At 41.5% G+C, this 288,358-nt stretch overlaps 5 protein-coding genes and 2 long non-coding RNA genes across 15 annotated transcripts in view; 3 read left to right on the top strand and 4 right to left on the bottom strand.

Moving 5' to 3' along the window:
* Window positions 1-29,520, top strand: part of NUP153 (nucleoporin 153) — a 77,308-nt gene extending 47,788 nt beyond the window's left edge. For all 5 annotated transcript variants that reach the window (XM_027601133.2, XM_027601134.2, XM_027601137.2 and 2 more), the window contains 11 exons: window positions 1,627-1,764; window positions 2,534-2,632; window positions 3,629-3,719; window positions 8,662-8,787; window positions 11,150-11,767; window positions 14,526-14,720; window positions 17,817-18,701; window positions 21,027-21,368; window positions 22,010-22,282; window positions 27,312-27,483; window positions 28,140-29,520. In XM_027601133.2, the coding sequence (XP_027456934.2) occupies window positions 1,627-1,764; window positions 2,534-2,632; window positions 3,629-3,719; window positions 8,662-8,787; window positions 11,150-11,767; window positions 14,526-14,720; window positions 17,817-18,701; window positions 21,027-21,368; window positions 22,010-22,282; window positions 27,312-27,483; window positions 28,140-28,224 (3,024 nt within the window). In that variant the 3' untranslated portion in view covers window positions 28,225-29,520. The remainder of the gene's footprint in view (window positions 1-1,626; window positions 1,765-2,533; window positions 2,633-3,628; window positions 3,720-8,661; window positions 8,788-11,149; window positions 11,768-14,525; window positions 14,721-17,816; window positions 18,702-21,026; window positions 21,369-22,009; window positions 22,283-27,311; window positions 27,484-28,139) is intronic.
* Window positions 29,521-31,698: 2,178 nt separating this feature from the next.
* FAM8A1 (family with sequence similarity 8 member A1) lies at window positions 31,699-42,116 on the bottom strand. 2 transcript variants are annotated; one of them, XM_027602138.1, is made up of 5 exons: window positions 41,300-42,116; window positions 39,967-40,087; window positions 38,242-38,365; window positions 37,588-37,727; window positions 31,699-35,230 (listed from the first exon to the last, which is right to left on the bottom strand). In XM_027602138.1, the coding sequence occupies exons 1-5, from the start codon at window positions 42,012-42,014 to the stop codon at window positions 35,086-35,088; spliced, it is 1,245 nt and encodes a 414-aa protein (XP_027457939.1). In that variant the 5' UTR covers window positions 42,015-42,116; the 3' UTR covers window positions 31,699-35,085. The 2 variants fall into 2 exon arrangements, with proteins under 2 accessions (XP_027457939.1, XP_027457940.1); XM_027602139.1 differs by having other exon boundaries at window positions 37,602-37,727.
* Window positions 42,117-42,174: 58 nt separating this feature from the next.
* On the top strand, window positions 42,175-50,988 carry LOC113926812. Its single transcript, XR_003521420.2, has 3 exons — window positions 42,175-42,440; window positions 46,658-46,887; window positions 47,648-50,988. It is a non-coding gene; the product is annotated as an uncharacterized LOC113926812 (long non-coding RNA).
* Window positions 50,989-68,076: 17,088 nt separating this feature from the next.
* Window positions 68,077-202,965, bottom strand: CAP2 (cyclase associated actin cytoskeleton regulatory protein 2). Of its 3 annotated transcripts, none has more exons than XM_027602919.2 (13): window positions 202,710-202,965; window positions 176,350-176,471; window positions 172,319-172,419; window positions 147,703-147,780; window positions 104,311-104,454; window positions 103,890-103,975; window positions 101,217-101,322; window positions 80,277-80,466; window positions 79,127-79,302; window positions 77,906-78,029; window positions 77,723-77,805; window positions 71,220-71,360; window positions 68,077-68,238 (listed from the first exon to the last, which is right to left on the bottom strand). In XM_027602919.2, exons 2-13 carry the CDS (start codon window positions 176,468-176,470, stop codon window positions 68,155-68,157), a joined length of 1,434 nt encoding a protein of 477 aa, XP_027458720.1. In that variant the 5' UTR covers window position 176,471; window positions 202,710-202,965; the 3' UTR covers window positions 68,077-68,154. The 3 variants fall into 3 exon arrangements, with proteins under 3 accessions (XP_027458720.1, XP_027458721.1, XP_027458719.1); XM_027602920.2 differs by lacking the exon at window positions 202,710-202,965 and adding an exon at window positions 185,668-185,809; XM_027602918.2 differs by lacking the exon at window positions 202,710-202,965 and adding an exon at window positions 179,867-180,005.
* LOC113927213 lies at window positions 138,057-148,361 on the top strand. 2 transcript variants are annotated; one of them, XR_003521540.1, is made up of 3 exons: window positions 138,057-138,183; window positions 146,336-146,508; window positions 147,673-148,361. It is a non-coding gene; the product is annotated as an uncharacterized LOC113927213 (long non-coding RNA). The 2 variants fall into 2 exon arrangements; XR_003521539.1 differs by lacking the exon at window positions 138,057-138,183 and adding an exon at window positions 144,308-145,063.
* LOC113927212 (AN1-type zinc finger protein 6-like) lies at window positions 181,717-183,189 on the bottom strand. The gene is made up of 2 exons (XM_035728619.1): window positions 182,700-183,189; window positions 181,717-182,606 (listed from the first exon to the last, which is right to left on the bottom strand). The coding sequence occupies exons 1-2, from the start codon at window positions 183,063-183,065 to the stop codon at window positions 182,442-182,444; spliced, it is 531 nt and encodes a 176-aa protein (XP_035584512.1). The 5' UTR covers window positions 183,066-183,189; the 3' UTR covers window positions 181,717-182,441.
* Window positions 202,966-268,473: 65,508 nt separating the features above from the next.
* On the bottom strand, window positions 268,474-280,865 carry RBM24 (RNA binding motif protein 24). The gene is made up of 4 exons (XM_027603691.2): window positions 280,399-280,865; window positions 279,109-279,232; window positions 277,489-277,543; window positions 268,474-270,674 (listed from the first exon to the last, which is right to left on the bottom strand). Exons 1-4 carry the CDS (start codon window positions 280,564-280,566, stop codon window positions 270,311-270,313), a joined length of 711 nt encoding a protein of 236 aa, XP_027459492.1. The 5' UTR covers window positions 280,567-280,865; the 3' UTR covers window positions 268,474-270,310.
* Between the last annotated feature and the right edge of the window lie 7,493 nt (window positions 280,866-288,358).

Raw genomic sequence — 288,358 nt, 5'->3', positions numbered from 1 at the left:
CCAAAGGCAGATGCTTAACGACTGAGCCACCCAGGCGCCCTATTTTTTGCTTTTTAATTGGAATATTTATAATTAATGTAATTATTTATATAGTTGGATTAGGTCTCCATTTTCCTCTTGTTTTCTGGTTTTCCCATTTGTTTTTTGTTTCTTTTGTTCCTTTTGAAAGTTGTCTTTTTGTTAATTGAATATTTGTTAGAACTACGTTTTAATTATTTGGTCTTTATCTCTACCTCTTCATGTTACTTAGTGGTTCCTCTTGGGATTATGATATGTGTCCTTAAGTTTCACATTCTACTTTGTGTTCATATTATACCACTACCTGTAAAATTGAAGACTCTTGCAACTTTATAGTTTGATTTACCTTGGTATTTTAGATTATACTTGTCATTTGTATTAAAATTAGATAGGCTATAAAAAATTATATATAGCATATAATTTTCGCTTTATACAGTTGTATGTATTTTTAAGAAATTAAGAGGAATGAAAGTGTTTTGTGTTCATTTCTTCCAGAAACTTGAGTTCCATTTGGTATCATATCCCTTCACCCTGGAGAACTTGTAGAGCAGGTTTTATGGCAACAGATAGTCTTAGTTTTCTTTTATCTGAAAGCATCTTTATTTTTCCTTTGGGGAGAGGGCTTGACTTTACAGAGGTGTGATTGATGTACCATGAACGACACCCATTTGAAATACTCAGTTTTAGCTGGCGGGGAACTTACCTGAAGTGCCACTCTCTCCCACTTGTGGGCGGAATCTGGAGCTCTTCAGTCTAAGTTGGCTGCTTGTTGTCTGCCTTACACGGGAGCAGCTTACACGTCTGCTAGAAATTTGGACAGTTTACATGCAGATTTATATGCTCCTCATTCCTGCATTTCCCCCTCATTTTCTAGCTGCTGTGGTCACTTAGTCCGTCCTCTGATTCCTCCATGAACAGATTTGCCATTTTCTCTCAGAATTTCAACTAGCAGGGGCACCAACTCACAGAGTACAGGAAACTCACTCAGTGCCCCTTTCTTCTTCTAAGCGTTTTTTATCTCTGCAGTTCCTGCTTACTTCTGGTTGCTCTCCAGTGTTTTCAGATGGTTGTCTCTTTCTCTTCTGTTCAGAGTTTATAATTGTTATCTGTCAGGTCATTGGTCAGGTAACAAACTATTCCATTAGTAGAAGTGGAACTCTCTTTGTTTGCCCTTAACCTGGGTTGAGACTTGGGGTGGTCTTTGCTATATTGGAATAAAAAAACCAAGGCATTTCACCAAACTCACCAGTACTGATGTTTATTAAATGCTTGTTCTGTATGCCGAGCCCATATATAACTTTATGTTTTATATTAATACTACAACTATGGTGTGCTTTTTTTTTTTTTTTCTTTTTCTCATTTTCAGCCGTAGAAATTGGTACTGAGGGCAGTTAGGTTCACAAAGCCACCGTGTCTGGTGAGAAAGCTGGGTTTCAGATCTTTTCAATTCTTTTGATTCAAGAGCCCACACTGTTAACACAGTGTGGTGTTACCTTTGCCCTGTCCTTAGTTTACCTGTAACTGTAGCAGTTCTTCCTGAAAATCAGTAGGGATAGAACAGTAACATGAAAGATGAAATCTATCATTATGAAACATGTTGTGTTTTAGGAAATGGAAGTACCAGTATTGCCGAAAATCTCTCTACCCATCACCAGTTCTTCACTGCCTACCTTCAATTTTAGTTCCTCTGTGATCACAACGTCCTCTCCATCACCCATTAGTCCTTCGCAATCATTAACAAACAAGGTACAGAACCGTTGTACAAATAGAGGTGATTTTTGTTCTTTATTTTAAGAAATCTAATACTCTGTTGAAAGCAGTGATAAGTTCCCACTCTGGAAATTAATAACTCAGAATAAGAAGAGAAAAAATTGAAACGGTGTTTTGCTTTTTTAAATGTACATTATAAATGGATACATTATAATGGCGTGCTCTTTAATTCTGATTCCGTGCCTTAGAGACTAATGATTTTAAGTTTGTTTCCAAACATTGTTTCTGATTAAGATGCTTTTTTTTTTTTTGGTGAGAATGGGGTTATTGTTTTTATTTCTCAGGTAGGATTAACTGCTCCTGTTTTATGCTTTCACCCTGGCTTTTACTTTTTCTGAATGTATTCTTATAGATGGTATTTTTCTCCTTTAGACAGATACTCACCTCTGAGATAGAGTACACTCCTCTCCCAATGAGAAGCCAGATTTTATGGCAGTTTACAGTTTATTTTTCAGAAGTTTACAATTTAGCAATTAATCTTTATTTTTATTTATTTTTTAAAGATTTTTATTTTTAAGTAATCTCTACGCCCAACGTGGGCCTGGAACTTAGAACCCCAAGATCAAGAGTCATTGTGCTCAACTGACTGAGCCAGCCAGGCACCCCTTAACAAGTGATTTTTAAATCTAAAAGGAAATTGTGTTTGGCTTCTTTGAAATGATTAATTTGCTTAAATTAAGGTCTATTTTATTGTCAATTTCTTTCTCTAAAAAGTTTTTTATATTTTAATAATTTGGAAAACCAGGTACAAATGACCTCTCCAAACAGCACTGGCAGCCCCATGTTTCGATTTTCATCTCCAATTGTAAAATCTACTGAGGCAGATGTACTACCTCCATCATCTGTAAGTAGCAAGCAAGGAATGTTTCAGATTTATTTTTTATCAAAACCAAGATGCCATTGGTGGTAAGAAATAGCATTGTTTTTCTTTCAACTTAAAAAAATTTCAGTGTACAGAAAACTGGAATGAGTGAACAACACCTGTTTATTTTCCAGTACCTGTATATACATATAAGCATATATATTTCCTCATGACCATTTGAAAGTTAAGATACCTTACATCCATATGATACCCTTACATCCATATGTTCCCTAAGAAAAAGGACATTCCTCTGCATACCTGCAGTATAGTTATCATATCCATGAAATTTAACATGATATAATAATAATGTAGGCCATATTCAGATTTCCCCTTTGCCCTAGACTGTCCTTTAATACTATTTTGTTTCTCTTGGGCCTACATCCAATTAAGATCAAGACCTAATCAACTAAATGGCATTGCATTTGGTTAACATGTTTCTTGAATTGCTTTTAATCTGGAGAAGTTTTAGTTTTTATGCCTCAGAGTATGTATTTGTTTCTTTTAAGTTAAATATTTTGGGGAGAATAAGGTTAATGTTCAGGTTATCCCATGCATCTTTGGCATGTATATCAGTTTTACATGTTGCCTTTTCTTTTTCATTGTGCTCTTGTTTTCTGTCACAGATGGATATTCCAGATCATTTTGTAATTTCCCTCCCGCATGCCTGAAACCTGCCCATTGTCCATAAAGTCTCATACTTTTTATTAGAAAATGGTATTTAGAAATCCAGAAATGAGCTTTAGGGGCACGTAATTTTATGTACTGATTGGAATGAAAAAATGCCTAAGAAATGTAAAATGCTGTTTGATAGGACATACCATTCATTCTAAGAAGCATCAGTTTTAGAGATTATAAAATATGAAAACCTGGAATACATGAAATTCAGTGTATTTTTTTTTACTTGGAATAGGAAAAAACTATTTGATATTCATTTAAAACTAAATAGACTCTTAAAGGATACATTTTTTTTCTTTACAGATTGGATTTACATTCAGTGTGCCTGTTGCAAAAACAGCAGAACTTTCTGGCTGTAGTAGTATTTCAGAACCAATTACAAGTAGTAGTTCAGGTAAGTGAAAATTTCTCACAAGTTTTTACATAAAAATAGTTGCATTACATTAGATTAGTATTTCACATTCTTTAATCTTTAGCAATTCTTGTAAATGCTCTTATTTGAATGAAATTAGCTCTAAAAAGCAAATAGGAGCTAATATAAATCCTTGACAGTATTTTTAGTCTCTCTTCTCAGAAGTACTTAGCTCACTAAATGGAAATGTTACAATTTCATTATGACAGGGATAGTCATGGCAGCACATATATCCGTCATCTTTGTTTAATTAAAATAAAGTGAGCTTGTTATAAATGAAATCTCATAAGAAATTGAAGGGTTGTCTACATTGTTATTGAGGTGAAGTTATAATTGCTGTGGACTCCATCTCTAGGTTTAGTGTTCAGTTCACAAACATTTTTATGTGTAAGGGTTATGCTGGCCTCTGCCGATAGTGATACATAATTTCTGAACTCAAGGAATGGGTGTAATTGAGGGAAAGAAAGGAGTCATCAGATAATTAAATCCTAGCATTTTGTTCTGATAGTGGTGGTTTTCTTTCAAGTGTTTTTTGTTTAGGAAGTAGAGAATCATCTGGGCTAAGTTACTCAGGTCAGGAATTTTTGAGCAAGGGCATTTTACTCAAAAGATAAACAGCAAATGCAAGGGTACAGGAATTAGAGAAAAAAGCATGATATTCTTTGAGATCTGTAGGTAATTTGTCATGAAGTTAAAAAGTAGCTTTAAATTCTAAAAATTCTTGAATGTTGCACTAAAGAATTGGATTTTAATCTGAATGTAGTAGGAAGACATTGAGTGATTTTAAATGGGGTGACCTGGGTATCATGGATTGACAGCAGTGTCTATTGAGGTGTGGGGGGTGTGGGTGGGAGTGGGGTTTTATAGGCTGAGATATCAGTTAAGTTCTTTTGCCCTATCCAGAAGTGTCTGACTATTTCAGTTTTGTGGGTTTTTGTTTTGTTTTGTTTTGTTTTTTCAATCTCAGTTTTGGAATTAACAAAACAAAACACTACAACCCACTCCCCCCGCCCCCCAAAAAGCTAGAACCTCCCTCAAAGGATAGAATAAAAAACAACAACAAAAACCAAAGAGCTAGGACCTAGAAGCTAGATGTTCTAGCTTTGGTTGAGCCAGAAGATAAGAGCATAGATTATGAGAGTGGCACAAAATAAGAATTTGGTATGTTTGTAGTCCTGTTTTTTATTGATTAAAACAGCCTTATGTAAGAGAAAGAAGTAACAAGCACATTTCAGGTGTACTTTTTATCACAAGATTTTTTTTTCTTTAATGTTACTATGAATTCATAGAGGAATAAGCTTTTGCCAATTACCATTTTCATGCCTGGTTATGAAGAAAGGCATGAAAATCCTTCCCAGTTTTTACTAATGCATTACTAATGGGAACTGGATGAGCAGTAATTTGTTAAAACTTTTGTGTTCATCACATCTGTGGATATTATCCAGATTTTTAAGGCATTTTTTAGGAGTGGCATACATAGAATTGTGGGAATGAGTCTCACCACTTGTGTCGTTAAGAAGCTGATTGAAAATGTGTAAGTCATGATTAATTACTTGGTGGCAGGAGCTAATTTTTCCATTATCTTCTTTTTCCATCAATTTGAGTACACTGCAGGGTATCTTTAAAATTTACCTTAAGTTACTTACTAAAAGCATGTCAGTTTTGATTCTAAAGGAGGATAGACCATGACAAAGTGCTACAAGCGTATGTTTTATTTTGCCTTTTTTTTTTAAAGACTTTATTTATTTATTTGAGAGAGAGAGAGAGAGAGCGGCAGAGAGCACAAGCAAGGAGAGAGAAGCAGGTTCCCCTCTGAGCAGGGAGCCCGATGTGGGACTCGAACCCAGGACTCTGGGATCATGACCTGAGCCAAAGGCAGATGCTTAACTGACTGAGCCACCCAGGTGTCCCACATATGTTTTGTTTTGACACAGTTAGTATAAGAGGTAGGCACAGTGTTTTGTTTCTTGTATATTTTTGTTACCGAGATGAAATTGATGTAAGGCAAAATGAACCATTTTAAAGGGAACAAACTCAGTGGTGTTTAGTTCCAAAACAGTTCTATCCCCCTTCCTGCAGAGGAGACGTATATCTCCTAGACAGTCCTTCCGCATTTCTCTTCCCCCAGGTCCTGGCAACCACCAGTCAGTGTTTTGTTTCTGTGCGTGTACCTATTCTGGAATCATACAATGTGACTTTTTGTATCTAGCTTCTTTTACTTACTGTTTTCAAGGTTCATGCATGTTACAGTATGTATCAGTACTTTGCTGCCTTTTTTTTCTTTATTTTTAAAAAATTTACTATTTGTTTCTTATTTTAAGTAGGCTCCATGCCCAACATGGGGCTTAAACTCATGATCTTGAGTTTAAGAGTTCCATGCTCTACCGACTGAGCCAGCTAGGCGCCTCAGTACTTCACTCCTTTTATGGCTGAATAACATTCCATTGTATGGATATGCGGTAGTTTTTCTCTTCGTCCATTTACAGACATTTGGGCTGTTTGCAGCTTTTCACTGTTGTGCATAGTGCTGGTATGAATATTCGCTTACATGTATTTGTTCGAATACTAGTTTCAGTGCTCTGGGATATATACCTAGAAATAGTCAAATGGTAGTTCTATGTACCTCTAATTTTTTGAGGAACCACAAAGCTGTTTTTCTCAGCCTCTGACTCCTTTTACACTCCCACTAGCAGTGTATGAGGATTCTAATTTCTCCACATTCTCACCATGCTTATTTTTCATTTTTTGTTTATAGCCATCCTACTGGGTATGAAGTGATGCTTCCATTGTGGTTTTGATTTGCATTTCTCTAATGACTAATGGTGTCAAGCATATTTTCATGTGCTTCTTGGTCTTTTATCTTGGGAGAAATGTGTATTCAAGTCCTTTGCCCATTTTTAAGTTGGTTTATCTTTCTGTTGCTGAGATGTAAGCATTTTTATGTAGTGTGGATACTAGATCCTTATCAGATATATGATTTGCAAATAATTTCTCTCATTCAGTAGAGTGTCTTTGCTTTTTTGATAATGTCCTTAGATTCACAAAGTTTTTTAATGTGGTAGTATTCAGTTTTTTTCTTTGCTTATGCTTTTGATGTCATATCTTAAGAATTCATTGCTAAATCCATGGTCATGAAAATATACCTTCTCGGTTTTCTAAGAGTTTTATGGTTTTAGTTCTCACTTTTTTTTTTTTTTAAAGATTTTATTTATTTATTTGACAGAGACACAATGAGAGAAGGAACACAGCAGGGGGAGTGGGAGAGGGAGAAGCAGGCTTCCCACTGAGCAGGGAGCCTGATGCGGGCCTTGATCCCAGGACCCTGGGATCATGACCTGAGCTGAAGGCAGACGCTTAACGACTGAGCCACCCCGACGCCCCAGTTCTCACGTTTTAGATCGTTGATCCATTTTGGGTTAATTTTTGTTTATGACATGAGATGTGGGGGTAGATAGGATTTTTTTGAAACTACTTGACCCACTCCTTTTAAATTGGCAAACATTCCAGAAAAACCTGGTTATTTATATTTTATTATGGAAAATTTCAAACATTTTCAGAAATAGTACACTGAATTCCCATGTACTCTTTACCCAGTGCTTAGCATTTTATATTTTATTAGCATTTTATATTATTTTATTTTATTTATTTATTTTTAAAGATTTTATTTAGTTTACAGAGACATAACGAGAGAGGGAACACAAGCAGGGCATGGGAGAGGGAGAAGCAGGCTTTCCACTGAGCAGGGAGCCTGATGCGGGGCTCGATCCCAGGACCCTGGGATCATGACCTGAGCTGAAGGCAGACGCTTAACGACTGAGCCACCCAGGCGCCCCAATGCTTAGCATTTGATGACCAATTTTATTTCCCTTTCTCTCATTCCCCCTTCCCCTCCCATGCATAGAAACATACCTGTTAGGTTGTATTGAATTTACTTCATCTGTAAAAACCTTCTCGTTTAGAAATGGAACCACACAGCTATTATCATACTCAAAATATAGATTTCTTATTTTAAGTATAAGGATATGTTTATCTTGGAAAGTTTAGGAAACCTAAAAAGAAGCAGCAATAAGTAGCAGTCATCACTAGCAGCTACCATTACTCTTTTGATGTATTATTCACAGTCTTCTGGACTTTCTAAAGTCTTTACCTGTAACTCTGCATTTAAGGATGATTTTTGTGGCTGCACAGTATGGGTTCTCTGATTGATGTTGTCAGTCCCTTAGTGAGCATCTATCATCCAGGTTTTCAGTATGAAAACTGAAGGATACTTTCTTTTCTTTTTTTAAAAAAGATTTTATTTATTTATTTGAGAGAGCGAGAACATGAGCAGAGGGAAGAGGCAGAGGGAGAAGCAGACTCCCTGCTGAGCAGAGAGCCGGATGCGGGACTTGATTCCAGGACTCTGGGATCATGACCTGAGCTGAAGGCAGCCGCTTAACCAACTGAGCCACTCAGGCATCTGAAAACTGAAGGATACTTTCAATAATAGGATGAATTTCTAGAAATGAAGTAACTGGCTTAGTTGGGAATTTATTGTTAAGGTTTTTTTGATGAATATTGTAAATTGTTGTGTAATCAGAAACACATTTCATGCGGTTTGTGAGCTTGCTCCAGTTGCCATCTCCTCTCCAGTGTTTCAGTCTGATTTCCTCAATTACCAGTTAATTCATTGGGTAACAATTATAGTTTATACTTTTTGCCCTTTTGGAGGAGAAAAATGTACAGTGTACAGAATGGGGAATAGTATCTCTACTTATAATGGTTAACCCTGTACTTTTAAGTAAATTTGTTCATTATCTTTGAATTACAGTGACTTTCATGATATTTTAAAAGTTGGTCCAAATTGGCTTTGAAAGATCTTTTTCATACATTTAACTCCAATGCTTTTTCTTGGCATGTCTTTTACAATTAAAAAAAATTGCAGCTCAAGATATCAGTGCAGTGAATAGTACAAGCTGTAAGAAGAAGCCAGATGAAGATTGTGAGGGCCCTGTTAGACCTGCAAAAACCCTGAAAGAAGGAAGTGTCCTAGATGTTCTCAAAAGCCCCGGTAAGAAACAGCTGCCTTCGAAAATACTCTAAAATCTTAATTACAAATTTGTGGCCCTATTTTAATGTTGTCTGTGGTATACTTTAGGTTTTTAGAAAATTATGGCTAGTTTGATAGGGCATTCGCTTGAAAATAGACATAGTCAGATGTAATTCTTTTGGAGTAAATATCTTAGAAACTCTCCTTCTTTGGAATTCAAGGACTGTCCTAATATGAAATCTCTTAAGAGGCAAGTATAGCAGGAGAAAAAGAAGGAAGTGTAGAAGGAGAAAATGAGTTGCTTTTTAGTAGAGATAGGCCAGTTTGGAAAAGAAAAATGTAAAGAAACCTGATGATATACTTGGACATAGCTTTCTCTGATGAGAATGTTGAACTGCTTTGTTCTCAGGTCATTGCCCAGTTCTTTCTGAGCAATGAAAGAAAGAAAACATTTGCCGATTGTAACATAGGCATGTGCAAGGGACAGTGCTCGCTTGAAACAAGGTTTGAGAGCTCATAGAAGTAACTTGAAGGCAGTGACTGGAGGTACACAAATAGGAGTAAGATTTCAGTTTGAAAATCGGAGGACAGCCACAATGCAATTGTGATGTCTGCTATAGGACCGTAAAAATGTTTATAAGGTGATATGGTTGCTCAGAGAGAATTTAGATTTATTGAGCAGATAGACATGTTCATGTCTAATTGAGTAAGAATTTCCAGACAAGGTTGGCTTCTACAACAAGATTTAGGAGGATTGGGTTTCTTTGGTCTGGCTTTCTCATTTTAGAGATGAGTATACTGCCTCCAGGAGTCCCAGTAACTTAGACAATTTGGCACACTTGGGGCAGAGCTCCAGAGTGCCTGGGCTAGAATTAACTGAGTCGTAGAGAGGCATCGCATTCCTACAGTTGATCTTCATTTAAGTTATACTCTGCATTCATGATGCCCAGGTCTCCTCCCTTTCAATTTTCTTTAAATAGCAAGAATTCGGAGGAATCCTATGTTCTTTTGGGGAAAATTAGGAAAACCTGCGAAAGGGGAAGGAAAAGAAATCTGTAACACCTTAAGATGGTTACTGTTAAAATTGCACCAAACTTAGTGACTCAAATTAATCATTAAAAAGATAGTACATTTTAGACCAGTGGGAGTAACTGAAGTATGTAGGTTTTGCCTTTTTGCTAAAAATAAAACTAGCTCGAGGTTGGATTAATTGTAGCCTAGAAAATCTCTAAATACAGTCTTCTGTATCTTCTTACCCTCCAATTTTATTTTCCTTTTGTGTTAAAAGCTGGAAAAACAGGTCACTGAGTTTGTTGGTATATGTAAAACAAAGGTTACTTGGTCCAAAGTAAAGGATTGGAAGGTTATTCCCACGAGTAAAGTTGGAGTGAATCGATTGAATTCAGTGACAGCAGTTTTGGTAGTACAAAGATTTTTTTCAACTCCTGTTATTCCATGATTCTGTGTGAATACCTTAATTGTCTTAAGTACACCTTTGGTGGTTACAAAAAGTATATTTACAATGTGAAAGGTTCTGTGATTATATTGGAGAACTACTTGAGGCAGTTTTTTTGAATTAGGGTTTGGTAACGTTCCATGGGCATCTTTGAGTAGCATGAGCTCATCCTCCACTAGGGTAGACTGGGTCTTCCTTTCTGTATTTCTAGGCCTTACCAGATGGTTTGGTTCATCTCTGTTGGAATTTTTCATCATATTTCTCATTGAACCATTACTGTTTTAAAGTTCTGTATGAGCTTTGTATAATTAAAACCAGTCCTTACAACTCCCACTGTACTTTGGGAAGGATATCTGTCCAATATTGCATACCTATGCAGCTCTGCTGATTTTTACTGAAAGTAGAGGGTACCACAATAGTGGATTATAACTGGACAAAATTGAAAGATTATAGATGTTGAAGACATTTGGCTTAGCCAAGGGAACACCTGAAAGAAAAAATAGTCGAGGGAGGAAGGCTGTGAACATACTGCACATTGGGGCTGCGGCGAGGCAGAGTGTGGCAAACACGGGTGGCGGTGGTGTATGTCGGTAAGTTACTACCAGTTAAAGCCTCAAATTAGATAGTGGGTGAATTACAGTAAGTAGAAATTCCTAGAGGGAGAAGGTAATGTACTATAAACAAAACCTCTTTTGTAGAATTTTAACAAGGACCAAAGTGTCACTTATTAATTATGTGATTAATAAATACTGCTTAGGTAAAAAAAACCCAAAACTCTATTTATAAGTAGTCCACATTGGATTTTAGTAACCGCATAAATGTGTATAAGTATGTGCTCTCCCAGTAATAGCATTTCAGTTCATGTTCTGATTAGAAAGCTTCCCTTACTTTTTTTTTGTTTACACTCTCCTCTTTCCCTCATTATAGGTTTCACGTCACCAAAGGCAGATTCTCTTGCTTCTCAGCCTACCACCACAAGCCCAGTCGTTTATACAAGACCAGCAATAAGTAGCTTTTCTTCTAGTGGCATCGGGTTTGGGGAAAGTTTAAAAGCCAGACCATCGTGGCAGTGCGATACTTGTCTACTCCAGAACAAAGTTACAGACAGCAAGTGCGTAGCCTGTCAAGCAACAAAATTGCCGCCAAAAGAGACTGCTAAACAAACTGCAATTGGAGCACCAAGTAAAAGTGACAAATCAACTCTTCCCGTGTCAGGGACAGGTTTCGGAGACAAATTTAAACCAGCAGTAGGCACTTGGGATTGTGATACCTGCTTAGTGCAGAATAAACCCGAGGCGATAAAATGCGTGGCTTGTGAAACCCCGAAGCCTGGGACTGGTGTTAAGCGAGTCCTTACGTTGCCCGCGGCTTCAGAGAGCGCTGTGACTGTGGCTGCTTCATCTGCCACCTGCACTGTGACCACGGCCGCCTTAGGGTTTGCAGATCAGTTTAAAAGGCCCGTGGGATCTTGGGAGTGTCCAGTGTGCTGTGTTTTTAATAATGGAGAAGACAGTAAATGTGTGTCCTGTGTGTCTGAGAAACCAGGTACGTGTATGGCTCTTTGGGAAAATTTTTTTCATTATTTTAGTAGGACATTTAAATTTATTGTCTGCTAAGAACCACCTCAATGTAATATGGCAGGATGAGCATTTCCTCATACATCTTAATTTTTCTAAGCCGTCTTGAGGTAAAAATGACTTGCCTGGGGCTGGATCTCCATGTTATCTGAGGCGGTGCATTAAACAGCCCAATATATAGTTGCACCTCTTTCTTGACATACATTTTTATCAATAGAAACTTCTTGATCTTCACGATCATTTTCAAAGTTGACTACTACAGATGCTGAAAGAACTTAGAAGGGACAGTTTTTCTCAGACTTCTCCAGAACGAGATACCACTTCGTCTCTTTTCCTCTTAGAAATGAGGATGGCACATGGTCATTTCCAGAGAAGGTTTCACTAAGGGGTAGACAGTACTGCCTTATGAAAAGGCTATGGCCGAATATTAATGGTGATACCTATGTGCTCTCTGCCGGAGATATTGCCATCATAGTAAATTACTGAATCGTTAATGAAAAAATTCTAACCTGGCAGTGAGAAAAATGGACTCGGGTTTGAGTTTTTCCTGTTTCTCTGTTCAAATTTGAAAAAGTTACTGAGATTCACAACTGGAAATGACTCTTTGCTGTTTTTGTAATAATATTATAGAATTATTTGGTATAGATATATGGTAATAGGGGTGCTAAATAAAACCTTTTATGAATACCCTGGGAATTATACTTCCTTTTTTATTGCATTATTCATGGATATGTAGTTTTAGGTCTGCAATGGAAAGTTCTTGATTTGTTAGCCGTATACTCTATGTCTGAACACAAGGGGTGAGCCATATTCCTAGTTCTTCCTGGACATCTCCACAAGAATAAGATTTCAGAATCTTCATTCTGAAATAACTTTTCTTTTTCCATCTGGCATTCACCCCCCTCCCCCCCCAAAAAGCAAGTTTTTGATCATACAAGAAGCTAGAATTACTTCTGAGTTGATTAGAAGAAAAGTTAGGGAGTAAATTGTTAGCCACAAATAAAGGAAGCTCATACATTTATTAAAGAAATCTGACTTCATCCTGTAAATGATCAACCATTATTTTAAGCAGAGGAGTGATACAGTACAATTTGTATGTTTGACAAATTGCTTGGTGGCTTTTTGGAGGGTAGATTTGAAGATAGCAAAAGTTGAAGGGAGACCAGAGGACAGATGAGGAAATTGTATCAGTAGTACTGTGGGCAAAGGTAATGGCTTCGGATACTAATGGAGTCAAATCAGGATGTTGAATAATGTACAGTTGACTCCCTGTGGATTTGAAGCTGTGAAGTTGACACATACATGCGAGGCCTTTGGATATCCTGTAATGGGCTCTCTGGGCTGGAAATACAAATTTGGGCATCATTAGGCTATAGTTTTCAAATAAGGCATGGGAGTAGAGGCGATGTAAAGTGAGGGAGTCGTGGGAATAGAGGAGATGGCCTAAGACTGAGCTCTGTTAACTTCAGGGAGTGGCAGGAATGAAACTTTGGAACAGTTAATCTTGTAAAGGAGGAACCAGAGAGGAAAACCCAAAACTATGTGGCACTGGTTGCTGCTTAGAAGAATGGACTTCGGGGAACAAGAGTGGAGGTCTCAGTGAGAAGACTGTTAATCCAGCAAGAGCTGAGGGCCACTTGACACAGGGTAGCAGTAGGAGGCTCAGAAAAAGGGAACGAAACTGCTAGGAGAACATGTGAGGGAGGAGGCGGCATGTAGCCACGCTGACCGGCTGGGGAGGAGAGCGCAGAGCTGCGGGCCGCAGTTACGGCTCAGGAAGCGGTTTTGTTGGTGGTGAGACTTGTGAGGACAGTGGAACGAAGATGGAGCCTCAGGGAGTAATTTTCTTGGCAAGTTGGAGGAGAACCTAATGGTAGAACAGACACCAGGTGGCTGGGAGAGGCAACAGGTGCCAGCGGGTGGGGATGCCGGAACGAATGGCTCCCCTCGTCACACACTCACTTCGTGATGGCTTCGTGGAGCCGTCCTTCCCGTGCCCCCTCTGCTCCCCACAAACTTGGCAGATTTAAATGGCACCTCTGTGAATCCGTTCTCCTGCCCCACAGTCAGCTCTTCCTTCTATTCTCATTTATCACTTTCCATCTTGGTGATGGTGCTATTATGCATTTATGTTTTACTTTCCCCCTTTTTAGACCGTTAGCACTTTTAGAAGTTAAGCAGCATTTCATTCATCTTTACGTCCTTAGAACCATGGTATATTATGGTGCTTAATAAATGTCTGTTAACCACTGCCATGAACTTTTGTGCAAAAATGATCATTTCAAAGGCAGAGCTGGGCTTTGAAATCTTGCAATTAACGTGGTCTGTGGCTATGTATTTTATGTGTTAGGATATTGCCTACAATTTATATCTTGGATTTTAAAATGCTGTGCTGTTTGAAGAGATTTGATAAAGATTCTTAAGAACGTTTTAGTCTTTTAGTCTCTGATTTCTGAGCATGTGTTTTTTTTTTTTTAAACCATGATTATTCAAACTTCGGGTTAAGAGAGAGCTCATCACTAGGCAAGGTGAGTGTGAGCTGCTTGTTTGTAAGATTAAAAGAAATCTGAGCTTTTTATACTGTTCTTAACAGTGTAAAGTTGATATTTCTGGCACTTTATCTGTCTTAATAGGAAACACTAATTGAATGTTTAGACTTAGTGATGCCTTAAGATATTGACATAATGTGAATTAGAATTTGTACGTGTTTCCTTGCTGTTTTTTAGGAAGTCCGGTACCTGCTTCAGGTAGCAGCACTGTCCCCGTCTCTCTGTCTTCTGGAAGCTGCCTGGGGTTAGATAAGTTCAAGAAACCCGAGGGCAGCTGGGACTGTGACGTGTGCCTGGTACAGAATAAAGCAGACGCTGCCAAATGTGTGGCGTGTGAAAGCGCAAAGCCAGGCACAGAATCTGAGTTTAAAGGTAAGGCATCGGGGCAGTGCCTCCTTGTACTGCCGTTTTAAAGTGAAATACTCAGTTGTATAAATAAACAGCTTCAGTTTTTAAATTGTTCATTCTCTATTGAAAATTCACATAAAATGAGATCTCGTTCTGGACACCGTTAGCTCACATCTGAGTTACTGTAAAGATGGGTGATTTCCTGGTCAGCAGTGAGGTTTTTTTTTTTTCTTCTTCTTGCAGCTGGCAAGGGACTGTTCTCTCTTGTGTTGAGTCTGAGAGAGTTGCAGATACTTGTTTCTAACTGTTAACAAACCTTTGGCATCTAGATGAATTTCCTCTTAATCTGAGTGGGAATTTACGCCCTGAGAACCTTATTGTAAGTAAGCTAGATCTGGGCTTTGCTTTCCCAGAGAATGTCCCAGAAAAAGAACTCTCTTGATAATTTTGTTTCGTAAATACAAAGGAAGAATCTCTAAAAACAATTTTTGCCAAACTGTCGCTGGAGGCCAGATTTTCCAAGTCTCCATAGTCCTTTATGACTTAGTATTTCATATGAGGTACATTTCTGTCAAAAGGTTGATCAAGCTGGGAAAGAGCAGAAATTTTAGATCTGAAGGAACAGGGAGAGGTGAGAAAGATTTTAATCGGTAAGGGAGGAGGTCGGAAAGGTCAGACCGTGAGGGCACTAAAGAAAGAATGCCGAGCTTTATCAGCTTGTAACCATATCTTAGACTAGTGGCTTTCAGACTCTTTTGACTGGAAACCAATCAGTAAACTTTTGCATTGTGACCTATCACATGCACAGGGTATTTGTCTATATGATTGAACAAAAAGTATCACAAACCAATACTTTTTAGTATGTTTAAGTTACCCTATTTCTGTTGTTTTTCGTTTTAGAAGAAAAATGCTGGTTGCAACCCACTAAATTAATTACATGGCTAAAGGGACACAACTGGTTTGAAAAACACTGCATTTGGGGCGTGTCTGGGTGGCTCAGTCGGTTGAGTGTCTGACTCGTGGTTTCGCTCAGGGTGGTGAGATCTAGCCCCATGTTGGGCTCCGCACTCAACGTGGAGTTTGCTTGAGATTCTCCCTCCCTCTGTCCCCCCCCCCCGCCTCTCTGCCCCTCCCTCCAGGCGCTCATGCTCGATCTCTGTCTCAAATAGATACAATAAATAAATAAATAAGACCCCAAACACTGCATTTGGGTGTCTTAGATCACTATTTTCCAGTCCATTTGAGGTCGTTGTGTAGCTGTTGACCTTGTGATCCTTCTTCCGTGTTCTCTCCCTGTTGTGCTATAATCACCATACCTTCAAATCTGAGCCTTTGAGGCAGAGGTGGTAACGAGTTAATTGTCTTTAGCCCCTTCAGTTTTAGCTTTCTGTCTAATATCACTTAAGGTATTTACAGACCATGTGGAGTACTGCTTGCTCCTGAGATTCTGATAATTTTTGTTATGTTTCTTAGGGAAAGAAAGGAATGGGTCATCATTAAAGGGGGGAAATTTGAAGGTAAGCGGGCTTTTAAAGCATGGCTATCATTTGTCTTTCTACGTGGGTAAGCAGGGTAATGGACAAATATCTCAGCACTCCAGTGATGCCTGTTCATTTCTAGTTTACTCAGCTACAGAAAAGCATTATGAAACCAAGACTTTGATCTTGTCAACATAGTATTGTTTGTCTTTCTAAGTACTGCTTCTGCTCACGCAGTTCTTCTGGTACTTTGATGCTAAAGATTTTTTTTTTAGTGTTTGATAATGAACTTTATTCACAAGATTTCAAACTCTAATTATGACAGCATTCATAGTGAAAAGTCTATCTCTTGTCCCCACTGGTTCATTTTCCATCCTTCCTCCCCCACCAGAGGGAAGAACTGTGGTTAGTTTCTTAGAACTTAGAGTTATTTTTTTATGAACATGATAAGCAAATATACTCTTACCTGTATATTCTTGTTTCCCTCTATTTTATTAGAAAATGTTGTATATCCTACTGCCTTTTTGCCCCCTTGATTTTACCATGGCTTGCTTGGACACATCTTTGTTCACAGCTGCTTGGGATTGCATATGGCATTTTGCATGTCTGTGAGTTTATCTTTAAAATAACGTTTTTTTATTTTATTTTACTTTAGAGTAAAATACTTTTTACTTTTATTTTACTTTATAGTAAAATAAAGACTTAGGGTGTGAGGGCGATCTGGCTGTGACCTCTCTCACCCCCCTGGTCACCAGGACGGATTACCCTGATCTGGCTGGCCAGGCGGTGTCCCCTTCCTCGCTCACGGCTCCACGTATGTCCCTCCTGAAGCTGCGGGCTCTGGTCAAAGAGGACGGCCTTCCCAGGCAGAGGAGGGCCCTCCTCCGGTCAGGGGTGTACGAGTAGCTGCGCTCCCCTGCTGGAACCTCCAGACAAGCTCTCAAGGTCCATTCGTAGGAGAACGGAGGGTAGTCAAACTTGCAAGACTCCAGATGTATCCAGATGACTACCTGTGGCTGTCTGCTTTTCTTTAAAAAATTAAATAAATAAATAAAACAAATATAAAGACTTAGCTGTAGAATTGCTGGGTCAAAGGATACATGTGTTTGTGATTTTTAGTAAATACTGACAGTTGCCTTCCACAAATTGTATGCTCATATAACACATCTACCTGTATAAAGTGTCTTTTAGTCCTAGAGCCCTCACCAGCACTGCTCTATGAGGTTTGCTTGATCTCTGCCAGTATCACGGACTGAAAACGGCATGTGGGGCTAGTTGGGAGGAGTGAGGTGGAGGGCTCCTGCCGACCATTGGGCTGCTCCTTCATGGTCACGGACATGGCTGACACGCTTCAAGTTAGGCTTTCCAGAGTTACTCCTTTTTAGGTTTTATTTACTTACTTGAGAGAGCACAAGCAGGTGGTGCGGCAGGCAGAGGGAGAAGCAGGCTCTCCGCTGAGCAGGGAGCCCGATGTGGGGCTCGATCCCAGGACCCCGGGATCATGAGCTGAGCTAAAGGCAGACGCTTCACCGACTGAGCCACCCAGGCGCCCCTCCAGAGTTATTCCTTTGTCTCTCTGTTCTTCAGGGGTACATTTTGTTTGAGAGGGTAACATTAATTTAGTGTCTTTTATATTTTGAAGGCTTTGGCACATCTTCCTCGTCTTCGAACCCTGCAGCCTCATCCTTCAAATTTGGTATCCCACCATCCTCTTCGGGGCCTTCTCAGACTTTAACAAGCACTGGAAATTTTAAGTTTGGAGATCAGGGAGGCTTCAAAATAGGAGTGTCTTCAGATTCTGAGTCTCCAAACTCCATGAGTGAGGGCTTCAAATTTCCTAAACCAATAGGAGATTTTAAGTTTGGAGTTTCGTCTGAGTCTAAACCTGAAGAAGCTAAAAAAGACAATAAGAATGATAATGATTTTAAGTTTGGACTTCCTTCGGGTTTAAGTACTACAGCTTCGTTAGCTCCGTTTCAATTTGGGGTGTCTAACCTTGGGCAGGAAGAGAAGAAAGAGGAACCACCTAAATCTTCATCTGCAGGCTTCAGCTTTGGTACCAGTGTTATTAACCCCACATCTGCTGCTACCAACACCGCAGTGACCTCTGAGAACAAGAGCAGCTTCAGCTTTGGAACCCTAGAAACCAAGAGTGTTTCAGTGGCTCCTTTCACATGTAAGACGTCAGAAGCCAAAAAAGAAGAAATGCCTGCCGCCAAAGGAGTGTTCACTTTTGGCAGCATAGAACCCACCCCTCTGCCGTCTGCCTCATTGTTTGTGTTGGGAAGGACAGAAGAGAAACAGCAAGAGCCGGTCACTTCTACTTCTCTAGTGTTTGGCAAGAAAGCTGACAGTGAAGAGCCAAAGTGTCAATCAGTGTTTTCCTTTGGAAATTCAGAGCAAACCAAAGATGAGAGTTCTTCAAAGTCCACCTTTAGTTTCAGTATGGCAAAACCATCTGAGAAGGAATCGGAACAGCCAACAAAAGCCACTTTCACATTTGGAACTCCAACCAATACTACGGCTGGTAAGTATTAAACTTTTTTTTTTTTTTTTTTTTTTTAACAAGGCGTCTCCGATCTGTGGACAAATGCAGCAGGTCAGGGAATGGTTTACACTGAACAGAGTTGAGAGAGACCGGTAACAACTCTCTGGAAAGGACATAGGATTTTCAGTTTTCACTGCTCCAAACCCCCGAGTTGATGATGTTTTCTACAGCTCTGATGGCAAGCCCACGGGGTTGCGCATCTGTCCATGCTTCTCCCTTCCGTTTGAGCTCTTAAAATTGGAATTGGCATACTATTCAGGAGAATAGGCCTGCCTTCGTAAGCTCATGAAATCTTTTCTAACTCAGTCTTTATGTACAGGCCTTCATTCACAAATAGAGCTAATAACCAGTCATCAGGCATTTAAGGAGCATAGACAACAAATATAACTAGTCCCTGAAATAGGCAATTATGAAAACTAATATCCTGAAGGAAAAATGAAAGCATTTAAAAAACTTAAAAATGTGGTTGGTGAAATAAAATCATTATGTGGGTTGAGGAGCAGAAAAAACATAGATGATGGATTAGGTGAACTGGGATTTCCTAGAGCCCGGTGCAGAAGTGCAGGGAGACTGAGTCCAGCTAGCTCACAAGTGCCATTGCAGGAGGAGCACATAGCAGATGAGAGCAGGGTGGACGAAATATCAAAGTGGTGACAGAAGACCGTTTCCGATGTGTAGAGAAAGACCCTGGCCTTAAAAATGGAAATGGCCTACTCACTGGCAAAGACCAGTGAGATTTTAGGACACCAAAGCCAAAATCCTGAATGCTTTCAGAGAGAGAAAGCTGGTTGCCATCAGACTTTGAGTTTGTGCTTGAAACAGTAGAGCAGTGTCCTCAAAGTGAAAATGGTCTTGATCCTACAATTTTATATCCAGTTGAATTCAAAATAGAGATGTTTTCAGACAGGCAAAAAAATAGAACACCCACGAATACTTCAGAATAATACATTGGAAACACGAAATGAAAAATTAACCTTAAAAAAAAAAAAGAATGGAATTCAGTGGATGTTTTTTTGTCCGTTGTCTGTCTGGACATTCAAAACATCCACCAAAAAAAAAAAAAAAAAGAAATACTAAATTATATACGATTTGGAAAGGAATAAAAAATAAGGTTGGGTCTAATCAGATGTAATCATGGTATCACTACACTTTTCTTAACCTCCCGTTAACCAACTTGAAAGTGAGCCAACATGCTCCACTTTCTGTAAATCACACTAATGCCCATATCATATTGCGAGCAGCCTGTCTAGAGACAGTATTGGAACTGAGACATCGCTGGGACGGTTAAAAAAAAAAAAAGTGTCTTCAGGAAGGTGGGTGGTTTCAGGCTCACCATATAAAAACCAGTAGCTTTCCTCTAAATCAGCAAGAAATAGCTGGACAAATGACCTCTTTTCATACCTGTTCCTGAGTGAGCGCATTCTCCCTCCCAGCACCCCCAGCATCGTCTCAGGTTTGTGTCTAGTTGAGTGTGGTTGACACACCCATCACGTTAGCTTCAGGTGTGTAGCGTAATGATTGCGCTGCTGCATGTGACCCGCTGGGCCCACTGCCGGGGTCGCTCCCTCTGTCCCCGCACAGGGCCAGGACAGCCCTGCAGACGGTCTTCCCAGGGCCGGGCCTTTTGTCCTGTGACTGACGCCTTCCAGAGCTGGAAGCCTCCCGTTTCCGTTTAGAGAGGAACTTTTGTGGGGTGTGACAAGCTAAGCTCAAGTTAAAATGCACCTGGAAGGGCAAATGCCCCAGCAGTTTTGCAGGGAAGGGCAGGCACACAAAAAGGTTTGCTCCGCTAACGTCAAACTGAACTGCAAAGCCATGGTAATTCAACAATCTAGGAACAGTAACTGTAGAGGGAACAGATGCACACAGATGTGGAAATTTACCATGTCCTAAGTGTGGAGTTGCACATGAATACGTGGAGGCTGCACCGGGCAGCCAGTGATGCAGTTGGGGGGACTAGGAACCTGCTAACGCCGGTCGCAAACTCGAGAGGTGAGCGGTCTTCCGCTATCTGAACAGTTATCCAGACGTAGCTCCAGTTCGATGTGTGGGATTGAGGGATACTTTTTGTTCTTACTAATCTGAATGCTGAAAGTTGCCTGATCTAAGATGCCATAAAAGAAAAGACGGATATATTGGCTCACCTCAAAATATGATAGAACATGTCCGTGTGCTACATGAATGTATTTAACAAGACGTGAGTATTCTGTGTTCTCACGAATGACTAGACTGCAGCGTAGCAGAGAGTGCTTTGTGGTTGCTTGCGCTCAGAGGTCTTGTGTGTCCTGTCGTTCATGTCTGCAGATCCAGGGGCAGCGAAGCCGGCGTTCGCCTTCCTGAGCAGCGGCGCTCCCACAGGCAGCGCACCGGCCGCCACGGGGGCTGTGTTCCGAAGCCCCACCGCCTCCAGCGCGCCCGCGCCCGCCTTTGTGTTTGGACAGGCCAGCAACCCCGGGGCCAGCTCTGCCTTCGGGAACTCGGCCGAATCAGGTGCGCCTCAGTCTTTGCTGTTTTCTCCAGAGAGCAAACCAGCGACCACGTCGAGTGCGGCCGTCACCCCGTTCGTCTTTGGGCCGGGAGCCGGCAGCAACAGCACCACGGCCTCTGGCTTCAGCTTCGGAGCTACGACCACATCCAGCTCTGCAGGTATGGTGACAGAGGAGAGACGTGCATGTGCTGGCTGGGCGTCTCTGCAGGTAACGTAGCAGGTGACCAGAGAACGGCCCGGCGCCGCTAGGCCGGCTTTACGCAGGGTGTTGTAACCGTGCACTGCGTGGAATCATGTGTATATTGGGTTCGGTTTAATATAAGTAACTCTTGGGAGGAATTTCTCTAGTCTCAGTGTCATCTTTAGTTTTTCCAAGTGTTCTTTTTGAGATGTTAGGTTGTTAGGTAACCAGAAACTGGGGACTTCTTCATCCGACACGCGTCCCCAGTACGTAGCATATACGTGAGGACAGTGCTAGCCGGTCTCTGCGGTGTGGTAGATCATCTGCTGAGAGGTTGCGGGGCTTCTTAGATCAGTCCGTCTACCTGAAAAAATCTGGCTGCGAAGGTGGGGACTCTTGCTAAAGACCATTTTGTTGATGTGAATTCTATATGGTTTCACTAAATAATGGAAAGAATTATATTCTTAAATATTATTCATACCGTGCCTTGATGGGATCTGTTCAGCAAGGTAAATGTCCGAAAAGAAGCTTGAAGTTTGCTGCTGAGTTTATAGATGTTTCTTGGGGTTTATCTCATGGTAGCTATTAAGTGACACCAATGTTTCTCTGGGCCTCTAGGATCCTCCTTTGTATTTGGCACTGGGCCTTCAGCACCATCTGCCAGTCCAGCATTTGGGGTTAACCAAACTCCGACATTTGGACAGAGTCAAGGTGCCAGCCAGCCTAATCCCCCGGGGTTTGGAGCTCTGTCCCCGGCAGCAGCGCTGTTTTCTGCGGCATCGCAGCCCGCACCGCCTACCTTTGGGACTGTGTCAAGCAGTAGCCAGCCTCCTGCGTTCGGACCGCAGCCCAGGCAGTCTGCATTTGGCTCTGCGGCAGCTCCAAGTTCCGGTGAGTGTGCTCTGCTCTGTACCTCGGGTCTGCTTGTCTGCAAGTAGCCTGGTGTCTGTACCTTGGGTCTGCTTGTCTGCAGATAGCATGTTTCTGAATTTTGAAACCATGCCTATGTCTTATTTCTTTATTTTATTTTTTTTTAAGATTTTATTTATTTGAGAGAGAGGGAGCACACACAAGCGGGGGGAGCGGCAGAGGGAGAGGGAGAAGCAGACTCCCCGCTGAGCAGGGAGTCTGACCTGGGGCTCCATCCCTGAGCCCAGGGCAGAGGCTTAACTGACTGAGCCACCCAGGCGCCCCCTGTCTTATTATTTCTTTAAATGTCTATTGTACTCGGAATAGAAAAGTAAATGCTCGGACTTCCCTAGAAACAACATTCCCAACTTTCATACAGTAAAGCACTTTAAGTCATTAAAGCATGTGATTAAAATGTAGTTATTTCTTTCTCTTTGAGGTGCAGCACTGATTCACTCCCATTTCCCCCCATCTGAGTTCTGGAGCACTCCAGCCTAGATTTCAGCCCGCATTTTCTAATCCTCGTTGTGATTGGATTTACTTCAGGAGGTTATGCCCCCGCTCCAGTTCTCTCCTGGGCCAAAACTGCCCAGGCGCCCAGGACACTTTGTTTGATGATGCTTGACTTGCATTTTTAAACGAACGTTCGTGTGTGTGTGTGTGTGTGTGTGTATGTGTGTGTGTGTGTATGTTTAATATGGCTAATCACATTGTACTGTGAGGGTATATTTCCTCAAAACTGTAGGATGTGTACTTTTCTAACTGTAAAATATGACTTCCTATAGAAAAGCATGGGACAGAAATGAGCAGTGTGGTGTTGGAGCAGACGTGTGGCTAGCCCACCGCCAGCAGCCCCCCCCTGCTCCCTGTTTGCTCACGTGCCTCTCTTTCCTTAGTCTAATGTGTCTGGGGTTTTATTTAAAGTTAACTGCTGATACGTGAAGCTCGACAAAATAACGTTTTGCCTTATTTTTAACTATATATAAATGGAAATCTCACTGTATTCAGTCTCTCTATTCTTGCATCTTTTACTCTTACTTGTAAAGTTCCTCCATGTTATTGCGTACTGTTTGTTCATTTTCACTGCTGTAGAGTAAATCAGTTTATGAACATAGCACAATTTATCCATACACTGTTGATGAATGTGTTGGAGTTGTGTTTAGCAATTAGGAAATTCACCTTTGCAGGGCGCCTGGGTGGCTCAGTTGTTAAGCGTCTGCCTTCGGCTCAGGTCATGATCCCAGGGTCCTGGGATCGAGCCTCGCATCGGGCTCCCTGCTCTGCGGGAAGCCTGCTTCTCCCTCTCCTGGTGTCTGTACCTTGGGTCTGCTTGTCTGCAGATAGCATGTTTCTGAATTTTGTGTTCCCTCTCTCGCTGTGTCTCTCTCTGTCAAATAAATAAATAAAACTAAAAAAAAAAAAAAAAGAAATGCACCTCTGCTTATTCTTGTGTATGTGCTTGGGGCACACATGCATATTTTTCTAGGGTCTATACCCAGGAGAGGGCTTGCCAAATTAAAAGGTATGCGTGCATATCTTATACTCCAGAAAATAATGCAAGCTTGTTCTGATGGATTGTGCCCATTCAGATCTTACTATGGTGTATGAGGATTCTCATATTTGGATTCTGCTGGATTTCATTTTCTGTTAATTGTTTCTATAAGGATTTTTTTTTTTTGGCCGTTTGGTGGTTTCACTTTTGCTTACTGATGTGCAGGAATATTTTTATGTATTCTGGATATTAGTATTTTGTCAGTACAGGGAGCAGAATTTCTGCTGGGATGTAAACCATTTTAATCAAGATTTATTGATTCTTCTCAGCACGTGAATTGCAGAGTGTAGCTTTTCACACAGGTGCCATTTCCCTCCTCCTGTCTCCCCTCCTCGAGTGGCCATTGTGTGCTCAGATGAGTGTGTCCAGGATGCAGATGCTGTGTGGTATAGTGTGCTTTTCTTTTCTATACAGAATTCTGTTTTCTCCGGCATCAGTGATCCCCTCTCTGTGTTAATAATTTCTTTGTACCTATCTTTAGTTATAACTTTAGCTCTTCTCCCTTCCTTAGAGATCGCTTCTCAGTATTTTCAAATACATTGCCTGCTTGTTATTTAGTATCTTGAAGGAAATTTTTCACAGAATCATCTGACCTGTTCCTTTTACCAGGCTTTCTAGGCCTGCTATTTAACTGTGGTCTTGGTACCACTTTTTACCATTCTCTTGGGATTGCCCTTAGCTTCCTCTCTTTCCTGGATGATGTCAGTGTCTTGTTCTTTTTTATTCCTTTGTTTTGATAGAGCAGATCTTCGAGTGGTTTCTTAAGTCCTCAGGGAAGAGAATTTTGAGACCTTACATTTCTGGAAGTATCTTTATTCTGTGCCTGTGTTTGGTAAGATTTCGGTTGAATACAGATTTAGATTGGAAATAATTTTCATAGTTTTGAAAGGATTTCTGCATGCTGGACTTTCTGGCTCCCTCAGAGTTGCTCTGGAAGTCTTTCTTGATCTTTGCTTTTGGACCCATTTCTTCTTTCTGGAATCTCACTGGATCTTTTCTTTTGCCTCCAGTGTTCTGACTTACCAGGAGGATGTTCCTTGATCTGGATCCGTTTTTACCCACTGACAGTGAGGAATTTAGTGTGTCCTTTTGTGAACGTCCATTCTTGGGAACTTTCTGGAATTACTTCTTTGAAGATTTTTGTGCCTCACTCTTTAACTTCTGTTCTTTTTTCCTTTTTGTCCTTTCTGGGAAGATTTCTTACATTTATCTTTTACTTCCCCTTGGTCAAGATTTTACTTTTGCTAATTTCAAATGTTCTTTTTTGTTCTGCGGATCTGTCCTTTTTATATATCCTTCTGTTCTTGTTTCAGAATTGTTACCTGTTGCTCTCTTGAGGATATTAATGATGAGGTGTGGGTTTTCATTTTTTCCCCTTTAAGCTATCGTTCTAGTCCATTTTCTACAAATTGCTTTTCTCTATTATTGTTTGAGTCTTGGTGTTTCTTATGAAATACTTTCCTCAAATGTTTGGTGCTTCTTGGCTATCTACTCACAGTTGTTTTTTTTTTAATTGTAAGAATTAACATGAGATCCATCCTTTCAGCAAATTAAGCGTATAATACAGTGTTGTTAACTACAGGCGCCCTGTCGTACTAATTGCTAGTACTCCCTCATCTTGTGTAACTACACTTCATACCCGATGAAGACACACACACACACACACACACACACACACACACACACACACACACACACACACACACACACACACACACACACACACACACACACACACACACACACACACACACACACACACACACACACACCAGCTGCCCTTCTCTATGCTTCTATGGTTTGGCTATTTTAGGTTTCTCATATAAGAGAAATCCTGCAGTACTTGTCCTGTGACTGGCTTATTTCACTTGGCATGATTCATTTTAAAGGCTGAATAGTATTCCATTGTGTGTAATATATACGTTGTTTTCATCTCTTCATCTGTCAGTGGACATTTAGGTTGTGTCCACGTCTTGGCTGTTATAAATAATGCTGCGGTGAACTCAAGAGTCCAGATATCTCTTTGAGATCCTGATTTCAAATCTTTTGGAGAAATACCTAGAATGGGACTGCTGGATCATAGGGTATTTCTATTTTTAATTTTTTTGAGGCGCCTCCATACTGTTTTCTAGTTGCACCAGTTTGCATTTCCACCAACAGAGCACAGGGTTCCTTTTCTTTACGTGCTCGCCGACCTGTTATCGCTTGTCTTTTTGATTTTTAGCCCTTCTAACAGGTGTGAGGTGGCACCTCATTGTGGTTCTGATCTGCATGTGCCCAGTGATGAGTGATGTTGAGCGTCCTTTCATGTGTGTGTCGGCCTGTTTGTTCATCTTTGGAGAAATGTCTGGTCAAGTCCTTTGTCCATTTTTAAATCAGGTTGTTTTTTTTTGACTATCAAGTTGTAGAAGTTAATTTACATATTTTGGATATCAGCTCTTTATCAGATATATGGTCTGCAAATATTTTTTCCCGTTCAACTCATAATTTTATGAGCATGGGACACCTAAGTACCACTTGATAATTCTTTGTGCATGGATAGGCTCATAGATCTTGAATCTCACAGTAGGTTTACCTGACGGGCCTGCTTACTTGGGAGGACCTGGATGTTAGTATCAGTAGGTGTTTCCTTCTAGAAGGTCAGGTTCCCCAGAGGTTATTCCCAGTCTGGTCGTGCCTGGAGGGTACTCCTACTTCTGATTGCGCATGCTCTGGGAGCCGAGTCAGGGAGGAAGGCTGCAGCTCTCCCTGCTCATTACATCAACTTTTAACCCTTCTAGTTTTGATAGGATGCCCTTGCCTTTGTGTGTGATCCCCTCGTCCAGAGACCCCTGCAGAGACTGACGTTCTGTTCTGTTGGGGTAGAGAATTACCATCTTGTTTGGTACTGGGATGGGAGTGATCTGGGTGCCTGCTTCTTATACAGACATTCTCCCATCCCCCTCCTTTTTTTTTTGTTTGTTTTTTTTGTTTTGTTTTTTATAGTCACACCTTCATTCTCCCTTCCAGAGGCCCCTGGCACCCAAGCCTTTGGGTATGTTTAGTGTAAATGGAACTGCGTCTGTGCTTTCCCTGCTGCTAGCTTAGTACTTGGTTCCAGGCAGCCTCCCAGCGTCTCCATTTTGTTTTTGTCTCCTCTCTCCCCCGGCTTTGTAAAAATCCCTTTACTATTATTTTAAGATAATTTTTGAAGTAAGCGCTAAATGTGTGTGTTGATTCCACTGCCTTGAACCGGAAGTCTCTTCTGCTCTTTCCTCCTTGGTCATGGGTAAGTTGGGTCACTTGTCCAAGGGTGTTTTAAGTATGTTGTGTATGTCAGTGGAGAAAATTCTTTCTTTATATTAAATGATTATAAGAGAGCTTAATCCTTCCCACGTTTTTGTATGTAAAGGTCAGAGCCCTTACTAGAAAAACTGCCCTCTTGCCCGCAGTGAAGTTTTTCTGCTTTAACTACCACAGGTTCGGTTTTCCAGTTCGGCAGCGGCAGCACCACCAATTTCAACTTCACGAGCACCAGCCCGTCGGGAGTATTCACGTTCAGGGCGAATCCCAGCCCCGCTGCGGCCTCGGCGCAGCCTTCCGGCTCAGCGGGCTTCCCGTTTCCGCAGCCTGCGGCGACGTTTACAGTGGGGTGAGACAGCGGCTCGTGGGGACGGGGGCCCCAGCACGGTGGGGCTGCGCGCGCGGGCCGCAGAGCGACGGTGGTGTTCTTGCGTCCCGGAGGGGTGCGGTGTAGCTGCGCCGAGACCCGGATGTTCTCCCGCGTCGGTTGCCCGCAGCGCAGTTGTGCAGGAGCGGGGCCTCGGCGCGGCGGCCGGTGGGGCGCGCACGCGTGCTGGCGGCCTGAGTTCACTTTTACGGTGCCCCCCACGGCCCCCCGACGGTCCCCCCACGGCCCCCCACGCCTCCCTCACGGCCCCTGATCCCCCCCATGGCCCCCCCACGGCCCCGACGGCCCCCCCCACGGCCCCTGATGCCCCCCCACGGCCCCTGATGCGCCCCCACGGCCCCGACGGCCCCCCCACGGCCCCTGATGCCCCCCCACGGCCCCTGATGCCCCCCACGGCCCCTGATGCCCCCCCACGGCCCCGACGGCCTCCCCACGGCCCCGACGGCCCCCCCACGGCCCCTGATGCCCCCCCACGGCCCCGACGGCCCCCCCACGGCCCCTCCCACGGCCCCGACCCCCCCCCCCCATGCCCCCCGACGCCGGTCGCAGGTAGGATTGTGGTGATTCTCAAATCTCCCGGGCACCTGGTCACGGAATGCAGTCTTTATTTTCCACAGGTCAAACGGGAAAAATGTGTTCTCTTCTTCTGGAACTTCCGTTTCTGGCCGCAAGATAAAGACTGCCGTCAGGCGCCGCAAATGAAGGCGGCGGTGCGTCGCACACCGCGCTCCGCGGCGGCCGGGGCCCTGCTGCTCGGCTTCCGGAGCGGACGGGGCGAGGGCCGCCTCAAGCCAGAGCTGCCCGAGGCCTTCTCTACGTCTGGGACTCCCTCCTTTTTCTTTACAGAAGCCCTGCCCTGAGTCTCCCACTCCCTTTAAAAAAAAAAAAAAAAAAATAGCTAGATTGGTGACTGATTCTTCAGCAGAAAGAGGATCCAGCACATTATTCCCTGATGCGGCGTCGGCGGGCGCATCCCCGGGTCAGAGCCCGCTCCCCGGCTGCCGTGGCACGGGCCCGCGTCTGCCGCGCGGTGCGCCGGTCCGCGCTTGGGGAACGCGTGGGAATTGTAGTCATACCGGAGGAATTCTGTATAGATTAGAGAATGTGGAAGTGAGTGATTTCTATGCTGAGTTTGTGCTGGTGTATGTGTGAAGTGAGTGAGTTGGGTGTACTGTGCACTAAAATTTTCTGATAGAGGAAGCCTGATTAAAGAATGGTCCACGCTAAGGACTTACTAGATCTAGTGCGTTCTCCATTTAATAATTATATGCTATTTCTATATTTTCATTCTCCTATCACCTGTCTTGCCTTTTTCATTATTTTATTATGAAACTTGTGTAAATACAATTTTGTTTCTGTACTTTTTTGGCATAACATAAATCTGTGAACTTGAAATTTTAATTTTGTGTTAGAAAATTTGTTTGTTCTTTGTTTAGTCTTGTCTCAGATTTTATTATGTAAATCCCATTATTCAAAGTTGCCTAAATCCATTTGGAAATCTTTAAAAAAAAATTGGGGATTCTTAAAGTGAATTTATTGGCTTTTCTGATCCAGTTTTGTTTGGACCAAAAACCAGTATTGTACAAAGTATTAAGCATATATTTTTATATTTACTGAAATGGACTGTGGTGACTTTGGATAATAAGGAAAAGTTTAATATTAAAGCCATGTTTATTACAGTATAATTAACATGTTAAACCATGGGATAAATGCCATCAATAAAAAATTATGAAATATTTTTTGTTCTAGTGTTAACTTATAATGAAGGTACCAGTGTTAATGGAAGGGAACCTTTTTTTGTAAAGGTTCGCCATGGCCAGTCAGAGAAATTCCAAAGAATACATTTAAGTGATTTGGACAACTCCTAAGTGAAGGGGGAAGTGTCTGAACGTAAAACATAGAGAAGGTACCCTGCTTTTTTGTCTGGTGCTAGGAATCACGCCTACTTTGCATATAAATTGACATACCTTTTTAAAAGTTGAAAATAAACACACGTAACCATTTCTATTTGTATCTGTATCTTCCTTGAGAGGCGACTAGACAGTGTTTATTGATCGAGTCTTGGAGACACATGCCCAGAGCAGCCTACAAAAACTTCATGGTTCTTTTGTATGGAATTCTTTTGGATTCTTTGACCAAATTTTTTCTAACTAGATCTCTTCTGTCGTCCATAAAAGACCTGTTGGGACAGCATTTGCTGATTTTTATACTTAATTTGAGCACAGAATTATTTTGCACGGACTTTTATTTTGCCAAACTTCTGGTTGAAGTCCAAATTCAGAACTTCAAAATGAGCTTTCTTTGTATGTTTCCAATTTTGAAAAGATATTTTTCATATTGAAAGCATCTTAGGCCATTATCAGATGCTGGTTTGTGGGGGGAGACATTCTATAATTCTCACTTTATTAATAATACACATTTGACACAGGCCTGTTTGGGGGCAAATGATGAATGCTGGAAATCTGGTTTTAATGCTGAGATGTTCATGCCTAAGTAAATGGGTTCGTTCATTATCATTCTCTGGGCCCATATGAACGGGAATATTAGGCTTTCTACTCTGGGGAAGATTTTCATAAGAAATGTGTTAGAAATATTTACTTAGTATTCTTCAAAACAAGTGACTTTAAATCATACTTAAGGTGGCTTAAAAATGAAATCTGGCCCCAAAGCTGCAGTCTGCAGAGCTGTAATCCGGACTTGGAACTTGGATTTTCCATGTCCCACAGCCTTCATTCGTGCGCTGCGGTGGTGTCTCCAGAAGACAGTCATGAGCGCAGCTCCATCCGCAACCCTGCCCGCCCCGCCCATCCCCAGTCGGGGCACGGCAGAGGGATCGCCCCCGTGGACTGGCTCCGGCCGCAGACACACTTCTCAGCCAGTCTCTGTGGCTGTAACCGCGGTCTTGGGCGGGCCTCGGTTCCACGTTCCCTCAAGTGAAAACAGGGCAGTTTGTGCAAGAAGGGGAGGTATCACGGAAAGAAAGCCAGCCCACTTCTCATGCTGGAAGACTTCGAATGCCTGAGGTCCAGGCATGAGGATGCCACTTCAGGTGCTAGGTTGTGTTTTGAGTAATTTTATGATTTGGGGCATTAAAAAGTATAATTTAGACCATTGAAAAATGTCTTCAAGCTAGCTGCTTAATAATGCTTGTTACAAATTCTCTCGTGAAATTATTCATGTACTTAGGACTTTATTATTTGAAATTAAAGTGCTGGAATAATTTTAAGTTTGTAACCAGGCTGTAAATTAGTCCAACACTTTAGTTTCAAATAATGCTAATTAAAAAATTTTCATTATTCAAGTATTGATGACCTACACCATGTTTTAACAGTTATAGGCATACAGGGTGATTCAATTCTGTACATTACTCAGTGCTCACCACCGTAAGTGTGGTCACCATATGGGATTATAAAATTATTGACTACTTACTGTTGTCCTTCTCATCCCCATGACATCATTTGTCTCCTGGGCCTATTTAAAGTTTGAAACTCAATGGAAATTTTACAAAGGTTAGCCTGTGTGCTTAATGGAAACTGACATTTCGTATAGTAAAATTGAGAAAATGAGTGTATTGGGTCTAGCAACACAGGCCCACTGAATTTACTAGTACTATGGGGCACCCCTTAATCCACTGTAGTTCGTAGTTCCAGAAACGTGAAGTTTGTGCCTGGGCTCAGAACAGCACATTGTAGAACTCAGACTAGGCCATTGTTTAGCTACATTTAGTTTATTATCTGTGTTCTTCTTGAGGAACCTGTTTTGTTTCCTGTCTTCCTCCTCTAGAACAGGAAATGCTTGTAAGATCCGAACTAGGTTTAAATTGCCCAGCTCAGTCATTTACCAGCTAGGAGACTTTGAACTTCTGGTTTCCCATGTGTAAGATGGGTCCTTAGTATCTTGCATAATAGTTGGGATGGTTAACCACTTTAAGGACAGGATTAGTTTAACATTAAGCAAAGTCGCCTATGGGTAACTTTTGAGTGACTTGCTTAAAGAATATACCCCAAAAGGTAGACTTTTTTGGGGGAGGGTTAGACCTCTATTTCTGAAAGCACTCTAGTTGACTGCCATTCTCCTAAAGGCGGGGAACGCTAGAAAATTGTATTTGGAAGCAAGGGTTCCCTTAAGCACGAGATTGCAGAGCAGATTTCAAATTAACAGTCAAAAAACAAAAGCACTGGTGACCAAGTATTTATTGAGACAAAGAATACAAATTGGTGGCATACAAATTATTAAAAATAGAATGAATTTTATTTATAGGCAGGCCATCAGATACTGTTTGTGGGTCAAGCCCTACTGTAATGAACTGCGAGGATATATACATACATAGTTTGGAATGAGGAACGTCACCCAGACAAGCACATATTGGAAAGATTTTGGCCTTTGGTACAGGGGATGGGGAACGGCAAGTACTTGTCAGATTTCAGGAATACTGACTGCTGTTATTTGGGCCTGTTCTTCAAAAGAAAACAACGGCCTGTTTTAATAGGGCTAAGTGTGGAATGAAAACATTTAATAACCCCCTCTCTCTCTCTCTCAAAAAGCCCACTACTCCCAAGTAGCAAGTAGTTTCAACTCCTTTCATTTTGCTGGAAATACTGATGCGTAGGCGACCCCCACACAAGTCACCTAAGGGAACAAGTCCTTTGAAAGCAGAGTTAAAACAACTTCTACTTGTCATCTGAAGCAATCAACACTAGAGACTTAGTGTTACAATTTAGATAAAGGGGCCCTCAAGTATAATTTTTCTTTTTTTCTAATCCTAAATATCTGGATAAAACTGGAAGGGAAATGTTTAGGTGGAAAGAAATGACTTCTGAACCAGTGTGACACAAGCAGCAGCTAGGCAAGACTTTAAAGCCTTACTATCCCCAAAAGTGCTTGCTTTATTTTTACAGTCACAGCTTAGTCTAAAAATCAAGGCTTGCCATCCTCCCGCTGACTTCCCTAAGCCCGGCATGGACATGAGTGCGTCCGACTTTCTCAAGCTGCCCCAGCCGCTCGAGCTGACCCCCCGTAGTCCTGGGGCCCGAGGTTCCCTAGATGCCACGCTAACTGCCTGCTCTGTGGTTTTATTCAGGGCGCATTCACTGCAACAGTCTTTTTACTTGGCTTGACTTCTAATTTTTGTTCCCTTGTTACTTATCTTGTAAAAGTGATGAATAATGTTTGTAGTACTATGAAAACAACTTTCTTTTTGCCTTTTTAGGCTAGAGCTTCAGCATGGGAATTACACTTTGACACGGAAAATCAGCATTTCTATAAATGAAATATACTAAACAGAAAAGTGTTTTTGAAAAGACGGAGGCTCCACCCCTCACAACCCTAAGAGAAAAAAAGTGACTCTCCCTTCTTCCCCATTGTTTTGTCATTTCCTTCCCAATGATCTGGAAATCAAACTCTCTTTTCCTAAGTGCCGAATTCAAAATACACACTTGCATTTTGTTGTAAAGGCAAAGTAGTAATAATACTTATATTTTATAGGGCTATATAACTTGGATCCTTAGATGGATCTAAATGAACCTACACACAGATGGGATTCTGAATAACTGATAGAGCAAATGTGCAATATTCTAAGAAATTAAATTGGGCTACTTATTTGCTTTTGTTTGGCTATATAAATAACAATAGCCTAGATGGTGAACCTTCCAATTATCTGAGAGGAAATTCTACATTAAAGATCTATTCCAGAGCTACATGGCTGACGGACACTTCAACTTGAATTCCCCATCAGTCGCAAAAATAGTGTATCCACTAATGCTAATGTGTACACTACTAAGTGGTAAGTTTATGTAACCTTTCCTAATGTGCCTGTCTACTGCGAAGGGCCATAACACTTTAAATATCTTCCCAGGGGCTACAAGTGAATGATCTGTTGAGTACTTTGACACACTTAGGCTTTCAGCGACGTTGGATTTAATATAAAATTATTTTGAAAAACATGGTTTTTGAAATTTTACAATAAAAAGGTATTAATAAGGACACTGTTAAGGTTTCTATAGCCATCAAATGTGAATATTTTCAGTTTTCAAGTCAAAGAAAAACCCACTTTAAAAACTGATAGTGATTAATAGACATGTCTTGCATTTGCTATTAAAGACCAAAAATAAAGTCCAGATTGATCTTTTAAGCAATCTAATTACAAAGTGTCCAAGACAGTTTAGTGTTTTTTGGGAAAACAATGTCAGGGTTGGCAAAAATGCCTAAGAAATAAAACTTTTCAGGTATATCTCAACACTGTTAACTGGGCCATTTAACAAAAGCATGCACACACATTTAAAACACTAAGCTTTGCTTCAGTAGAAGAATAAATTAAAATGGCCATACACAAAGTGTTACGTTACTTAACAATTCCGTCAAAACATCATCCCCGGCAGGCCCAAAATAAGCTTTTGCCCCAAAGAATTTAGAAAAATGTCTGGAAATGGTACTTGTCCTTGTTTTAGAGAGAATAGTTCATAATGGGAAAAACGCTAATATTTCACAGGCTACTAGTATTTTATCATGAAATACTAAGATTATATTTACCTCCTTGATGTTTCAAAAGTCATGGAACTATATAAAATATAAAAGGAAACTAGCTAGCATGTGACTACCTGGTGTAGAAATAGAAGGTACATTCAGGACACTGAATAGCACTAACACTTTTCCTCATGCTGCACACATACTGGCAATATTGTTCTACAGTAAATATGCAATGATCCGATGAAGTCCTTTCCCCCCACATACTTACAGTTTGATTTAGGGCACTAAAAACACTTGCACATGAATTTCAACTTAAATTTATGGTGAAAATTTAGGTTCCCCCCCCAAAGCAATCACTAACTTACCTTTTCTTTAAAAATAATCAATGATAATATAGCAATAACACTTAATGCTTTTTCATCATGCAAAACTTGCCCCCAAATACATGTTCAAACAGTAACAATACTTGTGAAGTGACATCATTCCCACAATACACTGCAGTACGGATCTGAAAACTTCCGGTGAGGGAACTGCTAGGCCTGCCTCATCTGCCCCCACTCTTGCAGCTTGCTAACTCATCTCCTCCTAGGACGGGAGACAAATGGATTACCAAATTTGTGTTCCCACTCTTTCTCCCCAAAAGCAAAAACAACAATTTCCCCAAGAAGTGTTAACTAAATGATGAGTTAATGTGTTTACAAAACACAACTGGACTTTTTCCATCATTTTGGGATAAACCAAAATAAATTTCTTAAAAGTTTCATCTGGAGATTTCACAGCTGAAAATGCTTTCAGCAAATCCTAAAGCCTTAGATCTTAAGAAAGTATGTATTGTCCGTTGTTGATTATAAAACCACTTGCCTTCTTTTCGATCTAAAAATTTTTAACACTTGAATTTAACAGGTTTTTCTTCTGGAAAAGTTCTTTGGCATTCAAGTAAAATCAATACTTTCTGAATAGTCACCTGCATCACACTGGAGTGACTGCTTTAATTTCTAAATCATCAATTAGTGTAACCCAGGGATACCGATGGCCTTGATACATAATTTAGTCTTGTCGTTATTCCAGAGAGGATGGAATTCAGGGCTTTTTGGGGCATCATCTGACCCCATTTCTCTTTACCACAATGGTTCCTGCTACAATGTCATAGGCTGTTCGATTATGCTGAAAAAACAGCAATGTGATGAAAGCCGGGAAAAAAGAAGCAATAGAAAAATTCTTGATCAAAGCTCGTATAGTAGACCTAAAAAATTAAGGCAAAAAATACCAGATAAATTATATACCAACCACTTAGAGATTAATACTATCCTACCAAGTTCAAAATATATATTTAAAACATACATTCAAAGTATTGAGAGTTTTTACCTTCAATATCTGAGTTACTTTCAAGTAGCATTATATTCTGATCAAACCACCTGGGCTTGTTCTAAAGACATCATCAACGTAAGAGTAAGACTAAAGAACCTCCATATGAAAAGCACTAATGAATATTTCCTAGAATGTGAATTAAAGGTTTACAGTATTTTCTCGGATATTTTGCTAAAAGAATAACTGTTCCCTTTACTTACCTTTTGTATAGTCACTCGTGTTTAGTACCTTCTACACTAATATGCTTACTGTAGTCCCCTTTTCTACCTTCTGTGAAGCTCTAACAGTTTAAATTACTGTGTATTCTTTCTTTGTGGGATGCTGTGATTAAAGAAAGCTTTAAAAAGCTTCCAACCGTAGCTCAGAATGGAGAATTATCCTACCAGTGTTAGATTTCTGCCTCTCCGCACACAGAAAGGCTACAAAAAAAGCACTGTGGCTGAGTGTGGCTCTGAATGCAGACTAGTTGGTTTCAGATCCATTTTCAACCACTCACTCGTGCTCCACAACCGTAAAAAGGGGATAATGGTACCGATGGTACCTATCTTATTAGGTAATATGTATTGTTTTATTTTTATTTTTTTTAAAAGATTTTATTTATTTATTTGAGAGAGAGAGATTGAGAGATAGCACGAGAGGGAAGAGGGTCAGAGGGAGAAGCAGACTCCCTGCCGAGCAGGGAGCCCGATGCAGGACTCGATCCCGGGACTCTGGGATCATGACCTGAGCCGAAGGCAGTCGCTTAACCAACTGAGCCACCCAGGCGCCCAATACGTATTGTTTTAAACAAGGCCTGTTATATAAGAGGTGCTCAATAAACAGCCCTTATTGACTCTCATTAAAAGTAGCAACCAGGAGGGGCGCCTGGGTGGCTCAGTCGTTAAGCGCCTGCCTTTGGCTCAGGTCATGATCCCAGGGCCCTGTGATCGAGCCCCACATCGGGCTCCCTGCTGGGCAGGAAGCCTGCTTCTCCCTCTCCCACTCCCCCTGCTTGTGTTCCTTCTCTCACTGCGTCTCTCTCTGTCAAATAAATAAAATCTTAAAAAAAAAAAAAGTAGCAACCAGGATTATAATAATCACAAAACTGTAAGGAAATTTGAGGATAACTGCAAAATCGAGGTCTCCAGAGTCTCTCAGATTTCTTTCTCTAACGACCCAGCTCTGAATCATTCAGGCAGCATTCCAGCCAGTATCTTGTTTTGCTCAACTAACTGCCACCTACTTAACTCCCATTATCACTATTTGTACCTCCCCACAGAGCCAGACGCCAACAGCCAGCCCTGAGTACTGCAGCATGACAAGCTCTCTCGTATCGCTTAAGAGCCGGAGCCGGGTGCATGCATGCGTATCTGCCCAAACTCTTACTGCCCATTTAGGATGGGATAATGACATGTATTATTACCAAACAGAAGCTGGAGACTCAAGGCAGATTAGTAACTGGCCCAAGAGCCACCAATTCAGACAATAATCGAACTGGGTATGGAGCACCAAAGCGCTGATACAGACCGCACCACCGCCCAAACCCTCTCACGACTTTTATTCTATAAAATGATTATCTTGAAATTGTATACTAAAGAGGGGTCTACAGTTCTATAACAACTGAAAACCTCAGTGCTCCAAATATACAATGGAACATTACTCAGCCGTCACAGAGGATGAATACTCAACTTTTACATCAACATGGATGGGACTGGAGGAGATGATGCTAAGTGAAGTAAGTCAAGCAGAGAAAGTCAGTTATCATATGGTTTCACTTATTTGTGGAACATAAGGAACAGCGTGGAGGACATTAGGAGAAGGAAGGGAAACATGAAGGGGGGGAAATCGGAGGGGGAGACGAACCACGAGAGACGATGGACTCTGGACTCTGAGAAACCAACTGAGGGTTCGAGAGGGGAGGGGGGAGGGGGGATGGGTTAGCCCGGTGATGGGTATTAAGGAGGGCACGTACTGCATGGAGCACTGGGTGTTATATGTAAATAATGAATCATGGATCACCACGTCAAAAATTAATGATGTACTGTAAAAAAAAAAAAAAAAAAAAAGAAAACCTCAAACTTTTCAGTTTTAAAGTTAACAAAGGTAAGTCTATTACATGCCATGAAGAAAAAAATACCAATATCCTAAAAATACTATATCAAATGGTATCACTTCTGAATAATATTGAATTCTACACTTAAAACTTACTATATCCATAAGTATGTAGTAAATTAAGCCAAGAAAAGAACTTACGTTGTGATGCTCACATTTGAGGAAGGAATCACTAGAACCCGACTCGGCGCGATAAGCACAGATGTATCACACGTCACCACTCGAAGGCCCAGCAGGAACTTCCCTGGGGTCGCTCCACCTGCTCCCCAAATGCAAATTATCTAAGGAAAGAGGGAGAGTTTAAAAATAATTCACTAGCTCAACTCTACCAATTTTAAAGAGAAGTTTTTTTGCCATGTTATTCATGTTTTAAAATTTTCAAGTTGAAAGAATCTCAGAGAATACTGACACGTTAACGCTGTAAGGCTTCTCTGCAGGTCTCTTATGCCCTCAATACACCAGACGTCTACCACAGTATTTCTCTGTGACCCACTTTTTTTTTTAAGCAAGTTGTTTCTATGGAAAAATACATTTCAAGTTCCACAACAACTTACAAGTGTATTTTTAGACCACAAGACTGAAATATAGTACAAAGAAATTGTAAAATGTCACCACTCAGAAAGTTCTACTTTTTAACTTGAAGAATATTATGTCAAAGAACATTTGGAAAAAATTAAAAAACAGAGGTATTTGACAAAAACATGAATACTTATAAATTTCCATTACTTTTTGTGTTGGGCTGATCATCTAAAATTAGATTGTTAAACTTGAATATTTGCTGAGTCAGTAGCTTACCTCATAGAAACAAACTAACAATCTGTATATGAGAGCCACAATCATCATTTTCTGCAAATCTTCCATTGATGTGTCTTCATCTATTTCTTCTATTATATAATGCATAGCAAACTTGGAGATATCCCTACACAAAACAATAGTTTTGGGACATAAAGAATTAGTTAACAGAGCAATTGCATTGATATTTCTTCCATTAGTGTCACAAACTTTAACTGAAATTCTAAACTAATCTTTAGGTTTCCACCCATTTAGTTTCACAAAACATTCATTAGCTTGTTCAACAAATAAGCAGCACTATCGTGAGCAGGCACTGTACTAGCCCCGGGGACTCAACCTGATCTCTGCTTTCATGGAGACTCTTACCTACTGGACAAAGCACAACAACTAAGTAATAATAAAGTGGGATGATGGTGATGATAGAGAACCGCAGGATAGTAGGGAAACACACACCAGGTACATTTAACCTAGGGAGTGAAGCCTTCCCTCTCCATCCCATCTTGTGGATGAAGAGAAGTCAGCCAGACTAAGAAGGGGGAAGTTTCAGGAGGGAGAGACTAGCACGAGAGAAAGGCTTGGAACGAGGCTGTGATGGAAGCTGTAAGCAGTATGGCATGGCTCAAATATTAAGTATAGAAGGTCATAGCAATTAAGAAATAAGAGCATCTGTTAAATGATATGAAGACAAGACTTTATCCCGACGGCAGTTAAGAAATCACTGAAGAGTTTTAAGGTGGGAGAGGGGCAGAATCAGAATTTATGATCTCTTTGGTTTTAGATCAGAGACTGGACTGAGATAGAACAGGAGATGGGAGACCGAGACACCAGTTAGAAGACTTTTGCTATGATCCAGAAGAGAGATGACAATCACTGGACTAGGAAGAAGCAGTGACGATGAAACAGTAAAAGGGAAATGTTCTGAGTTGAAGGCTATTCAGGAGCCTAAAAGTAAGGAGCTGGTACCTGGTTGGCTGTGTGGGGGGTGGGAGAGAAAGGGAGACACAGGGAGGAATCGCAGTAAAACTAGGGTTCCTGGCAAAGGCCCTGAAATTTCACCAAAGGGTTTGTATCTTGACACCGACACTTATGACCTTTGACTTATAAATTCTGAACTTAACTTCTTGAAGTAAACCCTAACTTCAATCTACAAAAAGGAGGTATTACCCTCTACATCTCATACTGGTGGTACAATTAAAAGAATCCATATGAAGTGAGCTCAGCACTCAGCATATAGAAAGGGCTTAGCGAGTGATAACTGCTATATAATTATCAATATGAAAGGAGGATTATTCAAATAAACAGCTCACTTTGCAGTTCACTTGGGACTTGCCTCGTTGTGTAAGCAATCCCATTTGGAAATGCCCGTCTAATTGATTATCAACAGTTCATCTACCCAAAGCTCTCTCTGTTTTTGTTTTTACTCCGAACAGGATAGTGAGAGGGAAATTAATGCCTAGTCTAACAAAATGGTTGAATCAAAAAAATCAAACGTTTACCTACTTCTGATAGGTGAGATTCCCACAGATCTTTCACAACTTGTTTTTCTCTTTTTTTGTATTTATTTCTTAAAACAAAGAAATAAAATATGCCCAAGTCCTTATAGGAGCTCCCGATAGGAGAAATCGTGACACTGGCACACTGTCCATTTGCAGGCATGAAGAGAACTTCAGAAAACAAGATCTCTATACAGTACACATTAAAACCTTTCTGCAAATAGCCTTAACTTACTTTATTCCACTGAGGTGCATAATACTTAAGACAATGGTTGCTTTTATAAAGAAGAGAATAAAGAAATCCACCATCTCTGCCATAAATCTGTGGGCCAAGGATGGAATAACATACTCTCTGCCTGTAAATTAAAAAAAAAAAAAAAAAAAAAGTTAGGAAAACTACTCATTTCACATAAGCCTTGGAACCCAAGCTAGGTAATAAATGGAGAACACAAAGAGAAGGTATAACTTGCTAATAAAAAGAGAAGTTAAAACTGTGCAACAATTACTGGTATTGACTCCATCAATAGTACATGGTATTTATTCCACTATTTACTGAACAGTTTAAAGCTTGCTTTCACCCAATTACGGTTTAAAAAATGATTTCACAGATATTAAATTATTTAAAGCACTCAATACATTTCACTAGGGACTCAAAAACGTATCCGGGTGATGACAAGCCTACGACACAAAATTAAACATTTTTTAGGAAAAACCAAGGTTAAGTATAGACAATTACTAGTACAAAGTAAATAACCTGTGTTCCTCATTTTACCGCCTCTTCACTTAGTTTGTCTTGCTTTTCTACGTAATAAATCCACAATGATTATCAATCTGACCTCTTAAGTTCTGAAGGGGATCAAATACAGGAAAACTAGTTCTTGTCTCGTATATGTGGCTGAACAAAGTAAACAAAAAGTGTAATAAACTAAAAAGCGCAACTAGAACAAAATATTCTAATTCCCATCCAGAAGTAAACAGACAATATTACAAAGAACATTCACTTAGGGCTCAAAGGTTCCTAACTCCACCTGCTTTCACGTAAATCTCCTTTTACATCCGGCAGTTGCATTGTTCCTAATATATAACGTGTAATTATCCTATCAATTATATGTTACAGATACTATTATATATCATCATATATCCTATCATCCATAGTAAATCCACGTCTGGATTATGCCCGGCACTACCGGCAGCCCCCACGCCGAACCGGCCGTCAGAGTGCGTTTGCCACGTGAGGGGGAAGCTCTGGGTCTCCGTCTCCACAGCATGGAGATCAAGAGGCTAGCCTGATGGGCAACGATGTCCTCACACGTGGAGACGACTAGTCCCAGGAGTAAGGGGATCGGTTCGGAGGGCCAGGTCTAAAGGAAAAAGAAACCGCACAGCCTCGCCGCACACTTTGGAGAATTTAAGGCCTGGGCAAACGACAGCTGAAGGACGCAGAGAAACACCCCATCTGCGCAGCGGCATGGTTACAGAAGTAGAGAGTGTAGCTGCTCTACCGACCAGGGAGCTCCCCTGAGACCCTTCCGCTCCGCCCCGCCTCACCTCTCCGTCGCGCTTCTCACCTGCCTGCCGCCCGGTCTCGCTCGGGGTTCGCGAAGGGGCGCCGGATCCCACCCTGGTCCCCGGGGTTGCCCGGACGGATCCCTGCGCGTGCGGAGCCCGGCCTCCCAGGCCCGCGACCGGAGCAGCGGGGGTGATGCCGGTAGCCGCTCCCAGGTCAGGCCCGGCGGCCGCGGCGCTCAGGAAGTAGAAGGGGTTGTAATAGCCCAGCTGGAGGGGCGGCGGCGCCGCGGCCTGGGGGGCGGGGGCGCCACCGCCCGAGGGGTAGCTCGGCGGGGGCGGCTGGGGGCTGCAATAGGCGGGGAAGGCGGCCAGGCCGCTGTGCCAGGTGAGGTAGCCGCAGTAGGACTGCCACAGCCACTCGTGCACCTGCCGGGAATACTCGCGGGCGCTCAGCCGCACCGGCCTGTCTCGCGGCGCGGCGGCCTCGGGCGCCTCGCCGCCTGCCGGCTCCTGCAGCCCCGCACTGGAGCCGGGGCCCGTCTCCCCGCGCTTCCCGGGCTCGCCGGGCGGCTCCGACTCCTCAGCGGCGGCCGCGGAGGGTGCGAGGCCCGGAGCGGGGGGCCGGCCCGGGGCCTGGGGTTCCGCCTGCGGCCCGTCCCGGGGGCGTAGGGCGGCGGCGGGAGAGCCTCTCAGGGAAGGGACGGGCTCGGGGTCCCCTCCGCCGTCGTCCTGCCCAGGAGGGCGGCCTCGGACTTCCTCCGGCCCCTCTGCCATCGTCGCCTCAGCAGCAGCCTCGGCGGTCCTGTCACTGCGCCGTCTCCAGGCCCCACTAGCCCCTCCCCAACGGCCCGGTCGCCACCGCAGCAGCCGCAGGCGTCAACAATCCGCCACCGGAAGCGGAAACCCCGCCTCTCCCCGGCGTCGCCGGCCGCGGGGCGGAGCGGGGGATGGGGGGGCGTGGAAGACAGGGCTGCGTGCTCCGGCGCGGGCGGCGCGCGTTCGGGGTGTCGGCTCCCGGCAGCTCTTGGCTTGTCGGTCGTTGGGACCACGCTGCCCGCTCCCCCCGCCACCTCTCACGGTCGTAATGAAGTCTAAGGCCCGTGGCTTCCCCACATCATCCCCTGGGAGGTGGACTCAGGCTGTCCCAGGAGAAATTGCGGATGGAGGAAGAGGATTTCCGAGAGAGATCCCGGGTCCCAGGTTTCTATTACCGAGTCGCGACTGGTTGGGTCCCCAGGCACAGGGCTCGTTGCTTATTTCCGCCTGCCTTCATTCCAGTTAATTAGTCCTTGGCCATATGTACTCAAGAGACTGACATAAGACCTGTCCCTTTAAGGGGATAAGAAATTAATAACCAAATTACACAGAGCCGTACATCAAGATAGTATGGCTCAGCTGCAGGGATTTTCAGTGTAAAAGACGGGAAGAGGGATTACAGGGATTATGTTGATTTAAGATCTAGACTCTGTCCTTATCTGTGTCGCTAACATCTTGCTTTCCACCGCTGTAGGCTCTAGCAAAACTGCCTTTCCTCACGCCGTCATCTCAGCCCTTGGTGTCTGTTCCTTTATTTTCTGTTAAGGCAAGGCCTGTACGTATCCCAGGGCTTTGGAGCCTTGTCTGAATGCTCCGGCCCAGGCATGATTTCCCCTCGCTCTGAACTATATTAGCACCTTATATTTTTATATTTTACTATACTTCCGTATGTCATAAAGTTGATGAAGTGATAGGAGTATGTTTTTGTATCGCGGTACCATACAGAAGACCTTCAGGGGCTAAGTACTGTGGTTGCACTTGTTACTAGCGATGTCCAGAATCATTCTTGACTTCTCTCTGGGAACTAGAATAGTAAAAGGTGTGACTTTTGCCTTTAAGAAGTTCAGTAGTTCATATGATTAAAGGACGTTTCATGAAACGCTTGAAGACCTATCTAAGACAATATGAGTATAATAAGAATCCAAAATAAGGGAAGCATCGTGGGGGTCTATAGCTAGCAAGGTTGCCCTTAACAAATTTGGTTTTAAGAATTGTGAGGAAGTTGTAACATTTAAACAAATAAGCATTCCAAGTTTGGAAGGTTCTGGGAGTGGGGTGGCAGGAGAAGCAGGAAGAAATGAAGATGATATGGAATGAGTGTGAAATATTGCAGTTATTACAGGCATGGACTTTGTTTTGAATGTCATTGATTATGTAGCACCTGGCACAGTGCCACCCACATAGTAGACATTTATAGTAAGCAGGACTCTTGGTTGCGGTTGGCTTGTAACTGATTTAAGAGAGAAAAAAGTAAGTGAATTTATTGACTTGCATAACTAAAAAAGTTGAGGGTTGGTTAGCTTTGAAGGATATCTGGTTACAGGTGATTACTTCAGGAATCACCTCTTTGTTGGTTTCTTTTCTGACTTGCCTTTTGAGGAAAGTGTTTCTGTTTCAGTGATTTAAAAAAAGAATTCTAACTGACATGAACAAAAAATTTTTTTGCCTATGTAAATCAACAAATTCAGGGGTTCTACATAATATGAGAATATTCAACAGGACATCTAATAGGCATCCCAAAACAGAGAAGAGAGGCAAAATTCAAAGCAATAATGGCTTTATTATTCTAAATCTAAAGCATATAAAGGTCACGCTTTAGAGAGAAAGAATATCGAGTCTTGAGAAAATAACATATACATCATGATGGATTTAAGCAGAGAAAAGTTTAGTGATCTTAATAGTATCAAAACATAAACTGTTGACAAAGAAGTGACATTCAGCCTGGAAGCCAAGTTTCCCAAAAGTAAAAATAGGTGCTGAAGAGAGTAGAGTGAATATATATAGTACTGAGGAGAAATTACAACCTAGAATGTTATAACCAAGTAAACAATCACTCAAGAATGAAGATGTGGGCGCCTGGGTAGCTCAGTTGGTTAAGCGACTGCCTTCGGCTCAGGTCATGATCCTCGAGTCCCAGGATCGAGTCCCGCATCGGGCTCCCTGCTCGGCGGGGAGTCTGCTTCTCCCTCTGACCCTCTTCCCTCTCGTGCTCTCTCTCTATCTCATTCTCTCTCTCAAATAAATAAATAAAATCTTTAAAAAAAAATTGGTTAAGAATGAAGATGTGATGTAATGCCCTGTGCCAATCCAAATAACATACTGATCAACCCCAGCCCCTTTCCATGACATTCAGCTAAGGACTGAAGTCTCAGGGATGTAGAAAGAGAAGTATTTATGACTCAGAAATATAAATGGATTCTAGAAAGATGGTAGTACGTGAATTTTGAATCTCCCTGGATTCCTACAAAGAAACAGACTAGATAGTGGAACCAAAAATGCATGAAACATTTACAGCAAAACTAATTGAAAGGTAATACCACAGACCCCAAAATATAAGAGGATGAGGTCAAACCACAATTGCAAAACATGCACAGTGTCAGTGCCAAAAAAAATCGGATCAAAATTGTAAAGATGTTAAAATGATAAAAGAAATGAAAGAGCAAAATAAATCAGAGTAAGAAGAACTCAGAAATGAAGTAATAGAACTTGGGGAAGAATTAGAAATTAAAAAAAAAAATATCTGAAAAGAAAACTTGGAGGAACACAGGAGTAAACAAACACAACAGATAGTGTCCAAAGAGAACTAGAATTTGAAAATGAGATTTTTTAAGTCCAAAAGAAATTTAGAGAAAGAAATGATTTTACAGAAATGACGGACACTGAAGATTGGCAAAGAAGATCCGATGTATGGGTAAAGAAGCCCTGATAAAGAACACCAAAGCCAGTTAACAGAACAAATACAACACATGCTAATTTAAGAGAACTTTTCCTGAAATACAAATATATTTTTGTATTTGTATATTCACATATGTACCATAATATATATTCCTATGTATATTCACATATATTTTTAAAACCCAACATTGAAAGAGCATACCGTGAAAACAGTGAATAACAAAGGTGTATCCTAGTAAAAATTACTAAGACTTTACATTTTGGTCATTTAGGCCAATGGTTTTTTTTTTTTTTTTTTTAAAGATTTTATTTATTTGACAGAACAAGCAGGGGGAGCGGCAGGCAGAGGGAGAGGGAGACACAGGCTCCCCACTGAGCAGGGAACCTGACTTGGGGCTTGATCCCACAATCCTGGGATCAGGACCTGAGCCGAAGGCAGGCACTGAACCAACTGAGCCACCCAGGCGCCCCTAGGCCATCACTCAAGAGAGAAAGAAAACTGGATTATCATAGGACTTCAACATCAACACTTCACACAAGAAGACAATGGTGAAGCATTTAAAACACTCAAAGAAAGAAAATGAGAACCGAGGACTGTGTATCCAACAAAACTGACTTTCAAGTATAAAAACAGTCAATAAAAACAGACAATGACAGAGGATGGTGATGAGCATTCAATCTTTAATTACATGTAGCACTAAGACTGAATGAGGGCGTGTTTCAGTCAGGGTGCAGTCAAGCGACAGAAACCACAGAGTAATTTGAACGGAGAACATTTGCTCTAAAGCACTGTTAATGGGATTGGAGTGAAATGAAGTTGGCGAGTAAGAGGCAAAGAGAACCACCACGTAGGAGCAGTAGATCTGGGGAGCAACCACCACTCCCAGCACTGAAACTGAGTGGCCAAGGAAGAGCTCCTCACCCCCACGCCCACCCTGGGGCTGAGGTCTGGACCTTGTTGGAGAGGACATGACTGTGGCTCACTGCTGGACCCAAGTTCACTGAAGTGTGGCCTCAGTGGGACTTGTTAGAAATCCTCTCTGTCTCGAGTGTGTGAGGAAGCTGTCCACAGGGTTACTTATCTCAGGTGCCCTATCTCAGAATTCACTGCAAAGTATCCAGAGAAACTGCTCACAGGCAGGTGCCTTGCCTGCAGCTCGCCACTCTGAAGCCATCCAAGAAAGGGTGGGGTGGGGGAAGTGGCCTGGGCCGTTGCTGCGTGTTTGCTGGCCACCGGGCAGTACTATGAGGAGCCGTGCCCTCCGCAGGAGTCCAAGGGAGTAAGCACACGAAAACCAGGAAAGGAAGCCTCTTCCTCCCCACCATGGCCCTCCAGTGCCCTCTACTAACCAGACCTAACATCTGATCAACTGGCATGGAAGAAGTATTTACAGAGTTCAGCTCCGTTATTGCAGAGTAAGCGAAGATTTGGGAGCCAAGAGTCCATAAACAGACATCTAATATGGGGCTAAAAGAGAGTATCATCTGAGATGGATTTATATTCTGAAATACTGATATAAAATTACTGTAAAACTGGAGGGGAGTATGGAGAGAACATAGGCAAAAAAATTTAAACTTTTCAGTATGATGGTGGTAATTTTTGTATTTTGAGGATGTGTGTAATGTTGCATAAAATGGGTAATTATCATTAGTATAAACTTACCTGTCTGGTTTTCTGTTTTTCTTTTCTTTTTTTTTTTTTTCAGTAACAGTCATTGTCCTTATCACCTGGACTATGGTCTTGAAATACCATGTCCCACTAAAAGAAACAAGGGCTTCTTGGATGGATGATTCTAGATCTGGGACAGGAAATGCATAGAATGAACATGATGTATCTTGTCATACTAGAGAGCAGAGGAGCTATTAAAGTCTTCTAGGGTCATGTCCAGGGGACCTAGAAGCCAACTTCAAGTGGCTCCCTTTGGCCAAAGATGAGGTAATTTGAATTTCAGTAAGGGTAATAATTAGAATGAACTGTAACACATTAAATATATTTAAATACATAAATTCATAACAATATATAGTCATACCAAAGGGATTAAACTGGAATCTGATCAAGTGTTTGGATCTCCCAATTTGTAGGAAACAAAAGACAAAAAAGCATGTTGAAACACACGGTTGGTATCCAATCTGCAGAATCCAGGCAGAGGAACCTTACAAGTCAAACCGCTGAGTTCGTCAATAGATACATTGTAGGAAAAAGAAAGGAATGGGGAGAACCATTAGATTAAAGGAGACTTAAAAGGTACCCAATTAAAGAAAAGAGCAAGACTAAATTATAATGTCTAGGGGGATACACGTAAAGAAATACCAAAAAAGTGATCAAAGTCAAGGTAGTGATTACTTTTGGGAGAGGGAGGGGCTCATGATTGGGAGACAGCCTTCTGGTGTGGCTAACAAAATTCTGTTTCTTGATTTGGGAAGTGATTACAAGGATGCTCCCCTTCTAATAAACCATCGCACGGTTAAAGAAATTGACAGAAATGGAATTTTTTTCATTCACACCTAAAGGGTATATATAGGGATATACTTCAGCAAGAAGGAAATGTAGCTCAGAAACAAGGAGGGCAATGTGAAAAAGAAATGGCTTTAAGAAAATTCGATCCTTGCATGGGTCTAATTGCTCAGTTAAATGAGATTGAGAAAAATCCTCTTAAGCACAGAGAACTGACTCCATGTACTCATCTCTTTTCCAGAACACCTATTGAAATGAAACAAAGGAATACATTTATAAACCTACAAGGTGGATGTAGTTTTGCAAGATAGAAGGTCACTGACTTAAGGAGGAGAGGCTTGGAACTGGAGGTGTAAGGTACTCTGCATAGTGGAAATGAAGCACAGTGCTGACAGGAAGATTAAATAAAAGTCTTTATCAGTGACTCCTCATTCCCAATTTTCCCCTCAGCCCAGTTTTTTGAAATTCCCATCAGCTAAACCTATGTCTCCCAAGATATTGGAGTATTCTTTTGAGAAATTAGATGGTCCCAGAGAAAGCCTCTATGTTGCCATTCACGGGTCCAAGAACAAAAAGTTTGGTTTGCCAACTTCTTATCACTTTACCCCGAAACCTACCGGTAGATAGAAATAAGAGTAGAAGTTTAGGGAAAGAGCTTTCCGAAACAAAAGTAAAATCTATTAATATGTTAGAGTTGTGGAGAATAAAATTGATGAACATTTGACAATTAAAAAAATCCAGTTGGATAGGTATAAAACCAAACATTTTAAAAAAGAAAGGCCATCTTTAATACCAGGAAAAGCAAGCCTTTCCTTGCTACCCAGAACGAGGTCCATGTGGTGTTGTTCTGAGTTCCTGTCCTAGCTTAAAAACTTTTACAATGTTTGGAGCCCTTGCTGTCCTACAAAAGAAGGAGATGTCCTCAAATTCCTTGTGGCAGTACAACTTGGGTGGCACCAACCTTGACTTCCAAGTGGAACAGTACATCTACAGAAGGAAAAGTGATAGCTACATCATAAATCTGAAGAGAACAAGACTGAAGCTTCTGCTGGCAGCTCCGGCCATGGTTTCCATTGACAACCCGGCTGATGTCATGTCCATCCTCTAGGAATCCTGGCCAGCGAGCTGGGTTGAAGTGTGCTGCTATCACGGGAGCCACTCCTGTCGCTGGCCGCTTCACTCCTGGGACCCTCACCAGCTAGATCTGGGTCACTTTCTGGGAGTCACTCCTTCTGGCGGATACTGATCCCAGGGCTGACCACCAGCCTTTCAGAGAAACGTCTTCCGATAACCTGTCTACATTGCTCCATGAAACAGACTCGTCTCTGCGCTGTGTGGACATTGTCATCCCTTGCACCAACAAGGAGCTCCCTCAGCGGGTCTGATGTGGTTGCTGGCTCTGGAAGTTCCGTGCATACACGGAACATATCCTGTGAACTCTCATGGGAGATCATGCCTCATCTCTACTTCTACAGAGATCCTGAAGAGATTGAGAAGAGCTTGAAAATCACACTGCGGCCAGGGAGGAATTCCAGCATAAGTGGACTGCTGCAGGTCCCAAGTTTACTGCCACTCCACTGGAGGTCAGAGGCCGGTCTGCAGGTGAGCAGGGGCCCTCTGTGCCTACCCAACTGTTCCCTCTGGAACCCTTGAGCACTCAGCCTGCCGGGCAAGACTGGTCTGCGGCTCCCACTGTCCACACTACCAAAGGGGTAGGAATGGCCACTGAGTAGTCTAAGGCTGTTCTACAGACTTTTAAGCAGGAAATGGAAATAAGGGTGATGGAAATGAACAGTTAAAAAAAATACCAGGAAAAAAAAGGCTCCCCCCCCCCGCAAACCAAAGCTTCAAGAAAGGAAAGGAAACATAGTCATAATTGCAACTTGGCTCATCACTGAATAATATTTACAAGAGTCATAGTAATATCAATACTATTGTTTTAGCCAAAATTGTGACGTATTGCTTTGAGAGGATGGGAAATAGAGGAGGTAGGGGAAGGCATAAGATAGCTGAATGCTGATCTCCTATATGAAGGAGTCAACAGACACCTAAGTGACATGACCTCTAAAGCTGAGATAAAAAGAAATTGAAGTAAACATATTATTTAGAAATACGGAAGCAAATATCAGATGACACAGCTGAAAGAATTGAAAGTGCTCAGGGTCACCTTCATGGAAATTAAATGAAGGCTCCCCTTTTTCAAGACACATAAACCTGTTAGGAAGTTAATGTAATATTCTGATTTTGTAAAAGCAAAAACAAAAAACACTGCTACCAGCAAGAAAAGAAACAATATCTGTGTTGTGAATACACCTGCTAGGTGATGCAGTGCACACCCTACACTCCATTGAGCTTGCTTCCAGGGAGCAGGATGGGGTGCCCAGAGTGGGGAAAGGTGGGGCAGAGTGTTGCCATTTTTCTTCTACTGTTTGATTTAAAATAACAAAAAAACAAAAAACTATTACTCTGATGGCAAGGAAGGAAAGAAGGAAGGATGGAAGAGAAAAGCAAAAAGAAAGAGGGTGGGGGACTGACTTCATGGCTGAATAGAGGAGGTTCAGATAATGTCCCCAGGATCTGGCTCTGTGTCAGCAATGCAAGCTCTGCTGTTAGAATAAAAAAAAAAAAAAAAAAAAAAAAAGGCTCCAGCCTTCACATGCCATATTTCTAGTCTTGAGCAGGTGCACACTTTCTATGGGTGAAAAGTTGTGTGCTAATAAAAGATGTGTGCGCATCAGTTAAGGGCCAGGAGAGTCAGTGAAAGAAGACAACAATAGTGGGAAAGAACTTTTATAGAATCAAATAGGAGTAGAAGGTTAAAAAGAAAATGTTTAAAATATAGCAGAAAAGTCAAGGAAAACAGAGATGGAGAAAAGAGCAGAGAATTGAAGAGGACATCGCTGACTTTGAAAGAACCGTACCATGGAACAGTGGAAGCCGAAGCAATCTATTGCAATAATTTACAAAGTCTGGTTCCTGGACCAGAAATAGCAGCATTACCTGGGAACATGCTAGAAATGCAAATTCTTGGGTCACACATTAGACCTTCGGCGTCAGAGACTCTGGACCTGAGGGTCTACCAATCTGTATTTTAATAAGACTTCCAAATGATTCTGAAGGATGCTAAAGTTTGTTGGCAGTGTATAATCGCTAGGTGATTGATACTGGAAAAGACTATCTCCTTTCCCCGTACAGAACATGTATTTGGAAAGCTCAGCAAAATCTGCAATAGCTGGAGGCATAGAGTTGTGTACATTGAGTGTTCCGGGGGCCATTTTATTTCTTCTGTAGTTGGTATGAAATGTTTTGGATTTCAGAATCAGACTAGAAAATTTTACTTTAAACACATTTGATATTTTTAGTTGATGTAAGTAATAAGATTGCAGAAAGCTGGCTTTATCTTTATCTGATCCTTCCTCTGGCCTCTGAAGTTTGGGAGGAGAGCTGGTGTTTGGGTGTGTGTGTGGCAAGAACACTTGACATGAGATCTATTCTCTTACCAGAATTTTTTAAAATAATTTTATTTATTTATTTGACACAGAGAGACGGTGAGAGAGGGAACACAAGCAGGGAGAGCGGGAGAGGGAGAGGGAGAAGCAGGCTCCCTGCAGAGTGGGGAGCCCGACGTGGGGCTCGATCCCAGGACCCCGGGATCATGACCTGAGCCAAAGGCAGATGCTTAACAACTGAGCCACCCAGGCGCCCCTCTCTTAACAGATTTTTAAGTGTACAGTACACTATTGTTACCCGTGGATACTATATTGTACAGCAGATCTCTCGAACTATGCATCTTGTACAACAAACTTTATATCCATGAGTTTTTGGTTTTTACTACCAAGGATCCTTTTCCCCTTTGAGCAACAGCGTCCTACTTATGTTGGAAAACTGCCCCACCCCCATTCTTTCGATTCTTGTGGGAATGGGACTCTCGAGCATCATTCTCCCAACCTGCCCCCTCCTCCTCACAGTTGGGCCAGTTGGGTTTTTGTCTCAGTAGAACTTGAATCTTGAATGGTGACTGCAAGTGGTTGGGTACCCATCAGTCGAAACAGACTGTCTGTGACGTGGTTCCTAATCACTTTAGAGTCCTGCTCACCTTTCCTTTTGATTCTGTGAGTCACCCATTTTTCTTCTAATACTTTTTTTTTTCCTTGTTAGCCAGAGTCAGATTCTTTGGATTATAACCCCAAAATAATAACCATCACAGGATAATATTCACAAAACTCTGTATCAATTGAGCCACACAAAATAGACCCATTTTTCAGTATTCAGCATTTCACTGGAGAACTATACCTCCTCCCATTCTTAATTTGTGGTTCTGATGAGACTGACTATGGCCCTCTGGCCCTACACATGAGAGTATCCCCTAGCCACAGGATCAGGGATAGAGTCGTCTCTGGGATTTTGCCGTCTGAAAGGAGGTGCCAGTGGTTCACTAGACTGCCAGCGCATGCAATGATGGTGTGACCCTGAAGCTTTTGGTGGCCATTTTTGATACCATGTGAATGACTTTGCCCGAAATTGAAACCAATGTAGAGAAAAGTGGAACTGAGAGATGGAGAAACAAAGAAAATACTCTTCTGACCTGTTTCTCTCTTGGATTTAGTGATGTCTGAAACCATCTCCTTGAATTTTAGAGTTGCTTGAGCTAGTAAGTCCTTTCCTTTGTTTCTGTTACAACCAAAAGAATCCTAAAACAGGGTAGGATTCCAACGTTCTTCACATTTCCTTTTTTGTCCTGGTCAGTGAACTAAATAGCTTATAAGTTCTTTCCTGCAGCATTTTCCATGAGGAGAAGGAAGGTTGATCACTGTTTATAGTTTTTTACAAGTATTCACTTTCAACAAACTTCCTTAGACCTGGGTCATAAAATATTTAAGTGGTACCATCTGATGTTGCTCTTGAAAGCATTTCTCCTCATTGATTACAAACCGGTGCCCAGGTCAGAGACCAATGATGTTGATGCTCTTTCTTGGTGGGTGACGCTTAGTCACCTGGGCATTCTACTCCTCTTTATCTTGTGGTCTGGGTATGGTCATTTCAGGAGTACTGTGCACCAGTGGGTCTCAATTCTGGCTGCACGCTATAATCTCTGAGGAGCCTTTAAAAACCACCATGTCAGGTCCCACCCCTAAAGATTCTAATATAATGGGTCTTGATTAGGGTCTAGCCATCCATGTTTTCTAAAAACTCCCAAGGCATTTCTGCTGTGCAACTAGATTTGAAAGAGTCACTGACACATACACTGCATCCCTAGTTTGGCCTAGCTGGTTCTAATTTAAAAGGTGTTGGTGATTCTGTTCTCCCTGGGTTCCTCAAGTGTGTATGTAGATTTTCTCCACCTCCTCTAGCCAGAAGTTCATTTCTATACCCATTGTCCTCAACAACGGGATTGGGTCCCAAGAAACCCAGCATAAGTGGGGAAAAAACATTTAATACATATAATCTACAGAACATCATACTCAGCCTAGCCTACCTTAAACGTGCTCAGGATTACCCTGCAGTTGGGCAAAATCATTTAGCACAAAGCCTGTTTGATAATAAAGTGTTGAAGATCTCATGTAATTGAACACTGTACTGAAAATGAAAACAGAATGGCTATCTGGGATAGAGTGGTTGGTTGTCAGTCTGTTGGTGGTTCATCCTTGGGATCTTGGGGCTGGCCAGGAGCTGCCGCTGCACTGCATCATGGGAGAGGATCACACCACACATTGCTAGCCCCAGAAAGATCCAAATTCAAAATTCAAAGTATGGTTTCTAATGAATGCCTATCACTTTTGCACCATCATAAAGTCAAAAATTGTTAAGGCACACCATTGTAAGTCAGGGATTGTTTATAGTCCTTTCCTGAGCATTTTAAGTTTGGATACTATGCCAGGTACTAGGAATACAAAGGTGAATTAAGTCCAGTCGTTGTAGTTGAGGAGCTACAGTGTAGATGGGAGAAATTGGTAGGTAAATAAGTACTAGGCAAAAAAAAAAAAAAAAAAGCCTAAGGAAGGAGTGGCCAGTTCTACTTGCCAGGAGACCGAGGTGTGACTCAGAAAGGGTTATATATAGAAGGTGACTTTGAGCCGAGCTAAGTCCTGAAAATATTTATTATAAGAACCACTAAGGAAGGCTATTCCAGGGAGAGGGTGCAACATGAACAAAGTTCATGGAAATAGCTAAGCTGGTATTTATGGTCAGGGATGGACTGAGTAGAGATAAATCTGGAAAAGTAGGGAGGGGCCAGATTAGGAAGGGCTTTTGTCCCTTACAAGAGAGTTTGGGACCTTATCTGGTGGACAGCAAAAGCTATTGAAGGAGATAAACTCAGTCATATTTGTTTTTTTAGAAACATCTCTCCAGTAGCCATGTGGGAGGTGGGTTGGGATGGTGTGAGATTGAAGGCAGGGACTCCAGGTGGGAGACTGTCTTTTAGATAAGATGGAGAGAGCCTCAGCCAGGACAGCAGCAGGGGGATGTAAAGGAGAGAAGGCATTTGAGTGACATTAAGGAAGGCCAGCTTGTGGAATTTGGTGACTGCATGGGTTTGGGGAGAGTGAGAGAAGCAGCACAGTCTCTGGCTTGGATGCCCGAGTGAGTGGAAATGAAAGAAGGCAGAAGGAAGCACAAGATGGTGAAAGGCGGGACCCATAAGATGCCCGTGGGATGTCCAAGGGGTACTGGCTGTTGATTATAGTTTGTCTGTAAAGACACAGATTGTGGAGTCCTAAGCATGCAGGTGGTCCTTCAAGTGATGAGTAGATAGAAAACTCTGAAATGACAAGAAAAGAAAGCCAAGAACAGAGGCCAGGATAATAAGAAGGAAAAAAAAAAGACAGAAAAAATAGGTGGGAAGGAAAGTAGCGTTGAGCAGGAGAGACTTCCCATGAGAAGGGAGCTATACCTGGAGTTGAAGCCATAGGGAAACCAAGGAGAATGAAAATGGTGGTGGACTACCCTGCCTCTTTCACCCTCCTTTGGTAATAGCACCCCAATCTCCTCTTCCTGAGGACCCCTCTCCCAACGTGTGCAGCTGAGGCGGGGCTGTCTGGGCCTTCTGCTGGTGGGGTAGGCCTGTCACCCAAGCTCAGCCAATTGGGTGCTCCCACCTGGGACTTGGAAACAGAAACCAAGTGACCAGGGATAGTATACATTTCATATCAGCGTCAATCCCTGATAAGACCATATATTATATAGAAGTGCTATATACACTTCTTCCTTTAATTTTAGAGGCTGTGATAGCCTTCCAATAAATTTTTTTGAAAAGATTTTGACGTAATCTCTACACCCAACATGGGGCTCAAACCTACAACCCCGAGATCAAGAGTCGCACACTCTACCGACTGAGCCAGCCAGGTGACCTCCCACTAAATTCTTCTTAAGTGTAGGTTAGCAAGTGCCGGTTTATGATCTTTTTAACTAAAGAGCCTTAACTGGATTTGGCCAGTAGGAGGTCACTGAGGGTTTGCTGGAATAGTTTTGTGGGGTGAAAGGTGAAAGGTTGATTGAAGAGAGAAGGTAAGGAAATAGAGATCAGTGCATTCTTCAAGGGGTTTTAGAAGAGACCGTAGTATTAGGACAGTAGCTAATTACTTTTGCTATGTCTGAATCCATGTTTTGCTAGGACAACAGAAAAGAGAGTTCTTGCAAACTGAGCAGCCACGAATCTTATTTTAGTAGTGATTTCTTTCATTTTTAGTGAGATTTAGTTTATCAACATATTTCACCTGTGCATACTCATTGTACATGACAGAGTCACCCCATGATGGGCAAATTGTTCTTTGAAATGTCTACTTCAGAATAAAGGTTTGTCTGATTTGATAGAGGGGTCGAAAACAATTTGAAAACAATAAAGAACTACCACCAAAGTTTTCTTCCAGGAAGATGTGCAGTGCACCAAGTAAAAGATTACATTTAAAAATAATTTGATTTTGGGGGCACGTAGGTGGCTCAGTCGGTAAAGTGTCTGACTCTTGATTTTTGGCTCAGGTCATGATTGAGATAGTGAGATCGAGCCCCGGGTCTGGTTCTGTGCTGGGCCTGGTTGTGGGGCCTGCTTAGGATTCTCGTTCTCCATCTCCCTCTGCCCCTCCCCCCTTAAAATAATAATAATAATAGTAATAATTTTATTTTGGTACTAAATTTTAGAAATACACAAAATAAGGCATCTTTTTTCTCTAGCCAGACTTGGAGTGAATATGATGCTTTTCTGCCCTCCAGTGGTTGTTAAAAGCATTGAGAAATGTATCATCTGCTTTTAAATATTTTATAAGGATATATTTTCTTTATAACAGAATTTTTGATTTTAGGAATTCAAAGCGATTTATAAATGCATCAGCATTCACAAGAGGTACATGTTCTTAAAAACAGGCAGAACTCATAAAGCAACCCAAGCCTCATATAATGTAAACTGACTTTAGGCAACCAGTAGGTGGAGGAGTTTCCAAAGCTAAAAACTCTACCACGCTATCCAAACCGAACTCCAGAACCTGAGGATCTTAAAAATAATCGATCCAGTCTTCATTTGATCCCAACGGAAACAAGGACTGTCGACTAGCTCCAGGTTATATGTACATATACACACAGTGCCCCCGAAATGCCTGAAAGGAAGGACTGTTTTAGGGTTAGAATTATATTTCACTTGGAAATATGAGAATTGGGGGTGAAATAAAAGCTTTTAAGGTATGGATAGCATGAGATAAAAAGCTGAAAATAAGTAGCTGTGTGAAGAAAGTGACATCGGGAGGAAAGAAGCCAACAAAAAAGTGCCCCAGCCACATGTCAGAGCAGTGTGGTGCCCAGAAAGGTCAAGGTGGGAGGCTGAGTGTGGCTCCCACCCCATCAGCATTGCAACGCTCTTATGAACGACAGAGGACAAATATTTATGAAGTGTTGGTACAAAGGGATGTGAAAACATCCATTTGCCTCTGCTTGCTGCGCTTCTATTTATTAGCAGTGGAAGCAAACGATCCAGGGAAAATCCACAGAGGCTCTTGGGCAGCCAGCTCTATTTAGTTGCCCTTTTATGCTCAACTCACAGTCTTCCCTTAGAGTTTCTTCCTTGGTCATGTCACCACTCCTTCCAGATTTCTCCCTAAACTCGCTCCAGGACTTGAGCCAACTAGCCTAGAGCCCCTTTCTCCCTCCTCGTTATCATTTACTTTACATGATTTTCCCCCATTGTGCTATCCTTATCATTAAGTAGGGCTCCGCTGCCAGACTGTGAACTGAAACTTCACCCCAACTTCATCCAGGTCCCACTCTGTTCTTGGCCTACTCACTCTTGGAGTCAAAAGAATGAAAAATTCCACAATTCTGGTTGCTTCCCCATTTTCTCTTTTGTGTATAGAGTATTGTTGACTTGTACAGTCTTTTCTGAATTTAATATCCTGGCTCACTTTATTCTCACCAGGATAACTTATCCTTTATTTATTTATTTAAGATTTTGTTTATGGGGGAGGGGCAGAGAGAGAGGGATAAGCAGACTGCCTGCTGAGCAGGGAACCTGACTCGAGACTCGATCCCAGGACCCTGAAATCATGACCTGAGCTGAAGTCACAAGTCAGATGCTTAACCAACTGAGTCACCCAGGCACCCCACTTATCCTCTTTTTATACAATAAGCTTCCCCCTCCACCTCCAATCAATTTTGTGTACTTAAATAGGCCATGTCATGTTTTTGCCTATCAGACTGGGAAAAATTACAAAGATTGATGGTACCCAGGGCTGATGAGGTATGGAGAAATAGGTTCACTCGTGCATGGTTGGAGGGAGTGTGAGTTTGCACAACTTTTTTGAAGGATGTTTTGGGAGGATCCACCAACATTCAGAATGTCTGAGTTTTGGACTCATTAATTCCCCTTTTAGGAATCTGCTTTTCAGAAATATGAGCACTAGATATAAAGTTACAAGGCAAGCATATTCCCTGTAAGATTATTTGTAAAAGTAAAACAATGAAAATAAATGAGATAGCCATCAAAAATTAAAAGCTAGAAATCAGAATGGTAGTGTAATTTGTCAATAAATTCAATAACTGATTTTTTGAAGAAAATACAGTAAAATTCTGGCAATGTTAATTAAGAAAAAAAGAAACTATAGCTTTAGAACATTAAGGAAGAACAACATATAATTGAAAACACTGAAACAATAAAAAAACCTCAATATGACGTTTAGTTTCATTCCAAATAATCCAAATGGATTTTTTAAAAGATTTTATTTATTTGAGAGAAAGGGAACAGGGAGAGAGCATAGCAGAAGGGGCAGAGGGAGAGGGAGAAGCAGACTCCCTGCTCAGCAGGGAGCTGACCCCAGGACCCTGGGATCATGACCTGAGCCCAAGGCAGACGCTTAGCTGACTGAGCCACCCAGGCACCCCTCCAATAGATTATTTTTTAGAAAAAAAAAGTTGCTAAAATTGACAACACAAAAACCTAAAGATATTTATAACTGAAGAAATTAAAAAATCAAAGAACTAACAGCTAATCTTTCAATCATTTTTAAATTCTAGTTTTCTAGCCTCATGGTTTTGAGCTCAGAAACAATGCCTGTGTATTTTTTGCATTTTGGAGTTTGACACTAATTTTGAATTACTGAATGATCAATTTTTAAAAAAATTTTATTATGTTAATCAATTTTTCAATATTTCGTTAGGTACTGGAAAAATAATATAATTGGCACTTTCTAGCTAATCTGCAAAAGTCAGAATATTCCTTCTTTGCCTACCTCTCATCTATTTTTAATTGCAAAAGTGAAATATGCTTGTTATAATGAATCAAACCACAAAGAAATATATATTTTTTAAAAGATTTTATTTATTTATTTGACAGAGAGAGACACAGCGAGAGAGGGAACACAGCAGGGGGAGAGGCAGAGGGAGAAGCAGGCTTCCCGCCGAGCAGGGAGCCTGACGTGAGGCTCAATCCCAGGACCCTGGGATCATGACCTAAGCCGAAGGCAGACACTTAACGACTGAGCCACCTTTGCACCCCAAAGGATTGTCACACTGTCTATATAGATCTTTCTACATTGTCTTCTACTTTTTCAAATGTAAAAAATATTTTCATTGTTATAGTTCTTTAATATTTGCTTTATTAATTTATTTCTCCACTATTCCTTTAATATTCTTTGTTTCCTTTTCCTAACTTTTTGCCAGAATGCTAATCACTCTATAATCTTTCATAAGCAGTGCTTCTGTTGTCACTAATTTGTTACTGCAGTATTGCTATCTTCTTTGATTCAAGAATTATTTAGATTAAACGTTTTCAGTGATTAGACTACCTTGCTAAATCTTTTCTTTGGCATTTCAGCTTTACTACCTTGCCTTCAAATACTATGGCCCATATAATATTTACTTTTTAGGCTCTTAAATTTTCGTTTTACCCTAATAAAGGCTTAAGTCCGCAAGACTGGAAAAACAAGTATTTCCTCTATTTTTAGAGTTCTAAAGATCTTTTAAATCAATCTCATTAATAATATAGTTTAGATTTTTTTTATATCTGAGTCATAGTTATTTTGCCTTTTCAATCTGTCCAAGACAGAAATACATATTAGAGCCCACTGCTTTTATATTTTTAAAAAACTCATCTTTTTGCATTTTTAACAGTTATTGCTGAACACATTTTCATGAAAAACAGTTCCACACTGTGGCAGGCAGAACTCCTAAGAATGTTTCCAAAACCCCCACCCCTTGGTGTACATACTGGGTGTAATTTCTCCCCTTGAGTTGAGAGAGATCTGTGAATATGATCTATTACTCCCATGATTAGGTGAAGGGATTTTGCAGATATTATTAACGTACCTAATCAGTCAACTTTAAATTAATCAAAAGGTTGATTATCCTGAGTGGGCCTGACCAAATCAGGTGAGCCCTTTAAAAGAGAGTTTAAAGGTCAGATATGGAAGCTGTTGAGAGAATTGGAGAGGGATCCTCACCCTGGCCTTGAAGAGGGAAACAGCCCTGTTGGAACCACCTATGGAAGGGGCCCTGGGGCAAGGACTTGAGGGCGGTTTCTGGAAGCTAAGAGGGATCCCCAGCCAATGTCCAGCAAGGGAACAGAGACTTCAGTCCTACAGCTTCAAGGAATGGAATCCTGCTAAGAATCTGAATGAGCTTAGAAGAGGTCCTCAAGCCTTGGATGAGCTGTAGATGAGAATACAGCTCTATGGCATCTTGATGTGATTTCAGTTTTGTTAGACCCTGACCAGAGCCCTTACCACGACATGGTCAGACTTCTGACTGCAGAATCTGTGGGACAGTGGTTCAGTCTGAGGTAATGTGCTATGCAGCAATAGAAAATGAATACAACCACAGAAAGACTACCGAGAATTGTATTTTCTTTTTTTTTTTTTTAATTTATTTTTAGGGGGTTGGGGGGAGGGGCAGAGGAAGAGGGAGAGAGAGAATCCACAAGCAGACTCCCCGCTGAGTGGGGAGCCCTGCGTTGGGGCTCGATCTCACTACCCTGAGATCACGACCTGAGCTGAAATCAAGAGTCAAGTGTCAGGCGCTTAATTAACTGACAAGCACTTAGGTGCCCCTGAGAGTTGTATTTTCAGTGTCAATTCTGTCCATCATTATAAAGTAACCTTTAATTTTTGCTTAATATATTTACTTTGAATTTTCTTATAAAGGGTTAGTATTGTGGCTCCTGCTTTCTTGTTTGCATTCATTTAATTTCCCTTTACCCATCCTTTTAGTTCTCACATTTTGAGATGCTTTTTTAAATTAAAAAAAATTTTTTTAAAAGATTTTATTTATTTGAGAGGCCATGAGAGAGAGAACATGAGCAGGGGAAGGGACAGAGGGAGACAGACTCCCCGCCGAGCAGGGAGCCCGATGTGGGGCTAGATCCCAGGACCCTGGGGCCACGACCTGAGCTGAAGGCAGATACTTAACCGACTGAGCCACCCAGGTGCCCCGAGATGCTTTGTTTTAGATGTGGCTTTTAAAAACTGTGTGTATATTTGTTGAATCAAGTTTCTGTATTCTCGTGCTGTAATGTATCACATTTATGCCTATTTCTGTGATATCTTTGGTTTTAGGTTTCATCTTGCTCTGTTCTATTTCATTCTTTTATTTTCTGTACTTCGGCATATGATTTTTTTTTCTCCTGTTTTAGAAAGCATGCATTTATTTTTTAATAATTTTTTTAGCAATTAAAAAGTAAATTTAAACTTTTCTTAAAGAATCTATATTTTTCCTCAAGGTAGGGACTGTGACGTTTGCCCCTTGTATCCTCAGTATCAATCACATAGAAGTGTTTAAAAAAATGTTTAATTTGCTGAATTGAAATCACTAGATTCTAAGCAATTGTGCTGGCTGAATAGCTTTTACCCCTTTTTTCAAATAAGCACTTAAAACTATTTGATTTTTCCCTTTGGATTATATTTTTTCATGTTGATTATGAAACATTTTCTTCTTTCGTGTGCTCTTTTGAAACAGAAACCTGTAATCCGTAGCAGACAAAAAGAAATTGATAAAGCAAATGTGTTTTAAAATTGTGTTTTAAAAATTATTTGGTGGTCAGGGGCTCCTGGCTGGTTCAGTCAGTGGACCATGTATGTGACTCTTCATCTCAGGGTCGTGAGTTCAAGCCCCATGTTAGGTGCAGAGATTACTTAAAAATAAAATCTTAAAAAAAATTATTGAGTCTTTAATAACAGAATTATGGGAATTTAAATAATCAAATGCATATAATGCTTATTATGAAAAATTCAAACAATAAAGAAGAATAGAAGGAGAAAAGGTCCTTCCCTCCAACCCCATACTCCAGAGATAGCCACTGTTGCCATTTTGGTATCTTTCCCTATTTTTCTTGATGCTATAATGATGATAATATTAACTAATACTTATATAACCTTTATTATGGCTACATAAATATTAATTTAATCCTCATAACAGTCTCGTGAGTAAATACTGTTATCATCATCTCTATATTAAGGATGAACAAACTGAAGTACAGAGAAGTTAAGTGATTTTTTTCCCAAATCATGCAGCCTGTGGTAAAATTATGATCCGTGTTTTAACCACTATACTAAATGATTTCTTGTCAAATATGTATTTATATACCTCTCTATAGAAACAAAACATGGTTCTTTTAATGAACGTACATTTTATTTTATTTTTAAAAAATTTAAAACTGATTTTTCATTGTTTTAGCTGGGCTGTCAAAAGATTTTTTGGGTAACCTTTGTTTTGTTATTTAATTTTTTTTACCTGAAGTATAATTAACATACAGTGTTATATTAGTTTCAGGTGTACAACATAATGATTCAGCACTTCTGTACATTGCTCAGTGCTTGCTGTAATGGATGTAGTCACTATTTGTCACCAAACAACCTTATTACAATACTGTTGACTGTATTCTCTAGGCTGTGCTTTTCATCTCTGTGACTTATTTTATAACATTTAATAAAAATGTTCTTATAATCTGTTTTTCTGAGATATGCTCACTGTACTTAATGTGCACATCTTTCCAAATTATTTGAAGGTATTTCTGGTGATTGAACCAGTAAATCAAAGGGTTCATTAGGTGGCATATTAGTTTTGGTAGGCAAACTTTTGTGACAAATAAAAATCATAGTTAAGCACAATATAAACATTTCTTTTTTTAAATGATTGGCAAGAATTATTTTATTCCTTAATTCACCATATATATTTGTATATACACTTAAAATTTTAATTCTGGTATAGTTTACATAGTGTTATATTAGTTTCAGGTGAACAGTATTAGTGATTCAACACTTCTATGCATTACTCAGTGCTCATCATGGTTAAGTGCACTCCTTAATCCCCATCACCTGTTTCACCCGTCCCCCCCCACCCCCACCTACCTCCCCTCGGGTAACATCAGTTTGTTCTCTATAGTTAAGAGTCTGTTTTTTGGTTTGTCTCTGTTTGCTTGTTTGTTTTGTTTCTTAAATTCCACATGTGAATGAAATCATATGGTATTTATTTTTCTCTGACTGATTTCGTTTAGCATTATACACTCTAGATCCATCCATGTTGTTGCAAATGGCAAGAGTTCATTCTTTTTTATGGCTGATTAAATATTCCATTGTGTATATATACCACATCTTCTTTATCCATTCATCTTTCAGTGGATACTTGGGCTGAAATTTATTTCTCATTTAAGTACCTGAAACAGGTTTGGGTAGGTGAGTGGCTGAATTCCATGTTGTGACTCAGGGACACAACTTTCTAACTTGTTATTTTTGCATATTCAGGGTATATTATCATCTGCATTATTGAGGCTGGTTGCTGTGCCCAGGATCTGACTGGTGGAAGGGAAAGGGAACATGGAGAAAACATGCTGTCTTAAAAAACAGAGTTCTGAAGTGGGATTTACATTACTCAAACCATTCCTTCAAGGAGAACCTAATCACATGACCATTGGACTGCAAAGGAGGCTGGGAAATGTAGTCTACTAATGAAAGAATAGATTTTGGTGGGCAGCTAGGGACTCTGTCACAGGCAGTTTTGTTGTATATTTAATCATGTCTGAAAAAAATGTTAACACTTGATCTCAGTTTAAAAGAATGACGTCATTAAAGGTGTCACCAGTGTTTGTCAAATGGGCATGCCTCAGTTTAGTAGCCGATCCCAAACGGAAGCCAGATCTGACTCCCATGCCAAAGTTCCTTCTAATTAGTGTAAGACCTACTTTACTATCTTGAAAAGTTAATGAAATATGAGCTTTTTCTTCCTCGGAAGATAAGCCCTATTGGAAATATGCCTATCTGGTGAGATGTTGAAGAGAGACTTATTTCTGAAAAGTCTAGAATATGGAATTAATTTAATTTGATAAAATAGTTGTATAGCCATTTGGTGGAAGCAGCATGCAGAATGTAGACCATATTGCTGGTGTAGTTATTTTAGATGCTAACAAATGAGAGAACATTTTGATGACTCTCTAGAGAACCAGGTTTTCGTTGCTAATGATGGGACATCACTCCCTCAATTCCCCATCCACTGAATGGGCTTACATTAAAATATTCCTGTTTCTTCTTCAGATACTGGCATATCAGCACTGATTGAATATATATAGGGAAGTTTTGACCACTTATTTAGTGAATGTGGACAGATAATTTGGATAACAGGTTTTTAAATACAGTTTTTTTCAATAGACTTATACAATTAATTGTGCTTTGCTTCAATTTGATAAATATAAAATTTCTGTTTCAATTTATCATTGCAGTCAGAGCTAAAGAAGTAAGATCCGTAATAGTGGAGGAAAATTCCTGGTTATTCCATCCAACTTTTCTCTATCCTAGGATATGGAGAATACATGTAACTTACAACTCCTATAAATACCATATTGCCATAAATTTAGGTCCTTTTCCTGAAAATACATATACATGGCTCTTATAAAATATTTCTGTAGATCTCTGTATGTCTTTCAGTAATGCTACAGGACTGTGTCTCTAAATGTCCATAAAGGATCATAGATTTTATCGTACTCGATTGCAGAAGGCAGTCACTTCCCCGGAACTAGCAGGCTGCACCTGCGTAACTGGGATTTTTCCTCCATGGCTTTTAAACTGAAGAAGAATGCCTGAAGCAGGGGGTGTCATAATATTGGCTCCCTGCAGGGCAGGCTGCTGGGGGACATGTGTCATTGGCTCAACCCTGCTGGGAGGTGTGTACCATTCATTATGTATAAACATGACTATCTATACCCCACAGGGACAATGAGCACGGGGGAAAAAAAAAGTTCCTAAACAAATCTCACTTTCCCAAATAAATCTGCAAAACTGTTACATTCATGGGAAGGCTTTCCGTGATAAGTTTATTGACTTAGGAGTTGAAGAAATGAGGCCACACAGTTATTGTTAAAAAATAACAAAAAATACCTTTTAAATGCACACCTTCTGATGCGTTTCCAAGTTGAATTATTGATAGCATGGGAAATTAACTGAATTTGAATGAAAAAAATCTTTGCGATATTGGCAAATGGGGAGCGAGAGGGAGAGAGCATCCAAAGCCGACTCCAGCACTGAACGCAGAGCCCAACGTGGGGCTCAGTCCCACCACCGCGTGATCATGACCTGAGCTGAAACCAAGAGTAGGATGCTCAACCGACTGAGCTTCCCAGACGCCCCTGGGCAAAAATCATTTTTTAAATATAAAGTGATAGATTGTACTAGAGGGAAACATGAAAGTAATTCTCCACTGATAGGCAAATGCTACCCGTTGTTAGTTGCATATTCTCTGCCAAGGCACTAAACAAACAGTAGAAGAACTGAAACCATTTGGAGAAATCTGGATGGATTATCACTGGTTAATTTGAGCTGCCTTACTTTTCACTTGAAGCACAGATATAAGCTGCATCATATACAGAAACATTGCAGTGGCTAAACTAGCCAAAGAAGTCTGTGAATGCTATGAAATCAACATGTCTCAGTTGAAACAATTAAAGTCCTTAAGTTGTATCTGTATCTGAAATGGTACAGAAAGTGCCAATGGTTTAAAAATAATTGTTTTGAAATGAACATGTTTAATGAAAGTCATTCTTGGAATATGAAACTTAAAAATGCTTCCTAAAGATTTCATGTCAGAGGCAATGGAAAAGACCCATATCCAACTGCGTACTCTTCATTTCCAACTAAATGTCACAAAGATATCCTGAATTAAACATGTTTAAGACTAAACCATGGTTCCTTCCAGATCTGGTTCTCTTTCAGCAGTTCCCATCAAGGGAAATGTCTGGTTGTAGATCTATGATGACAATTGACTGCAGCTAGAAAGGCAGATGAGGAAAATACGGATATGTATGGCAAATGTGTATTCATTTTTGATATGTGGAATGCAATTGGGACAGGCAGGTAGAAATACTCTCTGGGCAAGTGGGAGTTAAGACTCCGGGGAGATGGATTCAGGCTGGGGATGTGGATCTGGCAGTCATCTACATAAGAGTGATAGATGAAGTTAAGGGAGACAAATGAGCATTTGACAGGGGGAGAAGAAGGGAGAGGAGCCAGAGGAGTTTACTGTGCATCACAAGATCAAATGGAGTTTAACAGGGAAACGGCAGTGTCCACAATCTCAGTGGATGAGGAATGACAGAAAGCCACTGGATTTATGTCCTTTGAGCGTTTCAGAAACATTATACTACAATTATAGTAGTTATAAAAAGGGGTGGTGTGTGTGTGTGTGTGTTCTAGTCCTTGCTTTACCTCTAATTGGTTGCTTTATGCAAGTTGCTAAATCACTAGACTTCCTCTCTGTCTTTAAAATGAAGGGATTCTTTAGATAAACTCATGTAGACTTTAAGAAGTTGAAGTAAACATTTTCAATGAACGAAAAAATAAATGAATAAAACTGTATATATTTCCTATCAGTTCTAGAAAGAATTTCTGTAGAAAAGTGGTTAGTACACATCCTTCACTTTAAGACATCTTGTTGTCAAAGGAAAACTATCAGTAAAAGATTATTTAGTGGAAGCTGTATTATCAAGGAAAGGGTTTTCAAAACAACAGATTCTGGATTATTTTATCATTTGATCCTACAAAGTGATACTTTGTAAGACTGCAAAGCAGAGAGATACAGGAGACCCTTGGCACTCAGTGTTCTGACACTTAGTTTTGTTTTGATTTTTAGTGAATGTATATGACATGCAATTCTGCTCATATGGATTTCTTACCCCTTTGACAATATTTTTTAGGTCATAGCATTGGTAACTTTGGAATTTCATAATGTGCAAGAAGGACAGCATATTGCAAATGCAGCATTGTCTGGGTACTCATTTCCCTATACATTGCCAAAGTTGGGTTTTTCCCCCACTTTTTCAACAAATTCATAAAACCAGTAGGTGACTTAAGGCCCCAGGGCTGATAAAATAATTGAACAAGTCCAGATTTTCAATATCTGCGGTGAAGCATTTTGAAAATCTGGTGCAAGCCCAAGGCCAGTCGACAGAGTCTAAGAATTTTGAGTGAACTTTTTCAATATAAAATTATTACTATTTAATGGGTATGTAGTATGTCCTTTTTAGAGTCTTTTCTTCCCACTTACAATTTTTTCTTCCAGAAGTTTATTTACAAATTTATTATAAAAGTTATTTTTATTTATATTATACATGTAAATACATAGTGTATGTATTATTGTATCCTATTAACAACTAAATTTATTTTCTGGGATATTTACATTAATGAAGATCTATGAGGGGCTTTTCTCAGTGAAGAGGACTTGAATTATGCAACTGAATTCTAGAATTTTCTGACTGACAGTCATACCAATTGCAAATGGCTTTATCTGATATCTGTCTTGAAGAAGCTATTCTTCGGGGAAGCTGATGGCATGCTGGATACATTCTCCAAACTAACCAGGAGGACTCAGCTGTCTTTCCTGAATGTAACATATCTGATATATGATCAAGGGGCAAATCAAAGCAGAAAAAAAATAATTTTAACAACCAGTATTTAAACAATTAAAATTCTAATTGAAATAATTCTTTATTTCAGAATAAGTTTACAGTTGAAAAAAAAAGATATTACTAAAGCCACATTATTCATATGAACAAAACTTTTATAGCAAAACCTTGGTACATAAGCATTAGTAATTTGAATACTATATGGATATAGAAGGTATTTAAAAAACGGAAATGACGTATTCCAAAGGCTATAGTAGGCACAATATATATGCTTGTATTGGGTCTGCAAGCATTATACTAGAATTCATTATATGTGATCCAAGAAGCTGCAGATTTTTCAGCACTATGTACTGAAAAGATACAAAGGAATATCATAGTTTCTCTTACGTTGAAAAAGCATGTACTCTTCAATACTACAAAATAGGAGCAGCAAGTCAAACCAACAAACAATTCTTCAGGTTTTGGAAGAAGTATTACAGCTATGGCTTTTTAACGTTCATTTTTTTTGGGAAACTGGTTAGAAGTCTGGCAAGTGAGAAAGAAAAGTCTATAATACAACATTAATGACAATTTACAAGGCGTCTGATATTCAGCAGGTTCAAAATTGGGAAACAAAAAATTGAGCTTGATCTTTGAGCAAAATTGCGAGGTACTACATACATCTGCTTCCTCCCACCAATCTTTTGGCATAAAAATCTTTCTGTAGAGAAGTAAAAGTTTTCCATGTGACATGGCAGAAGAATGTTTTAAGATAAATCATTAGAATCTACTTGTAGTTTTTAGTAACTGTAAAGAATACAAGTCTTCTAAGGACCAAGTAACTGGATATCGTCCTTAGGATGGAATTTTCTTATGTTTTGTAAAAAATGGGTTGAAATATGTATTCATGCTGACAATGTATCCGTGCTGATAAATGTGAACATTTGGTAAAAATGAGAAAAAAAATGTTAGATTTTTCAGAGCATAACTACTACTACACATAGAAATTGCCTAAAGGTAAAAATGTACATCTGAGATTCTCAGAGGTTTTATTTTCCAACTAGCAATTAAACATAAGTGTCAAATTGAATCATGCAGTATTTTTACCTATCAGCTACCGTGTTAATGATATTAGGGGGACAGAATACTATTTTTACCCCCCTTTAAATGTGTAATGCTCACAAGTCATCATGTGGAACTCAAATCACACACAAAGGCAAATCATGAAGACACGTTAAATACTTCAAAATGCCCACGAAGGCATGCCAGAAATGATGCTGTTTCTAGAACACAGAATTGTTGGAGGTCAAAACTAAAGCTGTACGTGTTACTGCCACTTCTAGGTGTTTAATGCTGCTTTTTTTTTTTTTTTTTTGATGGATTCAGGTCAGGGGGTTTGGTCTCTCTGGAGGTTAGCCCATAATTTCTGCAGGTTCAGTGACCAACTTGGATCCATCCCAGGCTGTCTTGAACTGTTCTGGAACAGGAAATTCTCTCTGGAAAAATGCAGAAGAAGAGTTACTTAAACAGACGGAAGGCTGATCAGTGTCATGGTAGAGAAAGGCATTTTATGGAACCCAAACCTGTGTTGTGGAGAGGTCTTCTGGGTCCTGTGGGGACTTGGCATGATTGTGCGTAGGTTCTGTAACTATCTGCTAGCATCATCATTAAAACTAGAACCTGCTAAGAACCAGGCAGTCTTCTAAGTACTAGATATATGTGGACTCCGTTAGTCTACAGCCCTAGGAGCTGGGTGTTCTTGAGATGCCATCTACAGGACGCAGGTCTGAGAGGTCGAACAGATGGCTGAAGATGGTACTGCTGTAAGCACGGCAGCCAGACTTCAAGCCAGACAGCCTCTCTACCCACTCTCCGCCACACGCAAACCTGCACAGGATCACCCGGGGAGCCTTTTAAAATGCAGGTTCTGATTCCGTAGATCTGGGGAAGAGAATGACGATCTGCATTTCCAACAAGTTCCGAGGAGACACTGAGGTTGCGGATCCCTAGTCACACCGAGTAGAAAGGCTTTATCCCTGGCGTTCTCTGTATACTCTTCGATGAGCTACGAAGATGTGCTTTGGGTCATATATCAATGTGTTAACTTGCATCCTGTCACCTACTCCTCCCATTGTGAAATACACACGCGTGCACCATATAGGGAGAGAGAGGGAGGGGGTTGTCAGTGGGGGGGGGGGGAGGGCAGGGGGACGGAGCCAAAATAAAAGTAGTTTGGAATCTCTCCTTTTCCCCAGAAAGTGATTCTGCAGTTATTTCAGAAAAGGCTCGACAAGGAAGGGGAGAGGCAGTCCGCTTTGGCCCTGGCTTCTGTGCCCTCCTGGGACGTTGTGTGCACACAGCACGGCTGGAACGCCACGTGTCTGATAAGCCGGTGCCTCCGCTCCTCCATCAGTGAGATACCATCTTTCAGTGGACCCCACACACGAGTACATATCTTCTTAGATGTGGGATCCACCTGCCTCTTCTGGAAGTAAACAAGGCTTGGTGCTTGCTCTCAAGTACCAGGCCAGGTAGAGAATGCTCCAGAGTGAAGGTATGTCTTTGACAGTTAACCGTACTCTGCATAGCTGTTCCACATCCTTTTTGGGGGGAGTAAAGTGATAGTCATATGATGACATTCTTCTCTGGGTAACGGACTTCCTTCAGGATGAATCATCCCCACCATCCATTCCCAGATTACAGTGTCCTTGGTGGGACCTTTGCCTGCTCCCTACTACCTCTCACTAGAAAATGTACTAAGAGGACCATGGAATGAGGGCACAAGATAACCTGCCAATAGGGGGAAGGCTCCTTCTTCAGCACAAAAGCTCAGGTTCTGACCTATACTCACGCCTTCGGTCAGTGGATCTCAAGCTTGGCTCCACAGTGGAATCACCTGAGAAGCTTTGACAAGTACAGATGCCCGGGACCACGCCCAGGGATGCTAGCTGAATTAGTCTGGAACGCTGATCCAGACCCACTGCTTTTCTTAGCTGATCCAGCTCCCCTGCAGCTGAGCCTTCTGCTGGACCAGTTGCAAAGGCCAGGGACCCCCCTCATTTTTGGCTCTCCGGCTGGAAGCTGTTCTGTATCAGCTTTAGCTCCTCATTTGCTTTAGGTAGAGAACGCGAGAGGGCTCTTCTCAAGCTCGGGGTTAGCTAGCCAAAAAGCTAGCAGTCCGGTGCTGGCAGACTTTTGTTTTTCAGCCTTACATGAAGGATTCTAGGCTACGTCCTGTAGCACGTGGCTGGGCGGTGCTGAAGAATTTACTGACAGGCGAGAGAACATTCGAGCACGGTTGCTGTCTGCCTGAGGACAGGGCTGGTGACTGGCCCACAGGCTGATGGGGCGCCTTCGAGGTTACTTCTCCCATCCTTCCCTGGTTCACTGCCCCCTTGCACAGTTAGAATCAGAGGGAATCATCTCTGGATTTATCTGTACTTCCAAGAAGCGACAACGAGTAGGAAGCAGCAAGTTGCTTCCAAAGAGCCACAGCTGCAAGTCCGCCACAGCGCGCGATGCAGAAAATGTATTCATTTGGACTTCCTTTGCAACATGTGAGGATACCTGCATGCTTCTCTTAGAAGCTGCTTTGTTGGGATGCCTGGGTGGCTCAGCCGTTACGCGTCTGCCTTTGGCTCAGGTCACGATCCCAGGGTCCTGGGATCGAGCCCCGCATCGGGCTCCCTGCTCAGCGGGAAGCCTGCTTCTCCCTCTGCCACTCCCCCTGCTTGTGTTCCCTCTCCTGCTGTCTCTGTCAAATAAATAAAATCTTAAAAAAAAAAAAAAAGAAGCTGCTTTGTTAGGGGAGAGGAGGCATAGAAAACAAATGGTGGCCGAATCACTTTGGGTGTCTCGGAAGGGCTGGATGAGCTGACAGCATCGGCATCACCCGAGATGCCTATTAAAATACAGATTTCCCGGACCCCGCCCAAAGCCTCCCGAATCCAACCTCCAGGTGCAGACTCTGGGAGCTGGCATTTTCCTGGAGCTTCTGGGCGGATCCTCCTGCTGAGTTTGAGAACCCCTGACGGAAGTATACCTACAGAAACAGGTCCATTGAGAACCCCTGACGGAAGTATACCTACAGAAACAGGTCCACTTAGCATCACCCCCACTGCCTCCCACTTTTCCCCCCAAAGCATTGCTTCCTCCTGTTTGCCTCCACTACAGCAAAGGACAATATTTAGCCCTAAATACCATGAACTCAGATGCGTGAGGCACTGTTTGATAAAAGCTAGCCCCTGAAGGTAAATTATTAGTAAACGGCCCAGAGAATCACCCTTCGAGGAATGCGCACAGCCAAGAAACCACTAGAGGAGGAGCAAGGTGCAAGGCAACTCTCTGATTTCCTCTCCTGCCTGTGAATTATTCCGCAAATGAAGCTCCTAGGTCGGGAGTTAATGAATCAGTCTCGTCGAATGTTACGAAGGCAGGCTCAAGAAAAATTCTTTACCAGCTTTTAAAAGGTACTTACATAATCACCATCCTGAGGAATAAGGACATTCATTTCAGATGATTTGGCACTCACAATCTCACAGTCCAGCGCATCTTCACTGAGGTATATGTGACAGCCTTCTGTCTTATTAATGGAAATTGTTGGCACTTTCCCCATTACCTGAAATAGACAAAAGAACAGCCTGGCACCCACATAAATAAAAATGACGATGTCCTCGAATAAAGCACCATCCATGGGCTTCCCCGAGCTTTAGGAAGAGCTGGGTCAGGCTGGTTAGCAGCAACGTCTGCAGGCTGAACCGGTGGGTGTCATTCGGGGACAGAATGAAAGGACCACACAAAGGGATTCTCAAGCCTCAGGGTCTCTTTTCCTGAGACCAAATAAAGGGATTAATGTGAAAACAGCAGCTAAGTGTTCAGAAAAAGTCTCACAACCCTCTAGTGGATTTGAAACATAGATTTGATTTCACGGATAAAAGTAACAAGACGCATTTGCTTTTATTTGCTTAAAACTTTAGTTCTGACAAGTCTGTGAATCTTGGGTTAAAACAAATGCTAATATTGTCATTTCAGAGTAAATACATTATTCTGTAATTGAGTAGATTTTTTTTCTTGCACCTAAATAAGAAACACTACAATTCTTTTCACATATATCTTTTGCTAGATAACAATCTCACTGGCTGAATGGGAAGCTTGAGTAAGACAATGAGTGTCTAGGTATTTTGAAATGTATTAATTCCAGGAGCCAAGAGTGGGGACTTGGTTCAGGCTACTCACTGCATGAATAGGACCATACACAAGAGGAGGTGATTCTTTATATTGTTTACAAATATCTAAGTGCTATAAAAATTCTGCTCAGTTTCAAATTTCTCTTTTAACAGGTTTCAGACATTCCCCCTAGCCCCCAAATCTCTATAGGGGCAGACTGTTCCCCCAATGACCATATTACAACTCTATGATTTTCATTCTTGTGATGGTAATTGAAGTGATAAAGACATCTCCTCTTTCACCCTGAAGAAAAGGTTGGATTGCAAACCCAAGGGGCAACTCCCTTTGATGGTGCAGACGATGTAAAGAATTCCTTAGGGGGAGTCTAGCCAGGTCACCACACTTCTCTGTTTTCTCCTCTCTCCATAGAAACTGGACACTGAGTTAGAAATGAGCCCCAGTGCCAAAAAAAAAAAAAAAAAAAAAAAGCATAAGTAGTTCAAGGTCAGGTAAGCACAGGGCTTTGCCATAAATACCCTACAATAGTAATAATACATATATCTATATTTCAAGAATGTGTCAGCAGTAATGTTTTGGTAATTTCTAGATTTGTTTATCTTAGAGTGATGAAGAACATCTACGTGCTGCCCAGCACGGTACAGGGAGTGAGGCAAGACAGGAGAAAGGGTAAACTGTCAGTGGATCCTTGGTGATTTGTTTGTGAGGCAGAATGGGCACACATGAGGCAAGCGCATGACGCTAATAGTTTACTTATATTTATATATTGCTGTTATATTAAAAACGCTTCAATACCCCACATATCTGAAAGTCTGAATAAACAACAGTAGACCTTAAAACATTACCCCGATGTGGTAAGAATGGGTCCTTTTCCACAGCGTTTTGGTCAACGCTACATTAGGCTCGATTGTCTACGCGCTCTTTTCCCCTGGTGGTCTGGGACTGCGTTGAGAACAGAGATGGTTTCTTATCAAGAGAACTGGGCCAAAGAGTATCTCCTCTACTGAGTGACAGGTGATGTGTGACCTTGCCCAAGCCAGTGCTCTAGCATTTAATACATTTCTGGATTAGTTAGGTTTTTCATAAATTTGTTTCTCTAAAAGTTTTTTTAGGGGCGCCTGGGTGGCTCAGTCAGTTAACTGTCTGCCTTCTTGGCTCAGGTCATGATCCCAGGGTCCTGGGCTCCCTGCTCAGTGGGGAGCTTGCTTCTCCCTCTCCCTCTGCAGCTCCCCCTGCTTGTGCTCTCTCTGTGTGTGTCAAATAAATAAATCTTTTAGAAAAAATTTTTTAAGAGATTTTATTTTTAAGTAATCTCTACACCCACAACCCCGAGATCAAGAGTCGCACACTCCACTGACAGCCAGACAGGCGCCCCTATTTCTCTATAACAATTTAAAAAATTTCCATGTTATATTTAGGTCTCTTCTCTCCCTCATAATGTGTATACTTTTTGAGGGTAGTTTGTCAAAAACAGAATTACTGGCCAAATAATATGAACTTTGGTGCATGCCCCTTTTTTCCTTTCAATCTTTTTTTTTTAAGTAATTGAGGTAAAATCTGCAAACATAAAATTCACCTTTTTTTCCTTAAAGATTTTATTTATTTGAGAGAGCGAGCAAGCAAATAGGAGCAGGGGGCAGGGCGAGGGGGTAGGGGGAGAGGCAGAGGCGGAAGCAGACTCCCCGCTGAGCAGGGAGCCTGACCATGAGGAGGGGCTCCATCCCAGGCCCCTGGGATCATGACCTGAGCCGAAGGCAGACGCTTAACCAACTGAGCCACCCAGGCGCCCCTGAAATTCACTTGTTCTGAGTGCACAATTTAATGATATTTAGTAGCTTTACAGAACTGTGCAGCTATCACTTCAGTTCTAGAATATTTCCATCACTCCCCAGATATCCCTAGTGCCCACTTACAGCCAACACCTGTCCTCACCCCTGGGGGAACCACTGATTTCTGTTGTGTGCAGGCCCTTTTGAGACAATGTATTAAATATTTTAAATAGGTTATGACCTTCACTTGGTTTGAACATCCAAAAGCTTGAAAAGTATTCAGTAAAAGGTCTCATCTCTGAACCCTGCTGTCAAGTTTCTATCCCTCTTGGACAGATAACCACGGTATATCCTTCCAAATTATTTTTAGAACGCATGCCATATCCTTAAAAAAATTAGGATGTATTTCAAACATAGAAACACAGAAAATATAACAAATATGTAAACATATATATGTCACACAGCTTTATCAGAGTTTAACATTTTGGCTTAGTGGCCCGTTTTTTTTTAGGACTATAATTTTACAGCATAGTTGAAGTCCTCTCTGTACCATCCAGCAGCTCATTCACTCTCTTCTCCCTCCCTGGATGAAACCACTCTTCTGAATTTTGTGCTGACCATTCACACCAGGACTATCCCTGAGTCGGGTGACCTGGAGCCCTCGTAAGTGTATTTCCTTCTTTTTAAGTTTTTATTTAAATCGCAGTTAGTTAACATAGAGTGCGGTATTAGTTTCAAGTCCTCACAAGTATACTTAACGTGTGTATTGTTTTGCATGTTTTCAATCTTTATATAAAGGGACACATTTTCTAATGCCTGCCATTCTGTCATTTGTCTTCATTGCTCAATGCTCCTTTTGAGATCTACCTATTTTTATTCATATAACTACAGTCATTTTTATACATAAAACTATTTTATTTATTTCTTTTTTAGAGAGAGAATGTGCAAGTGAGGGGTGGGAGGGGTGGAGGGAGAGGGAGAATCTTAAGCATGCTCCACACCCAGCGTGGAGCCTGACACCGATGCGGAGCTTAATCTCACGACCCAAAGATCGTGATCTGAGCCCAAACCAAGAGTTGGACGCTTAACCAACTGAGCCACCCAGGTGCCCCTCTTTCTAAATCACTTTTAAAAATGGTTACATGGTAACTATTTCTGTGTAGAATTCAGAAGTTTAAAATTTTTAAGTAGACATATCTTTTTGGATAATTTCTATTACTTCTCAATTTAGAATTATGTCTCCCTCCAGAAATTTGATGAATATTTAAAAGTTTTCTTCTACTTTTCTATAGCTTCATGTTTTATACTTAATTCAATTGGTTTTTAATTTTGAACATGATGTATTTTCACTGAAAAATGCTAACTCCTGGGGCACCTGGGGGGCTCAGTCGGTTAAGCATCCAGCTCTTGATTTCAGCTCAGGTCATGAACTCAGGGTCTTGAGATCAAGCCATTGGGCTCCGAGCTCAGCAGGGAGTCTGCTTGAGATTTTCTCCTTCCTTCTCTCTCTGCCCCTCCCCCTGCTCCTGCATGCACTCATTCTCTCCCTCACTCTTTCAAATAAATAAATAAATCTTTAAAAAAATGCAAACTCCTTATAGATGGTTTCATCACTGCTACCCAATCCCATTTCTGTAAGAATAAAAGGAAGCTTGGAATAAACTCTCTAACATTAAGAGGGGGTGTATTAGATTAGATTATTTCCAGGATATTTTTCACCTGGCTAAATATGTGTTCTCACCTCAGTCATAGTATATTATTTCTGTAACTTTGGGCGGGGGGGTTGGTTAAAAATAATGTGAAGAGGGAGAAAGCCTGGATCTTTAAGTAGGAACCTCCACTAACCAAAAGAGTTCTTCAGAAATTGTGGCCTCATTATTAGGTTTATATGAGCCATATTTCTCCTTGAGGAATTGGACTTCTGATGATGAGTGACTTCCTTAAAATTTTCACTCATAATACTCTGGGAGAGGCAACATTATTCAATAAATGGAGAAATGTGGCTGTCAGAAACACTAAATTGGGCAGTGGTATTACAGAATACAAGCTTCATGAGGGCAAGGGTTTTTGTCTCATTTGCTTACTGATATTTGCAGAGCTGGGAACAGTACCCGGCATATCAGATGTGTTCAGTAAACATCTGGCAAAGGAATGATCGAGTGCGTGCTCTATGCTATGACTCACATTTTAGAACCTAAAGTAAGATCCGAGGCTGGTCGTGTTTCCCGTTTACATGGTGAAGACAACAATATAGTAACTGCCTGGGAGGAGTTGCTTGGCTGCTCTCTCTTAATGTGGTTCTCTATCCAGGAATGGAATTTGTGAAGCGGTGGCAGAATGGTTCAGGGGAAAGGGATTTACACAGATGCACTGCAGAGAAAATACGAAACTGGAACGTGGAAGAGATACACGTACCCACAGAGCCTATGTGGTAAGAATATTTGGAATCTGGACTGTGGAGGACTTATAATCCCCCCAGCTAACCTTGGTTTCAGGGCAGGGACCTCAGAGTCAGAGGTGAAGCCAACCGCCCAAGTGTGTGCAGTGGTTGAGGACCGAGCCGGGGCTCGTGCCCAGGGCTTGGGTGCCCAGTGCAGGGCTCTTCATGTTAACCGGACACACACAAAACCAATGTCTTAAATAGCAGTGAGTGAAATGTAAAATGTCCATTTGGATGTACTCTAATTAAAAGTGACAGCAGGAAAAAGCCCAGTAAAACAGGAGAGAAAGATCTATAAAACTAGAATCCAGGGGTGCCTGGGTGACTCAGTCGGTTAAGCAGCTGCCTTCGGCTCAGGTCATGATCCCAGGGTCCTGGGATCGAGCCCCCACATCCGGCTCCCTGCTCCACGGGAAGCCTGATTCTCCCTCTCCCTCTGCCTGCCACTCTGCCTACTTGTGCTATCTCTCTGTCAAATAAATAAATAAAATCTTAAAAAAAAAAAAAAACCCCACCAGAATCCAATGTTAAACATTATCAGGAAACATGGGATCATAAGGGGTTAATTAAAAATATGAAGAAAGGAGTGCCTGGCTGACTCAGTGGGTAGAGCATGTGACTCTGGATCTTGGGGTTGTGAGTTTGAGTCCCACATTGGGTATAGAGATTACTTAGAAGAAATCTTAAAACAACAACAACAACAACAAAACAACAATATGAAGAGAGTGTAATCAAAGGTGGAAGTTGTAACTGGCCAAGGCAGGAGGTCCTTTAGCTTTTGGCATATTGTAAAATCCAATTGGGTTAAATCAAAATTAACTAAAAGAGTGCATGTTTTTTCCTAGTTTGCAAATTCAATTCCAATCCTACTTTCCAGGTTGTTGGTCTGATTATCTCACTGACTTCAGAAACTCTACCTCCTCCTTACTCAGAACCAATGCTCCCTGAACAAAGAAAATTTTCTTCAGGATGGTGCTGTTAGGTTGGGAGAATCTCTTAGTATCTGTGTTCATTCATTAGTTGATGCCTCCCAATCACCACCTCACCAAACATTTATTGGAGACCGACTGCGTGTAGGTGCTGTGCCAGTTTCTGGGGCTGTAAAGACTAATTATGTGCCCCTGAAACACGCATGGTAAACGGCGATTGCAGTGCCAGATAGGATGTGTTATAAGAGATTGAAAAGGAAGAATTAACACCATCCAAGAGAGGAGTGATGACAGAGCTGTGTCTGAAGGAAAGGGAAGAGCAGTTCTCCAGGTGAACATGGCCAGCCCCGTGCAGGCAGCTGGGTGGTCTGAGAAAAGCTGCAAAGTGGGCAGAGGGCATGGCTGAAAAGGCCACTTATATGGGGGCACCTGGGTGGCTCAGTCGGTTGAGTGTCTGACTCTTGGTTTCGGCTCAGGTTGTGATCTCAGGGTCATGAGAAAGAGCCCCGCGTTGGGCTCATGCTTAGCAGAGAGTCTGCTTAAGATTCTCTCTCCCTGCCCCTCCCCCAACTCGCTTGCAAGTAAATAAATAAAATCTTTAGGAAGAAAGAAGGAAAGAGAGAAAGAAAGAAACAAAGAAAAAGAAAAGGCCCCTTACTTGCATTTGAATATCCTTGGAATTGATCACTTCCACAATGCCTACCACGTTGTCAAACACGAGGCCAAACTTCTTACAGTTGTCTAGGAAAAACAAAACAAAGCAAGGCTCCATTAAACACACATAGCATGTTTATGCAAAGCAACTGGTCATAGTAACCACAGGGCCCCGGTTCTGCCATACCGATTGTAATGGAATTGATTTTTCCTTTCATCCGTAGAGTGGACTTGTTGCATTTGAAAATGTAAGCCACTTGTTTCAGTTCCGTCTCTGAAATCACCAGGTCATTCCTGTCCTCTTGGTACTCCTAAAATTAAAACACATGCAAATACTGAATCTCAGGATGTACAGGTGGGTGGAGTCCATCGCAGGCTGAAATTACGACGGGGTTCAACGTTCAATACAGCTTTTCAATATGTTCTTTCCAAACCACCTTTTTTTACAGACCAAACCCCAGGTCTTCCTCTATTACTGAAATGATGGAACTGGATGGAGCCACTGCCTGGAAGGGGGTCAGGGTCCATTTGCAAACAGTCAAATGTCAGGCACCCAGGCTGGTGGGTGCATATGGGAGCTTTCCGTTAATTAAGTCTGTCTGCTGAATCTGGACTTAACGCTGCAGCATCAAATACGAGTTGGGCAAGTAGGCTGGTGACAGCGGTGGTGTAAGTCCACGTGTACTGTCAGCCCAAGACAACCTTTCCGGGGACTTTGGTCCGCCACCTTTGGGGAAGCTCTGGACTGGCAGGAGGCACCAGCTTTCATGCACATTTGAAGGGTGTTTGTCTTGTTCACACAAAGGCTGCAAGTGCTGGGTGGTGTGGCAGGTTACGTTAGTGCCTCTGTCAGTGTGAGAGAACATCCTACAACCAGAATGGGGCACAGATTAAAAGTTTATGGAGAGAGTGGTCAAGTAGAGACAGCAAGTAGAAAGGTAGATGCTGGAGCTGAGGTGGGGGGGAACGGGGAGAGGTTATCTGAGGGGCACAGGGTTCCAGTTTTACAAGATGGAAAAGTTCTCTGGATGGATGGGCTGATGGCCACACAGCAGTGTGAATGCACTTCATGTCCACAGGTCATTACATACACTTAGATGTGAAGGTGGCAAATGTTATTATGTGCTGTGATTTTACCACAATTAAAAAAAAATAATTTTAAAACGTTGAGGAAAATGATGCATGAGCAATAAGTGAAAAACAACAACAACAAAAAGTTGATGGAAGCATTCAGAAATGCCCTGGCTTCTACTCTAGCCAGTGGCTTGTGCCTTTGTCACTTCACTCAGAAACCCAGAAGACCTAGGTAAAAGGTTTAGCCTTAGTAACCCTTCGACCTTAGTCAACGGTTTAGCAACGGCCTTTCACTGGAGTGTGTCGGGAATAAAGGTTAAAGGGCTTCACTCACTATTCTCCATTTCTTTCCTTCCAACTCGAACACAGGAGCATGCTTCTGAGGAGGATGAGACTGGGGAGCCTTGGGGCCTGGAGTGTAGCTTTTGGTAGGAGATGGAGTTTGTCCTCCTTGAGCCCGGAGGCTGGGATTCTTGTATGTTTTCTGGTCATCTGTGACGTGCCGGAGCCCTGGGAAGGTAACACACAGCCACGTGTCTTTGTATTTTATGCAAAGGGAAATGTCCCTAACTTCTTAGATCAATGTGATGTAAACAGCACAAGGAATTTTGATAATTAATCTCTTAAGGTTAATAATAGGCAGAGTCTGAAACCTTATAAATTTAGTGTTAATTAGAAGCACTGTAAACATTTTTTAAGCTGGAGGAAACTCTTCTTTAAGGAGATAAGATGATAGATAAAAATTCTACAAAAAGCAAAGCACCTGGCCAAAAAGGATCACATGATTTACTTCTTTTCTCATGGCTAAATCATTCCCCAGGCATAGCTTACAAGGACATGGCATCCCAGCAAGTATATGTCAGAGTATGGAATCGACTTTAGGGTTATGAATCCATTCCCTTACTTTGCAGATAAGGGAACAGCCCAGCCAGTTGGAGCCAGAGAAAAATTTAGAATTTGGGGCTCTTAGCTCCTAGCCCAGTGCACAAGGACAACTATACAATAACTCCTATTACCTGTCTAAAGCACAAATGCATTTTCATCAACCTTATTGTTTAGAACGCATGTACATCCTGATATATTTTAAATGTTGCATGATTTAAAGAAAAAAACTGTTCTTGGTGAGGACAAAAGTACTTCAGTGACATAATTATTTGGCAAGCCTGTATACTGCTTGAGGACAGAGGTACAATTGTTTGTCATTTTATTTCACTCAATCTGAATGCCTTGGTTGTAGATGGTGCTGGAGTGGTGATGCAATGCAGTGGTCCACTTAGAACCCAGAGTCTCTGAGTTCTTCTTGCTGGTCCACGCAACAGCCCACTGAGCCCATCCGCCTCGAGATGAATAACATTGTGGCTTCTGCTTTCCCAACAGCAGCTCCCCGTGTGTTGGGGATGGGGATGGAATGACACACTGTGGACTCTGGGGTATCTGTGTGCCTGGAGCCAGAGGGAGACAGCATCAAGGTCCAGTTTTCTCACCTTTCGTAATTCCTTCTCCTTGGTTAAGTTGGGCAAATAGAGCAGAGCGTGAAGGGGAGGACTCCTCTCTTTTGCCTTCATTCTCAAAGAGTGGAGGTGGCCCGGGGGGAGGGGGAGGAGGAGGGGGTGGAAGAAGGCCAGGCCCCGGGGAGAGGACAGACAATGCTGATGCAGTTGATGCTACTGGACCCTGTGGGAGAGAGAAGATGGAAAGCATTGCCTTCAGACTGATGCCCTCACTGAGAGTTGGAATTTTGCTAATGTCACTCAGAACCTGTTACCAATGAGGAAGTGGGGTTCAACACTCATAGCAGGCACTGAGGGGGCACACCTGTGCCCCACGGGTCTGTTTGGGAGGACTGGGACCAAGGTGGGGATCCACGTTGGGAGTGGAGCAGGACTGAGCTGTACAGCCCTGTTGGTGGAAACTGGGTTCACTGCCGACTCAGAGGCAAACAAAGCCACATTCACAGGGTTGTGTCCAAAGCTCAGGACGTGAATCAAACTGGCCTTGGCCAGTTGAGAATCATAAGAAAAATGTAGTCCAACTGATAAGAGGATTCGACTTTTTGGGCCACTGGGAATTGCAACCACCAATGAGAGAGAGAGATTAGTGGAAGAATAATGGTTATTAGGTGTTTTTGAACCTTTTTGGAGCAGCTCAAGAAAGAGATACAGAAACTATTTCTCTGGAACTCATTTTTTAATGCCTCAAACTGACCTCCAAGCAAGGGCCTTGTATGACCTGGATGCCCATCAAATCTGAAGGTGATCAGGGTCCAGGACCCATCTGATGGCTTCGTTCATCTAATGCTGATAGTGACCTCACTAAAACCTGAATTCTTTCTTTTTTTTTTTAAAGATTTTTTATTTATTCGTTCGAGACACAGAGATACAGAGAGAGAGAGAGAACACGAGCAAGGGGAGAAGCAGAGGGAGGGGGAGAAGCAGGCTTCCCGCTGAGCAGGGAGCCCGATGTGGGACTCGATCCCAGGACCCTGGGATCATGACCTGAACTGAAGGCAGACGCTTAACCATCTGAGCCACCCAGGCGCCCCGAACCTGAATTCTTTCTGATCAAGATCTATGCTTACTCTTATTTTTGCTGCTATGTGAAATTCAAATTTTTGTAAAAAAAGACTTTATTTTAGAGAGAGAGAGCATGAGCAGAGGGAGGAGCAGAAGGAGATAATCTCCAGCAGACTCCCTGATGAGCGTGGAGCCCAACGACACAGGGCTTGATCCCATGACCCTGAGATCACCACCTGAGCCAAAACCAAGAGTTGGATGCTTAACCAACTGAGCCTCCCAGGCGCCCCATGAAATTCAAATATTGTTTTCAGTATGAAGGTCTAACAAATTTACATGACAGTAAAAGGTGCTAGACAATAGAGGAAATTTGTTTTAAGGTTTTGAGAGTCCCCCCCCCCAGAACTTAAAACTAGTAGGCTAGAAGCACACATATGCCACAAACTTGGGTTTACGCTATTTTACTTTAAAACCTGAAGCAGAACTGTATACCTATGATAAAGAATTATAAGTTAGATCAATTAAAAAATAGGAAAATTAGGGGCACCTGGATGGCTCAGTCAGTTAAGTGTCTGACTTAAAAAAATTTTTTTTTAAAGATTTATTTATTGGGGCACCTGGGTGGCTCAGTTGTTAGGCGTCTGCCTTCAGTTCAGGTCATGATCTCAGGGTCGTGAGATCAAGCCCCACGTCAGGCGCCACACTCAGCGGGGAGTCTGCTTGAAGATTCCCTCTCCCTCTGTCCCTCCCCCTGCTTGCACTCTCCCTCTCTCTCAAATAAATAAATCTTTAAAAAATAAGAAAATTTAAAAAACTGAGAGTGATAGAAATGTGGTTTAGGCTCATATATTTCCAATACCAAATACAAAATGTAAAACATATAAGTGCTAAATATTAATGAAGACAACATATTCTTAATTGTCATAAACAATTCAGTGTTCCAAAGTGTCAATATTGGGGAGTTTTAATCTGCAGTAGTTTCCAGTTGAAATAAAAAAAATGCTACTTTCAAAGTACTTATATAATCCTTATTAAGTGTAAAATTACTCTAAAAATAAGATTCTTGGGGTGCCTGGGTGGCTCAGTCATTAAGCATCTGCCTTCGGCTCAGGTCATGATCCCAGGGTCCTGGGATTGAGCCCCGCATCAAGCCTCCCTCTCCCGCTCCCCCTGCTTGTGTTCTCTCTCTCTCTCACTGTGTCTCAAATAAATAAAATTTTAAAAAGATAAAAAAATAAAAATAAGATTCTTCTCTTATTCAGAATGCATGTCTTAAAAATTAAGTAGGCTGGAGGTCTTGTCTCCTGAAGCTGTAATTTGTGATGTTTTCTTGTTCCTAAGGAAGACCAGCCTAACTCCATCAGGATCCTTGGGTCAAGCAGAGATTCACTGCCAATTCCTGAGACTGGCCAATTTTTTTTTTTTTTTTTAAGTATCTTAAATGTTTACTGTTATGTTGCTGGGGTGAAATTTAAGAATTTGCTCTGACTCATAAATAGCGTATAATCTAAGCTTTGCACATCAAACATTGTTCTGGTGCTCAGTTCCAGATGCTGAGAGCCCCCAAATATTACCTTTACCCATAAGCACATAACTTATACAGTTGAGTAAAAGGCCAGACCCCCTCCTCACATCTGAAACACTGCAGCTCCCTAGTCCTCCTATTTTGTGGAAAGGAGAGGAGATATATCTCTGTCTTCTCTATCTTAGAATGATTTGGATGGTGCCTTGCTCTCAGAATTCAGAGTCTCTTTCCAAGAGCCATTAAGGGACACTGAAACCAATAAGCCCCACATTCAACTTTTTGGAACTTCGATACCTTCAGACGGCTGACCTGGGAACACCAAACAAAGGATTTACAACAACGGTTGAATATAAAAGCCAAAAACGAAGAGAACTCAGGACCAGCTGAAACTCTCCACTGATTCTCTGTAGCTTCCTTCTCATTCCTGCAGCAGCCCCCTAGGCTCTGGTTTCCAAGGGGACTTAACAGTGAGCGTTGAGCGCTTTACTGTAGACAGCGTCTTCAAAAGCAAACGTGTTAGCCATTCCCTTGACAGGACTCTGGGGGCTGCCCCTTGTAGTGCAACCTGTCTTTGCCTCTTCCTCCTCCCGCCGGATATCACAGCACATGGTACCAGAACCTTCTGCATTCTCCCGAGGGCCAGCCACACCCACTGGAATCACAACCCAGCACTAATCTTCGGGCATCCCAGTAGAAAAAGAGAGGGAAGATGGTCAGGGAAGGGAAGGGAGCTAAGAATTCTGGAAAGTCTAGTGTGTGCCAAGTGCTGGTTGTTTCCATTCATTTAACAGATATTTAATGCTCAGGATAGGACAGGCTCTATGCCAGGTGCTCCTAAACCTGTGTGAACATTAGAATCATTCGGGGATCCGTTAGAAATTCGAAAGCCCAGCCCTCATCCCAGAAATGCGCTCTGGGGAGGTGAGACACGGGCATCTGTAGTGTTTGAAGCTCCCGAGGTGATTCCAACAGGCAGACAAGTTTGGGAAGAATCGTTCCAGGCTACGTGCTGAGGTTAATCTTAGTCCTCATAATAATGTTACTAGGACTGTCTTGAAATCTCTCTTTGACAGAAAACAAAGCAGGAAATGAGAAAGACTGACCCAATAGTAAATGGCCCATAAATGGCAGAGACAGAATTCAAGCACATATCTGCTTGATTCTAAAGCCTTCTTCAGCGAAATCCTGTATATTATATTCAGGATTAAAAAAAAAAAAGTCACTAGTGTAATTAAAGACCAGAGATATAGGCTACCTCAACACATGCAGTGTATTGCTCTTGGGCCTTTGGCTTGAATATACATGACGGAAGTATGGGGAGGGGTGTCATAACTGGCTTAATTTTTATCTCCACTATGCCCCAGTGGCTGATCGAGCTCCGGCAGCCAACTCTGGAACCAGGACTCCTATATCCTATGGAGACACAGGAAGTCTTGGGTGTTGAAACTCACATCTCAGCATCAAGTCATTCTTGGTGCAGGTTTGCTGTGACTCTATGCCCTTGGTTCTAGAAACTGGCTTCTTGACTTATTAATCTTTCCTGAGTACCTACTGGTTCCAGTAATAGGGAATTTGCACCCAAATCTTGGTTCCTTGCCTAGTGTCCAAGTTTTTCTGGGATGGGGACCTGAGATTCTTCTGGGAACTGGAGATTCAAGGACATTGCCTCTTGGTGTGATTTCCTTTTAGAGATAATGCACCAGTTTGTCTAGACTGAATGAGAAGTAATGGATCAGATCAGGGCCTGTGGCCATTGTCACCTGTTGACTGATGCTCTACATCCTCCTGTCACTGGGATGGAGGCCCTGTGGGAAGCTGAGCAAGAGGAGGAAGGAGCACAGGAAGGGGGTATAGTTCACACAGTGACCTGAGTCACTGCAGAGATAGAGCAGGATGGCTCCCTCATGGGCAAGCTTGCCTGGAGGTGCCGAGAATGAGCGCTGCAAAGAGCCTCTGGACCAACAGTACCTGCTGCAGACCCTGAGAGGGTCCTGGGAGAGTCACAGGGGGCAGCATTGAATTAGCCTGCAGATGGCATTCATTTCTCAGAATAGAGGTATGGGGTCAGATGTGCACATGCAGATTGAGATAAAGACATTTAGGGGCACCTGGGTGGCTCAGTCGGCTAAGTGTCTGACTTTTTTTTTTTTTTAAAGATTTTCTTTATTTATTTGAGAGAGAGAGAGAGAGAACAGAGGGAGAGGGAGAAATAGGCTCCCCGCTGAGCAGGGAGCCTGCCGTGGGACTCGATCCCAGGACCCCTGAGATCATGACTTGAGCAGAAGGCAGACGCTTAACAGACTGAGCCACCCAGGCATCCCAAGCATCTGATTCTTGATTTTGGCTCAGGTCATGACTTTGGGGTCATGAGATTGAGCCCCAGGTTGGGCTCTGTGCTCCGTGTTCATGGGGAGTTTGGTTGAGATTCTCTCTCTCCCTCTCTCTCTGCTCCTCCCCCAACTTGCTCACTCTCTCTCTAAAACAAATAAATAAAATCTTTTAAAAAAATACTACTTTGATATGTTGATGAAACAAGTCTCAAATATCTTAGAGCCCCAGACTGGAAACAGTTGAAAAACACCTTTTACTAAAGTCATTGTTAACAATGACTTGCAACTTAAAAAAAAAAAAGAAAAGCAGCATATTTATAATTTTAAATGGCCATATTCAAGGTGCAAAAGTTCGCCTATGTTGCAGCAAGAGCACAGTACAAAACCTAGAAATGCTGCTTTTGAGCGCTATTAAGATTAATTTTGAGAGCAGTTGTTTGATTATATACTTTTTTGGGGGGGTGGATAAAGACTTAAAAACATCTGCCAATCTCTTCCTCTAAATTAATTTCAACTGTCCTGGGGACAGCCGCCTCCTCTGATTTTAAATATACGAACTATAAAATAATGAAACCATTGTATGAGGCATGTGGAAAGCTTGTAATGTTTCAGTTATATATGCTACATATATAACATGTAATACAGTTATGTACTAATATGCTTTGGAAGTTTTTTCATTAAATGTTACTTACTAATCATTTTATTACTTTATTAATTACTAATTACTAATCATTTTATTACTTTGGAATTTAGATTTTATTCTGAAGAAGAAACTACTTCTGGTTCTTAAATGAAACCTCCTCATCGTTTTGCTGGTGGCAGTTGCGGATGTAATTAACAACCCACTTCTGTCCCCAACGGCAGATACCATTGTCATAGTTATCCAGTTAGTTAGGGTATAGTCTAGCTTTGGAGCTAAATAATTTACAAAAAAAGACTCCATTCCGATTATCCGTTTTGCTGAATTTGTAGAAAGTGGGTCTAATGGGGTACTTTTAGACAGAGGTTTTATAGCTTTGTGAAAAATTAGGCAAAAAGTGAAACATAGCTGCTTAAGTAAAACAGAACAAAACAAAAACATCATCTCTGTCTCTCGGCTGTAAGTTTTCCATCTAAGATTTTTCTGCTTAATAATTAATTTGTTTGGGGATGCCTGGGTGGCTCAGTCAGTTAAGCGTCTGCCTTCGGCTCAGGTGATGATTCCGGGGTCCTGGGATCAGCCCCGCATCGGGCTCCCTGCCAGGTGGGCGTCTGCTTCTCCTTCTCCCTCTGCCCCTCCCCCTACTCATGTTTTCTCTCTCTCTCAAATAAATAAACAAAATCTTTAAAAATAAGTAAATTAAATAATCAGTTTGTTTGGAAATTTTCTACTTTTACGTTTTAAATTCTAAGATTTTTCCAAAGCCAACAATAAGGGTAGCAGATGATTTGGTCTCAATAGAACCTAACTCTTTAACAGAGATAGATTGGGAAAGTGAATTACGATGAGTAGGCTCATCTGTCAGTCCATTCAGCAAACCTTTAGCAAGTGCCTCCTTGCAAGGAACTGGGTATACGGTGAAGAAATCAGCATGCATCCTGTTTGTTACGAAGCTCGTAATCTAGCAGGGGTGTCACATGCACAGATAAGTGATCACAGATGCAGCTTGATATGTGCCAACTGGGGCGTGGAAGGCACAAAGGAAGGCATGACCAGCTCTCCTCAGGAGAGTGGGGTTAGGGGAGCCAGAGAAGGGCTTTTGTGGTCTACGCCTGGGCTGCACCATCCAAAGGGTGTGGAGGACAGGGTCCTATAAAGAGAGACACTGAGGGAGAAATGTACATGCAGATAACATTAAGGTGGATAACATCTACCTTTAAGAATAGGTCAGCCAACCTATATCTTGGCCTGTGTTTTTACCAGTTTTTAAGAAAGCAGAGACCAGGGGCGCCTGGGTGGCTCAGTCGTTAGGCGTCTGCCTTCGGCTCAGGTCATAATCCCAGGGTCCTGGGATCGAGCCCCGCCTTGCACTCCCTGTTCCGCGGGAAGCCTGCTTCTCCCTCTCCCACTCCCCCTGCTTGTGTTCCCTCTCTTGCTGTGTCTCTCTCTGTCAAATAAAGAAATAAAATCTTTAAAAAAAAGAAAGAGAAAAGCAGAGACCAAGAAAATAAAAAATATCATGCAACAGACTCTTGGAACCAGTGGATTGTGTCCCATACAACACAGTTTTTTTACAATGCTTCCTCTATGAAACTAGCTTAGTGATAATAATAATTTGAGCCACCTGTCTGACCAAATATTTGTGAAGATCACAGATAAAGCTACAAAATGAAACATCTGCCATGCAGTGGTACTATTTATGCCCCCCCACCGAGCCCAGCCATCCTTCCCTTATGGTCACCACCCCAGCTCCCCTCCACACACACACACAGATAGCTGCCTTCTGATCTTGGTCAGATTCTTTCTCTAGCTGCCCACCTTGGAGCCACCTGACCCATCCATCTGGCTTACAGTTAATGACCTCTAGGTAGCAGTGACAATGTCCATGTACCTAATTACACACTTCAGAAGCAGTTTAAAAATTGCAAAGCCATTTTATTTTTTTATAGACTTATTTTTTATTTATTTGAGAGAGAGAGTGAGAGAGAGAGAGCACAAGAGGGGGTAGGGTCAGAGGGAGGAGCAGACTCGCTGCTGAGCAGGGAGCCCAATGTAGGACTCGATCCTGGGACTCCGGGATCATGACCTGAGCCGAAGGCAGTCGCTTAACCAACTGAGCCACCCAGGCGCCCCTGTAAAGCCATTTTAATTGCAAATATGCTTACATTAACATGGTACAGTTGCAGGAATTCACAGTTGTTTTACAACTGAAATTTTTGGTCAAATGCTGTCTATTAATTTATCCAATATGGCACCTAAAATTCGAAGGCGATGGGGTGCCTGGGTGGCTCAGTCAGTTAAGCGTCTGACTTCCGCTCAGGTCATGTCGGGGTTCTGGGATGGAGCCCCGTGTTGGGCTCCCTGCTCAGGGCGGAGTCTGTTTCTCCCTCTGCCCCTCCCCCCACTTCAGCCCTTGCTCTCTCTCTCTCTCTCTCTCTCTCTCTAAAATAAATAAAATCTTTAAAAATAAAATAAAATACGAGGCTGATAAGCCACTCATATACTACAATAGGAGGGAGGGGTTAAATGAAGGAACTACCAGTTTCAGAACTAAGGACTTTCTACACATATGACCAACTGTTCTCGTTGCAAAAAAATACTTCACAAATTCATGATTTAGGGTTTGTTTATATTTTAGAATCAAAACTAATTTATTTCTATTTTTGGCAAGATGTACTTTGATCAAGAACGTAGTGAAATTGATACATTTCCAAATTGGTCAATTTCTATAAGTGCTTGTGAATTTTACTTTCATATTTATATCACGCTTTTATTGGCAGACAACTATAATCAAGAAAAAAGATTGCACATAAACTAACAGATGATCATCCTGTACAACATAAGTAGAAGCCAAAGGGATTTATGACTTTCGCCTCTATTTTCTTATTTTTATCACTTCCTATAATTTTGAGACTTCTTCTGCCAGTGAAAACAAAGTTTCTGGGGGCCCTTCCAAGAAAACAGTTAAAAATACTGCAATGAAGTGCTGTATAATATTTTAAGCATATGTTTATTAATAATTTTTAAAAAGTCAATTTAGGGACTATTTCCTATGTCATCTTTGGTAACAGAACACTACTTGAATTTTAGGTTTGAAATACAAAGATGGTCCCACGATTATGAAGGAAATGTGGGGCCCGTTTTGATCACTTTTCTTCAGAGGCAAGATTCCAAACACCCTCATCTCAAGAAACACAAGAAGAAGGGTCATGAAAACACACCTCCTGGTTTCGTCAGTGACCTCTGATGGTTTCCCATCTTGCCCATCCTTCCAACCTCACATGATCTCTTGTCATTCATTTTTGACCTGGAGGGATGTGAGTTACGGCAGTAGATGAAGAAGAAATAGAACAACAAAGTCCCTTCAGAGAAGGAATAACAGCCTTAAGTTGGAACACAGCCTGGGAATAACATGCACAGTCTGTATTAGTTTGCGGAAACCGGTAACTTACGGTTTTTATGCCTGTTGTTCTCCTAACTTTTATGTCCGGATGTGGCCCTTCAAAAAACCTAGGTGACGATATCTGTTTTACACATGCCAAGTAGAAATGCTTGGTGAAAGCAGACCAAGCCTTCAGAGCAGCAGAATCTAGAAGAATCTATTGAGCACAATCTAATTTGTTCAAGTGATCCAGCTATTTTGCATAAATTGTCTTGGTAAGTAGCCTTAATTATTAGTTTGCCCTTGCTTTGCTACTGCTATCTGGAACAAATCTGGGATTTCCAGATTGTCTTTTCTTCTTGTTTGCCAGCACTGGCAGCTTGAAAATATAATTTCTCATAAAAAAAAAAGAAAGATAAATTTTCCATGGGAAAATTTTCCAGAGTTAAAGATAGCAGAGTATACCCATCAAAGAGGCAAACTATAGATAGCCAATTGTTATAGGAAGACCAAGAGTGACATGTGGCTTGAATTATCTGGCCCACTACTTCATTTGGCCAGAAAATCCTAGGTCTGAACTATCACCGAATTAAAGGGCTTGCTTTTCTTTCAGATGTTAGGGTCTTAACGAAATGATTGTATTTCTTAAATTAGCCATACTCTGTAAAGGACAGAGGTGGGGGAGGGGGGAGGGAAATAAGAGCTGTTACAGAGATGATTTACATTTGGCTCTATGTTATATAATTTACTTAAAGAGTTAAAAAAAAAAAAAAGCATCAGCATCTCCTGAGCTTTATAGTTGGAACACACGAAGAGTAACTTTTGTCTCAACTGCAGGCTCCAAAATTCACAGGGAAGTTTAATTGGTGCTCAGTCTGGGAAAGGGTCTGTGTGGAGCTCAGCGTGCATCAGGGATGCAACCCAGACCAGCGGACTGCGGTCTGGGCGGGGCCCTGTGCTACATTTGCTACATTCCATGCAGGGTCTGTCTTACCTACAGAACACAGCCTGCACCTTCCTCCCTTCCCTTCTTAAGAAACCCTTCTGGCTTCATCTAATATTAGCATGCATTTACTGAATTTATACCAGCTGGGAATTAGTGGTGAGCAGGTGGCCAGGGACAGGTGCAGGGGAGGCGTTTGAGACCAATATTCTGCTGCCCGTAATAAAATGCATTGTCCATTTCTGTTACCACCCTCGGAGAGAAGAAGTAAAGAGATATTATTTATGGGGCTCTTGAACAGGGAACACAGTCTGTAGCTAATGGAATAACATGCTGGGAATTTCATCCCAGCGAAGAACTATGATTACAAATTAATGTGTTCAATGTAGCAAATGCCATTGGGCATGGTGTTTAAGGTCCCGTACCAGTCCCAGCTGCAGATTCCAGGCAGAATGGGGGAAAGAGCCCTGCTTTCACGAGCTCCTAGCCCCGGAAGAGAGAAGACACTTCTGTGTTCGTAGACAGCAGGCTCTCGGCTCTCGGCCTTTGTGTCTTTGCTCAGGCTGTGCCTTTGTTTGGAAGACTCTTTTCCAATTCACAATCTGGAAAACCCTTGTCTATCCTTCAAGGCTCAACTCAAACGTCTCTTCCTTTTTGCAGGTTTTCTCTCCCAAGCGCAGATTTCCTGTTTCTCTATTGTAAGGACCCGTTAGGACCCCCCTTATTAGAATTCTTTCATGTTATACTGTAGTTATCTGTCTGTGCATTCAGATCTGGTCATGAGCCTGAGCACTGAAGAGCCACTCATTCTTCATCTTCATGTCCCCAGTAATGTGGCCCAGTGCCTGAAACATGGTAGGTGCTTCATAAATATTTACTGAAGTGAATAAGTAAACGCTTTATAAGGTAGGAAGTGCTAAGCATCATAAAAGAAGCACAAATTTTCAGGGGTGCTATGGAGGTTCTGTGGGGGGAAAGGGAACTTGCAGCTTGGGGCAGGGCATGGAAACAAGCAGAGGAGACGGGAGAGGTTCTTGGGGAGAAGGACATTTGAAATAGACTTTGAAGGCTGGGTGGATTGGATTTGGCACAAGGAAGCAAGAGGAAGAGGGTTCCAGAAGCAGGGGACACGAGCATTGTCAATACAACAGATAATTGCAACTGAAGTGTTAGCATCATGCAAGAACTTACAGATCCATGTGAGTAATGTCTTTCCAGGCATTACCTTCCTTTTTTTCTTTTTAAGATTTTATTTATTTATTTTAGAAATAGCGAGCGAGCGAGTGAGTGAGCCAGGAGGAGGAGCAGAGGGGGAGGGAATGAGAATCTGAAGCAGATTCCAGCTCAGCGAGGAGCCAGACCTGGGGCTTGATCCCCCCACTGCGAGATCATGACCTGAGCCAGAACCAAGAGTCGGACGCTTAACCCCTTGAATCACTCAAGTGCCCCTCTCGGCATTACCTTCTGATGTGACACATTTGTTTAATCAAACTACCACTGCTCAAAACTATCTTGTAAGATTGCCTTCAGATCTATTTACAAAAACATACAAACCAAGTAATCACTCATGCCTCTATACTCTGTTCCTTTTGATTGAAAATAGTATTACTTGAATTAATCCCTCTCCAAAGAAGGTCTCAATGGCTTTTGGCCATTTGAAAAGGTAAAATTCACTTTTTTTTTTAAGATTTTATTTATTTATTTGAGAGAGAGAATGAGAGATAGAGAGCATGAGAGGGAAGAGGGTCAGAGGGAGAAGCAGACTCCCCGCCGAGCAGGGAGCCCGATGTGGGACTCGATCCCGGGACTCCAGGATCGTGACCTGAGCCGAAGGCAGTCGCTTAACCAACTGAGCCACCCAGGCGTCCCAGGTAAAATTCACTTTTAAGGAAGGTGGATTTGCTACCATTTAATACCCTAAAAAGGATGGGCCGAAGGTAGGCTTTATCTGCCCTTGACCTTTCTCACTGGGGGCAGGAAGGATAGGGAGATGGACAAAGCCATTCAACCAGGGCAATGATTAATGGGGTGCCTGGTCTCCGGAAGCGGGCAAGACCCCCGGGAACGATGAGTGCTGAGCTTAGACCCAGAGGCGTGGCCCCTCGGCGATGAGTGAGAACCCAGGGGTGCCCAGCATGGCTCAGCTCTGGGCTCAACTGACAGCTGAGCTCACTCAATGTCTCCTCCTGTTCAGGCACCCGGCTCCATTCTGGGGAGCACCTCTGCCTGCACACCTAAACCACCCCCTTCTGATTTTCCTAAGAGGAGCTGGAGGAGAGGGTAGAGAACAGGACACTGCCAGTTACACAGCTGTCTCCAACGTTACACACGAAAGAATTGTTTTTTTAAAGATTTGATCTATTTATTTGAGAGAGAGAGAGAGCACATGGGAGGGGGGAGGGTCAGAGAGAGAAGCAAACTTCCTGCTGAGCAGGGAGCCTGATGCGGGACTCGACCCCAGGATCATGACCTGAGCCGAAGGCAGTCGATTAACCAACAGAGCCACCCAGGCGCCCAGGAAGAGAAAAATTTTAAAACTCTAAAAAATTCATATATTTTTATCAACCACCAATAAAACTCACATATTTTTGAGATAATAAACATAGCTTTAATTATAAAATGCTTACTTCGAGTGTCGTAGCACAGCTAACTCTAAGCTACTGTGTATGAAATTGTATTTATTTACTTATTTTATTTTTATTTAAGTAGGCTCCACACCCAGTGTGGAGACCAATATGGGGTTTGAACTCACGACCCCAACATCAAAACCTGAGCTGAGATCAAGAGTTGGGCACTCAACTGACTGAGCCCCCCAGGCGCCCCTGTAGATACTTATTTTTGACCTACACTTACTCTACTGAAGATATAGCTCAAGTACCAATAAAATCCCCAAATAATCCCCAAGCTCCCAAAGGCAGAAACTGAAGCTATAAGCAATAACTCATCAAATCAGACAACTGGTCGATAAATGATCAAGAGATCATTACACAAAGTCATACTCCTTTCTTCTATAAAACTGCATCTACCTCCAACCCTCCAGAAGCTACTCTCTAGAGATCACTAATTCACTGAAGCATTCTTTACAATAGCCAAGATATGGAAGCAACATGAACGTCCACGGGTAGAGAATGGATGAGGAAGGTGTGGTACACACACACACAAAGGAATATTACTGAACCATAAAAAAAAATGAGAGCTTACCTTTTGTGACAATACGGATGGACCTAGACGGTATTAAACTAAGTGAAGTAAGTCAGATAGAGAAAGAGAAATGCCATATGATTTCACTTACACGTGGAATCCAAAAAACAAAACAAATGAACAAACCAAACAGCAGAAACAGACTCATAAATACAGAGAACAAAAAATAAATCAAATCAAATCAATAAATAAATGCAGAGAACAAACTGATGGGTGCGGGCGTGAGATGAGCAGAACAAGTGAAGGGGACTAGGAGGTACAGGCTTCCAGTTATAAAACAAGTAAGCCTCGGGAATGAAAAGCACAGCGTGGGGAACATGGTCAATAATGTAACTCTGTGTGGTGGCAGATGGTCGCTAGACATGGCGGTGATCACACCGTAATGTACGTAAACGCTGAATCATCACGGTGTGAACTCAACAGAGCACTGTGTGTCAACTACCCTTCAATAAAATAACAAAATAAAAGCCACCAATAAGGAGCATCATGGCAGCTTTTTCCCAGTCCTCACTCTTCCCACGTTGTCACAGCGGAGAACGGCAGCTACCCATCCTTCTTCGAGTTTGGAGACCCTGGACTGTCTGGTTTTGTCCTCCTCCTTTCTTCTTTGTCTCCTTGACTGATTGACTCCATTCCCCAGGCAACGCTGCTCCCCAAGGTTTTTTCCTCCATCATGTCCTCTTTTTTTTTTTTTGGTCTCTGCATCCATTTAACTATGGTCCCTAGGCCTCCCCCTTGGTGACTTCACCTGCCTGCTACCCGCCTCCATGCAGAGTGTCTCACCTGCCCTGCAAAGACAGCACGGTGAAGGCTCCTGTCAAGGTTGTCTTGCTCCTCTACTGGCCCCTGCTGTGGATTTCCCTGTCTGTACTGATGTTGCTAGGATTCTCCCAGATTTCCAGACTGGAAACTTGGTGTTTAGGTTGGAGCTCTCTCTCTCACTCTCCCCTTTGTCCTCAACTTGGTGTCCACGCCATCTCTTTCTTTGCATTGCCGCCCCCACCCTCCAGGTCACATAGTAATTGCTGTAGCCCCAGCCATCCATGAAAGCCTCCTAGCATGGATCAGGGCCCCTAATCTCCTCTCTTTCCCATCTATCTTGCTATCTTGCACAACTCCTAAACCACCATCTATGGTGTGCTTGCTTTTTGCTCAAAAACCTATGGTGAAGGAAAAAACCCTACATACCACATATGGACCCATCTTGTCAGGGTAACATACAGACAGATTTCACCATCTGGCCCCAATCTGCCTTTCTGGCCTCAACTCTTGCCATGTTCAGCTCTGCAAAATTCACAACTTTTCTCTCAAAGTATTTTGTTCATGTCCTATGGGTATGCGCTGCATTCCCTGCTAAGAACTGCCCTTTCCTTTACTATCTCTCTAGGGCCCTGTGAACTCTTATTCATCCTTCAAGACCCAAATCAAACGTCAGCCCCTCTGTCGCCCATTCCTCCCACCCAGGAAGTCTAATTAGCAAGGTTTAGTTTCCAACAGAGCCTTGTATTATTACTTATTTTCGCATCATAATTAGAACCTGCCGCTTGATGGCAGAGCCTGTAGCATAAGCAGAATGCCTGGTGTGTGCCTTGTACCTGGTAGGTAGCCAGTACACGGCTATTAAGTAAATGAATTACTAAATAAATGAAAGAGTAAAAATTAAACCTCTCCCCTGAGTCTCCCTCAAGTTGGACTCCTTGGATCCAGCTCGAATATACTAGAGCAGTGTTTTTCAAACCTTAACATGCACGTAAGTCACCTGGGGAAATCTTGTTAAAATGCAGGTTCTGATTCAGGAGGTCTGGGGGTGGGGCCTGGATTCTGCATTTCAAACAGGTTCCCAGATCGCTGCTGGTCAAGGAACCACAGTGCACTGCAGGATTGCATGCTCCCCCCGTGTTCTCTGCGAGCACAGAGCTTTGTGTTTACTTCTAGCATGATAACCATTGTATCAGGCTGTATTTGTTTGTCTGTCCTTTAGCAAGAATGTGTTTCAGTGGACAAGAACCGTGTCGACTGTGTCTTATATCCATTTCTGCATGCTCGGCACCTTGCCCAGAACCTGGTGCTTGGTAGGTGCTTAAGCTATGTTTGTTTAATTACTAGTTTCTTTCAGGCTGTTCAAAGCCAATTCCAAGCTTACTTCATTATCTGTGCATTTGGAACGACTTTGTTAGTCAATGATACTCTTCACGCGCTCTGAGCAGTCTGGATCTTTTCCATAGGAGAACAAAAGTAATTGGTTACCCAAAGCCCCAAAAGGGAGCTAAAACCCCAAGAGCAATTAAGTCGACTGAACACAGCTGTGGTCAGGTAGACTGGAGCGAGCCATTCTCCATGGCCCGTAGCCCCGTGGAAGAGATCAAGGAGCTTTGTGATCCAGACAAGCGACACACCATCTAAGGCTCTACTGAGTCACTTGGATCAATAAACCTAAGGCACAGGTTTGGTACAAGCTCTAAATGAAAATTCTGATATAAAAGATTGAGAACAGTTTCCTCCTATAAAAATCAAGAGGGAGCCAGAGAGGCCAGAAGACAGGAAAACTTACAAGACATACATATTTAATGACACACGACAGGGCCTACATTATTTATAAGTCAGAATGCCCTCTGGCTGAGTTTTAATTTGCTCACAGCAAACTGTTACAACTTGTGTTTTGTTAACGGACATTTGGCCTTTACGCTGAGGAAGAGGCTGAAGAGAAGGATCGGGCCCCAGAAAAGGGAGGGAGGGTAAAATGTTTTGCTTTGAGAAAAATAAAACCCCACCGCGTCTATCACTGTAATACTCCCAACTACTTGCGTTTTTCTAGAGGTTCGATGCCTGACAACTGGGGTACAGCGTAGATGTGTTTTAAATGCACAATCCTAACAGAAGGAGTCACGTCCCCGTTACATAAGACTTCATGCACGGTCGTTTACGTGTACTTTTATCCCTGTCTACAACTCATGATACCCTAGCGATTCCCAAAGCCAGAGGAACTCAGGAAGACATATGAAAGGACAGAAAGACGTCAACGTATTTAATACCAGAAAGCTAAGAAGACAAACATTTTAACCGATCTATGGAATCCTTTTCATGACCCTTTTCTGGCCAGAGCCACACGGAACGCAATAATAGTCTGAATGTCAATCTGGCCAATTCATGGAAAAAAAAAATCCGTTATTCTGGTAAATTTCAGTGTAAAGATGAGACCTGGGCCATTCAGCTCTTGTTATCTGATCTGCAGGAACTGCCAACAATATTACAGATCTGACCAACTGCAAGGGATGACAAATAACAGTGTCTCGCCTGGGCTCCTGCCAAAAGGCCGATTTATTCGACAAAGTGCGTTTGAAACGCAGCGCTGAGGAAACCGTGTAAATTAATATTGTAAAAGGGTCGCCAATAATTAAACTGAAAACTGCAAGTTGCTTCTGGCGCAGAGTCCTCCTGGACCTCCATCCTGGTGAAGGAAAGCTTACAGAAACGAGAAGATTTTGTTTCCCACAGTAAGCGTAACAGGAAGTGCTCCAGAGATGACCCACAGCTGCTGCCCCCCACTTGCCTGCACACTTGCGCACAGACCCCCACTCCAGTCTCAGGCCCGAAGAATCACCAGCCTCCAAGTCGACATTTCGCCCTGACAACTGAAGGGAGCGACAGTTGCCTGGCACAGCTGTGGTCTTGGGGCGAATGTCAGGAGGTGTGAGTTGGCAAATCCAGTCCCAACTGTGAACTCAGGGGGAGCGATCACTTCTGGGGGCGGTGGGCTCTGGGGAGCCCAGAGCCTCGCGCAGCCTGCTGCTGGGCCCCCAAAGCCCCAGAGGGCTCAAATCTCAACATCCAATTTGAAAATGGAGAAAACGCAAGGGTTACTCAAAATACTTGAGATGTTAAGTCACCATAAGCTTTTTGACTGTGTCCCTTAAGATGGAATGTGTTTCTTCAACCTTCTGAGCATTGTGGTATCTGTGAACGCCAACATCACATCTTGCTACATTCTCTTGGATCCTTATCATCTTATAAGTACATTCTGTTTGCATGGTTGTGATCAGTGGGCAAAGCCATGAAGTTATTCCTATTTATTTTTTCTTCCCAAGGCCATCTGATCAGAGCATTCTAACAGTCCGTGCAAGAATGCTGTGATTCTGAACGATTATCGTTCATTTTGCTGCTAGGTTGACAGACCATAGTAAGTGAAATCAGTTTGATTTATGCTATGGAGTATGTTTTGGAATCTTTTAAATAGTTTTTAGTCATTTAGATTTAAAATTAAAAACTATGGTTTTTTGTTTGTTTTGTTTTTTAAGATTTTATTTATTTATTTGTCAGAGAGAGAGAGAGAGAGAGAGAGAGATAGAGAGAGAGCACAAGCAGGGGGAGGGGCAGAGGCAGAGGGAGAAGCAGGCTCCTTACCAAGCAAGGAGCCCGACGCGGGATTCGATCCCAGCACCCTGGAATCAGGACCTGAGCCGAAGGCAGACACTTAACTGACTGAGCCACCCAGGCATCCCAAAATCTTTGGTTTTTATAATATACTTTGAAATATATATATATATTTTACCCCAAACCTTAGAAGAAGAGGACCAAAATATTAGGAAATATATTTCTATACATACGTCTTAAAGCTTGTAAAAGATTTTGCACATAGGATGTTCCCTGAACCAACACTTTCTTACCATAATCCTTCCTCACTTTTAATATCTGGCCAAAACTTTACCATCAAAGAAGTGAAGTAGGTGCTCTGCTTTATAACAATTACCATTTCATTTATTTATTTATTTATTTATTTATTTATTTATTTTTGAGGGAGAGAAAGAGCACCTGTGTGCATACATGAGCAGAAAGTGGGGAGGGGCAGAAGGAGAGGTAGAAGAATCTTAAGCAGGCTTCACACCTAGCGCAGAGCCCGACATGGGGCTCGATCTCATGACCCTGAGATCACAACCTGAGCCAAAATCAAGAGTTGGATGCTTAGCTGACTGAGCCACCCAGGTGCCCCTGCAATTACCATTTTAAATCGAATTCTCCCACAGCATAACATGTGCTTAGTACGTAATAGCTGCCATTACTATTACGGTAATCTACGATGCCCAATGCCTGCTCCAAGGATTATATTGTATATAAAATATATACACACTTATATAAATATAACATTTATGTTTTATAACAAGTTTCGAAAAATGTACCATGTGTCAGGTCATGAAATCAGTTTAGCAGGTCTCAGCCAGAATTTTATAAAACATGAAATAAAATAGAAAAAAATATTTGAATGCATTTCATATAGAGACAGAAGTGTTCTTGTAAAACTTATTTTAGTATTGTGAACAGGGTGGTTGTGGGGGGTGTGTGTGTATATGTGTGAACTGTATTTCTCATCATTAGTTGCTTTTTAAAGTTTGAAAGCCATTGTTACAAGGCTTATATTTCTAATGAAAATAATGAAAACCTAAGTATTCACTCTAGAATAAAGGAAAACAACTATGTTTATTTTTCTATAATTAATATTTGATTCTTTTTTTTAGAGGGGGGAGGGGCAGGAGAGAGGGAGAATTTTAAGCAGGCTCCACGTCCAGCATGGAGCTGAAACGAGGCTCCATCTCATGACCCTGAGATCATGACATGAGCCAAAATCAAGAGGCAGATGCTCAACCGAATGAGCCACCCAGGTGCCCCTAATATTTGATTCTTATCTTATATGTTCAAAACACCATTAACTCAGCTTCGTACATTGTGGTAAAAGGTATTGAAACCATTTAAAAGTAATTTTCTTTTCCGTGGGTGTTGTTAGAAAATTAATGGACTAGCTTTTATCGACATGATTATTTCTCACAAATGGGTTCTCTTTTCTTTTCCATTTATCTACCATGAATATAATAATAAGACATCCAAGGACTCTTGCTTGTTGGCTTACTACTCTCTGGTGATGACCTAGTTCCGTGGCAAACACGTGACAATTCCCCTTTATGACAAACTGATCTATAACAAGACAGCATCTCATTGGACGTGTATGAAAAGTAATTCCAATCCATCCACCCAAACACCCACCCGCATCCTTATACAACTTTCCATATTAAAACACTTCAAGCGTTTATGAACTCTTCTCAAAAATCATAATATTGTAGGCAGAAGAAAAATAATGAACTTAGTTGTTGTACTTTGCAACTGTGCATTTTTGCTTATGGAGAAAATAGGAAAAGTAGAAAATAAGAGGAAGTATTAGTCTATGGGGGTCAATGTTAACGTTTGTACAAGGGTTGGCGAGCAAAGGCAGAAGTCCCACACTCCTTTGAAAAGTCACAAACTTGGCATTGGTATTAAGCTGACCTCACCAACATCAATGTTCTGGATGAGAGTTAGGGCCGGGAGCATGGCCACTGGGAGAATGAGAGTTCTATCCCTAAACAGAATTCACAAATTCGCCACTTTCTTTTCTCAATATTAACACCAGTTGGACCATCCACTTTGACCATTTAAAGGCAACATTCATTTCTAATGGAAGGAAGTTTCCATGGGAAGCCTTTCTATAACAAGTGCAGAGACTTAAGAGGGCAAGGAAGAGTCTAAGAGTCCCCTACCTCACAATTTTTTTTTAAGATTATATTTATTTTAGAGGGAGAGAGAATGTGTGTGTGCGTGAGAGCAGGGTAAAGGGGCAGAGGGAAAGGGGAGAGAGAATCTCACGTAGACTGCCCTGAGTGCAGCACCCCACCTGGGGCTCGATCTCATGACCCTGAGATCATGACCTGAGCCGAAATCAAGAGTGAGATGCTTAACTGACTGAATCGCCCAGGCTCCCCTCCCTACCTCACAGTTCAGTTCAAACCATTTATTGAGTACTTGCTCTGTGCCAGGTACTGTGTTAGGGGCTGGAGACAGAGATGAGTTTCCAGTTGAGTGGGAGAGCCTCCAAAACACACACATACAAATGACAATCGTATGAGCTGAGGGCTGTGACTGAGCTACATTCAAGATACAAGGAAGCAGAGAGGAGAAACATCCGTTCCAGGGAAGGTCATACGGCATGACCTATGTTTGGGACATTGCAGAAAGGGCTAAACCATCTGAGATCTGCAAACTTTGAAACGACAACAATCTGATTTGGTTTGACCTAAGCACTGCATGTGTTCAGGATTCCACAAGCAGTTTGGCAGTGCTGGGAAGCAGTGAGAGACGGGAAGAGAGGACGGACCAGGCTGAAGACAAGGGCAGGGCAAAGGTCACGGTCAACATTCAAAGGCTGGGATCCTATCCTACAACTAAGATGCTATTCAAAGCACTAGGATTGCCCGAGTATTCAAAAATATTATTGGAGAAATCTTGAATGCCAAAAGAGAAATTTAAAACATTTAAAAAGACATTTTTATTAGTAATTCTCTCTCCTTAAAATTGTAACTATTTTCAAACCTTCCCGTTTCCTTTAATTTTTATCACAGTTTCTTAATATATATGCCATCTTAGTGCTCAAAACCTTTTGCACTCTATCACATTGGCTGGTAAATCATTTCCCATGTAGACATCATATATGTTAGATTTTAAATATTTATTTACTTAAGTAATCTCTACACCCAACACAGGGCTTAAACTCATGATCCTAAGGTCAAGAGTCACAAACTCTCCCGACTAAGCCAGCCAGGTGCCCCTCATATATGTTACTTTTAACAGCTGAAGAATGTTTCGCTGGGTTCTTACCATGGACAACTTAACCATTTTCTTTCTGCATGTCCTATAGGCAGTCTCCAGATTGCTCCATGACAAATGACACTTGCATAAACAGTTTCTACATACCTATTTTATCTTACGCTTTCCTTGAGGTAAATTCTAAAGTGTGACGTTTCTAGGCTACCAGGAATGAATATTTCTATGGCCTTTCTTTACCTGGGTGGCAAAAGGCTTGGTACTTACGGTTTTGCTCCAAGTAAGGCCTGTGGTGTGGTGTTCCTTGATGTATGCTTGCAGCTCACTCCAAATGCTCAAATATGACTTCACCCAATCCACATGGCGTAAATCGCTTTGTTATAAAAAAGGGTGGAAGAGAGTAGAGTTAGGATCTAAAATAAACTTTAAAAAAGATTGGTGGGAACATGGGAATCCAGTAACTAAGGCTCTGGATGACCCTGGACCAATTGTCTTTCCAATTCTGAAAAGGACCCTGACAGGCTGGTGACCCAGGTCTCTACTGAGAGGAGTCAAATGCCCCCCCTGCGCTCCAGGCGTGGGGCAGAGAGGACCCCGGGGAGTGGACCAGCAATTCAGGCCATGCGTCCTCACGTGATCTCTCACGGGGAGATGAACGTGGAGGGAGACCATTTCTTTCTGCACCGCTTCTAATGCAAAATGAAAAACAATGTGCTTTCAGAAAGGAGAATTGGTATTGGAAAAAAAAAGTCTTCTGGCTTGCTTTTTAATAATCTGATTGAATTATCTGGCCAAGAGAGTCATGAAATTGGGAGAAGTTTAGGGTGGTAAGGAGGGTGCTGTTGCAAGGAGATTTCCTACAAACAGGGAACACCCAGTCCCTAATGCAACACAGAGTTGTAGCACTGGGCACAAGTGCTCAACCAAACGCCTGTTTCCCGAACACAGGATGACTGAACTCTTTGAGGGCAGCTCAGCACTGTGGCTGTTTTTTTGTTTTGTTTTAATATAATAGTTTTTCTGAGATACAATTCACATCCCATACAATTCACCCATTTAAAGTGTATAATCCAATAGATTAGGTCAACAGAGTCATACAACCATCACCAGTCAATTTTGTAAGAGTACATCACCCCAAAAAAGAAATCTCATATCCATTAGCAGTTACCCCACATTTCCCCCAAACTTCCCCAGCTCCGGGCAATTGCTAAGCTATTTTCTGTCTCTATGGATCTGCCTATTCTAGAATTTCATATAAATGGAATCATACAATATGTGGGGTTTTTTTTTTTTTTTGTATCTGACTTCTTTCACTTAGGATGTTTTCAAGGTTCATCCATGCTGCTCTTGTATCAATACTTCATTTTCTTTTTTTTTTTAAAGATTTTATTTATTTATTTGAGAGACAGAATGAGAGAGAAAGAGCACATGAGTTGGGGAGGGTCAGAGGGAGAAGCAGACTCCCCGCTGAGCAGGGAGCCCGATGTGGGACTCAATCCTGGGACTCTAGGATCATGACCTGAGCCAAAGGCAGTTGCTCAACCAACTGAGCCACCCAGGCGCCCAATACTTCATTTTCTTAATGGCTGAATAACATACCATTGTATGGATATACATTTTATCTATCTATTGCAGTTGACGAACATTTGGGTTGTTTCCACTTTTTGGCTATTGTAAATAATGCTGCAACAAACATTTGTGTACAAGCTTTTGTGTGAACATGTTTCATTTCTTTTGGAAATATATCTAGGAGTAGAATTGCTGAGTCTGTCTGTTTATTGCAGTAAAAAATATCAGTACATATTTCTTAAACTGAGTGGTGGATACAGGGAGTATTTTTTCTGTTGTGATTGTATCTTCCATATATTTTATAAATATTCTTTCATATCTACTCAATGTTTATTAAAATGAAAAATAACCTAAAAGTGAAAGTTATGCAAATTTTGAATTGTAATATTGGTCAGTGACCTGGTCCTCAAGTTTCTCCAGTTGAACAGCCTAGGCCAGCGAGTGAGATGCAGGAGCCCCTGCATTTGCCAGCTGATGAACACTTCTGCTTCTGCCACCCAAGAGCTCAGAGGGGGATCCACTCTTGAGCCCGGCTCAATACTCCTATATCCATCGTCTCTTGTGCCCAGGGAATGGAACTTTATTGCTTTTATTTTTGTCTCATTTCTTCTCTGAGTGACTAGATATCAGCCACATCACATTTAGCTAGTTGTTTATAGGGCCAGCCGTGACATTATGTATCAGAGGGGAAGAAAGCCCATGACATCCCTTAAGTAGTTTAGACACACTTAAGGCATGTCTACATTCGATCCCATTTTCAATTCCAACACCAGTTTAAAGTGTCTCTAGGATCTATTATTTGTACCGTAGAATGCGATGCCTTTTTAATCTGGTTCTTCAGCTTGGTTTGGAGTCATCTATGCTGCTCTTTTTATAGACGTGTCTCTCTTGTCCACCCCAATTGTATTTTGTCTTAACGCACTCATGGTTTCCCTCTCAGTGGCCTGGTTAATTGTCACATCTCATTTCTGTTGCTCATTTACACTTCATTTCCCGATTTCTCCTTTCTTCTCTCTGCTCACCCACCAACTCTGTCTTGGGCAGCATAAAGAGTTGTGACCCTCTAGGGCGGGGCCATCACGAACCATCACAGAGCTCTCTGGCTGTTGTGGGAATACGTATGGGGGGACACGGATTCAAGTAGGGAGTTTATCATCACAAGAGAACTGAGGCAGATTTCCTAATGCACATACATTATCTGGATAACAGACCTCACTTCCCACTTTGCTTTAGCTGCAAAGGTGGGATATTTCCTTAACATTTACCGTAAACTCGCCTTTGAGAGGAATCAGGGGTTGAACTACATGAAGCTTTGGGACAAATGTCTAACAAGCAAGCAACTGAAAATTTGGCTAATAAAGGAATACGTACCTGTGTTTGTAGTCTTTTAGGACCCTGTTAGTGTAAAAGGTAGCGGCATCGTTCATCTCCTTGACATAAGGACCGGGTTTGGGGGACTGAGAGCAGGGCCATCACCCAAGCATAGAAGGAAAAAAAATAGGATAAGAAAGAGAATGCCTTCAAGATGAAGAAAAGCCATGGAAATATTAAGTGAAAGCTGGAGGCAAACATTTTGCTCTGTAAAGGGGCGGGCGTGAGACATTTCCACATCTCAGAACACAAAGCACTGAACCATAAACAGGATAAGAAAGATCTGGAGCATTCACCTTGAGAGGAATTCCTCGCAGTGTCATAGACAGAGGAAAGAGCCCGAAAGTAGCTAGAAGTTCTCCCAAACACTCCAAAAAGGGGACAAGGTGCCGGGATGCCATTCCACGCAGACAGGACTCACCACAGCTATCCAGCCGAGGGCAGGGATGCTTTCGCTGACAGCCGAGAGATGATTGAACATTTTACTCCCCCGGTTTCTCTCTCGGAAAGTCTGGATTTCCTGAATCTTCTCTGATATTGGTTTCAGAAGCACAGCCACGTCATTCTGCAAGCAAACATTGAGCACTGTGACTAAGGGCAGAATAGAAGCTCGGGCCGCTATCCAGGTTGGCCTCCGCGGGAGTGCTCGGGACCTGTCATCTGTCAGGGGCTTCCAGAATAAGACGGATTGTTGTTGTTGTTATGGTAATACTGTATTTTCATTCTCGGAAGGACAAAAATTGTACATATTTTTAACATTATTAAAACTGTCCTCTGGAGACATGGACAAAACCCAGCCATATGAAATAGCCCCTGTTTTAGAGAGTCCTGCATGGACCACAGGGATACTGAGTGTGGTCAGTTATATTTCCAAATGGAATACACAGATCACACGCTGGAAGGACACAGGCCTAAAATCAGGGTGGGTGAGAGGTTAGTCAAAAGCTATCTTCTTGGGGCGCCTGGGTGGCTCAGTCGTTAAGCGTCTGCCTTCGGCTCAGGTCATGGTCCCAGGGTCCTGGGATCGAGCCCCGCATCGGGCTCCCTGCTCCGCGGGAAGCCTGCTTCTCCCTCTCCCACTCCCCCTGCTTGTGTTCCTGCTCTCGCTGTGTCTCTCTCTGTCAAATAAATAAATAAAATCTTAAAAAAAAAAAGGCATCTTCTTGTTCCTGTGGGAACTGATGTGAGGGAGGGTCTTCGGTTTGACCACAGTTCCCCTAATCCATGGGAAAAAGTGGAAATGTTCCATGGAGGCTCTTTTTAAGAAAATGTGATTGCTTATAATATTTACAGTCACCTGAGTCTGGTTTGGCTTTCTACATTGTACCCTGTGAACTTGGCCAACGACCACTGGGTAGCCTAGCTTCTGATTAATTAAATCAACAACTAACTTCCTTAGTCATATGAAAAATGACTTTCAAAATTATGTGAGCTGAGTTACGAAGTATCACAGAGACAGGTGCCTGGACCACCTCTCCATCCATCCCTTTAGCAATGTCTACTTTCTTTGGTTTTGAAGTAGATACAAGGTTACCTGATTTTTTTTTTTTTTTGTTTTTTGTTTTTGTTTTTGTTTTGGTTAAATGTGCTCCAAAGAACTAGAAACAGTTTGTACTTCAGCTTTGTAAAAGTAGTTGAAGACGTTTTGGCAATATTTTATGGAATCTCGTTTGCAGGAAGAAAAATGGAAAAGCCCTTAGAACTCCTTCATTTCTTTAACTTCAGAGTAAAGGTTCTCAACTTTGGCCACACATTGAAATTACCTGGGAGCTTTGAAAAACAGAAGCCTGGGTCCCAGTCCCAGAGACTGTGATTTAACTGGTCTGGAGGAGGCCTGGGGTTGGGGGAGGGTGGGCAATGCTCCCCAGGTACAGATTTTAATCACTGCTATAGTGGTGGCGTAGGACCCCAAAGGACAGTTGTTTCTGCCAGGGACAGCTGACCATTAGGGAAGAAACTGCATTCAGCTACAGCAATTTCCAGACCTCACTTCTCCTTCTTGACCCCTTTATAACCCTTCCCCTACAAGAAAAGCACGTCAGGGCTTTGGAATTAGAATGACATCAGTTCAAATCTCAGCTCTGCCACTTACTACCTATGTGACCTCGAGCAAATTCCTTAATCTGAGCCTTGGTCTCCTCATCTGTAAGTCAGAGATAATAATACCTATAGCCCATAGCTACAGGAGATAGAGCATTTTAAGCCTCTGTCACAGGGGAGGTACACAATAAGTGGACGTGATTATTATTACTTATTATGCAATTACCTTAGACTGGAGGCAAAAGGGCGGTCCTCTGTAATATGTAATACTCAAATAATGTCTGTGCATTTAAGATAAGAGAAGCTCCAAAGAAACAACCACCTAGGCTAACAGGATGTTAAGGTTATAGAAGTCCAAACTGGGTTGGTTCAGCTTTTGACCGACCCATTTGAGTAGGTCACAATCAGTGTTTCCAAAAGTAACTGAAAGAGAAGAGAAACGATCAGAGGGCATTCACACGTATTTCACGTGGGTGCGTGATTCGTGAATAATTTGTTTCATTTACGTGGCCCATGTATGCATGCGTGTGTATTGGTGTGTGTGCATTTGTGTACTGAACTACATAGTACAATGTATTTCTCATTATGAATCTCAGTCTAAAAGTTTGAGAAGCATGGATCGAATCCAATTCTCCCACCTCACATAACTAGGAGACAAGATTAGCTAGCAAGCATTAGTTGAGCTGGAGCTAGAACCCAGGGCTTCTAAGAAGCCCTGAGACAGTTCTCTGCATTGGGTGCTCAAAAAAATACAGTTAGCTCCCCACACACAGGTTTCCTCTCTGCCACCAAGACTAGAGAAAGGTATTGTGAAGACATTAAGGGCTCAGGTCTGGAATGAGACTACCTGGGTTCAAGTCCTTGCTGGCCAGTGGACTAAGCCCTAGGCCTTTCCACTCACTACCAAACGTGTCTACGATCCCATGATCTCATCTGCAAAATAGTGTTGAGAATGGTCCCTACTTCACAAGGTTGTTAGGAGTAAATGAGAGGACACGTCTGCACTTGGTACAGAGTCAGGTATGTTGGGGTGCTCAGCAAACGGGGGGTGATCTCAAGGTATCTGTCAGTGAAGCCTCTGATTGACCAGATTCACTGCCCAGCTCCTTCTTATCACTTATATGCAAACACAGGGAGAGAGATTTCCTAGTTGGGATATGCAAATGGATAGAGGTGCGTTTTTGTCTGGAAGAAACAAAAGAATTATAGGCAAAGAGAGCAAGGTGCTCTCAAAGTTCTCAGGGGACTTTTTAATTCTTCCATACTGAAGGAGGAGAAAAACAAAAAAGTTGCTGCAGAAGCTAGCTAGGTCTTGTGGAAAATTCAGGAATACCTTTCCACCTTCTCCTCTTAGAATTAATCCAAAGAAAAGGTCTTATAGATTTGGCAAGGAGACCCTGACTCAGGGTTGTTGTGGGCTGAACTGTGTCCTTCACAAATTCAGGTGTTTAAGTCCTAACCCCTGGTACTTCAGGACATGCTTCTATTTGGAGGTAAGGTCTTAAAAGAGGTAATTAAGCTAAAATGAGCTCACTAGGGGGGACCCCCAACCCAAAAGGACACAGACGTATAGGAGGGAAGATCATGTGAAGACACAGGGAGATGCCCGCCTTCTGTAAGCTGAGGAGAGAGGCTTCAGAAGAAATCAACCGCCATCTTGATTTCAGACTTCCAGCCTCCAGAACTGGGAGAAAGTAAATTTCTATTGTTTAAGCCACCTAGTCTGTGGTACTTCATTCTGTCAGCTCTAGCAAACTAGTATAAGGGTGTAATGGCTTTACAGGAGGGGCAAACAAGCACCTCTGAACACTCAACAGCAAACAAATCTCTAAATAAAACAACCCTCCCCTCCCCAAACATTCCCTGCCCAAACACAATTCTTCCATGTTTGTTTCTTAATGTCTGCCAAAAGTCAGGTTTAAATGTTCTCCTTGGAATTTCCACTTTTTATTTATTTATTACAGCATTTTTTAAAATTAAGTAAACACTACCCCACAACATGGGGCTCCAACTCACGACCTCAAGATCAAGAGTTGCACACTCTACTGAGTGAGCCAGTCAGGTGCCCCTGGAATTTCACTCTGAGAAGGGAAACATTTCCCTCTTCAAGGGATTCTTTTTAGTCCAAATTCAAAACCCAGCTAGAGGTGTGTTGTAGGTACTTCCAGAAGACAGCTGATTTTTATTTATGGCAAAACTACTAAAAAGCATCCTGATTTTGTCCAACAATTCGCTAAACTGTAATATTCTTGCTCCAATGACATTTTGAGAAAGGCCAGAATATCTGAATTGTTGGTGATATCTGGCCTATTGCCCCAAGGCGGAAAATAACCAGAAACATTGTATTTACAATGTTAGATTGATTTATTAAGGCCATCTTCATTTATCTCCAACTTCCCAAGAACAAACTCTAAGGTCTGAGGAGACAGGGTATTCTGGAAGATATTTTATATGGGTTATCTGATGAAAGCATCATAAAGATTGAGAAAGTTTTCTTTTGCCTTAGTTTGGCAATTGCACGAAGAAATGTCCTCATTAAAAAGAAAAAAAAAGAAAAGAAAAGAAAAAGAAAAAGCCAGGCTCAGAGATCTAAGTACAACGGCTATTTGCATAACCTTAATAAACAGTATAGCTTTTATTCTGTGCCAGCAGATTTCTCCTGTACTTCAAACTAGGCTTACATTCTCCAGCTCATCCTGAACTTTCACAGCTGGAATCAAACACAGAGAGAACATTCGGGTGATGGTGTGATTTCTGTCAAGACTGAGGGCGTCGGGATGTCAGAGAAAAGGCAAATGTGAGAGGCGATTAGAGGTATTGCCACCTGTTTGAGTATTGAGCCTGTATTAGGCGTACTCCATAAATACAGGTTGAAAGGCCGATGTCAATCAAGGGCTTTCCACTCATAGAAGGAGATACATTTACCAGGCGTGCTGGTTTTGTTTTGTTTTGTTTTTTGTTTTTTTTTTTAATGGATGTCCTGGAGATGGCTCCTCAAAAACATCTAGCAATTACTGTGCTTCAGATGGGCTAGTTTTACAAAGGTCTCATTCAGATTACTTTTTAAAAACTCATCACTCAAGTTTCTTTTATTCTGAGAGACCTGTCCCTGAAAGAAAACCATTTTGCAAGGCTCAAATGAAGAGTAACTGAAAAGTCTTGCTTGCCCTTCCCCTGGGTTCCGTGGGCTTCAGCAGAAGGAGAGAGTATTTCAGGACTCCCTGTCTTTATGACCCCAGTTTCTGCTTTAAAGTTGAAGAATTGAAACCCATTATCAGCTTCATCTCAGTTTAGCTCCAGAAATAATTGTTTTGCAGAAAGTAAAATTAAAGAGCTTTATCAGCAAGCTCTGTAGAAACTTTACCCAAAAAGGAAAACCAAATTTCCACTCATGCTATTTTGTAAGGGATGGAGCAAACCCTGGGACTTTGACCTCAAAATGTGTCACTGAGTGAAAGGAAATAAGCCTATTTCTGGAATCCAGGGTTTTTATGTGGTTCAACATCAGGTAGAGAATGGATCAATCCATCATTACTTCTTTTTAAATAATTTTTTTGGATTATAAAATTAATAAGACTATGAAACATTGGGAAAAAAACAGATGGGAAAACATAAGTGAATAATAAACATACTTAATTCCACTGCATGAAAAAAAACATGCTAAATGTTTATTCTTTTCTGGTAGATATGCTTATTAGAGATCTCTTCAAAAATAACAATAATTACTTTAAAAACAATGGCTATTAAGAACATAAAGAGGAGTCCTTGAATTCAAGCAGTTCAGTTAAAACAAGCAAGCACACAAACAAATAAAATTCCACCTATATATTCTTGGCAAGTACTGTGAAAATTCTATAATTTTAGAAAGAATGTTTTAAATGTAAATACTACAAAAGCATTACTATTACGACTCAGGCAAACTCAATAGCATCAAAGAGAAAATTGGATTTTAACTATTTGAATCCCACTTACATTTAAATTCAAGAAAACTCACATCAAACAGTAATTCTCAGCCAACCATACTGCCAAGTATCAATCATTATTACTTTGGCTAATGTGTTTTTGTGCAAAGTTCTATGAGGTGACTCCACTTTGGTGCATGAGTGTACATGTGTATGACTTATAGCCCAGAAGATATATATAGAAAGGTATATATCAAAGAGTTAACAAAAATTTTTTGTTTAATTTTATTGGCTTATTCATATATTCTACATTTTCCAATCTGTACCTGCATTTCTTTTGTGATGAAGGGAGAAGTTTTAAAACATCTTAACCAGTTTTGTAACATTTGGTTTTAGAAAAAAATTTTAATAGGTACTATTAAATTTACATATATCAAAAAATGTTAAGCCTCTTCCTTGCTATCAGGAAAGCAGCTTCAGGGAAACATTATCAGAAATTATCAGAAGGAATTATGCAGATGAAGAGTAGGCAAAAGTTATCCAAATCAGGAACAGTATTTGCTTCTAAAAATATATTATTTGGGCATGTGCTAATAAATGAAGCAATTGTTTTCACCATTTTAAGTTAGGAGCAAATATTTTTTCTCAGAAACATTAACTCGAGTTAACCTGCTTTGGTGCAGTTGTAGACATTTCCCTAGGCCAGCTCCCCTTCGTGTTCCTCTTACATAAAATTTTTCCATTGTTCAGAAACGTTTTGGAGGTTTGAGAATATGCCTTGTGGAAAGACTTTTAGAAACACTTTACATTTAAGACAATTTGTAAATTTAAAACATTTGCAAAACTGTCACAGAAGTCAATCTCAATAAACAAAACTCACCGAGCCCTGCAAATGTACATGATACCATGTTAGTTGTCATCATGACAAGTTCCTTGGAAAATATTTGTATATGTTTGTAAGGATTTACATTCCACACATATATCTCATTTTAGGGTTCGCCTAAACTCTCTTTAAAAATACACTTAAGAATCCCAAAGGCTTTTGCTTATATTTCTTAAAAATCATTTTTAAAAAGTAAAACCATGAAGACTTGGTCTCCTTGGGGGAATGAATTTTTTTTTTTTAAGATTTTATTTATTTATTTGACAGGGAGAGACACAGCGAGAGAGGGAACACAAGCGGGGCGAGTGGGAGAGGGAGAAACAGGCTTCCCGCGGAGCAGGGAGCCCGATGCGGGGCTCGATTCCAGGACCGTGAGATCATGACCTGAGCCGAAGGCAGATGCTTAACGACTGAGCCACCCAGGTGCCCCATGGAGGGGGGCGGCGGATGAATTGTTTTGGAGAGTTGCATTGTCCTGATACCTAAGAGAGAAGCTTCCAACATGCAAAAACTCCTACTTAAATTTTTAATGTAAATCTTTCAACAACCCATTATACTCGTCAGAACTTTTTTTTTCAGTAATTTTTTTAAAAACAAACCATTTCAGACATACATAATAGCACAGACACTAACAGGCATCCATGTATATGAAACATAACTTAATATTGCATAGGGGAGCACCTGGGTGGCTCAGTCAGTTAAGCGTCTGCCTTCGGCTCAGGTCATGATCCCAGGGTCCTGGGATCGAGCCCTACGTTGGGCTCCCTGCTCAGCGGGGAATTTGCTTCTCCCTCTCCCCCTGCCCCTGCTCTTGCTCTCTCTCTCTCAATCAAATAAATAAATAAATAAAAATTAATGATAAATAAATAAAATCTTTAAAAAAATATTGCACTGAGGTCCAGGATCATCATTATACTAATCCTTTACATGACATTTGCTGGGAAACAGCTGAAAATGCAGAGGCCTGGAGCCCGGGACAAACTATTTAGACCGAACCTCAGGGAAGGCACGGAAGCTTGATGTCAAACTGTTCTATTTTTCTCATAAAGGTAGAACAGTGCACTTGCAGTTGCAAATTGCGCATTTTTAAAATTGAGGCATAATCTACATATAAATTATATTAGTTTCAGGTGTATAACAATGATACTTGTGTATATTGCTAAATAATCACCATAACTCTGATTCATAACCCTCACCATATATAGTTACAAAATATTTTTCTTGTGATGAGAGATTTTAAGATTTACTCTCCTAGCAACATTCAAATATGCAATGCAGTATTATTAACTATAGTCACCATGCTCTATGTTACATACCCGGGACTTACTTATTTTAGAGCTGGAAGTTTGTATCTTTTAATTCCCTTCCCTCGGTTTGCTCCCCTCCTCCCCTTCCCACTGACAACTCCCAATGTGTCCTCTCTATGAGCTTAGTGTTTTGGTTTTGTGTTTTTTTTTTTTTTTGATTCTACATATAAGTGAGATCATATGGTATTTGTCTCTCCCTGATTTATTTCACTTAGCATATGCCTTCAAGGTCCACTCATGTTGTCACAAACGGCAAAATTTCATTCTTGTTTATGACTAAGTAATATTCCATTGTATATATATTCCCATTCGTTCATCCATCCTGATTGACACTCAGGCTGTTTCAAAGTCTTGACTATTGCAAATAATGCTGCAATGAACACGGGGGTGCAGATATCTCATTTTAGTGTTTTCGTTTCTTTTGGAAAAATACCCAGCAGTGGGATTGCTGGATCATATGGTAGTTCTATTTTTAATTTTTTGAGGAACCTCCATACTGTTCAGTGGCTACACCAATTTACATTCCCACAAATTGGGCATTTTTTATTAGAATTTTTTTTAAGATTTTATTTATCTATTTGACAGAGAGAGAGAGCACAAGCAGAGGCAAAGGCAGGCAGAGGGAGAAGCAGACTCCTCGCTGAGCAGGGAGCCCGATGCAGGGCTCGATCCCAGGACCCTGGCATCATGACCTGTGCGGAAGGCAGACGCTTAATGACTGAGCCACCCAGGCGCCCCCAAATTGGGCATTTTTAATGTAAAGTCTTTTCTCCCAAAGCATTCAGCAAATCACAGGCTAATGAGCTTTCTCCAAAGTCATTTTTTTACTGTTCAGATAATAATACAAATACAAATAAGAGTTTACACTGCTATTACCAATATATTTTAAGTTAAATATTTTAACACTCAAAGCCTTATTTAGGATTTCAGGGCTCCTGACACTGACGGATGGATACTTTGTCAATCCTCACTTAACAATTTTTTTCTTTGCCACTGTTCATGGGGGTGAGCTTAGCTCTCCATCACCTCTAGTTTTTTGTGCTGCAGTTGAGTGAAGGAGTCCTCACTCCTCACTTTAAAACCTACAATTTATTCATCAGAACAAGAACACAGTTCTGCTGACATGATACGTGGGCCACAATTTTTGTTAAGTTCTCAATGTCCGACACATCTCAGAAGAGGAGGTCTGTGATACAAAAAGTGGACTTCAGTGGAAATCTCACTGTTTACACAACGACCCCCAACAGCTTGTGTCCTTATAATACCTTATATCCTGAATCCCGCTGCAACAGTGGGAGTCAGAAGATGGAAGCAACAACAAAAAACCAAGCAAAAACCCCTTTAACATTAACTGTTCCCTCAGGTTGAGATTTATTGTTTTCATTATAGTTGTTTTGATAGGTATTCTTTCTTTCACTGGTAGTGCAAAAAAAGATCAGTCCAGTCAGAGAAAACACATCTTTGGCATTCACGCATGGGTGTGCGGGCTAACAAACGAACGTGGGCTACCCAGGAAGCTCTAGTGTATCCCTCCTGTTAGATCGGATTTGACAAAATGGGTTCCTCGAAAATGCTGGGTTCATGGCAGGGACATGGGCTTAGCTGGATTATTTGAGATCCAGAAAGAAAGCAGTGAGTCAATAATGGGCGATGAGAAATAAAGACATACTAAATTATGGCAGACAGAAACCAGAAACAAAAATTAAGTTGAAAAGCAACAACCTCAGCTGGTTATCCACAGCAAGCATGAGAGAGTAGACTGGGTGGCTGAGAAGGATCTCATCTTGCAATTTGTTATGTTTTCAGCTTATTTTATGGGCCCAGCTGAGAAGATATCAACTCTTAGCCTATCTGGGGAGGTATCACCTGGCTTCTGACAGTGATGAATTTTATAATCACCTATAATTTTACTTTACAGGATACTGAACATTAGAGCTGAACAGCAGATCTCATTTTGTGCTTTACTTAAATACACAGAGACTTCACGAAAAATTTCCAGGGGTATAAATTGGAGAAAATTGCCAAAACTGTTCCAATTCACCAGCTTTATAAAATCTAAAATATACAGTGATCAGAAATTAGTTCTTTGAAATGCAAAAAGCAAAAACATAAAAACCACACACATACAATACTGTACTGCCATTAACTTGTTTCTCTACCAGCACTTGTTGAGCACTGACTGTATGTCAAACACCACAGAGTCACCACTGTGGCTACTTTGTAACGATAAATCTCAGTTTTAAAAAAATCTTTATTTTTTTTTTTAAAGATTTTACTTATTTGGCAGAGAGAGAGCACAAGCACAAGCAGGAGGAGTGGCAGGCAGAGGGAGAGGGAGAAGCAGGCTCCCTGCTGAGCTGGGAGCCAGAGGCTGGGCTCCATCCCAGGACCCCCGGATCATGATCTGAGCAGAAGGCAGATGCTTAACCTACTGAGCCACCCAGGCGTCCCCTAAATCTCAGTTTAAACTACCAAGCTCCATGTGAAAAATGCCAGCCCAGTCGACAGCATCTACTGGGTCACTGTCTTCCCCTGGATAAGTGGCCCATGGTCGAAGGACGGCCAGATCTTCCTGAGATTCATTTATGAAGAACGTTGCTAAGACGACATAAATCTATAGTTTCCATTTCAAACTCCGGAGATGCGAAGAATTTCAACAACTACCCTGTAAGTCTTTTTTTTTTTTTTTTTTTTAAAGATTTTATTTATTGAGAGAGCGAGAATGAGAGAGAGAGAGAGTACATGAGAGGGGAGAGGGTTAGAGGGAGAAGCAGGCTCCTCACTGAGCAGGGAGCCCGATGCGGGACTCGATCCAGGGACTCCAGGATCATGACCTGAGCCGAAGGCAGTTGTTTAACCAACTGAGCCACCCAGGCGCCCTACCCTGTAAGTCTTAAGACAACCCACAGGGTAGGTGAACCATTACTGTATCAAGCTACTGATGCTTAGCTCCAATCATTCTTTTTTTTTTTTTAAAGATGCTATTTATTTATTTATTTATTTATTTTGACAGAGAGAGAGAGACAAGAAACCTGCTTTTTAAGTTTAGCGCAGTCTCCATAAGATTCCACTGTCTGCTTTTATCAAGAATAATGCTTCCCACTGGGCATCCAACTGAACACCAGCCCCAGTTTGGTGAACAGCTCTGCACAAATAGTGCATTCTGGTCAATGGAAGTTGGGAGAATTCTGCACATGGTATCTCCCTTTTGGCGAGTCAGGATTCACCTCCGTATACTAACGGAGGTACTAAAGAAATCTATATAGCTTTGTTTAACCTGATGTTTCTAAAGCTTTTTTTTGGCCCACGGAAAATTTTCTCTCCCCCATTGCTCAGTTTTCTAGGGATCTGATATCGTGTGGGACAGAACGTGGGAAATCCTGCTCCAGGAAGTCTGGGTGGGCGGCTTCCGGGACTCCCAGAAGTCTGTGGGGCTGCTCACTGGGTATCCATGGTCCCCCTCCTTTCCAGTCAGCCTTGCTCATTACCATGGAAACACTTCCAAGGGCATTTAATGGAGGTGAAAAAGCCCCTTCTCCTTCTCCCCCTTCAGCGCGCGCGCGCGCGCACACACACACACACTCACACACACACACACTCACACTCACACACAGTCTTCAGGAGCTATAATAATCTCAGGGAGGGCTGTTGACGCAGCCCGCCCCCTCTGCACCCAGATTCTATCTTCTACTGCCGTCCCCTCCGTCAGTCTTTTTTTGACCAGCCCCGCGCCCGCTTCTAATCACTCCTCACCATTTGCAGTTCCAGTCTCATTCCTCTCCCTTCTCCTCATCTTTGTTTTCTCTTCCTTCTCTCGCACACCAAACTGTGGTGTGGAAAGGCAGACTATTTAGAAACAACAACATCCTTTTCCTTCTGCAGAGCAAACTGATGGCTAATGACATTTGCCTCTTGTCCTCAGGTCTTGAGCTGTTTTTTCTCCCTGTGCTGCCCCATGGCCATGGGATGCTTCTTGGTACCCAGGATGGATTTCTGGCTACTTCCAGGTCCAGAAAAATCCCGGAGCTTTTCTTTTTTAGAAACCTTAAATTTTTTTATTGTTGTGTTACTCACCATACATCATTAGTTTTTGATGTAGTGTTCCATGATTCATCGTTTGTGCATAACACCCAGTGCTCCACGCAGGACGTGCCCTCTTTAATACCCATCACCGGGCTAACCCATCCCTCCACCCCCCTCCCCTCTAGAACCCTGTTTTTCAGAGTCCCATCATCTCTCATGGTTCGTCTCCCCCTCCGATTTCCCCCCCTTCATTCTTCCCCTCCTGTTATCTTCTTTTTTTTTTTCTTAACATATATTGCATTATTTGTTTCAGAGGTACAGATCTGTGATTCAACAGTCTCGCACAATTCACAGCGCTCACCATAGCACATACCCTACCCAATGTCTGTCACCCAGCCACCCCCTCCCTCCCACCCCCCACCACTCCAGCAACCCTCAGTTTGTTTCCTGAGATTAAGAATTCCTCATATCGGTGAGGTCATATGATACATGTCTTTCTCTGATTGACTTATTTCACTCAGCATAACACCCTCCAGTTCCAACCAGGTCGTTGCAAATGGCAAGACCTCATTCCTTTTGATGGCCGCATAATATTCCATTGTATCTATATACCACATCTTCTTTATCCATTCATCTGTTGATGGACATCTTGGCTCTTCCCACAGTTTGGCTCTTGTGGACATTGCTGCTATACCGGAGCTTTTCTTGATCTAAGGTTTCCTTATGCTGCAGATCTCATGGGTTGGGTCTTACCCATGCTTGTAGATTGCTGTGCCTGGCTTTTCACACTGACCCTTAAGGGGAAGTGTGGCTAACTGTGTGATGCTAGCATAAAGCTATATAACCAGATCAGCTTTCTATGAGGTATGTGCAGGAAGACCATTCTTTTATCTTTGACTCAGTTATTAGATATAAAGCCCGCAGCTCTTGACTAGGTAGTAAAATGGAGATGATTGTATTCGTTATACTTCTAGAGAGAGTCCTCTTGTTACCTGTTTGTTTCTTCATTTATTCAACAAATGTATACGGAGTGTCATCTATGTGCCAGGGCTGGGCAGAGGTGCTGGGGTGGGGCAGTAGACAATACAGACAATTTACAGCAACAAACAATACGGGGACTCTTCTGTCCCTGTCATCTTTTGTTCAGATGGAGTGGGGAAAGGATTGGCTCACACACTTTTGGAGGCTGACAAGTCCCAATATCTGCAGGGTGAGTTGGCAAGCCAGAGACCCAGGAGGACTAATGGCAGAGTTCCAGTCTGAAGGCCAGCAGGCTTGAGACACAGGAAGAGCTGATGTTAAGTTAGAGTCCACAGGCAGAACAAAGCTGATGTCCCAGTTTGAAGGCAGTCAGACAGGGGAATTCTCCCTTACTCAGGGGAGGGTCAGGCTTTTTGTACCATTCAAGCCTTCAACTCATCGGATGGGGCCCACCCACACTGGGGTGCTTTATTCAACCTACTGATTTAAATGTTAATCTCATCCAAAAGCACCCTCACAGAAACAGCTAGAATAATGTTTGACCAAATATCTGGGCACCCCACGGCCTAGCGAAGCTGACATATAAAATTAACCATGACAAGAGGAGACAGACAACAGTAAACTCTGCAGGGGGCAAATAAACTCTGTGGGAAGCAGATTTCTGATTAACGATGATTGGAGAAAGTATCAATAAGAACAAGGAATACTAAATGGCTAAATTATATAGTATGTTAGGTATTAAAAGCCACTGGGAAAAAAACTGGAGTCGAGTCAGGGGGATCAGAAATACACATGAAGATGGGTTTCAATCTAAAATAGGATGGCCAGGGGCACCTGGGTGGCTCAGTAGTTAAGTGGCTGCCTTTGGCTCAGGTCATGATCTAAGGGTCCTGGGATCGGAGCCCCATGTCGGGGGCGGGGCGGTCCCTGCTCAACGGGGAGTCTGCTTCTCCCTCTGCCCTCCCCCGCCCTGCTTGTGCTCTCTCTCTCTCAAATAAATAAATAAAATCTTTAAAAAATTTTAAAAGAAAATAAAATAGGATGACCAGAGTCGGCCTTTTTTTTTTTTTTTTTAAGATTTTATTTATTTATTTGAGAGAGAGAGAATGAGAGACAGAGAGCACGAGCGGGAAGAGGGTCAGAGGGAGAAGCAGACTCCCTGCTGAGCAGGGAGCCCTGATGTGGGACTCGATCCCAGGACTCCGGGATCATGATCCGAGCCGAAGGCAGACGCCTAACCAACTGAGCCACCCGAGCCGGTCTTATGAGGAAGGTGACATTTGAATAAATACTTGGAGGAGGCATTAGCCAGGGGGCTGTCTGGGGGAAGCAGATAAAACTGTTGCAAGAGGAAACCACCACTGCAGGGGTCCCGAGGCTGGACTGTGTGTCCAGGGTTCAAGGAACGGCCAGCAGACCAGTGGAGCTAGAGTGAGTGGGAGAAGAGGTTGGGGCAAGAGGTGGAAGAGGAAATGGTGGGGAGCAGGGGAGCAGATCACACAGGCTTTTGAAAGGACTCTGGCTTCTATCCTGAATGAAATGGAAATCACCACAGAGTTTTGAGCAGAGGGATGACATGATGTGATTTTCTTTTCTAAGAATCACTGGCCACTGTGCTTAGACTAGATGGGGGGAGGGGGAGGACAGGGGCAGGGAGATCATATTTGAGGCTTTGCAATCATTTGGATGAGAGATGGAAGCAGCTGGGGCCAGAGTGACTGTAGGGGAGACTGTGAGAACTAGATTCTGGACTGGATGTGGGCTACCCGAGCACAGAAGGAGTCAAGAATAACTCCTTGGTTTTTGACCTGAGCAACCAGGATGGTGTTGCGGTTCCTTGAGAAGCAGACATTGAAGAAGGCAAAGATTTTAGAAGGAAGACCGGGAGTTCAAATTTGACACACTGTTTAGTCTACCCTTAACCATGCTTTCCCAGGGGCCACAATTCACTGATATTGTCTGCAAAGTGGCTCTTTATGTCCTTAACTCCCCTCCCTGCTCCCAAGCTGGATCCCTTTCTGCTTTCCACTCTTCAGCTTCCCTTTACTTGGGAGCATGTCCTTCCATCTCAAGTCAGTGCAACACAGGGTATAACTGTGTTGCTCCTCAGATACAAGGATGGTGTCCTTGGCTCACAATCAGCAGGAGGTGAGCTCCGTGCCATTTCTCTCCTGGTGATGGCTTGTGCTGAGTCATCCACTCAGGCCAGCAGCAAATGTTTGTGAGACAATTAGCCTGGATAATGGGTACACTCTGTGGTTGGTGGTAAAATTATTTCTATTAATTTCCCAGGTCAGTTCCTCATTATATCCTGAAACTAGCTGGCCCACAGAGAGATCAAACTTTTGGACTTGGCTGCATCTGTACCATATTTTAACCAATCAAAGTAATGGATGGGGACATACTGTTTAATATGGTTGATTTGGGGCAGACCCAATCATGTTGTATGAGTGTGTGCTGGGGATCTAGCTTGCTTTTTTTCTTTTTTAAGATTTTATTTTTAAGTAATCTCTACACTCAACATGAGGCTCGATCTCACAACCCTGAGGTCAACAGGTGCACCCTCTACCAACTGAGCCAGCCACGTGCCCTTGACTTGCATGTTTATGCTACAGTGCTTGTCACATAACAGATATATGAATGAATAAACAAATTAATGTTGAAGTAATAAATAAAAACGAACCTTCTGAGAAGTGAGATGTGATCTGGACAGTAGAAATAAACTTATCTACCTAAGATGGCAATAGTTTATCCTGTTTTGATGTGTGTATTTTTTAATTCATAAGTGAACAAAATTATCAGATATCTTCTTTTATGTCTTCTTCCTCTGTTTTCCTTCATAAGCTTTTTCTTGCATGTTATCCGTCTTGACCTCATCAAGCTTTTTTGTTCCCATTATCCGTTAAAATATTTCTCAAGCCCCTACTATGTGCCAGTTATAATCCTAGCTATTTGGAATACATTAGTGAGAAAAGAAAGACTTCCTCTAGGTTTATAAGTGGTAAACTGACCATAAAAAATACACGTAATAAACATATCATACTATGAAAAAAAGGAGTAGAGCAGAAAAAAAGGATGGGGGTGGTGCTGGGGAGTTTTATTAATGTAAAAAAGACTCAGGTGAGGATATCTGGCTGATTGAAATATTTGAGTATCTAGTTAATTCTGTTTGTTCCAGTCAGTTGGTCACACGCTAGCTGCTGATCAGAGTGGAATATGGAATATCAATGAGGAGAAAACAGGAATTGGAAAGGGATAAAAGTTGCTCCCTGCCGCCCCCCGCAACCGCCCCCAACTGGCTAACCTAAATTCAGCTGCTCATAAGCTACACTCATAAGCTACAGTTCACTTTCAACTCCAGACACTCTTGACCTTGGCATACGGTACAGGATAACATGCTTGCTGCCGATGAGCATTACAGAATAGAATGTGCCAGTTGCAGTTTCATTTGCTTGACCACCTTGGTGCATTACCAATCTTCATTATTTTCATTATTTAAGTACATTTTGTCAGCTCTGGGTCCTTCCGACTTCCAGTCCATAGCATTACTTTATTAAATTAAATATACTCAGGGGTTCTTTTTTGGCGACCCCCAAAATACAAAATTAAAATGTGAATACATGTACCCTACCACTGGGCAACATCGTAAGACATTGGTAAATTTAAGGAGAAGGAAAACATACAACCATTTCCCATGGTTGGTTTTAGGAGATTTCTCTGAATGGCTAAGATGTACCTTTCCAACATCACACATTCCCATTGCAAAGTACAAAATGCAATTCCTACAAAGGAAAGGTTGCAAATGAAAGGTCGAAAGGTCAACCTCTTTCTTTCCTTCCAGCACATTCAATGCTCCTTCTAGAATAAAGATAGGGACAGGCTGAAGCCAAAAGCAGCTGAGCTAGGCAGCCAATGAGATTTGTTCCTCATCAGCAGGCCATGTTAGGAACCCCACAAAAGTCTGTATAAGACCTTTGGTGGTGAACATCACCTGGGGATCAGTTTCAGGGGGAGGGAGGACATGAATTATTGATTGCCTACTATCAATCAGGCACTGTACTTTGTATTCTATATCTCATTTAAACACCACAAAACCTTGGAAAAGTTGGCATTATTATTCCTATTTTATGAATGAGGGAATAAGGTCAATAAATACTTAACGACTTGCTCACAGTCATCTGGCTAGAACTGGGGTTTGAACCCAGATATATATGCTTCTCAAAGCTTATGTCCCTGGGCACAACGAACAAAGCTTTGGCTTTGGAGCTGAACACATCTGGGTTTAAACCACCTCTTTCACACCAGTTGGCATTAACTGCCCTCTGTGTGCCCCAGAATCCTTCTAGGAAAGGAGAAAGTAAGACTCATCTGTGAGGTTCTGGTGATAACCAAATAAGATAATGTGTGTATAACGTCTGACACATCACAGAAGCCTCAAAATGGGAGCTGCTGCCTTTTTCATAGTTACCGAACATTTTACTGACCTCAGATACTGAAGAAACAGTATGTCATTGATAGCCAAACAAAATAGTATGGCTCAGTTAAACATCAGAATTGGTAAAAGAACTGAGAGTGTAATGCCTACGATATGCAGTCAGGAGGACAAGCTTATGGCAAAGGCCCCCCTGGATGGGGTCTTCTCTTCTTGAGCCTCCTACGCGACTGACTCACGTGCTCCTGGTACCTACTCCATAGGCTGGAGCACAAATGGGGCTCCCTGACAATCTCTGGAGCACGGAGGAACAGTCGTTGGGAGAGGCTGCCCAAGCTCAATGCCAGGCGTAACCATATCACCTCTCATGTGTTGACACCACGCTGGACTCTGAGAACTTACTGCTGTTGCCTATTGCAGTCAGTACTGATTAGTAGTTACTGTATTGCTGATTCTCTTTAAAGACAGTTTCTCTCGTGGCCATCAGTTTTATAAATTTTGGATTTAATATCATTTCTAGACTTTCTGGCACAAGTGTTTTCCTGTGTTTGCAGGAGTGGGCCAGAGGCAAAGGACGTATGTCAGCCTGTAGTGGTAGAAGGCCCCGTTTGCTACAGACCCATCGGACAATGGAGTTCCCACACGCTGTGGGCACCAGAGTCAGTCTCGGACTCCGCCCCTTATTAACCTAGTCGCCTCACAGAACAGATGTGAAGCAACAGGTGCTCCATATTCGTTAATCCCCTTCCTCCCTACACTTCTGGAAGGTATAATTTTTTTTTAATTTTTTTATTGTTATGTTAATCACCATATATTACATCATTAGTTTTTGGTGCAGTGTTCCATGATTCATTGTGGAAGGTATAATTTGAGACCAACTGCATTAACTCAGAGTGCAAACTCCAATGACGGACACAGACTACTATTTAGTGAGATGCCACCGTGTGACTGACACTATGGTTTCTACCTTGATAGATGCACATTCTTGTAATGACTTTGAAATGAAGTAGTACCCCATTTTTCAGCAGACAAAACTGAGATTTAAGCACACTTAATATTTTATCTCTGAAGTTACTGTTGGCCTGTGTTATGAATGATTATTTTTAAAAAAAGGGAATGAAATTCATTGGACAACTACCAATAATTGTCTCAATGACCACATTCCCACCACCAGGCCGTTAACAGATGGTAAGATGGTCCCCCGAATGCAGTTCCAGCGCCATGAGATGTGGTTCATGGAGGGGTTGGGGAGGAGCTGGTCTGAGGTGGGTGGGGGCAGGGAGGACAATCCAGAGGGGCCATGTTTGCTTGTTCTTTAAGAATGAGAAGAAATGTGAGGGGTAAAGGCATTCTAAAGGCTGGGAGAACAGCAGGCAAAAAAAAAAAAAGGGCAACCCCCAAAACCCAAAAAAACAAAACACAGAGGCATAAAAAAAGTCACAGCATGCAGGAAACAACACATTTTCGTGGATGGCATGGAACACGAATCCTGTGGGGGAGTTCTGGGTGATGAGGCTGCCTAGCCAGACAAGGAAGGATCTGCTCCCGGGGACCCCCCACATGTGGTGCTGAGGAACGTGGATTTTAGTGGGGAGCCCTGGGAGGATTTTAAGCAGATCGGTGCCCCAATAACCAAGCTGGCAGAGAGGAGAGATTCAGAGCAAGGCGCAGGGGCAGGGGCAGAACCAAAGCAGAGGCAGCAAGGCCAGTCGAGGGTGCTTACAAGGTATTGATAAGGGACTGAGGAGGGCAGTGGCTGGGGTGACTGGGAGAAGGGGACGAATCTGAGAGCAATGTCGGACAAGGATGGATTCTGTTTCTTTTCTGCTATGTCTTGAGCACCCGGGACATAGTAGGCACTCAATAATTGAGCGTTGAGTTGATGAATGAGGTGAAAATAAGAAGTGAGGCCAGAGGGAGACATGGAGGAGGATTCCAAGGCTCCCTTTTGGGGGATGCTATTTAAAACTGCAACTGCCTCCTGCTGATCAAATCAAGGGAAACTGCTGGATGCGATGAGCAGAACAGACACGGCACCCTCCACCCACAGCAGCTCATCCTGCAAGCCAGAGGTGACCATGACAATATGGCACACAAGGAATTCCAGACATCCTGGGCTTTCCGCAGGACTCGGAATGAGAATTCAAGGCCATCTCGCCTGAATCTTAAGGGGCAGAGTGACTTCAGCTGGCCTCTGGGTTATGGTCAAGAGTTAATAAGAGAAAACATTTTTAGATCCCTAGCCTTTCCTGATCCCATGTGATAGAATTTGAGATCGTTTTTTAAAAAAGATTTTATTTATTTATTTGAAAGGGAGAGCAAGAGCACGAGGTGGGGGGAGGGGGGAGGGGAAGGGGCAGAGGGAGAGGGAGAAGCAGACTCCCTGCTGAGCAGGGAGCCTGACATGGGGCTTGATTCCAGGACCCTGAGATCATGACCAGAGCCGAAGGCAGACGCTTAACCAACTAAACCACCCAGGCGCTCCCTCAATTTGGGATCTTTTCTAAGTAGTCCTACGGTTGTTTTTATGATATCCTTGGCCATGCATGAATATTATGTTATTTACTTCGATTTCTCACCTGAAGATATTTAAATTATAAACACTCACAAATTCCTAGAGTTTTACTTCCTATTATTTTGTAGGATTTTTTTCTTTTCTTTCTTTCTTTTTTTTGCTTCTTAGAACATGTTTGGCCACAAATATGGGACATTGTTGTAATATGAGGAATGTTTAGGTTCTCAGAACTGGTATGCCCCATTTATGCTCCTTCACTCTTTGAGCAGTGTGGCACCATGGATGGTGGGAAGATGCACAGCTCACCCTCCCCCATTCCTTCTTCCCTTCTCCTTCCTCATCCTCAGAAGCCCCTGCACTATATGGGGGCCCAGCAGAACCTGTCATGGAGGTGGAGTTTGAGGGCTACTTCAATAGAAGGTTCTACGAGTCTCTGGGTCCTGACAATGAAGGGAAAGAGCATTTGAATCAGGGAACAGGAGGTAAGACTGGGGAGACATGGCTGCCATTTAGGTTTTCCTTCCAAAATACATATACTTTTTGGAAAAGTGTGACTTTATTAATAATTATTAACCCCTTGGGGTGCCTGGGTGGTTCAGTCGGTTAAGCGTCTGACTCTTGATTTCAGCTCAGGTTATGATCTCAGGGTCGTGAGATCGAGTCCTGCATCGGGTTCCGGGCTCAGCAAGGAGTCTGCTTGGGATTCTCTCTCTCTCTCTCCCTCTCATATAAATAAATACATTTTCCTGCCCCTCCCCACTCTCTCTCAAATAAATAAATAAAATATTAAAAAAAATAATTATTAACCCTTGAGTTATCAATTAGCCCTTTTTCAGGGTCAGTGCAAATCAACCAAGAGCAATAAAGGAGTTGATAAGAAGAGGAAAAGTGGACGGGAGCGGGGAGCTTGCATGGCAGGAAAAGGGTGTTGATGATGGGAGCTGAGAGGGTGAGACCCACACTCACTGTTCCCACTGCACCCTGGGGCTAGCCCTGGGCCGGGTTCTCAGCACTAGCTCCCTTGCCGTCTTGGGCCAGAGCGTCACTGGCTATCAAGACTGGCGGGGGAAGGCTGGTGGCCCTGGTAACCAGAAGCGTGCGCCTGAGGCTGGTAAAAGCCTCATCGATCACTGTAGGTCTCTGGCAAGTTCTGTGATAGAACATCTGTGAGGTCTGGTGTCTCCATCTGTGAATGGAGTGTAACATTACTATGCATGTGCTCTGGTGTGACATTATGCAAACTAAGAGGTGATACAGGAATTTTGAGATCCTTGAATTAAAAGGTTCCTTATAAATAGTCACACAGCATGCCAGCAGTATTTATGCTGTTTATATTAGGACTGGGGGAGAGGAATCCCTCAGGACTGGGAAATCTGTTTACTATTTCTGTTTGCCATTCTACTTCTCTCCAATTCTCTCCCTGCTGAACTCTCCCACTTCACAAAACACCTGTACGCTCATGGCAAGCAGAGATATGGGACGATGGCATTTGGTCTTGCATTTTGGACTCATTTAGAAGAATCTTCACACTAGAAAATCAGAAAGAATGATTTTCAAAGGCAGTGAAAGAAAACTATCTTTGGTTAAGAACAGTTTGTGTCCTGGGGCGCCTGGGTGGTTCAGTCGGTTAGGAGTCCAACTCTTGATCTCAGCTCAGGTCTTGATCTCAGGGTCGTGAGTTCAAGCCCCGAGTTGGGCTCCACCCTGGGCATGGACCCTACTTAAAAACAACACAAAACAAAACAACCCAAAAAACAAAAAAACAAAGAAACAAAAGAAGAACAGTTTGTGACCAGAGAAGCAATGGGAATGTGGTTCCCGAGACAATGACCTAATCCTTCTTCACCTGTAACAGGGACAACTCCAGGGACCTACAGGCAGCTGTGGGGTGGTCTCAAAACCATTTTGTGGGCGCCTGGGTGGCTCACATGGTTAAGCGTCTGCCTTCGGCTCAGGTCATGATCCCAGGGTCCTGGGATCGAGTCCCGCATCGGGCTCCCTGCTCCTTGGGAGCCTGCTTCTCCCTCTGCCTCTCTCTCTCTCTCTCTGTCTCTCATGAATAAATCAAAAAAATCTTAAAAAAAAAAAAACCATTTTGTCTACTGAGTTTTCTGACTCAAGACAATTCTACGATGCTGTCCCAGTCAGATCTCCTGGTCAGGCACCTGTGTGTTGCCCATAAAGCTACTGCCACGTGTGACTGACACTCACAACACACCCTCAGCCCCATATGTATTCTGTTCGATTTTTCCATTGGTAAAACACCTGGGAACATGTTAGATCCAGATGAAAAGCAAGGTGTTTACAAACTAGTAAAGAAATATGATATTTATCCTGTCAGCTGAAATGGGCCTGACAGATGTATTTTTGGTCAAAATGAAAATTGTGAGCCGGATCACATTACCCCTGGCAATGCTGCCAGATGCACAGCGTGTGTCTGACAAAGAGGCAGCCCGTGGTCATTTGAGCCAGGCTGCGGGTTCCAACAATTCAGGACGAGGGAGCTCATTACAAGGGCTTGCCTGAGAGGGAGGCCCCACCCAGGGGTCGAAGGCACAGGAGCAGACTCTTGAAAGTGGTACAGAAAGGATTCGCTTCTATCTTTCCCTGCCCACAAACATCTTCACCGTCAGGGCAGAGTTCTGGGAAGAAAACAAATGCAGTCATCCTCTTGGATCTGGGTTTGCAAAAATGGTTCTCGTCTTGGACTAGCAGGCTAGACATGTCCCCAGGGACATAAACACGGAAACGGGTCAGTTCTTCCCACCAGGCTCTCTGGGACTTCTTTTCCCGCTGGACTTATACAACTCCAAATAGGAGTAACCTGTATGTGTCCAGAGGGCACAGTGGGGACATAGAGAAGAAAACCCAGAGGGCTATATTCTGGGGCAAGCTCCTGTGGTTCTTCTCAGGGTCCCCTTGTCTGTAGTTTATAAGCTCGGTCCACTTTTACTGATCAATGAGCTGGTGGTTCCTGACATGAAACCAGTATTATTGGCAGTACAGGGAAAGATCTCTGACCTGCTGGTAGGGCTGGCCTTCCTCAGGGCTTTGCGCTCTAGTGGCAGGAGCTGGGCATGTGACAAGGGCTGTATCAAGGGGTCCCAGGGCTCCACGCAGGCTTGAATTTCCATCCTTCCATGCCTTCCCTTTATGGAGTATTTGGTTCTTTCGCACAGGGGCCTAAGCCCAACCATATCCATTGTAATAATGACTCCCAAACTGGATCCTTATCACTGCCTTATCTGCACTCTGCAGAGCTAGTCTATGGCGGGCTGTGTCTCCCTGGGGTGTGGCCACTTGCGCACCAGGGAGGGCTCTCCTCCACGTTTACAAGTGTCCCATGTATACACATGACATCTTAGGAGTCACAAAGATTCTTATAGAACTGCCCAGAAAAATTCGAAAGGAAACCATGGAGGGGGGAAAAAAAAATTAAAGAGCTGCTTATTATGTACCTGGACCCTCTCGAGAAGGCATTTGGGGATTACCATCCCCCCACCCCAATAAAATGATTTGAAATAGAGAGACATGACACAACCACCACAATTTAATGAGCTTCATAAATAATAAGTCAAACAGATAAAATTCACCAATTAGCAGCCTGAATCCTATGTAACAGTTTTGTAATTTAAAGGGGAGTGAGCAAAACTCCAGGGACCTGAGGCTATCCACCTAAACATGTGTGAGTGAGCCAATGACAACAGCTTCCAAAGAGAGGCAGAAGACACAGTTATCACTACGGAGGAATCAGGAGTGATATGAAGCTCGGCAAAACTTGCAAATATCACAAATGAATACAAACACCAAGAGGAGGACTGGAGCAGCCCCGATGGTTAGTGTTGCCGTCTGACATGCCGGAACAACTGGCCCAAATTACGGCTGTATCGCACAGATAGTAACATGGGAACAGGCCCTACAAACCTAGTGCTGACCACTGAATTATGTCTCCCCTAAATTCAGATGTTGAGGTCCTAGCCACAAGTACCTCAGAATGCGACCATATCTGGAAACAGGGGTGTTGCAGATGTAATTGGTTCAGATGAGGTCATACTGGAATAGGGCGGGCTCCTAATCCTTTATGACTGTTGTCCTTCTGAAAAGGGGAACTCCGGATAAGGAGACACACATCCTGGGAGAATGCCAGGTGAACATGAAGACATCAAGGTGATGTGTCGACAAGCTAAGGAATGCCAGATCGCCGGCATATCACCGGAGCCAGGAGAGAGGTCTGGCAAAGATCCTTCCCTAACACCTTCAGAAAGGGCACGGCTCTGCCGACATCTTGATTTTGGACTTCTAGGCTCCAGGACTGTGAGACAATAAATTTCTGCTGTTTAGGCCACTCAGCCTGTGGTACTTTGTTATGGCCGCCCTAGCAGACTCATACACCTAGCAAACAGAAGAGAGAATCTCAAGCTTTGAAGAACAGGCACACAGTGGAGTCAGGAGAGGATTGTAATGAGCACAAAATTAGGAACAGAGATAACAGAAAATTTCCTGACTGGAAACAGACCTTTGGCATAGATATTACGAGAACCCAGACAAATGTACTCAGCAGTGAGTGACTTGCTGTGCCCAAATTTCCCTTCACAGGCTTGTCTATTACTTAAAAAATATGTGAAGACAGAGGCAAAGTATTAAAGTGGCCACAAATAAGGGAAGTTGGTGCTTAACACTGTAAGGATAACAAGCAATTCGATTTCCCTCCTTAGATTTTGGAGGAGAATAGGCCTGGGTGGAGAGACTATGACAAAGCCAAGAAAAAAATACTTGACCAGGGTCACCTTGCTCTTTGAGGGCAGAGGAGAATATTTTAAGATTTAGTGGACTTGAGACAATTGGCCAACTAAAAATAGAAACAGTGGGTCACAAAGACTCATACCCATTATGTCACTGCAGGAGATAATTAAGGCTAGACAGAGATTTAAAGATCTCTTTGAGAAACGAATGAATTAGAGTATTAAGCAAGGATTAATTAATAATCCTTTCACAATAATGAAAACAGTTGGTAAGTTAGCAAATAAATCCTTGGAACTATCAGGTATTAGCAGAACCTCAAAAGGATCTCAGATAATAACTACAAAGTAGGAGGGAACAAAAAGACTCCTTCTGGTTCCTAAAAGGGAATCAAAGTTTACTTAGTTAATAGTAGAAATAAATAGAAGCAATTAAAGTGGTTCTTCTGAAATGTATTAATGTTAAAATGTTAACAAACAGACCACTTAAGGTTAGCCTTTGGCCTAGCTCAAAAAGACACCGAGAGTTTAAAATCCACGACAGAAAATGAAGCAATGAAAAGAGAAGGCAGCAAATGACCACAATAAAAGACAAAGTGACTTGGGCTTAAGGATACATAATGTCTCAAAGATAAATATGAACAGCCTGAACCTGCTTATTAAAACAAAAAAGTAGCTGATGAGATCAAAAAATAAAATCCAACAATCTGTTGTTGAAAAGAAATATATTTAGCATCAAGTCATTTTGATCAATGGGGTGGGGGAGAATGGTCTGAGATTTCACCCACTTAACCACAAGAGCAGAGATACTCTGGGCTTTTCCATTTGTTAGATGCAATTTCACACACTTGAATCCTGCTTATCTTGCAAGACTGGGTCCCAGGGTCCCATTCTCCATGACCTCGTCTCCAACTTCCCCAAGCCCTAGGCAGTGCTCAAGTCTGCTACCGAGGGACCCCATCAGCTTAGCCTTGGTTATAGTGCACCACATTTAGACTGATCTTTGGCTCTCATGAGACCTTGAGCTCCTAGACAAAGAGACCCTTGGTGTCTCTAAGCAGAGTTAGTCAAATGATGGACTATGATATCTCGATCAAAATGAAAACATAAATGGATTAGAAAGAGAAATATGGACATTTTGGGCCTCTCATTGCTTTAACACAGACATGAAAGTATACTGTTGTCGAGAACTTTGGTTGCCCAGCGTGGTGGGGGTATTAGATTTGTTCGGGGAAGGGGAATGGGGGGTGGGAGGGGACTCAGATGCTGAAACAGTAAATTGCAAAGGGCCCTGAATGTAGTTCTATGGGATTGACTGCAATCTATGGGATTGACTGCAGGATTCCAGATTAGTTTCTTTCCTGTTTGTTGACTTTGTTTCATCACAGTGCCTACGATGAGAGAGTGGGGCACAGAGAGAGTACTCAGGAGAGTCCATTCTTATAGCATTTGTCAGTGAGCAATGGACATTTCTCTCTTCTTCTCCTGTCCTTTATTCACAATTGTTTAAAGAGCAAGCTTGGAATACATTTATATTAAAAAATTTAAAACCCTCCTCTCTGCACCGCCCCCCCAACCACCATCTTTTCTTCCTCTCTGCACTAGGGCAATGGGAATGGAGCAAAGGTTTCAGATCCCATAGACTCTTCTGGTCAGGGTATTGTCGGGGCTCAGAGATTGGTTAGATGTGGGGGCTGAAGGAAAAGGAGGGGAGTCCAAAGGACTTAGGAATTTCTAGTTCAAATGACAGGTGGTTCGTGGTTTCAGCATTTGAGAGAAAGAACTGGGGTTGGGGGACAGTTTGGCTGAAGTGTGTGTATGTGGTTCTGGACAAGGTGCATTTGAGGTCCACGTGCAGCATCCAGACCTGGGGTTAAGGAGTAAGGGCCCGAGTCTGGAGATGCACAGTTGGCACCATTACCACAAGGGTGACTGGTATACCACCACGGAAACTGACGCTATTGACCAGGAAGAGAGTGGGCTTGAGAAAATCCTCTTCTGATGATAAAAAATGAAATCTTGAGGGAATATATGCAATTCAGGGGTAGAGTTTGAAAGAGAAGTCAGAAAATTAAACAAAGTAGACAACTTACAAAGAACAGAGTTTCATTTGCAAGGGAAAATACTTTGAGGAGGGTGATGGTCAGCGATGAAATTTCCTCAAGGAGGTTGAATGGAATGAAGACAATCAAGAAGATACCAGGGCACTGGGAAAGTCTTTTTTTTTGTAAAATGATAAGGAGAGAAGACAGAGGACAGGAGGCTGAAGAGTGACAGGGAAGTGAGGACATGAAATCAGGGAGGACAGAGTTCTTAAGCCGTTTGGCGGTGAAGGGAAGGAAAGAGATGGTTTAGGTGGTCAAGGATTTTGGCAGGCTTTTTTTGTTTGTTTGTTTTAAAGGAAAAAGCATCCCGATTTGATTTGTAGACCAAACAGAAGGAGCCAGTAGGGAGAAGAAGAGGGGAATGAATGATTAGATAAGGTTCCAGAGAAATTAGGAGGTGGTCATACAAATGGGGTACTTATGATGTTACCATCATCAAAAAGAGAATTCTGAATAAAAGTGAAGGGTTGCTATAGGATTACCACAGACACAACCTACCTAACATAGTAAATGTTTATGTCCCAAGCAACATAAAAAAATATACGTAAGAGAAGTGGGGGAAAAAGCAAGAAGAAATGAATGAATGGGTAATTGTGTAACAAACTTTATTCAGCACATGCCTGGACAAAGAATAGAGACAAAATCAAAACTTACAAAAGTTGAGGAAAAACTAACAGACCTACGAAACAACCTAAATGACAGAATTAAAAATATTTTCTTTTCACTAAAAGCAGATCTCTCCCCACCACTTATTAAATAAGGGAGACAAAGTCACTTTTAATAAACGTATACCTACTGAATCCTATTCAAGTAATACCATACAACTAGAAAAATTTTTCTTAGCAATAATATCAATAAAGAAGCAAGCCACAGCCCAACCTGTCCCCTTACATTTCTTTTATTTTAATTTCTTTTATTTTTTTCTGTCCCTTACGTTTCTTCTAGAACCTGACTCCTTAAATCTTTTTTTTTGTCCCAATTCTTCAGGATTTCTCCCCAAGCTTGGCTGAGGGCATTGGGAGGTGTTTGCTCTTTATAAAAGCTGATCTGTTTGATGGTCTTCTCTATTCAATCTTCTTTTAAAAAGTAAATTATGTTTTACATATCTGAGCTCAAATCTCTTAGAGAATCAAAAAAGGAAGATACAGATCATAAGAATTTATGATTAACCAAAAGTAACTCAAAAATAGAATGTCTAATCAAATCATGTCATATATAATTACTGAATACAGAACGTCTACTACAATGACAAATACATGGATTAGGGTCATAAGAGAAAATGTGAATATTTAGTTATGTTATATACCAAGAGCAGAAAAAGTACTTTGACACAGAACTGAGGAGAATGTGAAATAATGTAAGAGCTTAGAGCATGGTGTTCATTACATTATCTCCTTTAGAATTTTTTCAATTTAAATTTTTTTTTAACAAAACCAAAAATCAGGGACAAAATGGAACAGTGGCCATCCTCTTTGAAGAGACAAGAAAATTGGCAGGTTGTAGAAAATGTCAGCAAAAGTACTCTTTTTAAAAATGAGACAAATCTATCTCCAGGTCCCATCGACAGTAAAATAAATGTTCCACTTAGAAAAACCAAACAAGATTAAAACCACATAAAGCATCTCAGAGCAATTAAACAGCTCACTGGTGAAATCTGTAGTGATATCTCCCGGGGAGATCATATAAGCCAGTTATCTTGATGTTCAGGTGGGAAGAATAAAATTTAATTAGCATTTAAAGAAAAAAAAAAAAAGAACCAAAAAAACCAAACCCAAGAGAGATTGGGATGATACATTCATGCTCAGAATTGGAAAATTTTGGCTTTCCACTTCTTTTGCTCTCATTGAAGGATACCAGACAAGTGATCTTCCTGTGCTTTATTCCTTATCTACATGGGAATAAGTGTATTTGTTCATAACCAATCCATAGCCAGGGATAATTACACTAAGGCCTTTCATGATGGTCTTGTTGAGTGTGAATCTCCTTTTTGCTAGAAAACACTCATTCCATAAATATGGAAAGAAGAATCTCCTCTTCCAGAAATTCTCCTACTGTAAAAAGTGATTGGGGTTGACTTTCTATGTACTTTTTCCACAAACACAAAGATAAGAGGAGGCTCTCAGAGACTGATTTAATGGGGGAACGTTTTAATCATCCTGAATATCCGGGTCCGGTTGGTTTTAACATGGTTTACTCACCCTGTTTCTTATTGAGCACCTATTATGGACACAGGGCACAGGCTGGGCAGTCACTGCTCAGAACCACTGGAGAATCAGACTCTACTACCTTAGTCCCTCCCTGGGACTAAGCGATTACTCACTACCTACATCAACAATCAGATGGATTCGGTGCCAGGGACAACATAAGTACACAAAGACTCAATCAGTGTAGGGAAAACCACAAAGTGTGGGGTAACCTGACTCAAAATAAAGACATTAAAAACAAGTCAAAGGAAGTTAAAGTCTTTTGATGACATGTTGGAACAGCCCCATATCTCACAGTTCCACCCCTGCACCCCTGCCTTCTTATTGAGTAACACCTACGCTTTCCTTTCCCCCCACCTTGGAGGCTACAGATGGGGGACAAAGACACAAAGAAGAAAATGAGAGCCAAGTGGTTCAGAGGAGTCATGGGCTAAAATGTTCTAAGGTGTACAGCTACATGCTTGGCTCCCTCCCTGGCTTCTAACTGATCAACCATAGGGATATGGTTGTCTTTCTCTACCCTCTTTCTTCATGTCCCCCCCATTGCTCTTCTCTGACTCCTTTCCCCCCTTAAGTCTTTTTTTTTAGAATTTAAAAAAAGATTTTATTTATTTATTTATTTATTTATTTATTTATTTATTTATTTAGAGAGCATGAGCAGAGGGAGAAGCAGACTCCCCACTGAGCAGGGAGCCCGATGTGGGACTCGATCCCAGGACCCTGCGATCATGACCTGAGCCGAAGGCAGAGCTTAACCGACGAGTCACCCAGGTACCCACCCCACCCCTCTTAAATCTGGGAGATGGAAGAACAAAGAAAAGTTGACTGAGAACCAGAGGAAAAGAACTGTCCCAAATGAACTTCTTGGTAAGGTCTCTGAAGGCCGTGATTCTTTGGTTGCTATTTTTGAAAAGGATGCTTCAATCTTAAGTATCATCCTAGAGGATTACAGGTTTCTGAATGTCTCTGTCCAGGCCAGAGAAATGCTGTCAAGAGAGGGAAAGAAAAGGCAAGGGCTTTCACTTTCCCACAAAAAGTATTTTAAAGACATGGATTATTCAGCATATCTCTACCAAAAAAAAAAAAAAGACCCTCCACATTCTATAAAGTCAAGTAAAATCATTAGTGATGAGTATCTACTATAGGCCGCCATCAGTTTCAGGTAGGTAAGTTATGATATGGACTTTTTCATGAGCTGTCTATGCAGTTAGAATTCATTAGGGACTTGTAATTAAAGTGAGCAGTATATTTATGACCACTTGACAGGACTTGGAGCCAGATTTTCCCATTTTAAATAATTCTAACGTTTTAGTTGTATCTTCGCTTTTATGATGTACAGTTTGTCCTGTCTTTGCTTTATTTGCTGTCAAGTTGGTAAAATATGAAGTTGCAAATGATATCCCTGTTCCTATGGGAAAATAGAATCCAATTTATGACTTTCCAAGAGGAATCCTGTACACAGTCAACCATAGGCTATCCAGCCAAAGAAAATCATGGGACTCCTGTTGTTCGAATCACTTAAATCCAATTTGTGTGACGTGCGGCCCATTATTCTGTAGAGAGAATCCATCGGGGCAGAGATGGGATAAAGCCGAAAGTTCTTCTGCACTGCAGCCTCTGGTTCCAAATGCATCATGACCAGCTTCAGAAGGCTGACAGTGGACACTCACGACAATTTCACAGTCTCAAGAAATTGTCTTGAGTTTTTCACAATTACATGAAAACTCTGCACAGGGAAGAAGCCATCTAATTGGAACATTATTCAACAGCATTTAAATATCAGGCCAGCTGGATCTCCACAGCCCATGTGAATTTAATCAGCTCATGCTTCCCAGAACCTATACTGTAGAATCATTGAATGCCTGAGCTACATCTGTCACCCAAATCTGGTTGTGATCATTTCTTGTCATTAAATGCTCCATGCAACCCAGAAGTGGACCATTCTGTGGTAGGCCTCAAAGGTACTCATTTTGTGAAAGGGCCCATAAAAGAAATGGTATCTTTGAAATAAAATGCCTTACTAACACCGTTATCACCTGTTCTTCCTCTAACTTACCTTCCCCAAATTCCCATTAGGAATACTTTTTTTTCAAGGCTAAGTCTACATGGTTGACCCATGACGGATATTTTACCAGTTATAACCCTTCAGTGATATCTCAATCCCCACCAAGTAGACCTCCAAATACCGAGCTCTTTTTGGGGTAAAGAACAGATGTATCACTAAATAAAAGTGTCATTTCACTCTGGTCCCTCTTGTACCACTGCAATCCTTTAATCAAGCTTTTAGTTCCCAAACCAAAAGTGATCAGGAGCCTGAGCCTCCCTTCTGAGCAAACTTGACAGCAAAACAATACAGTTAGGACCACACTGCGTCCTAAAAGCCAAGACACATCAACTCTAAAGATCCTTGAAGCTCTTAGAGTCTTGTTGAGGGGATGGAAAATATGCATAAAAAATAGCAAGGGAGGGCGCCAGGGTGGCTCAGTCCTTTAAGCGTCTGCCCTTGGCTCAGGTCATGATCTCAGGGTCTTAGGATCGAGTCCCGCGGAGAAGGGAGCCTGCTTCTCCCTCTGCCCCACCCCCTCTCTTTCATGAATACATAAATAAAATCTTAAAAAAAAAATAACAGAGGAATGTTTCTGGATAATACGTAAACAAGTTCCCTGTGCTTTGACAGAAATTACTCTACAGGCATGCAGGAAGTTCAAAGCTATGAAGAGATCATCAGAAGGCACGGTTAGTATGTTTCCTAATAGAGGAGAGTGGGCAGGAAAGCTGGAATGGTGGTTGCGGCCGGAACAGGAGTGTGGTAACAGCTAAGACCAGATTGAAGGACAGACTGCAGCACCCATACCGTGGTTTTCCCAAAGTATATTTTCATAGACATGAGTTAGTGATAGACATAGAAATGCCAAATGCGAGCAGGAATCCAGTAAATGTTGGGTTAAAAAAAAAAAAGCCCAAAGAAATAAAAATTAAAGAGGGCTGGAGTACGGAAGGTGAACATGCCCTAGTGAAGACCTGACACAACTATCCACAGGCCAATTTATCTAATAAGTGATTCCAGACATGAAAACACGAGGTCTCACAACAGCCAGTCTGCCAAAACCTGACAAGAACATTTTTTTCACGTTTAATTTGTAAAAAGAAATAATCATCAAAGAAGTACATTCTTTTTTTTAAAGATTTTATTTATTTGAGAGAGCGAGCATGAGCATGAGTGGGGGGAAGGGCAAAGGCAGAGGGAGAAGCAGATCCCCCGCTGAGCAGGGACTCCCCCCGCCCCGACTTGGGGCTCGATCCCAGGACCCTGAGATCATGACCTGAGCCGAAGGCAGACGCTTAACAGACTGAGCCACCCAGGCGGCCGCAGAAGAAGTACATTCTCTAGGTGTTTGCCACTGGAAATCCAAGTATTAAGCTGCAGTGGGGGAAACAATGTGGGAAAGATAAGGAAAAAAGCCTGTGTGTGTTTTCTTCTCTCCAAGTCTGGGAAATGTATCTCCTTCAAAATAAACTGCCGTTCATAAGATGCTCTCTTGCTCAAGTTAGGAGAGGGGCTAGAGGATGTAAATTGGTGAATTTTTAGCCTATATTATTCCAGCGGGGTTGGCTTGCTCATGTTCAAACTTTATGTTTTACTACCTCGGGAAGGCACCGGGCATTTCAACTAGGGTGGGCGGTAACCTGTCTTCTAAGGACAACTCCATCAACTTTATTCTGGATTATTGGTAGTGTTAGTACTTAGGGAAGTGCATGCATTTTCAATTAAGTGCTAACTGTAGAAATTAAAAGTACTGCGCAGTAAGCTTAAATCTAGCTCTCTCGCTCATCGGTGCACATAAACACTAATATCAAATGATGGTTTTGTCATGTGATCCGTCCCCCAGCACATACAAATATAGAACATGACCATAAAAAGTAACGGCCCATGCCCTCTGCTAAGTAATTTATGACGGCGCATCCAGACTGGAATGTCAGCTGCAGTTACCTTCTCCCTGTCTGCTCTGTCCACACAGACAACCGGGGACATGTTGACAGAAGCAGGGGTCCTGCAAAGAGGGCCCCAGCTGAGGCTCCTGAACCCGTGAGCAATGGCAAATCTATAGGCCGAGACATGCGTGTCTTTTTAGAAGATCTGTTGAATGACTCAACCACTTCTTTTTTAAATTAATTTCTGATTCAAGTCCTTTAAGAAAAGCCTGCGACCTTTCTGATTTTTTTTTCCCCCAGCAGATTTATGGTGTCTAGCAACCAAATATTTAGCTTTACGATGGAGAATGGTAAATAGTCAGGAACTATTTTATTAAAGATGCAAAGTGATCCCAACACTTGACGGAACGGAGAATGAAACATTTCCCTGGCCATATACAGAGTTCTGGCCTTGATGGAGAATTTGCCTTCAAGGCAGTCTGGAATGGAACAAACTTCATATGAAATAGTTGATAAAACAAAGGACGTTATCCTTCTTTATTAACCTTTACCCCTCAGATAATCCCCCAAATCCCCTGTGTGTGATAACCACCTCACTTCCTTTGGGCAGCCATTCATTATCTAATTCATGTCTTACACAAAGAGAGATGAGCTAATGTGCCTTATCAGATTAAAAAAAAAAGTCACCATGAGTGATGTCCAACAGAACAGGATCTTAGCAAATCCTTTCTGCCTCCAAAGTCCTGCGTTTCTAAATACCTTTAAAGCTACTAACCCATGGTCACAGCTCACAGGCCCATTCACAGCTTTATGTTGCTAAAACAAACAGTCTGGGCAGAAGAATGACAGAATTACTCTCCTTTCTGATTAACCTCCTCTCTGCATCCTGATAAACTAATGATTAGCTTTCCTGTTGGCATTCAGCACTGACTGGGTAGCTTCAGGCTGTCAAGTCAAGCAGACCCTGATGATATCACACAAACCTCTTCTCCTTCCCTCTCTGGTGCTTTATTTTTCGTGAACCAGCATCTATATCCAGCCTTCACATGCGCTAGCTGGGCAGCCGGGGCGGGGGGGGGGGGGGGCGGTGTAATTACCAGGGTAATTTTCTTGCCATGGAAAGGCTCATACGGAAAGCAAAGGCTTCTTTTTGCCCCCACTTCTCCACCTACAACATGAAATACAACTCAGAAAGCTGCTGGTTACAAGAAAGCAATGCCAAGGGGACGAGTAAGTAATCGAGTTTTACCTGATCTTCATAGACTGTACTTGAGCACAGGTTTTAGTTGGACTTTAGTCTATACTCTTCTCCAGAAATTAAAACCATATATTGCCTTTGGTTGCCTTTGAGTTGGTAGTGAAGAGACAACCGGTCCATTTAGCAACATCAGTAAGAGCAGAAACATATGCATATTTATGAAGTGTGAATATAGAGTTAATTTGGAAAAAGCTGTACAGTGAGCCTCTGGTTAGATTCTAAAGTTCTCCTCTGCTCAGGTGATGGGGAGATACCACTACTGAGTATGATACAAAGGATAGAAACTTTTTATCTTTTATTTCTCTTCTGGGTTTTTTTTTTTTTTTTCTATTTTCAAGGTAAATGTAGAATTGCATATTTAAAAGTCCATTTGAAATACTTGTTTGGCACATACTAACAGCGGTTACTCAGCAGAATATTTTCTTGATATCTTGATTTCTCAATGTCCTCAGGGGGAAAAAAACTTTATAGCAATATTTTAAAGCAAGCATTCATTTTATATTAGGACCAGAATTACTTTATTGCATTATGTTATCTGTCATATGCTCCCTAACAATAGAACTTAGCAGCACTAATCATGGCCAAATCTCTCAAGAAAATCCAGCAACTTCGATTGAGCAACATGGTGACATTTTCTGGGCATGGACTTAGAGAACACTTGAGAGCTTGGCTTTGCTCACTCGTTTGCTTTTCTTTTACAATTTCCAGACCTGCCACCAGAACCACCTAATTCACCCAAGGCATGCTCTGAGATCAAAGTCACATAACTGTTTTGCTTGGCATTTTAAGATATTGGACCATGATTTGACACCTTGTAGTTAGGGTAAAACACTACAGAGGCAAAAGGGATGAAATCATTCTAATTAAAAAAAAAACCTTAAGATATTTGTACACATGTATCTATCTATATCTGTATCTCTCTCTATATATCCAGATACAGTAAAAACAAATTCAGCTGTTGGATTTGAAGGTTTTCTTGTCCTTCTCTGGATGGTTACTGGGGGATTAATTTGGAAAAATCCAAATGGCTATTTAGAAAGACAATATTTTTCCACTGAGCTAGACCTCATGTTAGCCAAACCAAGTTACCCATGCTGGCAGACTGGCTAGATGCCCACCAAACCTGTGAATTCTTCCTTCCTGGCATACAGGCTGATGACATTTCCCAGCATCCCTTGCAGCTAGGAATGGCCACGGAACTGAATGAAGGTGGAGGTGACATATGCCACTTCCAGGCCTGGCCCATCAAACTTTCCTGGGAATGATCCAGCCTTCTCATTCCCAATTCAATGGCTGAGGACCTATAGGAGGTGGGACCACAAGATAAAAGAAACCTGGATCCCTGAATGACCGTGTAGAAGACTGTCAGCCAAAACCACCAGAGCAGACCTTACGTGAGCAAGAAAAAAATGTCCACTATGGTATGCCTCTGAAATCTGGGGACTATTTCCTAAAGCAGTTGGATTCCCTTGACTAACACCGAATTCTTCTACTCAGTCACCTGACACTCCCATGCTTTTTCTCATTTAATCCTCACAATACCTCTCTGAAAGAGGAATGATTATCCCCATTTTATTTTTTATTTTTTTAAGTAGGCTCCACACCCAACATGGGTCTCGAACTCACGACCCCAAGACCAAGAGTTGCATGTTCTACCGAACAGCCAGCCAGATGCCCCTCCCATTTTAGAGAGAAGGAAACATGGGCTGAGTTTAACTGTGTCTTCCCTCAAGTAGGCAACTTAACATGTTGGTTTGGTTAGAATGGCTGGGTATAAATGTAATGTGGGCTTTACCAGATTAGTTTGCTGGTGGTACTCAGGAAAAGAGAGTAGATTCTCCAATTTAAGGAGATGCTGATGAATTTATTTTTCTTACATTTGGATTTGCATTGCTAATGAATAGATCCAAGTCCAAAGTTTCTACTCCTGATGACCCTCACAAATTAATATGTTTTATAAAAGTCTCAAATATATTTATGCTCACTAGCAATCTGGATCTGTCATGCACCAATTATCTAAAGTCCTACGGTTATTGCACTAAGCTTTCTTGCTTAGTTTAAGATGAAGAGGATATTAATAAATTAGAATACTGCTCCATGCATTAGAAAATCCGTTAAGGGAGGGGCACCTGGGTGGCTCAGTCGGTTAAGTGCCTTCGGCTCAGGTCATGATCTCAGGGTCCTGGGATCAAGCCCCGAGTCAGGCTCCCTGCTCAGCAAAGAGTCTGTTTCTCCCTCTACCACTGCCCCTCCCCCTGCTCATGCTCACTCACTCTGTCTCTCTCTCTCTCTCTCAAATAAATAAATAAAATCTTAAAAAAAAAAAAGAAAATCCATTAAATGAGTGCTTTGAGCAGAGCACTGGGTGGGGGCATGCATATTCACTCATAGAGGGAGGTATGGCCAAAGGAGTCTCTTATCTCCCTTCCCTTCTAATTTTCAGACTGTATAAACAATGAAAGGACAAACAATCTGTTCTAGATTCCTGCTCTATACACAAGAAGGTACTATTTCCTTTCCAAGTCCAAATAGAGATAGAAAAGAAGAGCAATGAGAAGAAACTCTCTCTTGCACTTCTGGAAGCATAAAAAACCCAGACTTCCTAGTCTTTTCAAAAGAATAAAATCCACAGTGGCAGTCAATGACCATAAATCATCTTCTCTGACATTGGAAACAGGGTTAATTATTTTTCTCCATGTACTGATGCACATTAATTCCATTTGAACACACACACACACACGGGCGCACACACACACATACACACACACACCATTTCATTGTCAGGTCTTGGTAGCATGAGAAATGTTGGAGAAAATAAGTATATGTGGGAAGGAACAAGAATGCCTACTGTAGTTACCCACAGCAGCTGCAGTTCACCATACTGCTGCTTCCCATCTGCTCCTGCAAGTTAACCAGGGCTAGAGGTGGTGGGCCTGGGAGGGAAACCTCCTGGGAACTCTGTGGTGATAGCCTTCCTTGGGGGTGATTGATGCCCATACATGGCTTCAGAGGCACTGGTCTACTGGAGATTACATTTTTCAGCTCAAGGCAGAGTTTTGGGGTCACCCCGGCTGGAGATGATTAAAGATCATGTTTCACATCTCTCCCAGGTGATGTGCGATGTTTCAATGCCAAAAAAACACGTCTCCTAATTCAAGTGAACATCTTCTAAGGTTTTATTTTGACATGCATCTCCTATAAATGACTGTGCAGAGTGGCTCTTCTTGCATGTGGTGGCTGTGAAAAGGACTTTGCATGGTAAGGGAACAGGCGCACATCTAGGTCTGGTGGCCAGGTCATTAATGTGTCACTGAACTTCATTTTTCACGCTTGTGAGTTAGAAATAACATATTTTCCCTATAACCACCTGTTGTAAAAATAAATGAGTAGTTGAGGGTGCCAGGTTCCCTTGAACAATTCTGCACGTACAGAATGGGGGCCTGGCTATTTTCCACGTGAGACTCCTTCCCTCAATTGGGAAAAGGCAGGCTTGATAAACTGTCACTAAAATTCCTAGACAACAATACTCTAAGGACTAGGCCAGTCTTCTGTCCAAAGATTATTTTTATAAATTACAACAAGAGGAGGGAAGAAAAGCATGAGCTGTTCTGCCCATGTTTTATTACTTGTTCTGTATCATGAATGTTGGAATATATCAACGAGAGGAAGGCTTTCAAAGTGCAAAATGTGATGACTCATTACATTAGTCCATCATGAAATCGGTCTTATGGATCAAGAAAATGGACTAGAAGAAAAATATCAGAATGCAGTGCATCTGGTAAAACAACTGTTGTTTTGTGAAACTGGTGGTGAAATAAAATATACTTTTTCTATGGATCATGGTTGAAAATTTTGAAAGCCCTTATGTTAGAGAATATAAGAAACATGTCTCTCAGTCCAAAGTAAGAGAGGAAATTTGAAAATGGATGTCATCATTATCAATCAGGGCTGCAGACACACCTCTTATTCTGCTTTTCCCAAGAGAGATGGAGGGGTGAGGGTAGAGGGGTAGGAGTACAGACAGGGAAGAGAAAGCAAATGGCAGGGAGGCTTCATGCTTTGGTCTGTGGCTCATGGCCTTATTAAAAAACCCAATTAATTAAAGTCTGGCAAGGAGAAGGGAATGAAGGCAATCTGTATTAGTTTTCTATTGCTGCATAACAAATTACCACAAACTCAGTGGCTTAAAACAACATCCGTTTATCACCTTACAGTGTTTATCGGTCAGAAATCTGGGCAAGGCCAAGCCAAGCTCTCTGCTCAGAGTCTCGGGGCTGAATTGAGGTGTCAGCAGTGTCCCATCTGGAGCTTGGGCTCCGGGCTCATGTGATGGTTGTTGGGATTTAGTTCCTTGTGGTTGTAGGACTGAGGTCCCTGTCTTATTGTTGGCTGTCGGCAGGGGTCCCTGTCAGTGTCTAGAGGTTCTGACAACTTAGTAGCTCAGGTCTTCGGAGCCAGCAAGAGAATCTCTCTCCAGCCACCACGAGTCTTACATGACAGAACAATCACAGGAGTGATACCCCATCACCCTGCTCATAACCTAATCAAAGGAATGCACACATCCACATCTTCACAGGTGCCACCTATACTCAAGGGGAGGGGATTATACTGGGTGTGTCCACTAGGCGGTGGGAATCTTAGAGTCATCTTGGAATTTTGCATATGGCAGTTATAATCCACCTAAAGCAACAACCATCAAGCATCTTGAACAGCCTAAAAGATATGTGCAAGTGCCTTTTCTAAACTGGTGTGTCAGCCTTCTGCAGGACATAAATACATGTCCCTCTTCAAAAAGCCTCCCTGGTCAATTAAGTTTGGGAAAATGTGGGTTTCATAACATTCAACCTATTTCTTTACTGAATAGAGTATGGGATTTCCCCAAACATATTTAGCCCAGAAATTTTTTTTTTGAGTTTGTGCTAACGAAACTCACATTATTAATATTAATATTCCTGTAATACGAATATTATATCAGAAACAGTTGAATGATTGCTCTTGTATTGTCATTTTATTTCCTCTGTGATGACTTTCCCCATCACCTTTGTCTATGAGATCTCTTCTTCTCTGGATTTTGGTAACACTAATGGTTTACCTTACTTGATTGGCAGTTTGCTGATAATGACTTATAATAAAATACTTTTACTTTCTGACAGTCACCCCCTACTAAATGCAGTCTCTTTGAAGGCTGGTACTCCGGCTTCAAGCCATCGTGTAGAGCACTGGAGACAGCTGTGCAGTATGAAGCATGGTGGCTGAGATTTCTGGGGACAGGGGTTATATGGGGGGGCAACTCGTCAGCTTAAGGACTAATGAGCAAACCAGTTACCCTCTCTCTGTACCTCTCCTGGCTCACCTTTAAATCAAAAGTATTACAAGAGATGATTTCTAAGATCTCTTCCCACCCAATAATCAAGCTCTGCCCCATCTCATGGGTGTCTTTATGGTGCCTGGCCCATGGTATGCACGTGGTAAATATTTGTTGACTGAACACTTTCAAGCTTGCATTGTTGTGGGTTCCTGTATTTTATCAATGCTGTTCTCTGTTGTAGGAGGTGGCTAGCTTCCAGCTGCGCAGGGTGCTCACCTCTAATTTGGGCATCTACCTCATACAACCCCCAGGCTACAACTGACCAGTAATGTTGCTCTCACCTTGCCTTTTGCTTCTGCAGTGTAAGTGCGGCCTCTTCACATGGGATAGAAGGCACCCCTCTGGGAGGTCCACCTGCCCTAAAAGATCTTCCTTCCCAATGCCTGAAACTCCTATTAAAGATTCATTCTCTACCTTTTTCTCCCGGAGCCCTATTACTAACTCCAAGGAAATAAATACAGGAGTCCTGATTTAGTAACTCACCCAGGAGAAAGTAAGCCACCTTGTAGTAGCCATGCAGTGGTGGCAGAACGTAAACCACTGCTGTTGTGAGTCACTAGGATTTTGGAGATGTCCGTTAACTACAGCATAACCCTGCTTGCTTTGAAACAGAAATGTCAGGAGGAAAGAACAGGAGTTTGATATTTGACTACTACAGGATTTTGTGCTTGCGAGGATGTTAGGTGGTGTTGTCTAAATCCTTGCTACTCACAGTTTGGCAACAGATGACCAGCATCACCATTACCCAGGAGCTGGCTAGAGATACAGACTCTTAGATCCTACCCCAGATCTACTGAACCAGACTCTGCCCTTTCACAAGATCTCCAGGTGATTCCAAGGAAGATTAAAGTTTGAGAATCAGTGACCTAGAGACAACTGGAAATGAGAACCTGAAGCATCTAAAATAAATTTGAGCTAGAGGTGTAACTGAGTGCAATCCACATTCCACAGGTTTCTCAAGTGTGGTCCCTGGACCAGGAGCATCACCGTCACATGGGAACTTTTTAAGAAATGCAGATGCTTGAGACTCAGTCAAGAGCTACTGAATCAGAAACTATCAAAGGGGCCCCGAAATCTGTGTTTTAACAACCCTGGATATGATTCTCATACACATCAAAGTTTGGGAGCTACTGCCACAAACCAGTGAATTGCAATTATAGGAGTTATTATTCTCCTGAAAGAAGGAAGAGAGGAAGATGTGGATGCTTATAATATCGTTCCTATGAGAAATACCACCTGTTTCATGGCGATTTCCTTTACGCTGCATTTTCTAGAATGCACATGGGGAAAATCATGGCTTGGCTGAGGACTATTTTCACCACTGTGCTGATGACCTCGCCAATCTGCTTTTCTATCTAGTGAAAGTACTAGGACGGTGCTGTGGGTAAAGATGCAGGGGACAGAAAGGGAGGCAGACATCCAAAAATGGCTTTGCATTGTGCCAACCTGAGCCTGCTGGGGTTTACTGCGCTTGGAGCACTGTGGTGAGTGCTATAGAAAACACTTCCTGGGTACGAGTCCCCCTTTTATCAAGAATGCAGGAGGGTAAGAAGGGGGAACTGCAGCGGCTACACCCAAGAATCTGCACAGTTACATGCTAAGCCACACGTGTCCCAAACTGCAGCTCATTTTGGGATGCCATGGTTCCACTCTATTCATTTGTGTGCTCACTTGTCCTAATTCACCCAATATTTAATGAGTGACTTTTATGTGCAAGGCCCGCAAGGCCAATGGAGAGGTCTCTTGTGTTTAAAAAAGGGACTGAGAGGGGCACCAGCCAGGAAGGTCATGGTTCTTCCCTCCATCTAAGACTCCCAGGGAGGCACTGAAGTCGCTTCTCCCACTTTAATCACAGAAAAGCTGGGCTAAGGCTGTATCTAGAATGCATCGCACTGTGATTTTCCAGTTTCACTTGTCTCTTTTGCCAAGCAGGGGGTGAGGGGGCTGCGTGGGAAAGCAGGGATTGAGAAGGCCAAGGAGGAAAATGCATCCAGAGCAGAACACACAATCTCTCCGCCCTTACCAAGCTGCCTGCCTGGGCTGGGTGCTGACTCCCCATTTCACACGAGGGAAGTGGTAATCCGTGGCAGCTCTGGCTGCACGTTTGAATTACCTGATAAACCCACAAAACTCTCAAGGCCAAGACCACTCCTCTGACCAATTAAACCAGACCCTCCCGAAGTGAGATCCATGAGCTGGTACTTAAAAAAAAAAAATGTTCTGGGTGATTCCACTGCACAACACCTGTTCTAGGGTCTCAGGTCTTGCCCCTTTATGGAGCTGAGCTTCCTCCCCTGAAAGTCAAAGTCTTAGCTTCTCAGGATTTTCCACAAAACTTTATCAATTTCAGGAGTTTGTTTTAGAATTTAAAGGGAGCTATTAAATTTAAGCTATTATATTATAATGAATACCCAATTATCTTTTTTAATTAATTTTTTTTCCAAAGAAGATGTACGAATTTATCACCTATCACCAGCATAGCATGACACTTCCCACATTCTTAACATATGACATTGTCAGACTTTTCTGCGTTTGCAATCCCACTAAGAATGCTGTGGCACTTCACTGGGGCTTATATTAATTTTCTATTACTGTGCAAGAAATTACCACAAATGTAGTGGCTTCATAACAACACAAGTATATTATTTTCTGGTTCTGAAAGACAGAAGTCCAAAATGGGTCTCAAATCAAGGGGTCAGCAAGGCTGCATTCCTCTGAGGGGTTCTCAGGTGAATTTGTTTCTTTGCATTTTCTAGCTTCTACAGGCGGCCTCATTTCTCGCCTTGTGGTCCCTTCCTCCACCTCCAAAGCCAGCAGCATGACGTCAGATTTCCCTCTGACTCTTCTGCTTGTTCTCTTCCACGTATAAGGATCCTTACAATTACCTAAGGCCCACTCCAATAATCCAGGATAATCTCCCCGTCTCAAGGTCAGCTGATGAGCAAACGTAATCGCTCTTTTGCATTGTAAATCAACATAATTGCAATTTCTGGGGACTCCAATTATCTCTTAGATAGTTTGTCACCAAACTTCAGATGCAGAATACTTAGTCAAAAGAACAATTCTCCTTTTTTTCTTATTTAACAATGTATGCTGGTCGTAGATCTACTTTTTATGAATAATTTCGTTCACTACACAATCAGCATGGTCAAAATATTGTTATTATGGAGCCTTGGTAGAGAGTTTGATGTTGTTATTTACATGATACAATGTCTGTAGTTTGGGCCGGGTGGGAAGTTTATAATGGCCTGGGGAATGGTAAGGACCCCTGCCAACCACCACTTTGCTCTTAACATCCATTATTATGTTTATGTTAAAGTTTACTCTGGGCCTTATGTGGAAATGTGATGGTAGGTTAAACGTTGTTAGAAAACTGCACTGACTCTCTCTAAATGATCCACATACACAATACATTTAAGAAACACTGACTTAGCTTATCCATGCTAACTACAAAATAGGAGCTAATCAAATTCATACATGCAATTTATAGATGATGATAGATGTGAATAAGTTTTGATAACAAAATAGCATAAAATGTGAACTAAAAGTTAATAGTAAATGCTTCTTTGGTTATCAAATGGTTGCGAGACTAGTAAAAAGCACAGGCTACATTCTCTTTTATGGCTAATATTCCATGGTGTGTACACTAGATAGATACATGTGTGTATTGTCTATCCATCCATCCATCCATCCATCCATCCAGTTATCTCTCTGATCACATCTTCTTTATCATGGTGACAGAGGGTAACTACACTTAATTGTGGTGAGCACTGCGTAATGTATAGAATTGTCGATTCACTATGTCACACGCCTGAAACTAATATAACATTGTATATGTCAACTATACTTCAATAAAAGAAAAAGAATAGGCTGCAGATGACATAAATAAATTGACCTTTTAAACAGGTGATGTCCACTGTTACAGTATGAATTTGACCATTATAAAATGATGAAGCAAAAGAAATGTTCCATACCATGTCCTGGATAAGAGATAGACGTACGTGCTATATATCTCATTTCGGGGATGACTCTCAGAGTGAATGGTTCTGCTGCTTCCTTGTTGTCTGTCTTACAAGTATTGCCCATTGTCTAGGCAGCCCCGCCTCTCAAAATACACTCTCACCTCTTGGGGTTGTTGGTACTGAGAAGCCATCAGAAGGAAAGTCCGCTGAGCCTGGAAAGCGCTATGCACCATCTCCGCCTGGGAACCAAGAGGAAGAGGGAAGTTCAGATGTTTGAGCTTCAGAACAAAGGGTGACCATATGATCCAGCAATTCCATCCCTAGATATGAACCCCAAATTGAAAACATATGTCCACACAAAGCCTTGCTAATCGATGTTCGCAGCAGCATTATTCATGATAGTCAAGATGTAGAGACAACCAGAATGTTCATTAAGGGATGAATGGATAAACAAAATGTGACATATCAATACAATGGGATATTAGTCGGCATTAAAAAGAGACGAAGTGCTGATATATGCCAGAATGTGGGTGACCCTTGGAAACATGCTGAGTGAAGGAAGCCGGTCAAAAAAGACCACATGTGTATGATTCCATTGATATGAAATGTCCAGAATAAGCAAATCTACAGAGACAGAAAGGACACTCGTGGTTGCCTGGGGCTGGTGGGAGAGAGGAATGGAGTATGAGGTTTCTTTTGGGGGTGATGCTGGAATCAGATAATGCTGGTGCTTTCACAACTTGGGGAATCTACTAAAAACCACCGAATTGCTCATGTTAAAAGAGTGAATGTTATTCTGTGGGAATGACATCTCAATAAAGCTGTTAAAAAATGTCTGAGCCCCAAATGCAATTGTTTTCAAAGGGTATTTCTCCTGTCCTTGTTCGCAGCGTGCCCAAACCTCTTCTATGCCTTCTAGTGGAAAGAACGTTGTCCTTTAAGTTGTCCCCATAAACATATGCTCCCTGTGAGCCAGTGGCTTCTACAACTATTCATTAAGACAGATCTAGAGATTTCAGCGCTGAACTCCCCCACCCCCAGAAAGGAGTCATGCAGGAGGGAATGTTTCAAATACATGGAATCATATTTTATCTCCTTACCCTCTACTTACTCTTCACTATTAATTCTTTACTTTTTCAAATTTAAAAAATTACAGAAGAGTACCAGGAAGAAAATAATTCCAAATTTTTGGAATTACCATGCACAAATGACCATTTTGGCACACTTTTTCTAGTTCTTAAGAAAGTTCATTCACACAGCTGTTTTCATAAGACAAAGCATAATGATTTAGAATAATTTTTAAATGCAGAAAGTTACAAATATTAAGGTTTAAAAAAATGCCTCACAATCTAGAAATAATCTTTGTTAACAATAGATGAACATCACTGCACCACCTTTTAAGATATATATGCACAGAGACTTCTAAAAGATTGGACCATACCCGAGGTACTATTTTTTAAAATAAAAAGTATTCATTTTAATTATGGTTGAATAGTAAAGATGAAAGAGAAGGAATAGGTAAACTTAAAAGTTTCTGCACTATAATAATTATTATGTTCTAAATGATCATTCCAAGGTAAACATATGTATATGTATATAAAATATTAAGAGATTGGAATAATTATGTATTTGCATTTTAAATTACATTGTCTCATTTTAGACAAATTTACTGGCAAAGATGAGAATATAAGTACATTCCTACGTTTCTGCCTATCTCTGATGCCCTCTCTTCCATATTTTTTAGTTATTATTTTTAATTTGCTCAATTAATAGTTCATATGCTAGCTGTAGCATGAATCCACAGACTTCAGGATAGGTTCTACATTTAAACACACCTCGTGGTTTTTACCAGTCATTTTACCATGATTTCTCCATTTCTGGATTATTCTGATTTTTTTAATTGGCCAAACCTCATTATCAATTCTTTTCTTCAAAGAGATCTCAAAGTCGCTTTTAGTTCTTCAGGTTTGGAACGTCTCCCTGTTGTCTTTCTATTTTATAGTATCTGGGCTGAATATAACTTCCTTGGGTAATGTTCTTCATCCATTTTCACATAACATGGCACTAATGTGCCGAAAGAAATCTGAAGCCAGCTGGGTTTTTTTTTCTCTCTTGCAGAAAATTGGCTTTTTCTAGTTTGACACCTGAAGAATTATTTCTTTATCCTTGGGGTTTAACAGCTTAACCATGATATGTTTGGGTTTTGAGCATTCTATATTATATCTGCTGGAGTAGGTTTGGTTCTTCATTCATTTCTAGGAAAGTTTTCTTGTATCTTTCAAGATACCGCTGTTCCATTTGTTAGAATCTCTATTCAGGGACTCTAATTATTATCTTCAGATCATGTAATATTTGAATGTCTTCATATCTTTTAGATTCTCTCTCTGCCTTCAATTTGTCTTTCATCTGTATTTACTGTGATCATATGAATACTGTTCTCTATTGTGAGTTAACAGATTTTCAACAGGATCTCTTATGTTCATTCACCCAATTTATATATCATTTCTGTATGAATGTCGTTTTTGTTCTTGATTTGTTAGACCTTCGATTTCTTTTGCATTTCACTCTTATTGTTTTATCACCTTGTCTTTAAGCTCTTTAAAAATACATTTATACTCATTAATTCTGAGAGTGTAAGTTATACTCTTACTAAGCCATTGTGATGAATCTGTTTCTGTTCCTTGTGTTTCATTTTCTTTGAGTATGAGCCCATGCCTTACCTTCACATGCAATGTTCCTTTCTGATGGACTACTTCTAGCTGTCATGAAGGTGATTCCATGAGTCCTTTGCTATCATATTGCAGGTTGGTTTATCTTCCCTTTCAATCAAGGGTTTGTGCTCTATCAAACTCTTTAAGGGCATAATGGAATGGGACAGGAGAGGGACGGCTCAGTGAGGTGATGTCCAGTTTTTGAGAATTTGGGTTCTACTCAATCTTCTGGGAATATCTTGAATATCCTAAACCATGATTTGCTCCACATCTTAGCTGTTGTAAATAATGCTGTGATGAACATGGGGTGACTACGTCTTTTTGAATTATTGTCTTCATTTCCTCTGGATAGATACCTAGATGCGAAATTACTGGATCCTATGACAGTTCTATTTTTAATTTTTTGAGGAACTGCCATACTGTTTCCCACAGTGGCTGCAACAATTTACATTCCCATCAACAGTGCACAAGGGTTCCCTTTATATCCACATCCTTGGCAACACCTGTCAAATCTTGTTTTTTTGGATAATAGCCATTCTGACAGGTGTGAGGTGATATCTGGTGGTTTTGATTTGCATTTTACTCATGGCTAGTAATGTTGAGCATCTTTTCATATGCCTGTTGGCCATGTGTATTTCTTTGGAAAATGACTGTTCAAGACCTCACCCATTTTTAAATCAGACTGTTTGTTTTTTTGATATTAGGTTGCATGAGTTCTTTATATATTTTGGGTTATTAACTCCTTGTTTGATATATCATTTGTGAAAATCTTCTCCCATTCAGTAGGTTGCTTCTCATTTTATTGATGGTTTCCTTCACTGTGCAAACCTTTTTAGTTTGCTATAGTCCCACTTATTTATTTTTGCTTTTGTTGTCCGTCCCTGAGGAGATAAATCCAAAAACATATTGCTACCACTGATGTCAAAGAGTTTACCACCTTTGTTTTCTTCTAGGAGTTTTATGGCATCAGGTCTTACATTTAGGTCTTTAATCCATTTTGAGTTTATTTTTGTGTAGAGTGTGAGGAAGTGGTCCACTTTCATTCTTTTGCATGTAGCTGTCCAGTTTTTGCAGCGCCATTTATTGAAGAGACTGTCTTTTCCCTATGGTATGTTCTTGCCTCCTTTGTCATAGATTAACTGACCATATAAGTGTGGGTTTATTTCTGGGCTCCCCATTCTTTTCCATTGATCTATGTGTCTGGTTTTGTGTCAGTACCATCCTGTTTTGACGATGACAGCTTTGTGATATAGTTTGAAATCTGGGGCTGTGATACCTCCATTCCTCTTCTTCTTTTTCCACATTGGTTATTCAAGGTCTTTTGTGGTTCCATATAAATTTTAGAATTATTTGTTCTAGTTCTGTGAAAAATGTCATTGGTATTCTGATAGAGATTGCGTTGAATCTGTAGATTGCGTGAGGTAGTATGGATATTTTAACAATATTAATTCTTCCAGTCCATGAGAAGAGTATAGCTTTCCATTTATTCATGTCATCTTCAATTTCTTTCATCAATGTCTGATAGTTTTCAGAGTACAGGTATTTCACCTCCTTGGTTAAATTTATTCCTAGATATTTTATTCTTTTTGGTGCAGTCACAAATGGAATTATTTTCTTAATTTCTCTTTCTGCTACAGCATTATTAATATATAGAAATGCAACAGATTTCTGTATATAGATTTTGTGTCCTGCAAATTTACTGAATTAATTTATTAGTTCTAATAGTTTTTTGGTGTAGTCTTTAGAGTTTTCTGTATAGTATCACATCATCTCCAAATACTGACAGTTTTACTTCTTCCTTTCTAATTTGGATGCCTTTTATTTCTTTTTCTTGCCTAATTGCTGTGGCTAGGATTTCTAATACTATGTTGAATAAAAGTGACTAAAGTGAGGGGAAAATGACTAGTTTTTGTCATTCCACTTCATTAACATGTTCTGACATTTGACAAATTTTCCAAAATTTTTACTGAAGTGAGCACCTTAATCTTGTTTCTAATTTTTCTTGTTGTATCTCATTCAAGGATTTTTTTTTTTCAACTGAGAAAAAAAGCTTCAGGTCAAACCAAGATCCTTAGACCATTTCAATTTAAAACAACAAATTCAATCATCAACATAATAAAATGTCTCATGAATATTTAAATTAGGGTATATTTTCCATTTGGAGTATACCATCTCCTCTTTTATTTGTCCTGGAACTCTGATTGCTGGGATTATGTGCTCAAAATCTCAAATTTTGGATGTTCTTTAAGGAGGAACAAAGAATTTTCAATATTTACTCTCCTGGAGGCCATTATGACCTTATGAATGTAAAGTTCTGAGCTGTGCGAATGTTCATCCATATATCAAAATGTGTATTTTCAGTGGTTCAGTAGGACTTCTATCAGTCTCTAATGACCACAATTCCAAAAAGAAAACTATGAAATACAACTTTCCACAGCCTGGATATAAATAAAATAATTGCACTTCTCCTGGCCACAATAATATAGAGGTACTGTCCTCATCTATGACAAGCTTTGCAGAGTTGACTGAATTATAGTTGCTGTGGAACAGTAATTTAGGATTATCTGACCTCCGTAGTTAAAACTGTTAGCTCTGAGGGGTATTGACAATATTTTTGTAGTTATCCTAAGACGAACACTATCAGTAGCTTTTTTTACTTTCCCTAGAAAGAATATTTAGTCTGGTGCTAGTAGAGTAATTTTCTGGTGGTCTGATTAGCACAGTGGCCAGTTTCATTAATTAGAGTCCTTCCCCAAACAGGCTTTCACTCAACAAGAGGGGTGGAGGTTGGAGCAGAGAATGGCTCAAAACCTAGATACCTGCTTCAACTATCCCTTTCACTTTGCTTATGTAGAGAAATCTACAGAATCTACAAAATCTTCAGAAAGATTTAGAACTCTGGGCCTAATTAGCAGACTGTAAACCACATTCACATTTAACCTCATTGGTCCATGTTTCAAAGGATTTTCATTCCATACTTGAGATATTCTGATCCACCTGCCTCTACAGGAAAGTTCTGTGAGTCCCCTCAACCAGACAGCATCCTATTTAGGAGCAATTTTACTAAACCTGCTGAGTTCTGATAACTTGAAAGGGAGAATTTGGCTCACTCAGGCAGTTCAAAACATTGTGAAAGAAAAAGCCAAACGTAGGGATTTTCAGTAACAACAAATAATTGAGGGTTTTTGCTGAGTTTGTCCATCACAAGTGTGCAGGGCTCAGAGAGCCTCAGTGACCTTTGTGGGTGTATATGTGCATCTATCTACCCACAAGCACGTGTGTGCAGAGCGGAAAAGGAGACTTTGGTAAGAGTCAAGACTACACATTTTATTTAAACTCGATCAATTATCACTTAGGTAACAGGGATTCTTGCATAGATGGAATGGTGGACCACCTTGTTTTGTGCTCCTAGGGGACAGAGTAGGAGAATGAATTTTTGTAATCAGTTTAAAGCAAACCTCAGGACTAGCAGACACTAGCAAATATGACTTATTTCCATCTAATCCCTTCAGGAGAGAGCTGGCTCCCAGGGGAAGCCCAAATGATCTCTAAATACTCATCAAATCTTTGCATTGTTTCACTGGGAATGCTACAGGCAAAGTACTATGTGGATGAAAAAAATGAACAGGTAGGAGACATGGAGGAGGTGAAAAAGTACCCAGCCAGGGTACCTGTAATGAAGGGATTTCCAGATCTTCTGAAACAGTATCATTCTTCTTCTTGAGACCCAGACAGTGAAGGGAAGGGGGTCCTCCTCTTCTAAGGTCAGGGGACTGGGCATCTGCTCTTTGGGTGCAACATGTTGGCTTTGAGGTCATGGTCAATATCATCCCTATATTCCTCCCTAATTCATCTGCCAATGCCCTATATTTTACAATTAGAGATACTGTATTTTTAGATTTTATTCCTTAGGGGCCTCTAATCAGGGTCCTCTAACTCTAAAGGAGAAGTTCCTTGAGTTTCAGCCAACAAATACGTAAAGAGGGACCTGAGAGATGAAAGAAAGACAAGAAAATGGGCTGATGAAAAGAGATGCTAGGATGACGAAGACAAATATCACCACTTCACGATTTTGCTTAAAACAAATTGAAGATGTCTAATTTTGTAAAAACGAACATAGGCACCAACTCTATAAAGTCAGATTATGAAAGGCATCTGGGTGGACATATTAAGAACCATAACGAAGGTGTACACCAGTGATTCTCAACCTTAAGTGTGCATTATATTCACCTGGATGGTTTGTTAAAACAGATTGTTGAGCCCTGTACCCCAAGTTTCAGATTCAGTAGGTTTGAGTGAGCCCGAGAATACATGTGTAACACAAGAAGAAACAGATAATTTGAATAGGCCTATATCTGTTAAAGAATTTCAATTAATAACCGTTTAAAAATAGAAACCACCAGGCCCAGTGGGTTCATTGGTGAATTCTACCAAACAAGTAAGGAAGAAATTATATCAATTTTCTACAGTCTCTCTCAAATGACCAAAGCAGAGGGAATACTTCCTAAATCATTCTGAGGCCAGTACAACCCTAGTACCATTAATTTTTTAAAATTTATTTATTTATTTTAGAGAGAATGCATGCGCAAGTAGGGGGAGGGGCAGAGGGAGAGAATCTTCAAGCAGACCCCCACTGAGCATGAAGCCTGACACGGGGATGGATCTCACTATCCTGAGATCACGACCTGAGCCTAAACCAAGAGTCAGACACTTAACTGACTGAGCCACCCAGGTGCCCCACATTAATTGATTTTTGAATATTGAACCAGCCTTGCATACCTGGGAAAAATTCCACTTGACCATGGTGTATAATTCTTTCTATACTTTTTTGGATTTGATTTGTTAATATTTTTTGAGGATTTCAGCACTTATGTTCATCAGAGATACTGGTCTGTAGTTTTCTCTTCTTATAATACCTTTTATCATTATGCAATGCCCTTCTTTATCCCTGGTAACTTTCCTCACCTGGAAGTCTGCTCTGTCTGAAATTAATACAAGTACTCTTGCTTTCTTCTGATTAATGTTAGCATGGTATATTTTCTGCATCCATTTATTTTTAATCTGTATGTGTCTTTATATTTAAAATGGCTTTCTTGTAGACAACATGTAGTTAGTTGGGTTGTGTTTTTTGATCCACTCTGACAATCTCTCTCTTTTAATTGGTGCATTTAGACCATTGACATTCAAAGTGATTATTGCTATAGATGGATTAATATCTACCATATTCATTCCTGTTTTCCATTTGTTCCTATTTTTGTCTTCTACTCTTTTTTCTGCCTTCTGTGGTTTTAACTGAGCATTTTAGATGATTCCACTTTTTCTCTTTTCTTAGCATATCAGTTATACATTTTTTTCCTTTTTAAGTGGTTGTCCAAGAGTTTGCAATATACAACTAATCCAGTCCACTTACAAATAGCATTATACCACTTCACAGTAGCATAAATTCCTTATAATAACAAAATAATCTTAATCTCTTCATCTTGTCCTGAGTATCACTGCTGTCATTCATTTCATTTATGGATATATATGCGTATATATGATATATACATAAGCATACATAATTTAATACACTGTTTCTATTATTATTTTGAACAAATTGTTACATTAGATCAATCAAGTATATGAAAAATAAGTTTTTATTTTACCTTCATTTATTCCTTGTTTGAGGTTCCTCTTTATATAGATACAAGTTTCTGAGCTAATTATATTATATTATATTCCTTTTCTCTGAAGAATTTGTTTTAACATTTCCTGCAAGGCAAGTCTACTGGCAACAAGTACCCTCAATTTTTGTCTGAGAAAGTACTTCTTCACTTTTGAAGGATAATTTTTCAGGATACAAAATTCTAGGTTGGTAGGTTTTTTCTCTTAACACTTTAAATATTTCCCTCTACTCTCTTCTTGCTTGCATGGTTTCTGAGGAAAGGGCAGATGTATCTCTTATCTTTGTTCCTCTATAGAAAATGTGTTTTCTTTTGGCTTCTTACAGGATTATTTCATTATTTTTGATTTTCTATAATTTGAGAATGATATGCTGGGGTGTAGTTTTTTGGGTATTGATCTTACTTGGTATTCTTTAAGCTTCCTGGATCTGTGCTTTGGTTTCTGATATTAATTTGGGGGAAATTCTCAGTTATCATTGTTTCAAATATTTCTTCTATTCCTTTCTCTCTTTAGTCTCCTTCTAGTATTCCCATTATACATATGTTACACCTTTTGTAGTTCTCCCAAAGTCCTTGGATATTCTGTTCTGTTTTGTTTGGTCTTTGTGCTCTTTGTTTTTTGAAGATTCTACCGATATATCTTTTAGCTCAGAGATTCCTTCCTCAGTGGTGTGCAGTCTACTAATAAGACCATCAAAGCCATTCTTTGCTTCTGTTACAGTATTTTTTAATCTTTAGAATTTCTTTTTGGTTCCTTCTTAGGATTTTTGTCTCTCTGTTTATTGTCCATCTGTTTCTGCATGCTGTCTACTTTTTCCATTATTGTCCTTCACAAAGTAATCATAGTTATTTTAAATTCCCAACTTGGTAATTCTAACATCACTACTATGTTTGGTTCTGATGTTTGCTTTGTCTCTTCAAATTCTGTTTTTTGTCTTTTGGTATGCCAATTAATTTATGTATGTATATATATATAATACATATATATATATAATACATATATTAATAGCCACATATGATGTACTGAAAGAAATTGCTGTAAATAGGACTTTAGTAATGTAGTGGTGAGGTAAGATGAGGAAGTGTGCTTTAACCCTACAATTAGGTGTCAGTCTTTCAGTGAGCCTATGCCCCTGGACTGTGAACTTCACAAGGGTCTCTCACTTTTTTTTTCCTTTCTCCTTGGATGGGACAGGGTGGCTACAGTGAGCTGGACTTTATTTCTCTTCCCTGTGTGGAAGACTAGAGCCAGCTGGAGTTGAGGATTTCTCTTTCCGAGGTCAGTAGGGCTCTGATAATACCCTACCAGGTTATGCTCTGATTAACTAGTTTCCACTGAGGACAGGCCTTGTTAAGAACAGAGTGCTCTGGCTAATTTCAAAATGCTTACTTTCCCCCTCCTCTTGCCAGAAGTCTGCGGGGACTTTTCTTCCATATTTACTATGGGAACCTCGTTGAAATGCTATGGGTATATCTCCCAATGTTGTGGGGGACTCCAATAACTGGGTCTTCCTGGAGTTCTTAACTCTCAGAGTTGTCTGCACTGAGCTTGCAACAATCCATCAATTACAGTTCAGGTTGTTTTCCTACCCGAGCACTGGTTCCCATGGCAGTTTCACTCCTGAGTCTTTTCTCCACTAAGCTGGAATTCTGTGTATCACCTGTTTCTCTGATCCTGGGGACAGCAGTATGCCCTGTGTCCTCCCTTCTCTTATAGATCCAAAAAGAGTTGCTGGTCTTTTAATCTGCTCAGCTTTTTACTTGTTGTTAGGATGGTGTGGTGACTTCTAAGCTCCTTACACATGGAACCAGAAACTAAAAGTCCCTCTTCCACCTTTTTTAAAGCAAAATTTATTCTGTTTAAATTTTCAGATATTTTTGAACTTCCAGCCCGTCCTCATCCTCTTGGTGACAGAGCACCTTCTCACCACCTACTATATTGATATTTACATGGGATTGCATATCAGATTTTTGTGGGACTTATGAACACAGAGGTGTTATGAACACCTACATGGGAAGGGCTTGGGGACAGTTATCTGGTGGAAAGGGTGGTAGAACAATGATGATGGGGGTGGTCACTAAGAGACTATGATAAAAACTCTACTTGGATTGTTTCTGTTTGTTAAAATAGCTAAATTTTATGCTTTTATCCTCATTACATGAGATTTTATTCTTTGTGCTTATCATTGTTATTTTTATCATATTTATCTTGGGGTGCTTGGAGGTGCTTATGGTGATTACTGAGGCAGGGAACTAAAGCAACACTCAAACTGCCCCTTTATGTCATCACAGCCAAGAATAAAGCATACAAGGATGGGATGTTTCTTCATTAGGACTTCTTTAGTTCCCATGGACCTTTGGTTATTCTGCATGATAAGTTTGGGGAACAGCCTTGTCTCTTCCCAATGTGCCATTAGAAAAAGGCATCAAGCAAGCCAGCTGAGTTGCCATTAATAAGGAAACATGTACATCTGTGTTTGTTAAAAATTGTTCCGAGGGCAAATCTGTTTGGCTAATGATGTAGTCTAAAGCTAAAAATAAGAACTGAGAAATCAGATTGACTATTTGTTGTTGAACCTCAAATTGCCACAGTGACACAGGAGAAGAGCCAAGCTTTGGCCCCATCATTTCACTCAACAACCTAATGTCTCACCTGGACTACCTGTGCATGTCAGTGCCTGGCATGTGTCATTTGTCCTTATACATATGGCCGTCACAGATTACGGTGTTGATTCCAACTTACCAAGGAGAAAACAGGACTTTGAACAAAGTTCTTATGAAATAAATATGCCATGATATCGATGGCAGTTATCTCTGAGTAGTGAAATTATGAGTGGCTTTTGTTCTCTTCTTCATACATTTGTTGTCAAATTTTTCTTCATCAAACATTAAAATTTTATTATCAGGAAAAATATGCAAAAGGTATAACTGAATAAAGCAGAAATTTATTATTGAATGTCACAATCAAAATGTATTTTCTGAGTACCTAGTAGGTGCCTGGGTGCTACCAAGTTTAAATCAGGGAAACGGGTCGTGAATACGGGGAATGGTTAATGAACGTGAGTGGTAAGTGTTAAGGTGCTAGTTGTATAGAACAGGCAACAAACATCCAGTCCTGAAAGGAATGAATTGTTGATATCACCCACCCACGACCGAAAAGGTAAGCTTGACAACATTTGGTTAGCTTGACAACACACAAGAAACATTCTCATTAAAAGGGAATGTATTCTTTTTTGAAGAAAAAATTTCTTTCTCTCTAGAACTCAAGAAGCACACTGCTTTGAACCCACTCATTTCTAGCTATCATTCCCATTCCCTTTAATGTGGCTCTCTGGCCGTTCAAGACAACAGGGCTCCCTAAGGCCTATGACTCAGCCACAGCTGCTTTTTTCAAGTATCCAGTGTGCACGCAGTAAAATGGAGTGTAAATTTACAGTCTGACTAGGGGAAGGAAGCAGTAATGTCACACTCCACTTATTTAAAAATATGTTGGCAATGCTCCATTAAATCATAAAGACAAGTTAATTTAAAGACTGGCCCACTCAAATACCAAACAAGTTCAGTCAATTTCAGGCTCTGCCTTTGTCAAAGTATATATCAAAAGGGCAATAATTTTATATTAGATAATTGTTATAAATTAGTATTTTTACTGCCCTTACAGTTGACTATTTTTCCCCCCAATAATCCCACTTTCATTGGCAGAGAAAGGAGGAATGCTTATTGAATAGAGCTAAATAGTTTTGCAGTCTGGAAAGCAAAGATGAGTAGGTAGATTAAGAATGTCAGTGTTAGACTACCAGGCACAGTTTATAAAAAAAGTAATCATTCAGGCACTGATAATAAAAGAAGTTTATTCTTCATTAATAGGATTGTTGCCTTGGCAACTTCCAACTCACATAAGTATTTACATAAACCACAGTGCACAGTTCTGACACTAGGGAACAGCTCCAACGTGTCCCTTCTTACATTCATGCCTGAAATCTTTTATTATATGGTTCAGCTGCATTAGTGGTCTCAGTTAAAGTGACTCAACACCCAACCCCACCCAAAACACGTCATACATCCAGTCCCAAAGAGGGAATTTGAATAAATTACTTGGTGCGTCAAATAATATGTAAAAGAACTGAAGATGGTTTTCTTTCGCAAAAAAGGATGATTTATATGGGGAAGAATAGCTTTGCTTTTAACACCCTACACATCCAGCAGAGGGCAAAGCATTTTTAAAGAGTCAATATCATGAATATTAATATGCATTCAAATCATACCTTATTTCCCTAAAATTCTTATTTTCCTAGTTCATAATCATCACAAAATTGCATAAGCACTTCAAGACACCATGAGAGTATGAATCAGTACTATGTGTGTGGGGGGGGGTGCGGGGGAGAGGGAGAAAGGGCAAGAGGAACATGAAGTATTAGGCAGTGCTTGCCATTGACCCAGTACTTCCAACTGTAGGAATTTTCTTTCAGAAAATAATTGTACAATAATAAAGTGATGTTTGTACAAGGATATCCACTGAAATTTTGTTTCTAATGGGGAAAAATTGAAAACAAGTCAAATGTTACTACCTTTTTAAATGATGATAAATGACACTAGATGCCCAGCCTTACAGGGATGGGACCAGCACAGGCATGCTCCCTCTTAGGGTCACACCCGAGGGCCTTACTTGGGTCACCTTAGTCCAGGCCCTGCATTCTTGTATGTACATTATTTCACCTAAATACAATTTTGGTTGTTTATATCAATTATGGTGTAGCCATACAATGAAATACTACACAGTCATTAAAAATGATAATGTAAACTCCAACGTACTGGCATAGAAAGAGGTCCAGAACATGTGGTCTAAATTAAACAAGCAGTGTACAAAAATAGAATGTGCAGAAGACTTTGCAAAATCTCTAATATAAAAACAATCACTGTAGTTTAAAAAAAACAACAAAAACTCTTCCAATAATCCACTGTTGCAGTTTATATTAAAAAAAGGCCAAAGATTTGAAAGAAAAACATTCAGTATTTCTCAAGGCATGGGAATAGGGAAAAAAAGAAAAAAAAAAACATTGTATGTTTAAATCCATTTGCTTTTCTGACAGGTATGAATATTGTTCCAAGTTTGTATTCTGCACAAAACCATTCTCCTAAATTAACTTTATTTTCAAATTCAATCATTGTGTAGCTAAAAAATACTTGGCAGATTGGCCCTTCTCCAAATTTTCTAATTTGTTTTTCTAACACTTAAGGAATCTAATGCATTTTACCAACATGTTTAAACCAAATCTTTTGACTTAGTAAGCCAGAACTGAAGTTAATGAACCTTGGGTTTACACAAGTAAAGGGCAGTTGGTTGCTCTAAGATCACTCCAAAAAATTAGGGACAACAAGGTTATCCTTATTCTAGAATGCACTGTGACACTAAGCATTGTCCTCTCGTGTTATGTAAGCCATATTCTTATTCAACTTCCATGCATGTATATATGCCTCGTGTCTCCAAGTAGGTGATATGCTCTTGAAGACGAGGCCAGTGGGTACCTACATAAATGGGTCTTTATTACAACAGAAGCTCAATGACTACTGCTTAATAATGAATGACTTAAATTATTGGAGAGTGGTGTGGTGCAGGGTAGAGATCATGAACTTTAGATCTTCAGATAGGCCTGAGATAGAATCCAACTCTATCCTTTCCTAGATGCATGGCCATTAGCAAGTTACCCAATCTTTCTCCAATGTTGTCCATCTTAAATGGTTCTCCTACTGACCAAGTAATGTTTGTCAGTTGCTGTGCAAAGTGCCCCGCACCTAACAGGCTCTCAACGAATGCTAGTTCTCTTTCCCCTTCTTTACATTGCCTCTTTCAAATATGGAAAATGAAAATAAGGCAGGGAAATAAGATTGATCTCTAGCAACTACAAAATTTAGCTAAGAACCAGATTAGGTTCATTCATCAACCATATCTCGCCAACATCATTCCATCTAGACTGAACTCTTACTATGAACACTCAACCGGTAAAAGGTCTTTGATTGACACCTGTTCCCCAACTCCCCATGGATTCCCAGGCACCCCGGACTCTTGACCACAGGGTGCCCTGCCCCCCAGTGCTCAGGATAGGTGGCGCCACCTGGTGCCTGCATTTTCTCTTCATTTGTCTTTTGTTGATAAGTGAACTCCCTTTCAGGCAAAACCCTGATTCCAAGATTTTTTTCTTCTCCTGTCAAATATTCCTTTTCCCCTCTTTTGATGATAACAGTAACACAGACATGATGCAAGAAGTTCAAAAGACATGTTTAGGAAGTAAAAGTTTTCAGTAAGTCCACGCCCCCCACCCCCAATGACCATTGTCAGCAATTCAATGAGTATCTTTTCAGACTTTATTTTTTATTTTAATTTTTTTAAAGATTTATTTATTTATTTTGAGAGAGTGAGAATGAGAGAGAGAGAGAGAGTACATGAGAGCGGGGAGGGTTAGAGGGAGAAGCAGGCCCCTAGCCGAGCAGGGAGCCCGATGCGGGACTCGATCCCGGGACTCCGGGATCATGACCTGAGCCGAAGGCAGTTGCTTAACCAACTGAGCCACCCAGGTGCCCCCAGACTTTATTTTTAATAATGCAAATCATTCTTAGTGTGTATACCACCTCTTTATTCTCCCTTCAATTTCTGCTCAGTTATCCTCAGAAAATTTTTTTTCCTGCCTTTACAACTACTAACTATTTTGCAGTTCATGTTACTGTTTTCCTACTTCATTTAACTAAAAACACAGTGAAAGAATTTTTTTCTAGCATTTTGCATTACATAAGTGCCGCTCAAAAAACATTTGGTTAAAGGTTTTTCTTTTTAATTTCTCATCTGTCACAGACTGATACTTTTGTAAAATAATAAAAGAGCCTTACTAGAAAAAATGAAATGAAAAGCCCAAGTACAAGTCCTAGTTTTTTAAATTACCAGATTTAGTAGACTTAAAATTACTCTGTGGGATTGTTAGCAAAGTTTTCAAATCTTACAGTTTCTGTCCTTTCTCACAGCAGACCTTAGCAAAAAGACTGTAGATCTCAGTGGTCTGTGTATTGCATGTGGAAGAATATTCTTCTGTGTCTTTGCATAGGAATTGCCTTATATTTGCTTTGCTTATATCAGGTCTATGGGCAAATGTCTTCCAAGTTTCTAAGAACTAATTTACAAGTGAACTTTGGGGTGAGAGTCCCCGTTTCTAAGTTTGAGATGGTCAGTATTTCGATACATTGAGACAATCTATTCAATTTTTTACTTTTCATCCAGGTGTTTAAAATTATAAAAAGACAGCTAAAGACTCTTGGAACCCGGGAGAGTTGATTATTGGAAATACACTATGAAGTCCCATACAAAAATTTAATGTCCCAACTGGCCCCTTCAGACTCCACAAAGTTATTTCTCACCTGATCACTATCATTTTGAATGTTCATGATCAAAGGGGAAAGTAACAAGCCAAAACCCAATCCAAACAAAGAAAACAAACAAAATTCTATTGATTTTTAAAATCTGGGCTTCAGTTTAAAATACTTATAGTGAAGTTCACAAAAATATCTTGTCTCAGATAGAGCTTGTGGGAATTTTATTGGCAGTAACTATAAGTCACTACATTGATGGATTTTCACATCCTTATAAATTCTCATTTAGACCTTATACCTGTCAGAATGGCTAAAATAAAAAAGACAAGAAATAACAAGTGTTGGCCGGGATATGGAGAGAAGGGGAACCCTTGTGTGCTGCTGGTGGGAATGTAAATTGGTGCAGCCACTTGGGAAAAGAGTATGGAAGTTCTTCAAAAAATTAAAAATAGAAATACTATACGCTCCAATAATTCCACCACCGGGTATTTACCCAAAGAAAACAAAAGCACTAATTCAAAAAGATACATGCACCCCTATGTTTATTGCAGCATTTACAATAAATAGCTAAGATATGGAAGCAACCTGTGTCTACTGATAGGTGAATGGAGAAAAAGGGTACATGCACACAGGAATATTACACAGCCATAAAAAAGGATGAGACATTTGTGATGTGGATGGACCTAGAAGATATTATGCTAAATGAAATAAGTCAGACTGAGAAAGACAAACACCTTATGAGTTCACTCACATGTGGAATTCAAAAAGCAAAACAAATGAATAAACAAACAAAATGCAGAAGCAGACAATACAGAGAACAAAGTGATTGTTGCCAGAAGGAAGGACAATGAAGGGATAGGCGACATGGGTGAAGGGGAGAGGGAGATACAGGCTTCCAGTTACGGAGTGACTAAGTCACAGGAATAAAAACACAACACAGGGAAGACAGTCCCTGATATTACAAGGTATCAGGACAGATGGGAGCTACACTGTGGTGAGCATAATGTAACCAGTAGAGATGCTGAATCACTAGGCTGCACACCTGAAACTAGTGTAACATGTGTCAACTATCCTCAAATAAATTTGAAAAAAATTCTCATTTAGGAGCGCCTGGGTGGCTCAGTCATTAAGCATCTGTCTTCGGCTCAGGTCATGATCCCAGGGTACCGGGATTGAGCCCCACGTCGGGCTCCCTGCTCCGCGGGAAGCCTTCTTCTCCCTCTCCCACTCCCCCTGCTTGTGTTCCTGCTCTCGCTGTGTCTCTCTCTGTCAAATAAATAAAAAAATCTTTAAAAACAATTCTCATTTAGCTTTTCTGAATGAGAATGAAGAGAATGAGGGAGGTATTAGATAAATTGTCAGGTCTATGAGAAATTCAGGATGTGAGCATGTGTGTGTGTGAGATACACAAAAATCTACAGTCTATGTTTCTCCATATGTCACTTGCTAATTCATGATTTTAACCTTGGCCTTGATATCTTTTCAACTGTTGGTCTAGGATATTGTTTAATCTAAACTTTCAGCCATGGTATGGTCATCCATGCACTGGTTCAATAATTCATTAATGATTTGATTCATTCACTCAAACATTCATTTTCATTCATCCATTTAGCAAGCACTGATTAGCCATTCACTATGGGAAGGGTGCTAGACGCTGAGAGGGTCAGAGGAAAGCAGCATACTTCTGGAACCTTGTAATAAACCCCAGCACCGAGTGAGCCCCAAATTATGGGTAAACCATACTACCTTTTCTGTATATTAATCAGTTTTAACAAAATTGACTAACTGAAAGTCAAGTATCAATATTCCAAGTGCCTTAGGAAAGTGTTTTCCTGGGGCGCCTGGCTGGCTCAGTCAATGGAGCACGTGACTCCCGATCTTGGGTTATGAGTTTGAGCCCCACGTTGGGTATAGAGATTACTTAAGAATAAAATCTATAAAAAAAAAAAAAAGAAAAAAGAAATGTTTTCTGAAAGGGAAAAGATTTCTATTGCAAACACATATGAGTGATAAGTGATTATTTTTTTGAAGAATAATGGAAATATAATATTGTATTAATTTCAAGTGTACAACATAGTGATTTGATATCTATATACAAGAGGAAATGATCACTGCAATAAATTAGTTACTATCTGTCACCATATGAAGTTGGGAGGATGTTACTGGCTGTATTCCCTATGTTGTACATTACAACCCCATGTCTTATTTATTTTCTAATTGAAAGTTTGTACCTCTTAATCTCCTTCACCCAGTCTGCCCCCCTCCCCAGGCCTGTCCCCTCTGGCAACCACCAGTATGTTCTCTGCATTTATGCGTCTGTTTCTCTTCTGTTTGGTTTGTTTTGTCTTTTAAATTTCACATGTAAGTGAAATCATATGGTACTTGTCTTTCTGTCTGATTCCTTTGCTTAGCATAATAGCCTTTAGGTCCATCTACATCGCTGCAAATAGCAAGATTTCATTCTTTTTTATGGCTGAGTATATATATATATATATATATGTATGTGCACATTCATATGATGGATTATTTTATATATATATGCATCTTCTTTAATGAACAATAAATTATTCATTGAGTACCCTGTTTTCTTTTATATCACTAAAACATCTTATACTTGATACATTAAAAAGAGTTGGTTTGTAATATGTTATAAAACGTATAAACTCTCATATTTTTAAACTTTCATTGGTAAACCACAACCTAAATACTAAATATACTAAGAAATAATAATCTAAATACTATTCCTAAAGGTGAGAAAGCATATTTTGTACTTGCCTTCCATACACTAACAAATCTGCAAACATATTTCCTGCAATCTGAGGGAGTCTTGGGCCTGACATCCCATATATTTGCCCGAGGCTGTTTTTGTCTTATACGTCACTAATACAGCGTGACGAGGAATTCTTAGGCACATAGTGGATAGGCGTGTGTGTGTGTGTGTGTGTGTGTGTGCGCACACGTGTGCTTTGTGGGGATGGGTGCATGGATAGAAATAACAAGATAATCTAAATGAAATCAGGCCATTCCTTCTACACAAAGTATTAATTTTCAGATGCTGAAGCAGCCTCTGGTGCGGACAATTAAGTGATCCTGAAGTCTAGAGAGAAAACAAACAACAAATATTTCAAATATTGGCGTAGTTTTAGGAAGAAGGAAGGGCAGGGGAAAGAGAAGGCTGAAGACAAGGACATGTATTTCACGGCACTGGGAACCATCATTCATTGGTGACATGCCAAGCAATCCTCTGAGGGAGCACTGCCCAGGAGAAAAATGACTGGAGAGAAGTTGCTGGTCACCCTCAGGAACTCTGGACATGGCCTGAGCTGCGGATTCTTGCTAGGTTTCTACACAGAGCAATGCTCTTCGTGTGAGACTCAGTCATCTACTTTGTTCCCAGGTGCAGTTGGCGGGGGACACAGCTCCAGTTGGTGGGGGACATGGCTCCCCCCAGCCACAGCAGGCCTGGGCACGCTCAGAATGCATCCCAGCATTTCATGTGGTTTGTACTAGCCAACACAGATAACCAGCACTACCATTCCATAGTTCTTCAAGAAGGAAAAAAAAAAGCATTCAGGCAAAAGTTTGGTAAAAGTAAATTTACTGTTTACCGTCTGGGAAGAAAAAAAAAGGGCAGAAAAAAATCTTAACCTGCAAGATTCATGGCACCTAATTCATTGCTTCAACAAAACCTTTTGGTGACAGTTTATTTTTGGTGAGATCCTGCGGGGTTAGCAATGCCTGGTGACCCTTCAAGAGATGTTTGGATTCTAAGACCAGTTTCTCACCAGCCGGTCCCCAAAGCTCCAAATGCGCCATGAAACGAGAATGTGCAAGGAAAGAGACAGGGGTTATATGCTCTAAACACAAATGCCCTTAAGTTCAAAAGTGGTCCCACGGAGGCCCCACTAAGGCTAGCGACCTCGCAGGAATGGGCTGTGCGTTAGAGCATGGGCTGGGTCGCAAAGTATGTGTCCACTGCTGAGAACAAAAATTCTTCACATACTTGGGAAGAAATGATGACAGAGACTGATCTGCAACCTTCTGGAATTCTGCAAATTTGATGCCAACAGCACAGTGCGTGAGGACCAGGCCGAGACAAGGCTGGTGTGATGGGGCAGAAGCCAAGACCTGCAAAGGACACCGTACATCTGTTCTGGAGGCCACCATCCTCCCCGTCACCTCACTCAGCGCAGCTCTGAGGAGACACCTAAAGCACATGAGCAGTGGTGATGCTCCACCCTCTCCTCAGCCCTTGTCTGAGCCAGCTGTCCGACTTACCTTTCCTCACACTGTGAAAATCGGGTAGGGGGAGTGGGAACCACTATGGAGTGCAGAGGCTGGGAGGAAGGTGGCAGTCAGGGCCACTTGCTTCTCACTAGGGACCCATTTCCCCAAGAAGGTGATGGGGGACACAGCTGCCTAGAGAGTCAAAGGCAGGTGTCTCCCCACCCCAAGGATCGCAACTGGAGAGACCAGATTCCCCGCTCTGCACCAAGTCATGGCTCATCACTCAACCTATCACCGAGGTCAGCTAACCTCTCTAGCGTGTGGCAGGAGGGAGGGAAGAAGGATGGAAGGGTGGGAGGGAGAGAGGGAGAAAGAAAAAGAAAAGAGATGTGTATCAGGAGGGATGATTTTAACGTATCTCCTTCTCTAGTAATTCTGACAATCGTAACTGGCTAAGCCAGTAAGAAAGAAAAGCCCCATCTCAAAGTCTGTATGAAATCTAGGGTCAGAATTCTTTCTACAAGTCATTCTTTGGATCTCTGCCATTTGGAGAACGTGAAAGACATACAGATCCTTTGGGTTTGAAATTGTTTAGTTACCATAAAAATATATGTTTCAAATGAAGCAATCAGCAGGAAACTAGAAGTTAATGGGAGAAACAACTTGGCTGAAGGTGAGTAGGAAAGTGAGAGACATCTGGGTAGAATGGGGTGTTTGTTGAGTCAACCCAAAACCTGTGCTTCTGATTTTTTTTTTTTTTTTTTTTTTTTTTTTGGTGAGGGCAGGAGGGTTCCTATACAGACCCAGGGTATAAGGATTTAAAATGCAAAAAAAAAAAAAATTTTTTTTTTAAGTAGGCTCCATGCCCAGCGTGGAGCCCAACATGGGGCTTGAATTCAGGACCCTGAGATCAGGACCTGAGCTTGAGACCAAGAGACAGATGTTTAACCTACTGAGCCACAGAGGCCCCCCAAAATGATCACTTCTTAAATGAGTACGAATTAAGGAAGAAAAGGCACAACTAAGGAAGAAAAATAAATATGCACACATTTTGTGTTACTTATTCCAAGGAAAGAGTTATTATTTTCAGAGAAAAGGCCCAATAAAGGAATAAGTGACAACCTATAAGACCAAGAAGGACAGATTCATGGAGGCCTCAAGGTCTCTTTAAGTGAAGGAGTCTGAGTGTCTTCTATAGCATAGTAAAGCAGGATATTTTAGCTTTAGTGTTATGTGCATCCTTTCCCTGACATGTGTCCTTCTGCTTGTTTCGGATGTTGAGATGACTGAAGAACTTTCCCTGGTCTCTGGCAAGCTCAGTTTGGAAACTGACTAGCCCCTCCCTCATGTTCTAATGTTGCCACAACAGGTGTGACTCGACCCACCGGCTTGAGAAAGGGAAGGCCCCTGGGAGTGAGGTCGTCCATTCTCATTACTGAGGAGGGTAAGGGATGAGCTCAAGGTTATGCTGTGAAAAGTAGAGCCAGCTCTAAGACCCAGATAAAAACTGCTAGTCCTAGTCAGTCACTCTTTGAACTCGTGATTCAACCAGCCTGGCATAAAATGAACACACATTTTGTAGATGATTTACATCAATGACAAAGACTAGACACATCCAGAGCAGTGATTGTGACCCAAGAGTGCAGCTACCGTAACCGTAATTGTCTAAAAATGTTCAGGGAGGCAGGGGAGGCAAGGTCCTAACACTGTGCAGTGCAAGTTAATCACACGATGCTTAAGTGTGTTATACTTCTTAATTGAATTTTATTGCCTTTTTGTTCAAATTATGGTTCTTTCACTTTTATGAAACGATGAATAAAAGAGTGTTTCTTTCTTATCCATTTTAATCAAGGGCAGAAAATAAATGTTCCAGACTTCTAGAGACATTTTTAAAATGTAAATTCTATAAATCTCCAAAAAGGGCTTGCATCAAGAGGAGCTATGTGATTTGTAGCTGTTTCGTGACTGTCAAATCGTTTAGAACTAGCCCGAGGTTGGGTCCATAGACCATGAATAACAGGACAGCTTTGTAAGAAACAGTCACATTAGTCCAGTTAAGGATAAATGATGTCTGACCAAGGGTTTGGTATTACGGATGACCCTTTCCTTTGACATTGAAAACTACATTTAATCTAAACCTCTATTATAAAATTATGCACTGTCGATTCTGTCTTAAAAGGGGTGCAAGCTGCATCAGTGTTCCTGGGTTGAAGAGTAGTTTAAATAAGCCCTTGGGTTTATGTTGCATTCAAGAAGGCTTTACAAGATCTAATCTTTTCTAACCTGTTATGCTCTTTGGTTCAGCAGAGCTTCCTAATTGTAGCTATTAGTCCCCCTTTTTTGTGGTCTGTTCTGTCAATAGACTATTGAGTGATCAGTAAATTAAGCCCAACCAGCAGCCAACACATGGAAGCAGACGTTAAATCATAGCTCGGCTGCCCTTATTCATTATCAGTATCTGTGAAATAGCTGTTAAACACAGGGCTAGGATTTAACATGACGCACATTTGTGTCATTCTCAAATTTCCATACTGTACAATCAGGTATGTGAGGATTTTTTTTTTTTTTTTCCAGGCAACAGGTGTGTTCTTGGAACAAAATTCAACCCCCACTTCCGGCTTATGTGGGAGGCAGCAGCTGCAAGCTTAATGTCAATGACACATGGTTCTATAAGAGAGAAAAAATAAACCACTTGCTCAATGTATTAAAATCATGGGCAGATGGACAATAGCTGCCGGTCTGTACTCCCTTTGTGTTGTAGAATCAGAGTCTAAACTTGTGGATGACAAGCTTGCTTGCTTGCTTGCTTCCTTCCTTCCTTTCTTTTCTCTCTCTCTTTCTTTTTTCTTCCCTTCTTTCTCTCCTTACCTTCCTTCTTTCACTTTTTAAAAACCCACTAGTGAAAAATATAAATTTCTTTAAGCATTTTGCATCTGTTATTGAGCATAGTCCTTCAACTGAGTCATACTATTTTCAGGCTGATGAGTGGAGAAAAGAAAAAACAATATAAATGAAGCTACACTTTATTTATAACTTGCTTTGTTCTGAAAAGAATTGAAAGGAACTGTTTACTATGGAATTTGAAGAGACTTACTTAGTATGCAAACTCTACATGTTTTTTTAATGTAAAATTAAGTATATCTATTTATAGGCCTCTTTATTCTCTAGTAAAACACTTCTCTACATAGTTCGGTGAGATAGTACTAATGAGAGTTATAACGTGCTCTGTACCTCAGAAACACAATGTCAACGTTAACAAATAGTAACAATAATGAGGGGTGCCTGGGTGGTGCAGTTGGTTAAGTGGCTGACTCTTGATTTTGGCTCAGGTCATGATCTCAGGGTTGTGGGATCGAGCCCCATGTCGGGCTCTATGCTCAGTGCAGAGTCAGCTTCGGATTCTCCCTCCCCCTCTGCCTCTGCCCCTCCCGCTCATGCTCTCCCAGTTTCAAACAAACAAACAAACAAACAAACAAACAAACAAATAAATAAGATCTTAAAAAATAGTAACAAACAAACAAGATCTTAAGAAAATAGTGGCAATAATGATCCAATTGTAATAGTGTTCAAGACGGTAAATGTTTGTCAATCACTCAATTATCTCTTTTAGTGTATCGGCAGCCAATAGTCCATTCTATGTGTTGGTTTTCAGGTACCGTCATGCCTCAGAACAGAAGAAGCTCAGCCACTATCTTTACTGCGTACAAGGTTTCTTATGAACAAACACATTAAAGCTCAAGGGCAGATCAGAGCAATTAGTGAGCTCTATGACACATTTCAAGTGAACCCGTCTTATTACACAGACTTTTCCAGAACTTATGTACATCAGAGCTTCCCCTCTTTTGCCAATGGGCACTTCAATAGGTATATTTAATAAAAATGGAGGTCATGAGGAGAATCTTCATTTTTCTCAGATGTGATGAACAAATGTATTGCAAATGTGATTAGATAAGCACCTATTAATTACAATCCTGGAAACTCTGGTATAATCCGAGTCACCAGATTGCATGGAAGACTGGTGTTAGGTGTTGTATGTAATGTCTAATTGGGGGACAAGTAAGAGAGAGTCCCTTTTTATGTTTTTTTTTTCCTTTTACCGCAAACCACAGCTTTATTCAAGAATCAGATTTTCTGTGAATCTACACTGAAAATGGTTTTGCCATTGCTGAGAAATCCATAAGCAGATGGATGTGGAATTTAATCCTCTGTGAGAAACAAAGGCAAATATAAAAGAAGAACCTGGTGATAAATTTCTTTTAGGTTTCTAATTGGTTTGGTTATAATATTGGATTTTCACTAAATGCATGCAAATAATGATTACTCTCAAGGATGATGCTAAACATTTTTAAATGTAAAAAAAAAATGTCTAAAACTGGGGGGATGGCCTAGATATCATTAAAGGTCTTTTCCAATCCAAAGATTTTCAAATTCTTTGGTTTTGCTTTTCCTCGGGCTGCACTTTTTCATTGTGGTAAAACATACATAATACAAAATTTTCCATCTTAACCATTTTTAAGCATACAGTTCAGTAACATTAAGTATATTCATGTTGTTGTGCAACAGATCTCCAGAACTTTTTCTGGACTTTAGTTTTCATTGTTAAACTAAAACTCTGGTACCCATTAAACAAGTTCCCATTTCTCCCTTCCCCCAGCCCCAAGGAGCCACCATTCTCTACTTTCTGCACCTCAGCCATTTTACATTCCCACCAGCAGTGCACAAGGGTCCCCATCTCCCCATATCCTCGCCCACCTCTGTCATTTTGGTTTTTTTAATAGTAGTCATCTTCTCCACAGAGAACAAGAGAAGGAAGTACTCACGTGAGTCTCCACATCACCAGCAAGGACCCTGCTCTTCTTTAAAAACTCAGCCACGATGCTGTTCATCAGCTTATCAAAGGCTTCCACCGAGGGTGCCACACCTTTAGAAGAAGCACATATTGTCAGTTCCCGAGAGTTTAATGAAAAGCTGGTATTGCTTTGCTGTAGGAACTATGGAAGCTTAATATCACTCATGCTGTTCTCATTCTTTTCACCAGGGCATTCATGCACTCAGTCAGTATTTATGAAACACTTCTCAACGGCTCAAGAAAACAATGCTTTGCTCTTTTTCATCCACTTGAGTAAGCACTTTCACCTACATATTAATTTCTGCCCCAAACTCATGAGGGAAGTAGCATCACAATTTTACTGATGAAGAAATGGAGATGCAATCAGAGCACGTGACTTGACCAAAGCTATAGGTCAAATAAGTGGCAGATCCGGGAGCTGACACAAGCCTTATTGATTCAAGCCCGATGTACTTTCTACTACACCGACCTGCTATACGACCTTGCAAACGGTTACCAAGATTACCCAGGAAATTAAAAGGCAATAACAAACTCTGGGCAAGTAGGAAAAGAACACTGGTGCCACACATTCTGTTCTGCCCTGTCCTCACTTTCCGGGGGGAAGGAAGTGGAGTTGGGAGGCATGAAAAGCACTGCTGAGCTAGTCTCACATTAAGTTTTGATCTGACAACTTACTGTCAAAACCCAAGTGACATCAACCTGGCATGTTCTGCCTCTCTTTTCCTGCCTTTGAACTAACAAAAACTGTGTCTTAATCCCAGATTTCAGGCCCTTAATATTGAGAAACTCAGCCTTACAGACAATTAAAATCCAAACCAGGGGCCCCTGGGTGCCTCAGTCAGTTAAGCATCTGACTTTAGCTCAGGTCATGATCCTACGGTCCTGGGATGGAGCCCCGCGTTGGGTCCTCTGCTCAGTGGGGAACCTGCTTCTGCCTCCCCCTACCCCTCTCCTCGCTCATGCTCTCTCTCTCTCTCTCTCATAAATAAATAAAATCTTAAAAAAAAATCCAAACCAAAACCTAGGATTCCCTTCTCATACTGTACTGAAGTATCCATGCTCATAAACCTGTTAGGATAAAGCTTCCTTGCTTTCCCAGAGGCCCATTTCCACAGGCCCAGAGCATGATGGAAACAGTTTTCGACAGCACTGTGCACCTGCAGTCTAACTTATAAGCAGGCTACTGAAGCTGAGTTACCTCAATGTTCAAAATACAGTACATACCAACTTCTGCACATAAAAGGGGAGAAAGCCCAAAGATTCCTTATAGATCCATTTGGAAGCAGATAAACCCATTTGTTGCTGGGAGAAACACCTCAGGGGTCTCTGCTACGTGTTTAAAGTGGGAGAGTTTTAGAAATGTGACAAAACACTCTCCATAGCAGAAGGAATGGTGATAAAAGGGAATATTTTCCAATTTCCTTTCATCACTCAGCTCTGCTCACACCTCCTCTGGGCAGCCTTTAACGATCTGTCTTTCTCCCCAATCTGCACCTTGTGAGCATCCCCTAATCAAAGCATTTGTGGCCATGAATAGCAATGCATGGAGACCAAAGATCCTGGCGGATTCTGACTGTATATAATTCATCTTAGATTTCCTTGCACATAACATAGTACTTGTCACTTGGCGGGCATGCAAAAATACTTCTTTCTTTTTTTTTTTTCTTAAAGGTTTTATTTATTTATTTGACAGAGAGATAGAGAGAGAGCACAAGGAGGCAGAGTGGCAGGCAGAGGGAGAGGGAGAAGCAGGCTCTCCACTGAGCAGGGAGCCGGACGTGGGGCTCGATCCCAGGACCCCAGAATCACGACCTGAGCAGAAGGCAGTTGCTTAACTGACTGAGCCACCCAGGTGCCCCGCAAAAATACTTCTTAAACTGTTGAGCCAAACTCACCTGATTGTCAGGGGGGGAAAGAAAGAAAACACATCGTAAAACCCAACACAACCCCAGTCTCATAAGAAGGCAGTCTTCTGATCTGTGCATATTACAGATTTGTAATGGATGGGGTTCCATCTAAAAGTTTCTTTTTACCGTAACATTTTTTTTGAACTCTAGTTATAACATCACTGAAATAATGATGTTTATGTTTAAAGTAAGAGGTTATCCTCAAGGATTTGTTAAAAATAGAATTCAGAAGATCATCAAAGCTCACTAAATTAAGAAGAAATGAAAGCGACGCTGTTTAGGATTAGCAAACTGTTTTAAGGATGGGTATCATTCAAATATTTTGCTAATTATCCTGCTTACCAGTGATCCTACTTCATTTCAAGTAGGATAATAAATTGCTGGCTAAGTTGTTTTGAAAGACTGTACTTTAATAAATGGTTTAGAATGATTTGCTATATTAGAAAATACCCATTTAAATACATAAGTAATTTAATTATATACCTTCCAATTTTGTTTAGCTTGCTAATTTTCCCCCAAAATTATTTTTTAACAAAGAAAATGCAAAGTGCAGTCTAGTACCCCTTTAAGTCAAGTGAGGTTCAAATTATTGAGGGATTTTTTTTTCCTCCTTCATTCAACAATACTACACAGTCTCCTGAGAGTTGGATTTTAACTTTATTTTATGTATTCACAGGCTTTATATTTGTGGTCAGCAATCGTAAAGAAATGTCTTGATCACTGATGTCGAAGACATAAGGAAACCAAGGTGCGGAAGCGAACATGAAAATATTTTCTTATAAATGAGGTTGACTGAATCTCATCTGCCAACTATATAGTTAACAAAAAGAGGCTTAAAATGAAATCACAGATGTGTCTCAGTTGATGTGGAAGAAACTTACAGGCCCCTGGCAGCCTCCCTTTAAACAACACCCCCTTTCAATTCATTCAAAGCATTTTAATTTTCATTATGTTCCGGGGGGAAAAAAACCAGCCTGTACATTTGTGCTCACACAGTAATTTTTGTCCCAAGGCATGCAATACAAGGCACAGCTCCAAATATGCTTGAAATTCTAGACGCACCAATGTGGATCTTGCCTGGTGAGAGCATTTTTTTTTTGAAGCCCCCATTCCCCAAGGCTTTTCCCAGCCCCCAAAGCCTGATAGGATTCAAAATGGGTCAGATAAGGAGGAAATGTACTTGACACAAGAATAGAGTTGCCAGATGAAATGCAGAGCCCCCAGTTACATTTGAATTTCAAATAAACAATGAATAATTTTTAGGATAAGTGTGTACCATGCAGTATATCCCATGCAGTATTTGGAACACACTTATGCCAAAAAAAAAAAAAAAGGTAGTTCATCTGAAATTCAAATGTAACTGGGTGTCCTGTATTTTTATTTTGCTAAATCTACAACCTCAGACAAGAAGGAGCTGGAAAAATTACTGTCGATAACTTAGAGAGTTTGCCACAGATGGTATCCTTATAGTTAACTTCTTATGTTATGTAGTTAACTTTTTATGTTTGATCGTATAATATTTTAAAATCATTTTTTTCCAAATGTGGCATTAGCATATAATGTTAAAGGCACATTTGATTAGAAATAGGCAAGGTAAAACAGCGCAATGTAATCATGTTACTTGAAACCAATGTTTGGCTTTACCTCAGACTCCTTTCCTTCCCAACTGTAGTTCTCAAATTTAAGGACATGTTCTCTTTAAAATTAAAATCTACAGAATGATAATTCCTTCCTATTTACATCATAATTGAGAACGTTAATTTCTTTTTGATAATTACTCAGATAATATATTTATAGTCACTGTGGAATGCGGAACAACATTACACTAAACAAAAGAATAATGACATTTGGCACATAGATTGTGCTCTTAATAGGCACAGATAACAGGTTAATTTTTGTGGATTGTGGGTTGAAACGTTTGTCCTTTCCCTTCTTCAGGGATGGCTTGCATCTGGTTAATGTCACGGTCACATACAAGGGAAGGGGTATGGAAGCTGAAGAAAGTCGACAAAAATATGTCTTGAGAACTAAGTGATGGGGACAACATTAAGTGACCTTCACAGAGACCAGTAATGACAACAGTTTGTGTCCCTACCTCCATTGACACCATTAATCGCCCCGCAGTCCCCAGGAGGCCGGTGGGACCCGGCAGACAGCAACTCCAGTCGGCCGACCACCCGCTCCAGTCTCTCCATCAGTCCCTGCATCTCTGCCATTCTAGAAAAACACAGGCGGAAAGGGGAGTCCGTGTGAATGTCAGGGAGGATTAGCAAGCTGACCCCAGTAAACCTAACAGGAGCAAGAAGGAAAATAAAAATTGCTTGGAATGGCTTTAATTACCCAGAGAGTGTTTCTACACAGCAGGAAAATACGTGAAATTCCAAAAAACATAAAACTTGGAACAAAAAAACCCCCCACAAAGTTTATTGATCTTATTTTCCATTCAATTCAATGGCATTTATAAGCCCCGTATGTAATACACAAGAAATTCACTCCCTACACCATTAACAAGTGTCTCCTCCGATGCTTCCTTGTGCTAAGATACAATCTATGTCTAGTATATACTTAAAAGCCTGTGAACATATATCTCACAGTTAATATTGCCAACTTTTATCCTACTCAATGGTAGAAACACATTTTAACTATTTCTAATGATTGTTTCTGTGCAAGTATAACTCTCCAGGGGATATTAAACCCACTGATAATTGTTTATTTACTCAATTACCTTTAAACCAAACAGCCCAGCACGGAACGATGAGTTTATAAAACTGCATCATTTAGCAGGCAAATGGGTTTCTACCTCCAAGAGTCTTCTACTTATCACTACCTTTAGTGCTTCTGTTGCTGGATTATTTTAGATTATGATTATTCCGAATGGTGGAGATTTTAATTTAAAATATCAAAAATGTTTATTTCCTTCTGCTGCTGGTTATTTTTGGACAAATTTAGGTCTGGAGGTGGGGGAGTGGTTTCTGGAGACAGGGAGCTTCAGTAACCCAGCAGTCTCGACTAGGATTAACTGGGTTTGACGCTGAGTAAGGGAATGGAGGATAAAAGTGGGGTTGGGTATCTATCCTTCCTGCTTCCATACACTCCTTCAAGAGCTACTCCGAGTGTACACAGGTAAGTACCTTAGAATTGCTGGCCTTATAATGAAATGTTATGAAGGCAACCCCTGAGGAATGGAACCCAATCTAATTTGGCCGGGTTCATGAGATCCAACGTAGAGGTACCATAGCTCCCACCGTACCAACCTATGACTGCTTTTGGCAAAATCAGGCTTCTGCCCCAGAGAGAGTAAAACGCGCCTCATCTTAATCAGTGTCTGTCATTCTCACTCTTGCAAACTTTCCAAGCGTCACCTTGAGCCAAAGAGGACTGGCATGCTCCCACATCAGAGACAGTGCTGCCCCAGAGGGTGGGTAAATATTATTGCTCTAAGACGTGTAATATTTCTTATTTCTGCAAAGAACCAGGTAATGCATTTTTTTTTTTGCATTTTGTATTTCACTAGTTTTGAGCTTAAACATAATGACTTGCCACTGCCGTTTTTAAAAGCAAGGTTATACTTATCAAAACACATGGATCGCTCTGTAATTCTGCATCCAAATGTCAGATGGTCATCAGATACAGATGGGGGAGTTCACTGTCTATTTTGGAAAGTCATCTCCTCTGAAACTACCAGCACCTACTCTTTCAAAATATGGGGCAGTATTCTCTGCACGGCTGAAACCAGCATCTAATCCCAAGGGGATTCAAAATTAGAAGTTTCTCATCTATTCTTTTCCTCTTAATGTCAGAGCTTTTGCTTCTACTGCAATTGAAAAAAAAGGAAGAAGAAATTTAATTGAATCCTTTACGTAATTTTGCAAGGGAACTGGGTATCCAGTAGGTGGGTGAAGGCCATTTGAGAGATGATAAAAGCCCCTCAAATCTTTTAATAGTTGTCCATCTGTTCACAGTTATCTATGTTCCCTGTTATTCAACTTGCCAAATGTTACTGCCATAGACCTAGCCCAAGCTAGGAAAAAAATGTGTTTGCTTTGTTAGCAAGCTCCCGATGCCCCAACAGAGAGGCACCAACCACCTCCAGAGGCTCACAACGCTGTTTCAGAGGGCCTGTTACATTTCACACTTAGGACGACTGTCCCCAACCGTGGCTTAATCAGCCTCCTTGACAAGACTCAAACTCACACTATCTAATAGCGCTCCATATGTTGAGAGACAACAGGAGTTAGTCCACAAACTGCAGGGCTGGGCTGATTGGTATGGAATGCAGTTTAAAAGCGAATCAGATGTCACTTGGTGTAAAATCACCACGGACTGGAGTCTTGTCACAGCCTCTCAAGAGATCAAAATACAGCTCATGCAAGGAAGCTGGAAAGATGCCTCTGGGTTTAAAATTTTAGAACAGTTTCTAAGAGAAACAGAAGAACATATAAATGAAAGAATGCACCAGGATCTCAGAAATAGACATGATAGCATTTCCAGGGAGAATGATGGGGCCCAAGATGGCTGTACCCTCTTCTCTCAAAACACATGCACAGGCTTCTCCTCACATGTGCCCTCAGCAGCTTTCCTGGTTCTCAAGAATGAAGAAAGATCAGAACAGCAGATTCTCCAAATTCTTCCCGGGCAGTCCCATTCGCCTTGGTTTTTCAAAGTGGATTGAGCCAAGTTTTCATGAAGAGGTAGGAGCCAGTAATTAAGAATTAGGCTGAGGAAAGGGACAGGGCAGGGGGTGGAGACAGCAAGGTCGGGGTAAGGAAGGAGTCAGAGCCAGGCGGACGGGACAGATGCGCTTGGCCAGGAAGCCAACGGAAGAGGGGGATACAAGATGGCTGGACCTCAGATGTTCTAAAAATCAGATGAGGAGCAGAGAGAAGCCAGACACACAGCCAGATGATCAAGAGTCTAAGTCAAGGGTATCTGGGTGGCTCAATTAGTTGCGCGTCTGACTCTTGGTTTCGGCTCAGGTCATGATCTCAGGGTTGTGAGATCAAACCCCAAGTCAGGCTCTGTGCTCAACAGGGAGTCTGCTTGGGATTCTCTCTCTCCCTCTGCCTTCTGCCCCCTCTAAAATAAATAAATTAAAAAAAAAGAGAGAGCCTAGGAGAGATGATGAGGCTCAAACTTGGCCCCCACTGTCTAGTCCTCCGAATCAGGCAGAAGCCAACCCCAAGATGAGGTCCCCTATAATCGCTGTCTTACAGCAGATAAACATAATCATCTGGCCGGGCGTTTGGGTGGGTGGAAAGGAAAAGGGGGAGGAACACAGAAGTCCATGACTTTCTCTTTTTAATGATCTGTTTTAGGAAATTACACTTGAGGTGAATCTTAATTCCTTGTTTTGTATTAATTTGGGAGTATTCTTTTTTGAGCTCCTTTATAAAAGGACGTGTACCTCATCTTGTCATTTTTTTTCTCATTTGAATTCTCCCCTCCCTTTTCCCCTTTTAAAGTTTAACTTTTAAGCATGCACAGAATTCAAAGAGTCAACAGTTCTACAAGGCTTATTACAAAATCACAACAGTCCCCCGGCTGCCCCCTTCCATTTTTGTAGTGAGAATCAACTGATTTCCATTAGTTGAGCTAGTGCTTTCGGTAATTACCTCATCTGTATGCAACGTGCTTCTATCTTTACGGCTTGTTTTTCTTCCATTCTAGGCATTATCCACTGAGTTCCCACCGAAACCAAGAGGGTTCACATTCTGTTTGCCTAATCCTCACCACCATACGCGCCTATACTCTCTTTTGCCCTGGTACTGTTGTCACAATGTCTGTGTGACCAATCATCAGTGTCAACACAATTATGACTATTCACAGCTGAGTCATGATGTCTCTTAAGATCAGTCTCCCTTTTTTTGTTTGTTTGTTTGCACAACCTGTTTTCCCGAAGCCATGTGGTTCAGCTTCTCAGTTTTCTACGTACTTAAAAATTATTCACCTCTGAACACTTCTTCCAGTTGTGGAAGTCTCCTTTTGAGCGGGCTAAACACATCTGGAATGCCACTAGGTCTTTCTTCTCAGAGGTTATCTCTTCTGGAGAGTCACCGAGAGCACGAGAGCTCTGTAGGCCTACAGCACCTCTGTGACCAGAGATCTGTCTACACTTTCACCCCTGGGCCTTCTTCCCCTCCCTCTAATGTAGTATCACCTGCTTTGTGGATTCTGTAGCCTCCTCTTTCTTGGTGTACTTCCTTAACTGTCTTCTTAATTTCAGAGCACTGTCTTCTGAAAAGGTACATGAAAGGACACTTTTTTTTGGAGAATGTGCAAGTCGGAAGATATCTTTATTTTGCCCTCACCCTTGTTTGGTGGTTTGGCTGAGTGTAGAAGTCCAGGCTGGAAGGCTTCCTCAGAATTTTCAAGGCACTGCTCCATCTTGTTCTAGCTTCCTAGGTTACTGTGGGCAGGTCCAAAGCCATTCTGATTCTCTGATTCTTCATCCTTTTGACATAACCTTTGTTTTCCCTTCTGGAGGAAGTTTCTGGGGTCTCTGTCCTCAGGGGTTTGTGATATACCTCATGGTTGATCAGATGTTTTTGTTTTTTAAGTAGGCTCCATGCCCAACACCGAGCCCAATGTGGGGCCTAAACTCACGACCCTGAGATCAAGACCTGAGCTGAAATCGAGTCGGATGCTTAACTGACTGAACCACCCAGATGCCCCTCAAATGTTTTCTTTAAAAATGATTTTCTTTTTTTTTTAAGATTTTATTTATTCATTTGAGAGAGAGAGAGAGTGCATAAGCAGGGAGAGAGGCAGACGGAGAAGGAGAAAAAGACTCCCCACTGAGCAGGGAGCCCGATGCGGGGCTCGATCCCAGAACCCTGGGATCATGACCTGAGCTGAAGGCAGACACTTAACCATCTGAGCCACCCAGGCGCCCCTAAAAATGATTTTCAAGAGGTGTGGGAAAGATAAGAAAATGGGCATTGCATATTGTATCTCTGGGTGAGTTTAGAAACTACATTTTGGGTTTGTTTGTTTTTTTTTTTTCAAATAAAACAGTTAGGATTCTAAATATTTAAACAATTTAAACTCCTTTCACACCAATAGCACACATTTACAAATATTTCACACACTATAGTAAGAACATAGCCAGTGAGTATTCTCTCATATATTATCTTGAAAGGCTAAGGTGTTCTGGAGGCATTTTCCTAGGAGAAAAGATAGCTGTCATTATTTAAAAATTATTTTTGCCTCATTGGTCATTTTATAAAACCCATCCTTAAAGTACAGATATTCAGTTCCTAACACTAGTTTTACGTCCAATGTTCTGCCAATAGGCAATGACTACTTTAAAACAATAAGAGAGACAGCATTCCTATTCTTTCTCACAGTAGTTTCCAGAAAGGGAGAGTTCCCCACACTTGCAAACATTTATAAGGTCTCAATCATTTTGCCCCCCCCTTTTTTATGGTTTTCCTTTTTATTTAATCAAAGACTGGTGGGTAAACATAAATACAGCACAATTACTTCAGATCATTCTTCATATTGTATACACACAGACCAATGAATGTAATCTGAAAGAAACCTGCAGTCGGCAATGAAATGCTTACAGCTTTTCCTTCCCTCGCTCAAAAAAAATTTAAAAACACACAAACTTAGAATCTCATCAGCACACACTCTCTTGTGACAAATGATTCAGACATAAATAGTGGGTGCAAAGAAACTATATGCTAACATATGTAGAACCTTTGTTAATGAAAACCCAGAAGCAGCCGTAAGGATGAAGATACATTCAGTGACTGGTAACTAGTTGTGCCCTGAGGGGCGCCATCGACAGAGATTGTGCTGCAGAGAAAAGCTATGTACACACACAATGAGAAAATAAACTGCAAGATCAATGCATGCATGTTTAATACTGGAAAAATCACAGCCCTCCAAAATTTCTCCACATTTGTTATAAAAGCCCTCTGCACTCAACTAAAATTAAAATGATCTTAAAAGGATAATACTTGTAAAGTTTACTTAAGTCTTTTCAGCCACAGAAACTGCAATGGAAATAAATGTTCAGAGTCATTTTCAAAACAAAAACGAAAATCTATTCTTCTGATGACATGCATGATTAAAAGGTCTATGCAAGATACATTGCTCTACATTCCCAATGACTAGGAAAAAAAACCTCAAGTCAATTTTTAGTTTGCAGATGGTCAAAGGATTTTGTATTCCAGCAGGAGCTCAAATCTTCTGGATCTTTTCACCAACAACTACTGGATTTTCTTTTCTGATTTTCTCAGCAGCATCAGCTTTGTAATTGTAAGAGCAATTGTGTACATCTGAGTAATGGTGTACACCACAGTAAACATTTCCACACCGGCATTCAAACCCAGTAAGTCCCACTTTCTTCCTGCACATGAAACAGCGATTCTTTTTTTATTTTGGTTTTTCAAGAGACTTGCTTTGCTCTTCAGATGGCTGTTGTGCCGTATCTGATACTGAAGCTTGCAGGTCTTCTGTTTCTGGTACTGCTTTGTCCACAGATGTACTGTCCACTTGGGAAGATGCTACAGATTCTGATAAAAGTGACTGATTTGATACAGGGCTTGGCCACACAGATGCAGATGTGGAGTCTAGCGGTGACTGAGCATCCAGGACACTGTCGTCTGTGCACTGGATGGGTAAAGATTCAGACAGACTACTGACAGAAGCAGGTGGACTTATTCTACCATTACTACTATTCTGTCTTTGAAGATGTTCTTTATAGCACACTGAACACATGCCATTTGTACGAGGGTTTCCATAAAATCCGCAGCCAGTGGAACAAAGCATAGGCACTTGGTTGTGATTAGTTTCTTGAGCCATGTTCCTCTGTTGCACACCTGGCGGCGGCCCTCCCTGCCCGCCGCGCTGACCGCCGCCGCCGGTTGCCGCCAGAGAGTGGGGACAGGTGAGGCCGCCGAACCCCTGCTCGCTCCGGCCCAGCCGCCACCGCCGCCAGGCCTCCATCCGCTGTTCCTCCCCCCTTTTTTAAGTAGGCTCCATGCCCATCGTGGAGCCCAATGCGGAGCCCAAACCCACGACCCATAGATCAAGACTTGAGTTGAGACCAAGAGTCGGACGCTTAACCAGCAGAGCCACCCAGGTGCCCCCATTTCGTCCATTTTTAACCAGGGCTGTTTAGAGGGGCCCTGGTTTTGGAATCACTAGCTGAAGGTCTTGGGGAAGAACTTAGTTTTGTTATGCTTTAGTTACTACCTGTACGTAGGGTTGCTAGAAGCATGTGTAGAAAGGCATACAAAGTCTGTCAAATGGTCGGTGACAAACGAGTTGGCTACTGTTATGAAGTCATCCATTTGTTTTGCTCTCAGTGGATACAGATCTACAAACTATATCAAGTCTTTGTGTATTTTAAATGCTGAGCGATCATCTAAAAACCTGGCCAACAGAGTTTTCAAGTCACTATGTTGTACACCTGAAACTAACTATACTTCAATAAAAATAAAAATAAATAAATAAGTAAAATAAAATAACATAATATACCATAAAAAAAAAAAAACCTGGCCAATGGAAATGACTAGCTAAAAATTTCAGGTCATACCTTATAATTATACCCTTAAAATTTTTTTTTCAGTGTTTCATTTTCCTCTGTTCACACACTTATTCCACCAAAATTTTTTTTCTTTTAGAGGAGAGAAAAAGAGAGAGAGGGGAGGGGGAGGGGGAGAGGAGAGGGAGAGGGAGAGAGAATCTTAAGCAGGCTCCATACCTAACTTGGAGCCCGATGTGGGGCTCGATCTCAACACCCTGAGATCATGATCTGAGCTGAAATCAAGAGTCGGACACTTAACTGACTGAACCACCCAGGTGCCCCTCCACCAAGATTTCTAAAAGAGGTTTTCTCAAGTCCATGTGTAAGGGTTACTATAAAATGAAAATTTCAGGAGCACCTGGGTGGCTCAGTCGGTTAAGCATCTGCCTTCGGCTCACGTCATGATCCCAGTTGTCCTGGGATCAAGCCACGTGTCAGGGGTGGGGGGTGTAGGGGGGGGATCCTGCTGCTTCTCCTTCTCCTTCTGCCTCTCCCCTGCTCCTGCTCTCTCTCAAATAAATCAATAAAAATCTTAAAATAAATAAATAAAATGAAAATTTGGTATAATTAGTAGTAATTAGTAGTTTTGTAGTCACATACATTCCCCCAAACATTTAAAAATTCAGAAATAATCAACAGATAGTGTATTAGTTTTAGGTGCACTGCATAATGATTTGATATATGTATAAGGTAGTCCTCCTTTATCCACCAGGGATACATTCCAAGACCTTCAGTGGAAGCCTGGAACCAGAGATAGTGCCAAACCTCATATACCAGGTGTTTTCTTTTATGTACATACCTATGGTAGAGTTTAATTTATATATGAAGCACAGTAAGAGATTAACAATAACTAATCATAAAATAGAGCAATTGTAACAATATACTGTACTGTAATAAAAGTTATGTAACTACGACCTTTCTCTCTCTCAAAACATCTTCCCATACTGTACCCACCCTCCCTCTTGTGATGACATGAGGTGATAAAAGGCCGATGTGACAAGATGAAGTGAGGTGAGTGATACAGGCGTCATGACAACAACATGAGGTTGCTATGGACCTTGTGGCATCAGAAAGAGGATTCCCCTGCTTTCCCACCACGACTGAGCGCAGGTAACCAAAACCACGGATGAAGGGTGACCACTGTGCTTTGCAAAATGATCCCCACAATAGGCTCAATGAACCCTCACCACACATGGTTATAAGTTTTTGTCTTGCGGTAAGAACTTTTGGGATCTCCTCTCTCAGCAACTTTCAAATATACAACACAGTATTATTAACTCCAGTCACCCTGCTGCACATATGACACCCCCAGAACTTATTTATCCTATAACTGGAGGCCTCTGCGCATTTTTATAATGACTTGTTTGCTTTTAAATAGTCCTCTGCTAAGAATACAAGCCCAATCTCTGTGGAATCACGTTTGGAAGACAACACTTCTTCATCCCTCATATTTTCTCATCCAAATCATCTTGTGCTCCATGGTAAGGGGTCCGGTAAGACCTAACTACTTCGTCTAACCAGTTATAAAAAGCAACGTTCATAGCTGCTTTGAAAACTGACACCCCAGGGTACAGAGTAAATGGTGATAAGCCCAGAATAAAAGCCTATGTGTCTGTGCTACATTCTCAGTACCTATAAGACACCCTGCTCAATTAAAACACTGTCTTGTGCGATGTTTTCTGTTAGCACATGCACACCGTGCCTCCCAAGAGACGAGTCTGAGCCCTTCATGGGCTGAGGTTCCACCTTTTACTCTTCTTGTATTTCCTGCTGAGTCCTGCCTCTGGCCATGGACACAGAGAATTCTATAAATATTTTTTGATTGACTAATTAATAGGCTACCACTCACTGCTTTCCCCTTGCCTACCCACTCACTGGCATAATCCCAGATCAGGTGGCAAGCCAGATTTTCACAGGAGCAGATTCCATTTCGAAGAAGACACTGGGTTAGTTTTTCCCTCTGAAAACCACAGTGGCTTCCTCCCATGATTCACAAGGGCGCCCTTGTTCTCTGGAATGTGAACCTCGCGTTTTCCACAGTTCCTTTTTTCTTCAGGACTTCAAGGTGTTTCAAACTCCACATTGTCCAAAGGGTTTTTGTAAATTCCGCACAGCAAGTTCGTAAAACAAGTAAGGGAGAACCCTACTGTGGTAATATTTTCGTGTTCACAATGGCTGGGTCTTCCAGGTTCTAGATTGCTGGTTGAGGTTCTCCTCACCAAGCCAAAGATGCAGAAATAATTGTGGTGAGCATTTCTCGTCAGACTCTATAAGGGAGACCCAGATCCAAGGGCTTCCAAAGATTATGAATCTAAGCTTAAAAAGAAGATAGATTTGAAGTGACAGGAGGCAGAAGACTTTCTAACATTTTCTCATGGTGAGACTGGGCTGCTGGCTTATATGGGAGCTCTCTCGAAACTGTAAAGTCACAATGGAGTACTTTCTCTATAAATCTGCCCAAATTAAAAAATATGTATTTGTTGAACTACCATTGTGAGTATAACCATTACCTTCTTTACTTTCTTCAGAAGCTACCCGTCACTCGGGGAAGGAATCGTGTGGTTCACCATCACTGATGGGGTAACAGTTATGTGTAGAAGAAAAAACCACGGTCTTCACTCCTTCATTCATTGATTGACTCATTGAATATGATGGTTTCATTTAGTCAGTTAGTTCCCACTATCTGCCAAACACAATGCGCATGGGTAGTAAATCAAGGGGGATTTAAATACATTTCTTGCCCAGCTGTCTTGGGACGGGGCTGGAAGTAGACCCTGCTCAGTCAAGCCAGGGAGTTGTTTTTCTAAGAAATATATTCATGTTGCCAAGGCACCTGCCTTTATATCTTTTGCTTGCTCTCCTAGTGAGCATTTCTGGGGCTAGCTTCTCACCAAACAGCAAAAAAAAAAAAAAAAAAAAAAAAAAAAAAGCCATCATTTTCTTTTTATTGCAAAGAAGTTTCAAGAATCTCTGAATTTCAAACAGTAAAACCAGAATAGGAAAGATCAGAGAGTTACATAAATAAAAGAACACCTTAAATGTTTCACAAAACTGGAGAAAACACAAGATCCTGATTAGTCAATGGAACCCTCCAAAGCCTCTAATAAGATCCCAGTGCAGAGAAAAAAGGCAAACTGTCTTCAGCTGGACTTGGGAAAGGACCTCACCCCAGCCCTCTCCACCTCACCGGGTTCCTAAGACCCAGTCAAGAGACAAGTCATGCCATCCCAAACATGCCCCCTCCCCCTCCCTTAGACCACGGTTCTGCTGCTCCCACTGCCTTGGGGTCCTTCCCAGCACTGTTGCACCCATACCCTGCATCTCAACTCCTCCGCGAGGCCACCCACTGCCCCACAGGTCGGGGGTAACCTCTCTTTACTGCCTGCCATTTACTTCCTGTCATCACCACCATATCCAGAGTGGGGTATAGAAGGGCAAAATGAACAACCACATGTAGAAAGGATCTCCCCTTTCCATTTGCCCTCTCCACTCTGGTGTTACCACTTTTCAGGAGCCTCCCTGATCCAAATATCTCTCCTCTAAGTTGGAATCTCTGAAGATTAGAGGTGAGGACTCATAGCTTGATATCATGGAAAAAAATATTTTGACATCAGAGAACCTTAATTTGAGATTCCAGCCCCTTACCTGGCAGCCTCCATAACTCTGGGCAGATGACTTAACCCATGGGAGTCTCAATTCACTTCTGAAACATGGCTTCCTTCTTCTTCATTCACTGACTTAAGAGAATTGTATGCAACTGTGTTTTGAGGTGTGTTCTGTGCGGTTGCTGGGGCTACACAGACGGATGAGACACAGATTCCTCAGGGGGCCATGATTTCCTTCAGGAATGGACGGTTTGGCTGCTGGGGACAGTCCAGCACTCCAGGATGCCAGGTGGCAGGAAACTGGGCCATTTCAGCAGAAAAGAACCCAGTGGGAACTGAGGCCAGGCGGAGGTCTAAGTATATCTTGAAGGCTGGCTCTGCGCCCTGACTTGGGGTGGTGGTGCTGGGTGAGGAGAGAGCCATAAAATCCCAGAGTCTGAATGTGGAGTGGGACCAGGACAGATCCCTATTTTATTCTCCTATCATGGAGTGTGAACTCTCTTAGCTAAATGTGAAGCAAAGACCCTTCACTGAAAAGAAGTTCTCTTCCCAGGTCACTCCATGCCCTTTCTAAGCTCCTGTGGTGTTGGGGAAACCCTTCATTCCTGTGTCCCCACGCTGCCCGTTTGCTCTTGTTTAGGCCATGGAGGAAGTGTAGTTCAAAAAGGTGCTTCTAGGAGGTCCCCAAGGGCCACATTCTGGCACTGGGAAAAGAGGAACCATGGAGATCCCACTAGGCTCCCACAGCCTGGGAAGGGTTTCCAGGAACCTTCTGTCCCTCCATAAAATACATGTATTGCTCCCCTTGTGTGCAAAATATATAAAGAACTCTTACAACTCAAAAATGAGACAAAAACTCCAACTTAAAAATAGCCAAAATATTTGAATAGACATTTCTCCAAAGAAAATATGCAAATAGCCAGCAGTATATGTGAACATGCTCGACATCAATATATAATCAGGGAAACGCAAATCAAACCCACAAGGAGATACCACTTTGTATCCACTAGGATGGCTGTGACCAAGAAGACAGATGGTAAGAAGTGCCAGTGAGGATATGGGGAAATCAGCCTTCCTACACTTCCGGTGGGAAGTAAGTAAAATGGTGCAGCTGCTATGGAAACAGTTTGGAAGTTTCTTCAAAAGTCAAGTATACGTTTGCCATATGACCCAGCCATTCCACTCATAGTTATCTACTCAAGAGCAGTGAAAACATATGTCCACATGCACAAAAACTTGCACACAAATGTTCATGGCATCATCATTCATAATAGCCAAAACATGAAAGGAAACCACCCATCTGTCCATCAGCGGATGAATGGTTAAGCAAAATGCATCCACACAACAGAATATTATTCAGCAGGAAAAAGGAAGGAAGTACTGATACATTCTACAACATGGATGAACCTCGAAAACATTATGCTAAGTGATGGGGCGCTTGGGTGGCTCAGACGGTTAAGCATCTTGATCGGCTCAGGTCATGATCTCAGGGTCCTGGGATCAAGTCCTGAGCCCCGTATCGGGCTCCTTGCTCAGCAGGAAGCCTGCTTCTCCCCTCCCACTCCCCGAGCCTGTGCACTCTCTCTCTCTGTCTCTCTGTCAAATAAATACAATCTTTAAAAAAACCATTATGCTAAGTCAAAGAGCCAGACACGGAAGACCAGGTATTGTACAATTCCACTTATATGATTATCCAGAAAAAGCAAATGTCTAGAGATGGCACATAGATTAGTGGTTGCCTAGGGCTGGGGATAGGAATGGGAAGTGAGTATGAACAGGCACAAAATTTCTATTTGAAGTGAGGGAAATGATTTACCACAGGTTCATAGTGGCAGGTGCACAATGCTGGAAATACACTAATAATCATTGAATTGTGCACTTAAAATGGGTGAATTTTATGGTATGCAAAATTGTACCTCGATAAAGCTTTCAAAAACAAACAAGTACAATGGATCCTTGAACCACCAACACCTCCATGCAATCAAAAATCCTCATATAACTTTCGACTCCCCCCAGAATTTCACTACTCATAGTTGACTTGGAAGCCTTACCTACTGTTGACTGGAAGCCTTACCTACTGTTGATTGGAAGCCTTACCAATAACATTCACAGTCGATTAACTCATATTTTGTATGCTCTTTGCATTATATACCGAATTCTTATAATAAAGTAAGCTAGAGAAAAGAAAATGTTAAGAAAATCATGAAGAGAAACTACATTTACAGCAGTGTACCGTATTTACTGAAAAAAAATCCGTACCAAGGGGCCTTGCGAGGTTCAAAGCTGTGTTGTTCAAGGGTCAGGGGCACTGCTCCTCTTTACAAAGATATAGTTGAAAGCCAGTTAAATCTGAATGACTTTGCTGTTCTCATCTCCCAGTGAAGACCTAGGTGGTAATGAACCTTAGCCAGAGACTGCTCTGAGAGGCCACAGTTAGGGTCCAAGACGGGGCAGAGGAGAGCCGTGGTTCCCACTGCATCAGAATCGCTGGGGAAGATGGGCCTGGGTGGCTCAGTCATTAGGCACCTGCCGTCGGCTCAGGTCATGATCCCAGGGTCCTGGGATTGAGCCCCGCATCTTGCTCCCTGCTTAGCGGGAAGCCTGCTTCTCCCTCTCCCACTCACCCTGCTTGTGTTCCCTCTCTGTCACTGTGTCTCTCTCTGTCAAATAAATAAGTAAAATCTTAAAAAAAAAAAAAGGGAATCCCTGGGGAGAAGGGGAGGGTGGCTTCATAATACAGATTCCTGGGCCCCACACTCAGCAATCCTAATTAGCTGTTCCGCATATTCCCAGCGATCTGCATTTCTCAGAAGCACACTTCAGAGTAAGAGGACCCACACTTTGAGGAATCCTATAATAGAAGTGCACAGGAATGCTGTGGTGGCATGTGTGCACGGGGGTGGGGGTCAAGAAGGGTGGGTACTCAAGTGAGCCCCGGAGAGTAAGGAGGCTCCTAAAGTTGAGTTAGGCGCTGAGCCGAATCTCAGAGGATGAGGAGGCATTATTGCCTTCTCAAAGCATTATTCGGAAGAAGAGAGGTAAGTAAGGGTAAACGCATCCCTGAGCTGATGCCCGGCATGTGCCAAGGCACAGAGGCATTACAGCTAGAAATTATCTTCTGAGCATTCACTAGGTACTGGAAGCTATCTGAGAGCACACGGGAAAACCCAGGATTGATGAACAGCTGGCAGGAGTGGCGGGTACGGCTGAGGGGAGACGTGGGAATTTGCTACAAGGTGGTAGAGGATTGGAGAAGGTCTGACGACGTCTGGGAATGCCGGAGATCTGACACAGGGCCACGCGGATCGGCAGGGCTGGGAGGAGAAGAGAGAAGGCAGGACGTCTTGGATGCCTTCCCTTAGCGTCGGGTGGTGCAGGTGCTAACCCAGAGAAGGCTTGCAGGTGGCCGGCAAAGGGGAGGAGCTCAGTTTTAGACACTAAGTTCCAAGTGCCTATGGGATGACAGCTGGTGGCTGCAAGTAGGGAAGGGAAAAGCGCAGAGGGTGGGCTCTAATTCCTGGGGTGGAATTAGAAGGATTACCTACCTAATAATGACAACTGACGTGAGTTTTTGGAGAGCTCAGAGGAGATGAAGAGGTGAGTTTTGTGAACTAGAAAGTGATGCCTGAGTGTCACTGTTATTATAATTTATCTCTGAATGTTCCCCAGCACTCCTCACAGGGATGTGCATCCAGTGTGCACTCATGATTGCACAGGTCACCATGTCTCCGATCCCCCAAACACGATGACCAAGGACAGACATCTCACACACCACACTTTGAAGGCTAGGCCGTAGCACATCTAAACTGCAGAGACACTTAGTGACTGAAAGAAGAAAAGGGGAGAGCATTTTATGCGGTCAGTTATTTCTCACCACTTGACTAAAAGTATCTCACTTCCCTAAACCCTGCTGTTGCAGCGTTAAGAATACTGTGTCTCTGGGTGCCTGGGTGGCTCAGATGGTTAAGCATCTGCCTTGGGCTCAGGTCATGATCCCAGGGTCCTGGGATCGAGCCCCGCATCGGGCTCCCTGCTCCTTGGGAGCCTGCTTCTCCCTCTGCTTCTCTCTCTCTCTCTCTCCCTCTCTCTCTCCTCCTCTGTCTCTCATGAATAAATAAATAAATAAATCTTTAAAAAAAAAAAAAGAATACCGTGTCTCTCAGGAATAATGAAGACAAGAAGGTTTGCTGAAATTCCTTCTGATCTCAAAACTTACTGGCTTTCATTGCAAGATTTATATGTGGTCGAAGAGCAGATTCAGCAACTCTCTTAAAAAGAAAACCCCCAAGGATCAGTTCTTTAAAACTGGACCAGTTTTGTGCATGGACATTTGTAACAAATGTGAGTGTGATCATTTGACTGAGAAGAACCAGGTGATGGATTTGGCCCCAACTCCCTTCTGCTTCTTCATGTGTCTCCAGCCCCCGGGGTCTACTTTCATACTTGACTTTGATTTATTACTTGTAACAAAATTGATGTTTTCAAGTAGAGCCGTGGACCATCAAAAGATTACAGGTTCTTCTTCCTCTTCTTCTTCTTCTTCTTCTTCTTCTTCTTTTCTCCTCCTCCTCCTCCGCCTCCGCCTCTTCTTCTTCTTCTTCTTTTTTTCCCACTCTTTGGACTGGGGAGCCCAACGTAAAGGGGCTACAGAGAAAAAGAATGACGCAGAACCAAGAAGGTGGTGGGGTGTGGGGGCCACAGGGAAAGGGGCCACGATAAGGCATCAAAAGGAGGAGGGGGCTACCAGTGCGGGTCAAGAGGGAATCGCCCACTCCAGCCTCTCTCTAGACTGCATTCAAAACTCAAAAAGCTACTCCCTGACTCGGAAAGAGAAATAATAGCGGGTGAACTGAGGAAAGCGGTCAGAACGTGAAAAGGAGACTTATTTGAGAATGTGTTCCTGGGTTTTTTTTTTTTTTCTCTTTTCTCTCCAGGGTTGACCCAAAGTTGGAAACATGCAGGGGGTTCAGGCAACCAAATCTCTGCGAGAACCCTCTTCTTTTTGGCCATAAGACCTGGAAAGGAAACCCTGTAATGGAAAAATGTATAGGAAGTCCAGTGGTTTGTGGGGGACGGGGGTGGGGGTTCATTTTCCTCTCCCAAGAGTGGCTGCGGGAACAGAGCTGCTCCACAGATCAGCCCTCAGCAGCATAAGCAACTGAAAACTTCTCCCGCATTACTGCCAGAGGAGCAGGGGAAAGGGGTCCCTGTGGTCCAGAGTGTGGGGAGAATCCCCATGAAAGTTTTCATCCTCCTGTCTTCTCGCTGCTCAACCCTGAGGATGGCCCTGGTCTTGGAGAACTATACCATGGCAGTGTGAGCAGCTCAAATTACAAGAGAAACCCAATCTTTCTGGCCAGAAGCCCAGGGTGTGGGGGCGGGGAGGGGAGGAGACTCTTACAGGCAGGACCGTGTGACAGGAATCCCAGAGAAACAGAGCTGGAGCAGGGGATCCCTTGATTCTGTGCATGAGCCAGCACAAGCCCCAGTCTTGCCCCGGACCTGCACATGTGTGGGACAGATCCAGAGGCTTTGAGATCTGAGTGGCAATAGAAGTCATAGCTCAAGTCCCGGACTTAGCCCTAAATAGCACTTCCACAGGACCCAAAGCAGCACAGCAAAAGTTTGTGAAACTGCACTGATGTTGGAACCATTGCTCACAGAACGCAAGACAGAAGAACTGCCTGGTAAACAAAACAAAACAAACAAACAAAAAATATATATATTTATGCATTTCAAAAGGACCCAGAGTCTCACAACACAATACCCAAAATGCCCAGAATCCAACCCCAAAATATTTGACATGCAAGGGACTAGGAAAATGTGATCAGTTCTCAAGAGAAAAGACAATCCACGAATGGCAAGCCCCCAATGACCAGGTGTTGTAATTACCGGACAGATTTCTAGGAGCTGTTTTAACTATGCTCTAAAAGATAAAGGCAAACACTGTTAAAATGAATGGAACGGGGTGCCTGGGTGGCTCAGTTGGTTAAGCAACTGCCTTCGGCTCAGGTCATGATCCCGGAGTCCTGGGATCGAGTCCCACATTGGGCTCCCAGCTCAGCAGGGAGCCTGCTTCTCCCTCTGACCTTCTCCCCTCCATGCTGTTTCTCTCTCTCTCAAATAAATAAATAAAATCTTAAAAAAAATGAATGGAACGACAGAAGTTCACAGTGGAGGCACAGAACCTATAAAAAAGTAACAAGTAAGTATTTTAGAGCTGAAAAATACAATGCAAAAGACACACTGGATGACCCAACAGCAGGATGGTGATTGCCATGGGAAGTACTTGGTGGTATGGATATTATCCAATCTGAAGAACAGAGAGAAAAGGAATTGAACAAAAAAATGAACAGAGCTTCAGAGGCCTGTGGGACAATATTAAATAATTTATATATTATATACATATATATTTAATACACTTATTACAGTATTATATATAATTATTTAGTACAGTGTCCTTGGGATCCCAGGAGAGGACAAAGAGATTGAGGTGGGAAATATACCCGAAGAAATAATGGGCAAACATTTCCCAAACTTGATGAAAGCTACACGTCGACAGAGCCAAACAGTGTCATCTGTCTGGGGTTATTATACACAGACATGCACACACACACACAATTTACAGTGAGTGCCTCCAAAGGGGAGATTGAGAAAGATGTGTAAAGTGAAGATATAACCACTTAAAAAGAAATAAAACCTGATGGGCTATCTACCAATCCCTTCTGAGGGGTGTCACAAGCATCAGGACCTTTCCTTCTGAGATGTCGCTCCTAAATCTAGCAGAACCAGGAGTCACTAGAACTCTTAATCAACAAATTGGTTCCTTTACCAATGCTAATCATGCAGAAAGGGTTTGCCGTATTTCTGACCCTTGATTTTTGGTCCAAAAACAGAGGAAGGATATGCTATAAAAGGGATTTCCAAATTTTCACTTATAAATATCCAGAAAGCATTTTGTAAAACCCTCCTGCCCATTTTTAGATTGACATTTAAAAAAATTCACCAAAATGTGAATGGTTGCAAAGAATGTAACCTTTAGCATTCTGTTAATATTGATGTGGAAAAATAAAATTATTTCTCATTGTCATCCCCTGAAATTCATATTCATTTCAAAAAGTAAAGGAACAGGCTGCTTTTTGACAGTCACAAAGTTTGCATAATTACAGTTTCTCCTTGAACTTAGGTTTCCATTCTTTTTGCCCTATAGAAATGTATCCTAATTGTATTTATTTTATGCCTTAACATCTTTTATTCATTATTCTATCATACTTTTCTGCATCAAAACTGTTTATAAACTTAAATGTAAATTCAATGGCAAAAAAAAATGTTCTTCTGACTGTTACCATTGTAACTCTGAATGCCACTTATCAAAACAACACATGTAATACAAATGTTGACAAATAATTACTAAATGTACATAAAAAGTCATTTTTATTGGAAAACTCTCTCTCTTGAGTACTTTCATTTTTCAATTTTTTTTCATGCATATGTGGATGAGTAAATTTATTACTAGAATGAGTCAAGGTTGAACATCAATTTCTGTTTTTATCAAAGTAAATGCTGGGAAACTATGCTCATATAAATGAGAAGATGGGAATGGGTGACATTTTGTTATAGAAACGTCACTCCAGTCTCTGAACTCCTGAGTATACTAAACATCACACAGTGAAGAAATATCAAAAATTATTTGAATCATCAGCGTAAGGAGAAACTGAGAAGACTGATTAGCGAGAGCCCTACCTACTCATCCATCTGGCTTATCTCAGCCATTCACTGTCTTTGATGAGGGCCATTTACAACTCTGCAGATATAGCAGTTAACTTGTAAAAAGCTGATCCAAAGCAGGTCATTATTGTCTATAAGCACGTTAATAAGTCTTATCCTGTGGAAATTCAGTTGACTTTCCTCTCCCACTGTGGAGGAAGCCAGTTTAACAGCAATTAAGCAAATTCATTTCAACTTTCCTATCAATGGTATCCTTTGAAGTGACTGTAGACCTTCCTGGTTCTCTCATTTTTTAGTATGTTTAAAAACGTTCATTTTGGGGCACCTGGGTGGCTCAGTCAGTTAAGTGTCTGCCTTCGGCTCAGGTCATGATCTCAGGGTCCTGGGATTGAGCCCCTTGCACATGGGCTCCCCACTCAGCAGGGAGTCTGCTTCTCTCTCTCCCTCTCCCCCTCCTTGTGCTCTGTCTCTCAAATAAATAAATTAAATCTTTAAAAAAATGTTCACTTTTCATTTGCATGAGAGTCCTGATTTCATCCTTTTCTAGATTTGTCCTTTAATATCAGTTTACAATTTAATTAGATCAATCTTCAGGATTTTTTTGTGTTATGTTTGTTTGTTTGTTTTTTAACAGAGATTTAGAAAACACATGATTTGCAATGTCTGAGCATTGGTATCATTCACTTTCTGACCCCTAAAGCTGATATTCTGAAATGTCCCCCTTGTCTGCCCTCCCCACTCCCTAGATGTTGATATCCTTGGACAGTGCAATTTAGTAAAAAACAGGTTAGAAATAGGCCTTTTTAGTAAAATGAATTAGGAAGATGGATTACAGATTCAGGTTTTTCTTAGGTAAAGTGAGAGAGAGGTGCTTATGGAAAAGACGGTAGGAGAGAGAGCCTGCCTGTCTGTGGCTTGCCTGCTCTCATGAAGACTCGTCTCTGGAGAAAGGACATGTGAAGAAGATTGAAAGTCTTTGATACAGTTAATGGACACAGTTTGAAGATTGTTGGCCTAAAGTAAGAAGCACAAAAATGAGTCCCACCCCTAATCCTAGCCTACCTAGACTCATCGGCATTAGCGAACCTCTTTTTCAAAGGTTTCAGTGACTTTCATTAGATAATCATCCACCTTCCACTCAGAAGAGACACTGAGGGAAGGACAAAGGCCATTTTGAAGCAGGACAGAAGAAGGGGGGTCGGAGGGCAGTCCACAGAGGGAACTCTGAACAGCAGAAAGCACCACAAGAGCACAGAGAAACAGAGAAGCATAAATGGAAATTAAGGAGGAATCAAAATTGCAAGTTTAAGAACTTTGGCTAAATATTTGTGAACCTGCATTGGACCCCTGAAAATCTCCACCCACAGCTTCCAGCATCCTAGAGGATGATACCAGGAGAAACAGTCTGCATGTGGTCTACCGAACGCCAAACAACCAATTGGATGGACTCTTCTTCCATCAACCAACTCATGAGGCCAGATATCGGGGTGACCTGCCACTGGACAGACATGAGCACAAGTCCCAGACAGTGTTCAGTAGATGAAAAGACCACCCTCATATCTCACCATCCCCTTACCTACATGCTCTGGGCTTCTAAACTGAGAATACATAGAACGGACAGCCTTCACAACACATCAGGCTATAATCAGACTGAAATATGCTTTCACCGTTATGAAGCCTATTGCATTTGGTTCTGGAAAATCCAGTTGGCTAGTTTTCTTGGTGTGATCCATCTTGACTGCTTCTTGTTGCCTTAGAGTAAAGTAATCAATTTATCTCATAAAAATCCAGTGATTCTGGGGCCTCTGGGTGGCTCAGCTGGTTAAGCGTCTGACTCTTGGTTTCAGCTCAGGTCATGATCTCAGGGTCGTGAGGTCGAACCCCACGTTGGGCTCCACATTGAGCATGGAGTCTGCTAAAGTTTCTCTCTCCCTCTTGCTCTGCCCCTCCTTGTGCTCGCTTGTGCTTACTCTCTCTCCAAAATAAATTTAAAAATCCTTTTAAAAAAAAATCCAGTGATCCTTCTCTGAATAAAACTAAATAGAAACAGGTTGGGACTAATGGCGACTACAACCTTAGTAGATCCTTTGAGACCTCCGTGCATAGCTTGGAGCACTTCCTGTTTCTTATATCTTCCTTCACTGATAGTCCTCTTTGCATCCCCAGTGACCTTCACTGTGCTGGACATACAACAGTCATCCGACATAGGGCAATGAAGAAATAATCAACAGATCCCACAGTTTCTCTGGATTTCCACATGGATTGATAACAAAGTAATAAGGGTCATTTTCTCATTATAATGTGTACAAGCATAGAAACAAGACAACCAGCCTTGCCTCTGTACTACTACATTCGTCCCGGCCGTCTCTAGCGTTAGCTGCTCCAGTGACCACCCCCCCCCCCCCTTCGGTACTACTGTGGAGATCACCTGGCTTCAATTTCCAGACTCCCAGAACTCTCCTGCTCTTTTTAAAAAAATATTTTATTTACTTATTTGAGAGAGTGGGAGAGAGAGCATGAGGAGGGGAGAGGGGCAGAGGGAGAGGGAGAAGCAGACTCCCCACTGAGCAGGGAGCCCAACGTGGGGCTCGATTCCAGGACCCTAAGATCATGACCTGAGCCGAAGGCAGACACGCTCAACCAACTGAGCCACCCAGGCGTCCCTCTCCTGCTCTTTAATACCCTATCAAAACTAGAATGATTTTAGATCAGATTTGTATATTGTAGAATGGCCTCAAGGTTACCCAATTTATCTTTTCATCAGATAGATGTGCGTTTTTATCTTGGGACTACTGCACCTTCTCCACTTGGTTAAGTGGTCAATGAGAAGCCAGGGTGTCTATCTAATGACACAGGCCAGATGAAATTATTATTAGTAATCCATAATAATCAGAAGTTTTCCCTCTGGTTTTAGAACACTTGCTATGTCCATTCCCATATAGGGCTGTATTCCTGAAAAGGAAACCGTCCTCTTTACATAACTGCTCAGTAAAAGAAGATGTTTTCCATAAGTGAGAAATGGGTCTACTTAAGAAAAACAAAACAATATGCAATTTCCCTGACATAAAAGCTCATGTAAAAGACAAATATTGCGTGATTTCACAGACGTGAGGCACTGAGAACAGGCAAATCCCTAGAGACAGAAAGTAGAATGGTGGTTGCCAGGGCCTGGGAAGGGAGGAATGGGGGTTTATCATTTGATGGGGACAGAGTTTCAGTCTGAGGTGATTAAAAAGTTCTGGAGATGGAGAGTGGTGACGGTCACACAACTTTGTGAATGTACTGAATACTGCTGAATTGTACACTTAAAAATGATTAAACGGTAAATTTTATGTTGTATATTTTACCCTAATTAAAACAGAAAAAAACCTTAGAAAATCCCCTATAATGGCCTGCTCTGACCTTACAGAGCTTCCTCTCTTCCTAAGTACAATTAGAAACACCCAGGATGAAATCCAAAAGCTCACAGCCTGAATCAGGGCAGGCTTAGAAAGTGCCCAAGGCTAAAACGCCAGGTTTCCAATTGGCTCGTTGTCACCAGAATAACCAAACTAAGTCATGTTAGAAATACTGGCCTGCCCAGCAGGGATTCACATACAAGGAAAATGTTAGTAAGGTTTAGAAACCACTTATGGACCTTGCTGACAGTCATGTCCCTTTGACTTAATAAAATGGTTCTCTGTCCCATCCTAAACCCAAGTGATAAAAGGGAATGAAGATGCTCATGGGGTACGTGGTCCGGCTGTGAAATTCAGCTGTACAGCTTTAGACTCATGTTTTTCCACACTTCTTGGGATATCACATAATAGATATTGCAATTAGAATCTAAATGGAACGAGAAGACAGGATCTCAGTACTATTCACTTGGTTTGGGGGAATGAAGAAGCGGGAGATTATACCATTAATGTATAAGTCAGAGGAATAATCAACTTTTTCTTTTCGAATATATGATGCAGTCATTAAAATATATGATACAGTCACATTCACGCAGAAGAACTGTTGCACATCTGTGCCAAGACACACGGAAAAAACTCTTCACAGCAACGCACTTTGTAACAGCAAAACATGGGAACCAACCCAAATGCCCACCAGTAAGAGAATGGATAAATGCACTGTGCAATATTCGCCAACAAGTGCTACAAAGCTACCCGCAACAATAGGGACAATTCTTAAAAACTTAATGTTGAGTTTTTTTTAAAGGGAGATTATATACACCCCTTTCATAAGTCAAAAACCAAGAAAACCTAAACAGCCCCTTGTTTAGGAATACATACATATGTAATAAAACCAGGGATTGATTGACACAAAATTCAGGGTTGGAGGGACATGGGGAATGGCACGGGAGAAGAACACAAAGAATCAACAGTACAAGTAACAATATAGTGGGGCTTTTCCCCCCTAGTTTCCGTGTATTCTCTTTAACAGCTTTATTGAGATATAACACGTAGGAGACAATTCACCCATTTGAAGTGTACAATTCAGTGACATGTGCAGTCATCACCACAGTCAATCTTAGAACATTTTCATCAGCTCAAAGAAAAACCCTGTAGCCTATAACAATCACCTCCCTACCCTCAAACCCCAGCCCTAAGCAACCACTAATCTACTTCCTGTCTCCATGGATTGCCTTGTTCTGGACGTTTTCATAGGAATAGAATTAAACAATTTGTGGTCTATTGTGACTCGCTTCTTTTGCTTAGAATAATGTCTTCAAGTTTCACACGCGTTTTAGCATGGATCACTACTTCATTTCTTTCTCTGGCCAACTACTATCCCATCCTATGGATAGACCACATTTTATATATCCATTCATCAGTTGATGGGACATTTGGGTTACTTCCACATTTTAGCTATTATGAATGGTGCTGGTATAAATAGTTGTGCATAGGTTTTTGTGCAGACATTTCCATTATTTCTCTTGGATATATATACTGCAAGTGAAATTGCTCTATCATATGGTAACTTAAGTGTTTAACTTTCAAGGAACTGCCAAACTGTTTTCCAAGGCAGCTGCACCATTTGACATTCTACCATAAATGAGTAAAAGAGTTCCAGTTCCTCCACATCCTCACCAATACTTACCAGCTGATTTTTTTATTCTAGTCATCCTATAGGCGTGCAATGGTATCGCAGTGTGGTTTGGTTTGTACTTCCCTGATGAATAATTATGTTGAGCATCTTTTCATTACTTATTGGCTATCTGTATATCTTCTTTGGAGAAATGTCCATTCAGATCCTTGGACAATTTTTATATTGGGTTATTTATCTTTTTATTATTGAGTTGTAAGAGCTCTTTATATATTTTGGATACAAGCCCCCTTCCAGATATATAATTCTAAAGTATTTTCTTCCATTCTGTAGGTTATCTTTTCACAGTCATCTGGTTCTTAAGCCCTAGTTTTTAATGCAGTGATGGTGGCCATTGGAACATAATGGCTATAGCTTACATACACTTAGCATATTATTTTTATGTATAAAATGTTACATAATTAATCAAAACCAAAACTTCATACATGAAGATGTCCATTAGGAAATATTCGAGACAAAATAAAACACTATAATACCCAAATAAGTTAATGCTACTTTTGAAGATATGGAACAACTCTTGGGTAGGACTCAGGCACTCGGATAATCTGGCCCATTAATCCCTTCCAAGGCTCTTCTCCAAACGATCACATGGCAGGCTGAAGTAGCAAAGTCCTAAAACAGAACAAACCTGTCCCACTTCCATCCTGTCTTTATGTCTCCCTCTCCTCTCTCAAGCTAAGAATTATTTTTACATTTTTAAGTGCCTGAAAAAACAAGAAGAATATTTCTTTCCTGGTGAAAATTATATGAACTTCAAATTTGCTGATATGGTGTAAGATTTGGCAAATTTTTTGAGCCAAGGGCTAGAGAGTGTTGGCCATGTGATCTCTTTAGGAGCTGCTCAAGTCTACTGTTCTCCTATCCAAGTACTAACCAGGCCCCACCCTGCTTAGCTTCCGAGATCAGACGAGATCGGGCGCGTTAAGGGTGGTATGGCCGTAGACTGCTCAAGTCTACTGTTGCAGCTTAAAAGCAGCCACAGACAATACATATAAAGGAATGGTGTGGCTGAAATTTATGGACGCTGAAATTTGAAGTTCATACAATTTTCACTTCAACAATGAGCACCACAAACCTATTTCCTACCAGTCATGGCCACTTCGATGGTCACCTTCCTGATTTTTCAATTTCTTTTTCTCTTGAATAACTATGACACCTTGATTCTAATTTTATTAGGGATTTTTAGATATGGGAATTCATGGAATAGTCTTTCTTTGCAAAATACACTTTATCTTCAAGAAGTCATGATTCAGGGACACTCAAGCTATTGAGTTAATTACTTAAAAAAAACTTTTACTCCCTGCTTGTTACATGCTGTAATTCAAATACTATTCGGGGCTGAAAGAAGTTCCAAAAATCCTACCCCTGCCCTCAAGAGGCTTATAGTCTATAAGAACAATTTCCCCAAAGATCATTCCACTGTCATAATCTTACATTAAGTGAGCTCAGATATTTTACCAAGAATTCTAAGGCACGTTCCTTAAATTAAAAGAAACCTATATACGCAGTAAAGAAATAGTACCTGCAAACAATTCTGGTAAACTATGATGCCTGAGTCCCATAAGCTTCTGCATTCCCAAGACTTACAGAACCAAAGGTTCTTGATGTTTTGCTAAATGTTCCATCTCCGCTTTGGCCGTTTGGACCCAATCCTAGTTCCATATCCTAAACGCAGTCACCCATATTTCCTCATTTTACAGAATGCATCAATTCAAATGCTGCTAAAACTTGCAGCCTGTTTGTGATGCTGGACACGACTCCGATGAGAATAAAGGAAAGGCCTTCTGCATATGCAATTATTAGCCCTGAGAGTTATGATAACTCAGCTGCTTGCACGGACAGCCCTCTACCCAAAGCAGTCAGGGACCCAGCTGTGTGAGAGGCCCTATTCCGGGCTGTCCCTCAAAGCCTCAGTTGCCTTTGCATTTTTTCAAAGTGACTCATTGCCTCTAGTCAGGTTCTGCAGAGAAGCCAGGTCCGTTTCTTTCCAGCACTTTCCAATCGAGGTGCCGTGGTCGGATCCAGCCCAGTCACAGTCCTCCCCCTCTTCCCTCCCCCCACACCCCCGCACCCCCGGGAGGCTCGGAGCCCGGGGAGCGAGTACCCCCAAAGTTAAGGCGGGCCTGGGGCGGCAGCGCGGGGCGGCTAGGCCCCGGCCGGCTCCCGCGCGCACCCCGCCTCCCCGCGCCCGCCCCGGGGCGCCCGCAGCAGGGACAGGGCGGGGGCAGGGCGCCGCGGCGCTGACCCAGATGGGGCGGCCGCCCCCGCCCCGCCCGCCCGCCCGCGTCCCCGCCCCGGGCCCCCAGGCCCCCGCTCCCCGGCCCTTCGACCCCCGCAGGGGCCCGCGCCGCCTCTCCCGCCCGCGCGCACCGCCGCCGCGTCCCGGCGCCCTCCCCACCCCCCATTCGGCGCAACTTCCGAGCGGCCGGCCGCGGGGCGCCCCCCCCCCCCGCCCCCGGCCCTCCCTACCCGCGCCCGCCCGCAGCTCCCGGTTACCTGCCGGGTGTCCCGGGGTCCGGTCCCCGGCGCCGCAAATCCGAGTCCGGCCACTGCACCCTCCTCCCGCGCCCTCCTCCCCCCTGAATCGGAGCCGGTGTCAGTCACGCTGCTCCTGGGGAGAGTCGCCGGCAGCTTCCGGGAGCTCCAAATACAGACGAGCCGAGGGGGAGAGAGAGGGAGGGAGGGCAAAGCCCCGCGGGTGCGGAGTGGAAATAAAGGGGAGCAGAGAGGAGAGGGGGCTGGAGGAAAGGAGGGGCAGATGGGCCGTGGGAGACAAGAGAGGGACGGGGGACAACAGGGGAAGGGAGAGCGAGCCTGCCAAGCGCCCGGCTATGAAAGAAATGAATTCACCGCATCAGGCAGCCTTGCAAAGAAGTCTGGAAAGATCCGGGAGACTCCTGGCTGAAAGAGCCAGATAGGTTGGCTCCTTGAAGACCTTGCAGAGATATGATGGGTCCTTAGGAAGCAAGAGACAGGCCTGTGTGTCCCCCGACCCCGATATGTGAATAAGGGTCCTGGCGGGAGAGGGAGGTGGGCATCTAACGCATTAGCTGGGCATCAAGCTCAGATGCATTCGGATCTTGTAAAAACATTTTCTAATGTGTTTTTAAGATGAATCTTACATACAGCATCTTTGAAAAAAGAGGATAAACGCCCGATTATTTAAAAACAAACCTCTCCGAAAGCACTCTACCTTTATGTCTGTTTGTGGCCATTTCCCCTTTATATATTGATTATAAATATAAAATTAGAGGCTTTTTACTTTTTTTGTTAACATGAGTAGAAGGAAAACATTGATTTTCAATTTTCATCATTTATTTCGGTCTGAGAAAGTGGACTTTAAACTCTTCGTTGAATAAATGCCAGGAAAATAATTACAGAGGAGAAGGGGGGGGATGGTAATTGATACGAAAAATTTCAAACAAACAAGAGGGTGAATGTCTAAAAAGCTAATATTTTCTGTCAATGTTAAAATTGCATCTAGTTTGGTTCTCTGCCTTACAAGGCTTATTCTGACCTGAGAGTCATAACTTAAATGAAGGTCATTGCTAATACAAATTGCTTTTAGCCAACAGGGGATGCCGCTTTGGTCCCCTTTGTCTGAAAAGAAGGGAAACAAAATGGCATAAGCATTGATAAATGAATGCGTACACTGCATATATCCGAGAGCCATCCCCATCCCCGTGGGCCTTGCATTTGGTAGGTATCTAATATATTTCTACTGAGTAATGAATAAATGAATGAATAGATGGACAGAGTACATATGTATTTAGAACATTTATGTTCCAAGAATGTAAAAAGTAATATAGCCATAGAACCAGTTTGTGCAGGTTTACAGGAAACATCCAAGGTTCCAGTCTAACATGACCTCCCCCCGCAACATTAACATCGACAAATACTAAATAGAGCATTCCCTTTAGCTGAGTGTATTTTGCCTTGGAGTATCAAGTATTATGGAGTATAAAGGTGACTAGGCACAAATCCTGCCCTTAGGTTTATAGTATAGTAGGAAGAAGAGAGTATGAAAATAACCACAGTCTAAAGAAGACTATAAAAATTGTCCTAAAAGAAATACGACGGAAGGTCTGTGGTCATTAGAAGAGAGGGAAGTTGCTTCTAGTGCTGGGATTAGAGCTCACATCCTGACAGAAGTGAGAGTCGAACTTTCAAGCAGAAATAAAACGATATGAGCGGAGGGCCCAGGGAGGACACTCATGATAAAAGGAAGAGCAGGGACAAAGTGAAGAGGTGATAAAGGACAGGGCAGGTCTGAAGGACAGTCAGTGACCTTAGCTGGGATGGACAGTTGCAGGAGTCAGATAGAGAAGGAAGGATAGATTCTAGCTGGTGGAGGTCTTCAATCTTAACCTAAGATGATTGCCCCCTCAGGGGGCAGGAATCAGGGAACTAGTCACAGGTTTGGAGCTGAGCCATGATAATGGTTAGTTTGGTGGTGTCATCTAGGATTGGAAAGAGATAAGAGGCAGGGAAATCCTCTAAGACATAATTCACTAGTTTGGAAGAAAAAGTAAATGAGCCTTAACCTGATGCCTGAATTCTTCTCAGAACTAATTTCACCTAACAATAGCATATGTCTGCTGACATATGCCCCAATGGGGCTTACCGCCTGTGAACTCATCTTCCTAAATAACTCCCTAATTTTACTGTCCATAGTGTCCAACTAGACCAGAAAGTTCCAAAAAAACAAGGATCATGTCTGTTCAAAGGTTTAATGCTATGTCCCCAAGGCTGACACAGAAACGTCATTGCGTACATTTGTTGCTGACACATTTTTCTTTCACAGGAATTGTTCTGAAGGTTGTGGAGTTAGAAAGAAGAGTTCAGGAGCTAGGCTCTTCTAAATCTCTTTCAGTCTTTCTTGAGATTCCAACCCAAACCTGCAGGTCTCCTTAGCCGATGATCTCATTATCTGCTCTACGAAGAGGCTAATGCCACGTTAGCTTCTATACCATCCATTTTTCTGCCTTCTGCCCCCAAATTTCTCCTCTCCTCTTCTCTGCTCATTATATTTCATTTGAATTAACATCCCCTCCCTGGCCAAAGCTAATAATATTCTTGTCTTATTCCGCCTTGGCCTCGTACTCTTGCATCTGAGCCTTCTCCTGCCCATTGGTTTTGTCCCCTGGATAAACACAGCCATGTCTGTATCTGAAAGCTGAGAACACGGTAGGCACATGGTGAAGTGGAGGGGCCCATTGTTGGAATGATTCTACTGTTCTTTTACCTTTCTGTATATAGCGTAAAACTTTTAAATTAACTATTTTAAATGAAGGGATTTGCTAGAGTCTCGATGGTGAGTAGGTGACTGAGAATCTCAAAATTCATAGTCTATAAAGCTCATACAGATATCAGGCAGAAGCCAGATTTCCGTACTCCTCTTCCAGAATCTACTCTCGAGGTCCAAACGTACCTGTGTGTCAGTCTGACATATAGGAGGCTAACTATCTGTGAGCCGGCTCGGTGAAGTCTCCTCTGAAGTTGGGTCTTGGATGGAAACAAATGAACCCAAAGAGACCCTCTCTCTTAAGCAATGTCCTTGCTGCTGCACGAAAGAGAATGGGTCTCTGGATTCCAAGGGGCGCCCTTCATGAAGTTATGCTACGGCCCCTCTGTGAGCCCCACTCCACCACATGGCTACGGAGCCCACTGAGACCAGATTATTGCCCCCCTGTTATTCTGTCGGCATCTCCTTCCCCTGACTGGCAAATGGCAAGCGTCCAGTGAACACAATGTCCTTTTGGGGAGCTCTTCTTGGTCTGTGAAAAGGAAAGGATTTTGATGGTTGCCTCCAAAAACCCGCCTTCTCAGAAGCTGGAAGTTCTGAAGAACACATTACCAGTGTACCCTGCGAGTTTGTATTTTAATAACTCCCAAGTTGAAAGTTATCAATGGCAATTTTACCAGTGGTTGATTCACACATTGTGGGTACTAAGAATGCAACACTCTATGCAAACAGAGAATAATCATCCTGGCTAACTCTGAACACTTACTACGGGCCAAGCTCTGTTCTAAGCATTTTATACAGACTAACTCCCCATCCTTGTGAAGGGGCTACTGTTCTTATCTGCACTTTATAAAGAACCAAGCACAGAGAACTTTAGCCATTTGCTCGGGATCACAAAACAACATTGGTAGTGGGATTTTGGATCCAGGAGTCTGGCTTGATTTTGTGCACTTAACCCCTATGCTTTACATGAATGAATAGGAACAAATAGGAATAAATGGGAAAAGTACCAGTCGGGGAGATGCCTGGCTGGCTCAGCCGAAAGAGCCTTCGACTCTTGATCTTGGGGTTGTGAGTTCTAGCCCCATGTTGGGCATAGAGATTACTAAATAAATAAATAAACAAACTTAAAAAAAAAAGTAGCAGTGGATAATAGATAATAACAAATGCTTACTACAAGACTAGATATCTGAACGGTTGTGATAGAAATTAATGTCTATGCATCATCAAGACTATCTAAGAATAAAACTGATATCCTGCTTCCACTGAGCTGATGTATCAGGAATGAATAAACCCGACTAAGGAAATGATGGAAACTTATAGTATCACAGAGTGAGTGAAATATGTACAAAGATAAATTATATAAGTCAAATGTCGCCCCATTTCTGTGATACGAACTCCCTTGGCAGAGGCAACAGTGAGTCATCAACTGCTTTGGATGAATGGATTCTTTATCCTTTCTTCTCAAAGAGGAAATCAGGGTAGCTCAACTCTGTCATCCTGACCTTCTGCCTTTCCACTGGAGCATTGGAAGCTTGTGCCAGAGAAGTAAAAGAACAAATTTTAAATATTCCAGTCTTTTGCCACATGAAGATCCTTAGTAAGGATTTCTCTCTTATCTACCTTCATATGTCCTGACTCAGCATCCACAAAAGAGAGAGAGTTATTTGATGGCTATGCTACATGGTCCGATTTTCTCTGATATGGAGGAGTTATACTGAGCTTGCCTTTGACTGAGCAGCTACAAAGTATGGCGGAGCTGACCACGTCACATAGCTTCTGAGACACCACCTCCATGCCACCTTCCCCTCCACCACCAACCACACACAGCCCTGGTCTCCTTTGGCCACACCTTGGTCTTGGTCACATAGTTCTAGCATATGGAAACAAATCACAGGTAGCAGAACACAGCCATCTTTTTTTCCAATGTGAGGATTCTTAGTCATTATTTTGATGGTCTATCCACCCACAAAGGTGGGGGGTGAGGGAAGGGTGAGCACAAAAGTTGAGTGATGAACTATAAATAGAAGAAAGTGAAGGTGAACAATATCAGTTTCCCTAGCACTGCAGACACCCAAAATGACACTTGTCATGTGTTCAGTGAACAGAGATTTTAAACCTGGGATCTCTAGACAGCCTTCAGGAATCTGTGAGCTCCATGCACTAGATGTCGTGTTTTAGGTTACTGCATTTATCTGAGAAGATGATCCATAGCTTTTACCATATTTTTTTGGAGTCAGCTCTGAAAAAAATTCAGATCAATGTCTAAACATTGATCAAGATATCAGTGATTTACAGAAGTGCAAAATAGAGACAAATGGTTCCTCCCCGCCTTTGCTATCTGAGTCCCACAGCAAAGCCAACATCTCGATGTCAGGTGAGCACAGGCTCTGGTTCTCTGCAGAGCCCAGGCACAAAGCAGCTTCACTTAGCAGAATCATCCAGGCAGATTGTATTTGGTAGGTTTAACCTTTTGGGAATAACTTCTTTTTTTAAAGAGCATCTTGTGATGGTCATACCTTAACTCAAAAGGATAATTTACTAATCCTAGGCAATGAGGTGGGCATGGGGTGAGGTTCAGAGGCATTTGAGAAGACAAGGGGGGCTGGTGGACACCACTCAAACCACAGGGCATACCTCTAATAACCCACTTTGTGGATAAGATGACTCTGCATGAAAGTTTTATGTAACTAGAAGTAGAGAAGACCGCTGGTCTTAAACCTAAGGATTCTTTTTATATTCCACTGAGCTATTCCTAAACACTCCAGTCCACATTAATCTCTTCCTTCATTGAATACCTTTGAAATTGATAGTTTATTCATTAAATTAGAAAGAAATTTCCCTCTTAAATATTTTTTCTGCTTTCTCCTTTCCAAGTTTTCTCTATCTGTATTTAAATGCCTAAAAGCAGAACCATACATATCTCAAATTTATTTTATTTATATCATTATGCAATGCTGAAAAAGGCTGCCCATAGTCTCTTCCCTTTGGCACCTGTTAACAAATAGCTTCTATTCACCTGTTAGTCAGGTACCCACCTGCTGGGCACACCAGCGCAGCTATACCCAGCGGCCCTAACCGAGGACCGTGCATCACGTGTAATCAGTGGTCGATACACGATTTCATCGATCTGCTTACTGAAACAAATCCAGACCTAAAGTCAGAGCTCAGAGAAATAGACAAGTTTGTCCAGAATAGTGTGTGTGTGTGGGGGAAACACTTTTGCAAAAAGTGTTTAATATATTTTTTTAAATTCCAATTATTGTGGAGAAATAAGATAATGGCTTTGAAAACAGAATAAGAGAAAAGCCCAATTCAAAATTTAGAGACAGCTTAAGGGAGAGAGATTACCCAAGAGAATTTAAGAGATCTGGAGGCTCATTTGAACCCAGAGTGAGTAGAAAAAAAAAAAAAACACAATATGGTATTTAACTCTTGTACTCTGAGTATAAAGAAGGTTTGAGAAGGTGAAATTGCCAGAGGCCAATGCTTAGACAAGAGTTTATTAGTAAGATGGCAAGTTCATTTATTCTTCGTTTTGATGTTGTTTCTTAAAGTAATGAAAATAGAGAACAGATTAAAAATAATCACATCATCCTAACACATACGCAAGTATTTTTGTATTTTTTTCTTTTCATATCTTCTATGTGATATATTTTGCAGTTGTAAGTTAAAAGCAAAGCCATAATGTATAGCTGCAAAAGAAAATTAGATTTGTTTTTAAAATAAGATTTTTGTTTATTAAGTGAAATACTCCTGCCTCTCTCATTTAATTATGGCAGAAGTAAGTACTTACACTACTGCTACATGATTGGGCAGCTAATGATGGCAAAGGAAGAAAACCTGAGATGTATGGAGCAATCTAGCTAGAATTTAGCCAAAATTAACAACCTCCTGTTAAGTAAAAGAAATGTTAAAATGTCCATCCACCTGGCACATGGAAGGCTCTCGCTAGGTATTGGTTGGACTGCCTATTGTGGCACCCAACACTAAGGGAACAATCTGGAAAATGTGCATTGTCTAGAAGAAACTTTCCTTGTTCAAAACAATTTTAAACAAGAAGATAATAATCAATGGCTTCTTACGAATTTAATGTGATATATATGTATTGTATATTAAGTGTGTATTAAATGGAGAATATATTTAATATTTACAAAATGAAGAGTGGGTTGATCCACAATTTCATGGAATCTCTAAGATGGCAAGTGGAAAATTCCAAAACAATGACTTTCCTTCCAAGGAGGTATATTCCTAGTTGGGGCGCCTGAAAACTTTTTTTAAAAAGATTTTATTTATTTATTTGAGAGAGAGAGTGAGCATGAGTGGGGTGGGTGGGGGAAAGGGGAGAGAGGCAGAGGCAAAAGCAGACTCCCCACTGAGCAGGGAGCCCAACGAGAGGCTTGATTCCAGGACCCTAAAATCATACCTGAGCAGAAGGCAAATGCTTAACCCACTGAACGACCCAGCCATCCCCTGAAAACTTTTTACAATGAACAACTGTAGATGTCCAAGTTTCTGCTTGTTTTAGTTCACCCCTCATCAACAAAACAGGAAGGATTAACTTCAAATAATTTTCCTGGCCGGATCTCATACTTGGAAAATAGTGTTCTATTGATTTTCATGCATTCTTAAGGTTTATTTACTTTTTTGGAAACAATGCAATCTGGATTAAGTATGTTGTAATGATCCTGAGAAAAATAATAAGGCTGATTTGAAACCTGATCCTTCTTTCTAACACCTCAAATGTCTGACATCGACAAAAATATGATCCAGTTGTTTCTCATCAGATGTAAGGGATAGAGTCATGAGTTATTTAGGTGTCTGATCTCCATGAAAGGAAGACCTATGAGCCATCTTGCCCAATTCTGCTCAGAGCAGTGAGCATTTGTCTCCTGCTCCTCTCCCCCACACTTCCCATCCTAGATTATCTCCATCATCCTGTGACTGAAGGAGAAAATAACTCCCCAGCTGTCAGTGGCTTTCTCAGCTGCCAACACAAGAACCTGATCATACAGAGGGAAATTCCTGAATTAAGGAAACAGAGTCACCATGCACACTTTTGGTTACACCATCTGGGCTTCTGGTGGTAGTAGTGAGGGCGGGCAGGGAGGTATCTCTGCCTGCACCCACCAGTGCTCCCGGAAGGATGTCTGAACCTTCAGTAAAGGCTTGGCTCTCTTAGGTTATTCTTTGAGGTTCTGCATTACTGTTCTTTTGAATGACATCTCATGTGGGACTAAACTATTAGCATCTGGGTTTCATATGATATATAGAGAGAGTACCTTGTTCATCTTTATGCCATTTCAGAAATTCTCTGGGTCCTGTCAAATCCGCTAATAGTTAGTGATCTGGTGGTAGGAGGAAGGGGGCAGCTCTAAGTGAGGAGTTGGACCTGGCTTACCCTTGGCTCTTTTCCCAGCTTCTACTTTTGAGGGATCAGTAGGGCTGGAGGCTGGAGAAAGTAGAGGTGCGGCGAATGACAGGGAGAGGCCAGGATACATCTGGCAGTGCGTGCATGGAGGGAGGCTCTGGAGGAGGCAACAGGAAAGGTGTGGGGTGCTGTTCAGGGCAGAGAGGATAGACAGAGTTGGAGCCAGGGCCAGCCTATGCTGCCAGCGTTGGTGGGAAAAGTGCATGGCTGGGCTGCAGGTGTCGTGGGGGCGTGGAACCAACACCTGGCTAGAAGAAACACTTTCCGGTCCACTATCCATGACCACAGGGCAGGTGTCACTGAAAGTTGTCCTGAATCGAAACTGAAGGAGCCTAGAGAGGCTACACTTTCGATTTCCTGTTTTAAGAATAATAAAAGCATTCATGGGTGAAACTTAAAGAAGTATCTCACTACGATGTTGTGGATTTCTCCTAGTCGTGATGAAATAATAGTGGATGAAAAAAAAAATCAATGTAACCTCTGCAAATGCCATAAATGGGAAGAGGGAGAATTCTACAGCACAGAGTGGGGCCGAGTTTTTATTTCCAGTTTCTGACATGATGAAGGAGAATGCTGGGGGCTTAAATCTAAGTTGACTTTGAAAAAAAAGTGATGAACACCTTACTTCTCACAGATGCAGCAATGAAAATTCATCCTTCATTCAACAAAACTTGATCTTCAGACAAGTCTTGAATGATTTACTATAACCTCATAAAAAGTGTCAAAGAGATCTGTAAGATAAGGCCGGGCTGCCCACATTTTTAAAGAAAAGTAACTACAGAAATTCTGAATAATTGTGTGGTGCCATCCAAACATATTTGATGGTCGATAAGCATTCTGAAATTATAATTATACACTTGAAATCTGTTTGTTTGGATTAGGTACATTTCTTTAGATGATTCAACTACAGAATGAAACTCCTTTCAGAGGCAAGAAATACCATATTTTAAAATCTGATAACTAAGGACACCTGGGTGGCTCAGTCACTAAGCGCCTGCATTCGGCTCAAGCCATGGTCCCAGGGTCCTGGGATCCAGCCCTGCATCGGGCTCCCTGCTCAGCAGGAAGCCTGCTTCTCCCTCTCCCACTCCCCCTGCTTGTGTTCCCTCTCTCACTGTCTCGCTCTCTGTCAAATAAATAAATAAAATCTTTAAAAAAATAAAATAAAATCTGATAACTATATTTTTCTTTCTTCTAAACTTTTTAAAAAAAGATTATTTATTTGAGAGAGAGAGAGCGAGAGCGAGAGCGAGAGCGAGAGAGTGTGTGCTCACGCGCGTGCCTAGAAGGGCGGGGCAGAGGGAGAGGGAGAGAGGAAATCTCAAGCAGATTCCACACTGAGTCCCGAACTCCAATGCCAGACTCCATCTCATAACCCCAAGGTCATGACCTAAGCTGAAACCAAGAGTTGGTCACCTAACCAGCTGCACCACCCAGGCACCCTTCTATAGTCTAACTTCTATAACTCAGAAGACATTCCTGTATCTGATTTTTTCTGTATTCAGAAACTCTACATGAAGTCCGATGTGGTCATTAATAAAGATTGTGATGAAAAGTAACTCTAATTATAATCCTCTTACATTCTAAAAACAATTGATGTCAGGAAGTCGCTGGTTTACTGACATGTTTAGTCATCGTCTTCTGGATTACATCTAAACCAGAACCTGAATAAAACTTGCTAAGAACAGCAACACCACAAGCCTTTCATTTATTTTGATCTGATTCCCAATATCCATTGAGAGATTTGTGCCCTCCCACCTCCCCAAAGACAGAGAACTGGTTGCAAATTGGAGCAAGTCCTGACATAGATTTGCATTTTCCAGGATTCTTCAAAGCACCAGTAAGAGCTCCATGGCCTCCCACAGAGTGGCCAAAAATAGCCAATTTTCCATGGTCCACTGGAAAATTGGCATTTATCAGTGAGGGAAGCTTATTCATTATGTAAGGGTACATTCTGTAGATAGTTTTTCAACCATCCACATAAAATCCAGCTCTAATGCCAAAGTCCCAGAGCTCATCTTTCCCTCATGTCTGGAGCAGCAATGACCAGGTTGTGTGCTGAGCGCATTTGATGAAGGCTGAATCACTGTAGCACTTGCTCTGTGCATTTGAAGACCTGTAGCCAGTGGAATTCAATGACTCTCCTCGTGCCTGGCTTTAGAAGCAAGCAGACAGCAAATTTCATTTTGCATGTGAGTTCAAACCTGTCATGTTCAAACAGCTTCAGCAACCCTCCAGAGAGCAGGGCCGTCCGAAAGAACTTTCTGTAATGATATGGGTGTTCATCTAAGTTTGATTTGAAAAGTTCAGGTGTTCTTCCCTCCTCCTCCCCTCCTGCTTCATCTCCCGGAGCAGAAGCCTCTGCTACCACTGCCAGGAATCATCTTTATCAGTTACCTTTTGGTGAGGACAGAAAAATTCAGATGGTGATCAGACAGGGAAAGAATGACAATGAGATTTCTAGCAACAAGTGCTCTAGAGCTGCTCTGTCCATTATGGTAGCCACTAGACACATGTGCTATTATAATTTAAATTTAAGTTAACTAAATTAAAATAAAATAAAATAAAATGAACAATGTAGCTCTTCACTAGACACATTTCAAGTGCTCAATAACCACATGTGGCTGGGGGCTACTGTCTTGGACAGTGCAACACTTGGCCATTCGATAGGAGAAAAGGAGTCGAGAGGAGAAAAGCCCATCCCTGACGACTTAAATGGCACATCTCTGACAGTCTTTCTCATCATCATCACCATCATCTGATGCCTCTAAGTCTTAAAATCCACAGGTCTATGTCTAAACTCATCAACATGGCTTCTTTTCTACGTAATATGCTTGTATGATAAGGAAGCAAGATGCTTTTTAGATATTGTTAGGGTTCAATTTTGTTAACAGCTTTTACCGACAGATAATTGACACAAAATAAATGGCATATATCTAAACTGGATAATTTGATACATTTGGACATCTCTTTTTACCTACAAATCACCACAATCAAGATAATGAATTTATCTTTTTTTAAATGTTTTATTTATTTATTCATGAGAGTCAGAGAGAGAGAGAGAGAGAGAGAGAGAGAGAGAGAGAGAGAGGCAGAAGCAGAGGGAGAAGTAGGCTCCCCGCCTAGCAGGGAGCCCGATGCGGGACTCGATCCCAGGACCCTGGGATCGTGACCTGAGCCGAAGGCAGAGACCTAATGACTGAGTCACCCAGGCGCCGCCCCCCTTTTTTATTGTTGAGTAGTATTCCATTTTAGGGAATCCCTCAATTTGTTTTATCCATCTACATGTTGATGGGCTTGTTTCCAGTCTGGGGCTATTACAAATGAAGCTACTATGAATGTGTGTGTATTGGTCTTTGTATGAACATATGCTTTCCTCTCTCTCAGGTAAATACCTAGAGTGGAATAATTGGGTCATAAGACACATGTATTTTGAAACTTTTAAGAAACTGCCGAAATGCTTTCCAAATTGGTTGTGCCATTTTATATTCCCACCAGAAGTGTATACAAATCCCACGGCTTCTATATCTTCACCAATACTTAGTATGTTTAGTCTTTCTAATTTTAAACAGATAATATATACATATTATATATTATTAACACATTAATAGAGGTGTAGTGAAATCTCCTGGTGAGATTTCAACTTGGAAATAAAAAGTCCATATTGTTCATTTTTCAAGCTTTATTTCTTCATTTGAAAGGTATGTTTTGAGGATATGACACTGATTTCTTGTTACTTTTCTTATTAGATTTATCAAAATTAAATGGGTTATTGATTTTTTTAAATATATGAAATAAATAACATCAATTTTTACTCCATGATGAGATCTGATCTAGGGGAATTAAAAAAAGGGATGGAGGAGACAGATCTTTGTATATATCCAGAAACAATCCTCTTCATATTCTGGATTACCCTGTAGTTGTTTGGATAATCTACTATCCTTATATTTTGCATATGAAGCCCTATAAGAGGTTTAATAAAGCATAGCAATGGTTTTGTATAAAGGAAAGAATTTGTTTAAAGTTAGCTTTATAAAGATTTTTATAAAAGTAAACACACTCTTGACAAAATTTAAATACTACATAAAGAAGAATAAACGTAAAAGTAAAAATCTGATCCCACACCAGCTACTACAAATCTTTCTCATTGTGGGTACTGTGCATAACCATGATTAAGAATGTGTGTGTGAGTATTTTTCAAAAATGACTATACCTAAAATAAGCACAATCAAAGATGTTCAATATCAGTCATTACGGAAATGTAAATTGAAAACATACTGAAACACTATCCTTGAGAATAGTAACATAATAATAAAAAAAATGCTGACAATACCAAATCCTGGCAAAGATGGGAAGCAACTAGAACTCATCCATTCGTTATGAGAAGGCAAAATAGCATGGCCCTTTTAGAAATAAAATGTGGCAGTTTCTTATATGGTTAAGCACATACTTACAATATGACCCATCAATTCTACTCCTAGATATTCACCCAAATGAGAAAAAAACTTACATTTACACAAAAACCTAGTCATGGATGTTTATAATGGTTTTACTTATAATTACTAAAATCTGCAAACGTCCGAAGTCCTTTACGTAGAGAACGGATACACAAACTGTGGTCTATCGATATAATGAACTATTACCGAGTGATAAAAAGGAACGAATTACTGTTACACCCAGCAACAGGGATAGACCTAAATATGCAACGTTAGCTTAAAGGAGCCAGATTCAAGAGGCTGTATACTGCATAATTCCCCTGGTACAACATTCTGGTGAAGATAAAGTATATAAGACAAAAAATACCTCACTAGTGGCCAGAAGTTGAGGATGAGAATTGGAGGGGACCACATATGGCGCAGGAGAGATTTTTGGACTGATACAACCATTCTATATCTCCATTGTGAGGGGCTCATACAACTGTATGCATTTGTCAAAAACACTCAGAATCACACACTAAACGGTGTAAATCTTATTGTGTGTAAATTACATTTTAAGTTTTTAAAGGGTGAAAACTACATTACAAAAAGTGTCTATGCATATATAAGTATGTGTGTATCCCTTTTTGGTTTCGTTACACAAAATAAAATAATAGTATAAATTTAATCTCACCACTTGCTTTTTTCATGAAAGAGTATCTTAGCTTATACTGGTACATCCAGAACTAGTGAGTGGGGGACATTTAGTTTGTTTCTAAATTTTTCCTACTTGACAATATTGAAATAAACATAGCTATATGTATAAGTCTTTTTGCAGGTGTTTAAGAAAAATTGTGTGATAAATTCTTTTAAATATGATTATTGAGCCAAAGAATATGCACACAAAAATTTTTAATAGATACTGCCAATCACCCACCAAAGAAGTGAACCAAGAGATAAACTTTAAAGGAACAATCAATAAAACTAAATGACTATGTACAGATGGCAAATAGCCAAAGAGATAAAAAACTTGTTTTGTTTTGTTTCAGTTCTGAAAATTGAAGGATTGAGAAAATTGTGACACCGTTCATAGAAATAGAAAAAGTCACAAGGGCATGGAGGAGGATTAGTGACAGGAAGGGAAGGCGATGAGTTGACTTTTAGACCTGTTGGATTTGTGATGAGTGGAGAATAGCCAAATGGACATGTTTAATGGGCGATTAGAAGAGTGTGTCTAAGCTGAGTGTTCTGGGACAGAAACAGCAGTCCCTTAGCTATTGCTGAAGACGTGATAATTGACATAACACCACATAAGATCTGGGTTTCCAGGATCAATGAGCTCTTCAAGCATAAAGGGAAGAGATGTAAATAACTGAGAGTTAAACCTCGACGAAGTCCCTCTTTCAAGTCTGGCAGGTCAAAGAGGAAAAGGAAAAAGAAAAGCAAAGTTACAACAACAACAACAACAACAACAACAACAAAGAACTAGGAGAGAACAGCCTTATAGGAACCAAAGACAGAGAATTTCAAGGAAAAAGGAAGTGGTTCCCAGTCCCTTAGACAGAGCAGCTCTCAGAATGAGAAAGTTGCACGAGCAATCCTATAACTAAACAAATCCGGTGAGAGATGAACGAATGCATTGCTTCATAATAGAAGAGGTCTATTGAGAGTCAAGGAGGATGAGGGCTGCATGGAAAAAAGTCCTATGATTTGTTAATTAATAGGTCACTTAATCATTCCATGGCAAAAGTGAGATGAGGAGGTGGTGGAATCCAGCCTGGAGGGAGGTATGGAAAGTGAATTGTGAGAGAGTTGTAAGAGAAGGCAAAAAGAACTCTGAAAGAGGAAGGTAGAATGAGGACTTGAGTGGTAAAAAGGTGGTGATCTCAGAACAGCTATGTCTTTCCCACTGTGAGTCCGTGCAGAACCTTGGCTCATTTACGTCTTACTCAGGGACAAGACTTGCAGCAACAGAAGTCACAGAGGTGAAGGCTAAAACTTGGACTACTGAGATCTAAACACATTAAATGGTAATTATAATCCCCAGGGTAACTACAGAAAATAACTAAAAATATATAGTTAAAAAAAGTATTGAAATAAAACACAAGAAAATGTCTATTTAATGCAAAAGAAGGCAATAATGGATGAATATAGGAACCAAAAATGGCATAAGGCATACACTGATATAGGCCAATTGGCAGACATAAATCCTATCTTATCAGTAATTACACTAAATATAGATGGAGTAAACACTCCAATCAAAAGGCAGATATGGGGGCACCTGGGTGCCTCAGTCACTTAAGCGGCTGCCTTCAGCTCAGGTCATGATCCCAGCGCCCTGGGATCGAGCCCCGTATTGGGCTCCAGCCCCCAATCGGGCTCCTTGCTCAGCGGAGAGCCTGCTTCTCCCTTTCCCTCTGCCTGCCGCTTACCCTACTTGTGCTCTCTCTCTCACTAGCTCTCTCTCTCTGTGTCAAATAAATAAATAAAAAATCTAAAAAAAAAAGGCAGATATTGGAAAAAAATTTTTTTAAAAAGATTTTACTTATTTATTTGAGAGAGCAAGAGAGAGCCCAAGCAGGGGGAGGGGCAGCGGGAGAGGGACAAGCAGACTTGCTGCTAAGCAGGGAGCTCTGGGGGGGGGGGCCTCCAGCCTAGGACCCTGACATCATGACCTGAACCGAAGGCAGACATTTAACCAACTGAGCCACCCAGGTGCCCCTGGAAAAATGGGTTTTAAAAATGATCGAAGTACATCTTTTCTACAAAAGAAACACTTAGACTGAATACACAAGTGGTTTGAAAATAAAAGAATGGAAAAAATAATACTGTGCAAACAGTAACCAAATGAGAGCTGTTGTTGCTATACCAATAATAGGTAAAATAGGCTTTAAGACAAAAATAGTTACTAAAGAAAAAGAAGGGAATTTTCTAATGAGGAAAGCGTCAATCCAGCAAGAAGATATAACCAATGGGAACACACACACCTAGCAATAGAGCACCCAAACACGAGAAGCACAAACTGACATTTTTTTTGAGAAGGGAAGGGAGATAGGTAATTCAACAATAATAGTTGGAGACTTCAATATTCCACTTTTTTTCCTTTAAATTTTTTATTGTTATGTTAATCACCATACATTACATCATTAGTTTTTGATGTAGTGTTCCATGAGTCATTGTTTGTGCGTAACACCCAGTGCTCCATGCAGAACGTGCCCTCTTTAATACCCATCGCCAGGCTAACCCATCCCCCCACCCCGTCCCCTCTAGAACCCTCAGTTTGTTTTTCAGAGTCCAGCGTCTCTCATGGTTCGTCTCCCCCTCTGATTTCCCCCCCTTCATTCTTCCCCTCCTGCTATCTTTTTCTTTTTTTTTTCTTAACATATATTGCATTATTTGTTTCAGAGGTACAGATCTGTGATTCAACAGTCTTGCACAATTCACAAGCACTCACCATAGCACATACCCTCCCCAATGTCCATCACCCAGCCACCCCGTCCCTCCCACCCCCCCACCACTCCAGCAACCCTCAGTTTGTTTCCTGAGATTAAGAATTCCTCATATCAGTGAGGTCATATGATACATGTCTTTCTCTGATTGACTTATTTCACTCAGCAATACCCTCCAATTCCATCCACATCATTGCAAACGGGAAGACCTCATTCCTTTTGATGGCTGCATAATATTCCATTGTGTATATATACCACATCTTCTTTATCTATTCATCTGTCGATGGACATCTTGGCTCTTTTCAATATTCCACTTTTAATAATAGAGAGAACAGCTAGAAAACAAGTAAATAGAAGACTGAACTGTACTATAAACCAACTTGAGGGGCGCCTGGGTGGCTCAGTTGGTTAAGCATCTGCCTTCAGCTCAGGTCATCATCCCAGGGTCCTGGGATCAAGCCCCATGTCAGGCTCCCCACTCAGCTGGGAATCTGATCTCCCTTTCCCTCTGACACCCCCTCCCCCACTTGTGCTCTCGCACTCTTGCGCTCTCTTGGTCTCTCTCTCAAATGAATAGACTTTAAAAAAAATGAAAAAAAAACCCAACTTGATCCAACAAATACCTATAGAACACTCTACCCCAAAACAGCAGAATAGCATACACATTCTTTTCAATTATACTTGGAACATGTTTCTAGAGAAAGCATTTTATCTAAGATAGAACATACGTTAGGCCAAAAAAAAACAAGCTTTGATGAATTTAAATGGGTTGAAGTTATATAAGCTATGTTTTCTGACCACAATGGAATGAAATTAGAAATTAATAACACAAGGAGTTTGTCACGTATGCATGGAAATTAAACGTTCCATTCATTAATAACCAATGAGTCAAAGAAGAAAACATGAGGGAAATTAGAAAACACTTCGGGATGAAGGAAAAAGCACAAGACCAAAGTTAAAGGATGCAGCCAATGAAGTTCTTAGAAGGAAATTTATAGTTGTAAATGTCCATATGAAAAAAAAGAAAGCAATCAATAATCAAATCTCTACCTTAAGGAAGTAAAAAAAAATCTAAATGTAAAATAAGGAGAGGTAAGGAAATAATAAAGATTAGAGCAGAAATAAATAAAATAGGGGCACCTGGATGGTGCTGTCAATAGAGCATCCAACTCTTGATTTCAGGTCAGGTCATGAGATAGAGCCCCATGTGGGGATCCCCACTCAGCAGGGAATCTGCTTGAGATTCCCTCTCTCCCTCTCCCTCTGACCATCTCCCTGCTCTTTCTCTTGCTCTCTCTCTCTGTCAAATAAATAAATAAAATCTTTTGTAAAAGAAAGAAAATAAAGAATAGGAAAACAAGAGGGGAAATAATGAAACAAAAAGCAATTTCCTTGGAATGGTTAAAAAAGACAAGACTCATATTACTAAAATTAGGAAGGGAAGGGAAAATATTATTGCCAACCTTACAGAAATAAAAAGGATTAAACAGGACTATATGTCAACCAATTAAATAACCTAGGTGAAATGGACAAGTTCCTAGAAAGACATAAACAACCAAAGCTGACTTAAGAAAAAAAATCTAAATAGACCTATAAAAAGAGATATTGAATCAGTATTTAAAATCTTCCCACAAAGAAAAGTCCAACTACCGATGGCTTCAACTGTGAATTTTATCAAATAGTTTTAAATACAAATACAATATAAATACACACAATATAAATTCTTCACAAACTCTTTTAGAAAATAGTGCTAGGTTGAGAACATTGCTCAACTCATTCTGTGAGGTCAGTATGAACTCGACACCAAAAGCAGAGAAAGACATTCCCCCCAAAAAGAAAAAAACAAAAGCATATGACCCTCTTTATAGATGCAGGGGAAAAAATCTGACTAAATCCAACTTCTTTGTGATAAAAAACATTTAACAAACTAGGAATAGAAGAAAATTTTCTCAACCTGATAAAGGGCATCTACAAAAAAAACCACAACTAGCATCCTACCTAATGATGAAGGGCTTAAAGCTTTTTCTCTAAGACCCTAAAAAAGGCGTAGATGTCTATTCTCACCATTTCTCTTCAATATTGTACTGGCAGTTATAACCAGGGCAATAAGACAAAAAGGCATCTAGATCGATGGGAAGGAATAGGAGGAAGGAAGGAAGTAGAAGTATCTCTACTTGAAGTAGAACTATCTCTATTCGAAGATGACACGATCTTGTATATAGAAAATCCTAAGAAAGGCACACACAAAAAAACTATTACAACTAATAAATAAGTTCAGCATGATTGAAGGGTACAGTATTAACACAAAAAAAATCTATTTTATTTTTAGCACTGGAAATTCTGAAAATGAAATTAAGGAATTAATTCCATTTAGAATAACACTGAAATCAATAAAATATTTAGAAGTAAATTTAACTCAAAAAGTGCAAGATTTGTACACTGAAAATTACAAAACATTATTGAAAGAAATTACAGAGGATCTAAGTAAATGGAAAGACATCCTATATTCATGGATTAAAAAACTCAATATTATTAAGATAACAATACCCCCAAGTCAATCTACAGATTTAACATAATAAAACCACTTTGGAAAACAGTTTGGCAGTTCCTCAAAATACTAAATATAGATTTTCTGTATGCCCCAACCATTCCACATTTAGGTATCTACTCAAGGGATTTGAAAACTTATGGTCATATGAAAAGTTGCATGCTAATGTTCATGGCAACATTATTCATTATATCCAAAAAGTGGAAACGACCTAAATATCCATCAATGGATGAATGAATACACAAAAGGTTGTATATTCCTACAACAGAATATTTTTCAGCCCTAAAAAGAAATGAAGTACAGATACAGGATGCAACATGGATAAACCCTGAAGATATTATGCTGAGTGAAAGAAGCCAGACACAAAAAAACCCCACATAGTGTACAGTTGCATTCATATGAAATGTTCAGAAGAGGCAAATCCATAGAGACAGGAATTAGATTGGTAGTTGCCAAGGACTGGAGGAAGGCAAAATGGGGAATAATTGTGAAATAGGTATGGAGTTTATTTTGGGCTTTTCTAGAATTAGATTTTTTTGAGTTAATTTTTGTATATGGAACAATGCAAAGATTTAACTTTATTTTTTTCTTCTGGATATCCAGTTTTCCCAGCACCCTCTGTTGAAAAGACTTTTTTCCCCATTGAATGGTCTTGGTACACTTTTTTGAAATCATTTGACCATATATATAATTTATTTCTGGGCTTTCTGTTCTTTCATTCATCTACATGTCTGTTTTTAAGCCAGTACCACCCCGGTATATTTTTAAAGTTTTTTTTAGTAATCTCTACACCCAATGTGTTGCTCAAACTCATGACCCTAAGATCAAGAGTCACATGCTCTCCCAAGTGAGCCAGCCAGGCGCCCCCACACTGTTTTGATTACTGTAGCTTTGTAATAAGTTTTGAAACTAGAAAATGTGAGATCGACTTTGATTTTGGCTACTCTAGCTCTCTTGAGGTTCCATACAAATTTTAAGGTGGATTTTTCTATTTCTAGAAAAAATATCATTGGAATTTAATAGGAATTGCATTGAGTTTTGATAGGAATTGCAAAGATCACTTTGAGTAATATTGACAACATAATAATAATAAGTTTTACAAGTCATGAACATAGGATGTTTTTCTATTTATTGGTGTTTTCCCTAATTTCTTTCAGCAACATTTTGTAGTTTTCAGTGTACAATTCTTTTGGTTAGGTTTATTCCTGAGTATTTTGTTCTTTTTAATGATTTTATACATTGAATTATTTTCTTAATTATCTTTTCAGATTGCCCACTGTTAGTGTATAGAAATACGACTGATTTTTGAGTGTTGATTTTGTAATCCTGCAACTTTGCTGAATTTATTTACTAGCATTAACATTGTGTGTGTGTGTGTGTGTGTGTGTGTGTGTGTGTGTGTGTGTGATAGGGTTTTCTATATACAAGATCCTGATGTCTGTAAATAGGAATAATTTTACTTCTGTCTTTTAAATTTTGGTGCTTTTTAATTCTTTTTCTTACCTAATTGCTCTGGCTAGGACTTTTAGTACTATGTTGAATAGAAGTGGCAAAATTAGGCATCCTACTTTTGTTCCTGATCTTGGAGGAAAAGCTTTCAATGTTTCATCATTGAGTATGATACTAACTGTGGGTTTTCATAAATGGCCTTTACTATGTTGAGGTAGTTTCCTCTCATTCCTAGAATGTTGAGTGTTTTTATCACAAAAGAGTGCTGAATTTTGCCAAACGCTTTTTCTGCATCAGTTGAGTGTATTTTGTTTTTCATTTATTAATGTGGTATATTATATGACATTAATTTTCACATATTGAACCATCTCACGTAAGTTTTTGGTCTGAAGACTAGCTGATATAGAAGGGCGAGCTAGTACAATATTTACCATAATAAATAATTTAGACTACTTGAGAAATCATTCAGCTCTGTATGTGTTTTTCTTGCTTATCATTTTTTCTTGTAAGATAACTTTTAATGATCATGGAAGGCCATTTTTCTCATTTTATATAACCTAAGGTATTTTGGAGAGGCACAAAATGAATTGGTAATAAAAAACTAGAATGAACTATTTGGAGAAACTACTTATTACTTTAAAGAAAACTCTTGAGATGATTTAAAACTTATGAAACAATGTAGTTATATAACACTTAAATGGATCTATTCAATTGTGGTGATAGATAGGTAATTTTCTCATTCTAGAAGTTTCTAAGCTCTTGATATTTTGAAATTTAACTTTCTCTTTAAAAGTAATAAAGCTGGCATAGTTGTGTCAAGTGATGTCTTCAACAGTCCTACAAATGGTAGGGGCAGAGAATTGTGTCTTTGGAGCAGCTCTCTTCAAAACAAATATAACCTAAGGCACATGTAATTTAAATTTTTCCTGTAGTGCTATTTTTTTTAAGATTTTATTTATTTATTTGACAGAGGGAGACACAGTGAGAGAGGGAACACAAGCAGGGGGAGTGGGAGAGGGAGAAGCAGGTTTCCTGCAAGCAGGGAGCCCAACATGGGGCTCGATCCCAGGACCCTGGGACCATGACCTGAGCCGAAGGCAGCCACTTAATTACTGAGCCACCCAGCACCCCTGTAGACCTATTTTTAATAGTAAAAAAAGGGTGAAATCAATTTTAATGTTTTACTTAACTCAATATACTCTAAATGTGACTTCAACATGTAATCATTTAATTTACTGTGAAATTTATTTTTTGGATTATTTGTACAAAATCTTTAAAACACATTATGCACTTTATGCTACAACACATCTCAGGCTATACTAGCCATTTCTCGAGTGCTCAGTAAACTCATGTAGCTTGGGTTGTGGTACACTTACTGAATTTATAATAGAATTTTTGCAACCATGAAGTCACATTACGGAATACTTGGCTGTATCTTAGCATAATAATTGTGAAGACCTTCTAGGGAGGGCAAAACTGAGGGTCAATGAGGAATGGTTATATCACTAGTTGCTTAGTATTTGGGGTCTATTGGCAACCCTCAGAGTCCTTGGATAGACTGTTTAGGTACAATCACAGTTTTTTTCTGATTTTTTTTCTTTTTTATCAGAAAGTTAGGCTCACTTAGTGTTCAGTGTAGTTGCCACTCATTTCCAATTTATAATATTTGGCCCCAATTAAACACTGTAATTTTTTAAAAATTTTTTATTGTTATGTTAATCACCATACATTACATCATTAGTTTTTGATGTAGTGTTCCATGAGTCATTGTTTGTGTATAACACCCAGTGCTCCATGAGGCAGAACGTGCCCTCTTTAATACCCAACACCAGGCTAACCCATCCCCCCACCCCCTCCCCTCTAGAACCCTCAGTTTGTTTTTCAGAGTCCATTGTCTCTCATGGTTCCTCTCCCCCTCCGATTTCCCCCCTTTCATTCTTCCCCTCCTGCCATCTTCTTCTTCTTCTTCCTTTTTTTTTTTTTTTAACATATATTGTATTATTTGTTTCAGAGGTACAAGATCTGTGATTCAACAGTCTTGCACAATTCACTGTTGGTGGGAATGCAAGCTGGTGCAGCCACTCTGGAAAACAGTTCGGAGGTTCCTCAAAAAGTTGAAAATAGAGCTACCATACGATCCAGCGATTGCACTACTGGGTATTTACCCCAACGATACAAATGTAAACACTAATTTTTAATAGGTACACAGATGCTCAAATGATAAAAAGACATACTGTGGAAAGTCTCTCTTTCCCCTGTCCCCAACCATCGCAGTCTCCAAATCTCTAGTGCATGCTCATTGTTATTTTTGTCTCTCATTTATCCTATATAATGCAACTTAAGCTTTAGGACAGTTTTTTGAGTCCTTTCCAAGCTCTGGGTAGGGTCCGCACAACATGTTCACAAAGAAACCTATTTTTGTAAATGTTGTAAACATAAGATATTTTCAGCTGTGGCAAGATCATTGTCTCTTTCCACTCCAACTTTTCCTCCATTACATCTTCCCTCATTTGGGTGGGGATAGAATGGTTACAACCAGTTCTGGAATGCAGCCACAGAGAAGTTGAGTCAGGGATACATTTAATTTAGCTTTAGGATATATTTATGTGGTTTATAACACTTTCATGTAGAGTTATTGACAGCTGTTGTGATATAATTTTAGGAATATTTCTACGGTGTCATACTGAATCACTCCACTTTATGACACATAGGCACACGGCCAGAGACTGTATCACTACATGGACACGTCATAGTTTATACAACACTGGAAGAACATGTATAGTGGAGGAAAAACAAAATCTGAAATGTAGGGGCGCCTGGGTGTCTCGGTCGGTTAAGCATCTGACTCTTAGTTTCAACTCAGGTCATGATCTCACTGTCGGGGATCGAGCCCCAAGTCAGGCTCTGCTCTCAGTGCAGAGTCTGCTTCAGATTCTTGGTGCCTCTCCCTCTACCCCTCCCTGCTTGTGCTGCCTCTCTCAAATAAAGAAATAAAATCTTTAAAAAAGAATTTACAATTTAGAGTCAAAAATAGTCTGTGGAATGGGCGCCTGGGTGGCTTAGTTGGTTAAGTGACTGATGCTTGATTGGTCATGATCTCAGGCTCGTAAGATCGAGCCCACACTGAACATGGAGTCTGCTTAAAACTCTTTCTCTCCTTCTGTCCCTCCTCGCTCTCTCTATCAAATAAATTAATTAATTAAAAAAAGACTTTTACACCATCAACAAGTGTGATTGTTTCAAGAATGCTCTGTTGATTTAACAACTGAAAGTCACTTAATACAGAATACCATCTCAGTAGAATAGTAAGGAACAAAAATAAATGATTATCTCAATTGTTTCAGAGAAAGCATGCGAAAAAAATCCAACACCCAGTCTTGGTTTAAACAATCTCAACAAACTAGGAATAGAAGGAAAATTACTCAACCTTATGAAGATCATCTATGAAAAACTTATAGCTAAAATCATACTTAATGGTGAAAGACTGAAAGCTTTTCCACGTATAAGATCAGGGGGGAAAAGGCAAGACGTCCACTATCAACACTTTTGTTCAACATCGTATTAGAGGTTCTAGTCAGTGTAAAAGTTTGAAAAAAAAAAGAATCTAGTCCAGATTGGGAAGGAAGAAATAATATTGTGTTTATTTGCATATATCATGAGCCTATAGGTGGAAAAATGTTAAAAATCCACCGAAACATAAAAGAAGCAATAAATTATTTAGCGAGTTCCTAGAATACAAGATCAGTGTGCAAAAATTAAGTATATCTAAATAGTTAGCAATGAAAACCTGAAAATGAAAGAAAGAAAACAATTTCATTTATAACAACATCCCAAATAATAAAATACAGAGAAATATATTTGACAGAAATAGTCAAAGACTTGTATACTGCAAGCCTATGGATAGGAAAACCCAGTATTGTCAAGATGGTTGTTCTCCACAAATTGATCTATAGATTCAACACAAGTCCTGGCATGATTTTTCAGAAACTGACAAGCTGATCCTAAAATTTATATGGAAATGCAAACTACCTAGGATAGCCAAAACAATTTTTATAAAACAATTTTGATTAATATGAGCTAAGTTGGAAGACTTCTACTGTCTGATATCATGACTTATTGTAAAGCTGCGATGATCAAGAATATGGTATTGACATAAGGATGGCATGGAGATCGGGGTTGGCAAGTTGTTTTTATAAAATGCCATACAGTAAATACTTGAGACTTTAGGGTCTCTGTTGCAATGACTCAACACACCTGTCATAGTGCAAAAGCAGCTCAAACAAAATGTAAACACACGGAATCACTGTGTGCAATAAAACTTTATTAACAAAAAAGGTGGTGGGCTGGGTTTGACTCACAGACCATACTTTGTGACTCCTGTTATAAATCAATGGAATAGAATTAAAAGTTCAAAAATAAACCCTGACATGTATGGTAAATTAATTTTCAATAAAGATGGCAAGACAAATAGAGAAGGGATAGTCGTTTCAATAAACAGTGATGAGGCCATTGGATATCCATATGCAAAAAAGAAAAAATGGTATAAATAAATAATATAAACCAGTAAACATAGAACCTTACCACACTATGCTGAAAACTTAACTCCAAAGTACTTTTTTTAGCCCTAAAAGAAATAAAAAGGTTAAATCTCTATAGAAACACACAGGAGTTAATCTTCATGCCCTTGGGTTAACAAAGAATCAGACATGACACTAAGAGCACAAGCCATAAAAGAAAAAAACGGGGGCACCTGGGTGGCTCAGTCATTAAGCGTCTGCCTTTGGCTCAGGTCATGACCCCAGGGTCCTGGGATCGAGCCCCGCATCGAGCCCCGCATCGAGCCCCGCGTCGAGCCCCGCATCGAGCCCCGCGTCGAGCCCCGCATCGGGCCCCGCGTCGGGCCCCGCATCGGGCCCCGCATCGGGCTCCCGGCTCAGCGGGAAGCCTGCTTCTCCCCTTCCCACTCCCCCTGCTTGTGTTCCCTCTCTTGCTTTGTCTCTCTCTGTCAAAAAATAAATACAATCTTTAAAAAAACTAAGAAAAAAATGAATAAATTTGACTTTTTTTTAAGATTATTTATTTATTTGTCAGAGAGAGAGAGAGAGCCCACAAGCAGGGGGAGTGGCAAGCAGGGGGAGAAGCAGGCTCCTGGCTCAGCCAGATGCAGGACTCGATCCCAGGATCGTGAGACCACGACCCAAACCAAAGGCAGACACTGAACCAACTGAGCCACTGAGGTGTCCCTGGACTTCTTTAAAATTAAAAACTTGAGCTTCAGAAGACAAGATTAAGAAAATGAAAAAATAAGCCATAGACTGAAAGAAATATTTGCAAACCATATATCTGATAAAGAACATGTATCCAGAATTTATAAAAAAAGAAAAACAAACTCTTACGACTGAGAAGTAAGATGATAATCCAATTATTGGTGGACAAAATGGAAATTTTTACCAAAGAAAACATGAATGGTTTATTTGCACAAGAAAGTGCTCAACATTATTAGTTATTAGGGAAATAAAAGTTAAAGCCACAATAAGATGTCACTATACACTAAAAATGCTTATAATCAAAAAGACACATAACACCAAGTATTTTGGCAAGGATGTAGAGAGATGGGAACTTACACACTGCTGGTGGAAATGTAAAATGGTACAGCCACTTGGGGAAACAGTTTGGCAATTTCTTTAAAAGGGAGACATAAACTTCCTGTGTGACTCCCAGATTTCACTCCTAGGAGAAATGGAAACACAGATCTGCAAAAAGACTTATATGTAAATGTTCTGATCAGCATTATTCATAATGCCTCCAAACTGAAAACAACCCAATTATCAATCAATAAGCAAATGGATAACGAAACTGAGGTTTATCTATACAAATAGAATGCGATTCAGCATTGACAAAGAATAAACTATTGGTAGAGGCCACAGCATGGAAACTTCAAAAGCTTTTATTGTAAATGAAAGAAGCCAGACGCAAAAGATGGCCGATTGCATGATTCTATTTATAGGCGATGTCCAGAAAAGGTAAGTTTAGACTCAGACAACTGATCAGGGTTTGCCCAGGTCCAGTGCTAGGAATGGGGACCGACTGAAAATGGGTTGAGGGGAAAGTGGATTGTGATGGGACACCGCTCTGTTAGTTTTTACTAACACTCACTGAATTGTATACTTATGACAGGTGAATTCTATGCTATGTAAATTACACTCCAGTGAAGCTGTGAAAAAATAATAGGGCCATATTCTCATGTTAAGACATCAAGGTCCCATCAGTGGTTTGACCATGCTGTCAGGATTCATCCAATCTCTCCTTCCAATCTACCATTTAAGTAGCTATTTTGTGGAGGAAAGGGGATATCACTTTAGAATAAGTGAATTATTCTAAAGATAGATAATTATGTCTCTTCTTACAACCACATAGCTTTGTTATTGCAGTTTCTTCTTTGATATAAAAATACAGATTAAGCTTCACAATGATGAAGATAAATATTAGAATAGCTGCAATTCTCGTTCTTAAAATACTTTTTAATAAGAAAGCAAATTTAGACAGATGATCAAAACAGTTGGTGTAAGGACAGAAAAAAAGAAACAAATACTGTTTTTTATTTTAATGTGCCAGGCCCAAACCTGCCTTCAATATGTCTGCAAAATTTTTTATGAAGAAAGATTCATGTCAGGTATCAAATTGTTGTTTTACTCTAAATACCAGACTAAATTTCCAGTTGAAGAGGCTTGCTTGACTTATCAGAGTCGATCAGTGTATCTCTTTCTGCCCCCAAATCCAGTGGTGTCTATATTGGTAGCTTGAAACCAATCATGGTGGGAATATTTATACCATAGAAATTGGCTAACGCTACAAATTAGTGTTTTTCTTCTTCCAGAAGAGCAGTTACTTCGGCCCACCTGCTTCAATTTTGGAGTGACAGCATCACACACAAATACAGAAACAAACTCCTCCCTTCCTGTAACACAGCATGAATCCCCAAAAGGACCTGTTTGCTTTTTCTTTGAGGGATTATTTTTTTCCTAACCGACAACACTGACACCAACACCAGAATTAAGATCATCAGGAGCAATTTTCTGGCCTAAAAAATATTAAGCCATGAGGGGCTGCCTGGGTGGCTCAGTCAGTTGAGCATCCCATTCTTGATTTTGGCTCAGGTCATGGTCTCGGGGTCATGGGATTGAGCCCCGTGTCTGGCTCCACACTCAATGGGGAGTCTGCTTTAAGATTCTCTCTCCCTCTCCCCCTCCCCCTGCTTTTGTGCTCTCTCTTTTTCTCTCTCTCAAATAAATAAATCTTTAAAGAAAATTAAGCCATGAAAATACTGGGAGAAGTAATTTTGTGTGTGTGTGTGTGTGTGTGTGTAGGATATACTTAAAAAATAAATTCATGGCACAGTAGTTTTGTGCAAGGGCAATATGGAAATCTTTTGGAGGGAAAGCTCTGGTTAGCATCATCTGGAGATGGAACAGACTTCGGAGAAAGTAAAGTCCTCCACAGGGGCTAGGACCAGGGCAGAAAATTAGTCTGCAGCTCTGGTCCTCATTGCCTAAGAGTGAGGGATTTTGTTTCCTGAATATCATTAAAAACTACTATCAGAGCACAGAAGTATGGCAAAGGAATTGCTCCACCACTGCTCCTGGTATCCTAAAGGATTGACCTTGACCCTAGGTGCCCTTGAATGATTTGGGCCAGGGTAGAAGCTTGAAGGAAAGCAAAGCATCTCTACTCATTTCCACTGGGGTGAGGCTGAGGTTGAGCACAAAGGCTTCTATGTACATCAGGCACACGATTCTATTTCATTTTCAATGAGATGAGTCTAGACTAGATGCTCCTAATTTCTTCCAGGTTTGGAATTTAAGAAGATTCCTTTAATAAAGAAGTATGCACCATATCCAGCAAGGCAGAAAACCCTTGCTTTCTATGCCTATCAAAAAAGACTCATTCTTGGCAGAATTGACCAAATGAATAAAATTCTTTCATTTAAGATATGATATCATATCCCGTTTTTAAACATTAAAAATCATAAGTCGATTATGACTTCAGGTCATATAAATGTACATTTTTAGAATCCCAGAATTGGACTTTCGGGTTGTCTGCCTCATCCTTTTGCACTTTGTCCAGCCAGAGGTAGCTTGGTCTCTGCTTGAACGTTTCCACAAATCAGGAATGCAAGATCTCAGGATGCTATAATTTACTGTTAGACAGGCTAAAGGTCTTTCTTCTATTGACCTGAAATTTGTCTTCATGAAACTTCCCCTCTTTGGTCCTAGTTTGGATCTTAAGAAATATTGTTTTTTCCAGCTATCTAATCTTGGATATCTGTGACAGCCACATTATAGTCTCAGCTCATTTGGAGTGTCAGGCAGCTAAACTCTCTAGTTTAATCAAGTGAGATTTGATTAAACCACGTTTCTCTCACTTTGTACTTGTGTTGGATTTTTAAACGTAGCAGTAGGACTTTACATTTATTTCCAATCAATTTCATTCTTTCAGATTTGATCAATGTTTCCAGCCAGTCAAGTATTTTTGAATTCCTAGTTTTATCATTTGAAGAATCATTTTCCCCCAGCCTTACATCATTTGAATATTTGATTAAATGCCCTGTTTCCCCCTATGCAAGTCCAAGTTAACATTTTATTTTTTTATTTTATTTTTTTTAAAGATTTTATTTATTTATTTGACAGAGAGAGAGACAGCGAGAGCAGAAACACAAGCAGGGGAGAGGGTCGGAGGGAGAAGCAGGCTTCCCGCCGAGCAGGGAGCCCGATGTGGGACTCGATCCCAGGACCCGGGGATCATGACCTGAGCCGAAGGCAGACGCTTAACGACAGAGCCCCCAAGTTAACATTTTTTTAAAATGGACCAGAGCAGAGTCCTGGAGCATGCCACAAGAGCCCTTTCTTTTTGGTGAATAGGATGTGGATGTGTTTTTTTCTAACAATTACAAATCCACTTTGTTGTCCTTGAATCCGATCCATCCATAAGGACATTGTGATGTTGTGATATAATGAGAAATATATATTTGGTTTCTGTCCCCAGATCCCGGCACGGAGGTTCTCAAACCGTTGTCATTTTCTAAGCATAGAGTGATAAGAGCATCTTCTGCTAAAATATTTGGTTTTTATCCCCAGTTCCTGAAATAGCTCCAAAGCAAGAAAAGAGAAAGGAGTGTCTTTTGTTATTCATAACAAGCCACACCTGAGTTTATGTTAATGAGGTGACTTTTGGAAAGCCTGTTGAGGATGTGGGCTGGTTGCCAGAGGAACCAACTAGGAGATTAGAGGACTTGGAATTTTCAGCCCCACCTCCTGACCTTCAGGGAGGGGAGAGGGGTTGGAGGTTGAGTGAATCATTAATGGCCAAGGATTTAATCAATCACATTTACTTGATGAAGTCTCCATATAAAATCCTAACCAAGTGGTTTGAAGAGCTTCTGGGTTGGTGAACACATTTAGGTGCTGGGAGGGTGATGCTCCCTGAGAAAGAATGGAAGCTTCATACCTCTTCTGCATCCCTCGCCCTATGTACCTCTGACCCATCTGTCTGTTCCCGACTGGTAGCCTTTAAAATAAACCAGTAATGGTAAGTACATTGTTTTCCTGAGTTCTGTTAGTTAAATTATCAAACCTATCAAAGGGGGTCTTGGGAATCCCTGATTTGTATTCAGGAGTACTGGGGGCCTGTACTTGTGATTGGCACTGCATTGGGGCCAGTCTTGTGGGACTGAGCTCTTCACCTGTGGGGTCTGATGCCAACTCCAGGCAGTCAGTGTCAGGATTGTTTGGTGTGGATAACCCACACATTTGGTGTCAGAAGTGGCATGAAGGGTGCCCGGGTGGCTCAGTGAGTTGAGAATCCGACTCTTGATTTTTGCCCAGGTCATGGTCTAGGGTGGTGAGATGGAGCCCCATGTTGGGCTCGGCATGCAGCTTGGAGTCCGTTTCTCTCTCTCCCTCACTCCACCCTTAAATTTAATAAATCTTAAAAAAAAAAAAAAGTGGTGTGAGCCGTAGCAGTAGTAGAGAAAACCAGAAGTTTTCTTTTAGACTTCATTCATGAGTATATTTCTAATGAACCCATGGCAACTTCCATTGCCCACCTTTTGCTTTTCTACTAAAAACAATCACACGGTTGTTTGTGTCTGTGTTAAAGTGTATAAAATATAGAAGGAAAAAGTCTAAAAAGTGAAGGTTTCCTTTTTTATTTCCCTGCTCTGGTTTCATGTCTTTGTGATGTAGGAAAGATGTTAGGGTTTGAGGCTGACGGCCAAGAAAGAACTCTTGAGACGTCTTTGGTGCAAAAAGGTGGTTTTATTCAAGCCCGGGGATAGGACCTGTGGCAGAAAAAGCTGCACTGGGGTCATGAGGAGTGAGTGTCCCATTATATACTTTCAAATTGGGAGGGGGTTCGGGAAAGCGTAAGTCTCTAAGGAATGTTGGAAGCAAAGTTTCCAGGACCTTGAGGGGGCTAGCTATTGTTAAGAAAAGGCCATTTATTACTGTCTAATAAAATCTTAGTCATGAAACCCTTCAGATGTATATCAGTGGGTCATATGCTTGGGGGACGACTACCAACATGTATCTTGGGGGGTGGATATAAAGGAAGTTTCCAAAGGAAATTTTTTTTAAAAGATTTTATGTATTTATTTGACAGAGAGAGACACAGAGAGAGAGCACAAGCAGGGGGAGCAACAGAGAGAGAGAGAGAGAGAGAGAGAAGCAGGCTCCTTGCTGAGCAGAGAGCCCGATGTGGGGCTCCATTCCAGGACCCTGGGATCATGATCTGAGCTGAAGGCAGACTCTTAATCGACTGAGCCACCCAGGCGCCCCTCCAAAGGAATTTTTACATGTTAAAGTAGACTCACAGGATCCTGGGGGTCAGACTATGATTCCCTTTTGCCCTTAGCAAAGTGTTAACATCAAGGCAGCTGAGTTCCTAGAGGAAGGTCACTCTGCCTGTTTGAAGGACTTGTCAAAGGGCCGTAGATAGTAAGGAAATTTAATTTTTCTTTTGCCTTTGTTTCCCACATCATTTACCCAGAGGAAACCACTGCAAAATTGATGTGTGTCATTTAGATACTTTCGTATATATTTACATATATATGCATTAATATACATACTTTCTTAAATATATATTGGGTAGTGCTCTATATTACCTCACTTAATAAAGTTCCTGAGGATCTTCCATGATGTTACACATTCTCTTTAATGGCTTCAAAATAGTCCTCAATTTACCACAATTTACTACTCCCCTACTATTGGACATTTAGGTTGTTGCCAAATTTTTGCTTTAATAAACAATGGTGCTATGAACATCCTTTTATCTTTAGGTATATGAGAAAGAAATCATGTAGTGTAGACTCCTAGAAATGGAATTGTTATCTTAAAAAGCATGCACACTTTAAAATCCTAATGAATACTACACATTTTTTCAACAATTTATATTTCAAGAGTAAATGAGAGCACCCTACAGCCTAGCTATGCAAAGTCTGGTCCTATGGCAAGCAGAATTGGCTGGCCTGGGAGCTTTCTGGAAACACAGACTCTCAGGCCCCATCCAGGCACACTGAATAAGAATCCACCATTTAACCAGGTGATTCGTATGATCATTGAAGCTTGAAAAGTCCTGCTCTGTATAGTCTTTTCCTCACTAAAATGAGATATCATCAATCCAGGGGTGCCTGGGTGGCTCAGTCGGTTACGTGTCTGCCTTCGGCTCAGGTCATGATCCCAGGGTCCTGGGATGGAGCCCTGTGTCAGGCTCCCCGTTCACTGGGGAGTCTGCTTCTCCCTCTCCCTCTGACTCTCCCCACTGCCTGTGCTCTCTCTCTCTCAAATGAATAAATAAAAAATCTTTTTAAAAAGATATCATCAATCTATTTAATTTTTACCTATTCTTCTTTATTTTCCAAGTACTTAAACACTATTTAATAATATTGTCTAGAATTTTGTCTGGGATCTCTACTCACTGCAAAATTGATAATTCACAGAATACACCCTTTATCAATATGAAGATAATATTTCCCCCTTCTCTAATCTTTTGGCATGTCTTTCATTCTCCAAGATAACTTAAGGACAATTGACACTTATTTAACAAATTCATCTGCTGGTTGCCTCTGTTTTCTGGGACAAAAATGATCCAGGTGGGAAGACCTAAGTTTATTTAGAGCAGTAAGGTGCTCTCTTAAATTTTTCTCACTTTTTTTTTTAAAGATTTGTATTTATTTACTTGACAGAGAGAGAGAGAGAGCACAAGCTGGGGGAGAGGCAGACAGAGGGAGAGGGAGAAGCAGACTCCCAGCTGAGCAGGGAGCCTGGCACGGGGCTTGATTCCAGGACCCTGAGATCATGACCTGAGCTGAAGGCAGACGCTTAACCAACTGAGCCACCCAGGCGCCCCAAATTTTTCTCACTTGTGCTTAGGGAAGTAAGTTCACAGAGCATCTAGAGGATATTTAAGAGCCATCAGAAATAGTGGGCCACCCTCGAGAGCTGCTGCTTCAGGGGAGTCTTTAACAAATACTCATGGCCCACCAGCTCTCAAGCCAAAGAGCTCCTCTCTGCTTCCAGTCTTCTCAGGGAAGGAAGACAGAGCTGGACTGATTGGAGTCGATTGTTCCTGGATTATTGCCTACAGTGACCTCACATATACGTACACCTTATGAGTCAGTCTTTGACTTTCAGGCTGCTAATAAAATGTTTACTAAGTGCCTACTGCATCCCAGATACCATGCTTTACACACATCACTTTTCTTAATCCTCAAAGCATCCCTCTAAGATAGATACCATTATCAGTCATTTTCCAGAATGGGAATTTGGGGATTGACCAAACAACAGTAAATGGTGTAATTGAACTTGACTCTAAATACCACCCATACCTCCTGCAGGTGACCCACAGAACTCCTGGTCAGAAAGGGACTCAGCCGGACTGAGCACTTTTCATGCAAAGCATCACTTTGATATTAAATAAGGAGTTTTATACAAAGTATTGCCGTGTACAGCATTAGTGATTATAACAATAAAACAAGATTGCTTTATCTATAAACATACATAGCATTCTTGGGTCTATTTGTTCCTATAAATACTCTGTTTCTTGGGGAGCTTAAGGGTCAGAGTTGACAACAGTTCCTATGTCCACATTTCCTGAAAGAGTAAGTTAAAGAAAAAAATAAAACTCATGATTGCCAACCCCTGTAGAGATTTTGAGGCTGCAAGGGGTGTGGGGTTCACCATTAGGGGTAACTAACCTCCGCAGTTGTCCTTGAGTCCCACCCTTCTATGTCCCTTTAGTTGTAGGTTCCATAAGACCAGTTTTAAATTGAATATTGAATAAAGATAGAATAAAAGTTCCATCACTATAAACAGCTGGTCTTCTGTCTGCTTCTGAGACTCAAATATTACAGACATGCCCAAAAGTTTCCACTCATTTCAAGGATGTGCTGATTTCAATTTTAAAGCAAGTCTTGGGCTGAAATCAACTTCAATAAAAAATTCACATTTCCGTCTCAGTACTTTTGGGATGAGGGCATAGGTATGTGTGGTTATCATAATATAGAAGACCTTTGTAATTATTGCTGAAAGATCTGTGATATTCATTTATTGAAAGATTTCCTGAAAGCTAGAGATTCTATTCTCTTAAATGGCCAATATACTCTCAGCATTAATTTAGGCACCAGGAGAATCTGAACAAATCGTGCATGGCCCTTATTACTTAAAGGCCTCCTTGGAGGCATTTCTTGAATTTGGGCCCCATCACAAACATACTTTCTACATAAATATTAGGTAGGCACATTCTGTTGGCTCATTGGCTTACATATTGTAAAATAAAAAAAGAAAAGAAGGGATAGCAATGATATATAAAGTATATATTAAAAATTATCCTGGGGTACCTGGGTGCCTCAGTCAGTTGAGCATCCCACTCTTGATTTTGGCTCAGGTGGTGATCTCAGGGTCGTGAGATTGAGCCCCGCCTCGGGCTGTGCGCTCAGCGTGGAGTCTGCTTGTCCCTCTCCCTCTGCCCCTCACCCCCACTCCCTGGCTTCCTATCTCTCTCAAATAAATAAATAAATAAATAAATAAATAAATAAATAAATAAATAAATATTATCCCCAAAAAAGGAAAGAAAAAAAAAAAGGAAAGCTATTTCACCAATGAAATGCCATAATGTTCTCTCTTTGATGCGTTTTCCTGACTTAAGACCCCAAGGACATCTGTGAGTGAAACATTCATAAGAGAAACAAAAGATCTTACAAAATTTTGCAAAAAAAAATTCACTTGCAAGGTAAGGATAATGAGCAGAGCTGGGGGAAATAATGTATTTCCATATTCTGTTCTTGGGAAAGAGAACCTAGAGATTCTCTTGCAAAGGCAAATGATGACTTGGGTAATTTTAAAAATCAGTTACATTGGAATATATAGCATTTTGTTCAATTTTTCAAAACAACTTTCATAAAATGTAAAATCATGACTTTTTTAATACAGATAAAATGAGTAAGTATCAAAGAGTTTAAGTCATTAATGAGTAAGGGAAGCCATAAGATGCTACAACCAGTGTCAAGGAGAGTTTAAAAAGTGGAGGCTTAGGTGGACCAAATTGGCTCTTTCTGCTGGTAGAAGCTCCCTTAACAGAGTTTATTTGCAGGTCTATTGACAAAAAATACTTGCATTGTATCTGTTACCTCCAACTACTGTATTGTAAAATTGCTCAAAGAGAATAAGACACAAGCCCCAGAGACCCCGACAGAAAACCCAAAAGAATGTGCTCTAAGCAGAATGTAGTTTTCCACTGAAAACACCCAGTAAACTCGTGGTACAGTTCAAAATCTTTCACAATTTTTTCCCACATAGATGATGTAAAACCAAACATAATTATCCCTATTCTTGTCTGAAGTTCTTAGTATTTCTGATGTAGATGTAGCTGATTCCTTGTCCTTCCAAAAAGAGCGATGGTGTACATTTATTTTTGAGCGGTGAAGAGTCATCTTTTATTTGCAGAAGCAGAAGGCCGTTGAGAGCTCTAATTCCCTCTGGAAGTGTCTATCTCCTGTGGTATTGTAATGAGATTGTGCTAGAGAGAAGGGGAGGTATCAGAGACGGGGGAGCGTCAGAAGAGAGAGATGGAAGTGAGAACATCATTGGTGGGTCTGGCCTCTGGGGTCATCAAATGAAACACCAAGAAGCAGTTCAAAGATTTTCAATATTTCTGGAAATTTACCTGTAAATTCTTCCAAACCTTGGAAAATGTGTTCTTTTTTGTCTTTTATCAGATCATTGAATTAATTTGTGTTTCCCAGAGGAGCCGTGAATTTTCTGAATTTCTCTCTTTAGACTGCCTGATCCAAGAGTTGCATACATGTGGCATAAACTCCCTCCTTTCATTGATTCTCTGAAATTTTTTCATTCTGAAGTTCAAATTGCCTGCCTACCACCAATAATAACAGTAAAGAAACTTCCGATGTAGCTCTCATATTCTGATCAAAGCTAGTTCTCTCAAGGTGATTCATATTCTCAGACTTTCAAAAGCAGTGCAAACATTTATGTCATTGCTAATATACCAGCAAAGCTTCAGCTGTACCCAAGACTAGAAATAAAATTAGAGCAGTGAACTAATTAGCATTGTACTGAGAGAAACTGGCAGTTAGTTTTTGTATTTACCACTTAAGAAAGAAAGGGTGGGGTTTGTCAAGTTGAAAACCCAAAGCGTTGAAGAGGTTCCCCTCAAATCTTGAGATTCAAATAGTATGACTACTGGCAGCTTGCAACATCATATTTAAGAAATAGGAAAATTGGCACCAAAGAACCAATTGCTCTGCATCTGGGAGAAAGAATTGAGTGCATTTTGGCTTTTGAGCTTTTCAGAGCAATGAAATTGTTTCTCTTCTGACTGAGAAGCTATAACTGTAGCTCTGATAGAAAGATTTCTTGAGACAAATTCTTCTTTTAAAAAGTCTTTGTTAGGTTGTTTACCTTTCACTCAAAATCGTGCACACCAGCGAAGCTTTGTACAAAAGCACGTTAGCATCTGTACTATTTTTCTGCAGGATTTACAAGCTGGTGGTCTTTGGGCTGTCGCTTCCACTCCGTTGAAGTGCCTTCACTCTGCAGAGGAATTTATCACTTAGGACCGTTTGGTCTGGCTGCCTTTCAGAAAGCTTTGTAGAGGCCGTTGAGAATGAGCATGGTAGAGTGCAATGGAAGAGGCTCTAGAGGCATTTTGTCATCTATGTTTTCTGTTTTTCCTCATTTTTTTCACATGCTAATGCTGGCTACTAAAAGCATCTTTCTTTTTTTTTTTTTTAAAGATTTTATTTATTTATTTGACAGAGAGAGAGAGACAGCGAGAGAGGGAACGCAAGCAGGGGGAGTGGGAGAGGGAGAAGCAGGCTTCCCACCGACCCTGAGATCATGACCTGAGCCAAAGGCAGATGCTTAACGACTGAGCCACCCAGGCACCCCTAGCATCTTTCATTCCTTATGACTAGCAGTTGATTTACTTCAGGAATAGGCAATTGTGTTGCAGTGAAGGAGAGGAATTTTGATTCCCATCGGAGGTTAGCATGGATTCAAACCCAGAAGAGTCTGGGTTTGAATCCAGCTGTATCTTTAACAGCCCTGTGACCTGGAACAAATCCCTTCACGCTGTTCTCTTTCCTCATCTGTGAAACAGGGGTCATGACATTAGTGCCCTACCTCAATGGGTTATTTTATTTTATTATTATTTTTAATGGGTTATTTTAGAGATTCAGTGAGCTGACTTTTGTAAAGGGCTTAGATCACAGCTTGGCACTTGGTACATGTTATATATTTTGAATTAATTAATAAAGTTAAAATAATTGCTTTCAATTGTGAAGTCTAGAAACAAGCTAAATGTCCATCAGTAGGATGCTGGTTAAATCAGATATGCTACGTTCATACAGGAGTATACAATGAAAGTATCAAAAAGAGTGTGGCAAGTTGCCTTGTCTAATATGGGAAGATCTCCAAGAAAAAAAAAACCACATACATATCATACGTGCATAGAAAATGAGGTCTGGAAGAACACACAGGTAATCATAATCTACAATTTTTCCTGAGTGGCAAAGAGAGACTTGGAAATCCGGAAGGCTTCTATTTCATTATGTACCCTTTGTTCTACTAAACTAATTTAATCCAGTTTCAGTTATTACTTTCTCAATAACAATGTAGTTAATTACGATTTTATTCAGGAAAAAAAAGAGTAATTGTGAAAGAACTTAATGTGAACTTAAATTTTTTACCTAAAAGAATAAAGACGAATAGGAGATTCTAGACTACTTTGCTGGTTATGTTTGCATTAAACACAATGTTAGTATTTTCTTTGGGAACTGGAAGTTAGCACTGGAAATCTTCAATCCTCATCCTCTTCTCCAAGGCATGATCTGGGGCTATGGCATAGTGAATAACTCACTGTACTTGAGGTGCATTTGATTACTTTTAAGTATGGAATTGAACGTGTTTCAACCTGTCTATCTTCCTTCAGGAGTTTTGTCCATTGTTGCGAGATGTGGATCCTTGTTAAGAGGATAACAACAGAACCAGAAAGTGAGTTGCTGCAGGGAAAACACATAAAGCCAGTGATTCCTTATAGGTCGATAGCCTGGTTGCCCCAGACGTTTTCCCAATCAGTCTACTGCGACGCCTATAATTCTCACCAATAGTCACCACTTAGGGTTAAGGCATAGACTCTATAGACAAGGGTTTAGTAGAGAGGAAACCATTATGCATGAAAGGCACAAGGTGAAGAAATTGAAGTGAAGGAGGTTTGGGCAGCTACCGTGAGCATGGATTTCAGAGATAGCATCAAGCATTTATGTGGTCAAAATTAGGTTTGGATCTTGGCTCTGACTCTTATATGTTCACTTTGGAAGTCAGTTCACATCTTTGAGCCTCATTTTTCTACTCAGCAAGATGAGGTTGATAATACTTGGATGTATGATAATACAAAATACCTTGTTTTGCTATATTTTCCCAGAGTCTGGAAGAGCATCTGGCCTCTAGGTGTTCAGTAAATAGCTGTTGAATAAACAAATGAGGTAATCCAATGCTACTCAAATGTAGGAAGTGACAAGTGTATATTAGTTTTCTTTTTTGGCTCCTGCAGGGCATTTGACAAAGTTCTTCTTGGTCTGTTCCCCATGAAGATAGAGGATTATGGGCTGGAGGCAAGGATTAGTCTCTTCTTCACTGGCTATGATCAAGGTAGATGAATGGGATGCTGCCAGTCTGGTGATGGGTTTCAAGACTTCCCACGGAACCCTGCCCTTTCCACCCTATTAAACATTTCTGTCATTTACTTGAGTAAGAGTATAAATGGTGTGGTTCATCATATATTTATATGACTCCAAGCTGTAAGAAAGGATATACTGGAGAAAAGAATCAGGAAATTTTGATTGTTTAACTTGAGGGACAGAATTAAATGAGATTTGACTGGATATATTTAAGGTCTTGCATTTGGGTCCAAAAAAAACCCTAAAACACATGTACAGGATGTGGGAGACTGTGGTTAATAGCTATGTGTGTGGACAAGCCGCAGAAGTTTTTGTCTTCAATGAGCTGGACACGTATCAACTTCAAATATTGTTTGTATCAAACGTGTCATGCAATGTTGAGTTGCATTGATGGAAGCACGGTGTCAACTCAAGTTAGGGTGTGGTCCCAGGTTCCTCTGTGATTCCTGGAAGGCTACATTCTGTTCACAAACAACATATAAAAATGAATTTGAGATCAAAGATGAGTGATCGGGACCGTGAAGGGAGTTGGCACTATATGTGTGAGGTTTGAGTGAAGAAATGGAAAAGTTAGCCTGAAGAAACACCTTAAAGGAGAATAAGATATCGCTAGGCTGTCATATGGTAAGGAAATTAGATTTGACCTACAGGGTGCCAACAGGTAAACTATCTTTTTTTTTTTTTTAAAGATTTATTTATTTTACAGAGAGAGGGAGTGAGTGTGTGTGTGTGTGTGTGTGTGCGTGTGTGTGCGTGTGTGTGTGTGTGCGTGTGTGTGTGTGTGTGCGCGCGCAGGAGCTTGGGCAGGGGCAGAGGAGGAGGGAGAGAGACAGACTCCCCACTGAACACAGAGCCTAGCACAGGCTGGGGCTGGATCCCAGGACCCTGAGATCATGCTCTGAGCTGAGATGAAGAGTGGGATGCTTAACCAACTGAGCCATGCAGGTGGCCCCAGGTAAACTATCTTTGACGGGGAGATTTAACAGAGAGATTTTTTGTCTCAGTCTAAGGAAGAATTTTGATGGGGAAAAGCTGATGGGATAAATAATAGTAGTTTTTTTCCCTGTAAAAAGAATGCATGTCCTTTTAAAAAATCAGAAAACAAAAAAATGTTGGAATATAAACATGGTTAATATTTTTAAACCTCACCATCTGTTTAAACTCAAGCCCGCTAGTACATTGTTGAAAAACGTTTTGAGTTTAATAGTTCACTAAACTTGGCAGATGTTCATACAGCAGTTGGTCCAGAGGTCTGCAGCGAAGTTACAGACAGGATGGCACTTAGGTTAAATAACATTTTGGGTTCTTTTCCAATCTGAGAGCCTTATATCTTATTATCTTATAAGTGCAAGAAGCATCAATTCTATTGAGACCGTAGCTCTGTCACTGACCTTGGCTCCAGGCCACCTTGAATATGTGAGTGTTAGCTCAATCCTTGGAGTCTAACAGGCTTTATCCACTGCTGGTTAACTAGAATGGAAAGCTGATGTAGTTGCCACGCAACCCAGATTTCGAGAAATATGCCTCCTTTTTCTAGTCTACCAGATACATGGATAAACAAACATTCTTTTGAAATGACTCAATCTTCTCCAATGGGTATACTTATAAAATGAATGGAAGAGCCAAGGCAGATCTTTAGGTAACTCAGGGCAAAAATTTCTGTGAATAAATAATCTAATAATTTAAAACTCAAATGGCTTGACCCACAGGAATAATTTCCTCAATCTTACACCTTAATGTGTGCACAGTAGAACATCTCGGCAGCTCTGGGTTTGATCCGTGAGTGCATGGCATAGCGCGTAGCAGCAGATATACAGAAAGAATGCAATAGAATTGGTGGTTAAGTGGGCAACTGTACTTATTCTATGATTTGGAGCTGGTTTGTGAGTTGGAATGTCTTTTTTTAGAATCCTGGACCACAGTCAGTAGCTGCTAGCAATACAATGAGGTCAGTTTCTGGCAGCAATGAAATGGTTGCTTCCCCAACTAGACTGTGAGCTCTTTGAGGGCATTTATTTCTGTATTGCCCAGTGTCCAGCAAGCATAGAGTCCTAGACCTTAGTTTATTGTGATTACAGATTAAAGATGTCCTTGCCATAAGGTATACTCACGTTTTCCAAATCTGTGGGCACAAAATATACATGTAATACTAAATAGATATCATAAAACACGAACCAGTCCAGATACCTGAAATGATGCAGGTATGTATGTAGTTACAATTCTTGTGATACTTTAAAGCTTAAGCCGAGACAAGAATTTCTCATGAAACAGTGGTAAAATACAGGTATTCATTTATCAAACCTTTTCTTAACAATTCACTGCCACGCTTGCATTTAAAAGATAGTGGAGTTTCAAAATATTAAGTGTTTATATATCAACATTTTTTTTCTGTTAAAAATGACATGTATTGGGGCGCCTGGGTGGCTCAGTTGGTTGAGCCTCTGCCTTCAGCTCAGGTCATGATCCCGGAATCGCAGAATCGAGCCTGTTGGCCCCACGTCGGGCTCCCCGCTTGGCAGGGAGTCTGCTTCTCCCTCTGCCCTTCACCCTGCTCCTGCTCTCTCTCTCTCTCTCAAATAAATAAATAAAATCTTAAAAAAAAAAACACATGTATTCTTTCGCCATGAAGAAGACCATCATTCTTCTATAATTTAAAAAAAACTGTGGAATATTTCAACTAGTCCCAGTAGAGAGAACATTTGTCCCAATCATGCTAACCTAGCTCCTGTTGCTGCCCACAGGGCAGGAGGTGAGGCAGGAGGGAGGATGGAGTGAAAATCCTGAACCCTGGGGCTGAAAGCCCCTCCCTGTTCATCACGGGCTCCAGAGGTGGCCTGGGTTAAACAGCTGGCAGCCCTCCCTCAGTCATGGCCCCAGGAGCCTGCAGTGGTTGTAGCTACAACTTTCTTCTCCCATCTCCACGCCCCACAACTTGCCCAGCCATCTCCACACCCACCCCTACCCCACACTCCACTCTGGTGACTTCTAAGGGTTTTGCATTGCCAACAGCTTTGGGACTTACCATCTCCCAGAGACACAAGAGGAAGGGAATGGAAGGAAGTTTTCTCGTAGCCGGGGCGGGGCAAATTGTTTGAGGGAGAAAAACTAGGTGGGCTTTTTAAGAGCAAGGTCATGTCTCAGTCCCTTTTGTATCCTTAGCATCCCAATACAGTGCCTGAACCCAGCTGGGGGAGGGGGGGGATGTAGCCTGTGGGGGGGGGACCATGGCCCCCAATATCTCCATAAAAAGGTGGGAAAGATTTTCAAGCTTATGAGGATCTGGGATGTAATTTTTTTTTCTGCCACTCGTTTATGGTCTTGGAAAAGTGAGCTGATCTGTGCTGTGATTCTCCGTGAGACACAGAAGCAGGTTGAGTTGTGTGTTCTTTACAGGGCCTTTGCCCTTAATCTTTGGTGTCCACAGGAATCTGGCTTCTGTTTCCAGAGAGAAGAGCAGCAACCTCCTGGAATATTCAGTTCATATCATCAGGAGCACCCACCAGCACGTTCAAAGCTCAAATGCAAGATTCCTAATTTCCCATTTTAGAGGAACTTCACGGGCTCACAATGAGAAATTCAGGAAAGCCCTCGAAAACAAGGTGGCACCACTGACAAGTAATCCTGGGAACTCTGAAATCAACTATTAGATGAAAGTAGCTATTTACTATAATTTGGTGGAAGCCAGCTTGGAGGCCTACTAACAAGGATATAATGGGACTCTGTAATATGTAATAAGTAGCCTTCTCTTAGGAAGAAGATCCTTTATCATGTTTAAAGGATTCTGCTTACCTATGGAGGTGTGAAAACATTGCCTTTCAGGATTTAAAGACTATATAGGTTTCTTTTAGGAAGATGGGCCAAGGCAAAAGGAGAAGCACAATACCAGTACGGTTTGTTTGTGTGCAGATACAGGAGGATTTTAAAAATCCAATTAATTCTTAATTCAAGGCGTTGTCTTAGTAACTCCTATTTCAAGATGCTCAGAGCTTGCAACATAATTCATAGCTTCACCAAGGCAGGAGAAAAATAGAAGAAGACAGAACCTTAAAATACCTTTGCCAATTAAATCCTGAATTATTTTTGACTCTGAGAATAGTCATTTTATTTAAGCTGTTAAGAATGATAAAGAACACATTGATTCCTCATGCTTCCAACTTACATTCCCATTACTTCATGATCTTCAATGTGTTTGGGGTTTTACCTCATCTCCTTTAACCTCCAAATCCAAGATGTTACAAATAGATATAAAGATCAGCTTGCTATTGGATCTATACCCTGAAGGCTAATGCCACCATAATGGAGTTCATGACCCAAGTCACCAAATTCCCATAATCCCAGGACAATCTCAAGCAATACATAAGATGTGAAGAGCCTGTGATGTGGTAGGAGCCAGAAACCATGCACCAAAACCACGGAATACTTTCTTGTTCATTCTCTGTAATGAGAAGTTCATCGTTGAGGGCACAAAGATCAGAATGCCTGCATAGGTTCAGAGCAGACCTCAAAGGCTTATTTAACATTCCAAAACCCACCCTTAATTAAGCCTTTTCTTATACGTTAGGTTCTTTTTTTTTTTTTTAAGATTTTATGTATTTATTTGAGAAAGTGAGCATGAGTCGGGGGAGGGGCAGAGGGAGAAGCAGACTCCCTGCTGAGCAGGGAACCTGATGCGGGGCTCCATCCTGGGACCCCAGGATCATGACGAAGTCAGACATTTAACTGACTGAGCTACCCAGGCACCCCTATACGGTTGTTTGTTGTTTCCAAACGTGTTACGTGCCTCCGTATGGAAGGGTCTGTTCATTGGTTATTGAAAAGTTATTCCCAACTCACTTTTCCTGGACATTCCTGCTACAGAGGTTTAAAAGCTGAACATTTGCTTTTGTAGCTTTTTGTCTAGCTAGGGATAGTATGACAGCCCAGGCCCATGTGACAAGCAGAATTCTGCGGGCATTTCTAGGTCAAACTTGCTGTCTAGTCTTTTAAAGAACTGAATATCTTAGCAAGACCTTTCATCTTTCCCCCTCATTGCTGTCTTGAATGCAGGCATGATGTCTGGACCTTGATCATTTATGTGGTCACCATGAGGCCACAATCGTGAGAAAAGACCAAGAAACTTCCAGTAACGCCTGCCACTGGATGAATGTCAGCAGCCACCTATTTCCAGAACTTTAATATGAAAAAAAATTATTTGTTTAAGATACTATAAATTGTGTTTTATGTTGTTTGCAACCAAAGCGTCCTTAGCTGATAGAGTGTTTTACATGCATCTTCTGTAATTCCTACAACACCCTGCAAGGAAGCCATGATTGTCCCTATTTTATAAATGAAGAAACTGAAGCACGAACCGTTTAAATTGCTTGCCCGAGACTACATGATGGTCTCATCACTTTGCTAGTGTTTCCAACTTTTTACATAGGTTTCATTTGCTGACTAAACATGAATGCTGTCATGCACTTGTAGAGTTCTTCTCTTCCTCTCTCTCTCTGTGTTGTATTATTCCGACCAGAAAAATTATGTTCTAGCCTAGTTCTACTACAGCCTGCCTTCAAGGACTCTCCTCCACTCAGTTTCCTCTTCTGTAAAATGATGGGCTGGATTCAAGTTTGAAAATCTCTTCCAGACCTAAAGTCTGGCGATGCTGTCATGTCTTCATAAGACTGTGAGCTTCACACCACCAGGGATGGTGTCTTTGTTTGTTTTCAAGCCCAGATTGCTCTGCCCATGGCAGATAGGCAGACATTTTATTGAGTATGGATGGTTTAATTAAATTCCTCTCTAAAGACCTATAAAAGAAGCATAAAAAGGATGGCCTAAAGTACCATGGGGAAATGTTATGAGAAAATATTAATTCAATCTCATAACTGGAGACTAAAAACAATCCTTCTTAGGAAGAAAGATACCATACAAGTGCCAGATTCATTCATCTTCTCAAAGGATGTTTGTTGCATATCTCTCACATGTCTGGTCTCTTATGAGCATGGAGCTGGTTGAGATTTTATAAGAAGGTGGCATTATGGTTGGGAGAATGTGCATAAAAAGTTACAGTGCAGCATAGTGAGTGTGATTTTACAAGGACATACGGGGGAAGAGAAAAGACCCAGGCAGCTCCACAGTGGAAGTGATAGCTAAGCTAAGTTTTTGAAGGATGATTATAGATTTCAACAGCAAGCAAGAGGAGATGGGGCAGGGATGGCTCTGGATGAGGAAATGTGTCCAAAGCGACTCAGGCACATAACACGTTTGGAAACTGCAGAATGCTGAAGTATAAGAGCATGGGGTGGGGGCTGTTTGGGGGACAGTTTGGAGAACAAAGATGGTGCCTAGTTATAAAGGGTGGGACAGCCAGGCTGAGGGGAATGAACTTCTTTGGGTAGGCAATGTGGCACCAGGGATAGGATCAGAGTTGAAACTTCAGAAAGTTTACTTTGTATAATATGAATTTTGGAAAATGGCCAAGGCACGGTAGCCTCCCTGTTACTTCATGTCCATAAAATGATTCATATGTATATAGTCTATGACCAAGAGTGATAGAAGGGTGGCAGAAGCCCTGAAAAGAGAATGTTGAAGGTTCCAGGGATAAGATGATAAACTAAGACATGGGGATGGGGGTGGAAGGCATGATCGTAAGTGATGCCACGGCGCTAGGAGATGATACTTGATAACCAATTAGGTGAGGAGGCAGGGAAGATGATGAGCAAGATCATAATTTTTGGGAACTAAGCACCGGGAGAAAATTTTGTCGAGCTAGATGATGAGATTTGCTTTGGACATGTTAAATTTAGAATGTCATGCCATAACTGAGGGTGAGAGGTTTAGTAGAACACTGGACAAATATAGGTCTGGTGCTTAGAGTACAGAGAATCATGAGTACTTAGGACAGTGGTTCTCAACCCTTTGAAAACCAGCATCTCCTTTATATGACAAATAGTAATGCTTTTGCAATAAATAAATAGTATGCTTATATATATATTTGTAAGAATCCAAAAAACAGGGGCGCCTAAGTGGTTCAGTTAGTAGAGCATCTGACTCTTGGTTTCGGCTCAGGTCATGATCTCAGTTTCATGGGATTGAGCCCCATGTTGGGCTCTGTGTTCAGTGGGGAGTCAGCTTCTCTCTCTTCCTCTGCCCCTCCCCCCAACTCGTGTGCTCTCTCTCTAAAATAAATAAATAAATAAATCTTAAAAAAAAAAAGATGGGGTTCCTGGGTGACTCAGTCGTTAAGCATCTGCCTTTGGCTCGGATCATGATCCCAGGGTCCTGGGATCAAGCCCCGCTTCGGGCTCCCTGCTCGGCGGGAAGCCTGCTTTTCCCTCTCCCACTCCCCCTGCTTGTGTTCCCTCTCTCGCTGTGTCTCTCTCTGTCAAATAAATAAATAAAATCTTAAAAAAAAAAGAATCCAAATAACACCAGAAAAAGAGAAATAAAAGGAAATCAGTTTATTTTTTGAAATAAAAATTTAATATTTACAGAATCAGGCATGACTACACTTACAATGAACATATATCTAAAATATGTAGATAAGATTAGTTCCTGCAGAACACACTCATTTGTTCATTCACTTAACAGCTATTGACTGAGTGTCTTCTAGGTTATAAGCACAGTTTTAGACACTGGGAAAACAGCAGTGGAACAGAGACCCAATCTCTGCTCCCATGGAATTTGCATTCTCTTCCAGGGCAAGACAGACAAGCAAATATGTAAGTAAATAATAATATGATTTTTTTTTTTTGAAAGAGAGAGAGAGACAGAGAGCACAAGCAGAGAGGGGCAGAGGGAGAGAGAGGATCTTAAGCAGGCTCCACACCCAGCAGGGAGCCCAACACAGGACTCAATCTCAGGACCCTGAGATCATGATCTGAGGTGAAATCAAGAGTTGGATGCTTAACCCTGAGCCACCCAGGCACCCTAATAATAATATGATTTCTTGCGGTGATGAGAGCTATGGGGAAGTAACAGACTACTGGGAGTTAGGGTGATTGGTGGGGGGTGGGGAGGCTACTTCAGATGGGTGATGGCATACGAAACCATTGGAAAATTTTAATCAGAGGTGTGGTGTGATCTGATTCACATTTTAAAAAGTATGTTCTGGAAACTTCCAGTTAGTGATAGCATGGCAGATTTCCTAAATGAAATCTATCTCATTAAAATGGGGGAATGAATCCCTTCCATTAAAAATAACTAAAAATTCTGGATAATTTTATATTTCTCATATTTTAAAATCTTGCAAACAAGCAAGGAATTTGCAGATGCCAAAATGAAACAAAAACAGGAATCCTAGGACATACATCCCTGGAATTGGCTTTTATCCTAAAGGTGTTTGCTCAACTGTAGTGAACTTTAATCTTTGTTTTGTCTGATGCTCAAGGCACATAGAAGGAGATGAAGTCTAGGGCCCACCCAAGCTGGGAGAGTAATAGGAACCCCCCCATATAAAGCTCAGTTCCCAAGAGGACGGATCTTAAAGAGTGAACAAGAAAAGAAACCACAGTGCAGGAAGAGAAAGCAGGAGCTCCCATGGAATGCCAATGGGACTATAAAACAGTATTACCACTTTGGAAGACGGTCTGGAAGTTTCCTATAAAACTAAACAACTATGCTATGACCCAGAAGTTCTATTCCTGAGGTCTTTACCAAGATAATGAAAACATATGTCCCCAAATTGACTTGTATGGGAATATTCATAGAATATGAATATTCATAGAATATGAATTCCCTTTATTTATAATAGGCCCAGACTGGAAACACCTCAAGTGTTCACCAGTGCAAGAATGGATAAACAAATTGTGGTGTATGTATACAATAGAATACTAGCTAGCAATAAAGAAAGAACAAAGTACTGATACACTTAACAACATGAATACATTTCAAAAGCATTATGCTAAGTGAAAGAAGGCTCACACAAAAGAGCACAAAATGTATGATTCTATTTATATGTAATTCTAGAACGTACTAAACTAATCTGAGAAGGAAAAAATCAGAACAATTCACACTTCTAGGGTTAGAGATAAGGAACATGGACTCATCAGGAAGGGTAGGAGAAGATTTTCTGGTGTTATGTTAATGTTCTGTATCTTCATAAAACTGAAACTCATAAAACAGAAAATTTTAAATCTGTGCATTTCGTATAATTTAAATGTTATACTCCAAAAGAAAGAACTATAAACAAATATTGACTCAATTAATAATATACATGTATGCTGAAGAGTGGCATGTACTTTCAAATACATCAAAAACACTATGGGGTGATGGACAGATAAGGGAATAGATGTAATAGATGTACATAGGATGATATGTAAATGAAACAAATCACAAATTACAAATCAGAGTGTAATAAAAGTGTTCCTAAGGAAATAATGGAAGAAGAAAAGAAAGTATGAAAATGTGCCCATCTTGACTTTGATGGTAGGTGGAAAGTAAAAAAATCATTCACAGTATCCCAAAGGAAGAGTTCAATTTAAATGGTGCTAGGTTGTTAGTGCCCATAATATAACTGGGAGAAACAAATGCAAGAAGAATCCTAGTTCAACCCAGGACTCAAAGGATTCTCTTAGATAAAGTTTTAAAGATGATGAGCTCCTAAACAAAAATCTCTCAGAACACAAGCAAACAAGAAGCCATGAGTGAGAAGCAGCAGAAAAAAACAGATTGTAGAAACAGAGCATTTGAATGATCACATAGAATATGTTTAATGTTTAATATGTTTAAAGAAGTATGAGAGGCTTACACTTATGAGCACAGAAGGAGAAACTATAAGATTTTATCAAGGAGGTTAGGTAAAAAGATATCTAGAAATAAAAGGAAAAATAGTAGAAGGTTAAAACTCAGTGGATGGAGTGATACGCAGACTAGGAGGAACCGAAGAGAGGATGAGCTAACCAGAAGATAGCCACGCCTCAGCTCAGAAACGCTGAGAGACAGATAACATATAAAGACGTTCAGAGTCAAGGAAGATAGAGAGGGAGGGTCCAACATATATCAAATTAGAGTTTTGTAAAAAAGGCACGGAGAGCATGAGAGGAGGAAACGGGTTGAGATAAATGCTGAGAACCGAGAACATTAATCCGAGAAGGATTAAAAGTTATCAATCCTTGGATTCAGGACACCCAAAGTATTACAAGTAGGATAAATAAAAAAAGTGCATACTTCACTATATCAAAGTAAAATTGCAGAAAGCCAAAGAGAAGACGTGGATTACCACAGAGAAATGGCGGTTAGATTTACAGGCGACTTCTCCACAGCAAGATTAGAAGCCAGAAAACAATGGAAACGTATCTTGCATGTTTTTTAAAACACAGTTGTAAACCCGGATTAATATATTTCAGGACGGGTGTAAAACAAATACATTTCCAGCTGGGTCAATCTGCTCACATGTCACCAACAAAATCAGTTTGGAGGATTATGCCTCATGTCAAGGTTTTGGGTGTTCGGCAGGAGAGGAGAACCAGAAATCTTGATGAGCATTAGTGACGATACTTTGTAGGGCAAATTACACAGGTGGCAAAAACAGTAAAAAGCAAGGTAAATTAGGAATGCAAAATTCAAGAGAATGCTGCCTTTGGAGGAGAGAAGGGGATATGACTGAGGAAGGGCATACAGGGGGCTTCAGAAGTATTTATTGGTAATATTCTCTTTCCTAAGCTGAGTGATGGGCGCATCTGGTGTTTGTTTTATTACATATACAATGTATAAATTCTGTGTTAAGTATGATATACATATTTATATTATACTATAATATTATAATTTATAAAATATAATATAAATATTTATATCCTATATAAATATATACACACACACACACATATATATGTTTCCCGACACGGGACTTGAACTCAAGACCCTGAGATCAAGACCTGAGCTGAAATCAAAAGTCAGACGCTTAACTAAGTCAGCCAGGCGCCCCTGGAATGATAAATCCATATTTAACAAGACATAGTAAATATAAAAATATATGACAAAAATATATATTGAAATAATATAAATTTAACAATATATAAATAAATATATAATCTATAAAAACAAATATAGTTTGACCGCTAGTGTGTGTATATACATATACGGGTATTTGTGTATTTATTTATTTATTTATATGGCTGTTCAATAGTAAAAACAACACCAGATCACGCTGGCTACTTTGCGGGGTGGAAGCAGGGAAAGTAACGGGGGGGCTGTTTCAATAAACCAAATGAAGCACTAGAAGAGCTTAGCCTGCAGCATCAGTAATGGAGATCCGAGAAAGCGGCTGAATTCATGATGTATTCTGGGGATGGAGCCAGATGAGAAATCGGATTTGAAATGCGAGGAAAAGATAGGACATAGGAAGGACTGCCACTATTTCAGTCTGTACGACTAGGTGGATGGAGATGTCATTAATTGAGAAGAGGTAGATTGGGAAAGGGAAAGTTTGATGAGTGCAGGCAAGAATTCCTTTTCTGACTACCGTGGTTTTGATACCTCCTAGATATTCAAAGTGAAGATACCAAGTAGACCGATGGTAGAACAATCTGGGGGAGAGGTTAGGGCTTGAGATGTACATTAGGGAGTCCTGAGCAAACAGTGATATTTCATCATTTGTAATATTAAGAGATATGAAATGTTTAAATGCATATACTAGCTAGCTAGTTATATAAATTATGGTGTCCATAATAGAATATCAGGTGGCCATTGAAGAAGGGCATAGCTTCACACAGACTGATACTAAAGGTGTTCTGGATATATCCTTAAATTAAAAAAGTAAATGGCACATGCACTGTATGATTTGGGTAAAAAAGAATCACATTATATGCTTGGGCACGGGTGGCAAATTTCTGGAAGATACATAAGCAGGTGTCAACAGTGGTTACTTGTCCGGAAGCAGGGTAGAGGCAAGATACAGGGAGAATGGAATTTGCTTATCCTTTTTCATTATTTTAAATTTAACTTTGAATATGTAATTTATAAGGAAATACCTAGGGGGTGATTGTGGTGGTGGCTCTGTGTTTTCAAAAGGTGCTTCCGGTGATGATGGGAACAGAGCCAAACTAGGGAAAGGGAACCCTGCGTGCCTCACTGGCTCTGTGTGTGATGTGGGACCACAGCCTGCTCTCCTGCTTTGGCTTTAATTTTCTCATCAACAAAGCATCATCATTGAGCAAACAGATCTCTGTATTCAAATTCCTACCCAGGCTAATTTTACCTTATGCTGTATTCTATCCAGGCTTATTTATTTACACCACACATCAACATATGGATTCATATACTCTGTTTTGCATCATTCTGATACAATCCATCCAATTTTGTTCAATTCATCCAATATCATTTAATCAACAGCATGCCTACTATGTCCCAGGTACCGTAGAAGTGACAAGACCATATAAGGCAGTCCTGATTCTCACAAAGAGTCCCTGTAGTTGGGGAGGTAGTCACGCAAGCAGTTATAATACCTTCTGTAATAAGACAGAAGTTCTAGAGGTCAAACAGAGGAAGCAGTGATGAGACTTATATAGGAAGACCAGGGGTGGGTTCTTTGGTAGACTCCATTACTGTTTACCAATAATACCTGCTTGCCCTTCCTGAGAGAAAATTCCACTTTCCCTACTCACTGAAGGCACACTTGGCCATGAGACTTGCTTGTGCCACTGGAGTATGAGAAGCGATGAGTATCACATTCATGCAAAAGTTTCAGAACAGTTTGGGCTTTGCTACATTTCTTCCCTCTGTCACTGAACATTCCAGATGGTTTCAGCCAGGTTATCCTGGCGTCAGCCAACCATGATGGCCTTGTAGTTTGAGTGGGATTTGAGCTTTGTGATTATAAGTCACTGAGATTTGAGGATCTATCTGCACCGCACACTTGTGAAGGCAGATCAACGATAGTGGGCTGAGTCTTCCAAACCAAGAAATGTCAGGCAATAACTTACTAACATCTTAGGGGCCAGGAGCACCAAAACCATATCCTTCATGGGCAAGGAGTCTCAAGACAGATACCAGGAAGGAGAGTATTACACTGAGAGCTCACCTTTGTTCCAGAGGACAATGCATTTCTCCTTCAGCAAGTGATGAGGAAACAATTTCTGTCATATTCCCCTTTTTTAGTTAGTTGCCGCGATGGCAAAACTAAATGTATACATAAATTAGCAGTACTATAAACAAGACCTGTCCCTGTCTTCAAGGTGGTTCCATCCTAAGACGGGCAAATCAAACACTCGACTTCATACAGAGAGACCCAAAGAGCTGTAAGTAAAGGCAGCATCCTTCTGTTGTTCGGCTTTTTGAAATGAGACTAGAAAAGTCTGTTCCTTAGTTCAGACTGCTCCTCTGAATTTCCTAAAAAGAAAACACTATCATCTAATAGGAAGTGGATGATGCGGAGTGGAAATATATCTGGGAGCAAAGAAGTTAGCTAAGATACCAGGCTTTGGGGCTCTTGGAACACCTTCTGCAACTCTATTTGGATGACAGCCCAAAGCATTTCATTAGGGCTCTCACGACTTTTTTTTCTTCTTACCTCTCCTCTTTGCTCGTGAAACTGAATTTTTTTTCCAGGTAGGAAAGATAATTGTAAATACTGGCATACTTAAGAAGAGAGACAGTGCTTGAAATTCATGACACAGGCCTTGACAGATGCCTGGTAGTCCTATTCTGTTTTTCTCAACAATCATTCTCCAAGCTATTATTGTAGACCTTCTCCTCCCTCCTCAATACATAAAGTTTTGGTACTCATGGAGCTTTAATTCTGGGGACATGGAAGTCCAAAAATGAATAAATAAGCAAACACGTTTTTCAGATAGGCGACAGAGGTAATGACAAAGAATAAAGTAGGAAAAGGGACAGAGAATGAATGATAGAGGTGGGCAGGGGGAGGTGGTGTTTTTGACTGGCTAGTCTGGGAAGTTTCTCTGATAAGATGACATTTAAACAAAGAACAAGGGGACATAAGGGAATTACCCATGTGGACATGCAAAGGAAGGTCATTCTAGGCACAGGGAATTTCACGTGCAAAGGTCTTGAGGCAGGAGTGTGCTTGCTGTGTTCAAGGAAGAGCAAGGAAGAAAAGTGTAGCTAAAAACAAATTGGAGAAAGTAAGGGGAGAGTGGCAGGAAATGAGGTCAGAGGGGGCAGGGAGCAGCCAGAACACACAGAACCTTGTAGACCATCCTCACCTTCATCATCCTCACTCTTAACTAATGGCTTCACTTCCTATTTCACTGAAAAAAACAAAACAAAACAAAAAACGGAACCAATCAAAAGAGAACTTTGACCTCACCACCCCGCCTACCAGCCTATCTGCATCTGTATCCTTACAGTTTCTCTTCTCTCTTCCTACCTCGGATAACAGCCCATATTCCAGCGTCTCTCCTGGAATGCCTGATCCCTACCCTTGCCTATCGATGATATCGCTCCCGCCATTGTTCACTGTCCTGCGTTGTTAATATTTTCCTGACTACCAGGCAATTCTTTCTTGCTGTAATCTTTTACCTTTAAACACCCTCCTTCAACCCCTCCATTCGTTGCTTCTCTTCACAGAAACATTTCCCTTCCCTGTCTTGTCTATCCGTCTCCATTCCTAAACCCAGGACAAGCCGCCGTTTGCTCCCACCCCTTCTCAGAATCTCTCCGGTTGGGGCCCCAGTAGCCGCCATGTTGCCAAACCCATTGTTCATTTCCTAAATCTCACTGTTCTTAGCTGATCAGTAGCGCTTGACGCGGTCCATTACTTCCTCGCTCTTGAGGCATTTTCTTCCTGGGATCTCTTAATTCCCCTTGGCAGCTGCTCCTTCTCAGTCTCCTTCCCTGGAACTTCCTTTGCTTCCCCACCTCTCAGAGTCAGGACACTGCAGGGCTCAGCCCTCAGCCCTCCACCAACACTCATGCCATGGGTGGTCTTACCCAGTTCCATGGCTTAAAAACATTTTTAGCTTCATGCACAATTCTCAGAATAAGTTTGATTTTTCTGCAAACTACCCTCAAGTCTTAGTGGGTTAGAACCACAGAGATTTCTCTTTCATTGTCAATTTCCAGGTGTCTGTCACTCAGGGATCCAGGCTGATACACGTGTCCACAATCTCCTAGGCACAGAAAGGGGCCATGGTGACTCACCCCTAAAGCTTAAAGCTTCTGCCTGAGGTGACATAATCATTTCTGCTCTCAAGTCATTGGCCATATCGAGTCACATGGCTCTGCCAAACTTTAAGGGGACAGAAAGTACCATCCCATGATGGGTCTAGGAATATTGGTGGATGGCTCTCATGGTTACAGTATCTCTCACAGTTTTCTCTCAGACCCTGACATCTCTGCTAAACTCTAGACTGGTGGATCAAAGTGCCTACTTGACATCTTCTCTTGGATATAGGAGACAGTTCAAACTTCGGATATCCAAACCAAAATTCTTGGCTTCTTGCTCACCCTCACCTCCCTTTGACTGACTTCTTGATAAATAACAACCCCATTCTACCTGCTACTCAGGCCAAAACCTTGGAGTCCTCTTTGACTGCCTTCTGTTTTCCAGACCCACATTTTATCTGCAAGTTCTGTTCCACTGAAACAAATAATACATTGTATGTTAAAAAAAAAAAAAAGATAGCAGGAAGGGAAAAATGAAGGAGGGGAAATAGGAGGGGGAGACGAACCATGAAAGACTATGGACTCTGAGAAACAAACTGAGGGTTCTAGAGGGGAGGAAGGTGGAGGGATGGGTTAGCCTGGTGATGGGTATTAAGGAGGGCACGTATTGAATGGAGCACTGGGTGTTATACGCAAACAATGAATCATGGAACACTACATCAAAAACTAATGATGTAATGTGTGGTGATTAACATAATAAAATTTTAAAAATATATATGTATACAGAATATGACTTCTTGCCCATTTATTATGGCCATTCTAGTGCGAATTACCATCATCTCTTGTATTAACTGGTTTCCCTATTTCCCTGGTTGCCTCCCTATGTATATCCTGTATCCTTCTTGCAGAAGGTAGAGGAATCCTTCTGAAACATTGTCTTATCTTGACTTTCCTGTGTTCAGAACCTGTCAATGGCTCCCTAGCTCATTGCAGTAACATCCGAAGTCATCATGGTCTATAACGTCTTACAGCTGCTTTAGAGAAGATGCATTCAACATCTGACTCTCCTTTCAGCCAGCCTAATTTGTTAGGGTCAAAGTCTGGTCAGAAACACACTTCACCAATTTGTCAATTATACCCAAATTTTTAAAAAAGGAAAGAAGGAAGGCTGATGATGTTCTGCTTCCCTGACACCTCCCTGACCTCATCTCCTACCACCGTCTCCACTCTAGGTGCTCTTCCTTGAACACACCAAGCACATGCTTGCCTCAGGGCCTTTGCACATGCAACTTTCTGTGCACAGAATGATCTTCCCTCAAATGTCCATGTGGCTTGCTCCCTTACATCCTCTTGTTCCCTGCTTAAATGTCATCTTATCAGAGAAACTGCTAATATGCTACTACCCCCTTCCCACCTCTCTCACTCTTAATTCCCCTTTTTCCTTTATACTTTGTTCTTACTTTTTTATCTCCTGGAAAACTATAGTCACTTGACTCTTTATTTGTGGTCTCTTTGCTCCGAGAATGTAATCTTCATGAGCACCAAAGCTGCGTACTCCTATGTCCCCAGTGCCTAAAACAATGCCTAGCACATATTAAGTACTCAATAAATATTCGTCAGAGAAATAATTAAGAAAAACAGCTAAGATAGCTAACCTTTATTGAGTGCTTACTCCTCGCCTTGCTTTGTGCTTTACATTATTGTACTTTATATGAGGCATCAACTCCACTCACAGAGAAGCTAGAGACTTAAGAGCAGGTATGTAACTTGCTTAAGATCACTCAGCTGACCTGTCAGTCTGCCTTCAAGTCCGTGCTCCTAGCCATCGTAGGCTAATGACCTTGTCCTGCTGTGATTTTGGCAAACCCCCTACTGAGCAATCTATTAATGCACTCTTAAATTAGAACCTAAAAGTAAGGAAGGATTAATAATTAAATGTCACCATAAAAAAGAACTAGACAGACCTCGAAGATTAGGAGTTTTAAATGGAATTAAATATAGATTTGGGAATGCTGTTGATTCTCAGTCTTCCGTTTTGGATGTAAAACCACCCAGATAATGTTTTCATACTTAGTGACCTGACATAAAGCCTAAGGCTCCAAAATAACTCAGTGCCCTTTACCAGTCTTAACAACAAATAAGCAAAACTCTGGTCAGATATCTTTCTTCCTTCTTTCCTCCCTTCTTAAGGAGGTATAATTGACAAATTGGTCAAGTGTGTTTCTGACCAGACTTTGACCCTAACAAATTGGGCTGGCTGAAAGGAGAGTCGTATGTTGAATGCATCTTCTAAAATTGCTTCTGATCTAAGCTATCTGGTGATGTAACTGGAAAGTTCAGAGTGCTGTGTCAGTCTGAGCATATTCTGTTTCCCTGGAACAAGGGCTTCATTGGCTCTGTCTTCTACCAACAGCCAACATTTCTTATTAATAGGGTTCTTTCTCCCCAGGGCCATGGATTATTGATAGAGCTCATGGTTAAGCAAGACCCCTGTCACCCTAGACAAACATGACACAGCTCTTCAGCCTCAGTTTGGCCGGCACAGGTGTCCCCTCATATCAGCCCACGTGCATGCTCATCCAAGGCGATGTGAGGGTGGCTGTTGTTCAAGCTACACGCCAAAGGAAAAGCACCTTTTCTCTGGCTAAATGAATAAGAGAAGGGGAAGGGGAGGGACACTGGCAATTGTCATTGCCCTCAACGGACATCATTACTGAATGTCTCTTAGCTTGACCAGGAAGCTCTCTCTGGACCCGGAATCTTAATTGTACCCATTTGCACCAAAATACCTTCCCTTCAAGCTCTTAGATCTTTCTTCTCTTAGTTTAGGCATTTTTTATTACATGTAAAAATGCAAAGTGCATGTAAAATAAAGTTGGTTACCAAAGGAATTGCTCATTCAATTATTTTCCTATCTTCTTTTCATAGATATTTTAAGAGCAGCTCTGTGAAGAGCACAGTAGGAGGGACATGAACTGCAGTCATAGTGTTATTATAATTGGAAGGAAGGGATCCTGACGTGACCTAGCCAAACTCTTTACAGATGAGCAAACAAGACAGCGAAGTCAAGGGGCTTGCCCAAGCCCATCCTGGTGGCTTGGAAAGCATGAACTGAACTCGCAGCCTCTGGCCTCCCAGGCCCGGGTCCTTTTAACTGGACAGCCTGCTGGCTTCCTCTGGATGTGAGTTCCTGCCCTCTATTGTTGTGCTCTTTAAATCCTGCTTTTTCCTCTGCCCTATATCCTGACTCTAGGAATTTGAACTCACATCCTAACACCCGGCAAATTGGTTACCAAGTTCAGGAAAAGCGTCGGTCTCCCTAAAAGTTGAGTGATAAATTACATGTGATAACTATTTAGCATGTCCTATTGACATCCACATTTTTATTTTATTATCAAAACTAATTAGTGATATGTCAGAAGTAACCTCTTACACCTTTCTTATATCCCTGGGGTTATAAGATACCACGTATAACACACCAATGCCTACATTTCAAAAAAATGAACAAATACAGCCACAGGAAAAGGAAGAGAACTTATTATGATGATTATGAATTTTACACATTAGATATTGGGATGAAAAAGGCATTAAAGATAAATGAATTCATACTGAAAATAAAAATGTTGTTAATGTGGCAGTTTTAAAGATGGCACCAAATACTTTTGATTCCTCCCCCAAGAGGTAGAGTCTAAGTCCCCTGCCACTGAGTCTGGATGGGCCTTCCTGATTTACTGGGAATCCACAGGATGTGGTAGAAGTGATGCTCCTTAACTTCTCAGGCTAGGCCAGGAGAGGTCATGCGGCCTCCATGTTGTTCACTGCAGTGCTGGGCTGTTGTGTAAGAAGCTAGACAGCCCCGAGACTGCCATGCTGGAGGCGCCATCTTGCAAGAAATCCACCAGGCTCCAGCTGTTGAGGCCACCAGGCCTTCCAGTCGGCTTGGCCATTCTAATCATGGCTGCTGATTGTAGGGCAGAGAAGGGCTGTCACTGCTGTGCCCTTTCTGAATTTCTGACCCACAGGTGGCGAGTATAAACAGATTGTTGTTTTTTATTTTATGCCGCTAAGTTTTTTTTTTGCGGGGCGGGTGGGGGGGGTCCTATCATACTGCCATGGATACTGAAGCATTTAAATAGTTCAGTGCTTCTCTTTGTGCAAATTCATAATTCTTCACACGGTGGTGCACATTATTTTTATTCTGCCACCCTTAGAGAATACTTTGTCTCATTCTTCACTGCACTTGCATGTTCCTACAGTCTTTTTATAGCTTTCATGCTTGGATTCGCGTCTGTATTAACTGACATCTCCTCTGAGTCTGAAAAATCTATAAACAAGTCCGAGGTATATGTGACTTAACACAAATGAAATCATGAAGATGATTAAAATGTTATGAGTACCACTGCAAATCATTCCTCTGGAATATTTATGGGAAAGAGAATTGATCTATAAAACAGTGAGAAGTTTAATTTTAAGAAACCAGTTCCCACCATTTTAGTTACTCTTACTTTATTCTATGAGGGATTTTTAAAAAAAAATAATGTATTCAAAGATTTGGTAAAAATACTGTCAAGGGGATGTTAGCTGCTACATACTGGCTATTACCTAGAAGCAAAACTGCAGAAACATAGTGCATTTCACATGCCTTATACATAAGAAATGCCCAATAATGCCCAATAAAAAGTGGATTTTAGTGTTGACATCACTGGAATAGAAAGAGAAAATGGAATTCAATTATGACAAGAAAAAAAAAGTAAGAATGACTCTGGAAGTGAAAAATAATTACAACTTTTCATTTTTAAATTGTAATTTGTAGCATCCACTGGCTGCATGATTTGTCTGCCCAAGGGCTAGGAAGCACTGAGCTGATTCAGTTAAATTATACATTTTTGGAACTGCAGGATCCCAATTCATCTTTCAGAGTTATAGATCCTCCATCCTTCTAACACAAACTATTTCTATCAAGACCCAAACTGTTATCTAATTAGCACTTGCTAGAAAGAGCTTGCTCTTTGTAACCTGGCGATGTGTGTCTGCACGTGGGTATCAGTTCAACTGCTCTTTCTGGCAGGCTATCATCGACACAGACTTCTACAGAATCCATTCAGATACAGCGACTGATTCTGAATGAGAAAGCAGTCAAAATGAGTAAACCCAGCTTGGATAGACCTTGCCTGTTGATTCTCCCCTCACCCAAGAACCTGGACTTAATTCAGTATATAAAGTTGCCATTTACTTCAGGGCATGGTGGGCCTGTATTTCTGTACCATCAAGAGATTTACCTTCCACATTGGTTGATGACATTCTTTGGAATCATAATCTTCACAGCATACTAGCAACACAACAATTATTTTAACAAATTTGTCCAAATTTCCAGGGTTAATGGAGAAAAGAGCGATACTGGTTAACCTCAAAGGGAATTAGGGGATTACCCAAGACATCTGTACCTTTTGAGCATTTTTTTTTTTTTTTTGAGTAGGAATAAAGGAGTGTCAGGTGCCAAGCCAGAGTCTCCTAGCTGTGCCTAGAAGTGTGGCACGCACCCGGAAGTTGTCCCTCTCTGTTTTGCAGAGGTCCTCAAGCCCTTATCATAAAAATTTTTTAAAAAATCCGTCCAAGAGGTGCCTGTGTGGTGCAGTCGGTTAAGTGTCTGACTCTTGATTTTGGCTCAGGTCGTGATCTCAGGGTTGTGGGATGGAGCCCCTCTGTGGGATGCTCAGCACAGAGTCTGCTTGAGTTTCTCTTTCTCTGCCGCTCCCTCTCCTACACCTGGCTCTCTCTCTTTCAAAATAAATAAACACATCTTTTAAAAAAAAATCCCATCACATTAAGATTATATTATTATTATTATAGATTTTATTTATTTGAGAGAGAGAGGGAACAGGAGCTGGGGGAAAGGGAGAAGGAGAAGCAGACTCCCCGCTGAGCAGGAAGCCCAATGCGGGGCTCCATCCCAGGACCCCGGGATCATGACCTGAGCTGAAGGCAAATGCTTAACCAACTGAGCCACCCAGGCACCCCTATAATATTTTTCTTAATCACTCAGAATCCATCGTGTTAAGAAAAATCTGGTACCCCACAGAACCACTAGAACTCTCTTACAAGAGTTACTCCGAGGAGAGACAATTACATTGGTTATACAAGCTTGGAATCAACTAGAGGTGTTGATAGTTGGCGAGTGAAGCCAAATAGTTTCCGATATGAAATGAAATTTCTCTCCAGCTTGTAGCATTTACATTTCTGTACACAGTGGGGATGCCAGTTAACATTTTATCCAACTGAGAGGGCGTTACATAAACTCAGTGAGGCTTGCAGCCACAGAGAATCTGCATTTCTAAGGGGAGAAATCTCCTGTTTGGGACAATTAAGAGCCCCTTGGTTCTCTCTTGCTTTTCTTTGTGCAGGCCTCTGGGGCGCCTCGCATCCTTTCAGAAATGCACAGGTTGATTCATGGAGCACAGTTTGTACGAGCAAGCTGCAATGAAATTTTTTTTTTTTCCTGATAGATGGCAGGGCTAATTTTGAAAATGCATTGTTAGGACCATTGCGTCCCTTCCCTACATCAGCATGCCGAAATGTCTCATTCTGAGAGAACCAGGAGACAACCCCTGTGCCCAAAGTGGCAGCTGGGAAAGATTAAAAAAAAAATAGAGAGAGACAGATAAAGGGAGCAAGGGCTGAGAGGTAAGAAAGACAGCTGGGAGATTGAAGGGACCGTGGCCTCGAAGCAGCTGAAAGAGACAGCAGTCCAGAGAGAGACTGTTTGCGAGATAAGAGGCTTTGTGCAAGCCGAAGAAATATGCCAAAGATGATAAGAAACGCAGCTGTTAAGAAAGCATGAATTGTCGAGATTCTCCATACACCCCAGACGGTAAAGACGGGTCCCCACGTGTGCTTTCGGGGACAAACGCAGTGACTTCTTTGGCCAGCCAGTTTCCCCTCTCAAACTCTCTCCAAGGGAGGACGCCATGCATTCCTCTAGCTCGGTCATTTCCAAGATGCCCTGGCTCCTGTTTCTGGAACTATTTCTTCTTCAAGTTCTCTTTTTCTCCTTCAGCTCTTCTCAATTCTCATTGAGACAGCCAGGCTCTTAATGGCACATGACTTGAACTATACCCGTTTAATAACGGCATTCTGCATTTAAAGCCAACGTGGTTGTTAAAATTGGCAGTGTTCGAAGTTTTAAAATTAATTGACACTCCTTGACATAGACCCTTACTCAGTTTTATAGTAGTTCATAATGATAAATCACCGTATAATATCTTTCCCATAAAAGCCCGAGTGGATGGAGGTCAAGATGATAAATAACCAGTACAATCCTTAGCACTATGACTAAACAAATGTTGACCACAGAAATTAAATTTAAAATAGAAGCATGGAGACATTTATGTTCTAGGACTCGTATGAAGGGTTTTAATCATGCATATAATTTGCCTCGGGGTCCTTAGATTTGGTTTGAGCCCCACAGTCTACTGAACCCAAGGCATGTTTATGAAGCTTCCCTGAGAATTTCTGACACAACTCCTCCAGACACAGAAAGAGATTGCAAAAATAGTCCAAGGGTGGTGAGTCTTTGGTATTGTCCAGACTTGGGGCTCCTCTCTCGGTGTATCACCTCCAGTTGTGATTTCGGGCCAATTATAATTAGCCTCTTTTTCAAATGAAAATGGCAATGCCAAGCCTACTGTGAGGTTGTGAGGAATTCAGATAATGTATACAGTGTGGATGCCCAGCCATAATGTAGACATTTACAGCAAAGAAGTGAATGATGGGAATAAAGAGAAGAGTGTTCCATCTGCTCTGGACTATTACCAGTATTCCTTCTCAAATATGGATCCACGAGACGGAATGCCTCTTTATAAGACAAAGTAAGGGCTACAGGGAAAGAACCAAACAAAGGATCCACGAGGTCAAGGCTTTGTCCTGACCATTTCCCTCTGTGTCCCCATGGGACTTCCGACACTTACATTAGCTTCCCATTTGCCAGTCACACTGTCCCAACACATTCTCTTTCCATCTGGCAGCGGTTTATGCCACCCGCATTGCCACACATGGTCAATGACAGAGCATGCGGAGTGCTTTGAAAGTACTATTTATGAAGTAGCATAGGGTGGAAAATGGGCATCAGATTTTTTTAATATGGTGCCCCGATGATAAGCAGGTACATTAAGTACAGTTAGAGGTCAGGCTAAAGGTCCAAAGAGTGGATTCAGCTGTGATTGGGAATGAATCAAAATGGGTTCGGGGCAATCCTGAAGTCTCTTTCAGCTCCTCTGGAATCTGCTATCCCTGTTGTTTTCAGTAATTCATACCCATGCACAGGGATTTTCTCTCTACTAATTCAGTGGTTGCTTGCTTACATGTTAACAGGAGACTGAGGGAGCAGTGCTGTATCTGGAACTGCCGGGTTAACACAAAGGGCTCACCAGGAAGGGAAGAGTCAGGAAGCAGCACGGTGAGGTGGTGTGCATATGAGACGCGGTTTCACCCCCCACCCCCCGAAATCCTCGTTGTGCACCACGTGGACATCGTGACTTTGGGCAGGCTGCTTTCTGCCTTTGCACTCTTCTCTGTCTGAAAAATGGGGCTACTATCCCGTACCTTACATTGCTACAAGGATTAAATACAAGTACCTGGTACATGGTATGTGGTTAGTGCTGCAAGCCTGTTCCCTTGCAAACTTGCCATTATTTCTACAAAGGTCCACCATCAACAGTACAGACCCGCCCCAAGACAGAAGCAGCACAGCACAAGCAGATACTGACGTTGAGAGCTTGAGTCTCAGCCATAGATGACGTTTTAATTTTTTTCTAATTTTATTTTGAAGTAATCTCTGCACCCAATGTGGGGCTTGAACTCACAAGCATGAGATCAAGGGTCGCACGCTCTACTGACGGAGACAGCCGGGCGCCCCACAAATGATGTTTTAATACATTGGAGGAAAGGATCCTGGATAGCCAGGTAAATACACTTTCTCTAATCTTCCTTTCTCTTCTGACTCGCTTCTTGGCTTAAGATGGAAGTGACGACAGATGCCAATGTTCCATGTCTCTGGAGGTGCAAGGTCCATGGCGAAGCTCCATCGAATCCTACCAGGGACACCTCTTTGTCTGTTTCTAGAAGTTTTCTGCTACAAAGAATATACTCCAATTTTTTTAATGTCTCAACCTTTGCAAGTTCAAAAACTCAGCTGTTGTCCTAAATTGTCTTTTAACTAGAAAACAGAAAACCAAATATCCAATTATTGTCTTCTTCTTTTTTCTTTTAAGAGGAGAGGCAGAGGAAGAGGGAGTGAGAAAAATCTTAAGCAGGCTCCCAGTGCGGAGCCCAACTTGGGGCTTGATCCCAAGGACCGTGAGATCATGACATGAGTCACAATCAAGAGTCAGATGCTTAACTGACTGAGCCACCCAGGTGTCCCCAATTATTGTCTTTTAAATGATTCCCCCAGTCCCCATCCCCAGATGAAGTATCCTGCCACCCAGCAAGCCACTTCTCCTTCTCTCCCTTAACGTGGCCCCTTTAGTGGTAAGCCCTTGCCTCGATGTGACCCAGCCCGTGCGACTCACACTCCATCATCTCATTCTTCAGCGATGCTTTTAGGAGATGTTTTTGACCTTCGTGCTTTTTTCTTCTACATCTTCACATCCCTCTTTTCTCCAAAGTTAAAATGTACATAGGTGAGTGCAGGGTGGAAATACATACCCCAAGGCTCTCCAAAGGCATCCACTGTATCTTTTGCACCTCATCTGAGGCAGGGGTCAGAGGACTTACAAACAAGTTCTTACCTGGTTGGGACTGTCAGATGAACATAGTTTTAAGATAGAGCGAAAACACACTTTCTACTTGGCAAAACGATGTTTTTGTATTTTAGACTCATTTGGAAGTCAGTTTTAGATATTTGCCCTTTTAAGAACACATTATCTTAGCTATTAAATGAAAAAAAAAAAAAAAGACGGGTACTCAGTCCCTACTGTAATCAGAATTACCTCCAACAGTGGCAAAATGGAAAACAAAGGACACCCTCCAACTCAAAGTATATTAATAGCTCAGTGGTAGCATCTTGGATTTAAAGCAATGGCATCCATCTTCCAGAAGACAAGTGACTGGAAAAGAGGAGACTTTATAGACTTTCTCTCTGAAGAAGCTGGTCAGGGGTCAAGAATGACCAAATACTGTGCAATAAGACATAACTAATTTATGTTATCAAAGCTATAAATGTATATCACTTTTCTTATCTAAAATTTCTAAAGTGCTTATACACATCTTGTCTGACTTCTTTCTCATTTTGATTTACGACTGGGGTTTCAAAGCCTGGAATTTAAAGAACTTGGCTAAAACCATTATTGAACTTCTGAAATTCAGCTCGGAACAAACACCCCCAAATGAAAACCTCTTCTGTACGAAGTGCTTAAGCAAAACAAGTGAGGATTTCCATGGAAACAGCCTGGAACTCTTGAAGGAGAAGAGAGGACAAAAGTAAGCATGAAAATGCATTTATTTATTTTTTGGTTCGTCTTCACCTCTGCCCCTCCAAACCTCAGGCTGTCATCTTAATGAACGCTTTCAAGCCTCAGAGGGAATTAAGAAGAACAATATTTGACAGGAGTGAGGAAGGAGCTAAATATAACTCCCCTGTGAGAGAAATGTATTCCAGAACCTTCTCTTCTCCCCTTCCTTCCCTATCTGGGCAATCTTGCCATCTTTCAGTGCTATTTTTGCACCGTTCCTCTCGCACAACAATTTTAGCTGTTTCTTGGTGGGGACCGCATAAAGATCACATCATGAGATACGATTATGTCCTCCGTTGGAAGGGTCATTCAATACGAGACGACGGAGGATCAATTTCCAAATTAATATTGCATATATTCCCTCAGTATAATTTCCATTTGCCTAATACTTAAGCATTTTTAGAATGCTCTCATGTAATTAATTCATTTAATCAACAATGTGAGAGGTAGATAGAGCCACTGTGTTGGACACGATCAACTCCCATCTTACCAGGATAAAGTGCTTCAAGGTCACCCTGCTGGTAGGTACAGGAACCAGGACTCAGCTGGCTCTTTGCTTCTCGGACCCTCTACATATACAACTGGCCTGCCTGACCACCGTGTATATTAGGCCATGGCTACCCTCCCTTCTTAATGAGATAAGAACTTTTAGTTATAGAAATATATAGCATAGTATTAGAAAGTAAAAATCTCGGCCTCTTTGCAATTGCTAATATTGATATTAGTATAGATCAGAAATACCCCCAAGAAAGGTGCAGCCAAGGGCAGGAGGACTTTCGGCTTTGACAAGGTTTTCCCAGAACTGTCTGACCTATTCTTTGCTGATAAATCAAGTAATGTTTCATTCTAGAATTCAGCAATCAATATGTGGCCTATTGAGGACAAAAGTGACCTTTCGTAAATCTGAAAAATTAAATGTAGAACATGTCTTTTGGAGTGGAATAATTTGATGCATCAACTGAATTAAGTAGCTTAGAAATTATCTTGCTGATCCAAGATAATACCTTGACGGTGCATAATATTCCTGCCTGGGAATAAGTTGGTCTCTAGTTTTCTTTGGAAAATTAGAGGCAATTAACATTTGAGATTGTGATGGCTCTAAATAGGAAATTGGTGATAGTAAAGCAGAAAGCATGATAGAGTCTGTTATCACAACTTTCTGCTGCTCATAATTTTCGCAAAGGAATGGAGTTCAATAAAAGACATTATATCACACATTTGGTAAATCCTAAGACCAAGGGACCAACCAACAATCCATTCCATAATTAACATAACATACACACTTTAAGACAATCAATATGCCAGTCAAATGAATTTTGCCATCAAAATGAATTTGATGTTCTAATACACACATTATCAGAGACTGCCACATCTATGGGCACAAAAATTGAAAAATGGAAACATTTCAAAAGGTGACTTCCTTTTAGGTTAGCTTTTACTGTAGGGTATTACAACAACTACTACCAGTGATCATTTATCAAGAGCTTACTGTGTGAGACCAGTATTATTGTCCCAATATTACAGAAATCAATGAAAACCTCACCCCAAAAGTGGATTACAAAAAGCAACCTACTCCATTCATATTGCTGGAAAGCGGTAGACTCTAATACCAAACCTCAGTTTACCCAACTCCAGCTTTGGATGGACTGGACCCCTCTGCACACACTCTGTTGAGTGACCTTTAGTTAAGCAATTTTCAGTGCCATGAATAGCCCTTTAGGGTTCACTGTGGGGGGAGGACCTAGATCATTTGCTGAATATAAGAAAGATGGTGGGTTAATAAAATCTACTTAAAAGGTATAAAAACAGGGCATCTGGGAAGCTCTCTGCTCACCGAAAATGTTACATGTAATTAATGTGAGTTAGAAGGAGAAGTTGTCTTACCTTTATGACAAAATTAGAAACAATCGATGCAACAGAAGTTTTTAAAAATTATATTTAATACAAGTGAATAGATTAGAAGATCTGAAATGTTATAAAGCAATATACACAATGAATAAATAATCTGCACAGGAGAGTCATGTCTACATTACATAACACTGTCTAGTATGGGAATACTTAAAGTAAATCCAGTGATAATGGAGAAAGTCCATAAAAATGCTAACCTGTCTTCCCTTGTATGAAATTGTTCAAGTATAAAAATCCAATACAGTGTAAAATAGTATTCAATTTAGTTTAAGAATAAAAATTGCAAATATTGCAGTTTTGGAAGAAAAAAGTAAAGCAGCATTTTAAAACTACATAAACTACATAAGAATAGTGTTAAACTAATGAAGTACCAATAAATGAGATCTACACGAGCAAAACTTAGAGAAGGAAGCATGAAGCTAGCAATATCTCTCTTTAAAAAAAAAAAAACCTAAAAACTAAAATAAATTAAAATGTGTTAATGTAAGAGGATTCTCTTATACAGTGCACATATGAATTTAAATAAATCCAAGTCAACATCTTTCATTGGATAGGTTAATATTTAATATGCTACATCTAGACCTACTAAATAATTTATGCCATGAGATGAATACATAATTTTACAGTGTCACATCTAAAGTTCCTTTCTTTAGAGTGCAGCATAGTAAAACTTAAAAATAAATATCTTAAATAGCATTACTATTAAGGCACAGTATAAACCACATTATCGTCAACCTTTGAAGAATTGTAATCTCAGTCACCTTGTTGTCTCGTGTACTGTGTTCACTAATAAATAGCTTTAAATATGACTCTGAAATAGATACTAAAAAGTGTAAAATTATTTTAAAAGGGGGGGGGAGAAAGAAACGTCCTTAAGACAGTTCTTAAGGGTTTAGAGTCTACAAACTTTGCCTGCCTTTAATTGTAAGCCACGAGTCAACACAATAAATAGAAAGAGAAGGCTGTTGTAGTAAAAGCCTGATCCTATTTCAGAATCAGAACTGCTGAGACCAGCAGATACAAGTTTCCCAAAATTGAAACAGGATGGGGAGAGGGATTAGAATGTGACAAGCTCATCAAACAAGCACAAGTGATGTGTTCTTTCCAGAACTGTGTGTGTTATTGATTGTCTGTACAGCTGCTGCACCCATTAATTCCACATCACTTGCCCCACAGTCCCGCTCATCCACAGGAGAGATGAGAAAATCGCTTTGGTGCCTGTCCACCATTTTACCCACTGCCACGCTCCCAGGTTGATTGTTCGATGCCCATGTTTTGAGAGAGTAAGAACGTGATCTTCTTACCTGAAAAAGTTCTAGAGGCCATAGTGACTGCTAAAAATGACAATCAGTGCTTTCACCATTTTGTGTGTGTGTGTGTGTGTGTTTTGAAATCTGCTTTTAAAGGTAATTCAAGCTACATATTGCTCACTCTGTATTCCCTGGTTCGACTAGATTCAAATAGCATCTCCTAACTTGTAAAAGGCAGTTTGCTTCCCTGATACTATAAAAAGAGCAAAAATAAAAATCCCGTTATAAAAGTGAAGTTCCACCGTTTACTCCCACTTTCCTTGACTCAGGCTCTCTTTGGGATCGATTTCCAAAACTGCGCCCACTCCCCTCTCTCTCTCTCTCTCATCTACGACACTACTGGAGTATAAAAAAAAAAAAAATAAGAATTCTGCTTCACGAGAGCATAGCTTTGCTTTTTTTTTTTTTTTTTTTTTGCTGTTTTTTGTTTTTTTCCCCTCCGGAAAGCTGTTAAGTCGATGTTAACTCGCCTTACCTACTACTCGTCGGGCAATGGGGGAGGGGAGGGGGGGGGGAAACGAGTCGACTCTGGTCACGTGGCCGCTCTACTGCATGCGGTCGGTCTGCAGCTGCTGCGGCTGGTACTGGCCGAAGGCGGCGGCGGCGGCGGCCGCGGCCGCGGCGGCAGCGGCCGTCCCAGGGGCGGCGGCGGCGATTGGCTGCTGCACGGCGTAGCCGTAGCCCCCCGCCGTGACGTAGCCGGCGGCGGCCGGCGAGGCCGCGTACGGGTACTGGTCGTAGGCGGCGGCGGCGGCGGCGGCGGCGGCGGCCGCCGAGTACTGGGCGTAGGCGGCGCCCGTGTAGTCGATGTAAGGGGTGGTGGAGGCGGCGGCGGCCGTGGGCTGCACGTGCGGGATGACCACGCCGGGCTGCACGAACGCCTGCGGGTACACGTAGTGGGCGGGGATCCTGCGGACAAACGGAACACCGAGTCAGGCGCCGCTGGCCCCCCCTGTCTGCAGCGCGGCTCGTTCCGAGATAAGACAGACTCAAATTTAGTGGTTATTACGAGCATAGGGTTGCCACAATATCTCCTCGCCAGGGGTCCGTCGGAGTGCTCTAGGCGGTAGCCGGATCACGGAGCGCCCCGAAAGGAATTCAGCGACAAAAGCAGTGGGGGGGGGGTGTGTGCGGGGGGGGGGATGCCCCTCCCTGCTGGAAGTTGGATTTAGGATCGGTTAAGAGAACCAACGCTTATCGTTCAGCAGAAGTTTGGCAAGTAAATCAAGGTTCATGAGGGCTACGCACCGGAGAGGTAGTGAATACGTGCTTAATTGATTTTAAGACTTCGGAAAATTTTGCAATGAGTTCGTAAAACTGTGTAGCAAAGAGAAAAAAATTCTCAGCGGTGACTATAATAGGACTCCAAAGGTAATCCGTGATCGTTCAATTTCGGGGGGGGAGGGGAGGAGGGGGTTGGCCGATTTCCCAAAAGTAAAATCAATTTTTCCACAAAATCCGTATGTTTATTATCATGGCAACCCTACTTGAAATTGCTATGCAGACTCAGCACACATTAATCTCTCTGCAACCTCAGTCACCCTTATTAAAAATAATGATGATACAAGAAGCAGGCGACAAAATAAAAAAAGGAGTTTAAAAGTGTGGTAAACACAGCAGAATCACACTTCTCAAACGAACTGTAGTGCAGCTCAGTCTATCACAAGAGGCTGTTGTGGGAAGCTACAGAAATGCTATCAACATTCATGGCAGTGATTCCCAAAGAGATGTGCAGCACGCTTTTTGCCTTTCTTTCTTTCTTTCTCTCCATAAAATTCATAAGGACACAAGGGTCAACCAAACCTGTTTGACTATCAGGCACCTGAAGTTCAGCCAGCTTGTTTATCTCTATGCAAGACAGACAGAAGGGGTTTTGGGGAAATGATGAGGTTGAGGGAAAAGGAAGGAATAGGAATATTTCTAAAAATTCATATAAACTTAAAAGGTTTACATAACAAAACGAGTAAGGAAACATTTTTTTTTTTTTTGCGCAAATAGGAACTCTTGTTTTATCCTCCAAATCAACAAATAGATTAGCATGTTGGTGTTAAATCTGCCCTACTCATAAATATTTAATACATATCAATTGTGTTACGTATTATCCTGTAAAAGTTCAAGAAACAAGATCAAATACCTTTAACAATTATACGTTCAGAGATCACATACAAGACACACTCCAATGACCTTTACTTAGGAAGTTGATTCCGTTAAAAAAATAAATCACGAGAGGTATTTTTAAGAAAACCCGTGCATTTCAATTCTCACACTCTTGCGATTCATTACTGCCCCTTTAAAATGCTACCATGAATATTTGACTTATTTTCACCTTTCTTGAAAGCAATCTCCATCAGAACCCCCTATATTTCTAAAAATATGACACTATAATGCCATCTGGTTGTTGGCAAAGCCAATGTAACAGGAAGTACAAGCAACAAGTAGCAATCCTTTAAAGTATTTTAAAGAACTCAAGACTGAAAACTTCACATTTAGATTTCCAAAAACACAGATTTTTGCTTTGCCTTTTCAGAGTTTCACTGAAAGTCCTTATTAACAAACACCCATGGAAAAGATGAATTTATCATAGAGGGTAGTGAACTTTGACCCCAATGATAAAAATACACTCGATTTTACTAGACTTGTAGATCTTTCCAGTGCCAGGAGAAAACACGTCATCCAAGTGTTTCTGAGGACACTTAGAGATGTTCTTAATTGCTTGTCAGAAACCAGACGCATGGTCATGCACATACTCCAAACTTTTCTCTAGGTCAGGTGACTGACTCACTCACAGCAACAGGTGTGGCTTTATGAAACCCGGTCCCTGGAGGCCGCCGTGTCCACAATGTGCGGACACGGCAAAGAGAGCCTCCACTCAAGCCGTTTACATGTGGTGATGGACAGCAGGGGCTGCAGCCGGGCTATTTTTGATCCTGTCATGCGACAAGGGTTTCCAGCGGGTAAAATGTCTTTATAAGGCCAAAGTAAAACATCTATCAGCAGTGAAGTCCAGCCAGTATGAATCTCACTGATAGGGAAACATTAACCCCTGTACTCCCAAAGCTCCAAGGACAACAGGATGGTTACCAGGTTTGTATCTTTGAATGAATGCTGGTAACTGAAAATAAGTTTAGCCTATAAAAAGGCAGGATGAAGTGTGTGTGTGTGTGTGTGTGTGTGTGTGTGTGTGTGTGTGTGTGTGAAAAGAATGCACTAGAAGATAGGCAGGGCCGCTTACAGGACTCTTGTCTCTGCACTGATTTTATATTAATAGTTTTCATTTGATAATGCCAACCAATGAGAGTGTAGAGTTCCCTGGCATATCAGAACCCTACATGAAGTCTGGCAAGGGTCAGGAATACGTCTGGAAGGCACATGAAATCCTAGCAGTGTTAGAGGCTCAGGGAAAGGAGAACCCAGAAGACCAAGGAGAGCCTAAAATACCTCCATTCAGGAAGGCAGGCAGGAAAGGACCAAAGGCTAAGGTGGTGCTTTGGAAGTCATTCTTGCATTAGGAGGTCTTTTACTAGTTTAAGGAGCCCATGAAGGCAATCTGAGAATCTGTCTCCCCTACCTACCAGTGTCCCTTCCCTCAGTTAATCACACAGTGGGCATACCCAGTGGTTACAAAAGCAGAGGAACAAGGCAGACACCCTGGGCAACTGTCGAAGAACACTGACTACATTTTCCTTCTCTTTTGCAGGTCCTCTGACATCTCTTTGTGACTTTTGACACCCTAACTGGTTTCCTCTTCCAGTCTATCACCAGACTGCTGGCGAAGTCTTCATTTCATTTGCTTGTTCTTGTAACCTGTGGCCCCTTTGGCATGCTATGCCTTTTATGCTTCTGGCTCCAAAACACTCCTTCCAGTATTTCTTTCCACCTTTCCTCGAACCCGGGTCAGCTGGACTCCTCAGTGCTCCCTGGACAAGCCACACATTTCTAGATTCTCACTTTGCTCGTGCCATCCCTTTGCCAGGGAAGCCAAACCTCATTCCATCTCTACCTGTTGAAATCCAACTCTTTTCCACCCTAGGTCTAGCACTCACTCTGTAGAGAGCCTTCAGGAATTTGCCTCACCTTCTGGTCTCACATTTCTCATATGTGACCATGAATCCAATATTTCCAACCCTGAATTGCTGTGCATTAAATAACATTATCTACGCACAGAGCCTACAATGATGAATAAAGTAGGCACTCAATACAAGAGTACCTTATCCTCGACCATCCTTTAAAGATCTAGGTCAGCTTCTACCTCTTTCATGAAGACTTCTTGGGTCCCAAGAACCTGATGTCTCCCTCCTTGTCTGAAGCCACACCCTTCTGGGGGCTTCTCAGTTTTCTTACTAGATTACCAGGGAGAATGGAATTGTGTCTTTCTGGCTATAATGTTCTTGTTAAAAGAACACGGCTTTTGAGGTCAGGAAAATCATGATTATGAACCTAGAACCAGACTCTATTACTTACTAGCCCTGTGGCAAGTTAATTAAGCTCTCTGTATCTGTTTTTTCACCCATGGAAAGAACATTCACAGGCTGACATGAACAGCTTGAGTCAAATAAGTATTGTGAGAATTACATGATTTATGTAAATTTCTTACTAGTACAAGGCATGTAGGAGATGGTCACTTAATGTTACTGCCCCTCCTGCCCCCGCCCCCCTTAGTGGATAGTATAGTATCTAGTACAGTGTTAATACAACTAGTGTAAGACTGAGCACTTAAGGGGCGCCTGGGTGGCTCAGTTGTTTAGGCTTCTGCCTTCAGCTCAGGTCATGATCTCCGGGTCCTGGGATAGAGCCCCGCATCCGGCTCCACACTCAGTGGGGAATCTGCTTCTCCCTCCTCTTCTTCCCCTCCCCACCCCTCGCGCTCTCTCTCTCTGTCTCAGATAAATAAAATCTTCAAACCCTCCCCCCCAAAACCCTGAGCACTTAAGGATATACTCAATAAATGTTTAAGGGTATTTCAAACTGCTCTAAACCAACCTAGAATTTTCTACTCACACATGCATAGTCTTTCCTCTCTAAGGTTTCAATAAGAAAATGCTTCTTGCAACCAGAAAGTATTTCTAAGACATTGTTTAGCAAATGGACGAGAATCTATACATCTGCCCATTGTGTTACCTCAGAAATTCCTTCAAGCCAAGATTTTCTCTGGAAAAGCCCGTTAAATGGCCCCTAAGGACCACATAAAAAAATAGTTCAGTTACTAGAACTTCAAACAAGTCAAGTAAGATTAAAAATTCTCAAGCTTTTTTCCAGTCCTAAAATAAAAACGTGTGGCATTCCAACTGAATTGAGGATGACCAGGTGTGATTTATTAGGTACAGACTCTGGGAATTAGAACAGTGTTAAAGAACCCCTTCAAAAAAGAAAAGAGAAAGCCTGCAATGTATCTATTTCTAATAAGAATCTCAAGTTCAAACAACTTATGCAAACAGTAATAATCACCATCCTTTCTAAAGACAGCTTAATATTAGCAGGGATGAACAACAAAAGGTTACTATCAAAGCATACTTGATTTAAAATTTCCATAGGACATTTTATTCTGGTTGTTCTTATTTTCCGTGTGCTACTTTCTTTCTCAAGGATCAATGCAGACTACCACAGCCAGTCCCAATTTCTATGTCCAGCTCTCAGTATCCTCCATAAACAGTCTGGTTTCTCCATGCGCTAAATCTTTTTCTCTTCTCTGCCTTTGCTTCTGCTCACCTCATCCTATAGCTCTCAGGCATGTCCCTTGCTCCTCTTACCTGTCCAGGACATACCCACTGGTCCAAGACTAGTTCAAGTCCCATGAAGCCTTGTGCAACCTCTCCAATTCACCTGTTTTCTTGCTATTCTGAATACCTTTTGTCCTAAATAGCAAGTATCTTAGCAATTAATAGTTCTTGATTGGTTTGTGTTAGTTTTGCAGTCTCCTTAGTTTGTATCACCTACTTAGCACAGAAAAACATAAACACATGCTAATACCTGTTGATCGATTTAGCCGCATAACTGTTTCAAGACTATTACTGTGAGATCATGACTAAGTTTATCACCACTTCTTAGGATGTATGTTCTCCTCCCTAATCCCACCTTACACGTAGTCTAGACCAATGAGGAGAGGACCCACAGAAGTAGCTGGACCCATCAACCCACTATTTGTTGTCGGTACCCAGGACGGTTGGGATGGGGCACTGATAAACAGCTATGGAGATATGAAGGCCCTTTCTAATCATATTGGACAGGCTACTCTCCCACGGTTTAAAAAAGTAAGAGTTGGCGGTAAGGTGAAGAATCCCTATGTTAAAGGGAGGGTTTTAAGAAGGTATTCATGGAAAACAACCTGGCCCTACCAAGTGCAATGATTATTACTTTTTCTGGTCTATCCTTGGAGACACACAAGGCTGATATCTATCTATCTATCTATCATCTACCTAGAATCTGACCTTCAAGGTTACACAGGTAGATATTTAGGTGCTAAACTAGAGAAGAAATGATAGCTGAGGATAAAACACTTCTTGAACAATTAGACTATTTAAAACGGAAGCTGAAATCTCTGTCACTAGAGTTCTAGCAATGTCAATCAGGTAGAATACAGCCCAAACAGACTCTAAGTAGTCCGAGTAAATTTAGGTGGTAGGGATCGCCCACTTACGGTGTCTGAACAGAAGGGAAAGAAGGGCACTCAGAGGAGGAAAGCTGGTAATCACAGAGCCCAAAGGGAACACAAAGATGAGCAGCCTGTTCACCTGAGTTAGGTCTGAAAGGTGAAAGTTAGTGCCACTCGACTCAAAAAACTGGCTAGTGTCAGTGAAATCTGATGAGTGTTTGTTGAACCTTTAAATGAGAAGGCCTAAAAGTGGATACACATTGCAAAAGAAAGAACCCCATTCCCAGAAAACTCCCCGGTAAAACAGAAACTTAGGACATGCAAGCAATGAATCTGTATTCTCACAGAGGGAAATCACACAATTTAGCACTCACTACAAAAATATGGTTAAGTGGGAGTCACAGGCTACAGCTTAAAAGCAAGAAAAAAAAAAAAGGCCCTTTGCTTCCCATGGCAAAGTCAAAAGTCAACACTCCTCAACACCACCACCAAAACCAAAAACACAAAGAGCCCCTTCCCCGAGGAAAAGAAAACACTTTCACTACAGCTCTTTTCAATTAAGTAAAAAGCACACAGTTTAGCTATCAACACCACTTCATTACTGTAATAAATAAAATAAAGCACACGGAGGTCTATTGACTATTGTGAAAAATAAAACAACACCAACATCCATGCATCGTTAATCACCATCTGAGCTTGTGTGTCTGAGTCTACTGGTTACAGAGTTTAATTCCAAACAGAACTATTCACCGTATCCTTCTGATCAGTTAGCTTAACTGTATACGAGCCCTGTCAGGTTAGAAAGAGATAAATAACATTGAGTCAAGTTGAACAGTAATCATGGTGCCGGGACACAATCGTCTCGTACACAAGTCATACCTGGTAGTTTTGTTTTGTTTTGTTTTGTTAATCATAAGCTCAAAATTTGTCTGGTTTGGAGGCTGCAAACTTGGTCAGTAACTTGACTCATCTAAAAATATTTATATTATCAGCATCAAAAAGGTACAAACATATATAAATATGTATCACAAGGAACATTCTGTGACATGATGATCTTGTCTGTATATAACAGAGGCAGGTAGGTTAACAGATGATACTTATCAAAACTTAGGAGGGCCTGATGAACTGACTTACCCAAACGGTCTTTGTATGAGGGCTGGATGAAGTTGTTGAACACCGAAGGCAAAACCTAACAATAAAACATACCACATTCTCTATTTGTGCATGGTTAGGCATTTATGACTCCTACATATTAAAATCCAATCACCACCAAAAACTAATGATGTAATATATGGTGATTAACATAACAATAAAAAATTAAAAAAAAAAATAAAATAAAATCCAATCACAACGTTCACTTGGAGAAGATCACCATTCTTTGGATGCTTTACAGAAAATATTATAAATATTATATATATTACAAATATATATATTTGAAAATTCTTTTTACTGATGTTATCATTATAGATACATATTATAAATATATACACATACATATTTAAAAGTTCTTTTTACTAATGTTATCATGGACCCAGGTAAAAATTTTAATAGGCTACAGGTGGAAACTAAAAATTATCTGCGAAGTTTGACAGTCATACAAGAAGACCTTAAAAAATTAGGCCAGGGAAAAATTCTTGTGGAATGAAACCAGGAACAACAGGACTTGATAATGAAGTTACATGTCACAAATATTCCTGCAATTCTGAATCATGATCTATAAAAAGTCTTTGTAATTTGGAACATGCTGGACAATGCTTTGGAAGATTATGGGTTTTACAGATTATGGTATTTAAAATTCACAAAAACAAACTCTCCTTTTCTGGATAGCACACACACAAACACAAGTTTTTTTTAATGTTCACGGATATGGGCACATGCACTCACTTTCTTGACAATCTAGTTCCCTAGTAAATCCATTTGGAGGGAAGTGTCAACCTCTTTCCAAAATTTCAGATGGAAACACTTGAGTGAAGAGTATAATAACTTAACAAAACAGAGTTGCTTACCCAAGAAAAAGATACCATTTGCTCAACAGTCAACTCTTAATTATTTGTGCTCATGGCAGAGGCAGTGTTGTAAATAATCCAAAAGGTCAAATTTTCACATAGACAAAAGCCTGCTTCCCTTTTGACGCCTAATAGCTTCATGACTTTGGAGTAAAACATTTTCCATCTCTAGGGGTCAGTTTATCTGTTACACGAGGGCCCAGGCATACCTGAAATCTCCCCATTTTGATTACTAATAGTCTGTGATTTTATGTTAAAGCTTTACCATCCAGACACCACCCCCTGCCCCTAGGCTTCTCTTGGGTCAGTGTTCAAGTTGGACTGCCCGCTCTGAGCACAGGGCCACTGGTGGTAGAAGGAGAGACAACAGTATGTAGGGAAGTATAACCAGCTGGAGGGGACACATTTGGCCCACAAAATCCACATGTGAATGACCTACAAGTGGCGAGAAACTAGAAAATAGAAGAGTAGACTGACTGTATGTCATACCTGAAACAGATGAGTCAAGCCTAAGTCTGGGTGGGTACAAACTGTCCAGACCCCCAAGATCTACTTTTGCACATAGGTACATTTCAAGTCCTGCAAGAGCCGGTGACAACGCTCATTTAATATCCTGATAGAATAACCAGCCGTGGTTCAACTTCACTAAACATCTACAATGTCTTCTGAAACAGGGATCCATTCTATTCAGAAGTTGGGGGGGGTCCTCAAGATGGGGGGTGGAGTGGGTAGGAGGAACATTTCTCACCTGGTTGCATGATCCTTGGTTTTGCTCCCAAGTATGCCAGATTCACATTGGCCTTCCTGCCATCAATGATGGGGTTCGGATCCTTGCAGGCTCTCTCAGCAGCGGCTCGGTCAGCCATGGTGACCTTAGCAACATACACACACAGACATACATACAAAGCTCTAAATCAACCCCTGAAGGAAACCAAGAATCACACTGGAGAAGTCATTCATGAGAAAACTGAGGGGGTTCTTAAACTTTCTTTTTTCTTTTTTTCTTTTCTTTTCTTTCTTCTTTCTTTCTCTCTCTCTCTCTCCTTCCTTTTCCTTTCCTTTTTCTTTTCCTGGAACTTACTCCTTGATCCCCCGTCAAAAAAGAAAACAAGAAAGAAAAAACAGGAAGAAAGAAACAACCCCCTCCCCACACCCCCAGTCTTCAGGGCGCTAGTAGGGCCTAGCAGGGAGTCGGAAGCCTGAATTCCGTCTTGGAACTCTAGATCCTCCCTCCCCCGACCGCCCCCCCAGGTCCCTACCCAACCTAAGAGGCGCTGTTTGCTTTAAAGAAAGTCCAGCCTCACATCCGCCCGGTGCCCCCAACCACCAGCAAGCACTCCCTAACGACCGTAGCTATTGTCCTACTCTGGAGCTGCCGGCTCTCCAGCCGCTGAATTTGCACGCTTAAATCCCCAGGAGGCTTAATATGCTCTCCTTCAGTTCAGCAAAGAGCTAGAGGATCATCTTTTTAAAGAATCCATCTTTGCAATTTAAAAAAAAAGGGGGGGTGGCATAAGTAGAGCCCTAGACCTCCTAGGGTGTCCCCTCCCCGCCCCAGCCAGAACGCCTGAAGACACGCATTTTTACAAAGCAACAGCGCGCTTAACCACCGGCTTCCAACGCCGGCGTGCGATTCCGAGGGGCTGCGGCCCCTCCCTCCCAGGCCCGCGCACCCGCAAATCCAGGCAGTGGTTAGTTCTCTCCTTCCACCCCCGCTCCGCCTGTTCCCCCGACACCGCAGGGCGCTGGGTCCCCTCGAAACCCCGCGAGGCAGCACAGCCCTCCCTCCCCCAGCTCCGCCGCGCGCAAACTTTCAGTTCAGCCGGGAGCAAAGGGGCCGCGCCGCCCGCGTCCGCGGGGTTCCTCACATTGTCACACCGAGCCCCCCACGGCAAACCCCGACCCCCCCACCGAAGCCCTGCGCCGCCCCGTGTCTCCCCGCCCCCGCGGTCCTCGATTTCCCCTCCGGGCCCTTTGTCACCCCCACCCCACCCTCCCCAACCCCAAGCCCACGCCAGCCCGCAGCCGCGCAACTTACAAATCCGTAGCCCCGGGACTTGCCCGTCTGCCGGTCGGTGATGACCACCGCCTCCTCGATCTCGCCGAACACCTCGAAGTACTTGCGCAGGCTGGCGTCGGTGGTGTGGTAGGGCAGCCCCCCGACGAAGATCTTGGTGTACGTCGTGTCCTTCTGGGTCGTGTGCATCTTCGCGCCCGCCCCGCGGCTCGGGCTCCGGCTGCGGCTGCGGCTGCGGCTCGGGCAGCGGCTGCGCCGCCTCCTCCGGCTCCGCGTCTCCCGCACCCTCTCGCGGCCGCCGGGGGCCAAGGGCGAGCCCGGGGGCGAGGGCGGCGGCGCGGCGGGGGCGAGAGGCCGGGGGCGGCCGAGGGCGCGGGGCGCGCGGCTTCCGAAGTCGCCAGCAGCCCCGGAGACTTGACTTCGCTCTCTCCTCCCGCCCCCCCTGCCGGTCACCGTACAAATTCTCCGGATCGTCTGGGTTAGGATCCTGTTCTATAGAATGTGCAAGTGGTTTCCACTCACCAAGCTGGGAGGCCAAAAATGAAAAAGAGGGTGGTCCTCGAGCGAAGGAGCGGGCGCGTTTAGAGGTAGATTTTTTTTTTCTTTCTTGGAAATTAGGTAGGTGTCTTGGGTGGGGCGTGGGTAGGGTCGGCGGTGAGCGCGTCCGGGCGCGGAGGTGAGCGGGCGGGCGGGCGGGGGGCGCGGCGGCGGGGCCGGGGGTGGGGGAACTCCGCGCCGCTCGGGCTCCGGTTCTGTCCCTCCCGCCGCGGAAGCTGGAAGACAAGTGACGAGGACGGCTCTCCACCTCTCTGCTCCCTTCCCCCGCGGGCCGGGGGTCGGCGCCCGGCTGGGGAGGGGGCGGGCCGGACGCCTGCGATTGGCCGCGGCCGCACCTGGGGTGCCCGGCGCCGCCGCCCCCCAGCTGTTGGGAACAGCTGCTTCTCTCCCCGCGCGGCGCTGGGCCGCGGGGCTCGGGCTTTGGAGCCGGGGCTGGGGTAGAGCTGGGGATGGCCCGAGGCGGCCTTGCTCTCGGCGGTCGCCTGCTCTAACCCGTCAAAGTCCTAGGGACTCGGCGCGGTCCTAGCCGGGGCTCGGGGAGCACAGACTGCGACCGAGGAGGGAGCTGCGTCGCTTTCCCAAAACGACGACGCGAGCTCTTTGCGCTCGGCCGCGGTGACAGGGCCGGCGACCTGGACTGACGAGCTGGGGGCCGGGAGGCCTGGGGCGGTTCGTGGAAAGGCCAGTTCCCTCCCGGGCTCGCAGGAGCCGGCAAGCTCGGCCAACGGTACCCGAGTCTGATAGTCTGGGGTCTGGAGAGTGAGAAGGAGGGTCCCCAACCTTCCTTGACCCTCAAAGAGCCAGTGCTGGGGAGAACCAGCGAGGCAGAGCCAGAAGGGAAGAACGGGGGAGGGGGGGGGGCGGAAAGCAAAAAACAAAACGCAACAACAAAAAACAGGTCTAGTGCTTGGGTGTGCTGGAGAAAACCATTAGCTTTAATTGCTCACGGTCCCAGCCAAGCTAAGGAACCGTAGACACCACCTTCTATTTCAGAGGACCATAAATTAGTACTTTAGCTCCTACAGTTATCAAATTTGTGTTTCCTCCCTAACTATTTGGGGAGATTGGTACAGATTTCTCATTATAAATCCTCTTTTTTCTTTTTCCCCCGAAGCAAAGAATTAATCTATTTCCTTCCATTTGAATTGCAGGAATGTTTAGTGACTTGACCTCAACTGCTTCACTAGGATGCACTGTAACTGTAAAAGGTGTAAGTTTTTAAAATCGACTTGTTACATAACCACTGGTTTCTACCAGCAAACCTTTAAAGCATTTCTAGAAAATACAGACTTTAGTGCAACCCTTATATATTTATTTTTTAATATCAGCTTTTTGCACCTTCTTTTTATCAAGAGTACATTCAATTAAGCATAAAATCCTTGTCATATTTGAGGTTTGGATGAAGGTATTTAATGTGAGCAGAATGTTCCACCCACCCCTGTAGGAGGAGCATGATTTGCTTTTAAGTCATTTCCATCAGGAGTGTCTGTTGAAGTCCATACATTAATTGCCCCTGGGCTGAACCATTTAAAGCAGGTCAGTATGTTAACCTATTAGAGAAGCACATACTTGTGTTTCTCTTTCCAGGGCACATTTGCAGTTAGCCCAGAAGGATGAGATACATTGCATTTGCCAAAGCGAACAAACGGGAATGCAAATATCCTCGAGCTTTTCACCTTGTTGCCTTCTGCCTGTAGTTGGCCTTTTGAGGTCATGAATTTCTTTAAGTTTGAACCCCCAGCGGGTGATGGGGAGAAATAAGACATCCAAAGGTTTTTGGAAAAATGTTTTAAAAATCCAATTCAAGGGGCACCTGGGTGGCTCAGTCAGTTGAGCGGCTGCCTTCAGCTCAGGTCATGGTCCCAGGGTCCTTGGGATCGAGCCCCGTGTCGGGCTCCCTGCTCCGTGGGAAGCCTGCTTCTCCCTCTGCCATTCCCCCTGCTTGTGTTCCCTCTCTCGCTCTGTCTCTCTCTGTCAAATAAATAAATAAAATCTTAGAAAAAAAAATCCAACTGAAGAAAAACAAGGTACTTTACAGCCATATGAGAGCCAGAAAGGGAAATTGTAAATAGCACTCTCTCCTCATTGCTTAAGCAAAAGTACAAGTTTAAAAGAGACTCTGTGTACTGGTATGATGAAAGGTAGTTTTTAAAACTTAGAAAAACAAAGCAGTCTATGAAACAAAGGAGGCATGTTTTTTAATATTCAACATCCATCTTGCTGGGTCACTGAAGAACTACTGTACTTAGATGAGGCTCAGGCAAAAACTCTTTTGTGAGGGAGAAGCTATTCCAGAGGAAGCCTGAAGGACAAGAGTGACTTTGGCTCTCTTGCCTCTCTTCCTACCCGGATGAGGAGCCCACCCCGGAGGGGACTGTGATAATATCAGGGACGGAGGGTGTCTGGGAATGTGGCCAGCAGCTTGGATGTTCACTAAGTAAAGTGGTGAGATCTACAAGGAAATTCTGATCCGAGGTTGGGTTAGCTGTGTCCTAGAACTTGGCTTCTGGAAACGAGATGCTTCCCTGCCATAGTCCCAGAGAAAATAATGCTGCCACCCTCCCTGAGTCCCATGCAGCCCCTGACTGGTGTGCTTTTATTCTTTCAATTGAGCGGTAAATATTTGATAGCTTGGTTTGAAACTTTGTTCATTCCATATGAAATGATGCTTGAATATTTCCGATTTTGAATTCCACAGATAAATTAAAACATTAGTAATCATCTGGTGTTATGTGATTGACGGAGAACAAAGGTTAAGAGGAAAAGAGATTCCTTATTTCCCCTGCTGATTTAAATAGAAGCCTTAATTCCTACCCAGTTCAGCCTGAGAAACCGCGGAGCGCCCCCGACAGGCGGGCACTGGGCTAGAGCGACGCATTATTGACACTGGGTTTTGTTTTCTATCTGCACAAAGGTGGGTTCAGTTACAAGGGCCAGAACCATTCCTGGTGGTTTTGTGAACCTGAGCCATCGGACCATGTAGCCTTGGGGCCGTAAAATCTTCCTGAATTCAAACTTTCAAGGTTATTAAGTACCAAATATTTCTGCATAATTACCCACTACAAAGTCAAGTTTGAAAAACAATGCTTGAGTAATCCTTTTGCTTTCTCAGCTGCTTTTGGCAGCGAAGAACACTTGTATATTCACAGACCTTGTGCAATATGATGTGTACTTCTTTGGAAAGAAAGAGCCATAAAATACTTTAAAAGTTATAAATAGGTTCCAAGCTTGTCATATCCAAATTAGTACATATGGATGGCCCTGAATCCTCGGTTCCTACACCATGGAAAGATCGATAATATTTTATTACTTACAGTAAAATTTTTGTCCACTCTGTTCAAACTCTTTATTTGGCTATTAAGGGAGAGAACCAAATGGACAGGTTTTCCATTCTTTTATCTATTTTGTCCCCCATCCCCTTAAATTGATCATGGAGATCAACTCCAGGGCCAAGGCTTATGAAGAATTGTGAGAAAAGAGGGGACTATTTCACAAAGGTAGAGAAGCACTCCTCCAGCTCATGGAGCTGTCTGCTCCAGGGACAGCGTTGCTTTGGATAGTAACTCACCCGCGGGCAGGGTTGGCCCCTTGGATGTCACTGTATTTCCTGCAGGGCAGTGAGATCCTCCACAGAGTTCTACACATATATACACACAGAAGAAATATTTACTGAAGAGAATTGGTATGTTAAAGCTATCTACCTGCAAGCTTGAGGGGGAAAAATACATTCTTTCACTTTTTAAGATATTATTTATTTGAGAGAGAGCGGGTGCACGTGGGCACAAGCAGGTGTGAAGGGGCAGAGGGAGAGGCAGACTCCTCACTGAGCAGGGAGCCCGATGTGGGACTCGATCCCAGGACCCTGAGATCATGACCTGAGCCAAAGGCAGACGCTTAACTGACTGAGCCACCCAAGCATCCCCAAAACACATTCTGGATTAGAACTGACCACGTGCAAAGTAGTTAGGCCAGATTACTCTTTCTTTTGTTTCGTTTTGTTTTGTTGTTTTGGAAAAACAAAAATATGGCTTCAATGAGATTTTTTGTTTTAGTTGGTTGGAAACGTTTATCTTCTTCTGAGAGTCTGTGTGAGCATTCTGACGTAAAACCAACAGGTTTCCTGCCCTTTTGAGAAGTCCCACGATCAGCTGTATTTCTGTTTCTCTGGGTGGGTTGGTAATTTTCTCTTAGTAACAGATAACAAATGTGGTAATAGGTTATGCTGCTATTTTAGTGTGCAGAAGAATTGGCAGTCAGAAACCTAGTCAGTTCAGCTCACATCCACCTCTGGGCAAATTCTATTCATGCTGCATTAAGCCACATCTAAGCTGGTAAGTAAAGTGAAATGGAAATTTGTAACTGTTATCCACTCATTAAAGTCATAATGCTCCCTTTACATCAACATCCAGAAAATAGAAAGCAGAATAGGGTTCCTTGGAGAACAAGGGAAGGGCAAAAATCAAAGTAAGGGGGACAGAAAGAGCTCACTGCCAACTTCGCCCGACCAACAGTGGCCCTCTGCCCCCCAAAGTGGCATTAAGTGTAGGCACTCTTTAAAATCCTATTATAGAAGTCTGAAAGGCAAGGCAGAGAATGCAAACATTTTAAACCCGCTCGGTGCTTCTTCACATTTTAAATTCAGGGAGTACTTTGGTTTTAAGTCTTTAAACAGGGAGCCTTGGAGCTGCCAAGTTATTTTTACGGAGCGGATGATACTCTCCAAATGTATTGAATGACTCTCTCGATGACAGATTCGTTCTAATGATGTTGCTTGTGTGCTGAGCAGAGGACACGGTGTGGGGGAAATAGCCCTGGGTCCCCAAACCAAGGAGACCCAGGGCCTAGCCCAGGCAGTCCTGAGCCAGCTCCGAGACCTTCTTTGGCTCACTTCATTAAAAAGTCTGAATGCAGTTAGAAGAACCTGCAACAGTCGTCCCTGAGTGGACATGTCCTAGAATGGAGGACGTTAGTCTGACCCTTTATTTACAGATATGTTTAGAGGGTCACCTTCGATTTATGAGACAGCCCAATGCTAACACTCAAGTGCTATTTGCGTTCTAGTTTAAACTACTTGAGATCATTTTGTAAGACTGATATTTTCTCTGCTAACAAAGGAAAGGCACGTTCATGACAGAAAATTATAAAGATGCATAAAGACATACAAAGAAGTAAATAAAACCCCTCACAATCCACAATTCTATTCAGAATAATGTGACATTTTAGAGTGTCTAATATCAGGTCATTTCTTATACATAAATATCCACATATAAGTGTATAAATATGAGCTACTCTTTACATTGTTTTACTATAAGCTTTTTTCACCTAATAGTCTATGGTGACTATATCTCTCTATTATTAGTTTCTTCCATTCATTTTAAATGCCTAAAAAGCATTTTAACATGTCAATGAGCCATGCTTTGTTTAAGCAATCCCCTTTTGTTGGGCATTTATGTTGTTTCCAAATTCTCCCTCTTATGAAAGTCTCCGAAATTAACATCCTGTAGATAAATCCTCTTTTTTAAAGATTTTATTTATTTATTTGAAAGAGAGAGAGAACTAGCAGGGTGGGGAGAGGCAGAGGGAGAGGGAGAAGCAGAAGCAGATTCCCCCAAGCAGGGAGCCCAACGTGGGGCTTGATCCCAAGACCCTGAGATCAGAAGGCAGACACTTAACGACTGAGCCACCCAGGGTGCCCTTAGATAAATCCTTTTTTTAAAAAAAGTTTTATTTATTTATGACAGAGAGAGTGAGAGAGCGTGGGGGGGGGCAGAGGGAGAGGGAGAGAGAGAATCTCAAGCAACCTCCACACCCAGCAGAGAGCCAGACGGGGCTTGATCTCATGAGCTTGAGATCATGACCCGAGCCAAAATCAAGAGTCGGATGGTTAACTGACTGAGCCACTCAGGCACCCCTTTTTACACATTCTTGATGATTATTTCCTAAGGCAGTTTCTATAAAGGACTTTGTTTCGTCCACTGCTAAACCCCTGACTCCTAGAACAGTGTTTGGCTCATAAGAAGTGCTCAAATCTTTGTTGAATAAATGAATAAGTTCTTACTTACTTAAGTAAGTTCTTTGTTGAACAAATGAATAAGTTCTTAACTTACTTACTTACTCACTCTAATACAAGTTGATGTATTAGAGTGAAGGATATGCCCACAATTAGATCTTTTGATACATATTGCCAAATTGCTTTACAAAAGGTAGTGTCAGATTTTATTTCTACTAGCAGCATATTGATGTCAGTGTTCCCAGAAATCCTCACTGACGCAGCTCTAGAAGATAGAATAATTTTTTTTTTTTTTGGCAAGTAAGAAAAATCCTAAGTCACACTGACTTAAGTAATAAGAAGGAATTTCCTGTCTCATATAGTTGAAAAGTCCCGAGGCAGGGTAGGCTTCAGGTGTGTTTTGACCCATGTCCCCAAGACTATGACTCGATTTGTTGAGATCTTCCTCTCTTGGTAGTCCTCTGGTGGCTGGCTTTAATTTTTAGCTGACGCCTTCAAGGTAGCAAGTTGGCTGCCAACAGCTCCCAGAGCCAGGACCCTCCTTGTTCACGTGCAGGGGAAAACATCTTTTTTGCCCACTTATCAAATAAAAAGTCCGATCTTCTTTACATAGTATCATCTTGGGTTGTGAGCTCACCTTGAACCAATCTGAGAAGCCAAGGAATGTGATTTGCTAATTGGCTTAGGCCTGGCTCCATTCTGTGTTCCCATATGGAACAAATCCCTAGGGCCCCGGGGTGAAACAACCCCAATTTGCTCAGATCCATGATGGCCCATCCCTGGAACTGGGGAACCCTACCAAACCCCGTGGTTGTGAGATTCTGGGGGTTTTTTTGGGAAGAAAAAATGGTAGAGAGAATGATTTGGAAACAATAAAAAACGGTCACGAGTATTGGCATTTAATTTTTTAAATGTATGTATTTTCTAGAGTAAAAAGGCTCTTGTCGCTTAATTTTTGTCCCCATGTTTAGGGACCATTTGTTTTTCTTTTGAGAACTGCCTTTTTTTTTTTTTAAAAGGTTTTTGTCTTTTTTCTTTCCAATTTCTAAGAACATTTTAAAGAGCTGTTTTGAGGGGCGCCCGGGTGGCTCAGTTGGTTAAGCGGTTAAGCGGCGGGCTCCCTGCTCAGCGTCTGCTTCTCACTCTCCCTCTGGCCCTCCCCCTGTTTGTGCACTCTCTCTCTCAAATAAATAAATAAATAATATCTTAAAAAAAAATAAAGAGCTGTTTTGATAGACCCATACCATGCAACTCATTTTGGAGTTAGGAGAAATGGCTTCTTTTTGGAAAGGAATGGACTCAACTGGGATTCAAATGAACTCTTTTGTACCTTTGAAAAAAATATCTGTGGGACGCCTGGATGGCTCAGTTGGTTGGGCGTCTGCCTTCGGCTCAGGTCATGATCCCAGGGTC

This window comes from Zalophus californianus, chromosome 7 (genome assembly GCF_009762305.2).
Source record: "Zalophus californianus isolate mZalCal1 chromosome 7, mZalCal1.pri.v2, whole genome shotgun sequence".
In the NCBI taxonomy this organism is placed as follows: domain Eukaryota; kingdom Metazoa; phylum Chordata; class Mammalia; order Carnivora; family Otariidae; genus Zalophus; species Zalophus californianus.
Note: the sequence above shows the minus strand (reverse complement) of the source record. Positions and strands in the feature narration are given on the sequence as shown.

Excerpts from the sequence above, each read along its gene's own strand:
- FAM8A1 (XM_027602138.1), bottom strand. The coding sequence starts at position 42,014 with ATGGCAGAGGGGCCGGAGGAAGTCCGAGGCCGCCCTCCTGGGCAGGAC. Across the intron at positions 38,366-39,966 it reads ATGCACCTCAGTGGAATAAA|GGATATCTCCAAGTTTGCTA; the intron begins GTAAGTTAAGGC and ends TGTTTTGTGTAG. Across the intron at positions 37,728-38,241 it reads TGTTAGTTTGTTTCTATGAG|ATAATTTGCATTTGGGGAGC; the intron begins GTAAGCTACTGA and ends CTCTTTCCTTAG.
- CAP2 (XM_027602918.2), bottom strand. The coding sequence starts at position 179,925 with ATGCCTAGAATGGAAGAAAAACAAGCCGTAAAGATAGAAGCACGTTGC. Across the intron at positions 172,420-176,349 it reads GATTAATGGTGTCAATGGAG|GTGTGGCACCCTCGGTGGAA; the intron begins GTAGGGACACAA and ends CTTCTTCTAAAG. Across the intron at positions 77,806-77,905 it reads AATCAATTCCATTACAATCG|ACAACTGTAAGAAGTTTGGC; the intron begins GTATGGCAGAAC and ends TGTTTTTCCTAG.
- LOC113927212 (XM_035728619.1), bottom strand. The coding sequence starts at position 183,065 with ATGGCTCAAGAAACTAATCACAACCAAGTGCCTATGCTTTGTTCCACT. Across the intron at positions 182,607-182,699 it reads CAGAAGACCTGCAAGCTTCA|AAAGTGGGACTTACTGGGTT; the intron begins GTATCAGATACG and ends ATGTGCAGGAAG.
- RBM24 (XM_027603691.2), bottom strand. The coding sequence starts at position 280,566 with ATGCACACGACCCAGAAGGACACGACGTACACCAAGATCTTCGTCGGG. Across the intron at positions 277,544-279,108 it reads ACCAAGGATCATGCAACCAG|GTTTTGCCTTCGGTGTTCAA; the intron begins GTGAGAAATGTT and ends TTTTATTGTTAG. Across the intron at positions 270,675-277,488 it reads CTCATACAAAGACCGTTTGG|GATCCCCGCCCACTACGTGT; the intron begins GTAAGTCAGTTC and ends GTTTGTCCGCAG.